Source organism: Oncorhynchus mykiss, chromosome 27, assembly GCF_013265735.2.
Source record: "Oncorhynchus mykiss isolate Arlee chromosome 27, USDA_OmykA_1.1, whole genome shotgun sequence".
NCBI classification, from domain to species: Eukaryota; Metazoa; Chordata; class Actinopteri; order Salmoniformes; family Salmonidae; genus Oncorhynchus; species Oncorhynchus mykiss.
This window is the reverse complement of record NC_048591.1, coordinates 21,229,630-21,439,190: the sequence shown is the minus strand read 5'-3', so window position 1 is coordinate 21,439,190 and position 209,561 is coordinate 21,229,630. Positions and strand designations below refer to the sequence as shown.

At 43.2% G+C, this 209,561-nt stretch overlaps 8 protein-coding genes, 2 long non-coding RNA genes and 1 pseudogene across 15 annotated transcripts; 9 read left to right on the top strand and 2 right to left on the bottom strand.

The window, feature by feature from the left end:
* Positions 1–2,042: 2,042 nt before the first annotated feature.
* On the bottom strand, positions 2,043–19,129 carry LOC110507128 (protein moonraker). Of its 2 annotated transcripts, XM_036964931.1 has the most exons (7): positions 18,698–19,129; positions 17,056–17,342; positions 16,669–16,790; positions 16,363–16,565; positions 16,039–16,260; positions 13,876–15,576; positions 13,286–13,733 (listed from the first exon to the last, which is right to left on the bottom strand). In XM_036964931.1, exons 2-6 carry the CDS (start codon positions 17,064–17,066, stop codon positions 15,553–15,555), a joined length of 582 nt encoding a protein of 193 aa, XP_036820826.1. In that variant the 5' UTR covers positions 17,067–17,342; positions 18,698–19,129; the 3' UTR covers positions 13,286–13,733; positions 13,876–15,552. The 2 variants fall into 2 exon arrangements, 1 of the variants encoding a protein (XP_036820826.1); XR_005039979.1 differs by lacking the exons at positions 16,039–16,260; positions 16,363–16,565; positions 16,669–16,790; positions 17,056–17,342; positions 18,698–19,129 and adding exons at positions 2,043–9,139; positions 9,346–9,429 and having other exon boundaries at positions 13,588–13,733; positions 13,876–14,021; positions 15,378–15,544.
* Positions 19,130–19,822: 693 nt separating this feature from the next.
* LOC110507770 (thioredoxin domain-containing protein 17) lies at positions 19,823–24,840 on the top strand. Its single transcript, XM_021587998.2, has 4 exons — positions 19,823–20,158; positions 20,442–20,523; positions 23,859–23,934; positions 24,252–24,840. Exons 1-4 carry the CDS (start codon positions 20,014–20,016, stop codon positions 24,318–24,320), a joined length of 372 nt encoding a protein of 123 aa, XP_021443673.1. The 5' UTR covers positions 19,823–20,013; the 3' UTR covers positions 24,321–24,840.
* Positions 24,841–25,426: 586 nt separating this feature from the next.
* Positions 25,427–111,908, top strand: LOC110507127 (nucleoredoxin). Its single transcript, XM_036965791.1, has 8 exons — positions 25,427–25,937; positions 87,131–87,248; positions 91,812–91,945; positions 98,398–98,498; positions 99,718–99,824; positions 100,763–100,942; positions 102,386–102,510; positions 110,767–111,908. The coding sequence occupies exons 1-8, from the start codon at positions 25,629–25,631 to the stop codon at positions 110,947–110,949; spliced, it is 1,257 nt and encodes a 418-aa protein (XP_036821686.1). The 5' UTR covers positions 25,427–25,628; the 3' UTR covers positions 110,950–111,908.
* Positions 111,909–112,487: 579 nt separating this feature from the next.
* Positions 112,488–114,542, bottom strand: mrm3a (mitochondrial rRNA methyltransferase 3a). The gene is made up of 4 exons (XM_021587996.2): positions 114,101–114,542; positions 113,662–113,906; positions 113,394–113,561; positions 112,488–113,243 (listed from the first exon to the last, which is right to left on the bottom strand). The coding sequence occupies exons 1-4, from the start codon at positions 114,505–114,507 to the stop codon at positions 112,651–112,653; spliced, it is 1,413 nt and encodes a 470-aa protein (XP_021443671.2). The 5' UTR covers positions 114,508–114,542; the 3' UTR covers positions 112,488–112,650.
* Positions 114,543–114,765: 223 nt separating this feature from the next.
* On the top strand, positions 114,766–120,726 carry LOC110507769 (glyoxalase domain-containing protein 4). Its single transcript, XM_021587997.2, has 9 exons — positions 114,766–114,946; positions 115,111–115,160; positions 115,311–115,431; positions 115,503–115,647; positions 117,001–117,134; positions 117,381–117,467; positions 119,575–119,688; positions 119,771–119,857; positions 119,949–120,726. The coding sequence occupies exons 1-9, from the start codon at positions 114,857–114,859 to the stop codon at positions 120,012–120,014; spliced, it is 894 nt and encodes a 297-aa protein (XP_021443672.1). The 5' UTR covers positions 114,766–114,856; the 3' UTR covers positions 120,015–120,726.
* Positions 120,727–125,416: 4,690 nt separating this feature from the next.
* LOC110507767 lies at positions 125,417–127,752 on the top strand. Its single transcript, XR_005040012.1, has 4 exons — positions 125,417–126,310; positions 126,625–126,767; positions 126,872–127,451; positions 127,615–127,752. It is a non-coding gene; the product is annotated as an uncharacterized LOC110507767 (long non-coding RNA).
* Position 127,753: 1 nt separating this feature from the next.
* LOC110507126 lies at positions 127,754–143,673 on the top strand (annotated as a pseudogene).
* Positions 143,674–144,087: 414 nt separating this feature from the next.
* On the top strand, positions 144,088–148,460 carry LOC118936433. Of its 3 annotated transcripts, XR_005040009.1 has the most exons (11): positions 144,088–144,605; positions 144,863–144,946; positions 145,074–145,142; positions 145,283–145,325; positions 145,439–145,508; positions 146,162–146,267; positions 147,092–147,119; positions 147,656–147,745; positions 147,835–147,917; positions 148,086–148,114; positions 148,292–148,460. It is a non-coding gene; the product is annotated as an uncharacterized LOC118936433 (long non-coding RNA). The 3 variants fall into 3 exon arrangements; XR_005040010.1 differs by lacking the exon at positions 145,283–145,325; XR_005040011.1 differs by lacking the exons at positions 145,283–145,325; positions 145,439–145,508 and having other exon boundaries at positions 144,092–144,605.
* Positions 148,461–151,115: 2,655 nt separating this feature from the next.
* On the top strand, positions 151,116–159,063 carry LOC110507766 (fructose-bisphosphate aldolase C). The gene is made up of 9 exons (XM_021587993.2): positions 151,116–151,206; positions 154,137–154,273; positions 156,135–156,346; positions 156,753–156,807; positions 156,946–157,106; positions 157,231–157,314; positions 157,411–157,585; positions 157,808–158,007; positions 158,224–159,063. Exons 2-9 carry the CDS (start codon positions 154,162–154,164, stop codon positions 158,308–158,310), a joined length of 1,086 nt encoding a protein of 361 aa, XP_021443668.1. The 5' UTR covers positions 151,116–151,206; positions 154,137–154,161; the 3' UTR covers positions 158,311–159,063.
* Positions 159,064–160,374: 1,311 nt separating this feature from the next.
* On the top strand, positions 160,375–165,871 carry LOC110507763 (serine/arginine-rich splicing factor 1B). 2 transcript variants are annotated; one of them, XR_005039969.1, is made up of 5 exons: positions 160,375–160,790; positions 161,127–161,317; positions 163,923–164,095; positions 164,343–165,037; positions 165,461–165,871. XR_005039969.1 is itself a non-coding variant. In XM_021587990.2 (4 exons), exons 1-4 carry the CDS (start codon positions 160,600–160,602, stop codon positions 164,544–164,546), a joined length of 759 nt encoding a protein of 252 aa, XP_021443665.1. In that variant the 5' UTR covers positions 160,375–160,599; the 3' UTR covers positions 164,547–165,871. The 2 variants fall into 2 exon arrangements, 1 of the variants encoding a protein (XP_021443665.1); XM_021587990.2 differs by having other exon boundaries at positions 164,343–165,871.
* Positions 165,615–169,024, top strand: LOC110507765 (dynein light chain 2, cytoplasmic). Of its 2 annotated transcripts, none has more exons than XM_021587992.2 (3): positions 165,615–165,752; positions 167,358–167,491; positions 167,677–169,024. In XM_021587992.2, the coding sequence occupies exons 2-3, from the start codon at positions 167,360–167,362 to the stop codon at positions 167,812–167,814; spliced, it is 270 nt and encodes an 89-aa protein (XP_021443667.1). In that variant the 5' UTR covers positions 165,615–165,752; positions 167,358–167,359; the 3' UTR covers positions 167,815–169,024. The 2 variants fall into 2 exon arrangements, with proteins under 2 accessions (XP_021443667.1, XP_021443666.1); XM_021587991.2 differs by lacking the exon at positions 165,615–165,752 and adding an exon at positions 166,339–166,664.
* The last annotated feature ends 40,537 nt before the right edge of the window (positions 169,025–209,561 follow it).

Sequence of the window (209,561 nt, the reverse complement as noted above, 5' to 3'; positions counted from 1 at the left end):
CATTCCCAGTGGGTCAGAAGATTACATACACTCAATTAGTATTTGGTAGCATTGCCTTTAAATAGTTTCACCTGGGTCAAACGTTTCTGGTAGCCTTCCACAACCTTCCCACAATAAGTTGGGTGAATTTTGGCCCATTCCTCTTGACAGAGCTGGTGTAACTGAGTCAGGTTTCTAGGCCTCCTTGCTCGCACATGCTTTTTCAGTTCTGCCCACACATTTTCTATAGGATTGAGGTCAGGGCTTTGTGATGGCAATTCCAATACCTTGACTTTGTTGTCCTTAAGCCATTTTGCCACAACTTTGGAAGTATGCTTGGGGTCGTTGTCCATTTGGAAGACCCATTTGCAACCAAGCTTTAACTTCCTGACTGATGTCTTGAGATGTTGCTTCAATATATCCACATAATTTTCCTGCCTCATGATGCCATCTATTTTGTGAAGTGCACCAGTCCCTCCTGCAGCAAAGTACCACCACAATATGATGCTGCCACCCTCGTGCTTCATGGTTGGGATGGTGTTCTTCGGCTTGCAAGCCTCCCCTTTCTCCTCCAAACATAACGATGGTCATGATGGCCAAACAGTTCTATTTTTGTTTCATGAGACCAGAGAACATTTCTCCAAAAAGTACAATCTTGTCCCCATGTGCAGTTGCAAACCGTAGTCTGGCTTTTTTCATGGCGGTTTTGGAGCAGTGGCTTCTTCCTTGCTGAGCGGCCTTTCAGGTTATGTTGATATAGAACTTGTTTTACTGTGGATATAGAAACTTTTGTACCTGTTTCCTCCAGCATCTTCACAAGGTCCTTTGCTGTTGTTCTGGAATTGATTTTCACTTTTCGCACCTAAGTACATTAATCTCTAGGAGACAGAACGCGTCTCCTTCCTGAGTGGTATGACGGCTGTGTGGTCCCATGGTGTTTATACTTGCATACTAATGTTTGTACAGATGAAGGTGGTACCTTCAGGTGTTTGGAAATTGCTCAGACTTGTGGAGGTCTACAATTTTGATTTTCCCATGATGTCAAGCAAAGAGGCACTGAGTTTGAAGGTAGGCCTTGAAATACATCCACAGGTACACCTCCATTTGACTCAAATTATGTCAATTAGCCTATCAGAAGCTTCTAAAGCCATGACATCATTTTCTGAAATTTTCCAAGCTGTTTAAAGGCACAGTCAACTTTGTGTATGTAAACTTCTGAACCATTGGAATTGTGATACAGTGCATTATAAATGAAATAATCTGTCTGTAAACAGTTGTTGGAAAAATTACTTGTGTCATGCACAAAGTACATGTCCTAACCGACTTGCCAAAACTATAGTTTGTGGAGTGTTTGAAAAACGAGTTTTATTGATGCCAACCTAAGTGTATGTAAACTTTCGACTTCAACTGTACCTAGTAAAGTAGATACCCCCAAAAAACGACTTAAGTATACTGAACAAAAATATAAACGCAACATGCAACAATTTCAACAATTTTATTGAGTTACAGTTCATATAAGGAAATCAATAAATTAAAATAAATAAATTAGGCTTTAATCTATGGATCATGTGAATTAGGCCCCAATTCACATGACTGGGCAGGGGCGCAGCCACCGGTGGGCCTGGGAGGACATAGGCCCACCCACTCGGGAGCCAGGTCCACCCACTCATCAGCATTAGTTTTTATCCACAGAAAAACTCCTCAGTTTCATCAGCTTTCTGGGTGGCTGGTCTCAGACGATCCCGCAGGTGAAGAAGCCGGATGTGGAGGTTCTTGGCTGGCATGGTTACACGTGGTCTGCGGTTGTGAGGCCGGATGGACGTACTGCCACATTCTCTAAAACGACATTGGAGGCAGCTAATGGTAGAGAAATTGACATTAAATTATCTGGCAACAGCACTGGTGGACATTCCTCCAGTCAGCATACCAATTGCACGCTCCCTCAACACTTGAGACATATGTGACATTGTGTTGTGTGAGAAAAGGGCACATTTTAGAATGGCCTTTTATTGGCCCCAGCACAAGGTGCACCTGTGTAATAAGCATGCTGTTTAATCAGCTTCTTGATATGCCACACCTGTCAGGTGGATGGATTATCTTGGCAAAGGAGAAATGCTCACTGACAGCGATGTTAACAAATTTGTGCACAACATTTGAGTGAAATATGCCTTTTGTGCGTGAGTGATTGGCATACTGAATGATGTGTGCATTACTTTCATAAGCTATGAGATATGGCTATGCAGCCAATCCCTGGTGTGTGTTTGTGTTGTCTGCAGTGGAAGGGCCTGCTGACTCCCTCTCCCTGTGCTGAGCATTGTTGGTTGTAAACACAGGTAATCACAAGCTTAGACAACACACACAACATATTGAGCTCTGCACACTAATAGGCAGCTGTGCCCACTCTCCGCTTCCCAAACCCACAGCATTAATCACTGTTTTCATACATTCTACCCTACAACAACAACTGTCCACACACACACACACACGGATTAGCTATCACTTTCCATTCAGGCCTTATAGAATAACTAGCCCCCTCTAGTGACTGTCTGACATTCTAAATGGGATTTCTTCCAAGCGCTTTAAACACACTGTAAATCTTCCTGTGGTGAATTGCCCTATAAAAAGAGTGAGAACATAATTTCATTAACCTAATGATAGCAATAACTCTCTCCCTCTCTCTAGATTTATCATCAGTTTACCACTTTTCCACTAACAATCTCTTACGCAGAAACCTGATGGAGTTTGAACTTTATCACAATAAGTATGCATGAGTAGTAATTGAGCATAACTGTGTCTATAACTAGCCTATAGCTCTTTGCACTGTGTTATACTACGGCCCAGAGCTCCACCTCAGTATTTTTTTAATCAAGGAAGTCCCATTGAGGTCAGAAGACCTCTTTTACAAGGGAGACCTGGCCAAATGAATGAATGACATGTGGAGAAGCATAAGGACAACCAGAGACAAAGCACCACAGAGCTACAGATAACTTTGATGAGGCAGTACATCATTTAGTTACGTACCATCATCTGGTCCATTATTTCCTTTCACTATTGATTGTGTATTGCCTGGCATCGAAGTGGCCATTATAATATGATGGATAGGCTATATTTCAACCTATAACATTTCAGTGGCTCTACTTCCTGGAGTTGGGAATGTAATAAAAAATAAATGAGAATACAACACCAGACATATGGGAATAATCTTCATTTTGAAGCTAGGAGCTACACTTTGGTAATAGAATTAGCCTGTGCTCCTGTTCATCTCTTCTGATCTGAGGAGGGAGGGCTGGTTGCAGACAGACAGAAAGCAATCTGAGAAATGTCATTCCTATATGAGCCATCCAACAGGCAATAGTGTGCTCTTGTTATCAGAAGGGCTTCACTTGAGACGGAATAATAATCACCTCCGCTCTGAACAACACTTCTGACATATAAAGAACGGATGTGATCTTGATGAAAAACGACAACAGGACTACGAGGGCTGACAGAGGACCCTCCAGAGAAATATGCATTTTAGTGCTGGCAGTGCAGTACTAGAGATGTGCACTCAGCAACCATTTCTGCCTAGATGTGGCACATGAGGATAAAAATGTAGAAATATAATTGTGTATCTTTGATATGTCAAGATGTCCCAAGACAAACACTATCTCACCAAGAGAAGAATCAGTGAGCCAGACACACAAACCACTCTAGAGTGATTCCATATGAAACCAGAACCAAAAAATACCATGATTTTGGGGATTTTCACAAAATTGTATCCATATAATGGTCCTTTAGAGCAGGTTTTCCCAAACTTGGGCCTGGAGTTTTTGCCCTAGCACTACACATCTGATTTAATTGGGAAAGAATGATTCAAAGTTGGCATATTTATTAGATTTTGGCCTTACCCAGGCTCCTTTAAGACTCCATATGACTTGGCGTCATATGAAGCTTTACCGCTGCTCTGTAGTACTTGATTTCAGTAAAAAAAAAAACATTGTTTACAATAATGTATGAATATTCACAAATAAAAACATGAGTTTTGAAAAATAATAACAAATATTTGGCTTATCTTTCAATATATCGTTGAACATAATATACTCTACGGGCATCTCAAAGTTCCAGAGTGGGATCTCTGGTAGATTTAAAGTTATGGACAATTTTATACAGCAAAATTGGCATAGTAATGTAACCAATTACAGCCCTCCTTTTACTTGTATCATTGCACATCCTGCTAATCACCAGCAGAAACATTTGCAACAATAAAAAAAATAAAAGGTTTTCCCAATATTCATGTTTATAGTTTTCAATATTCATACATGAATGTAAAAAAAAGTGTATTGAAACTAAAATACTACTCATATCACAGTGTCACGACTCCCACCGAAGGTGGCTCGCCTGCCTGTTCGGACGGCGGTCCTCGTCGCCGGTCTACAAGCTGCCACCGATGCCGTTTACCTTTTCTGTTTGTTTTGTCTTATTGGCTGCACCTGTCTCTTATTTTGTTTTTTATTCAGGACTATTTAAGCCTGTTAGGCCCGCCTGTTTTTGTGCGAGCTTGTTTTCTGTTAGTCGAGGTTGTGCGTGTAGTTCTTGTCCGTTTGTGCCCTGTGTTGGGTTGGACATTTTTGTGATTATTTCGCCTGTTGTTTTGGGCGTTAGCATTGGAAAACGAAATAAAGTCCGGTTTGCTCAGTATCCTCTGCGTTTGACTCCACACCCACCACTCCAGGCGTTGTGACACACAGAGCAAGCAGTAAAGCTTCATAAAACACCCATTTTTGCTCTAAACACCTACAGATTAAATGGCAGTGGTCACCAACCGGTCGATCGACTGATTGATCTTCAAGGCCGTCTAGTCGATCACCAAACATTTCTGTAGAACAGCCAACGATAAAGGCTTGCACTCCCTTTTTAATATTATTCATGTTGCGCTGTTTTGCAGTAGGTGCACTTGATTCAGAAGCCCTGTGCACCGGGTAGGTAAAGTGTTCCCATTTTGAACCATTTAATTTGTCTGAAAAGACAAACTCCGCCGAGAGAGAGCTGAGGCTAAACTGGGAGATCTGTCGCTAAATCGAGTGCGCCTACTGCGCTGGCTAATTTGATAGCTCAAATCACTACAGCTTCCACAACCCCGGCCACGTAAAATTTGATACTAGCCTATGTGAGATTTCACAACTTTCAAAACCATGAGCAGAGACAACAAAGAGCTTCTGTTTTTATGAGCGAGTTCATGTTCGTTTTTATTTTGCACTATTACAAAACATTAAACGATCTACTCCCTACTTCCACTCGAGCTTCAGCTGCAATACATGAGTATCTAAATACAGTATATGGATAGCCATGCGTTTGTATTATTATTAGCAGTTCATCGTGTCTATTTTAATATAAAGGAATATTTAACTTTCTCTGATCATAGGAACATGAATTTGTGCACGACGCAGATGCGGTTTGACTTTAATTTAGTCATCAGGTGGAAGACATGTCCCCTCTCTCTGGTCAGTCTCCTACCGGAGGAAAGAAAGAAGAGAACAGGGACCGTGAGATGAACCCTCTGCTGCTCTCTCCCTCCCTCCGCTGAGACTAATGCCGCGTTCAAAACCACTGGGAACTCGGAAATCTCAGACTTCCAACTTCAGTGCGTTTAAAACAACTGGAAACTCAGGGAAAAACGAGAATTCCAAGTAGAAAACTTGGACATCTTTCTAGAGTTCCGACTTTACGACTGGAAGATCACTGATGTCATGATTTGACCTCGTTTTTTCCTGATTTCCCAGTTGTCTTGAAAGCACCATGTAAAATAAAAAATAAAATAGCAAATTATTTGCTAATTATTTCAATTTATACTCAGCTGTGCCTTGAAAGTGCTACACCAACAAAAACAAATCTGAGCGGTAGATTTTGGCTTGCTATTTGACTGCGAGGAAAAGGTTGGTGACCACTGCTTTATGGAGTCTTAAAGGTAAGGCCTGGGTTGGTGACTGCTGCATTGTGGAGTCTTAAAGGTAAGGCCAAAATTTATTATTTCTCAACTATGCTTTTAAATACAAATGTCAAATACATGTAAACAATCTTTCATCCAAAGGACCATTCGATGGATTACATTTAGTGAAAATTCCCCAAATCATAGTCTTTTTTTGTCCTGGTTTAGTATGGAATCAATCTCTATTGGCACCTGTATCTTTGTCAACCCTTTGAAGCTTAGCGCTCAGAACACAGGCCTTTAGGGAAACATACTGGGAAGAAAATACTCCCTGTGTGTTGGCACACAAAAATCTATCATTTTCAGCCCTGAGTGTTTGGCTGACTAATTTTCTCCACGTAATCAAGGATAATAGAAAGACTGGAGGGAAGAACTCCTGAACATGCTCTGTGTGCTTGTAGGGGATGAGACAATATCCATGTGGAATTTAGAATCAATCCCTATTGCTTTGCAAATGAGAGAGAATGCGATGAAAACTTGCCCGGCATTCTCAGGGACACAACATACAATCATTGTGTTGTGCTTTCACACGAGTGCACTCATCGATACAAAAAAATACCTGGCTTCATATTCGGTCAGACAGTTAGTTACACATTATCTCATTTATACAGCTACTGGGGGCAAAGCAAGGGAAATACAAGGGAGAGAATTTTCATGACGCACTCTGCTAGTCTTTTTATCGGAATCCTGTCAGAGGCTCAGGCCATTTTCATTTTCCTTGTCTAACACACCAATGAAATTACCTGCCAGTCAGACAGGGGTGAGAAGTCCCATTGGACTGTGTAATTCACTGGGCTGTGAGAGGGAGGAAGACACAGAGGCAGACTTTCCTGGGTGAGTCTAATGCTCTCTTCATAGAGGCAGGAGGATACAGGTAGCTAGTATCTACAACACAGGGGTAGAAGTAAAGCTATCTGGCCAATCAATACCAATGCAGAATCAAGAAAGCCATGGTCAGTTAGTTCTGCTAGTGTTGTTTTACTCATAAACCATATGAAATAACTAGGCAAAGTCATAACCTGCGCTATGAATGGAATTTGGGTTGACCACATCTTCCTCCCAACCCACAAAATAGACAGCAAAGAGCTAGTGGTTGTAGTTTCTGCTGGTCTTTAGAGACAGAAATAGGTTACAGGTGGATAGGTAAAAGCAAACGGACAGAGTGAGAGATGAGTCACAGAAGAGTTGGTCTGAGCCCCTCCAGAAGGTCCAGGAACAGTGAACTACACTGTCTTTAATATGCTAATGGTGCAGCTGCTTGAATATGTTTTCACTGCATCATGCTGGCATGTCCGCTCTGCTCCACTCTCAACAACTTACTTCCCCTGTCAGCCGTTGGCTCTCATTTCTCTCCCCTCCTTCTTCTTCAAGCAATGGCAGCTACAGCTAAACCTCTGGGCAGGGGAGGGAGGCAGAGGCACACTGATGCACTCCCTTTATGTCTTGCCAGAGGGTGAGGTGGGGGGGGTTAGGGTTTGAAGGGGGTTAGGTTTGGTCTCATCGCAGCCTGGAGAGATTAGGGGTGGAGAAGAACAGCCAGAATTGAGGCACAACAAAGCAGTGCATTCTGGGAAAGGCATAAACAACGTTCCACCTCTATCCGTTTTGTTGATCGTCTGGAGTGGACGTCAACTGCAAAATAAAGTAATTGACAGTTTTTGGGACAGTGATTTTGTTGGGCACTTTCTCACAGTCTTAAATTTAGGGGATCAATGTTCTGCATCAGTTTTGTCTCGTTATATTGTCCTTTATGAGTTCCTGCCTGATAAGGTACATCTAATACAGCAGGTTAAGTGATGTCATACACCATTACCCTCTGTAATTAATTCCCATTTAGAGGAGACTGCAGAAGTCCCATCACCCAGTATAGCATCTCATAACCATTAACTACAATCTGCAACATCAACAAATTATAAATGTATAATTAAGCAATAATGGTATATGGCCAATATACCACTGCTAAGGGCTATGCATGACGCAACGCAGAGTGCCTGGATACAGCCCTTGGCCATGGTATATTGGCCATATACCACAAACCCCTGAGGTGCCTTATTGCTATTATAGTGGTTACCAATGTAATTACAGCCGTAAAAATAAATTATTTGTCATACCCGTGGTGTATGGTCTGATATACCACGGCTGTCAGACAAATCAGCATTCAGGGCTAGAACCACCCAGTATATAATGTAATTTATTCCTTATTAATATATATCTGTTTCTCAAACCATCTGTCCATACATCAACCCATTAAACTCAGACAGGGCTTGAAGCTTTCTCTAAGATGGTGGCTGCAGTATTGCATGGTGATTACTACAAAACAAACATATTAATATACAGATACTGTAACAATACACAATGTTCTATTGAATTCTGTGCATAGGATTATTCAGAGAAAAGAGCGCTTTGGCAACACCAGATGAAAAAACACCCGGTCTCCACAGGGCTCTCCAGGACAATGTCAGACGTGGTGGTGTGTCTCAGTGTTGGCCCGGTAATCCTGACGGGCTGAGGAGAGACTGGCCTGGAGCAGGCCTCTAGGGCCTTGAGAGAGAGATGGGGATGGGAGAAAGAGGGGTGGAAAAGGAGAGTTAGGAAGAGGGATAGCCTTGCTCTCAACTGGCTGAAACAGCACTAAGACAATACCTCCACCTGCAGTGCACCAGAGGAACAACAATTCAAACCCTCATGTAAACTGCCTGTTTACTCCCCAGTTGTGTCCCCTTTGTCCCAGTAGTGAGGGTCTGAGTACGTGATGGTAGAAAAGTGCCTCCTCACAACTTCCTGGTCTTTCTGCTCAGACACATAGATGATAAAATAAGTATATTATTTAAATACATTTTTCAGCCAAACAATAATACAAATCCGGACAGGACTGGACAGTGTATTCACTGTATCCCCATAGTACAGCTTGACCAAGGCTGTCAAACATCACACAGGCCTTGCATGACAAACTAACTAGCGGTGCCCTTTCAAACTCCCTGTGACCTTTGTGTGGTGGTCTTTCCTTAGGGCCATGCTCAGGGCTCACCTCCATCTCCTCCATGCGTAGCAGCATGCTCTCCAGGGTGGGGGCCTGGAGCTGGCGCTGGGCCAAACCCTCCATCTGTCTGTCTCCGCCACCCAGGTGGCCAGCACTGCATCAGCCAGCAGCTTCTCTAGCAGGGCCTCACTCAGCACCTCAGTGCACTCTGCAGCCTGGAGAGGGAGGTAGATAGCACAGAGCTCATCACATGCGTTTTATGGAATCACTTCATGGTTGTTTCCCGAAATGGCACCCTATTCCCTATATAGTGCACTACTTTTGACCAAAGCTCTATGGGCATTTGGGACTCAAATACTGAGAAAAACAGAAATATTGGTAATATAAGTCAGTATCATTACAATATGACAGGGCTACTCACTCTGTCTGTAGCCTGCTCAGACAGCCGATGCCTCAGTGACGATGTGGCCTTTCTGTCCCGGGTCTGAGAGGCAGCAGCTCCCATCTGCTGGGGTACACAGGTAGAGCAAGCTCAGTACCACACCACTACTGACCTTCTCCTACCTAACACAAACCACTCCTACTCTAACTCAGTCTTGTCACTCAGCACATACACAAGGCTGCAGCAGTACACCCTAGGCCTAGCTGTAAATTCCCTATTCATTTCACTGTGGTGGCACAAATATGGTGGTAAAAGCTGTATGGATTTTTCAATTACAAATGAGATGTATTGATTTTCCCACTCCTCTGAGGGCAGTGGAATTCCTGAGTGAGGGGAAGCTTTCCTTGGTCCAGGCTTTTCTTCTGTAACAACAATGTGGGTATTGAGTGACAGCAAAGTTACACACTCAGTTATTTATTCCCCTACCTGCTGAAAAGCAAGAAAAAACTCAAAAGGATTGTCTATTTTTTGTGTCCATACAACCCTTTATTTTTTTTAGGGATAGTTTAAATGTCTCTTGGGCCTGGTCCAAGAGAGGCTGAAGTCTCCCTCGGGCCTCCCTGCTCAACTCTCTCAGCCCACTGGGTTGGAGAGCCCACCTCAGACCTGACACACACACATGCGCAAGCCTGGTGTGACAATATAGTGTCTTTGAATCCAGTCTACAATAAGTTGTTGAAATCAAATCGAACTTTATTCGTCATATGCGCCGAATACAACAGGAGTAGACCTCACCATGAAATGCTTACTTACAAGCCTTTAACCAACAATGCAGTTCAAGAAAGAGTTAAGAAAATATTTACCAAATAAACGAAAGTAAAAAACTAATAAAAAGTAACACAAAATAACGAGGCTATATACAGGGGTACCGGTACTAAGTCAATGTGTGGGGTTACAGGTTAGTCGAGGTAATTGAGGTAATATGTACATGTAGGTAGGGGTAAAGTGACTATGCATAGAAAATAAACAGCGAGTACCAGCAGTGTAAAAACAAAAAAGTGTGTGTGGTGGTGGGGGGTTTAATGTAAATAGTCCGATGGCCATTTGATCAATTGTTCAGCAGTTTAATGGCTTGGGGATAGAAGCTGTTAAGGAGCCTTTTGGTCCTAGATTTGGCACTCCGGTACTGCTTGAGGTGCAGTAGCAGAGAGAACAGTCTATGAGTTGGGTGACTGGAGTCTTTGACAATTCTTGGGGCTTTCCTCTGACACCACCTTCTATATAGGTCCTGGATGGCAAGAAGCTTGGCCCCAGTAATGTACTGGGCCATACGCACTACCCTCTGTAGCGCCTTACGGTCAGATGCCGAGCAGTTGCCATACCTAGCAGTGATGCGTGATGCAACCGGTCAGGATGCTCTCGATGGTGCAGCTGTAGAACATTTTGAGGATCTGGGGACCCATGCCAAATCTTTTCAGTTTCCTGAGGGGGAAAGGTGTTGTCGTGCCCTCTTCACGACTGTCTTGGTGTGTTTGGACCATGATGATGTGGAGACCAAGGAACTTGAAACTCTCGAACTGCTCCACTACAGCCCCATCAATGTTAATGGGGGCCTGTTCGGCCCTCCTTTTCCTGTAGTACACAATCAGCTCCTTTGTCTTGCTCACACTGAGGGAGAGGTTGTTGTCCTGGCCCAACACTGTTGTCTCATCGTTTTCGGTGATCAGGCCTGTTGTGTCGTCAGCAAACCTAATGATGGTGTGGAGTCGTGTTTGGCCATGCAGTCGAGGGTGAACAGGGGGTACAGGAGGAGACTAAGCACGAATTGGAGTGGGTCTAGGGTATCTGGGAGGACGCTGTTGATGTGAGCCATGACAAGCCTTTCAAAGCACTTCATGGCTACCGACATGAGTGCTACGGGGCAGTAATCATGTAGGCAGGTTACCTTCGCTTCCTTGAGTATATCCTACGCGTCAGACACGTTAAAGAAACATCTTTGTCCAGTTTGAGGTGAGTAATCTTTTTGGTCATCAGAGACGTTAGCAGCAACATTATGTAGAAAATACGTTTTAAAAAAAAGTTACAAACAACGCAAAATAAAACCGAACAAAATAGCACAGTTGGTTAGCAGCCTGTAAAACGGCAGCAATCCCTACCGGCGGCATTTCATTTGAATTGAATTTTGAACTTGAATCCCCTCTGGCTTGGTCATATGGTTTGTCCATTGATTTCCAGACTCATACTTGTCACAAACCTGAAGGGCTTCAGGGATGTGTTAAGTTGTCATCATTTCACACTGAGGAATTAGTACCTTGACACAACTACTGAACATTTTGACCTTCCACTTTTAGCTTGACGGGTAGACTAACAGTATATTTGTTCCCAGGCTAGGACAGGGAGTGTGTACAGGACGTAGTACTACACTAGTGTACTGGATTCTCTGGATGCGTTCTGCTTCATCTTTACTCAGCTGAATTAGGTCCCTCAGTCACTACATGGTCATTCTGTCAATCCAGGCTTGCCTGTGCATTCACATAAAGACAACACAAGACAGAACCGTTTCAATTAGAGATCCACATATGTGGATGGCCAGGGTAGGCAGCCATTGTAAAATAAGAATTTGTTCTTAACTGACTTGCCTAGTTAAATAAATAAAAATCCAGTCCTAATGTCAGCCACCAAAATCAGGCTGCAGACATTTGATTAATTATAGACCTCAATTGCACTAATTAAGTTTTGATTAGTGTAGAGGGTTGCTGTGCACTTGAATTTAGGGCAGGCAGGCACTGCTTTCCATCAGGTGCTTTAAAAAAATAATAATGTCCCCAATCTAACAAGCAAGCGCCTAGATTTAATTTATTGGAGAGGTTAACTTTCAATTGGAATCAGAGTATTGCTTGCAGCTTTCAGCAAGTGGGGTCTGAGATCAGGGTTTTAAATGACTTAATTACTCAAAATGAGCAAACTCATAATTTAACTGTTCCCTGGGCAGTTTCCATTGGTTCATTCATTCTGCCAGTCCACACAGCTATAAAACATACACACTATTTATACAAAACTCCCCTTCCAATTAGTGGATTCAGCCACACCCATTGCTGACAGGTGTATCAAATTGTGCACACAGCCATGCAATCTCCATAAACAAACATTGGCAGTAGAATGGCCTTACTGAGGAGCTCAGTGACATTCAACGTGGCCCCTTCATAGGATGCCACCTTTCCAACAAGTCAGTTTGTCAAATTTCTGCCCTGCTAAACCTGCTCCGGTCAACTGTAAGTGCTGTTATTGTGAAGTGGAAACGTCTAGGAGCAACAATGGCTCAGCCGCGAAATGGTAGGCCACACAAGCTCACAGTTTCATGTAATGGGTTTGCATGGCCTAGCAGCCGCACACAAGCCTAGAATCACCATGCGCAATGCCAAGCGTTGGCTGGAGTGGTGTAAAGCTCACCTCCACTGGTCTCTGGAGCAGTGGAAACGTGTTCTCTGGAGTGATGAACCACACTTCACCATCTGGCAGTCCGATGGACAAATCTGGGTTTGGCGGCTGCCAGTAGAACGCTACCTGTCCAAATGCATAGTGCCAACTGTAAAGTTTGGTGGAGAAGGAATAATGGTCCGGAACTGTTTTTCTTGGTTCAGGCTAGGCCCCTTAGTTCCAATGAAGGTACATCTTAATGCTACGGCATACAATGTCATTGTAGACAATTCTGTGCTTCCAACTTTGCAGCGACATTTTGGTAGAAGGCCCTTTCCTGTTCCAGCATGACAATGCCCCCGAGCACAAAGCGAGGTCCATACAGAAAAGGTTTGTCGAGATCGGTGTGGAAGAACTTGACTGGCCTGCACAGAGCCCTGACATCAACCCCATTGAACACCAATGAAATGAATTGGAACGCCAACTGCAAGCCAGGCGTAATCGCCCAACATCAGTGCCCAACCTCACTAATGCTCTTGTGGCTGAATGGAAGCAAGTCCCCGCAGCAACGTTCCAACATCTAGTGGAAAGCCTTCCCAGAAGAGTGGAGGCTGTTATAACAGCAAAGGGGGGACCAACTCCATATTAATGCCCATGATTTAGGAATGAGATGTTCGACAAAGAGGTGTACACATAGTTTTGGTGATGCAGTGCATTATACATCAACTAAAACCTCATGAGACTAGTAAGGTACTGTGATGCTAATAAGGCACAAGGTTGTTTGCCATGTCCAATGGTTTATGTTTTATGTGTTAAATGAAAAGATTTCTGCAAATAAAATGCATTATTGTTATTATCAGTGACGTGAGGGCTTCGTTGTGGGCATGTCTCTGTCTATCACAGGTCAGACAATAGTCCTGCTCTGCTGTCACCACACCACTCAGCTGCTGCTCTGAGGTGCCTGAGGAGGGCTTCAGAGGGGAGAAGAGACATCGAGGCTCTGGTCTCTTCTGAGAGGAGATGGACACATAAAACAAGTAGATTAGAAAAAATTACAATCAAAAGAGACTGTAAGAGAGGGAGAGTATGCAGCAAGAGTAAGTTACAAAAGAGAGACCGAGGACAAGAGAGAGTGCTCTCCTCTGATCTCACCACTGTTGTTGTTGTATAGGAGGAGAGTGAGGTGACGTGGGTATCCAGGGCACAGAGGCCTCCTTCTGTGGGTACTGACCCACTCTCAGCCTGGAAGCCACTGTTGGCTGCTGGAAACCTGCATCCCTCACATGGGCTCCCTGCATCTAGACAAAGATCATGTTTAAGAGACACAATTGTAGTGCAAATAGTTCAGGCTAGACAGTTATTAATAGACATATTAAAATACATTTAGTTGCGCCAAAAATGTGCTAATTAAACTCACTGACCTTTGTCCTGTCGGGGTGCAGGACAAAGGTCAGGTGAGCAGTGCTCCTCCTTGACTGTTGGGACCTGTACCCCACCTTCCCTGAGTTCTCTAAGATGGACCAGGCTCTCCAGGCCAGCCCTGAGCACCTGTCTGCGATCCAGCTGTGGAGGAGGCTCTGTGGCTCTGGGTGGCTGCTGATGCTGAGGGACCGCTCTCCTATTTTGCTAACATCACAACATTGGCTCATCATCAATTTTTATTGAAATGTTGTTTTGAAACACTTGAACAGCTAGGCTATGTGACCAATCATTTCTATATGCCCTTACAGATAAGTGTTACAGTGCTTGGCATGACTAATCAAACATTAGTAAATGTTTGAGGCCCTTAACACCTGCATGCTCCTTTGACAGACTACACAATTATCTGGCACAGAAACAGACACCTGCCTGCTGCTTGTTTAGCAGTGTGGAGAAGGTACAGTAGGGGGTTTGTTCATTGACAGTGAGAACTGTTATTAGTTGCCAAGGAGACCTGCGCATACTATCCAGTTCAAACCCTCTCGTGGTGTGTGGTGGTTGCATCATATCTCCCACAGGGAGACTGTACACAGTAGAAGCTAACAACCCACACAATGAGCTGCCTGCAGGAGACCCATGGCCAGAGAACCGGACGCCGGCCCTGCTCTCCCCTCTTTGTGTCAGTCAGCCAGTCCCTCATTAATCTCCACCCTGGTGCCGTGATTCAAGCTCGTTGGGAGGCCCAAACTCACACAGCACTTAAGCCTTCAGGTAATTTCCTGAGCCATGGGAACCGTAAGAATCTGCTACCTCGTTCACAATGAAAGAACAGGGTAAACAACAAAGACACGAGACGCTCAAATTAAAAATGCAATTTCAGGAATCGTTCCACCCACGCAATAAATGTTCTATTTTTGGATCAGATATTTTATCAACGGCTGAGTCTGTGTGACTGTGGTTTGAACCGTAGGATGGGGGATGCTGATTTGTCTGACACATTTGCTGTGTTGGTTGTTCCCGGTTTAATGATGTATGAAATTAATTTACATGAGTTATTGATGTTATGAGGATATGGAATAATGAGCCAATAAAAAAAAAAGACTAGATAATTAGGCTATCCTTATTAAAATGCTAATAAAATAGCTTCAGCAGCACAGCTGACTGGGACAATGAGTGTCTCTGAATGCTGAGTCATTCAGCTAGAATTAGAATGAGAACACCTGCTCGTTGCTCACAAGGGAAGGACTTCTTGGGGCCTGCTGCTCTACGAGGTCCTCTGAGACCCCTGGTGGCAGGGCCCCTGGGTGCACGGGGATGGGGGGGAGACGTGCTGCGAAGTGGAGACCTGCGGTAGCGTGCAGGGGAGGAACTGCGTGCTCGGGCGTGCCTCCTATGTACTGGACTCTCCTGCTACCTGAGAGCAGTATCCAGGGTCTGAGAGACACAGAGAGAGACACAAATCAAATATATTCTGTATACATTCAAATTAAAGAAGCCAAATAAAATCAAAATGAAATGTACTGTATAATACTTCAGCTCTACCTATGGTTTTGTAGCTCTCCAGCACATTTATTTCAACTTTCTTTAGATTGATTAGCTTTGGTTTTTAAATGGAGTATTGCTTGTATAACCTAATATAGATGTATAAGGAAGCTATGGAAAAATGACCAATAGATGTACAGTAGTTGATTGGGGAAATGTTCTGGTTCCCATCTTCTGTGTAATAAGGTGAGAGTGACCTGTAGGTGGATTAAATATATGGATGCATCGCAAATGGCTTTCTATTTCCTATATAGTGCATTACTTTTGACCAGAGACCTTTGGCCCTGCCCCTGATCAAAAGTACTGCACTATAAAGATAATAAGGAGCCATTTGGGACTCAGCCTATGACTGACCCCTAGTTTCTGCAGGATGCCCAGGGCAGTCTCTGGGATGGCTGATCCCTGGCCCACCTCCACCTTGGCCGAGCACAGAGAAAGCTGGCGGATCAGCTGGCCCAGCTCTTTACAATGGGAGGGCATCCTACCCTCAGACGTGTCAGACAGCTGATTAGTGAACCTCTGCATGGCCCTGATCGCCCCTCTTTGGGCAGCAGCCAACCTGTCCATCGATCTGGACTGAGAAAAGGAAGGCGAGGGAGATGGGTGTTAGTCTTTGTCATTGTCCTCATCATGAACCTCATCAGAGTATGACAGCTTTGGTTATTAAGTGAGAGTTACTTTGTTTGTGTGATCAATCTTCTGTGAGCGCAGTTTGTCTAAATCCTCTTGGATCTCTTTCGCTTGTTGTTGTAGCACATAGATGATGCGTGCAGAGCGGGCTGCCTGTTCCTGTCTGCGGACCACCACCCTGCGCTGCTCATCAAGGGCTCTGCAACCATTCGCCTTGGAATGCACAGTATGCCAACAAGGTGCCACTCCAGCTGTGTTACCCATAGAAATATAATCACTACAACAGGCCTAGAACCTCTGACCATGGTGATTTGACTGGTAAACTCATGGGTAAGTTTAATTATGTGGAGTTACCTCTGTTTGTGAGCTGATCTAATCTCTGGATGTAGTTGGCCAGCTCTCTCTGCAGTCTGCGGGCCTCCTGGCTGAGTGCTGTCTGGGGCTCCTGGCTGGCTGTCTGCCTTGGGCCTGGGTCTCTGGTTGGGGGGGACAGGCCATGATCAGGCCCAGGGGGTACAGAGATATACTTCTGGGAGGTGTATACAAGCACCTTGGCTCCAGACCGAGTCGCTTCTTCTTTGGGGCCGGCTGTCTTTGACCTCCCCTTAGGAAAAACCCTCTTCTGCTTGAAATTGAAAAATTATCAAGGTTGATAATCGATTATAAAGGTTGATGAATGATTAATCGCAGAGTAAAATGTATATAAACTGTACAAGTGAAAGGGGAGTGAGCCTTATTTACCTGCTCCACATTGCTCTTGATGGTAGTGGTCTCCTCTGGCTGTGGTCTGATGGGGGAGCTGTTCAATGACTCCTGTCGTCTCTTCCTCAGATCTCTTGGCCAGCCTAATTGCAGCCAGCAGACGCACCTCAGACAAGAGCAGAGAAACACAGAGAGCTGCAGGTGCTATCCAGGTCATCCCAATCCTCTACCCAGGGCATCAGCTTCTCAATCATAATGGGTGCAGCTGGGCCAACTTGGCTAGCACGGTTATAGGCGTTGGGAGGCATGGCTGCATTGAAGAGTAACTGAAAGAAAACAATAGTGGCACTGGAATCATTCCTGCTGTTGCAATGACAGAGCTACCAATTTAGCTAGCTAGCTAAGTTGACGTAACATCCGGCTGTCCAACTTATGACCTGGCCACATAAACTGGCATTCACAACGTTAAAATGTTATATTTCAATATCCATCATGAGAGAGTAGAGAGTACAGTAGTATTTTATTCATCCCAATTTGGGAAATTGTTTCATCACTTCAGCATCATCAATCAATAAAATTACAAGGTCAGGACCCATACCAGTGACAGACACATGATAAAACACATAATATAAACTGGGTGGACCGAGCCCTGAATGCTGATTGGCTGACAGCCGTGGTATACGGGTGTGACAAAACATTTATTTTTACTACTCTAATTATGTTGGTAGGGATTTTGTAATAGCAATAAGGCACCTTGGGGGTTTGTGACATATGGCCAATATACCACGTTGCATCTTGCCTAAGAACAGCCCTTAGCTGTGGTATATTGGCCATATATCAAACCCCCTCAGGCATCATTGCTTAAATAAAACACCTGCATGTTAATAGCCATAAAAGATAGGTAAGAAAGTATGTTGTCTATCCTCCTGGGAAACAGCAACAACTACACAAATAAAAGGCATAACAAATTAGTCATTTGTGATGGCTGTGGGTAAAAAGGACCTTCGGGAACATCTCTGTGGAGTGTTTGGGCAGGATGAACCTGCTACTGTGTTGCATTAGAGTGCTGTGGCATTGTCCATAATCATGTGTGTTGAAGCTTGCAGCCCTTCTATGAACATGTCTTGCATTGACTCGACTGCATCTGATTGTATCACTTTCTTTATGATTTTGTCCAGTCATCCTTCACAAAGTTTCCCTTCCAACACACAATGGCATAACACAAAACACTAGCTACTACACTGCTGTAAAACATGAGAAGCATTGTGTCTCACACATTAAAATATATTAGCTTCCTTAAACAGTACAGTCTGGATTAGGTTTTTTGATAGATACTCTGGGAATTATCCTTCAGTTTATTGTCCACTATAACTCTCAGGACTCTTAATTCCCTGTGATGAGCATCGTCACCTTTTATGATACAACTTGCTTTTGCAGAGTCTGAGAATTTCTGCAGGTGGCGCAGTTCATTGTTGTGTGTGAAGTAATTTATGTATTGAGAGGAAACGGGAAAGGTGACTGGGCCGTTCCTAGTGGGGTTAACGTTACCGTGTTTGCGCATATCTGGTTTCATACTGCCTGGTTCAATCTCACGAACTGTGGTCTTATTGGTCAGATAGTTCACAATCCATTTGACCATATGTGGGTTTACATGAATGTCTTTCCGCTAACGTTACCTTACCTGGGTCTGAAAAAGCCGAGTGCTTCGATTTGGACCTAATGTGACCCAGCTTTTCGATTGTCCTAGGTCATCGGGAACTCTAGGTTTGCAGTCATGGCTGTTCCTAAATCCCCTAGCTAATTACCGGTCTATCTACATCAGCTGTAGCCAGTATACCTAGCTACCTGCCTAGGTAGCTAACTAACGTTAGCTTTGATACATTTTGCAAACCCTTGCCTAGCATTTCAGTACGTATCTAGCCATGCAACCAGATGGTACAATATGCTTAGAATATTATCATGTAAAGAAAGTGAAAATATTTAGCTAGGATACTATTTGTACGGGATAGACTTCGACAGCTAGCTAGCAAGCTAATCACAGCTAAAACGGTTTAAAATGCCGCCTTGACAACAAATAATAAGCACCGCCTTCTGTAAAAACGAGAAGTGGGTATTTCTAACTTACGGAAAGCAGAAACCGTCAAACATAACCAGATGTAGGACATTTAAAATACTAATTTGACTAAAATGTGATAACTATGATAAAATTGTTGTTTTTCTATCTATTTGTGTCCATAATGTTCTGTTTGTTTCGATAAAACAGTCATCAAAAGCAGTACACGAATAGGATGATGTTGTCATATCAGTTTTATTTTTCATAGACAGGAAGAGGAAGTGTTGTCCTGCGTTTTCTGAACTGATAGCAAAGATTATGGATATACTGACAAGATACTTGCCTCTCTGCCCTAACAATGGGAGTCGTTGTCCACAACGCGGCAAGGCGGGCTGTCTAGCTCCCGCCTATCATTTCTTTGGATTGGTGATGTCTCATATTGTATTCGATGAGGGTTGTTGACGTTAACCGTCTGTATTCAATGGAGAAATGCTACGCTACAAGCCTCATATCATGAATATGCATAGCCATCTCGAGATGACTACGGTATAAAGTGTTTTTAATCAAAGATGAGACGATGTCATGTGTCCTACTTATATCAGTACAGTCGTAACAACCCAAACATTACGAAACTTACAATCAATCAAATACACCTCAAGTAGCAAATATGCCATACATTTTTGTTGTTGACCAAATTCGAAACTCTCATTGACCTCCAAACAAAAACTCCTTGCTTGGTGGGCGAAAAAACACACAAAACACCACCTGCTGGACGGAGACAGATTTTCCGCCGAGTTGGGCCTCTCTCTTTACTTCTTCCTCTCTGGTCGTAGTATTTTAGAAGCGATCATAGTCCAACTCGTTTTTATTCTAGCGTGAAACGATTCATACCTGCTTGCTTTGCCTACGATAATTGATAATACTGCTACTTATTCTATTTCATCATGTCTCATTACGAAGAAGTAAAGGTCCATGGTTATGATGAATTCTGCAAAGCAGTGTCTGAGCGAAAAGGAAAGGACATATTCGCATATTTCTCTGGTGATAAAGACGCTCAAGGGATGAGCTGGTGTCCAGATTGTGTGGAAGGTATTATAGTTATTTTATTGCTGTATTGATTTGTACTTTACATGTATAGCGGTTGGCTTTCTTTTCCAGCTGTCTTCCATAATGCGTCAGTCTCTGCTGCATTATGGTCGGCAATTCATTGTAGCCAAGCCAACTATTCTATGTAATGTGTTTACTGGGGATGCTCGTCTTATGCTCTATTTTCTGTATTATTTTAGGAAGTTATAGCTGTTGTGTGATTTATTGCTTGCATAAATCAAAGCCACACAGATTTGCCAGCTTTGTTCTGCTCCTTCCCCTCCAGCTGAGCCAGTTGTTAGAGGAGAGATGTCCCACCTTCCCGAGGGCTCTGTCTTCATCTACTGTCAGGTTGGAGAGAGGCCATAGTATGTACTCAACTTTTTCTTCATATTTACTGGTGATGATAGGAGAATGATAATGCTGTGCTATCAACAGGCAATAGAAAATACGATTTTTTTCATACCCGCAAATGCAGCTAGTAGTTTTGAAAAGCTTAGATAAATTGTGCAAGTTGTAACATCACGATTTGTTGGCTCTCTCAGGCAGCATATTTGAATTGAGCAAAATACACTGAACAAAAATATAAACACAATGTAATGTTTCATTACTGAAATAAAAGATCCCAGAAATGTTCCATAAGCACAAAAAGTGTATTTCTCTCCAATTTTGTTTACATCCTTGTTATTGAGCATTTCTCCTTTGCCAAGATAATCTGTCTCCTGACAGGTGTGGCATATCAAGGAACTGATTAAACACCATGATCATTACACAGGTGCACCTTGTGCTTGGGACAATAAAAGGCCACTCTAAAATGTGCAATTTGACACACAACACAATGCCACAGATGTCTCAAGTTTTGAGGGAGTGTGAAATTGGCATGCTGACTCCAGGAATGTCCACCAGAGCTGTTGCCAGATAATTGAATGTTATCTTTTAACCATAAGCCGCCTCCAACATTGCTTTAGAGAATTTTTGCAGTACGTTCAACCGGCCTCACAACCGCAGACCATGTGTATGGCATTGTGTGGGCCAGCGGTTTGCTGATGTCAACATTGTGAACAGAGTGCCCCATGGTCCCTGTGCCCAAGAACACTAAGGTAACATGCCTGCCTAAATGACTACCGACCCATAGCACTCACGTCTGTAGCCATGAATTGCTTTGAAAGGCTGGTCATGGGTTACATCAACACCATTATCCCAGAAACCCTGGACCCACTCCAATTTGCGTACCGCCCCAACAGATCCACAGATGATGCAATCGCTACTGCACTCCGCACTGCCCTTTCACACCTGGACAAAAGGAACACCTATGTGAGAATGCTATTCATTGACTACAGCTCAGCGTTCAACACCATAGTGCCCTCAAAGCTCATCATTAAGCTAAGGACCCTGTGACTAAACACCTCCCTCTGCAACTGGATCCTGTACTTCCTGATGGGCCGCCCCCAGGTGTTAAGGGTAGGTAACAACACAACCGCCACACTGATCCTCAACACAGGGGCCCCTCAGGGGTGCGTGCTCAGTCCCTTCCTGTACTCCCTGTTTACGCATGACTGCACGGCCGTGCACGACTCCAACACCATCATTAAGTTTTCCGATGACACAACAGTGACAGGCCTGATTACCGACAACAACGAGACAGCCTATAGGGAGGAGGTCAGAGACCTGACAGTGTGGTGCAAGGAAAACCTCTCCCTCAATGTGATCAAGACAAAGGAGATCATTGTGGACTACAGGAAAAGGAGGACAGCACGCCCCCATTCTCATCGAAAGGGCTGTAGTAGAGCAGGTTGAGAGCTTCAAGTTCCTTGGTGTCTACATCACCAACAAACTAACATGGTCCAAGCACACCAAGACTGTTGTGAAGAGCGCACGACAAAACCTATTCTCCCTCAGGAGACGGAAAAGATTTGGCATGGGTCCTCAGAAGATTCTACAGCTTCACCATTGAGAGCATCCTGACAGGTTGCATCACTGCCTGGTATGGCAACTGCTCGGCCTCCAACCGCAAGGCACTACAGAGGTTAGTGCGTACGGCCCAGTACATCACTGGGGCCAAGCTTCCTACCATCCAGGACCTCTATACCTCTAAAAATAGTCAAAGACTCCAGCCACCCTAGTCATAGACTGTCCTCTCTGCTACCATCCTGCCATCCTGACAGGTTGCATCACTGCCTGGTATGGCAACTGCTCGGCCTCCAACCGCAAGGCACTACAGAGGTTAGTGCGTACGGCCCAGTACATCACTGGGGCCAAGCTTCCTACCATCCAGGACCTCTATACCTCTAAAAATAGTCAAAGACTCCAGCCACCCTAGTCATAGACTGTCCTCTCTGCTACCATCCTGCCATCCTGACAGGTTGCATCACTGCCTGGTATGGCAACTGCTCGGCCTCCAACCGCAAGGCACTACAGAGGTTAGTGCGTACGGCCCAGTACATCACTGGGGCCAAGCTTCCTACCATCCAGGACCTCTATACCTCTAAAAATAGTCAAAGACTCCAGCCACCCTAGTCATAGACTGTCCTCGCTGCTACCGCACGGCAAGTGGTACCGGAGCGTCAAGTCTAGATCTAAGAGGCTTCTAACAGCTTCTACCCCCAACCCATAAGACTCCTGAACATCTAATCAAATGGCTACCCAGACTATTTGCATCCCCCCCCCCCCCTCCTTTACACTGCTGCTACTCTCTGTTATTATTTATGCATAGTCACTTTAATAACTCTACCTACATGTACATATTACCTCCGTCACCTGGACTAACCGGTGCCCCTGCACATTGACTCTGTACCGGTACCCCCTGTATATAGCCTCCACATTGACTCTGTACCGGTACCCCCTGTATATAGCCTCCACATTGACTCTGTACCGGTACCCCCTGTATATAGCCTCCACATTGACGCTGTACCGGTACCCCCTGTACATAAGCCTCGCTATTGTTATTTGACGGCTGCTCTTTAATTATTTGTTACTTATCTATCTTTTTTTATAGGTATTTTTCTTAACTGAATTGTTGGTTAAGCATTTCACCTGTTGTTTTCGCCGCATTTGGTAGCAGTGGGGTTATGGTATGGGCAGGCATAAGCTACGGACAAAGAACACAATTGGATTTTATCAAGGGCACTTTGAATGCACAGAGATACCGTGACGAGATCCTGAGGCCCATTGTCGTGCCATTCATCCACCGCCATCACCTCATGTTTCAGCATAATCATTTATTGCCCAATGTCGCAAGGATCTGTTCTGTACACAATTCCTGGAAGCTGAAAATGTTCTTCCATGGCCTGCATATTCACCAGACATGTCACCCATTGAGTATGTTTGGGATACTCCGGATAGACGTGTACGACAGCGTTTTCCAGTTCCCGCCAATACCAGATACTGACTGATTTTCTGATCCGCGCACCTACCTTTTTCAAAAGTATCTGTGACCAACAGATGCATATCTATATTCCCAGTGATGTGAAATTTATAGATTTATTTCAATTGACTGATTTCCTTATATGAACTGTAACTCAGTAAAATCTTTGAAATTGTTGCGTTTTTATATTTTTGTTCAGTGTGTGTATATACACACACACACACACACACACACACACACACACACACACACACACACACACAATGCACAAAATTATACGTTTGACCTAAATGTCTGACATATGTATTTTGCTTAATTTACCTTTTCATCTTCGACCAGTTGGAAGGATCCCAATAATAAGTTCAAGAAGACTCTGAAGCTCAGTGGAGTTCCCACTCTGATCCGATATGGCACGGTGAGCATAAGATCACAAAGAAAATAATTTCTAGTATAGTGATCGATTATCAAATTGCCTTTTCAAAGGAGAATTTCTCTCATCAATTTTGGGTTTTCTTTGGATTTTGTGGCAACACTCAAAGGCTCCTAAAAGCATTGAATGTTTTTTTTTATAGATAGTCTGTAAAAAACTTTAAACTGTTACAACACATTGGCACGGTTGTTATTAACCATTTATACACTTTATAAATTCTATGTAAAATATAGCTTCAGGGAAAGTGTTACCAAAACATGCTAAGTTATGTTTATTTTCTTTTCCTCCATCATCTAATTCAGCCTCAGAAGCTGGTTGAAGAGGAGTGCTTCAAAGCTGACCTGGTGAGGATGATGTTCACCGAGGACTAGAGGACCACACTCGCCCTGCACTGGGTCATCTTCCATTTCCCACTGTCCTGTCTTTTTCCTGAGATCCAGCCCCAACCCAGGCACCTTTTCACTACACTAGATTGAACAGAAATTATTGTTTCTTTGAAATTCAAATACACACTCCTCTCCCTGCGAGGTAGTGGTAATCAGTGAATGTGTTGCTATTCTTACATGGAATTAAAAAGCAACTATAACATAACCAGAGGCCTTGGTAGAGCTAGCTGACTGCTTTTATAACTTGATGTTTAATGTAGTAAATTAAATAGAAGAGTTATAATAACATAATATAATAACACTTTTGACAAATATATTAGATACCCCTAAGTGGTAGGCAGCCTACTCCTAGTATGTGATGTGCCAGATGAATTGATGATTCTTACTTATAGCAGAAATCTTTATAGTGAAGATATCAACTGAAACATTACCTGTTATACTGTGATTGGCGTGTTGTTGTGTAGAACTTAGTCAAATGAAATAAATGATGGATGGATGAAAACAATTGTATGTGTAAAATGGTTTGTCTATAGTGCAGTTCACTTTGTGAGACGCTAGGTGGCACCCTCAGCCTGTCTAAAAACATTTTATTTAACTAGACATTAGGCCTAATGTGTCTTATCATAAACATTTAGGTTCGCGTTTTATCTTGATATTTAAAACATTTTTTTATGTGAAATTATAATATTATAATATAATTGGCACATTTAATAATAGGCCATGTTGTCTTTGGAAACCGGCTCATGAAGAAGAAAGTAACCTAGCCCTAGTTCTGTCATTCGAGTTTAATGTACACATAGGCCAAACATGCCATGTGTACCATGTAGGCCAAAACATGCTCAATGCTAACAACAATCAGTCTTTGAATAGTGAACTTGATCAAGTAATGCTATTCAATACAAGACCAAACAAAGGTGGTCAGATTTTATATATATATATATATATATATACACACACACACACACATACAAACATCAAGAATATTATAGAGATGCAATATCACCATTTTATAACTAGGTGTCATCAAAGAGTTGCTTTCTTGCTTTGACGTGAAGAGTGCAACCACTTCTATGAGTATAATTGGAGCGCATTCCTGCACACCACACATTGGAGCGACTGAGCTGAGTGGATGATATCTGTAGTTGTGCACACATTTGAGCATAGGCTATATAACGAATTGGGGCTCTCTCCAAGGAAGCTAAATTGGAGGACGAGGGCGTGTTGGTTTTCATTTTCTGCAGTATTGGTAAGAGAACGGAATATATTAGGGTCTGTTTCAAGGACTCGAGCAGCATGTCGGAGTTACTGGTGAATCTACTCGGGGAGCGGCTCGTCAACAGCGAGAAAGCCGAGGTGGATGTACAGGCGCTGGGCAGCAAGCTGTCCCTGGTCGGGCTCTACTTCGGCTGCAGTTTAAACGGTCCCTGTAAGCAGTTCAACGCCAGTCTGTGTGAGTTTTATAGCAAGTTCAAAAAATCATCTGAACATAAAGACAAATTGGAAATCGTCTTCGTCTCATCTGATCAGGACCAGAAACATTGGCAAGACTTTTTACAGGAGATGCAATGGCCGGCATTGCCTTTCAAAGATAGACACAAAAAGGTAAGCACTGACTAATACAAATGTGGACCTGGAATTGCACCCTGATCTAAAAAAAAAAATGTGACACCCATATATTTAGGCTACCCTGGTCATTTGGCCAATAAACCCTTATATAAATAAACAACATGCTTGGCCCAATTTTTATATGGCCTACCTTACAGTGCACAGGTGTATGCTTTCATGTGGGTCATTGGAAATAACTGACTGTGGAACCAAAAGTTGATACAGGGTCTAACATATTTAGTTTTTAATGTTGCCAGCTGACCTATTTTTTTCAGTAGGTAGATTAATTTGTCCCTGTCCCTTATGTTATGTATATAGATTACGGTTTATACAGAAGGCCCACTGTATTTCTTCCAGGTTCCATTGTTTGCATTGAATATATCATATAGCCCATCTATTGTGCACTGCAGTGCCATGTGTCACAGGTTATCTATAGCCTAAATATCCATATTGAAATAATAAAATGTCACACACACACAGGGAAGATATGCTGATGTCTACAATGCATTGTTATTCATAGTGGAATTTGTAGAAACCTTTTTAATTCAAACACTCCGGTAACAAATTACATTGGGGGGAGAAAAAAACAACGTTTTAGGGGCAGGATCATTTACAAAACATTTACAAAAAAATCTTGAGAAACTTTAATTATTATAGGCCATTAGAAATAGTGACAATGCTATATAAATATTGATCTAAATATAGTAAAAATGTTATTTTTTTCTCTAATATATCTTAGGTTTACTATAGCCCAGATTAAATTATCGATGCTGAAAAGAGTTATTGTAAAAAAGTCAAATGGATTTTTTTTTAAATCCGTGTTATTAAAATATGTGAAACTCGAGACAATGGCCTACTCTTTGGTTGTTAGGATTTTGTTTGAGGTAATTATTTAAGGGCCATTATTTAGGGTCCAGAAGTCAACATCTCATAGGCCTACACATTACACAGCTATTTGAAAACACCCATATGTTTGAAAAAGGAGAACAGATCTAAACAAATTTCCTATAAAAATACCTGTAGGTGTCACATTAAGTCCTTTTTTAATCCTATTATCTGTCCATCTCTTTCATATGGGTGTAATGTAAAGGTTGCAAAAACAGATGTTTAGCCAATAGATGTTATGAGGATTTAAGCTCATCTTTCACAGGAAATTGCTCAATCTTTTCTATGTACCCTGTCCATTTATTTATTTACTATTTTGCCTTGCACACAACAAACTACATGTCGCTAATATATCACAATTTGTCAAGATGTGTGTGTGTAGTTTAACAAATGAGCACAGTTACTCTCCCATATAATTAATCTAGGCCTATATTGTAAATATTATTACCACACTATCTTGAATCTGTCTTTTATTTTCTAGACATGGATTCAATAAACATAAAAATAGCATGTTGTGAAAGCCTTTAAAATATGTAAGCTGATGTCAGTGTGTTTTTGTATCTTGTACATTTATGGGTAAAGCAATGGTTTCAGGATTAGAAATAAATTATACCTAGATGATACCTGCATCATGCTGCAGGATCTATTTTGGGTCCTCTGCAACTCTAGTTTCCTACACACGTCAGCATGCCTGTCTTAAAAACAAATGATGATTCTCAATAACAAATTACAATTAATCCCACTGAGACTCTCGGCTAGCCGATGTCTCTACTTGCAGTTGCATGCACATAATGTATATGCTATAAAGAATAATATCCAGGTGGGCGGATATAATGTATATGTACATTGTAATCGTGAGGGAGAGAAGGGTAGAGGGAGCGAGCCGAGGTACTGTGAATATAAATCTAATTGTCTGCAGAGAACGGAGCTGCGCCATTCTCAGTGCCCTGCTGCTGCTACCCTGTTGGCAGTACAGGACATTATACCCAGTAACACCTGGTAAAGACATGATCATGTCTCTAGGCCTCACAGGATAGGTAGAAACAGTATGGTATGATTTCCTGGTTCAAAGAGAATATTTCCAAATGAAAGAGTTTCCTTGGCATCTTAGGACAATGAAATTATCACTGTCCAACTAAAAGCCAGCCTCCTTCATCACCATCTCTGCTCCCATTATTTTAAGGAGATATAAATGGTATGGTATGATTTCCTGGCTTGAAAATGTAGAAATGGTATTTTATATCTCTTTAAAATAATGGGAGCAGAGATGGTGATGAAGGAGGCTGGCTTTTAGTTGGACAGTGATAATTTCATTGTCCTAAGATGCCAAGGAAACTCTTTCATTGTCCTAAGATGCCAAGGAAACTCTTTCATTGGGAAATATTCTCTTTGAATTAAGAGTATATATAGCCATCTTCTGTGTCTCTTTACATTGCCACACCAGGCTAGTAAAAGGGATTCGCAGGAGATTTTCTGTAAGAATACTTCTGCATATACTCTGCCAGTGGAATGATATTATTTACAGTGTGAATGTTTTGTCATGTATTTATCTGATCTAGGCCTACATAGTTTATCCACATACTGGCAAGTAATTACATTTGACCACCTCTTCAATGAAATGCAGACTTTAGGATGATTATCTTTCAACAGTAAGGGCACACAGGACCTTTTTAAATGAGCTTTGGCTCCACACCACCCAACCTTTCCCCATAGTCATCAAATAGCGTGCTGTATATTTTATGAACTCTTTGTGAATTTCCTTAGTTTAGTATTTTCCTGTAGAACCCTAACCCTTAGTGCAACATGATTTCGATTGAATCAAGGCCCATCTAATGTGATGCAGATTGTTGGTGATGGTTTGTGTTACACTTCATTATGCAGTCCAGGCATGAAGGGGGGAATGACAGAGGGATGGCGGTTGGATGGAGGCAGGGAAGGAGGGATGGGGTTGTCTTGGGCCGGTCTGGGAGGAGCATATCTCCACAGGGCAGCATTACTGTGTTCTGAATGATGCTGGTGGAAAATATTCTGCAGCATTAACATTGCCATTGTTCAAAATTCGAGTGCGGCCACGACTTGGCTAAGGCTACTTGAGAGTAGTGTTCAATTTTGCATTTAACTCTGACAGTGTCACCAGTATTAATTGCAGAGTAATTGTGATCTTCAGAACAGCAGGGGCCTGAATGAGTGTGTCTGTTAGTGGTTTAATTGACCAGCTCTGTCCGCTCTGTTTTTATACTGAAGAGAGAATTCATGTTTCAGTGAGCAGTCAGATGTAGGTCACACTACCATAGCCTTCTGACATGTCCTAAGACATGTACATGTTTAGTGTTTACTTAAGGCTTCATGTGGCCTATACATTTCCCCCTTCAGAATTATTATTTTGGCACGTGTGTGCATTGATGTGAATGTGTTCTTCTGTTCCTGTAGCTAGGCTGTATAACGCATCAGATAGCCAACCCACAAGACTGCAAAGCTATGTAGTCTCAGGCTTTGTCTGATATACAGATGTGGTTTTATCACCAGGACAGGTATATGAAGCTCCTGGCACCTGACAAGAGAAGCTTTGCTTCAGAGGGGATACACATATACAGGACATCACAAAAGTGAGTACACCCCTCACATTTTTGTAAATATTTGAGTATATCTTTTCATGTGACAACACTGAAGAAATTACACTTTGCTACAATGTAAAGTAGTGAGTGTACAGCTTGTATAACAGTGTGAATTTGCTGTCCCCTCAAAATAACTCAACACACAGCCATTCATGTCTAAACCGCTGGCAACAAAATTGAGTACACCCCTAAGTGAAAATGTCCAAATTGGGCCCAATTAGCCATTTTCCCTCCCCGGTGTCATGTGATTCGTTAGTGTTACAAGGTCTCAGGTGTGAATGGGGAGCAGGTGTGTTACATTTGGTGTCATCGCTCTCACACTCCCTCATACTGACTGGTCACTGGAAGTTCAACCTGGCACCTCATGGCAAAGAACTCTCTGAGGATCTGAAAAAAATAATTGTTGCTCTACATAAAGATGGCCTGGGCTATAAGAAGATTGCCAAGACCCTGAAACTGAGCTGCAGCACGGTGGCCAAGACCATACAGCGGTTTAACTGGACAGGTTCCACTCAACAGGCCTCGCCATGGTCGACCAAAGAGGTTGAGTGCACATGCTCAGTGTCATAGCCAGAGGTCGTCTTTGGGAAATAGACGTATGAGTGCTGCCAGCATTGCTGCAGAGGTTGAAGGGGTGGGGGGGTCAGCCTGTCAGTGCTCAGACCATACGCCATACACTGCATCAAATTGGTCTGCATGGCTGTCATCCCAGAAGGAAGCCTCTTCTAAAGATGATGCACAAGAAAGCCCGCAAACAGTTTGCTGAAGACAAGCAGACTAAGGACATGGATTACTGGAACCATGTCCTGTGGTCTGATGAGACAAGGATAAACTTATTTGGTTCAGATGGTGTCAAGCGTGTGTGGCGGCAACCGGGTGAGGAGTACAAAGACAAGTGTGTCTTGCCTACAGTCAAGCATGGTGGTGTGAGTGTCATGGTCTGGGGCTGCATGAGTGCTGCCGGCACTGGGGAGCTACAGTTCATTGAGGGAACCATGAATGCCAACATGTACTGTGACATACTGAAGCAGAGCATGGTCCGCTCCCTTCGGAGACTGGGCCGCAGGAAAGTATTCCAACATAACAACCCCAAACACACCTCCAAGACGACTACTGCCTTGCAAAAGAAGCTGAGGGTAAAGGTGATGGACTGGCCAAGCATGTCTCCAGACCTAAACCCTATTGAGCATATGTGGGGCATCCTCAAATGGAAGGTGGACGAGTGCAAGGTCTCTAACATCCACCAGCTCCGTGATGTCGTCATGGAGGAGTGGAAGAGGACTCCAGTGGCAACCTGTGAAGCTCTGGTGAACTCCATGCCCAAGAGGGTTAAGGCAGTGCTGGAAAATGATGGTGGCCACAAAATATTGACACTTTGGGCCCAATTTGGACATTTTCACTTTGGGGTGTACTCACTTTTGTTGCCAGCGGTTTAGACATTAATAGCTGTGTGTTGAGTTATTGAGGGGACAGCAAATTTACAGGGCCTGGTGTTATACAAGCTGTACACTCACTACTTTACATTGTAGCAAAGTGTCATTTCTTCAGTGTTGTCACATGAAAAGATATACTCAAATTTACAAAAATGTGAGGGGTGTACTCACTTTTGTGATATACTGTGTGTGTATGTATGTATGTATGGTATGTATGTATGTATGTATATCTGGATGAGCTGCACTACCTGAGCCACTTGTGTGGGTTGTAGACTCCGTCTCATGCTACCACTAGAGTGAAAGCACCGCCAGCATTCAAAAGTGACCAAAACATCAGCCAGGAAGCATAGGAACTGAGAAGTGGTCTGTGGTCCCCACCTGCAGAACCACTCCTTTATTGGGGGTGTCTTGCTAATTGCCTATAATTTCCACCTGCTGTCTATTCCATTTGCACAACAGCATGTGAAATGTATTGTCAATCAGTGTTGCTTCCTAAGTGGACAGTTTGATTTCACAGAAGTGTGATTGACTTGGAGTTACATTGTGTTGTTTAAGTGTTCCCTTTATTTTTTTGAGCAGTGTTATATATATATATATATATATATATATATATATATATATATATATATATATATATATATAATCAGCTGTGTCTAAATGAGCTGGCTATTTCTTGCTTTCCATGTACAGTTGAAGTCGGAAGTTTACATACACTTAGGTTGGAGTCATTAAAACTTGTTTTTCAACCAATCCACAAAATTCCTGTTAACAAACTATAGTTTTGGCAAGTCGGTTAGGATATCTATGTATCTACAAGTCATTTTTCCAACAATTGTTTAGATGGATTATTTCACTTAGTGGGCCAGAAGTTTACATACACTAAGTTGACTGTGCCTTTAAACAGCTTGGAAAGGACCTTGTGAAGATGCTGGAGGAAACCGGTACAAAAGTATCTATATCCACAGTAAAACAAATCCTATGGCCATAATGACCATTGTTATATTTGGAGGAAAAAGGGGGAGACTTGCAAGCCGAAGAACACTATCCCAACCGTGAAGCACGGGGATGAAAGCATCATGTTGTGGGGGTGCTTTGCTGCAGGAGGGACTGGTGCACTTCACAAAATAGATGGCTTCATGAGGGGGGGAAATTATGTGGATATATATTGAAGCAACATCTCAAGACATCAGTCAGGAAGTTAAAGCTTCCTGACGCTTTAAGGTGATCCTAACTGACTTAAGACAGGGAATTTTTACTAGGATTAAATGTCAGGAATTGTGAAAAACTGAGTTTAAATGTATTTGGCCAAGGTGTATGTAAACTTATGACTTCAACCCTATATGCTGTTGAATTTGCATAAATTCTTTACAATTCATTTTAACAGGACTTTAAGTTATTTTAAAAATAAATAACAAGGTGGCAACCCACACCAATATGACTTGCCAGTGCTTTTATCATACATGCTATGGTTAAAGGCATCATCTGTGCCTATATTGCAATCAGAAAATGTTTCCAGTAAATGGAAGGGAAGCAAGACAAGGTAATGCTCTCATCTAAATCAACATGTTTGTGTAGAGGAAACACATTTGAGTCCAGTCCAGCTGTGAGGTCTTCTTTGAAGAAGTGTGAAGTCAGCTATTGAACAACTTGGCAGCATGGGACTGTTTACCCCCTCAGTGAAAAGATGATGTCGGGCACTGATCTTGCCTGCATGCGAGTGTGATCATAGCAACTAGTAAAGAGTGGCTCTGTGCTGCATTGAGGTTGTGGCTCTGTGCTGTATTGAGGTTGTGGGTCTGTGGGTAGTAAGTGGCCCTATTGCCCCCTCTTTTCAGGCCTGGCTGGGCTCTGGCTGTAGGCAGGGGAGGAGAAAGAGAGAGGCAGCTCTGTTGAGCAGCAATCTCACTCCATTGCCTCGTTCAGAGCCTCATCACCCACCTGGCACCTCCCTCCCTCTGTCCACCCCTCCTTCAGTAGTTCCCCCTCCCCTCCCATTATTATCTAACCATGCAGAGATAAGATGGAATACTGAAGACATTGTCTTACATTTTTTACAAGCGAGGAAGTTTTGTTTTGAAGGACCCTGGGGGCTTTAAGTTTGACAATTAGGCAGGTTTTCATTTGAAGAGTCACATTTTTTTTTACCGCTGAATTGTTACCACTCTGATTTCACTTAAGTCATCCAGTACAAGACGTCATTCACATCAGAAAAGCTGTGGTTCACAGAACATGTTTTATTACGGTTTGATATTTTGTCATCCTTGAGTTGGCATAATAGAAAGGTCACAGTAGCTGTGGGAGGAGAACAATGTGTGTGTGGTGTTCAAGGGACCCTTTAGCAGAACAGTGGGTGGGTGGGTGCCTGTTATGGAACCAAGGCTGTGTGTGTGAGCGGAGTGTCTTGGCTGGCACTGCCTTACATGGAGAGGTACAAGCAGGAGTGGGAGAGCTGCTCGTAAATCAATTACAGCCTTCACCAAGTCTCTGTGAAAGCCCCACTTTGCCAACGCTGGAAAATAAACTCTGGGGCAGTGAGTTTCTGCTGAATCAAGAGGGGAGAGGGTAGCACATCCCAGTGAGAGAGGATGCATCCCAAATGGCACCCTATTCACTACATAGTGCACTACTTTTGACCAGAACCCAGTGGGAAAAGCTCTGTGAACAGCGTGCCCTTTGGGACGCACTGTCATGGACTAGAGCCACAGCTGCTAGGTGCTTCAGTGAGGGGCTAAGGGTGCCTGTCATCAGGGTGTCACTGATCTGATGAAAACCGCCCCCTGCTCATCACATATCTCAGCCCTACGCCGCCCTACGCCTCCCTGCGCCTGCTGTATGTCTTTGATCTGGAAGGAGCAGCTGGAAAAAGCATGCTACATGCCCTCTTAATTGCAGGTGATAATGTGCAATTCCGTATCTGTAAATGCTAAATTTGGTTGGGGTTGACCTGTGTAGATGCTCTCTCACCTGTCAATTTCACTTGTATGTGACAGTTTGGGATGCTGTTTACTGCTGCTAAGTGGATAACTAGGTGAACAAACACTGAGCCTTTTTACACGCAGGGTAAACACTTCTGAAAAGCCCATGCTGAGAGGGTATAGGACCAAATGAAGCCCTGGACATAATTTAAACTTCTGCCCATCAGTCAGGATGAAAGGCTAGATAACCCCCTTCTGACGGGATGGTAAGTAAGCCCACCATGCTAAGATTACGTAGTTAAAGGATCCAGGCTAGTCATGCAATGGGGTGACCCCTCAGTGACTAACTTCTCGCCCCTCCTGGCTAGTTATGCAGTGGGGTGACCCCAAGTGCTTAATTTGTAAATCGGGAGGTGCCGGAACAAAAAGTGAGTGTTGCATGCAGATCATCGCATTTGCATAGTGGCACAGAGTAGTAGAGGTGCTTGCAGAAGTTGCATACATGGGGAATTGTTTTTGTAGCCTAGGGTCTGGGATAATGTTTGCCTTTTTATGAATGTCATTTTACATGACCGGAGACCTTAGCATAATCTTCTTTAACACCGCACAAATGATTGAAATGACCGGCTACTTGGACACTTGACTAACTGACAATCTGAGATCATTAAAAACAACCTAGTCTTGAATCCATTCAACTCAAATTTTATTTGAATACAACAGGAGTAGACCTCACCGTGAAATGCTTACTTATAAGCCTTTAACCAATAATGCAGTTCAAGAAATAGTTAAGAAAGTATTTACTGAATAAACTCAAGTAATTAAAAAAAAAAGTAACACACTATTGAGGCTATATACTGGGGGTGCCGGCACAGAGTCAATGTGTGGGGGGTACAGGTTAGGTGAGAGAATTTGTACATGTAGGTAGGGATAAAGTGACAATGCATAAATAATAAACAGCGATTAGCAGCAGTGTAAAAACAAAGGGGGTGGGGGGGTCAATGTAAATAGTCCGTGTGGCCATTTGATTAATTGTTCAGCAGTCTTATGGCTTGGGGGTAGAAGCTGTGAAGGAGCCTTTTGGTCCTAGATTTGGCACTCCGGTACCGCTTGCCATGCTGTAGCAGAGAGAACAGTCTATGACTTGGGTGACTGGAGTCATTGACAATTTTTGGGGGGGCCTTCCTCTGACATACTACTGGCTTAAGCAGGGGGACACGTCTGGCACTGCAGGATTTGAGTCCCTGGCGGCGTAGTGTGTTACTGATGGTAGGCTTTGTTACTTTGGTCCCAGCTCTCTGCAGGTCATTCACTAGGTCCCCCCGTGTGGTTCAGGGATTTTTGCTCACCGTTCTTGTGATCATTTTGACCCCACGGGGTGAGATCTTGCGTGGAGCCCCAGATCGAGGGAGATTATCAGTGGTCTTGTATGTCTTCCATTTCCTAATAATTGCTCCCACAGTTGATTTATTCAAACCAAGCTGCTTACCTATTGCAGATTCAGTCTTCCCAGCCTGGTGCAGGTCTACAATTTTGTTTCTGGTGTCCTTTGACAGCTCTTTGGTCTTGGCCATAGTGGAGTTTGGAGTGTGACTGTTTGAGGTTGTGGAGGTCTTTTATACTGATAACAAGTTCAAACAGGTACCATTAATACAGGTAACGAGTGGAGGACAGAGGAGCCTCTTAAAGAAGTTACAGGTCTGTGAGAGCCAGAAATCTTGCTTGTTTGTAGGTGACCAAATACTTATTTTCCACCATAATTTGCAAATAAATTCATAAAAAATCCTACAATGTGATATTTTTCTCATTTTGTCTGTCATAGTTGAAGTGTACCTATGCTGAAAATTAAAACAATTGTATTGTAAAACAATACTGTTCCCTCAATAGGCCTATTTAGAAGTTGATGGACTATTTTGGTAGCCTCTACAGACAGATTAGTCTTCTCTTTTCAGCAGGAGCCATTTGCTTTCCAACCTGTGTTTCGCATTGTATTTGAAATATTGCAAAAGGCCTGTTTTGGCTGCATGCTGTTCACTGGCAGATTTTCCGCACATTCCGGACGGCTACACACAATCCACAGCTAGGCAATAAAAAAATATTGATCCTCTGTGGCTAAAAGTATAGGCCTATAGTCCTGGTGTAGTATTCTGAATTATTTAATTTATTTCTGAACAGCAGTAATTCTATAATTGTTCACGGCTATGATTCTATAAGGAAATAAATAATGAATTGCAACGCTGGAGAGATGGTTTTAGGTTCATGTCTATCAGAGCAGAGACGGGGAGAGAGGGGTAATAGAAAGTGAATATCATTCTAGTTCTGTGGGAGATACAGGCATACTTTTCTCTCACCCACAGCACCAGCCACGCGTTGGTCTCTAGGCTACAATTTTGCGCGAACTATAAACCCGGGCCACCCAAATCAATTCTTAGAATATCAGGCATGGCTGAAAACAGATTTTTCACAATATGTTTTTTTGGGGGGTCATTAAAATTAGAGGCAACTCAAATGAACTCTGACTGCTTTTATTCACATTTTTACATTGCAAACAGTGACAATTCGTTTTCATGTCATGACGTACTGGATCCTGGCAAATAGGTTCCGGAACAAAACAGTCCAAAACTAAGTGCTGGTGACCCCTCTGTGACAGTTACCTCTCGCCCAGTCTGAGGTGGAGTCCCAAATTACACTATTTCCTACAATGTACGTCTTTTGACCAGGCGTCATAGGGCTCTGGTCAAAAGTAGTGCACTACATAGGGAATAGGGTGTCATTTGAGATGCATACAGTGTCTGTGTGAGTGAGCCTGGCTGTGGGGCTGTAATGTAAATAATAATGTATTAAACTTTTATAGTGCTTTTTATTACAGACAATCTCAAAGCGCTTATGTAGTCCAATATGTCTCCATTGTGCTGAGTGGCCTGCAGCTGTGAGTTACTGTACGCCATATTTGACAGGAGCTCGTGAGGAATGTGGGCAGACACCTGCTCTGCAGAGAGAGGCAGTAAGGCCAAGGTGCAGGGAAACAGACTGTGCTGTAGTAAAGTACTGTGGACCGATGCTCTGTTGCCCGAGCCAAATGTTGCCTCTCACACCAAGCTAGTGTTACTAGCTCTTTCACTGCTCTTTGTGCCATTTCACAGGGAGCACTGTAATATTGTGAGGTAACAATAGGTTGATGTTGAAGGGGAGTTTAAGTTACCCTCTGAAATTTGGTGAAAACAGTGTGGCTGGCTTGTAGACCACAACCAGAATCTCTGTGTGTGTGTGTGTGTGTCTCCTCTAAGCAACCTGATCTGTTTCTACATCCGTTATCTGCATGTAAATGAAAACACACAAAGACGCTGAGGCTGTGACCTTGGTCTGTGGTCCGTGAACCACTGAAAGATCCACTGGGATTGGGCCTATGGCTTTGTCCCCGGTATTCTGCAGCTGGTCCATTGATACAGACTCTCTGCTCTCTTTCTGTGGTTTACGACCAGAAGTTTCCACAGGAGAGTACAAGCATGGCCATGTCTTCACCACAGTGCCTACAATAACACTCCAATGAGAACAACCAATGATTTTCCAGCTTACGTACATTATTCCAAACCAACCCCAATTAGCACATACTAGACGCTCCAAGAATGCCCACTTTCCTCATTTCTTTTCTCCAAATGAACCAAATACAGGAAATGGAACACCGGAGACACTGACTAGATATTAATTAAGAGTGAAAGAAATTACTTTGTTTCCTTTCCATGGAAATAAGCATATTGTTGTTATTCTATCTTGATGATCTCACCCTCATCTGCTGTTTTCCTTGCGATGCTGCTATGTCTGTGTTAGTCTAGCGACCGTGGTTTGAGTTTTCCCCTGGTCTTGAGGACTCCTCTCTCCAGCGAACACTCGCACACACAGTCCTCCAGTCTGTAATTGCCCCCCACACAGCATTTAATTTCTCAAATGTGTTTACATACCTCCTATTAGTGAGCATTTCTCCTTTGCAAAGAAAATCCATCCACCTGACAGGTATGGCATATCAAGAAGCTGATTAAACAGCATAATCATTACCCAGTTGCATCTTGTGCGGGTGACAAAAGGACACTTTAAAATGTGAATAATTTGTCACACAACACAATGCCACAGATGTGTCATGTTTTGTGGGAGTGTGCAATTGGCTTGCTGACTGCAGGAATACCCACCAGAGCTGTTTCAGAGGATTTAAGGATTTAAGGTTAATTTATCTACCATAAGCTGCCTCCAATGTCGTTTTAGAGAATTTGACAGTATGCCCAATCGGCCTCACAACCGCAGGCCTTGTGTAACCACACCAGCCCAGGACCTCCACATCCGGTGGCTTCACCTGCGGGACCGTCTGAGGAGGGTGGTGCTGAGGAATATTTCTGTCTGTAATAAAACCTTTTTGTTGGCAAAAACTGATTGGCTGGACCTGGCTCCACAGTGGGTGGGCCTATGCCTTCCCATGCCCACCCATGGCTGCACCCCTGCCCAGTAATGTGAAATCCAAAGATTAGGGCCTAATACATTTGTTTAATTTACAGATTTTCTTATATGAACTGTAACTCAGTAAAATCTGTGTGTTTTTTTAATATTTTTGTTTAATATAGCTCATCCCTCACAGTTTACTCTTTCTGCTGAAATAACTGTTTGTATACAATGCAAGGACGCCTTAACGCCTGCAAGAACACCTACACTGAAACGTTCCCCTCAAATAACCCCTCTCCCTGTGCCATTGTCTCACCAGTCTAATAGGAGATGGATGACAGACCGTTGAATGAGAAGGGTGTGAATTCTGGTCATGTGACTGGAACTGCAGCTCTGGCTCCTGTCTAAAAGAGGCTTACTATGCAAACAGGCCTACTGTCTCAGCTTGTAGCCTGGCACACTGACACATTGGTGCCAGTCCTGCTATCTTGCCTACTATTGAGTTGTTGGGAGCAAGTGGTGGGAGTATTTATTTTTTCAACTGGCTGACAGAATTCCACTGTGTGAGAACCTAAATACCGTTACATTGATTATTTTGGCAATGTTATATTATAATCTGTAATCCATGTATTACTACAGTGCACATTCTGTAGGAAGGCACTGAGCCGGAGAGGAATAAGCTGAGGACTGGACTGGTAGTGTAACTGAGAGAAAGGTTTGGTCACTCCCTCAGGCTAATGGTGTGTGCTGTGGGAGACTGAGAGACTGACAGCTCTACTCTGCGGGACTTTAAAAACCTTTGTGACAAAGAGGACAGTACAGCATCCAATCCACCTCTGTAAGGGGAGATGAGGGAGGTGCTTAGGGAGAGAATATGTGGTGAGGAGGGAGAGTTCATGTTAGTTTAAGAGTTGAAAAATAGCCGGAATCTCAAGAAGATTTTCTTTAATTGTGGTTGGAAACTTAAAGTTTTCAAGAAATCCTCTCTTGAATGATAGTTTCTGTTTTAGTCCAGATTTGCAAATAACCATTGACTTTCCAAGCAGATTTTGTCTTTAAACAACTGTACTGCAAGTCTCTGTTACCCACACTAGTCTCTCTGTTAGGTAAGGTTCCTATGCAAGTCTCAGTGAGCCCCAGTGAAAGGTGAACAGTCACCTAACCCTGTGACAGTTCAAAGAACTCCATTGCGCTCCAGAAGTAGTCTCTCCTGGGAGGAGAGCGTTGCTTGGTTCAGGCCGTCTAATCTCCATCTCAGGAATTTTACAGCCAATTAGCACCTCCACGAAAGTCACCCCAAAAACAGTTCCCCTACAAGTGTTTTTTTGACTCCTCTGACGACTTGGTTAGATTAGTTTTGTCTACGTCAGGCCCGGGCAATTATTTTCCATGGAGTGCACGTTAGAATATATTTTTGCCATCGCGGGCCAGAATCATATCATCATATATACATCATGTTGTATGACTGTGTTGACAGATACATCCACTAAATCACGTCCAGATATGCTACTTATTTTACTTTTTTAATGCACAGACATAAACCACATCCATCTTCTCCTTTTGATAGGTATTTTCATTATTAAATATGCAATGAACTCCACGGAGGGAAATGTACACTGCATTCAGCACCACGGACTGAACTCTTGTTAACGGGTATGCACAAAAACACAGAGAGTGCTCAACATTACATTCCCAACTACTCAATTGCGTGTCACGTGCATCACTGCTCTCATCCAGGGCCAAGGATAAATAAGTGAAATCCTTTACCTTGTCTTTCAACTGTTGTTCCATATTCTCTGCGATGTCCTCAACACGCCGTGTTCGTCTTGACAGGGAAACGAAAGCCAAGTTAACAAACAGATTACCGACCATTTCGAATCCCACCGTACCATGGATGCACCTCAGCCACGCTCAAGGTCCTAAACGATATCATAACCGCCATCGATAAGAGACATTACTGTGCAGCCGTATTCATCGACTTGGCTAAGGCTTTCGACTCTGTCAATCACAACACTCTCTTATTGGCAGACTCAACAGCCTTGGTTTCTCAAATGATTGCCTCGCCTGGTTCACCAACTACTTCTCTGATCGATTTGACACACTGAACTCGGAGGGCCTGTTGTCCGGACCTCTGGCAGTCTCTATGGGGGTGCCACAGGGTTCACATCTCAGGCCGACTCTCTTCTCTGTATACATCAATGATGTCGCTCTTGCTCCTGGTGATTTTTTTTTTTGACCCACCTCTACACAGACGACACCATTCTGTATACTTCTGGCCCTTCTTTGGACACTGTGTTAACTAACCTCCAGACGAGCTTCAATACCATACAACTCTCCTTCCGTGGCCTCCAACTGCTCTTAAATACAAGTAAAACTAATGCATGCTCTTCAACCGATCGCTGCCTGCACCTGCCCGCCCGTCCAGCATCACTACTCTGGACGGTTCTGACTTAGAATATGTTGACAACCAGAAATACCTAGGTGTCTGGTTAGACTGTAAACTCTCCTTCCAGACTCACATTAAACATCTCCAATCCAAAATTCTATCTAGAATCGGCTTCCTATTTCGCAACAAAGCATCCTTCACTCATGCTGCCAAACACCCTCGTAAAACCGACCATCCTACCGATCCTCGACTTTGGCGACGTAATTTACAAAATAACCTCCAACACTCTACTCAACCAATTGGATGCAGTCTATCACAGTGCCAAATGTTTTGTCACCAAAGCCCCATATACTACCCACCACTGCGACCTGTATGCTCTCGTTGACTGCCCCTCACTTCATATTCGTCGCCAATTCCACTGGCTCCAGGTCATCTAGAAGTCTCTGCTAGGTAAAGCCCCACCTTATCTCAGCTCACTGGTCACCATAGCAGCACCCACCCATAGCACGCGCTCCAGCAGGTATATCTCACTGGTCACCCCCAAAGCCAATTCTTCCTTTGGCTGCCTCTCCTCCCAGTTCTCTGCTGCCAATGACTGGAACAAACTGCAAAAATCACTGAAGCTGGAGACTCATATCTCCCTCACTAGCTTTAAGCACCAGCTGTCAGAGCAGCTCACAGATCACTGCACCTGTGCATAGCCCATCCAACTACCTCATCCCCATACTGTATTTATTTATTTATCTTGCTCCTTTGCACCCCAGTATCTCTACTTGCACATTCTACCATTCCAGTGTTTAATTGCTATATTGTAATAACTTGGCCACCATGGCCTATTTATTGCCTTACCTCCCTTATCCTACCTCATTTGCACATACAGTAGAAAAAGTCTATATTCAGTATTATTGAATGTATGTTTGTTTATTCCATGTGTAACTCTGTTGTTGAATGTGTCGAACTGCTTTGCTTTATCTTGGCCAGCTCTCAGTTGCAAATGAGAACTTGTTCTCAACTAGTCTACCTGGTTAAATAAAACATTAATTAAATTTAAAAAAAAAAACATTTTCAAACAGCTCTTTCTTGTCGGGGAAAAGTATTGGTGCAGAGTCAATTAAGCATTATTTATTTAATTCACCCTCAGCGAATAACTTGCTATGTTTAGCAATTCTGTGGGACAGTACATAGCTAGTTAGCTCTTGCAATTCCGTAGTTTGCTGAATGCAGTATTGTGAAAAGTCCTTGCTTCTTTTGCAACTGAGAAAGCAACTCTTTCGATGCATTGGCCCTCTGCTCAGAAGACATAATCCTTTATTTCTCTACATGCTTCGTCTGGAGGTGTCGGGACAAGTTGCAGTCTTCCAAGACAGCGATGCTCTCTTTGCACACAGCTTTCCCTGATACCTCAATAAAGAAATATTTCGATGTCCACTATTGCTGGAACACCCAGCTTTTAATTTGAATAACAAATACTTTTTTCAAAACTTTATCGCAAATTCTTTGCTCTGAGCATGATTCTGCAAGCTGTATTGAATCAGGTCGCGGGCCTCACACGACCCCGGGCCGGCCTATGCCCAGGCCTGGTCTACGTTGTAGTGCTCTATTCTGATCCTAGCCCCCTCTAAAGACGGATGTCATTGTAGGGAAGGCGTTCATCTCCAGCTACAAGATAATGAGGTGGTGTGTGTCTAAGGTTGGATGGCAACTCATTGTGCCTTCTTAAAGATTCCTTTCCATAATATTGAATCAGCCTTTTTCCAGCCAATCTTTGACAGAGAGTGAGCTTTCTATTTGAGCTGATTAGGGTAATTGAGGAATTGTCAGGTGTCCCCTCACTGTCAGAATGGTTATGGCAGAACGAACCAAATCTAGCTATTTTTGCATTGCAGTGGGGCTTTGTGCTTGTTCTGCACAACCCACAGTGAAACTAATTTATGTACTGTTTTAGTAGCGAGCCGGTGAATAGTGGCGGTGGGGACTGAGTTCAGAACTTTGGCAGAGCACTGCGCAAGGCAGTTTTGACGTTGTCAATCGTCATATCAGCCAGGGTGAAGTCAGAATCCAATCAGATTCAACCCTGGTTCTCATCACCCTCCCTGCTGTCTCTGGAGATAGCTGGCAAATACTAATGTTTACAATTTGGATTTACATAATTCTCTCCCAACCAATTTCTTGATTAGTAATCCAAATATCGAATATTGTATGCTGCCAGTAACATCAGTCAGTCCATATGTCTGTTTATCCCTACACATTACTACAGCAATATGCCCTCCCATGTAATTGGACATAATATTTACTTGGCCCAATGGATATGAGGATACCTCCTGGCCTGCTTTCTCCTTGGCAGGACATTCACATCATTCCATCTGCTTTTTATTGACCTCATTTAAAGATTCAGTAGTTCTATTAGTGTGTCGTATGATCGCTTGGACACTAGCACTCACTAACCATTATTCAAGGGCATTGCTTGGCAAGCTGGTCCTGAAAACAAATGAAATATGAATGGTAAAGCACCACCTCATGCATGCTGATTTTCATATCATTATAGGTTCAAATAATATATCACATATTATGGTGTCACTTCTTCTGCTTTTCAATAGAGTAAATAATTATGAAAGTAATTCCCAGAACCACACGCATTTACATTGACTGTTAAGGTATATCCAATCCCACACGGTCAAGCCAGAGCCCCCAGTGCAAATTAAAGCATAGTGAGATTATGTATGGGAAATAGTTGTCTGCTCACAGCAGCTGCAAGCTTTTTACGGGCGAAGAATGTCTTCTGATTACATTGTTGAGAAATGACATGTTGATGCTGATGGCAAGGCAACCAATATGGGGGAATAAGTAATGATGGTATTGCAGCGAGAAGAGAAAAGAGGCTAAAAAGAGACATAGCCAGAAACATCCAGAGTTGGCCTAGCTGTGGCGTAGAGGGAGAGGATGATGTGGGAGATGCTGACTATCTGTTGTGTGAGAGGGATTTCTCCTGGAGACAGACAGACTGAGTGAAAGTTATGTAGACTGAGTCTGCGTCCCAAATGGCACCCGATTCCCTATATAGTGCACTACTTTTGACCTGGGCCCTGGTCAAAAGTAGTGCACTACATATGGAATAAGGTGCACTTTGGTACTAGGTTTGTGACGGTACCAGTATCGTGAATTTTTTTGCTATGACAAAAATGAAAACACAAAGCAGACCACACACGAACTTTGGTCCTTTTTAAAAACCTGCTGTATGTAAAATATTGTGTTTTCCGAAAGAAGTTCAAATCCACGATACTAATGAGTACTGCAATACTGGTATCGTCCCGGCCCTATTTGGTACGCAGCCCGAGATCACTGAGGTCAGTGGAGCTGCCGCACTGGCATGAGTCTGACTAGAGCCACGTATACTGTAGCCAGTCAGGTTAACTTAGTCATTATAGCAGTGTACGTTTCCACTGCCGTCACGTCCCGTTGTAAAATATATTATTGTATGTCTCGGTTACTCAAAACACCCACTACACGCATTCCAAACATATTGAAGGTAATAGTTACTTGAAAGGCATACGTTCAAGTTCCCAAATATAAGTAGAATAAGCACAGGGAAATCATGAAAGGGAATGCCTGGCGATGGGTTTGGTTGGAGTGGACCCCCTGCGGGGCTGAGCCCATGCTGTGGGTTACCCTGTGCCTCTGTGTTGGGGGCTAATCGTTGTTTTGATGATTATTTTGCTGTGCATCTGTTTGGGCTTGGGGGAACCGATCCCACGGCCATGTAGCATCAAAGGCGTTACCAGCTTAAGCTGGTTGTAAGGAGCCTGCGAGGTCTTGTCTTTTTGAGAGAGACATTTCTCCAGCACTGCATTGTTAACACGGGCTCCAAATGAAAGCCACATGATGTTTCGCTGCACAGCAACATGAAACCCTCGGCCTCAATCAGTTTTACTGGATGCAGAGTGAACTGATGGATTAACCGTCAGACTCATCATATGAATGGTCCTTGCTATCGAGATACTTCAGATCAATGAGTTGAGATCCCTTTTTAATTTAACCTTTTATTTAACGAGGCAAGTCAGTTATGAACAAATTCTTATTTACAATGACGGCCTACCCCGACCAAACCCTCCCTTATCCCGGACAACGCTGGGCCAATTGTGCGCCGCCCTATGGCACTCCCGATCGCGGCCGGTTGTGATACAGCCCGGGATCGAACCAGGGTTTGTAGTGATGCCTCTAGCACTGAGATACAGTGCCTTAGACTGCTGCACCTCTCGTGAGCCTATTAATCTATACAACTCAGAAATATACCGTGTTGGAACGGATGGAATGGGGACATTTATAGGACTGAAGTTGATCCCTGTCCAATAGAAAGGTTATCCCACTTCCCTCCATGTTTTCTTTGAAACATGCTTTAGGAAGTGAAAAAGCAGTGTATGCATTCAGAACCATTAGTGTAATGGGATTCCCAGCCTGGTGAGGTGTTAAGTCTAGTCTGGGAGGAGGACAGACAGAGCGTACAGAGACAGAATGTGTGTCCCAAATGACACCCTTTTTCCTTATACATTGCTCCCTATGGGCCCTGGTGAAAACTAGTGCACTGTATAGGGAATAGGGTGCCATTTGGGATTAAGTCGTTTCATTGGCGCATCAGCATGTTACTCACCACCTGCTCATTTGACCACCTCACTGCTTTCAGAACCAGCAGGTGTGTTTTTAAGTCTTTAGGGGTAGCCGGTGCATCTCGTCCTTTGCTCTGCCGCATGCAGAAAGCCTATTTACTGTTGAATTGAATGTTGTCCAGAGTAATGTTATTTAGGAGTAGTTCATGTAACCTTGATAAGCTCCTCCTGTTTGTGTGCAAGTGATCACCAGCAGACTGGGAAAGCTGCTGAGCTGGAGCAGAGTAACGGCTTAAGGTCTGTTAAGGTTTCACGTTTGAAATGTCAGTGTTTTTGACAAGCACCACCCTTTTCTCCTTTTCGTTCCCTCTAATTACTGAGCACAGTTAGCGGTATGCACTGATGTCAAGAGCAAGCAATGAAAGTGAAGCAGAAAGGGAGAAAGAGGAGTAAGTGAGATGTACTAAGAGTGATGGTTGAAATGGAGCAGGGGGGTTACCAAAGATTTATGGGAATGAAACTAAATGTTAACCGAGTATAGCCCAGTTCATGCTAAGAAACTGTCCGAAATCAGAAGCCAAACAGCCAAAGAGGAGGTTCATCTCACTACATTGATTTAAAGACATTTGAACTAGAGGTTGACCGATTAATCGGAATTGCCGATTTAATTACGGCCGATTTCAAGTTTTCATAGCAATTGGAAATCGGTATTTTTCGGCGCCAATTTTTTTTTTTAATACCTTTTAACTTTTTATGGCTGCAGGGGCAGTATTGAGTAGCTTGGATGAAAAGGTGCCCATTGTAAACGGCCAGATCCTCAGTCGCTAATATATGCATATTATTATTATTATTATTAGTATTGGATAGAAGACACTCTAAAGTTTCCAAAACTGTCAAAATATTGTCTGTGAGTATAACAGAACTGATATTGCAGGCGAAACCCTGAGGAAAATCAAAACAGGAAGTGGCTTCTATTTTGAAAACTCCATGTTCCATAGCCTCCCTTTGCTGGGTTTAAAGGGATATGAACCAGATTCCTTTTCCTATCGCTTCCTCAAGGTGTCAAGTCTTCGGACATAGTTTCAGGCTTTTATTTTGAAAAATGAGCCAGAACGATAACATCGCGTCAAGTGGTCACATGAGTTTTGCTCGCGCAACAGAATTTGGACAGCCATTGTTTTCCCCTCTCCTACTGTGAAAGACATTTGCGGTTGAAATATTATCGATTTATATATTTTAAAAACAACCTGAGGATTGATTATAAAAAAACTTTGTCATGTTTCTGTGGACATTATCGAAACTATTTGGAATTTTCGTCTGCGTTGTCGTGACCGTTCTTTCCTGTGGATTTCTGAACATAACACGACAAACAAACGGAGGTATTTTGGATATAAAAATCATCTTTATGGAACAAACGGAACATTTGTTGTGTAACTGGGAGTCTCGTGAGTGAAAACATCCGAAGATCATCAAAGGTAAACGATTAATTTGATTGCTTTTCTGATTTTCGTGACCAAGCTTCCTGATGCTAAGTGTAGTTAATGTTTTGTAGTGCGATCGATAAATTTACATAAACGCTTGGATTGCTATCGCTGAAAGCATAATTTCAAAATCTGACACGACAGGTAGATTAAGGAAAGACTAAGCTGTGTTTTCCTATATTGCACTTGTGATTTCATGAATATAAATATTTGTAGTAATATATTTATTGAATGTAGCGCTATGCTATTCAGCGGGATTGCAGCCATAACAAGTTAACTAGGCAAGTCAGTTAAGAACACATTCTTATTTTCAATGATGGCCTAGGAACGGTGGGTTAACTGCCTTGTTCAGGGGCAGAACGACAGATTTTCACCTTGTCAGCTCGGGGGATACAATCTTGCAACCTTACAGTTAACTAGTCCAACACTATAACCACCTGCCTCTTGTTGCACTCCACAAGGAGAATACGCGAATGCAGTAGGAGCCAAGGTAAGTTGTTAGCTAGCATTAAACTTATCTTATAAAAAAACAATCAATCAATCATAATCACTAGTTAACTACACATGGAAGATATTACTAGTTTATCTAGCGTGTTCTGCGTTGCATATAATCGATGCAACGCTGGGGGATGATTTAACAAAAGCGCATTTGCGAAAAAAGCACAATCGTTGGACGACTGTACCTAACCATAAACACCAATGCCTTTCTTAAAATTAATACACAGAAGTATATATTTTTAAACCTGCTTATTTAGCTAAAAGAAATCCAGGTTAGCAGGCAATATTAACCAGGTGAAATTGTGTCACTTCTCTTGCGTTCATTGCACGCAGAGTTAGGGTATATGCAACAGTTTGGGCATTGCGAACTAATTTGCCAGAATTTTACGTAATTATGACATAACATTGAAGGTTGTGCAATGTAACAAGAATATTTAGACTTAGGGATGCCACCCGTTACATAAAATACCGAATGGTTCCGTATTTCACTGAAATAATAAACGTTTTGTTTTCGAAATGATAGTTTCCGGATTTGACCATAGTAATGACCTAAGGCTCGTATTTCTGTGTGTTATAACTAAGTCTATGATTTGATAGAGCAGTCTGACTGAGCGATGGTAGGCAGCAGCAGGCTCGTAAGCATTCATTCAAACAGCACTTTCGTGCATTTTGCCAGCAGCTCTTCGCAAGCACAGCGCTGTTTATGACTTCAAGCCTATCAGCCTAATGGTTGGTGTAACCAATGTGAAATGGCTAGCAAGTTAGCGGTGGTGTGCGCTAATAGCGTTTCAAACGTCACTCGTTCTGAGACTTTGAGTAGTTATTCCCCTTGCGGCTTTTGTGGAGCGATGGGTAACGCTGCTTCGAGTGTGGCTGTTGTCGATGTGTTCCTGGTTCGAGCCCAGGTAGGGGCGAGGAGAGGGACGGAAGCTATACTGTTACACTGGCAATACTATAGTGCCTATAAGAACATCCAATAGTCAAAGGTATATGAAATACAAATGGTATAGAGATAAATAGTCCTATAATAACTACAACCTAAAACCTCTTACCTTGGAATATTGAAGTCTCATGTTAAAAGGAACCACCAACTTTCATATGTTCTCATGTTCTGAGCAAGGAACTCAAACGTTAGCTTTTTTACATGGCACATATTGCACTTACTTCTCCTACACTTTGTTTTTGCATTATTTAAACCAAATGGAACATGTTTCATTATTTATTTGAGGTTAAATTGATTTTATTGATGTATTATATTAAGTTTAAAATAAGTATTCATTCAGTATTGTTGTAATTGTCATTTATTACAAATACATTTTTTTTAAATTGGCCGATTTTAATCGGTTTCTGCTTTTTTTGGTCCTCCAATTATCGCTATTGAAAAATCATAATCGGTCGACCTCTAATTTGAACAGAACTGCTGTACTCTAACTCGTCTTGAGATTATACCCCCCCTGTAGATTCACTCCCTCCTCAACCACCCTGGCCCCTCTGAGAGAAGCTTCTGGAAGAAGAGGGACATCCCCCACCATATGTCTCATTTTATCCCCTCCCAGCTCTGCTAGTGACAGGTGTTCACTCTACAGCCAACATGTTCTTTTAGATGCATAGAAGCCTTCTGAACATATACAGTAAGAAATAACTGTCTTTAGGGCCTTTGCCAGAACATTCTTACAAGGCTGTCAGTTCTCACTTTATGAATGCCTTGTCTCCATATCTTCACCCCAGTTGACCCTCCCAGTGTGAGTCTGAAGGAGTGTCTGAGAGGGAGTTCTCCAGCCTCTTTGTTGTGGTGACATAGCATTTAGTGCTGAGGTGCGGGGTTGGGATTTGCCAGTAGGGTGGAGAAGAGAGATGTTCATAATGTATAGTGTAATTACTCTCTCTAATTACTGGAGGAGATCTACAACATATCATAGCAACATGTCCCATTACACTGTCTAAAAGACTAGTGGTGTTCCTGCCCCACTGTCTCTGACTGTTAGGAGGTGCAACTGTTATTAACGCCATCAATCCAGGTTTTATATTGGTGTTAGAACCAATATAAATCAGCCAATTCCATGGTTAAGAACAACAGGCTTATGTAATAGCTAAATGGCAATTATTGCAGTGTCTGTTTGAATGCTTGCATGTTTCATGCTGACTATGTCAGTGTTTTTAGATGGTTTCTGGAGGAGACTCTGTTGGGGGGAAACAAAGCAAAACAACTCTACTCTAGTGGCTTACTGGCCTCCCCAGGCCTATTCCACCATCACTTTTTTTATTTCAAAGCTAAAAGCCCGGCCAAACTAAATATCTGCCCTGGCCACAAAGCTAGGAATATTTCAGAGAAGGAAAGCGAAGGGGTTTATGTAAGTTCAGGGATAGGGAAAACAGATTGCATGTCTTTTGTGGCCAGTTAGTTGCCAGTTATTAGGGATGGATATACCACACTGCACCGGAATAGTAAGTCATAATCGAAAAGGGAAAGGGGGATACCTAGTCAGATGTACAACTGAATGCATTCAACTGAAATGTTTCTTCCACATATACTGGGGGTTGTTGTTTGTAGATTTGCCAAAGTGGTAGAAATGGGGGGCCAGTCAAGGTTATTGTTCTGTTCAAGTCCTGTACCCCGAATACAAAGAATGTTATTGCAAGATTTACTGTTGTGTATGAGTGCATGCTCTCTCTCACACACACACACACACACACACACACACACACACACACACACACAGTGGCCTGCAGGTGTGACCTACCGTCCTGGTTTCCTTTACCCCTGGCTCAGAGGTGATGCAGTACAGTAGGTTCTATCCATGTTGTGTTTTACTTTCCAGCCACCCACTGTGGGTGTTCCGTGTTCCCTTGTCTCTCTTCCCCTTCCCGTTTAGTTTCCTTTTTGAAGTGATACCCATGAGTCGCTTTGGCCTTTAAAGCCAAACTTGCTGTCCTAGAATTCTCTCTTAATTGGACTGCCATTGGGCTTCATGACGTTTAGTTTGTGGAGGCGCCCATGGGAAATCAGAATCCGAGACGGGGGTGAGGCCATTCTTCACCCTCCCATGCTTCCTTTCTTCTCTCCTTAAGGACACTGATGAAGAGAGGGAGGGAAATGAAGCGTTCCTAAAGACGTGTCCCAACTTTGATCTTTAAATTGCAGTCATTACATGTCATAATACAGCGTGTAAATTCATTTTCCATACCATTGTTAAAGTGAAATATGTCTGTCACATTTCACTTTGATGTCATAATTCTATTATTATGATGATGTATGGTCAATATACTTGTTTAATTGCTATCCTTATACTAATGGATGCCAACCCGTCCTATGTATTTCCCACCTTCCAAATGTAGGAAATCCGTTCCACTAACAGCCAGTCCTCTGTGGATGCCAGTGAAAAGAGAGATTGGGGCTGGCTTTAGGGTTTACACTTGGGGTTACAGGCCAAGGTTGTTGTGATTTGTGTTGGCATTGTGTTAACGTAGGGATTGGGAGTCAAGCCTCCTCGACAGTAACAGGAGCTTGAGTTCCTCTAGGAGCCATGGCCTACTTTTGGCTGTGCCCTTGGGTGAAATGTGGACAGCTGTAGTACTTTAGGATGCCAGCCGAAGGAGAGTTGGAATAATTGCTCCAGTATGTATGTGAGCTGAGTCACTGACTACATCCTAACCACTACAGCTGTTTCCTTTTTGGTGTTAAAATAATGTTCAAAGGCTATATGGCTAAGTATTTATGGTAAAAATGCAGCACACAGGTCGGGCGGCAGGCACTATTAGGTACTAGTTCTTGCAGGGATTGCTGTGCGGTATCATTTTGGAAAGTAAATACAATTCAAGTTTAATATTCAGCGGGGGCGATGCATGGAGGGAAAACAGACACAAGTGCAGAACGGCTGCTTAAAGATTCATTATCCATGTGAGGTGAGAAGGGTAGAGGGACACCTAAAGCTAAACATATAGCCCACACACACACACCCGTGCAAAGACACATTGCCTCCCGCTATGTTGTTTCTCTTTTTGATTGACTCCACCCCCACAGCAGTGTGCCTTTTCCCTCCAACACAAAGGATCGCAGGAAGAGCAGATTGGGTCAGGTTTCCTCTCTGCTCCCTTCTGCCGTGTCGGCCTTTCCCTCTTTCTCTCCGAGGGGGTGTTGGTCCTTATATTTTTTGTTTTGTTTTTTTCCTCTGAGGTGGGGGATTGGACTGGATCCAAACTCACTCATCAATTTAAATTCTGTTCCACAATCAATGCAAAATGACAAGAATTTAGCTCTATTCCCATGCGTAGTTGTGGTATGATAATATGTATTTATTGTTTGGGGCCCCAACTCAAGGTCTCAGTGATAATTGCATTCACAGGCATGGTGGAGATCTCTGCCTCTCAACAACCCCTCCCAGCCATCTCCCTAATTAGCAGCACTCTTGTCATTTCAGAATTTCAAAGGCTGAAACACTTTAGCAGTTAATTGATTTGGACAAAACTATACAAGAAAATCTCATATGCTGCTCCATCATGATACCTTATATATACAAAAGTATGTGGACATGCCTTCAAGTTAGTGGATTCTGCTTTTTCAGCCATACCCATTGTTGACAGGTGTATAAAATCGGGCACACACCAATGCAGTCTCCATAGGAAAACATTGGCAGTAGAATGGCCTTACTGAAGAGCTCAGTGACTTTCAACGTGGCACCGTCATAGGATGCCACCTTTCAAATTTCTGCCCTGCTAGAGCTTCCCCAGTCGACTGAACGTGCTGTTATTGTGAAGTGGAAACGTTTAGAGCAATAATGGCTCAGCTGTAAAGTGGTAAGCTCACAGAACAAGCTCACAGAATTGGACCGCCAAGTGCTGAAGCGAGTAGCGCGTAAAAATCGTCTGTCCTTGGTTGCAACCCTCACTACTGAGTTCCAAACTGCCTCTGAAAGCAGAGTAAGAGCAATAACTGTTCTTTGGAAGCTTCATGAAATGGCCGAGCAGCTGCACACAAACCTAAGATCACCATGCACAATGCCAAGCGTCGGCTGGAGTGGCGTAAACCTCTCCGCCATTGGACTCTGGAGCAGTGGAAACGCATTCTCTGGAGTGATGAATCGCGCTTCACCATCTGGCAGGCCGACGGACGAATCTGGGTTTGGCGGATGCCAGGAGAAGGCTACCTGCCCGAATGCATATAGTGCCAACTGTAAAGTTTGGTGGAGGAGGAATAATAGTCTGGGGCTGTTTTTCATTGTTCAGGCTAGGCCCCTTAATTCTAGTGAAGGGAAATCTTAATGCTACAACATACAATGACATTGTAGACAATTCTGTGCTTCCAACTTTGTGGCAACAGTTTGGGGAAGGCCCTTTCCTGTTTCAGCATGACAATGCCCCTGTGCACAAAGTGAGGTCCATACAGAAATGGTTTGTCGAGATTGATGTGGAAGAACTTGCCTGACCTGCACAGAGGCCTGACGTCAACCCCATCGAACACCTTTGAGATTTAATTGGAATCGCTCGACATCTGTGCCCGACCTCACTAATGCTCTTGTGGCTGAATGGAAGCAAGTCCCCGCAATGTTGCAACATCTAGTTTTGGAATGAAATGTTCCACATACTTTTGGTCATGTAGTGTATTTGCACACTAGCAGTTCAGCTTAGATTCTTCTGTGAGTGAAAGTTTGGCGGCATAAATCCAATACTGTAGTCCCAATGCAGCAGGACTGGACTGTAGCTTGTCGTGCAGACCTGTATCTCAGTATTTCCTGTTATTCACTAGGCCACTGTGTGCCACTCTTCCTGCTCTAACACTTTCTCAGGCTCTAACAATAGTCTGGCCCCTCACTGCTGGCCCCCCCATAATCCTCTTTACAGCCCCCCTCCCATCTCTTCTCCACTAAGCCTCCTCCATAGGCCAAGCACCCTGCTGTCTTGTCAACATCAACCAATAACTGCGAGGGTTACTGCAAATAATGAGCTGCATTCCATGTTCAGCATTTTCAAAGCCTCTTACATACCCCTGGTCTCATAACTTTTGGAGCGAACTTCAGAGATTTGACTTGACTGAGACTTGTTTATGTTAGTAAATATGTGATTGCAGATCATTTAAAGCCTTAACTCATGTGGTGAAGGTATAGAGGGAAATGGAGGGTAACTGATGCTAGCGTGGCAGTGTGCCACCTCCTTATAGTCCAATGTCTTCAACAAGTTGACCCGGCTGACGCAGACCAAAGCTAACTCCATTCCCTCCTAGTCTAGTTTGTTTTCCCAGAGTCCCTCGTCTTGCTAGGCGACACCTCGTTTGGGCTTCTGCCTCCGTCCTGATGCAATGTGCTTGTCATACTGTTGCTATGGCCTGCTAGTTGAGCAGCTTTGATATCTATCTGAGAATGGAATCCCCACCACACAGAGCAGAGACAACACTACAGGCAATGGAGCACCGCTGAGGGGAAAAGGGAAACACGGTACAGATAAGACCCACCGTAGAGAGCTTCTTTTAATTTAGGCTTTTTATTCCATCTCCACATTCTCCATCTTGTGTTTTATATATTTTTTCCATTCACAGCAGCTCATAATCCACAACTAGCCTCTATTACTTGATGTGGTAGCTGTATGTCCCTCCTATCTGTGATAGAGTATTTTGTGAATGTTCAACACGGACCTGAACATTCTTTCTTACTTCCTGTAGACCTCTGGTCTGTGTCTAGTTTCAGACGGCCTACATGTGTAAGATCACTTTAGCCATAGCACTGCAGCATAGAGTGAGTCTCAAATGGCACCCTATTCCCTATATAGTGCACTACTTTGAACCCCGGGGGTTAGTGCACTACTATGAACCCCGGGGGTTGTGGAGTGTGAGCCGTTTGAAAGGTGTCAAGGATTTAAAATGCTTTTTTGGAAACAAGCACATTTCCCCCTTTTTTAACTCTCCTGTGTTCAGCTGGAGATCCTTTGAGCTTAATTTAAACATTTAATTATTCACCCATTTATGCATTAAATTGACTTTTTTCTTGAATGGAATGGTGACTGACTGCAGATCAAGGCTGAGAACAGGTTGCAGGCTATGGTGGGATGTTAGGGGGGAGACAGAGTATGGGGGCTGCTGGGATTCAGGCCTGGGTGGCTGGCTAACTGACTGGTGGAATCGTTGATGTGCTGTTAATGGTGGGAACTAAAATGGTCCCACTTATGAAGTCCACCCCGCCTCGTCTGCCTTGCCCGTCATCATGACTCTGGCAAATTGCCAACTGTACAAGGGCTGCTCCTCTCATTACAACCCTTACTGAGTGATTTCTGCCCTCGACAAGCGTCAATGTCACTCAAGTTTAGTGAGCATGATGGCTGGAAGCAGTTGGGGGTGGGTGAGAGGGTGTGATACTCCAGAAATCCACATCAAACAAAGCAATTACAGCATGCTGGTACATTGGACTAATGGGTGTTTACAAGTACAGGGAGTCTGCCATCTTAATTACATGCTATTAATTATTAGCCTGACTCACACTGGCCCACTGTAGAGCTTTGGGCATAGGGCGACTGAGGAACAGTTAGGCTGCTGGGTGTTGGACTACAGACTACGCAGGTAAGGTATGAGAAGGTGCTGGCCATACCAGAGCTGTGATTGTGTGTGTTGAGAGACTGGGTGTGCGAAAAGCTGATTTTTCTGGAGTAATGGCGCGACCCCTCGCCAGCTCTCACAATGCCACTCAATATATGCAAAGCCCTCTCTCTCTCTCGACGGACCTTACTAACCACCAATGCTACTCTCCTGCTCTAGAGCTTTATTTCAATAAGGAATATTACTGTTAATACAGTCCCTTCTCACCCCCTGGCTTTACTCCCTTTGTGGGAGGAACACTTTTAAAGGAGTTCTGTATTGTCAGCTGGGCTGCTGGAGTGGCTGTATAGTGGCTGTATCCTGAATAGTCCACAGCTCTCGGCTTAAAGAACCCACAGTCATTCACTCATTCACTTCTAGATGACAGAAGAAATACAAATAATTAAATTACGTCCATTTTTCTATTTTCTTGGCATGACACTGTCATTAATCTTCTTGGATGCTGAGTGTATCCAGGAAGGAGGGAGATGTCTCTAGTGTGATGAGGCAATCTGTCTTAGTAAACACTCAGAGGTTTAATTTAAAAAAGATTGTCTTGGCTAGGGAGAGGAGAGATGTGATGGACAGAGAGGAGAATTAATATGTACAGATTTTAGAAATGGGGTATTCAGACATTCACTGACTAAGACGGCAATTATTCTGGAAACTTTCACTGCAGAGAAATGTCATTGTTACTGCACCACATTAAAGAAGATTTACATCAGTAATGCTTTAATTACACAATGTTTACGTGGTGAAATAAAACAAAACTCATTTTTATTTTAATGAGGGTGCATTTTTGCAGCACAGGAGCTCTGCTATTTAATGAGTCCACCCATTAGTGTTTTTTAGATTCTGTATGCTCGTGTACATTTTAATTTTAAGTACAAGCAGCTAGTCCATGATACATACATTTGTCTTACTTATGTCGCATCAACAAACGTATGAATACTCAAACTTCCTCCTGTTAAACATTTTTATAATCCAGGAAACATTTAGAATAATAGATGTCCCATGGCTTTTAGACTGGGGAATCATTAACACATTGCTAGGGAACTGTGACCAGGATATCCTGCTTTATTTTTACTCCTGTAAAGAGGAGCTGTGTGCCGCTCTACTCTGCTCGCCATAGGCTAATGGAACACGCCACTGCAGCAATTAAGCGGGTATTTGGAATTAATCAAATAAACCCCCAGTCCTGATGCCTACTCTACTCTGAGCCACCGATTTTCCCACAGATTACATTAATAGATGTGTGGCCATAATGGAACAGGCTTCACATAGGCAACACTGATCAGGAAATAAGCCATGAGCTGTACAACCCTTACGGCTTTTCTGACTTGCCGCAGTTTATTATCAACCAGCATGAGGCGTAGTTAGTTTTTGTTGGTTAAGATACAAAAAAGTATTTAGGGTTTAGAGTTTTTGATATGACTAATGTAATGTACTTCCGGTGCCAACAGAGATGGCCGCCTCGCTTCGCGTTCCTAGGAAATTATGCATTTTTTAAAATTTTTATGTGTTCTTACAACGTTACCCCAGAAAATCTTAGGTTTTATTACAAACAGTCGGGAGGAACTATTGGATATAAGAGCAACGTCAACTCCCCAACATTACGAACAGGAATATGACTCTCCCGAAGCGGATCCTGTGTTTTGTCTTCCACCCAGGACAATGGATCGGATCCCAGCCGGCGACCCAAAACAACGGCGCCGTAGAAGGGGCAGACGGAGCGGTCTTCTGGTCAGGCTCCGTAGACGGGCACATCGCGCACCGCTCCCGAGGTATACTACTCACCGATGTCCAGTCTCTTGACAACAAGGTAGACGAAATCCGAGCAAGGGTAGCATTCCAGAGAGACATCAGAGACTAACGTTATTTGTTTCACGGAATATTGGCTCACTCGAGACACGCTATCTGAGTCGGTACAGCCACCTGGTTTCTTCACGCATCACGCAGACAGAAACAAGCATCTCTCTGGTAAGAAGGGCAGGGGTGTATGCCTTATGATTAACGAGACGTGGTGTGATCATAACAACATACAGGAACTCAAGTCCTTTTGTTCACCTGACTTAGAATTCCTCACAATGAAATGTCGACCGCATTATCTACCAAGAGAATTCTCTTCGATCATAATCACAGTCGTATATTCTCCCCCCCCCCCCCCCCCCTCCTCCAAGCAGAAACATTGACGGCCCTGAAAGAACTTCCTTGGACTCTATGTAAACTGGAAACTACTTATCCTGAGGCTGCATTATTGTAGCTGGGGATTTTAACAAGGCTAATCTGAAAACAAGGCTCCCCAAATTCTATCAGCATATTGATTGTGCTACCAGGGCTGGCAAAACCCTAGACCATTGTTACTCTAACTTCCGCGATGCATATAAGGCCCTCCCCCGCCCTCCCTTTGGAAAAGCTGACCACGACTCCATTTTGTTGCTTCCAGCCTATAGACAGAAACTAAAACAGGAAGCTCCCGTGCTCAGGTCTGTTTAATGCTGGTCTGACCAATCGGATTCCACGCTTCAAGATTGCTTCGATCAAGTGGATTGGGATATGTTCCGCATTGCGGCGAACAACAACACTGAAGAATACGCTGATTCGGTGAGCAAGTTTATTAGCAAGTGTGTTGGTGATGTTGTACCCACAGCGTCTATTAAAACATTCCCCAACCAGAAACCGTGGATTGATGGCAGCATTCGCGCAAAACTGAAAGTGCGAACCACTGCTTTTAATCAGGGCAAGGTGACCGGAAACATGACCGAATACAAACAGTGTAGCTATTCCCTCCGCAAGGCAACCAAACTAGCTAAGCGTCAGTATAGAGACAAAGTGGAGTCGCAATTCAACGGCTCAGACACGAGAGGTATGTGGCAGGGTCTACAGTCAATCACGGACTACAAAAGAAAAACCAGCCCCGTCGCGGACCACGATGTCTTGCTCCCAGACAGACTAAACAACTTTTTTGCTTGCTTTGAGGACAATACAGTGTCACTGACACGGCACGCTACCAAAACCTGCGGGCTCTCCTTCACTGTAGCCAACGTGAGTAAAACATTTAAACGTGTTAACCCCCGCAGGGCTGCAGGGCCAGACGGCATCCCAGGCCGCGTCCTCAGAGCATGCACAGACCAGCTGGCTGGTGTGTTTACAGACATATTCAATCAATCCTTATCCCAGTCTGCTGTTCCCACATGTGTCACGAGGGCCACCATTGTTCCTGTTCCCAAGAAAGCTAAGGTAACTGAGCTAAATGACTACCGCCCTGTAGCACTCACGTCCGTCATCATGAAGTGCTTTGAGAGACTAGTCAAGGACCATATCACCTCCACCCTACCTGACACACTAGACCCACTCCAATTTGCTTACCGCCCCAATAGATCCACAGACGACGCAATCGCCATCACACTGCACACTGCCCTAACCCACCAGGTATTCCTCTTGTCCAATATAAGAATGCTGTTCATCGATTACAGCTCAGCATTTGACCCCATAGTACCCTCCAAACTCGTCATTAAGCTCGAGATCCTGGGTATCGACCCAGCCCTGTGCAACTGGGTCTGCCCCCAGGTGGTGAGGGTAGGTAACAACATCTCCACCCTGCTGATCCTCAACACTGGGTCTCCACAAGGGTGCGTTCTCAGCCCTCTCCTGTATTCCCTGTTCACTTACGACTGCGTGGCCATGCACGCCTCCAACTCAATCATCACGTTTGCAGACGACACTACAGTGGTAGGCTTGATTACCAAAAACAAGACGGCCTACAGGGAGGAGGTGAGGGCCCTCGGAGTGTAGTGTCAGGAAAATAACATCACACTCAATGTCAACAAAACAAAGGAGATGATCGTGGACTTCAGGAAACAGCAGAGGGAGCAGCCCCCTATCTACATTGACGGGACAGTAGTGGAGAGGGTGGAAAGTTTTAAGTTCCTTGGCGTACACATCACGGACAAACTGAAATGGTCCACCCACACAGACAGAGTGGTGAAGAAGGCGTGGTGAAGAAATTTGGCTTGTCACCAAAAGCACTCACAAACTTCTACAGATGCACAATCGAGAGCATCCTGTCGGGCTGTATCACCGCCTGGTACGGCAACTGCTCCGCCCATAACCGTAAGGCTCTCCAGAGGGTAGTGAGGTCTGCACAGCGCATCACCGGGTGCAAACTACCTGCCCCCCAGGACACCTACACCACCCGATGTCACAGGAAGGCCAAAAAGTTGCCGTACCAGGCGGTGATATAGCCCGACAGGATGCACTCGATTGTGCATCTGTAGAAGTTTGTGAGTGCTTTTGGTGACAAGACAAACAGCCATCACTAACATTGAGTGGCTGCTGCCAACATACTGACTCAACTCTAGCCACTTTAATAATGGAAACATGTATGTTATCAATCTATCACTAGCCACTTTATATAATGCTTACATACCCTACATTACTCATCTCATATGTATTTTCTGTACGCTATACCATCAACTGCATCTTGCCTTCTTGATGTAATTAAATGCTGTGCTGTGGGAGTGATGGACAGACCAAGGCTTTTGCATGGACAAGTCAACAATGCCACTTTATATGTTTTCATTACTCATCTCATATGTATATACTGTACTCTATACCATCTACTGCATCTTGCCTATGCCGTTCAGGCATCACTCATTCATATATTTTTATGTACATATTCATATTCATTCCTTTACGTGTGTGTGTGTGTGTGTGTGTGTGTGTGTGTATAAGGTAGTTGTTGTGAAATTGTTAGGTTATATTACTTGTTAGACATCACTGAATGGTCGGAACTAGAAGCACAAGCATTTCGCTACACTCGCATTAACATCTGCTAACCATGTGTATGTGACAAATACATTTGATTTGACGTAAGCGGTCTTCTCACACAAGTACTGTGTCAGCTGATACCCTGAGTCATTTTTGATCTTACTGGAGAACCATCTTATCCTGTCAGTGTTTTCTATTGGTCACGTAAAGATTGTCTGTTATCTGCTGTAGCCTTCCCGTTTCCAAATATGTCATCACATGACATTGTTGTATGACAACTCACTCTGTGTTAAAGCTATTGCTTATCCTTGTTAGTTCCATAGAATCAAGACTGAGCCCTAGAATGAAATATGGAGTGTACAACAGGCTCTTATCAGAGGAGGTGCATCTGCAGAAGATGGATGTTGCTAGGGACCTAGCTGTGCTGTGGGAGTGATGGACAGACCAAGGCTTTTACATGGACAAGTCAACTCATGCTGCTCACTGGCATTCACAAGATCTGAGGAAGCATGAGAGAGTGGGTTGGGAATTCATTAGTCTTGAGTTCAAGGAGGGAAAACAAAATGGATGAGACTTGGATGTGAAGATACACTGAGTGTACAGAATATTAGGAACACCCTCTTTTTTGCCTTCCGAACAGCCTCAATTCTTTGGGGCATGGACTCTACAAGGTGACTCTAATGCTTCCTACATTTGTGTCAAGTTTGCTGGATGTCCTTTGGATGGTGGGCCATTCTTGATACACACGGGGAACCGTTGAGCGCAAAAAACCCAGTTGCGTTGCAGTTCTTGACACACACAAACTGGTGCGCCTGGCACCTACGCCCATACCCTGTTCACCCTGTAAATGGCACACATACACAATCTCAATTGTCTCAAGGCTTAAACATCTCTTCCCCTTTATCCACACTGATTGGAAGTGGATTTAACAGGTGACATCAGAAAGGGATCATAGCGTTCAATGGATTCACCTGGTCAGACTGCTCTTTCCTTGACAATCATTCCTAATGTTTTATACACTCCGTGTATATGAAGATCTTGAGGGAGTGAGAAAGACATTGAGTCATTCTGAGACGAGGGCCCTGTTTTGAAGGAGCAATTAGCACTGATTTTGGTGTCCAGAGCGAAACACTGGAAGGGAATCAATTAAATAAAACATTACATTAAGATGTCCCTTTTTTCCACTGTACTTCCGTCCCAGCCCTGGGATTGGTCGGTTTAGTTGTTTGTCTTTGTTGTGTGATGTATAAAATTCGCTGACTGATTCTTTAAATGAAACAGTCAGGCAATTCAGAGTGTTTGTGAGCTCATTAAAATAAATGGTGGCATTGAGCAGTTTGTTTTGTGCTGGGGGATGCCGTCGATTTAGAGAAGCGAGAGAGGTAGCCATGATGGACAGGAAAAAAGCCAAACAAGTGTACCACACAGGGATGGCAGTCCGATCTGGGCTGAACCGGTCCATGCCGCTCCATTTGTTGCTCACTTGGCTGGACCACCCAGAGTAATCCGGTGGGTTACACAAGTGAACATTGTATCCCTCTGGGGGAAAAATCTTATAACAAAACTGCTTTTCAGCTTTCATACGTGCCAGAAACAAAAGGAGAGCACAACAAATGGCTGAATATGACATTTTGATACCTAATTGCTGCCCCGGCCTTTGTATTAATGCCAGCGGATCTATCTAGCAGGACGAGGTAGAGTGGTGTGACAGACAGGAGCTCTTTGTTGGGTTTGACTGTGGTACGACTGAATACAGACCGACGAACACCATGCGGTTTAGACCAACACTATGCGGTTTAGATGGTTTGGAACCATCGTTGCACAGCACACACTTCCCCTGGTGGAGGATGTTGATGGAGGTTTCAGAAACACCCCAAAAAATATCCAGCCTTGGTCATAGAATCACAGACTCTATATGTAAATTATAGGATCTCTTTGGCCATAGAGAACAACAGATGAATGTTTAGAGGGCTATTGCGGTTCCCCTCCCTTTTAGCCTTGTGAATGTGAACTCACCCCGTGAGAGGCTGGGGGAGTGTTATGTGTTTTTAAGGGGAGGAGTGATATGAAGTAGCTTAGAATGGAAGGAAATGTGCCAGTCCCTGTAGAACAGGAGTGACACGTAGAAGCAAAGAGCAGACTGTGTGGTCTGCTTGTGGTAGGTTTTCTGTCACAAATTATAAATATTATTTGAGCTAACCCATTCCAACCCGGCAATTGCAGTTGTGCAGGAGGACAAATGAGCAAATTGGGAGAGCTTGAACAGTTGCTATGTGTTGTCTAACAAAATTGAATTACCACACAAACAGAATGGATCAGGAGGTGGTCTAGAAGCCTCTAATTTGACCTTTTGGTTTGCCAAACGAGAACATTTGCCTACTGTTTATGTCTCAAAGCTCTTAGCTTGAATGTCCGCTAGACTGTTTGTTTTTGTCGATTTTTACCGTTTGGTTCTCCAGCTGGTTCCAAGCAAAAGACACGTAGACAGAGTGCCATGTTACGCGGAATTGAATAACACACAGTTAACTGTGTTTCAGCAGCCCAGTATAATGGAAAGGAGAGCTTGTGCAAATTTCATAGCGTTTTTCTCCCCTCTGTCAAGACATGCGGCTTATTCCCTCTCTCTCTGTTACTATCATCAGCATGACTGTCTTCAGTCCCCAGTGAGAAGGCCAAACTACAGCATGAATATCTATGGATGGAGGCAGTTTGAATCAACCAGTTTCCAAATTCAGTATTTTTTACACATAGTTATGCAATGTGGTAGCAAGACTATTTGCTTGGCAGACCACTGCTTCCAGGTTGGGTTTCTGGCAGCAGCCTGCTGGTGGCAGTGTGAAAGTGAGGCTGAGATGTATGCAGCCTTATGTTTTGAAAGGTCAAACCCTGAAGCCCAATAACGACCAAATGACTGCAGACAAATAAGGAAATGAAGAGGGATATTGTGCTGATAAAGAACAGGCTTATAATTGTAGTGTGATTAGATTGACATGATTACAGGGCATGACACACAGATCCTATTAAATTGTTATATTTAATTCCATTACTTACACCTCCTAGTTCTACTGTAGCCCTGGGTTACATAAAGACTCAAGCCTTTACAGCCTGTTCTTCTGTCTGCAGTGATCTCAACACAGCTTTTGTGTGACTGTACAACACTGTCGCCATGTTTCACCACCGCGAGGCAATAATGTGAGCAGGTTGGCTGTGTGTATTGATGTCGGTTTCACTTGTGTCTGGCATTTCATCCTGTTCCTGTTTCTATGCATTAGCCCGAGTGCCACTCAAAGGCCATGGGGAACAGGGCACGAAACGGTGAGCTCGCCCAATCCTGTTAATGTGGAACAGCATTTAATTAGATCCGCTCGACGTGGTAGACGGGACGGCCCGGGTGTTTGTAGAGTAACATCTCACTGGAACAGTGCAGAAAAAGCAATGAACATTGTGCATATAATTTTTTGTCTGATTTGCAGAAAGTACAGACCGTGACGAAATAGGTATAAATCTGAAATGGGCTTTATCTGCTGCTTAGCGTCTCCGATTGGTCCTTTTGATCTGTGCTGATGGAAGAAAGGGATGGTCTATGTGGGCCAGGGCGTCTAGGCTATGGGTTACAGACGTGTAAGTGGATTACACAGTTCAGGCCAGCTGTGGTGGGCAGTTGAGTGGGTTTCTTGTTCGTTTGAACTCCACAACAAAGCACCTCTATGTAGGGGAAACCCCTTGCTGAGAACTGGGTGGGTGGGTATTACATAAATGACCCTTTCTGAGGTCTGATAGTGGAGGGTGAACCTGTCTGAAGCTAAAATACTTTCTCTCAGGCCTCTGTTAATCCAACTGAAGTTACAGACTGTGTGGGTGTAGTAGAGATACTTTAGCTAATCATACATGAACTCATCCATGGTTTTCTGTCATATAACTATGTTTTTTATGTGTTTTGATAAAGGGATGTGGGACCTGGCTGGGGAGACAATAGAGCTGGTTGGTTGAGATGGTAGTGTTTTCTCTCCACAGTCTTATGTGTGTGACTCACAGTCCAATTTGCCGCACCATGAAAAATGTAACATAAATGCACATTGCACCGTGCTCTCCACACTCCCCCTAACCGTTTCACTCTGGATAGTACGAAGGCATTTACATTTGGTGTGACTGGCTATTGTGGAACCTTTTTCAGTCCTTCACCTCCTCCCATCTCCCCTCTCTCTCCCTCCCTCCCTTGGTCTTGGTGCATGTCATTACACAGCATGACAGTGCATCATTAGAAAAGGAGGGAAAGGTGGCATAAGGAATGAGAGATAAAAGAGAGCGTGGTTTCCATCTCTATCTATGCTGGTTAAGCTTCAGGTGGTGCGGCGGTCCACTCGGGCTCCTTGGAAACCAAGGGAGAGGGGTGAATGCTGTAATGTGACAAAACAGATTGATTCTCATCAGAAATCTCCCGTCGGCTCTAGATCCCTGCACAGATTTGCACTGAAACACTTGCTCTGGCTGGGTTTTCTGCTCCAAGCATATTTCAACGGGTGATTAAGTATCATACTGTTATGAATTAGCCACGTTTTTTGTTAGTCGGTGTACTATTCTAGAGACATTGTAGATGCTCTTATTGTTTTGAAATTGGAGTATTGATTTCCCCTATTAACGTTCTTTGAATAATTGAAGAGATTCGATATTGTTGGATTACCATCTGGTGGCATGCTGATTATAGCTAGTCACAGTCACCTCTAGACTAATGGGGGGGGATAAGTGCACTGCTGTAAGCTACCTCAACGTCTCTCTCATACGGGGACACACACACGCCACAATAGCTCCCTTTAAACACTCCTGGGTTGCCTTGATTTCTTTTCTCCATTCAGACTAAATGGTTCTGGTGTTGCTAGCAACGGTGAGAGGGCGAGCAGGTGGGATGGAGTGGGGCTGGGGAGCTGGTGGTAACCACTCCAGAGAAAGTGAGAGAGAGTGGTAAGCTGGAGTGGACTGCAGGGCGGGCGGAGAGGAAAGGGTGCTGGCTGCCTGGGAATGAGGGAGAGAGAGAGTGGCCCTGCTCCTGCAGATTCAGAACAGCACTGCCTTTTGTGTCTCCCTTTTTCTGACAGTTATTTATAAACCCAGTAAACCCTCATCACATTCCAGCCTGCCACAGATGCAGCCAGAGTAGAGCTGCACCTCGCACATGTGTGTTCTCTTTGTCTCTCACTATAGCTCTGGGGAATTTAGTTTTATCTGAAACAACATTACTCAGGGCCATTCAATGGTGGTTTTACTGACCTTTGCTAAAACCAGAGGCAATTCGGCAAATTACATTTTTATACATTGTGAGCTAATTGTCATCTTTCTCGTAAAGTTGGCAGGCTATGGCATTTAACTTTGACCCTTGCTATTGGTTTATACTGTTTTAATTTTGTCCTAGCTGTTGTGTTTTTATGAGCTATGCTTGTGGTCTTCTGGTGACTCATATTTGGGAGTTTCTTCCTCGCTTGGCAACAGGGTCTTAAGTTTAATGTTAACGTATTACTTCAATTGAGTGCTCAGTGTGGTTCTCTCCCTCCCTTTCTTTCCGTCTGTCTCTGTCTCTCTGAGACTCCTTTATCTCAGACTTCTCTGGCCAGCCAGGGTTTAAGCCCACAATGGTTCAATCATGCATTCTGCTCTTTTTTTATTGGATATTCAACTTAGCCTAAATGGGATCGTTCTTAAGAAATGTGTGGAAAGCCTATTGGGGCAGTTAAGTTCCCACACATTTCTGTATAGTGGCAAAACTGGCTTGTCATCAAAACAGTCACAATCAAACAAAGTTGGCTATTCTATTTGAGCTGCCAGTCAGGTAAGGGCAGTCAGTTTGGTCTGTTTATTTTCTGGCCATACTCTCCTCCCTCCAGCCCCTTCTCTCTCTGTTTGCTGGCTCCAGTTGTAAGCTAGTTTACTGTAGCAGTACAGTGGAGGAAGTTCTGGAGCAGGTCCAACTGCTAAAGGACTCCACTTCCCCACCCCTCTAACCAGGTTCTGCTCTCTCGCTCCACAGATCACATGAGGTCACTAAGGTACTACAGGACAGGATGTGAACAAAAATGAGTGTGGTTATGAGTTTGTTTGCTTGTGTTTCACTGTTCGAACTTAATGGAAGGACGATGAAAGTGCAAAGGGAAACTGCAGCAAACAACTCTGTGGCCAGTTCATTAACATCTGCAAACAAACTTGAAAAGTTAAGCCCCCAACAGTCCTCGTTCCAACTCTCATATCACTCCCCCTCTCTTCTTTTTGAGGGGGAAAAAGGACTGTGGTTCTTTGGACCATGGAGTCACAGTGTGGTTTTTCTCTACCTTCTCGATTATTGGCAGGCTTTGAAAGAGTTCTCTTTTCCTGTAAATGCTAGGCCTGATTACAAATCACTATGAAGCTCGCCTAGCCTAGACCAACTCTTCCCTTCCTCCCATGTGCAGCTTGATATGTTTTAAATAGGCCAGTGATGGAAGAGACGTACTGTCTCTCTGAACCCAGGTTAAAAGCAGGGATGGAAGAGACGTACTGTCTCTCTGAACCCAGGTTAAATGCAGGGATGGAAGAGACGTACTGTCTCTCTGAACCCAGGTTAAAAGCAGGGATGGAAGAGATGTACTGTCTCTCTGAACCCAGGTTAAATGCAGAGATGGAAGAGACGTACTGTCTCTCTGAACCCAGGTTAAATGCAGGGATGGAAGAGACGTACTGTCTCTCTGAACCCAGGTTAAATGCAGGGATGGAAGAGACGTACTGTCTCTCTGAACCCAGGTTAAAAGCAGTGATGGAAGAGACGTACTGTCTCCTTGAACCTAGGTTAAATGCAGGGATGGAAGAGACGTACTGTCTCTCTGAACCCAGGTTAAAAGCAGTGATGGAAGAGACGTACTGTCTCTCTGAACCCAGGTTAAAAACAGTGATGGAAGAGACGTACTGTCTCTCTGAACCCAGGTTAAAAGCAGGGATGGAAGAGACGTACTGTCTCTCTGAACCCAGGTTAAAAGCAGGGATGGAAGAGACGTACTGTCTCTCTGAACCCAGGTTAAATGCAGGGATGGAAGAGACGTACTGTCTCTCTGAACCCAGGTTAAAAGCAGGGATGGAAGAGACGTACTGTCTCTCTGAACCCAGGTTAAAAGCAGGGATGGAAGAGACGTACTGTCTCTCTGAACCCAGGTTAAAAGCAGGGATGGAAACTGGGCCCAAAAATGTGACCCTTTTTTATTTGCACTGAAACATGCAAAAAATCCCTGCTAGGGGGAAATGCAGGTTTTAACTAATTAAACAACAAAGAATATGATCTACATGATCAGTCTCTGTGTGTAAAATAAAAAGTGGTTCATGTGACGCTAACTCAGAGCTAAAAAATGCAAAGAGAGCAATCCAATGTTATAGTCTAGACTTTACAGCAAATGACAATCAAGTCTTGAGAAAAAAAACAATACACTAATATTGCAGTTAGCCATGACAGCCTTTATAATAGAGCACTTGTGACCACACACATCTAAATATTGCACTTGGGAAAAAACATCTTAAGTAGAAATAGAATGAAACAAACAGGCATTCTATTTTTGCTCTATTATAGTGGCCATGATAGTAGACATTGATCAAGTGCACAAGCCTCGTGTGCAAAAAGAACGTTCACTGAGTAAAAAAATTGAATAATGCCCCTCACTCACACCTGTTACTGTCAAGTTCAACACAACAAAAGGAATATATTTGGGCTACACATTATTACATTGTACACTTTCTGCCTGTGGACATCTGTTCTACAAGTGTGCCAGCAGAGAATGATACCCTTTGTTGGCATAATTGATCTCTTTCAGGCAGAGAGTACACCTGACATACCCCTTTTCATCAGCTGACTGAAAAAGTGGCCAATGTGTGTGGTGTTCCTTTCAACTCTATGGTGGCATCCAGTTTAAACCAGGCCCAGCTCCAGCTACACTTAATCCCTGAATCAACTTGTTTAACAAGCAATGCCTCATTTTCACCTAATTCTCTCATTCTGAAAATTAACCACATACTTTAGACAGAAAAATTCAATTCACAGATTAGTAGTTAGTTCATTAGCTAGTTAACATTTCACACAGATTGCCAGGGTCCAGTAAGCAACTAACGCGTTATAACTTGAGGAACGGCAAGGAGTCGTAACCAGTTAATACTATAGCGAATTGGTTAGGTGCTAACGTTAGCGCATATGATGTTGTAACATTAGCTAGCTAACGTTAGATGTCTGACTTTATTAGCTAGCTAATTTTCACACCATAAACTCAATTATTTGATAAATTAAGTTGGCTAATGTTGCTCAACATTTATCTGGCTAGCTAAGGGAGAATTTGATCCAGCTAGCAAGATACTTAACAATGCTAACAAAACTTGTTCCACCACACTTTCTCCCTCACCTCAAACTTTCCAAATGCCAGTTGTTTTTCAGCTCATGAAGTACGCTTCATCACCTTCTCACCCCGTCTCTGTGGCTCTTCGTTATCGTTCAGTGGACGCACAAACTGCCTTTCCACTCTCCCGCTGTCTTTCCAGAGTGCGCGCTGATGATGTAACTAGCGAAATGGTTGTCTCTTCCCTCTTCAGTCCATGCTGCATTCTGTTGTTATGGGAACGATTGGCTGAGCCTTGGATTGTGGCTGAGCCTTGGATAGCCCCCACAAACTTTTCGCATCGGATCTACACGAATCACATAGGTCACCTATTTTGGATTCAAAATGGCGAATTTTGCCGAGAGGTGACTAGTTTGCGTGCCAGGTTAAAACGGGGAAAATCCGCTCATTACAGCCAATTCAATCATGTGTTTTAGACTATTTCGAACAGTAGTTATTACCTGACAGTTATACAGTCTGGTGGTGTTTCAGTAGAGCAGCACAGTGTCTCTGTGGTTTAACTGTGTAATGATCTGCTGCTGTGTGTGGATTGAGAGAAAGGGTGATTTGTAGGCCAGTAAGGACTCATGAGGCAGCTTAGAACTTTACTCCACAGTTCACCACTCTACTCCACCAGTCTTAATACTCTACTGGGGGAATTTGACAAAAAAATTGACAATAAAATAATTCTGAGGTTTTATGTGCAGTTTCGCACCCCTCCCTCCTATTCGTAGATGTAAAGTCTAGCCCAAAGCAGTCATTCAGTGGGTTACCAGAGGCTCTCCTTGGTTTCAACTACCTAGCCTCTCCCACACGGATCATACATGCCTATTGATCTGTATCAATGAGATTTGACTGCTATTGGCTCCAATAACCATGCAGTTAGTTACATGCGGTATTAGACCGAACAACAGACTGGATGGTAGAAATATAATTTTAGGCTGTGTGGATTACATCATCTTGTCTAGCAAACTCCTAAACTGCTGAAAGAAGACATCACAGAAGCCAGGGCTTACCGAGGGCTAGTGACCTCACTCCCTGTCTGTGGGAGACCTCAGATCTGTGCTGTTGGGATGCTGGTGCTGAATTACAAACAGAGAACAAAGCACCACTCACTGTGTGCCTTTCACTCTTTGATGCATGGGAAGCTTGAAGAGGAGGGCTGCTCACTTTACCTCTACACATGGAACGCTCTGCTGAGGACGGCCGATTTAGCTGCTTCTCCCAGCTGTGTTTTGTCCTCTGACTCGCTGTCTTTATCTGTGTGTGCGCGCGCCTGTGTGTCTGGAAAGAGGCCTCAGAAGATGAGGCGTGTACAGGATGGGAAGGTTTTGAAGGAGATTGCTGAGTGGTTATTTAAAAGGTTTTTCTTGTAAAGTTTTCATGTGACGTGGTGGGGCTGCTGGGTCAGAGGGGATGACGGTTTGGGGAGGTAAGTGGCCAGGGGTCTTTTTTGAGGTCATGTTTTTCCTGCTGGGGTATTAACATCCTGACCTTTTGATGCCGCCCTGTCAGTCAGTCAGCCCTTCAGTTGGGGGATGTGACCCTGAACCAGCTCCTCAGCTGTCTGTGGGGCAGACCGACCTTGCTCCCTCCATCTCTCCTAATCTCTCAGGCTTGCTCTCTCTATTTGGCTCACTCTCACACATACACACACAGACATGTACAGACATTCACACCCAGCAGACATACTAACTCTTGTACTGTACACATACACCCTGGTCACACCCACACTTCAGAGCGAACAACCGACTAGCTCTGAAGTATGTTCATATTCCATATATTGCCATTTCAAATTATTTAACAAAAATTAGGTCAAGTAGTTGGAGCAAAAATTCCCCATTTTGTGGTTTGTGTAGGTTTTAAGCCGGAGCGCCAATGAAAGCTGCACCTTTACGTCTCTCTGACCGGCCGCTCTGATTTGAGAACATATTGTCAGAGCAAAGCCGGAAGAAAGGGCAGGCGGGGTAGCAGAGGAGATTCTCTATGTATTGGGGCTGCTGTGACAATGGGGTTGTAAGCTGTCACGGGGCAGGAGGGGGGTTTATTGGTGGGGGTTGCGGGGAGGGGGGTGTAGGTGGGTGTCCAGATGTACAGCTCAGCCGTAAAATCCAGAGCCCTGCGTGCAGCAACATGAAACAGATGTGCCTTTTAATGAGCGTAAGAGGAGAGGAGGAAATGGGTTAATGAATAGAGATCAAGTATCACAATGTAACCCAATGTCACTGTAGGTTTAATCTGGTACCAGGTAATGAAGGAACGGGACTAGCTACAACTCCTCTCCCCAGAGGACAGCACAATTGATGTCATTCCATTTCTGTATAAAATGAAAGGTTGGGAGGCAAAAATGCTGGTGAGCTAGATCTTTTTATTCCATGTTCAGAGGTGGACAGGGCACTTTGGTCGACGTTTCAGCCGAGTGGCCTTTCTCAAGGCCATCCCATTTCATGATGACATGCATTCTGTACTGTGAATGTGAAGTGGGAGTATTGAAGTAGAGGTGAGAAATTGGTCTCATATAAAGCTTTGGATCGCAGTCCGGCATCTGTCAGGCCCAGATGACGTGTGTGTGTGTGTGTGTGTTGACTGTGGTCTTGTAGAGTTGGAGCCAAGTATCTGGGAGCTAGCTACCACTGGTCTATAGTTTATGATGCAGTATAGTCTCATGGCCAGTGTCACTGTGATTTACAACCCTACTCATTGGCCTCAGAACACAATGAAACCTAAAATACACTCTCACTAAAATGCACCATATATCTCCCTGGGAGGTTACAGTGTGTATATAGTCAAAAAAAAAAATATTGGATAATTTCATAACATTGCCTAGGCTCTTTCAGGAGCCTAATAATGTGTTACAAGGACATCAGAAAAGGCTTTATTCTTTTCTAAGGATTAGTTTGGGTTTATTGCAGTAGTAGTGTCCCATTAGAAGTCCAAGCCCAGCACTAACACGTAGGCCTATATAAGACATACATACAATAACTGTTATGTATCACTCAAAGTATAGGAAAGCAGAAATCCTCTGAAGGAGATGGTGGGTGTTTCTCAATATGCATACCCCCGAGCTCCACACTCTCTCATGCTCCAAGTGCATTATCCGAGGACGTTCTCTTGAGAGGACGAGAGTGTGGCGAACAATGGCAACAATGGAGACAACAAGAAATACACACAGCAATGTGTTACTTCAGAATTATCAGCTAGCTAGTTAAATAGGCAAAAGGTATAGTAGTTGTAAAATCTTTGTGGGTAGCGAGCTAACAATTCTTTGTGTCTATCCAGTTAGCCCTATTAACTTACCATTCACTGAACCTTCTTTCTTCTAGCCAGGACAATTGCAATAGAGACGAAACAAGATATACACAATGCAAACATTTTACTTCATAACTATCAGCTAGCTATACATCAAAAATGACCTAAAACAAGTGTTATCCAATGTAGATGTCAATTCTTCGTTGTTAGCTAACAATTATTTGTGGCTATATGGCTAGCTAACAGTAGTAACTGGCCAGTTAACTCTATTGACTTACTAGTGAGCTTGCGACCTACGCACACTACAGTTGGTATTGTAGGCAGGTAACCATGCCAAAACTAACACAGCATGTATTTAGATCATTTGTGCAATTTTTTGCCGTGGTTGCGTCATATTTCTTTGCATACTTTCCTTTGAAGCTTACATCGATGCATGCTTCAAAATATGTACAAACGGAGCATGCAGACGAGAAGTGCCCTACTTGCTCCGTTTTGCATTCTTTGATTTGGACTCATACTCCGACCCTTCTGTGCTCCAATTTGCGTGCTTGGAGCACGGTAGTATACATTTTCAGAAACACCCAGTGTGTTCTGAAAGTTCTACTGTGATAATGTCTGTCTATGTAAAACTGCTGTAGTGTTATCAAAATGAATCCCCTGCGTTGCGATGGGACCTGAAGCTGGAGGAGCACAACCAGTCTGTCTCACTGTCCCAAATGCCACCCTATTCCCTTTATATTGCACTACTTTTGACCAAGGCCATTGTTAAAAGTAGTGCACTAAAAAGGGAATAGGGTGCTATTTGGGATGGACATCTGTCTCTTCCAGGGAATAGGAGGAGGAGTGGGAGTTAAACGTTGGGTCAACCAGGGGTCAAAATAGGGAAGGAGCTGTGTAAATGCACCCCTCCCCCCTCCCTGTGGTACTCAAAGAAGCCAGTTGACCGAAGCCTCCAATCCAGCCTAAACATAGAACTCTTGTCTCACTTTATTTATGTACTTCAATGAATCACAGCTAAAGGTATCCCTCTTGTTAATTCACTAAAACCATATAAAAGCATAGGAGGATTTTATAGGGTTATTCTTAGTGGTTTCTTCACGTGTGTTATAGTAGGCTATGTTATATTGTATTGCTCACTAATGTTTTCTATTTGGATCATCATGGAGGCTTAGCAGGTGCCAGCAAAGGCTTAATGTGGTCTTAACAAGGTGTGTGTGGGCATGTGTTTTCAGGACATGTGGTGCTTCTGTGTGTTTTGAGTTGAGGAGGATGCTGAGGCTGCACTGTCTAGCCGGCCCCGTACCAGGAACCACTCCATAATGTATTAGATTACATTTTTTGCATGAGAGAGTGTGATATGAATTACCTCTGGCAGGCGCCAGGGACAACCAGGAAAAATGTGCCCTGAGGGCAGTTCTCTCTCTCCCAGTGGGTGAGGCAGGCGGGCCATGGTGATGCCAATCTCTAACAGACTGGCGGCCGTGCCCATTGGCCAGACCAGAGTAGGGCCGTTTGGTGCAGAGCCAGAACATCTCACTCTCTCTATATCTGAGAGGCCCAGCAGGCCTTGACTTGATGAGAGGCAGGATGACAGGAGGAAAATCCTCTCTAAAAGCTTAAACTCACCACCAGAGCTTTTATACTGGTCCACACTAAAGTGGTCAGTTTGCAATAGGGCTGTGACAATACCAGTATCGTGGTATTTGTTCCATGGCATAAAAGAAAACACGAAGCAGACCAAACACTTTGGCCCTTTTTAAAAACCTGCTGTATGTAAAATATTGTGTGCGTTAGCTTGGTAAAAAAAAACATAATGGTGTTTGTTTCCAGCATTAGGGCTGTTTTCCTGAAGAAGTTAAATCCACTTCATGTTTTGTTTTCTTGCCACAATACTAACGAGTATCACAGTACTGGTATCTTCCCGGCCATAGTTTGCAGTGAATCTTGTGAACATTGTTTAAGTAAATTCTAATTCTTCCACAGAATTGCAAGCAGTGAACTTTCTACATTTGTGGTCTACACTGGTTTAATAATTGACTCATGGGGTATGCAGGTCTAGGGTGAGAGGTATTTTGGCTTTTACACAGTTCTAAACACCAGCAGGAGTAAAGATTGCACCCCCTGCCTTTGATCTTTGACCCTCCAGTATGTAGGCCTCAGGGGCAACCCACGCTTGTGGAAGACACGATGCTGCAGATAACTATTGAGGACTGTATTTCTACTCCTTTACAATCCCCCTTTTACGCTGCATTCTTCACTAAATAAAAACTTTTACGGTGGTGCCCAGCCATACAGAGTCCGAGTTTGGATTAAGAGCCTGCATTCAGACAGCAGCTTTTTGTCAACACGAGGAGAGGAAGAAACACCCCTCTTACGGTCTCTCCTCTGTCGCTCTCTCTCTCTCCCTTTCCATCCAGCTATTCCCCCTAAGCTCTCTGACATTCTGGCACCTGTTTTCCTCACAAAACCGTTAATTTATCACTGAATTATTAACTAACAGCCCACAATGTGACTGGGGGGTTGCCATGGCAACACACGGAAGCAATTTAGCCCGTGGGTGTGTGTGAGCAAGGAGGTCCACAACAGCAAAATTGTTGGTCGGGCCAATGAATATTGTAAGAGATAAATATGATACAGCAATCACATGCTGCCCTGAAAAGGAGGGGGACTAATGTGCATTACTCTTGTTTATTTCAGGAGTGTTTATCCATCATAACAGAGAAAATATTATACTGTACTGTGGTTCAGGGACCACATTTTTTTTTGTTGTAATGAACTCAGTGGAAAAGAGAGCAAGGCCTGTAATGTTAATCAGTGGTTCTGGCTGGGGAGGGTTTGAGGAGACCGGATTAATCTGTTCTGTTCCACGTCACATGCTCCCTCCTTCGATCCCTCACCCCTGCCTATATAAGCACTAGAACACAGGGCTTCTATCCAATATGCCTCATATTTTACCCGATTCTACTCCATTCCCAGAGAGCCAAAGGCTGAAAGCTCCATGTAGAATGAATAAGCTGCAGACGGTTGAACACTACATCAATGTAAATGAGATCAAGTTGGGATCCAAATGTGGGATGGGATAAATTTCCCATCGTTGAGGACCAAACTCTACAGATTCTCTGCTGTCTAGCTGTCAACTTGGAGAATCTTCTTTTATGCTGTCGCTTTGTGAGAAACATAAAAATCTGTAAGTTATAGTATTGTCCTTTACAAAACAGCCCATGGTTGTGCCCCAAATGACACCCCATTCCCTACAGATCCTGGCCAAAAGTAGTGCACTATATAGGGAATAGAGTGCCATTTGGGACTTAGCTCAGTTCTCCTACCTCCTCTCCTGGTCCTTCCCAGTAAACCTTCATGGCCAGGGCTCAAGCTGCCTGCAGGCAGGCTCTATAGAAATACCCAATAAAAGACGAACGCTTTGGTATGGAGTGGGCTGGACGGACAGACAGACATCCTCTATCTATCAACCTGTTGAAAGGCCACATGAGAGACTACTAGATTTACCTTTATTTAACAAGGCAAGTCAGTTAAGAAAAAATAGAACAAAGAGACTACTATATCTCACAGGTCCTGAGACTGCTGTCTAACAGGCTAGCTTTACTTCAAATACCACCAATGAAGGTTTTATTGACGGAGTGACTGATCATCTGACTACTGGTGTCGTTGCCATCATGGATATTAAATGGGTCAGTGTGGATTCCTCAGCAGTGTTGGAAAACAATCTTGTTCTTGCCCCCCATGGAGACATGTCTTAGTTGAAACTATAAAAACAAAACAAAACGAGAGACATGACTGGTTTACCCTGCCTGTCTGGCCCGCCATGCTCTGATAAATGTGGAACACATTATTGTTTTTTATAGAACTCTCAAACCTACATACCAATCTAACAGAATGCACATGGCAAAAAATTCCTTTTGAAAAGAATGGGGAAGTGAGTTAATTCAGGAGCGTGTTGATAAAGTAAAAAGACATAGCTAATGGGATTAAGGGAATACAGCCTAATTTAGGATTCTGGTTGTTCATTAGTGGAAGAGACATGAGTCTAGAGAGTCTTCTCCCCAGAATGCAAGACTAGATAAAGTACAGGAATGCCCTCTAGACCATGATAAATAAGTTAAAACACAAACTAGCTAGCTACTATCAGATGGTAAATTGTCCTGTAGGTATAGCCTACAGTACTCTGTGAAAGGCCAAGGCTTTGATTCTAGAAATAGCTACTCCGACTCCCTCCTTCCTTTGTAGTGTGTGTTTTTTTAAATGCCCATCCATGTTATTCTTAAGTATTCTATTGAGAGATAAAGAACTTTATTCCTGTTAGTATTCAGCAGGGTGGAGCACATGGACTCCTTTGTACGCTATTGAAATCCCTTTGTAAGTGCCGTGTTTGCTAAAATGGGGCTGCAATGTGAGCGTTTGGCAAGCGCCTCAGGTCTGGCCGCCTGGGCCAGTGAAAGTAGATCTGTGTGGAGTCAGGGCAGGAACAATGAGAGGTGAATAGGGATGATGACTGGAGGAATTTCTTCCACTCCAGCTCTCTCAGCAGGGCTTCTCCTCTCAGCCCAGCACCACTCTCTCTCAGCCCAGCCTCTCTCCACAAGGCTGCATGGGGCTAGGAAGACCATAGGGGTCGGGGAATGGAGAGGAGGAGGGGTCGGGGGAAGAAATGGCAGTGGGGGTTCAGATGGGAGGGAGCGGGTCACAAGTGAAGCAGATGTGTCTGTGAGAGCTTTGGGAACGCCAGTAGGAGCTCTGTTAACTACCCCCCACCCCTTTAAACGCCAAGTGTTCCTACAAACGCGCAGCAGTACAAAGAAGCATGAAAACGATTACCATCCATGACACCAAACATAGATACAGTATTGTATGTGACCAAGATGGACAACTGTGAGAATTCCCTTCTCAGAATGACATACAGACAGTGTGACGTTACTTAGTGCATTCACAAGACTCATCAGTGGATTTAACAAGATCAGTTTTTGACAGGCAGTCGGAGCTTGATCATTATGATGACCTTTTCACCTCGTGCTGAACATCTCCGATGTGAGCGTTATACAGAGCATTGCATTAAGCTACAGGCCTGGCCGTCTGGCTCTGCTATGTCCATACAGGCAGATCTACTGCTCCCTCCTCAGCCTCCATAAGTGTAACCACAGCCATGGGTGATCCTATTAGGGGAGGGGGAGGGAGAGTGTGTGTCCTAAATGGATTGTTAGTATGGATTTCCGGGTCTCTGGGGGGTTGGCTGGGGGTTATTGCCACATTTGATCTAGTCTAGTGTGTTGGTCTGGGTAATGAAAAGGGTTGCCCACCTAAAAACATGCAGGAGGAAGGGAGATGTGTAGCAGACACGTGGACTAATGCTAGGGTCTCTAGACTGGCTATGATTTATGCTGATAAAATTATATGATTGTTTCCGAGAAGTTTTATATGATTCCTCTCATCTTCAGCTGTATCTACGTTTTCTACCATGTTCTTATTTCTTTGGGTCTTGCACAGACTTTCCTACAGTAGATGATTAAAACGTACAGCACAATGGATATTCAATACTTTGATTAAATCATTCCTTCAAGAGTCAAATGAAATCCAGACAAACCACAGAGATCTGGTTTGGAGACAACCATGCATGCATCCCAAATTGCACCCTATCCTCTATATAGTGCACTACTTTTGACCAGAGCCATATGGGCTGTGGTCAAAAGTAGTGCACTATAAAGGGAGTAAGGTGCCATTTGGGACACGGCCCATGTGAAGTAGGTTCGAGATGAGCCCTGACTGGGGAATAAGTTTAGTTTGGACACTGATTTATGAGTGTTTGTGGCTCACGGGGTCACCAGTTCTGTCACCAGTTCTGTTCTATTTTTTTTTAAACTTTAGTTTATTTAGAAAATATTTTATATATATATTACTTAAAACTGCATTGTTGGTTAAGGGCTTGTAAGTTAGCATTTCATACAACACCTGCTGTATTCGGCGCATGTGACAAATGAAATTTGATTTGTTTATTTTCTCTGCAGCTTCTAATACACCCAACTCTGAACAGATGGCTTCAAACATTGACTCTCTGAATGGAGTAAGGTACTAGAGGGAGTGGCTACATTTGGGAAGCTAATATTGAGACCACTATGGCATCACATTCCTCTGTTTTTAGTCCCTAAAGGCAAACCGAGGAGAGAAGGAGTAAAAAGAAGTACAGTCTGTCACTGTGTGCAAGGCAGAACCTCTAGAGATTCTGAACAAATGTTGCTATTGTTTTCAACATTTTCTAACATACCACTCCAAAAAAATGCTGTCCCTCTTGGGAACATCTGCTTTTGTTTTCAAGACTGCAAAAACCTCCCACTGTATAGAAAAGAGGTTCTCCTTTTGGTGTTTAATTTAGGCAGCCTAAGGAAGAATCACCATGAGAACAAGCACAGCAAGGCATCTTGTTTTGCCTCTAAACAGTGACATAAGTATAAATGAATGACTGTTCCATACCTCTTCCAGTATGAATCACCATGTCTCAAGGTGGTGAAATGTATGTAGCTGCCATCAATGAATGAATGTAGGTGATGTAACTGTCATAATTACCAGGCCCATCATCTGCCCTGAAATCATGATAACAGCCCGATGGCTGTCACACACAGCCTAGCCTCCAGGCGAATCTACAGATCTACAGCTGACGTGATTTAGTGTCCTGTGGTGCCCTGAACTGCAGCCAAACCGCCAGGCAGACAAAATTCCGGATCATGCAGTAAATTAGCAGTAGTGAAAGGATCGAGGCTGAATCGGCTCCGAGGTCTCTCTGTTTCTGAGAGGCAATCTCTCTTTCAGCAGTGCTCTCTATGCACCAGGCTCAGACTAGAGCAGGGTGGGGTTGAGAGAGGTTCGGCATTGGTATACACACTAATAGATAGACAGACATATATGTATGCACATTGACATTGTACACTTACTGTACACATCATAGAACAATTATGTATATTTTAGACAAGCTGTATATAAACTCATGAACTCATACTGACCAAAAGGGCCCTACTATGATATATTATGGCAAACATCTCCTAGTATGTTTAGTTGATAACGGTACAGTATTTGAAACGTGCAAATAGACCTAATGATTTGTAAATACAGACTTCCTGTATAGCCCGTCATCCATTGGCCCTATAGCATTTTTAGCTAAATATGATTTGTCTATTTGAAGAGTTTTGCATATATTTTGTTGTGACTTCAAAGTTATGTCCCTAGGGCTGTGGAGGTCACAAAATATTGTCAAGCAAATAACTGTCGGTCTCACGGTAACTGACCGTTAATTAACATAAACACATTTAGTATCTCCTGGCTTCCACACAAGCCACTGATGCAATAAATACATTTATTTTAGATAGGTCTAAAGAAACATAATATGAAAAAAATGTAGTCTATTTCAGAAGAACAGAATAGCATACTCTTGAGTTGTCCTGATATGGCTATGACAAATGGCTGTGGGATACACTAGTTCATTTTACAGACAAGATTTACTTAGAATTCTGTGGCATTATTTTATATTATTTTATAGTCTGAAGAATACAATTGAACAAAGCTGATTTAAAATGGAATGGATATTTTCTCCAAACGATTTGAGGGAGTGCGCACTATTCCGTGTAGAGCGAAAAATTAGGTGCTCCTATATTCATTTAGAGGTATTCATTTAGTTGTTCTATTAACGTTGGGCCATATTTTGATTGTAAGGTTGCATGATATGACTAATGATGATTTAAAAAAAAGCTTGTTTGAACGGCATGAGCTCTGCTTAGTTTTTTTGTGTAGGCTGTACCCACTTCATCAGTCTCTCATTCATAATTTGATAAGCACTTGCTAATACCTAACATTTCCCGGGGCTTCTCCTTTGTGTGGCCGTAATGCACCCTAAAAACGTATATTCCTTCTGCGGCCAGTGGCCGTTGTGCCCTTGGCCCAGAGTGCTGGGTTGTACTCTTCTCCCTCAGTGCTGCCTGCTCCGAAGCACCTCCAACTCGCATGGCTCTCCATCACGTGATCGGGTCTTTGTCACAGGCTACAAGTGAAGACTGACACATCGGGGGCACAACTGCGCGCGTCCTTATCCAATTCTGAGGTGCATATTGAAGATATTGGAAGAACTGTCCACATTTACTTTTCGTCAGCCAACAAGATGAGTAGGCCTAACGAACAGCAAAAGCACTAGCCTATGTCGATTTACTATCCCCTATAGTACAACATTTGAAATAAATATTCCAAACTTAGTCTGGGACAGTTGTAGGATGCAATAGATCCCAAACCACTAGCATCATTTTTTACGCAATGTTGCTGATGCAACAGATCAGAACGTTTTAGCTTAAATGTTGATAAACTATTAGGTTATAACCGTCCGGTCCAGGCAGATTGTGTGTACACCGTCCACTATGTGAGTTTCACAGATGTGACGCGGGACATGTTGGTTACCCTGAGACGGTCCCAGTTAATGCCCTGGCCCCTAACCTCATCAATGTGGCTGGGGCAGATGGAGTTTCCAGAGGACCAAGAGAGAGAGAATGCACCATGCAACCTGTGGTGGAACTTTTGATTGTGGGTGGCCCTGACATGAGGGGTACTACAGTATGGAGGGACTGCCAGACAGACAGCCATACTCCACTACAGAGGACTTGGGTCTTCCACTCCCCAGGACAGGTAGGCACGCTGACCAGAGAGATGCCTGCTCATAGAGGACCTGGTGGGGGTTGAACACTCCTCTTCCAGTTCCACAGTAGAGAGGATGTCCCTCCCTGTACAGTCCCTGTCGAGGGAACCCATACCCTGTAAAACGCCAATCTCTCTGAGCAGCCTGAGCCTCCCTGAATCCGTCTGCACATCAGAACGCTAACTTGGCTCCCGAAGTGAAGTCATTGTTTTTATTAGAAAGAAAAGTTTTTCATCAGCCAGGCCTGGACTGGAACAGGACTGTAACTGAACCCAACTGGAGGCTTCCCCCACTGAGACAGACTGCAGACAGGCCTCACTCCTACATCTATCTCTCCCTTTCACTGAAATTACTAGAGAGACCACAGTGCTAAAATCATTATATGGTACTATGTGCCTATACCAAATTGTCTGGACTGGTGCAGTCCTTGGTGTATTGGCTTGGCTATCTCAAGGTCACTGGTACAATTCTGGCTCAGACTTGCTATCAGACTTTCAAACATCAATATTTCTATGCTTCTCAGATAACTCTCAGGAAATTGACCTCTGACTCTCAGTGCTATTCTTCAGGAGCTAGTCATTTCAAGCAACGCCCATCTTCTTCCCTCTGATATGGAAAGTGAGTTTCCACTGTGTGAGTTTCTTGATGCGCTCTCTGTCGTCGGACTACACCGAACATATACACCTATAAATAGTCCCAGTTTCAAACACTGCATTTGCGGTCATAAAGAGTCTGTTTCCGTTTTTATGCGGTATGTTTTATATTCATATCATGTCACAATATACAGTCACAATAGTCATTATTTACTGAACAATAATATAAACGCAACATGTAAAGTGTTGGCCCCATGTTTCATGAGCTGAAATAAAAGATCCCAGACATTTTCCATATGCACAAAAAGCGTATTTCTCTAAAAATGTTTTACACAAATTAGTTTACATCCCTGGTTGTGAGCATTTCTCCTTTGCCAAATAATCCATCCACCTGACAGATGTGGCATATCAAGAAGCTGATTAAACAACCATATTCAGCAACTTCACACAGCCTGATCAATTATATGCGAAGGAGATGTCGCGCTGCATGAGCGAATGGTGGTCATACCATATACTGACTGGTTTTCTGACCCACACCACTACTTTATCTGTGACCAACAGATGCATATATCAAATAGTATTAGTCACATGCGCCGAATACAACCTTACAGTGAAATGCTTACTTACGAGCCCCTAACCAACAATGCAGTTTTAAAAAATACGGATAAGAAATAAAATAAACAAGTAATTAAAGAGCAGCAGTAAAATAACAATAGCAAGACTATATACAGGGGGGTACCGGTATAGAGTCAATATAAGGGGGCACCGGTTAGTTGAGGTAATATGTACATGTAGGTAGAGTTATTAAAGTGACTATGCATAGACGATAACAACCGAGAATAGCAGCGGTGTAAAAGAGGAGATGGGGGGGGGGGGGCAATGCAAATAATCTGGGTAGCCATTTGATTAGTTGTTCTGGAGTCTTATGGCTTGGGTGTAGAAGTTATTTAGAAGTCTCTTGGACCAAGACATGGTGCTCCGGTACCGTCTCCGGACAGTCTATGACTAGGGTGGCTGGAGTCTTTGAACATTTTTAGGGCCTGGTTAGGGCCTGGTTAGGGCCTGGACACGGCCTGGTATAGAGGTCTTGGATGGCAGGAAGCTTGGCCCCAGTGATGTACTGGGCCGTTCGCACTACCCTCTGTAGTGCCTTGCGGTCGGAGGCCGAGCAGTTGCCATACCTGGCAGTGATGCAACCAGTAAGGATGCTCTCGATGGTGCAGCTGTAGAACCCTTTGAGGATCTGAGGACCCATGCCAAATCTTTTCAGTCTCCAGAGGGGAAATAGGTTTTGTCGTGCCCTCTTCACGACTGTCTTGGTGTGCTTTGACCATAATAGTTTGTTGGTGATGTGAACACCAAGGAACTTGAAGCTCTCAACCTTCTCCACTGCAGCCCCGTCGACGAGAATGAGGGTGTGCTCGGTCCTCCTTTTCCTGTAGTCTACAATCATCTCCTTTTGTCTTGATCACGTTGAGGAAGAGGTTGTTGTCCTGGCACCACATGGCCAGGTCTCTGACCTCCCTATAGGCTGTCTCGTCGGTGATCAGGCCTACCAATGTTGTCATCAGCAAACTTAATGATGGTGTTGGAATCGTGCTTGGCCTTGCAGTCATGAGTGAACAGGGAGTACAGGAGCAGACTGAGCACGCACCCCTGAGGGGCCCCTATGTTGAGGATCAGCATGGCAGATGTGTTGTTACCTACCCTTATCACCTAGGGGCGGCCTGTCAGGAAGTCCAGGATCCAGTTGCAGAGAGAGGTGTTTAGTCACAGGGTCCTTAGCTTAATGATGATCTTTGAGGGCACTATGGTGTTGAATGCTAAGCTGTAGTCAATGAATAGCGATCTCACAGGTGTTCCTTTTGTCCAGGTGGGAAAGGGCAGTGTGGAGTGTAATGGAGATTGCATCATCTGTGGATCTGTTGGGGCTGTATGCAAATTGGAGTGGGTCCAGGGTTTCTGGGTGTTGATAATGGTGTTGTGAGCTATGACCAGCCTTTCGAAGGACTTCATGGTTACAGACGTGAGTGCTACATGTCGTAGTCATTTAAGCAGGTTACCTTAGTGTTCTTGGGCACAGGCGCTATGGTGGTTTGCTTGAAACATGTTGGTATTATAGACTCGGACAGGGAGAGGTTGAAAATGTAATTGAAGACACTTGTCAGTTGGTCAGCGCATGCTCGCAGTAAACGTCCTGGTAATTAATCTGGCCTGCGGCCTTGTGAATGTTGACCTGTTTAAAGGTCTTACACGGCTGCCGAGAGCGTGATCACACAGTCTTCCGGAACAGCTGATGCTCTCATGCATGTTTCAGTGTTATTTGCCTCAAAGCTAGCATATAATTAGTTTATCTTGTCTGGTAGGCTTGTGTCACTGGGCAGCTGTCGGCTGTGCTTCCCTTTGTAGTCTGATGGTTTGCGAGCCCTGCCACACTCAGCTGGCATCAGAGCCGGTATAGTGCGATTCAATCTTAGTCCTGTAATGATGCTTTTCCTGTTTGATAGTTCGTCGGAGGGCATAGCGAGATTTCTTTAAAGCTTCCGGGTTAGAGTCCCGCTCCTTGAAAGCGGCAGCTCTAGCCTTTAGCTCAGTGCGGATGTTGCCTGTTATCCAGGGCTTCTGTTTGTGGTATGTACGTACGGTCAATGTGGGGACGACGTCTTCGATGCACTTCTTGATGAAGCCAATGACTGATGTGGTGTACTCCTCAATGGCATCAGAGGAATCCTGGAACATATTCCAGTCTGTGCTAGCAAAACAGTCCTGTAGCTTAGCATCTGCTTCCTCTGACCACTTTTTTATTGATCTAGTCACTGGTGCTTCCTGCTTACATTTTTGCTTATAAGCAGGAATGAAGAGGGGAGAGCTTTGTATGCATCTTTGTGTGTGGAGTATAGGTGGTCCAGAGTTGCATATTTAACATGCTGATTAGAAATTTGGTAAAACGGATTTAAGTTTCCCTGCATTAAAGACCCCGGAGCGCCACCTCTGGGTGGGCGTTTTCTTGTTTGCTTATGGAGGAATACAGCTCATTCAGTGCTGTCTTAGTGCCAGCCTCTGACTGTGGTGGTTTGTAAACAGCTATGAACAATACAAATGAAAAGTCTCTAGGTAGGTAGTGTGGTCTACAATTTATCATGAGATACTCTACCTTAGGCGAGCAATAGCTCGAGACCTCCTTAGATATCGTGCACCAGCTGTTATATATCTGTATTCCCAGTAAGGTGAAATCCATAGATTAGGGACTAATTTAATTCATTTCAATTGACTGATTTCCTTATATGAACTGTAACTCAGTAAAATCTTAAATTGTTGCATGCTGTGTTTATATTTTTGTCCAGTATAATTAATGTTAATTCCTGTGGAGGTATGCTTTCTTCACATACTTTATTGAATAGACAGAATAATTTACAGTTTTTTCCTCACTCGAAGAAAGGCTACATTAAGTGATTTGTATTTCTATGGGGTATAGTGCAGAGTCGGTGACAAAAGGTTTTTATCAAGTGTGGATTTTTCTGCTCTTTTTACGTTATGTTGCTCTTATTAGTGAAGGTGGAAACATCTCCACTTCACTGATCCTCAACACTGGGGCCCCACAAGGGTGCGTGCTCAGCCCCCTCCTGTACTCCCTGTTCACCTATTACTGCGCAGCCATGCACACCTCCAACTCAGGCAGCAAGTTTGCAGATGACACAACAGAAGTGGGCTTTATTATCAACAACGACGAGACCGCTTACAGGGAGGTCACTCAGGGGCACTCGGAGTGTGGTTTCAGGAAAAAAAACTCACTCAACGTCAACAAAACAAAGGAGATGATCATGCACTTCGTGAAACAGCAGAGGGAGCACCCCCTATCCACATCGACTGGACAGCAGTGGAGAAGATGGAAAGTTTTAAGTTCCTTGGCATACACATCACAGACAAACTGAAATTGTCCACCCACACAGACAGTGTGGTGAAGGCGGCACAACAGCGCCTCTTCAACCTCAGGAGACTGAAGAAATTTGACTTGTCACCTAAAACCCTCACAAACTTTTACAGATGCACAATTGAGAGCATCCTGTCGGGCTGTATCACTGCCTGGTACGGCAACTGCACCGCCCACAACCGTAAGGCTCTCCAGAGGGTGGTGCGGTCTGCACAACGCATCACCGAGGGTAAACTACCTGCCCTCCAGGACACCTACAGAATCCGATGTCACTGGAAGGCCAAAACGTTCATCAAGGACAACAACCACCCGAGCCACTGCCTGTTCACCCCGCTACCATCCAGAAGGTGAGGTAAGTACAGGTAAAGTGGGGAGAACAAGTATTTGATACACTGCCGATTTTGCAGGTTTTCCTACTTACAAAGCATGTAGAGGTCTGTAATTTTTATAATCAGTACACTTCAACTGTGAGAGACGGAATCTTAAACAAAAATCCAGAAAATCTCATTGTATGATTTTTAAGTAATTAATTAGCATTTTATTGCATGACATAAGTATTTGATCACCTACCAACAAGTAAGAATTCCAGCTCTCACAGACCTGTTAGTTTTTCTTTAAGAAGCCCTCCTGTTCTCCACTCATTACCTGTATTAACTGCACCTGTTTGAACTCGTTACCTGTATAAAAGACACCTGTCCACACACTCAATCAAACAGACTCCAACCTCTCCACAATGGCCAAGACTAGAGAGCTGTGTATGGACATCAGGGATAAAAATTGTAGACCTGCACAAGGCTGGGATGGGCTACAGGACAATAGGCAAGCAGCTTGGTGAGAAGGCAACAACTGTTGGCGCAATTATTAGAAAATGGAAGAAGTTCAAGATGATGGTCAATCACCCTTGGTCTGGGGCTCCATGCAAGATCTCACCTCATCAATGATCATGAGGAAGGTGAGGGATCAGCCCAGAACTACATGGCAGGACCTGGTCAATGACCTGAAGAGAGCTGGGACCACAGTCTCAAAGAAAACCATTAGTAACCCACTACGCCGTCATGGATTAAAATCCTGCAGCGCACGCAAGGTCCCCCTGCTCAAGCCAGCGCATGTCCAGGCCCATCTGAAGTTTGCCAATGACCATCTGGATGATCCAGAGGAGGAATGGGAGAAGGTCATGTGGTCTGATTAGACCAAAAAACTATATTTTTGTCTCAACTCCACTCTCTGTTTGGAGGAAGAAGAAGGATGAGTACAACCCCAAGAAAACCATCCCAACCGTGAAGCATGGAGGTGGAAACATCATTCTTTGGGGATGCTTTTCTTCAAAGGGGATTGGATGACTGCACCGTATTGAGGGGAGGATGGATGGGGCCATGTATCGCGAGATCTTGGCCAACAACCTCCTTCCCTCAGTAAGAGCATTGAAGATGGGTCGTGGCTGGGTCTTCCAGCATGACAACGACCCGAAACACACAGCTAGGGCAACTAAGGAGTGGCTCCGTAAGAAGCATCTCAAGGTCCTGGAGTGGCCTAGCCAGTCTCCAGACCTGAACCCAGTAGAAAATCTTTGGAGGGAGCTGAAAGTTCGTATTGCCCAGCGACAGTCTGTATGGAGGAGTGGGCCAAAATCCCTGCTGCAGTGTGTGCAAACCTGGTCAAGAACTACAGGAAACGTATGATCTCTGTAATTGCAAACAAAGGTTTCTGTACCAAATATTAAGTTCTGCTTTTCTGATGTATCAAATACTTATGTCTTGCAATAAACTGCAAATTATTTACTTAAAAATCATACAATGTAATTTTCTGGATTTTTGTTTTAGATTCCGTCTCTCACAGTTGAAGTGTACCTATGATAAAAATGTACAGACCTCTACATGCTTTGTAAGTAGGAAAACCTGCAAAATCGGCAGTGTATCAAATACTTGTTCTCCCCACTGTATATCAAAGCTGGGACCGAGAGACTGAAAAACAGCTTCTAAAGCCATCAGACTGCCTACATTCAGACTCAAAATCATCGTCCACTTTAATAAATGGATCACTAGTAACTTTAATAATGCCACTTTTTAATAATGTTTACATATCTTGCACTCATCTCATATGTATACACTGTATTCTACACCATCTATTGCATCTTGCCTATGCTGCTCGCTCATCACTCATCCATATATTTATATGTACATATTCTTATTCCATCCCTTTACTTAAGATTGTGTGTGTTAAGTAGTTTTTGTTGAATTGTTAGATCACTTGTTAGATATTACTGCACTGTCAGAACTAGAAGCACAAGCATTTCACTACACTTGCGTTAACATCTGCTAACCATGTGTATATGATCAATAAAATTTGATTCATGACATCACAGCAGGGGCGAAACGCTCCTTGTGAATGCCAGTTACTTTAAAGTTTAAAGTTAGCTAGTTAGTGTGATTCTAGCCTTCATCTAATTTACCGCAGGCTGCGTCTCTGCTGCTGTTTTATTCAACCTGGCTCATTTTGTAGTCCCTTTATACTTCAGAGAAACGGCTTGCCTTGGTAATAGATACTGGTTCTTCTGCACTTTTGGTGTAATTATAGTGAAAATGGCTGTTGTCCTATAAACTTATGGATATCAATTGATGTCTGATAAATAATTATTTATAAACTAGATGGAAAACAACTATAGTAAGATGTACGACATTCAATTACTTTTTTATTTGTTTTTTTCTATTCCTGTTGCTCGGACGATTAACCAGAGCATAGGTGTCTTATACTAACTGCATATTTCCCATTTCTCTCCTCTGTCCTCTCTGTCTGTCCAGATGAAGCTGTGGAACAAGTACAAGGTGACCAGTATTCCCTCGCTGGTGTTTGTGGATGCAGCCACAGGGAAGGTGTTGTGTCGGAACGGACTACTGGTGGTGAGAGATGACCCCAAAGGTAAATCTCCTCAGTCAGACTGAGCCTCAGCAATGAGGACTGCGCCAGAACACAGAGAGACACACGTGCAAACAAGCATACAGTTTATTACATGATAAATGCCTTGTCAGAATTTCCTATTGTGAAGTTTCTGTGCCACATCCTTCCATATTCCATATTTCTCAATTTGTGTCCTGTTCTTGTATTGCATGAATATTATAAAGTGCCCTTTCTTATTCCCACATCTGCAGACCTATAATTTCCCAGCTTTTAAGTGGGAGACTGCCTGTTCGCAAGAGCAGACTTGCATTCCTTTCTGGTACATGAGAGGATGTCCTCTCATGGCCAAAAAAAATCACAATACTTTGACATCCTGCTCTTTAGAGCCCTAATTGCACAACATGAGAAAGGCCCACTAGTCAGAGAGGGGGTGTTCCAAAAAAGGTCCAAATACAAATTCCATCTAGACACCGTTGCCCAAGATGACACACAAAACAATACATACCTCGGCCTAAACATCAGCGCCACAGGTAACTTCCGCCAAGCTGTGAACGAGCTGAGAGACAAGGCAAGAAGGACCTTCTATGCCATCAAAAGGAACATAAAATGTGACATACCAATTAGGATCTGGCTAAAAATACTCAGATCAGTAATAGAACCCATTGCCGTTTATGGTTGTTAGGTCTGGGATCTGCCTGCCAACCCAGAATTCACAAAATGGGACAAACACCAAATTGAGACTACATGCAGAGTTTTGAAAAAATATCCTCAATGTCCAACGTAAAACACCAAATAATGCAAGCAGAGCAGAATTAGTCCGATACCCGCAAATGATCAAAATCCAGAAAAGAGACGTTAAATTCTACAACCACCTAAAAGGAAGCGATTCCCAAACCTTCCATAACAAAACCATCACCTACAGAGAGAGAAACCTGGAGAAGAGCCCCCAAAGCAAGCTGGTCCTCGGGCTCTGTTCACAAACAGAACCCACAGAGCCCCAGGACAGCAACACAATTAGACCCAACCAAATCATGAGAAAACAAAAAGTTAATTACTTCCAATGTGTCAAATAATTAACAAAAAAACTGAGCAAACTGGAATGCCTTTCCACAAAGAATTTGAAAGCAAAACCAATTTTGATAAACTCCCATATCTACTGGGTGAAATACCACAGTGTGCAATCACAGCAGAAAGATTTGTGAATTTGTGACCTGAAAAGGGCAACCAGCAAACACCATTGTAAATACAACCCATATTTATGTTTGATTTATTTTCCTTTTGTACTTTAACTATTTGCACATCATTACAACACAGTATATACAGTGGGGCAAAAAAGTATTTAGTCAGCCACCAATTGTGCAAGTTCTCCCACTTAAAAAGATGAGAGAGGCCTGTAATTTTCATCATAGGTACACTTCAACTATGACAAACAAAATGAGAAAAAAAAATCCAGAAAATCACATTGTAGGATTTTTAATGAATTTATTTGCAAATTATGGTGGAAAATAAGTATTTGGTCAATAACAAAAGTTTATCTCAATACTTATATACCCGTTGTTGGCAATGACAGAGGTCAAACATTTTCTGTAAGTCTTCACAAGGTTTTCACACACTGTTGCTGGTATTTTGGCCCATTCCTCCATGCAGATCTCCTCTAGAGCAGTGATGTTTTGGGGCTGTTGCTGGGCAACACAGACTTCCAACTCCCTCCAAAGATTTTCTATGGGGTTGAGATCTGGAGACTGGCTAGGCCACTCCAGGACCTTGAAATTCTTCTTACGAAGCCACTCCTTCGTTGCCCGGGCGGTGTGTTTGGGATCATTGTCATGCTGAAAGACCCAGCCACGTTTCATCTTCAATGCCCTTGCTGATGGAAGGAGGTTTTCACTCAAAATCTCACGATACATGGCCCCATTCATTCTTTCCTTTACACAGATCAGTCGTCCTAGTCCCTTTGCAGAAAAACAGCCCCAACGCATGATGTTTCCACCCCCATGCTTCACAGTAGGTATGGTGTTCTTTGGATGCAACTCAGCCTTCTTTGTCCTCCAAACACAACGAGTTGAGTTTTTACCAAAAAGTTATATTTTGGTTTCATCTGACCATATGACATTCTCCCAATCTTCTTCTGGATCATCAAAATGCTCTCTAGCAAACTTCAGACGGGCCTGGACATGTACTAGCTTAAGCAGGGGGACACGTCTGGCACTGCAGGATTTGAGTCCCTGGCGGCGTAGTGTGTTACTGATGGTAGGCTTTGTTACTTTGGTCCCAGCTCTCTGCGGGTCATTCACTAGGTCCCCCTGTGTGGTTCATGGATTTTTGCTCACCGTTCTTGTGATAATTTTGACCCCACGGGGTGAGATCTTGCGTGGAGCCCCAGATCGAGGGAGATTATCAGTGGTCTTGTATGTCTTCCATTTCCTAATAATTGCTCCCACAGTTGATTTCTTCAAACCAAGCTGCTTACCTATTGCAGATTGTCTTCCCAGCCTGGTGCAGGTCTACAATTTTGTTTCTGGTGTCCTTTGACAGCTCTTTGGTCTTGGCCATAGTGAAGTTTGGAGTGTGACTGTTTGAGGTTGTGGACAGGTGTCTTTTATACTGATAACAAGTTCAAACAGGTGCCATTAATTAACGAGTGGAGGACAGAGGAGCCTCTTAAAGAAGAAGTTACAGGTCTGTGAGAGCCAGAAATCTTGCTTGTTTGTAGGTGACCAAATACTTATTTTCCACCATAATTTGCAAATAAATTAATTAAAAATCCTACAATGTGATTTTCTGGATTTTTTTTCTCATTTTGTCTGTCATAGTTGAAGTGTACCTATGATGAAAATTACAGGCCTCTCATCTTAAGTGGGAGAACTTGCACAATTGGTGGCTGACTAAATACTTTTTTGCCCCACTGTAGATGTAATATAACATTTGAAATGTCTTTATTATTTTGGAACTTCTGTGAGTGTAATGCTTACTGTACATTTGTTTATTTCAGTTTTGTTTATTATCTACTTCACTTGCTTTGGCAAATTTAACATATGCTTCCCATGCCAATAAAGCACTTGAATTGAATTGTGAGGGAGAGTGGAGAGAGTAGGCATGGTGGCAGTAGAACACGTGGTGCAGGGGAATGGATTTCACGAGCTGAACTGTATGACAGATCCTCTGTCTGTCTGCTTAATGAATCCCAGTCTCCATCCCAGCCCACAGTAGACTGCACACTATCATTCCCATGATTCATTAACACCAACTAGATGTGGTAAAGAAGAGATTCATCCATCCCCTCCTCTTTAACAACTCTGAGAGGGTAGCGGTAGCAGAAAAGGGGTGTGTTTGTGTTGTAGTGAGGAAGGGAGACGGGGGTTACAGGCGGGGTAGTAAGAGTTTGAGGTGGGCTGCGGGGGGGGGGGGGAAAGGGGAGGGTGGTTGAGAATTCAGGACCCTCTTTCAGCGTTGTGAAAAGGCCTAGCTGTCTTGAGTGGCGGAGTGGAGGAGAAGTTGCCTGCAGCACCAGGAAGGAGTGCACTTTTACAGTGTGAATGGGGACAACAATAAAAGGATACAGCAGCAGAGGCAGTGGGGATGTGTCAGCCATGTCTAATGAAGCCCTATAGAGGGAAGCCCACATAAAGGAACCTTTACTTCCCTGTCTAATGAAGGCCTATAGAGGGAAGCCCACATAAAGGAACTTTTACAGCCCTGTCTAATGAAGGCCTATAGAGGGAAGCCCACATAAAGGATCCTTTACAGCCCTGTCTAATGAAGGCCTATAGAGGGAAGCCCACATAAAGGAACCTTTACAGCCCTGTCTAATGAAGACCTATAGAGGGAAGCCCACATAAAGGAACCTTTACAACCCTGCCTAATGAAGGCCTATAGAGGGAAGCCCACATAAAGGAACCTTTACAGCCCTGTCTAATGAAGGCCTATAGAGGGAAGCTCACATAAAGGAACCTTTACAGCCCTGTCTAATGAAGGCCTATAGAGGGAAGCCCACATAAAGGAACCTTTACAGCCCTGTCTAATGAAGGCCTATAGAGGGAAGCCCACATAAAGGAACCTTTACAGCCCTGCCTACAGCACTTTATTTATGATTACACCTTATTATTTGGTCCTCCCAAATGCATCTCTAGTGCTTGACACTAACAATGAAGACACCTTGAAAAAGAAACGAAAGGGAGTAAGGTTGGCAGCGCTCCCTGTCTCTGTATGGGAAATTGAAAAGCATGGCATTCAAATCTAATTTTGCATCTGTTGTGCGGTCCCATTTCCAAACACAGATGACATGGATTACAAAAGAGCTTGTGAGTAGGAGGCACACTGGGTTTAGACGTTTGTATGACAAATGCTGGGCACATGTGCATGTATTTAATATCTAATAGCTGTGCCAGGGGGATGGAGAGAGTGCTCTGGTTTTGAATGGGGAGTTTCTCACACACAGAAAAAGCTCTCTTCTCTGTTCAGTAATCAGACCCTTGTCTCTCTATCCTTTCTCCCCAACACCAAACCCTCCCTCCCACCCTAATTCTCCCTCCTCCTCCTCCTCCTCCTCCTCCTCCCCCCCCCCCCCCCCCCCCCCCCTCTCAGGCCTGGAGTTCCCCTGGGGGCCCAAGCCCTTTGCAGAGGTGGTGGCCGGCCCTCTGCTCAGGAACAACAGGCAGACAACAGACATCAGCTCATTGGAGGGCCACTATGTGGGAGTGTACTTCTCAGCACACTGGGTAAGTGGTGGGGTGGAGGCCGGGAAGGACACACACATGCAGGGAGGGAGGGAAAGGACCCTCATTTTCCTTTTCAGGCATCCAGCTGCCCCCGATATGAGGACTAGCCTTATGAAAACAAAGGCATCGGTGAAAGCCAGGGCGGGGCGGCAGGGCACAGCGGGAGGAAACACAGCAGCCGGTAGCCAGGAATGGACAGAGTTGTTAGGGGATTTCCATTGTCTGGGACTACAGTAGCTAGTTATTCCACTCCTTGCTGTCATCACCAACTAGTGCCCTTTTAAAGTGAGCGTCCGATCCATTGTCTCTGTCAGTGCTGGGCTTGCCCATCCGTGTGAAGGTCGTGACTTGGTGATGCATGAAAGGCTTGTGTCACTGATGAGCTCAGCTGATGACACACACACACACACAGGCCACAGATGCCCCTCCAGCTGCCAGTGCTGCCTTCAGCTCCAGAGACCAGTCAGCACCAAGCCATAACGCACTGACTGGTCCACTTTCCAAACCAATACAAATTTGTACATTTTATTTGTCACATTCTTCACAAACAACAGGTGTAGACTAACAGTGACATGTTTACTTACAGGTCCTTTTTCCAACGATGCAGAGTTAAAGATAAAATAGAAATAGTGACATGAGGAATAAATACACAGTGAATAACATTAATGAGTAAAAATAGCATGGCTATATACAGGGAGTACCAGTTCCAAGTCCATGTGCAGGGGTATGAGGTAATTGAGGTAATTATGTACATACAGTGAGGGATTTTGTACGTTTGGCCACTGACAAAGAAATGATCAGTCTATAATTTTAATGGTAGGTTTATTTGAACAGTGAGAGACAGAATAACAAAAAAATCCAGAAAAACGCATGTCAAAAATGTTATAAATTGATTTGCATTTTAATGAGGGAAATAAGTATTTGACCCCCTCTCAATCAGAAAGATTTTTGGCTCACAGGTGTCTTTTATACAGGTAACGAGCTGAGATTAGGAGCACACTCTTAAAGGGAGTGTTCCTAATCTCAGTTTGTTACCTGTATAAAATACACCTGTTCACAGAAGAAATCAATCAGATTCCAAACTCTCCACCATGGCCAGGACCAAAGAGCTCTCCAAGGATGTCAGGGACAAGATTGTAGACCTACACAAGGCTGGAATGGGCTACAAGACCATCGCCAAGCAGCTTGGTGAGAAGGTGACAACAGTTGGTGCGATTATTCGCAAATGGAAGAAACAAAGAATCTCCCTCGGCCTGGGGCTCCATGCAAGATCTCATCTCGTGGAGTTGCAATGATCATGAGAACGGTGAGGAATCAGCCCAGAACTACACGGAAGGATCTTGTCAATGATCTCAAGGCAGCTGGGACCATAGTCACCAAGAAAACAATTGGTAACACACTACGCCGTGAAGGACTGAAATCCTGCAGCGCCCGCAAGGTCCCCCTGCTCAAGAAAGCACATATACATGCCCGTCTGAAGTTTGCCAATGAACATCTGAATGGTTCAGAGGACAACTGGGTGAAAGTGTTGTGGTCAGATGACACCAAAATGGAGCTCTTTGGCATTAACTCAACTTGCTGTGTTTGGAGGAGGAGGAATGCTCCCTATGACCCCAAGAACACCATCCCCACCGTCAAACATGGAGGTGGAAACATTATGCTTTGGGGGTGTTTTTCTGCTAAGGGGACAGGACAACTTCACCACATCAAAAGGGACGATGGACGGGGCCATGTACCGTCAAATCTTGGGTGAGAACCTCCTTCCCTCAGCCAGGGCATTGAAAATGGGTCGTGGATGGGTATTCCAGCATGACAATGACCCAAAATACACGGGCAAGGCAACAAAGGAGTTGCTCAAGAAGAAGCACTTTAAGGTCCTGGAGTGGCCTAGCCAGTCTCCAGACCTTAATCCCATAGAAAATCTGTGGAGGGAGCTGAAGGTTCGAGTTGCCAAACATCAACCTCGAAACCTTAATGACTTGGAGAAGATCTGCAAAGAGGAGTGGGACAAAATTCTTCCTGAGATGTGTGCAAACCTGGTGGCCAACTACAAGAAACGTCTGACCTCTGTGATTGCCAACAAGAGTTTTTCCACCAAGTACTAAGTCATGTTTTGCAGAGGGGTAAAATACGTATTTCCCTCATTAAAATGCAAATCAATTTATAAAATTTTTGACATGCGTTTTTCTGGATTTTTTTGTTGTTATTCTGCCTCTCACTGTTCAAATAAACCTACCATTAAAATTGTAGACTAATCATTTCTTTGTCAGTGGACAAACATACAAAATCAGCAGGGGATCAAATATTTTTTCCCTCACTGTATATAATTACAAAGCTAAGACAATGGAGCCGGAGGGAACGGCTGCCGTTTTACGGGCTCCTAACTAACTTTGCGATTTTGTGTTTTTATGCATTGTTTAACTTATTTAGTACATAATGTTGCTGCTACCGTCTCTTATGACCAAAAAGAGCTTCTGGATATCAGAACAGCGATTACTCACCTCGAACTGGACAAAGATTTTTTTCTTTAATGAGTCCGACGCGAAGGATGTACTGTTTCTCCGAGACCAGGCCCAAATCCCTGTCATTTGAGTGAAGAAAAGACAGCGGTACAGGGGGCGGAGATCGGGGTGCTTTGTGAGAATTCGTCAGCGAGTGCGTAACCCGCCTCTACCATCTGGCCAATGTGAAATCTCTGGAGAATAAACTGGATGAGCTCCGTTCGAGACTATTCTACCAACTGGACATTAACTGAAATATGTTATGTTTCACAGAGTCGTGGCTGAACAACAACACGGATAATATGCATTTGGCTGGATTTTCCATGCATTCGCAGGACAAAACTGCTCCGTCCGGTAAGACGGTAGTGGTGTGTGTCTATTTGTCAATAACAGCTGATGATCAATGTCTAATATTAAGGAAGTCTCGGTATTGCCCGCCTGAGGTAGTGTGGTGTACAGCTTATCATGAGGTACTCTACCTACCAAGAGAGTTTTCATCTATATTTTTCGTAGCCGTCTATTTACCACCTCAAACCGATGTTGGCACTAAGGCCGTACTTAACAAGCTGTACAAGGCCATAAGCAAACAAGAAAATGCTCATCCAGAAGCAGCGCTCCTAGTGGCCGGGGACTTTAATGCGGGCAAACTTAAATCCGTTTTACCTCATTTCTCCCAGCATGTCACCTGTGCAATCAGAGGGGGAAAAAACTCTAGACCACCTTTACTCCACAGAGATGCATACAAAGCTCTCCCTCTCCCTCTATTTGGCAAATCTGACCATAATTCTATCCTCCTGATTCCTGCTTACAAGCAAAAACTACCAGTGACTTGCTCAATACGGAAGTGGACAGATGACGCAGATTCTACGCTACCGGACTGTTTTGCTAGCACAGACTGGAATATGTTCCGGGATTCATCCAATGGCATTAAGGAGTATACCACCTGAGTCACCAGCTTCATCAATAAGTGTATCAACGACGTTGTCCCCACAGTAACCGTATGTACATATTCCAACCAGAAGTCATGGATTACAGGCAACATCCGCACCGAGCTAAAGGCTAGAGCTGCCGCTGCCGTTTTCAAGGAGTGGGACACTAATCCGGACGCTTATAAGATATCCCTCTATGCCCTCAAAAGATCCATAAAACAGGCAAAGCGTCGATACAGGACTAAGATTGAATCCTACTATACTGACTCTGATGCTCGTCGGATGTGGCAGGGCTTGCAAAGGGAAACCCAGCCGCGAGCTGCCCAGTGACGCAAGCCTACCAGACAGGCTAAATGCCTTTTATGCTCGCTTCGAGGAAAGCAACACTGAAGCACCAGCTGTTCTGGACGGCTGTGTGATCACGCTCTCCGTAGCTGATGTGAGCAAGACCTTTTAAACAGGTCAACATTAACAAGGCTGCGGGGCCAGACGGATTACCAGGACGTGTACTCCGAGCATGGTGGACCAACTGGCAAGTGTCTTCACTTGACATTTTCAACCTCTCCCTGACCGACTCTGTAATACCTACATGTTTCAAGCAGACCACCATAGTCCTTGTGCCCAAGAAATCAAAGGTAACCTGCCTAAATGACTACCGCTCCTTAGCACTCATGTCGATAGCCATGAAGTGCTTTGAAAGGCTGGTCATGGCTCACATCAATACCATCATCACACTGCCCTTTCCCACCTGGACAAAAGGAACACCTATGTGAGAATGTTGTTCATTGACTACAGCTCAGCGTTCAACACCATAGTGCCTACAAAGCTCATTACTAAGCTAAGGACCCTGTGACTAAACACCTCCCTCTGCAACTGGATCCTGGACTTCTTGACAAGCTGCCCCCAGGTGGTAAGGGTAGGCAACAGCACATCTGCTACGCTGATCCTCAACATTGGGGCCCCTCAGGGGTGCGTGCTTAGTCCCCTCCTGTACTCCCTGTTCACCCACGACTGTGTGACCAAGCACGACTCCAACATCATTATTAAGTTTGCTGACAACACAACGGTGGTGGCCTGATCACCGACAACGATGAGACAAACTATAGGGAGGAGATCAGAGACCTGGCAGTGTGGTGCAAGGACAACCACCTCTCCCTCAATGTGAGCAAGACAAAGGAGCTGACCGTGGAGAACAGGAAAAGGAGGGTCAAACAGTCCCCCATTAACATCGGGGCTGTAGTGGAGCGGGTCGAGAGATTAAATTTCCTTGATGTCCACATCATCTACAACAAACTATCATGGTCCAAAAACACCAAGAAAGTTGTGAAGAGTGCACGAAAATGCATTTTCCCCCTCTGGAGACTGAAAATATTTGGCATGGGTCCCCAGATCCTCAAAAGGTTCTACAGCTGCACCATCGAGAGCATCCTGACCGGTTGCATCAGCGCTTGGTATGGCAACTGCTCAGAATCTGACCGTTAGGCGCTACAGAGGGTAATGCCTTCTGCCCAGTACATAAATGTGGCCAAGCTTCCTGCCATCCCTGTTCTCTCTGCTACCGCAAAACAAGAAGTACCGGAGCGCCAAGTCTCGGTTCAAAAGACTTCTTTACAGCTTCTACCCCCCAAGCCATAAGACTGCCAAACAATAAAATTGCACCCCGGACTATTTACATTGACCCCTTCCCCCCCTTTGTTTGTACACTGCTGCTGCTCGCTGTTTGTTTATCTATGCATAGTCACTTTACCCCTACCTACATGTACAAATGACCTTGACTAACCTGTACCTCCGCACATTGACTCGGTACCAGTACCCCCTGTATATAGCCTCGTTATTGTTATTTTATTGTTACTTTTTATTTAATTTTGTGTTACTTTTTATTTAATTTTTCACTTAAGAAAATATTTACTAAATAAACAAATCTCTTTCTTGAACTGCATTGTTGGTTAAGGGCTTGTAAATCAACATTTCACGGTAACACGGTAAGGTACCTGTGATACCTGTTGTTTTCAGCGCATGTGACAAATACAATTTGATATAGTTATGTGTATTATTTTAAGGCTACATTCCCCTCTCTTAACAGTGTAAATTCACCACACCATTAATAGACAGTTCCAAGCGTGAAATGGCCAGCACAAGCGTGAAATGGCCATTGGATTACTTTTACCAACAACCTGAAGTGACCCTCGACAGGATAGAGTAGGTGATCCAGTTCCTCACTGACTTTACCCTCGTCACTAGCTATGTGTGTGTGAGCGCTGTGTTTGTGTCACTGAGGCTGAGAAAGAAAAGGAGGAAATGGAGAATGGATAGAGAAAATATACTGTAAGAGGGAGAGACTGATGAGTGAGACTGGTCTGGTTTGTTTTCTTCAGCCACAGATCTGCCACCGCTGGCACTCTGATACCATCTTAATGCCAGCCGCTCTGCTCCTCCACGCTCGCACGCACTCATGGAGGGAACACAACACACACACACACTAGACCAGAGACTATGAAGTCATTCTCCCTGCTTGACTTGAGAGGGCTCTCAAAATACACACTCACAACAACAAATGCCTCCAAGCCAAGGACCATCCTGAGTTCAATCCCGAGCACTTAGGTTCTCACATTTGAATGGCCCAGGAAACAAAATGTAAATGTTAGTCCTGGTTCCTGGTGAAACATTGGAGTGATGTACTGCAGAGAGTCAGTCAGAAAACACACCCAAGGCCATGTTATATTTATTTATATACAGTGCCTTGCGAAAGTATTCGGCCCCCTTGAACTTTGCGACCTTTTGCCACATTTCAGGCTTCAAACATAAAGATATAAAACTGTATTTTTTTGTGAAGAATCAACAACAAGTGGGACACAATCATGAAGTGGAATGACATTTATTGGATATTTCAAACTTTTTTAACAAATCAAAAACTGAAAAATTGGGCGTATATATACATACATATACAGCTGTATAGGGACAGATCAATATAGAGACAGATCAATATAGGTAATTCTGGAAACTGTGTTTGTTGTCCCTGCAGTGCCCTCCATGCCGCAGTCTGACTCGGGTGCTGGTAGAATCATATCGCACTGTGAAGGAATTGGGTCAGAAGTTTGAGATGGTGTTCGTCAGCGCTGACAGGTGAGACTCATGCAGTATTTCCTTCATACACATATACACACTGTCTCGCGCTCTCGCTGTTGCTCTGTCGCGCGCGCATATATATATATATATATATATATATATATATATATATATATATATATATATATATATATATATATATATATATATATATATATATATATATATATATATATATATATATATATATATGTATGTATGTGTGTGTATATGTATGTGTGTGTGTATGTGTATATATATATATACACACACACACACACACACACACACACTTTTTTCGTCCATTAAAATAACATCAAATTGATCAGAAATACAGTGTTAATATTGTAAATGACTTTTGGAGCTGGAAACGGCTGATTTTTAAAAATATATATATATAATAATAATGGAATGTCTACATAGGTGTACAAAGGCCCATTTTATCAGCAACCATCACTCCTGTGTTCCAATGGCACGTTGAGTGCCTAGAAGGCCAGCATCCTGGAGTCGCCTCTTCACTGTTGACATTGAGACTGGTGTTTTGCGGGTACTATTTAATGAAGCTGCCAGTTGAGGACTTGTGAGGCGTCTGTTTCTCAAACTACACACTCTAATGGACTTGTCCTCTCGCTCAGTTGTGCATCGGGGCCTCCCACTCTTTCTATTCTGGTTAGAGACAGTTTGCGCTGTTCTGTGGAGGGAGTAGTACACAGCATTGTACAAGATCTTCAGTTTCATGGCAATTTCTCGCATGGAATAGCCTTCATTTCTCAGAACAAGAATAGACTGACAAGTTTCAGAAGAAAGTTATTTATTTCTGGCCATTTTGAGCCTGTAATCAAACCCACAAATGCTGATGCTCCAGATACTCAACTAGTCTAAAGAAGGCCAGTTTAATTGCTTATTTAATCAGAACAACAGTTTTCAGCTGTGCTAACATAATTGCAAAAGAGTTTTCTAATGATCAATTAGCCTTCTTAAAATGATAAACTTTGATTAGCTAACACAATGTGCCATTAGAACACAGGAGTGATGGTTGCTGATAATGGGCCTATGTAGATATTCCATAAAAAAATCTGCCTTTTACAGCTACAATAGTAATTTACAACATGAACAATGTCTACACTGTATTTCTGATCCATTTGATGTTATTTTAATGGACAAACATTTGAATGGACTGAATAAACAGAGTTGACAGTGGCTCTAAGGGTTGTTTTGTGTTTGTCAACCAACGCAGGTCGGAGGAGTCCTTTCAGCAGTACTTCAGTGAGATGCCTTGGTTGGCAGTCCCATACTCAGACGAGGCCCGACGGTCACGACTCAACAGACTCTTCGGAATACAAGGTACAACACTATCTCTGATGTCTCCTCCTGTACTCATATAATGTAGTCCTCTTGGACATGAGGCTCAGAGTGAGTATCAAACACTAACTGTCTGGCCAAATTATGTGTTGATGTGGAGAAGCGGCCTAATGGCAGCCAGCTCTACTGTGTGTTGTTCTGTGCTGGGTAGGGAACAGTGAACAGATAGCCCTCAAGCTAAAGGAATGTGGGCTGGTAATCAAGTTTACTGTCCCGCTCATTGAGTAAGGGTCATTTCTCTCTCTCGCTCTGCCTTTTTTTCCTTCTTCCCAAGGCTTTTTTTCTATAACCTACCCCCCCCCCCCCACACCCCCGTCTCTCGCTAATGCCCCCACCATCAAGTCTGTCTGTCCGTCTGTCCACAGGGGAGTAGTGTGGTTGTAGTCAAGGTGCTGGCTCATTGCCTTTTCTGCCTGAATGTTAAGAATGCTTGCAGGACTAGTCGATACTGCCCCGCTTCCCCATTCAAACCCCTGTTATTCACACTGGCCCCCACCCATCACACACACACACACACACCCTTCCTCCCAGCCAAACACACACTATGCACTCTGTCTGTTTCTGATAAGGCTGTTTAATACGGCAGTGACATTGTAATCTGAAAGACTGTGGGAGAGAAAGGGGTCGGGCGTTATGAAAAATCTCCTGAACAGGGAACGCAGCGGGAGTCTGAGCAGAGAAATGGATAGAGAGAGAGAGAGAGAGAGAGAGAGCAGAGGCAGGTCAGAGCCTCTGAGGGACTTTAAGCTCCTCCATACCACACAGATAAACAGTGGGAGAGAGACAGCCATATGTGGTGAGAGTAACTGGAAAACATGGAAGAATAGGAGGGTGAGGTGGCAGTAGCAAGATCTTCAATTCATGATTGTTCTCTCCGTTTCCATCTTTCTCACTTTCTTTTTTCCACACTCCCTCCCCAGGTATTCCCACCCTTATTCTGCTGGACACGGAAGGTCACATGATCACGCGACAGGGCCGTGTGGAGGTGCTGAATGACCCAGAGTGTCGGCTCTTCCCCTGGCACCCCAGGCCCGTACTGGAGCTCAGCGAGTCCAACGCCGTGCAGCTCCACGAGGGGCCCTGCCTCGTGCTCTTTGTGGGTGAGTAGATGAGTGGATGACCATTTCAATGTCAGTCCCTACCGTGCACCTCCACGAGAGGCCCTACCTCGTGCTCTTTGTGGGTGAATGGAGGAGCATTCAGTGCTGGTTTCTACCAAAACAATCCTTTTGACTATGTAGAGTAGTACATTCTAAAGAATATTGTGCAAGTAGTAAAAGTGAACAGATCAGTTGTAAGGCCGCATGCTATTTTAAAGTTTGAGAACATGCAAGAGTAGGGTAGAGAGAAGGATGAGAAGAAAATGGTCTGTCTGTCTGTTAAGCTGTTAGCAGTGAGAGAGATGGCAGAGATGGATGCCATGCTTTGCTAAGTGGCTCAGGCCAAAGTGGACAGGACAGCCAGCAGGCCAGACGACACAATAATAAAGCAATGTGAGAATGGAGTGACCGGGTGCACACTGATGACCTCAGGCCACCCTAAGATCAGATCCAAAGGGCTCAACCACAGACCATCTGCTCTCCTCCGTTTGCCTCCTCACTCATCTGTCTGTTCACTCACCCCCTCTCTCCTCCCGTCCTGCACATTCTTTCTCTCCTTTTTCTCATGGCTGTTTTTCTTTCTCTCTTCACCCTGTCCCCTCTCTCTGGCCTTTCTCTCTTCATTCTGTCCTCTCGCTGGCCTTTCTCTCTTCACCCTGTCCCCTCTCGCTGGCCTTTCTCTCTTCATCCTGTCCCCTCTCTCTGGCCTTTCTCTCTTCATCCTGTCCCCTCTCTCTGGCCTTTCTCTCTTCATCCTGTCCCCTCTCTCTGGCCTTTCCCTCTTCATCCTGTCCCCTCTCTGGCCTTTCTCTCTTCACCCTGTCCCCTCTCTCTGGCCTTTCTCTCTTCATCCTGTCCCCTCTCTCTGGCCTTTCTCTCTTCATCCTGTCCCCTCTCTCTGGCCTTTTGTCCTCTCTCTGGCCTTTCTCTCTTCATCTTGTCCTCTCTCTGGCCTTTCTCTCTTCATCCTGTCCTCTCTCTGGCCTTTCTCTCTTCATCCTGTCCCCTCTCTCTGGCCTTTCTCTCTTCATCCTGTCCCCTCTCTCTGGCCTTTCTCTCTTCATCCTGTCCCCTCTCTCTGGCCTTTCTCTCTTCATCCTGTCCTCTCTCTCTGGCCTTTCTCTCTTCATCCTGTCCTCTCTCTCTGGCCTTTCTCTCTTCATCCTGTCCTCTCTCTCTGGCCTTTCTCTCTTCATCCTGTCCTCTATCTCTGGCCTTTCTCTCTTCATCCTGTCCTCTCTCTCTGGCCTTTCTCTCTTCATCCTGTCCTCTCTCTCTGGTCTTTCTCTCTTCATCCTGTCCTCTCTCTGGTCTTCATGCATTCACACCCAGTTTTCACTCTCCTCTGTCTCACTCTCTCTCTCACACACACATTATCTCTCTCAACCTTTACTCTTTATCCTCTTTTCATACATTTGACACCTGTGTTTCTCTCTTGTTCAGATGCGGAGGAGGAGGGAGAGCTGGAGCCGGCGAAGGAGCTGATCCAGCCAATCGCAGAGAAGATCATGGCTAAGTACAAAGCCAAGGAGGAGGAGACACCACTGCTCTTCTTCGTGGCTGGAGAGGTTAGATAGTGGACACATGCACATGCACACGCGCGCACACACACACACACACACCTCCAGCTGACCTAGATGAGAATATTCACACCTGATGAAATCTGTCTTCACTTTTGGTGTTTTAGTTGTTTTGCATTCTTGTCTTGTGTACTGTACATCTCTACTGTGGGCATCTGTCTCTGTGTGTGATTGCTTGTTGCTATGCTCTGGTATGATGTTCCATCTGCTTTAGTTATCACATATCATAATCCTCTGGTAGAGAACACCAACCGACACACAAATGTGTGTGTGTGTTGGGGTGGCAGGTAGCCTAGAGGTTAGAGGGTTGGGCTAGTAACCGAAAGGTTGCCTGATTGAATCCCCGAGCTGACATGGTACAAATCTGTTGTTCTGCCCCTGAACAAGGCAGTTAACCCACTGTTTCTAGGCCGTCATTGTACATAAGAATTTGTTCTCAATTTACTTGCCCAGTTAAATAAAGGTTAAATAAAAAAATATATATAAAAAATAAGCTACAGTATAATATCAGAGGGGCAGTTTCTGAGGGATGAAACCCTCTTTCACTTTTATGTGAGACACACCACACGGCCCATGGCCCAGAATTCAGCTGGCCGTCTGTCTGATGATAGCTGTTCTCCCTCTATCCGCAGAACAGCTGTGCACCTCTCCCTCCTGAATCCTCTATCTCCCCCTCGATCCTTCCGCCAGCCCTCAGTGCAGGAGGGATCATGGAATTATCTTGACTCTTGTTATCTCTTGTTTTTCCTTCTCATCCTTTCTGGAACTTGTGGAGTTAGCAGCAGGGGCAGCCATAATTACCAGATTAGCTAGCTCCCCTTCTCCTCCTCTCCCCTGCTCACAGGGCTCAGAGCTCGGGGAGGTCAGGACGCTGTCCCATGTCAGATGGTCTAGGTTTCAGCCATGGGGGACTGCACAGGTGCTCCCTCTCTGTCCTGTCTGACCATCTGCCTGGCTGCCTGAGGCCACACGGCTCTCATGACAGCCTTGAAATGCCACAGCCACAGACAGACCGAAGGACTGACGCGTTCACATGTCACAGACAGGCACTGTGGCTAAGACAAGATACTAACACCCTCTCTCTTTACCGTTCACTTGTTTTGGGGATTTATTGCATATGAAATGGTATTTCTGTTCATCCGGACTCGACCCATTCTAATGAATGCTTTATAGGTGCATGTTCAATCTGGCACCCCTGGTAGTCTATAGCAGGCAGGTACAGTTTTCTTCTCATCGTCTGGATTACATGTAGCTTCACCAGCACTGGATCTGTTCCAGACTGGGATAGTCCCAAATGGCACCCAACTCCCTATATAGTGCATTACTTTTTACCAGAGCTCTATGGGGAATAGGGTACCATTTTGGATGCAGCCTGTGTATACCCTGTTAGATATCACTCCCTGCCATGGACCCATTGGGCTCTGTTATATTGGGCTCTCTGTTATACATGATGGACCCCCATGCAGCCTACAGGGCCCTGGCCTTCTTGAGGCCTGCCTGCATGTGGCTAGACCAGGCCCTGTCTGCCAGCTGCTGGGGAAGGTTTATCAGTGAGACAGCACTATGCTGGCAGACCCACAGGGAGAGCCTGGCCTGCAGAAAATGAGGGGATCTCATTACCCCGCTATGTCACACAGGGGCTGAGAGAAACTGACTGGCAACCTACAGTAGGACAATTGGAAGACACCCTATTCACACAGAAAATGAATGGGGATTGATTGATGTGTGATTGCAATAAAGATGTCTACTGTAATTTATAAATGTTTCTATCAGTACACTACATGACCAGAAGTATGTGGACAACTGCTCCTTGAACATTTCATTCCAAAATCATGGGCATTAATATGGAGTTGGTCCCCCCCTGTGCTGCTATAACAGCCTCCACTCTTCTGGGAAGGCTTTCCACAAGATGTTGGAACATTGCTGCGGGGACTTGCTTCAATTCAGCCACAAGAGCATTAGTGAGGTCGGGCACTGATGTTGGTCGATTAGGCCTGGCTCGCAGTAGGCACGCCCAATTCATCCCAAAGGTGTTCGATGGGGTTGAGGCCAGGGCACTAAGCAGGCCAGTCAAGTTCTCTTTATGTAGTGTTGTCTCTCTTGTCGTGATGTGTGTTTTGCCCTATATTTATTTTAATCACAGCCCCCATCCCTGCAGGAGGTATTTTGCCTTTTGGTAGGCCGTCATTGTAAATAAGAATTTGTTCTTAACTGACTTGCCTAGTTAAATAAAAGGTCAAATTAAAAATTGCATTTAAAAAAGTTATTCCACACCGCTCTCGACAAACCATTTCTGTATGGACCTCGCTTTGTGCACAGGGGCATTTTCATGCTGAAACAGGAAAGGGCCTTCCCCAAACTGTTGCCACAAAGTTGGAATTAGAGAATTGTCTACAATGTCATTGTATGCTGTAGTGTCAAGATTTCCCTTCACTGGAACTATTATGAGACCATTATTCCTCCTCCACCAAATTTTAGTTTGCACTATGCATTTGGGCAGGTAGCGTTCTCCTGGCATCCACCAAACACAGATTCCAATGGCAGCAAGCTTTACAACACTCCAGCCAACACTTGGCATTGGGCATGATGATCTTAGGCTTGTGTGCGGCTGCTCAGTAATGGGAACTCATTATATAAAACTCCCGACGAACAGTTCTTGTGCTGATTTTGCTTCCAGAGCCAGTTTGGAACTCGGTAGTGAGTATTTTTACTCGCTTCAGCACTGTCTGGTTCTGTGAGCTTGTGTGGCCTACCACTTCGCAACTGAGCCTTTGTTGCTCCTCAACGTTTCCACTTCACAATAACAGCACTTACAGTTGACCGGAGCAACTCTAGCAGGGAAGACATTTTATTAACTGACCTGTTGGAAAGGTGGCATCCTATGACGGTGCCCCGTTGAATGTCACTGAGCTCTTCAGTTAGACCATTCTACTGCCAATGTTTGTCTACCTGTCAGCAACCAGTGTGGCTGAAATAGCCGAATCCACTAAGTTGAAGGGGTGTCCATGTAACAGTATTGCTTCCGTCCCTCTCCTCGCCCCTACTTGGGCTTGAACCAGGGAACCTCTGCACACATAGATAACAGCCACTCTCAAAGCATCATTACCCAAGGGGAACAACTACTTCAAGGTCTCAGAGCGAGTGACGTCACCGATTGAAACGCTATTAGTGAGCACTCCGCTAACTAGCTAGCCATTTCACATCGGTTACACTCACCCCCCTTTTGACCTCCTCCTTTTCTGCAGCAACCAGTGATCTGGGTCAACAGCATCAATGTGACAGTATTGCTTCCGTCCCTCTCCTCGCCCCTACCTGGGCTCAAACCAGGGATCCTCTGCACACATAGAAACGCTATTAGCGCGCACCCTGCCAACTAGCTAGCCATTTCACATCGGTTACATCCACATACTTTTGTGTATATTATTTTTTATTTTATTGACTATTTTCTATATAATTGACTCAATGGGATATTTAGGGTCTAGTTGTTGTCTTTGCCTTGACTCTTCCCAGGTATAACCAGGAATAGGAGATCCTGACAATAGTTTAGTCTGCCGCCAGTCTCACCTGCTAACCTCCCTGACCCCAGGGTTCAAAGGTCGAGGCCTGTGTCACACTGTTGTGAGCCAGACAGGTTGGCCTCCACTAGTTATTTATGTCCAAGCAGTGTGGCGTTTATAGAAACACTTGTCTCCTGTTTACCTTACTGGCAGTACAGTTCAACAGTTAGAAGAAATTAAACAATTAAAAGAAGCCAATATCCTCACAGGCAAATCCCTGTCATTTAGGACAACCATATACCTACTGATTAAATAATATGTTACATATAACACTTTTCACAAGATCTAACAGCGCTTTACAAGGGCGTTATCTTACAAAGTGTGTAAACATACAGGGTCTAGCTGGCCTATTTCCTATCCTTTGAAAAAGTGATTCTCAGTGACATGGGTTTCCAGCCTCCCATTGATACAGACTGATTGTTCAGCCAATCATATCGCTGTGCCAATTGTATCCTGAATTTTACAACACCTGGAGAACTCTCATGCTGACCAATCAGTAGGCTGCTGCCCAGGCCGTCTGGCCAATGGGAGCTTCTTATCTTTGAAGGTCCTTGTCTGATGACGGTCATCTACTCTGTTGAATGCCACAGTCCCTCTACAATGGGCAGAATAAACCTGACAGAGGTCGACCGATTTTCAAGTTTTCATAATCGGAAATCGGTATTTTTGGATACCGATTTGGCTGAATATTTGTAAAATTTTAACACCTTTATTTAACTAGGCAAGTCCGTTAAGAACACATTCTTATTTTCAATGACGGCCTAGGAACAGTGGGTTAACTGCCTTGTTCAGTGGCAGAACGACAGATTTTTACCTTGTCAGCTAGGGGATTCAATCTTGCAACATTACGATTAACTAGTCCAACTCTCTAACCACCTGCCTTACATTGCACTCCACGAGGAGCCTGCCTGTTACGTGAATGCAGTAAGAAGCCAAGGTAAGTTGCTAGCTAGCATTAAACTTATCTTATAAAAAAACAATCAATCAATCATAATCACTAGTTAACCACACGTGGTTGATATTACTAGTTTATCTAGCGTGTCCTGCGTTGCACATAATCGGTGCGCATTCGCGAAAAAGGACTGACGTTGCGCCAACGTGTACCTAACCATACTCATCAATGCCTTTTTTAAAATTAATACACAAGTATATATTTTTAAACCTGCATATTTAGTTAATATTGCCTGCTAACATTAATTTATTTTAACTAGGGATAATGTGTCACTTCTCTTGCAACAGAGTCAGGGTATAAGGAGCAGTTTGGGCCGCCTGGCTCGACAGCCAACTTTAACAAAAGCGCATTTGTGGAAAAAAGCACAATCGTTGCACGACTGTACTTAACCATAAACATCAATGCCTTTCTTAAAATCAATACACAGAAGTATATATTTTTAAACCTGCATATTTAGCTAAAAGAAATCCAGGTTAGCAGGCAATACTAACCAGGTGAAATTGAGTCACTTCTCTTGCGTTCATTGCACACAGAGTCGGGGTATATGCAACAGTTTGGGCCACCTGGCTCGTTTGCCCGAATTTTGCGTAATTATGACATAACATTGAAGGTTGTGCAATGTAACAGGAATATTTAGACTTATGGCTGCCACCCGTTAGATAAAATACAGAACGGTTCCGTATTTCACTGAAAGAATAAACGTTTTGTTTGAGATGATAGTTTCCGGATTCGACCATATTAATGACCTAAGGCTCATATTTCTGTGTTATTATGTTATAACTAAGTCTATGATTTGATAAGAGCAGTCTGACTGAGCGATGGTAGGCACAAGCAGGCTCGTAAGCATTCATTCAAACAGCACTTTCGTGTGTTTTGCCAGCAGCTCTTCGCAATGCTTCAAGCATTGCGCTGTTTGACTTCAAGCCTATCAACTCCCGAGATTAGGCTGGTGTAACCGATGTGAAATGGCTAGCTAGTTAGCAGGGTGCGCGCTAATAGTGTTTCAAACGTCACTCGCTCTGAGACTTGAAGTAGTTGTTCCCCTTGCTCTGCAAGAGCCGCAGCTCTTGTGGAGCTATGGGTAACGCTGCTTCGAGGGTGGCTGTTGTCGATGTGTTCCTGGTTCCAGCCCAGGTAGGAGCGAGGAGGGACAGAAGCTGTACTGTTACACTGGCAATACTAAAGTGCCTATAAGAACATCCAATAGTCAAAGGTATATGAAATACAAATCGTATAGAGAGAAATAGTCCTATAATTCCTATAATATCTACAACCTAAAACTTCTTACCTGGGAATATTTAAGATTTGTGCTAAAAGGAACCACCAGCTTTCATATGTTCTGAGCAAGGAACTTAAATGTTAGCCTTCTTACATGGCACATATTGCACTTTTACTTTCTTCTCCAACACTTTGTTTTTGCATTATCTAAACCAAATTGAACATGTTTAATTATTTACTTGAGGTTAAATTGATGTTATTGATGTATTATATTGGGTATTGTTGTAATTGTCATTATTACAAATACGTAAATAAAAATTGGCCGATATCAGCTTTTTTGGTCCTCCAATAATCGGTATCGGCGTTGAAAAATCATAAATCGGTCGACTTCTACCTGACATTGTGCAGTAGGTAGGTTCCATACGGTAAACACACACACAAGCCTTATCACGGCAGTCAGTCAGTGACTGCAGGCCAGACATAGCAGAGCGACTCTTTGTGTTCAGAACTGGGCTGGAGAGGGCGGGGGCTGGCCTCTCTCTCTGTCTCCCTCCTTCTTTCACGGCTGGACTGGTTGCTTCTTATGAAGAACAGTTTACACAGGGTTAGCAGCCACACAAAGGAAGACGCAAGACTTCCCACAGAGAAGACAGCCAGGGAGATTACATCTCTTCATATCTAAGAGGCTGGGAGGCCACGCTGACAGACTCCTCTGTGGTTTCTCTTTCTGTGGTTCCTTTCTAAGGCGATGCCCGAGGATGTATCTTCAAACTGAGCTTGCAGTGTGGAGTCACAGATTTTTAAAGATTGAGAATGGAGCTTGTGGCTACATGAATCATCCTCATAAGTGTAGCAATTACTTTCTTGGATATTTTTATGAACTTTAATAGGTTTAAGACTCAGCAGAAAGAATGTTCTGCTCCTAGATCAGATTTTAGAGATTCAGAAGAATTGAGCTCTCCAGATTTTACATGCCACAGGATAACTCAACTGTTCTGCTAGCAGGTTTACAACAAGTTGAGGTCAAACTTTGTTGGCATACATACTTGTCCATTTTAAGTAGAAAATCGACCAAGCTGCTCTTTAAGAGGTCTGAGAGCTGATTGTGCAGTTTAATCAATTTTTAGTTTGAATCGTTTTACTGCCATTTTGCCAGATGACAGGAACATTTGAAAAGCTGTGATTTAATGAGTGCCAATCTTGTGACAGTGCCACCCTGTGGTCGTTCCCTGTAACATCTGTATTTTTTAAATAATATTTTCCATAAGAACAATTTCAATCTTCGATCAAGCCTCTCTCACCCAGAGGGCTTAGTTGAGGGGAAGTCGGCTCATCCTGTCATGAGGAAGCAAGAGACCATCTCAGTCGACGTTAGATACTAGTCTGGCGGCATGTAGCCTAGCGGTTAAGAGCGTTGGGACATTAAACGAAACGTCGCTGGTTCAAATCTCCGAGCTGACTAGGTAAAAAAATCTGTCGGTGCCCTTGAGGAAGGCACTTAACACTAATTTCTTCTGTAAGTCGCTGTGCAGTAGGTAGGTTCCATACGGTAAACACACACACAAGCCTTATCACGGCAGATAAGAGCATCTGCTAAATGACAGCTGAAATGTGCGACCTCACATAAATCAACAAAAGTCTTGACTGACTGGAACTAATGCAGCTTTGTTGATTTACTAACTGAAATGACATGCTATTGCAAGTATTGCCAAAAAGTGCCTGTTATTTTCTCTCTGAATAATTGATTGCCCCTCCAAGTGAGTGGGCTGGGGAGCTGCTGCCTGTCTGCTGTGGTGTTATAGTGAGTTATTCTAGGCCCCATCTGTAATTCCCATTTGTTAAATGGTGAGATCTGGGATCTGTGTTTGAGGGCTTGTAAAAGGGCTTGTAAAAAGACATTCAGGTAGTGACAGTTCTGTCCCGACTAACTCTGTCGTCAAAGCTCCACCACACACCCTTTTATACTATTCCTCACCAGGCATGAAGTAATACAACACTCCCTCTTTCTTTCTCCCTCCCTCCCACGCATACACTATTCAAACACGCTGTGATGTGTGTCTGAAGCTTCCCAGCCTTGTAATCCCCCCCCAAGAGTGGGGTGCATGATGGAACCCTGGCTAGCTGGGCACACTGCCTGCAGGAGGAGAGAAGAGAGGTCCCCAGTCTTCAAAACCAAGCAGACATTGAGACTATCACCTTGAGTTGTGAATGAGTAATATTAAGTGGCATAGTTCATCTTGTGTGCTGTCCCAGTTTTATTACCAATATCAAGTCATAACTGATTGAAGCAATTGTTTTTATATTCATTCATAAGGATGTTAGTAGTTATCTAGCAATTGCTTTTGCATGACACACAGGATAAACTGTTGTTGATAATATGTAGGCTAGTCTACTTCACATGTGATTGTCATAACTTATTTCCCAGGCATAATTGCTACCGCATATAGACAGGTTTGACAGAGTCAGCTGGTAGGCAAGATTGTCATATGGTCATGACTGACCCGTCTGTGTTCCCAGGATGACATGAGTGACTCCCTGCGTGACTACACCAACCTCCCAGAGGCAGCACCCCTGCTCACCATCCTGGACATGTCTGCCCGGGCCAAGTACGTTAAGGACGTGGAGGAGATCACACCGGCCGTGGTGGAGACCTTTGTCCAAGACTTCCTGGCTGAGAAGCTCAAACCAGAGCCCATTTAGAGAGCACACCTAGCCAGTGTCCCAAATGGCATCCTATTCCCTATATAGTGCACTACTTTTGAAAAGCAATGCACTATATAGGGGACAAGGTGCCATTTGGGGGACACACCTAGAAACCTACGGGACCGAAACCCATAACCCCCATCAAACCCTGACCTCCCAGTTACCACCACCAGCCTCCTCCCCCCCCTTTCTGTCAGAGGAAGTTCTCACTTTTTACAGACATTACCTTTTTTTAGATGTCTTTCTCTCATGGAGTCTTCTCCTTCTCCTGTGGTGCCTTGCATTGACTACAGCCCCTACAGTAATATGGAGATTCTGTTGCTTTTTGGCTTCCAATAGCTTTTTTTAAATCAGTTTCATTATTAGCATTTCTTGAAACTAGAAGAAACCACACAATGTTGACCCAATGGACTTGACATGTCACAATGTCTCTTTATTACCTTTGCTGAACCCACATTGCTTTTGTTTTCCAAAATGTGCTGAGAAAGAATAAAATGATTGCAACAAATTTTCTAAGTTCTATAGTTGTAATTTACAAATATGCAGTGCAGAAAATGTCCTGAACTTCAGTTTAATGTAACTGTCTTAATGTTCTTCTGTTTTAAAGGTGCTGCATAAATGTTAAGATTTCCCTGGTTTAAAAGGTAATTTTGTTTTGTATTGCATCTGGCTTTGTGTGTCATGGGATTTCAAATACTATTCACTTGTCTTGTTCTACAATGAAGTGAGTGATAGTCAGCTCTACCCAATTAAGTTTCCATCTCAACCACCATGACATTTAAGAGGATTTTCTGTGAAGATCCCATCTATTGAAAAGGCCAGATATTTTTGAAGGCACAAAAATGGCATTAAAATCCACCTTAGCAACTAAGTGTTGGAAGTATGAATTCACATTTGTCACTCCCTGGTTGTCTCTAGTCATGACTTCACAGCCATTAAAATTCACTGTTAAGCACTATTGTCTTATGTTGTCAACTTCCTCTATCCATGAGGCCAGTTGTATTCCATTGGGAGAAAATGTATTTTAGACAGTATTAGCTTGGTATCACTTCTACATGTGTGCATTATTTATATATAATGACTCCAGAAATGTAGTTTCCATTTATATTTCTAATTTAAAAAAACAAAATCAAGTGTACTGTTCTTTGTCAGGCATTTGTACACAACCCATATGTTTACAGTATAAGAAAACTAAGTATTTCACACCTTTCACATGCAGTACTGTTTTTTTAACCGTACAACTTCATAACATACAGTAAATGTTCTCAGTAAGGTCTCAAGTTGCTTCAGGTGCCACCTTGTGGTTACTATGATAATTGCTTTCAGGCCTGTTAGATGGACAGATTATTTCCCTTGCTAAACAGACACACTTAGCACATGTCCAGTATAGAGATTAAGCAGTCAACTGACAGGAAATCTAGAGGCCAACTGCGTGTGGAGACTAAGTGAAGCTTCTAAAGCCACACTGGCAGGAATGTTGGAAGACAATAGAGGAAATATGCAGACAGGAAAGAACACAGAATTTCCACAATGTGAAATGTGTCACTCATTTTACTTAATTTATTAGCTGAGAGTTGAATATGGAAATTAAATCCATCCATATGATTCAGTCTGACATGAGGTGCAGCCAAGAATGTATGCATGGAAAAAGTGACCAACACCAGGAATAACATGTCCATTACACTCCAAATGGATGGATCATGGAAATTGCACCTTAGACTTAGCTTTCCTCCCAGACGTCTCCATTAGGTTCAACAGTTGCCTTCTGCCTTCAAATAGGAGAATGCTGGCTGCCATGGCGGAGTTGAGACTGTCCACTCCAGGGACCACAGGGATAAACAGTCTTTGACCGGCAGTTTTCTCAGCCAATTGGACAGCCTCTAGACTTAGTCCATGGGTCTCTCCACCTATCACAAGACCAGTGTTCCCCTGAGCCCAGCCCTCATGGTACAACTTGGTCTCCAGTCTTGGAAGTGACAGTTCGGAGTCGAAATCTGATTCATATTCCTTATAGTCGAAATCTGATTCATATTCCTTATAGCGCATGTCTTTACAATTAGGCCTGCTACTCACCCATCCATATTCCCCCATCTTTGAAGGTTTGTTGGACTGGTTTGCTTCCTCAGCTACTTCTCTCTCAGAGCCACTGCAGTTATCTGCCACATGAACAGTCACCAACTTTGGCAGCTGGTTTTGAATGTCGTCCCAGTCCAAGCTGGGGAAGATGGGAAGGCGGAAATGGGCACCCATCGCTGCTCGCAGCACCTTAGGTTCCCAAGCGTCCACACAACCTGTGAAAATAGACATACACAAGATACTTAGTGAAAGACACATTCAGAGTAGTGCACAGGTTTATACACAGCAATTCCTCTATCAGCTCCACTCGAAATGGTATCATGGACTTGGATTATGCCCATTCCCAGCTTATCATCATGACATACCCTTGGTGAGCAGGACATTGTGGCAGCCTGCAGCAACAGCACAGCGCAGGATGGTGCCCAGGTTCCCAGGGTCCCGCACGTTGTCGCAGATCAGGGACAGCGGCACAGACTGACCACGCTGGTCCTGAGGGAATGTCAGCCGGGATGGGTCTGGCCGAGAAAATATGGCTACAAGGGGTAAGCGTTGTCAATATACAGTACTCATTCTCAACAATATATGTAGAACTTCAAAAGCATTCTGAAAATGAAAACATGCAGCCCATCATACCTATCACTCCTTGTGGAGCTACAAGGTCAGACCAGATCTTGATGTCCTCAAACTTGACTTTGACCAGAGTGGCCCGCTTCAGTTTGTCCAAGGGGAGATCACACAGTCTGTCCACAGAACTGAAGAACACCATCTGAGGGTTGGCTCCAGCAGCCAGGGCATCGCAGATCAGGCGTCTCCCCTCCAACAGGATCTTACCCTGGTGCTCCCGAAACGTCCTGGAGCAAGCCACACTCACTACCCTCCTGGGAGATGGAGAGAGGGTAAAAGAGGTCATGATATCTGGGCTGAACATCAGCTAACAAACTAAGCCTACATGCAAACATACATAACAATCCCGTAGTTACTAGACCTCTACTGGCCACTATAATTAAATAGGATATATTCACTCAACTAACATTAAACATAGGGTCGATAGCCAACATGCACTGAGACTTACGCCAATCTTTTGTCACCAGGTAAGGCCCTTTCGAATTTGAGGCCACCTAGTTGGTCCTTCAGATTGGTTGTATGTTCCGACGTTGTGGATGCATTGCCATTTCTGGCACTCCATGACATGCTGCTAACACGTTTATTAGTGGTCTCATTTTTTAAAATGGCGTTGACAGTGGACTCCCTCATTTTGGACGCAACTTTTTGAGACTGCTTGTTGACTATTTGATCTGACCTCTGTTTCGATGTTGGAGAGGTCGTCTCACTATCAGGATACAACACCTTCACGGGCCTCCTTTTCAATGCTCGCACGTATCTCTTTGAATCTACGATACAGTCGTTACTTTTTTTCAGAATATTACTTCGTTCCGCTACAAGAATATGCCAAAACATGCCTCTCACGAACGCCGCCATATTTGCTACAACAGTAAGAAGAGAGAGTGATAACGTTCGACAGTATGACGATTGGTTGGTTTATACCATTATAAAGGGGGGTGGGTAATCCAAGTAAAACATATTTTATGTTGGTAATACTGATTTGTAAAACAATATTAGATGCTTAACTTTTAATTTAAATACTCTTCGTTATCTTGAGATAGATTTTGGATCTGCGATTGAGTTGCAAATAATTTTAAGTGTACCGAAAATGTTGTCTTCCATAGAATCGATACCAGAGCAATCGATTGCAAGGCTCCTCAATCGACGTACACAAACTGAGCGTGATATATAATCGTATAGTACATAGCAAACTCACCGGGTGAACATGGCTTCGAGTCGAGCCTTGCATTTTGTTTTCAAAGTGGGTGACAGAAGAAAAACGGCCACCTTTTACCGAGATGTGCTCGGCATGAAGGTACATGTTCAGCTCTTTCGTAGAACATCATCAAACATTGCACAGAGTGTACCACTGTTGCATTCTTTTGTTATGATTGTTCCTCAATGTTGTTCAGTGTTCTGTAAACACGTGATATTGGGGACTAGATCACAGTTTTGTCAAAATCACTGATTTGATTTCAGATTTTGCGTCACGAAGAGTTTGAAGAAGGATGCAAGGCCACTTGTAATGGGTAGGCAGGCTGTCAACTTTACTGTTCAAACCTCCCCTTGAAACGGACTTTGGTCTGTAAACACCTCTTGTGAAAATGGATTGTTTGAATTACTGTAACAATACGGTCACTCCTTCTCTCATGATGCCCTACTTGCTTGTGTGAGTTAAGCCCTTATGATGGAAAATGGAGCAAGACAATGGTCGGCTTTGGTCCAGAAGATGATCACTTTGCGGCTGAGCTGACCTACAATTATGGAGTGGGAGAATATCGCCTTGGCAATGACTTCCTGGTAAGTGAATGGTTGTTCATTAACAACCATATATGTATATTATTTTTAACCCAATGCTAACTCAATTTCAGGGTCTAACTCTGCAGTCTAGCCAGGCTGTCAGTAATGCTAAGCGGCTTGGTTGGCCCCTCATTGAGGTTGGAAAGGCCCTCTATCTGGCTGAGGCTCCAGGAGGTTATCGCTTCTACCTGGTGGACAAAGAACAGCCTCCTAATGGTGGGTCAACATTGCTTTGCACAGAAGATCATTGCTGTAGTATACTGTAAAGTAGAGCAGTAGACCATGTTTATTTTAAAGTCCAGGAGAAAATGAATTAACCTGGGTACCAGTCTGTTTGTGCCATCATGCCAATCCTTGCCATGCCATGTTTGGCTTACATGGAGTAAGCAAGAGCACAAACAGATCTGGAACCAGTCTAGATATGAATACTCCTTATATTCAGGTAACTGCCAAAATAAAGTAAACACTAACATAGTGTTTTAATAGGGTGTTGAGTCCCCACAACCTGATAGAACAGCTTCAATGCGCCTTGGCATAGATTCTACAAGTGTCTGGAACTTATTGAAGGGATGTGACCTTCATTCTTCTACAATAAATTCCATAATTTGGTGTTTTGTTGATGGTGGTGGAAAATGCTGCCTCAAGCACCACTCCAGAATATCCCATAAGTGTTCAATTGGGTTGAGATCTGGTGACTGACACACACACACACCCTTTAAAACCCCTATGCTCCTTTGATAGCCCTCTTTCAAAGTCACAGATCAAATGTATTTATATAGCCCTTCTTACATCAGCTGATATCTCAAAGTGCTGTACAGAAACCCAGCCTAAAACCCCAAACAGCAAGCAATGCAGATGTAGAAGCACGGTGGCTAGGAAAAACTCCCTAGAAAGGTCAAAACCTAGGAAGAAACCTAGAGAGGAACCAGGCTATGAGGGGTGGCCAGTCCTCATCTGGCTGTGCCAGGCGGAGATAACAGAACATGGCCACAATGTTCATAAATGACCAGCATGGTCAAATAATAATAATCACAGTAGTTGTCGAGGGTGCAGCAAGTCATCACCTCAGGAGTGCCGCCAACCCAGACAGGAAGATCACATCAGTGACTCAACCCACTCAAGTGACGCACCCCTCCTAGGGACGGCATGAAAGAGCACCAGTAAGTAAGCCAGTGACTCAGCCCCTGTAATAGGGTTAGAGGTAGAGAATCCCAGTGGAGAGAGGGGAACCGGCCAGGCAGAGATAGCAAGGGCGGTTCGTTGCAACAGAGCCTTTCCGTTCACCTTCACACTCCTGGGCCAGACTACACTCAATCATATGACCCACTGAAGAGATGAGTCTTCAGTAAAGACAGAACTCTTCTGCTAGCCATAGTAGCCAAAATAATGGTCAACTGAGCATTTTTATACGTGACCCTAAGCATGATGGGATGTTAAATGCTTAATTAACTCAAGAACCCCACCTGTTTGCAAGCACCCGCTTTCAGAATACTTTGTGTCCCTCGTTTCCTTTAAATTGGCATGTACCTGTATATTGTGAATGTTTATCTGTTTTTCACTTGGTTAAAGATCCTGTACAGAAGGTGTGTCTGGCAGTGTCTGACCTGCAGAAATCAACACACTACTGGTCCTCCCTTTTGGGGATGAAGGTGATAGAGAGACATGAGGAGAAGACTGTGCTGATGGGATTCGCAGACACTCAGGTCCGTGGTGGTACCTTAATTGGGGAGGACGAACTCGTGGTAATGGCTGGAGTGGAATGGTATCAAATACATCAAACAAAAGGTTTCCATGTGGTTGATGCCATTCCATTTGCTCCGTTACGGACATTATGAGCCTTCCTCCCCTCAGCAGCCTCCTGTGTTCTACACTTAGAATGCAACTGTGTTTTTGCAGGAATTAGTAAGATGGTGCTAATGCTAGGTGTGTGTTTTTCTCTATATTTGCAGTGTAAACTAGAGCTTCACAACATTGGTGGGACAGTAGATCATGGGACAGCCTTCGGGCGGATAGCGTTCTCTTGTCCACGTGAGCAGGTGAAGTAATAGATCCTTTTCCAGTACATGACACACTGACGTCACGCGCAGATGCGCCCGGCTCTTGGCTGCAGTAAGAAAGCCATCGCCATCTGCGCCCATTCAACAAAGCCTTTTTTGGGTTCTCATATGCATACAATGATGTTTTGATTCTTGCTTGAACAGTCACTAAGACTATATTTGGTTGTGATCTTAGCAAAATAACTATTTTGCATGCAGCAGTTGTTAGCTACAATACTAACGCTCATTGATACAGGCTGTAGCAAAAGCTAGCCAAAGAGCCATTTTACTGGTTGAAGTTTGTGTTTAAGTATAATGCAGTTTATTTTGTGATGATGACACAAACTAAAATCCAATTATAATCCAAAAGTAGTGTGAATTGCACTCGTAAGCAACGTACAGTGCCTTGCAAAAGTATCCATCCCCCTTGGAGTTTTTCCTATTTTGTTGCATTACAATCTGTAATTTAAAGTGATTTTTATTTGGATTTCATGTAATGGACATACACAAAATAGTCCAAATTGGTGTAGTTTCAAAATTGAAAAGTGGTGCGTGCATCACCCCCTTTGCTATGAAGCCCCTAAATAAGATCTGGTGCAACCAATTACCTTCAGAAGTCACATAATTAGTTAAATAAAGTCCACCTGTGTGCAATCTAAGTGTCACATGATCTGTCACATGTTCTCAGTGTATATATACACCTGTTCTGAAAGGCCCTAGAGTCTGCGGCACCAGGAAGACCAAGGAGTTCTCCAAACAGGTAAGGGTCAAAGTTCTGGAGAAGTACAAACAGGTCAGGGACAAAGGGACAAATTAGGGTTGGGTTATAAAAAAATATCCAAAACTTTGAACATCCCATGGAGCACCATTAAATCCATTTATTTAAAAAATGAAAAGAATATGGCACAACAAACCTGCCAAGAGAGGGCTGCCCACCAAATCTCATGGACCAGGCAAGGAGGGCATTAATCAGAGAGGCGACAAAGAGACGAAAGATAACCCTGAAGGAGCTGTAAAGCTCCACAGCTCGAGATTGGAGTATCTGTCCATAGGACCGCTTTACGGAAGTGGCCAAAAAAAAAGCCATTGCTTAAATAAAAAAATAAGCAAACACACATGTGGGAGAGTCCCCAAACATATGGAAGAAGGTACTCTGGTCAGATGAGACTAAAATTGAGCTTTTTGGCCATCAAGGACAACGCTATTTCTGGCGCAAATCCAACACCTCTCATCACCCCGAGAACACCATCGGCAGGGACCGGGAAACTGGTCCGAATTGAAGGAATGATGGGTGGTGCTATGTACAGGGAAATTCTTGAGGGAAACCTGTTTGTCTTCCAGAGATTTGACACTGGGACAGAGGTTCACCTTCCAGCAGGACAATGACCCTAAGCATACTGCTAAAGCAACACTTGACTGGTTTAAGGGCAAACATTTAAATGTTTTGAAATGGCTAGTCAAAGCCCAGACCTCAATCCAATTGAGAATCTGTGGTATGATTTAAAGATTGCTGTACGCCAGCGGAACCCATCCAACTTGAAGGAGCTGGAGCAGTTTTGCCTTGCAGAATGGGCAAAAATCCTAGTGGCTAGATGTGCCAAGCTTATAGACACCCCTAGAGACTTGCAGCTATAATTGCTGCAAAAGGTGGCTTTACAAAGTACTGACTTTAAAGGGGGGGGGGGGGGGGGGGGGTGAATAGTTATGCACGCTCAAGTTTTCAGAATTTTTTTTGTATTTTATTTCTTGTTTGTTTCACAAATATTTTGCATCTTCAAAGTGGTAGGCATGTTGTGTAAATCTAATGATACAAACCCCCCAAAAATCAATTTTAATACCAGGTTGTAAGGCAACAAAATAGGAAAAATGCCAGCGGGGGTGAATACTTTCGTAAGCCACTGTAAATAGAGGCTATTTTTTTCTGCCGTTCTATTAAAAACTCCCCCTTGTTCTGCCACCAACTTGCGCACATCGCCCTTGTGCGGCAAAGTTAGCAAAACAAAGTGGTCTATACAATGCTTTAAATTCTTAAATTATTTGCCCCACTGATTCTTTACATACATGCACACAGAAAGCAATATTCAACTATTTGTTTTATTATTTTTAGTTGGCAGATCTTGAAGCCCTGATGACAAAAGAGAACCAGAAAATCCTTACTCCCTTGATTAGCCTGGACACCCCTGGGAAGGCAACAGTAGAAGTGGTCATTTTGGCTGATCCAGTGAGTGCCTTACCAAATTATTAACATGGGTAGACTTGATTCATTATAAATTCTCACATAACTCTGGTCATCTGTCTTCTAGGATGCCCATGAGATCTGCTTTGTGGGAGATGAGGCATTCAGACAACTCTCCCAGATGGACCCCAGTGGAAATGCATTGCTGGATAAGGTTGGTATTTAGAAATATTATACAAATGAAACAATACTTTGCATTATCACAGAGTACATGCTCTTAATCTTTTACCCTAATTTATTTTCAGGCTATGGCTGAAGATAAAAGCGATGACTGGTTTGCCAAGCACAACAAGCAGAAGGCTTCAGCATAAGTGTGAAGAACATAGCTTAGCCATCATGGGTCTTCTGGACATTTCCAACCTTTTGCCCCATATATGGCATTACCCTTCCAGCGGCACAATGTCAGTAGATTTTACTCAACCAGAAGTGTTATTTTGAGATGCTTAGAATGAGACTGAAAGTGTAGCTGTATTTGAGTCATACTGTGGCAGACGCTTGATGATCATAGACCACTTATATTAACCTTGTTTGTGTATGCATTGAAAATAATTGTACCTCTTCAGCTCAATGACATGAGTAAAACACTAATACCTGTGACTTCATGAGAACAGTGCATTTATGGTGAAGAGTAATATCCATGTGAAGTCCTCACACTGCCAAATTGTAGGTAAAGTTTTGTGAAATGTGCAGACATTGGTGGGCGGCCCTTGGTTGAAAAAACAATGAAACGAGGGGGTATATGCATATCTCTTGTGGTGTAGAAGCTGTGTCATGTCATGCTCATTGAACTATAATATGGGAAAATCAAACTGAGCAATATCAAAAGGGGATGGCATGAACATTTTCTTGAAGATGGGAGAATTGCCTCACCTTTGCTAACAACTCACTCCAACTACCATTTTCTAGTGATCCCCTTTCTTTGGCATGAGATGAATGACACTGAATAAGAAAGTGTCTAGTTCATTTTTAAACTAGCTGTTCTTGAGTGGTTATGCTGCATAATAAAGGGAGAAGCATGGTAAATAATTGTTCACTGATTGAAAAAGATTAAGTGCAATGTGGCTAGGTGAAAGGTGGGTTGAGTGTGAGGCGTTTCATACTCCGGGTTACAAATTAGTCGACCATTGACTTTTTGGTTGTTTTTTTTCTCATCGCGCCTCTGTTTACAGTGTAGACAACACACCTAGAAGATGATGCTGATGCTGCTTTGCCACTGAAAATGTAATGAAGATAAGAACCCTCCGGGCGGGATGAGAACATTTGACACATTCAGATTTTCGACAAGCTGAAAAGGGGATAATACTTGTTAGCTAGCCCCCTAATTACCAAGTTTGCCAACATTGGTTTCAATTGACGCGGTAGCTAGCTAATGTTACGAGGCTATTTACCTAGCCAACTAACGTTAGTTAGCTAGTAACTGACTACTGTTAGTGATGTGAGTATAGTTAGCTAACTCGCTACTCGATACGGTGAACCATTGCTAGCGTTCCATCTTAGCCAGCTAGCTAACGTCATCGTTTCCTTCAAACTTTTTTGTGACAGGTACGTTAGCGAACGTTAGCTTACCACAGTCTGGCCCTAGAGCTAGCAAAGTGTAATTTAGTTATCAGATTTTACAGACTAGACATACCAACGTTAACTGGCATGTTATTTAATTGCTCTTGAATAGTGTCTTGCATGCATTTAAATCCTTCGCTAACAAGACAACGTGACATTAAGCTCGAGGTCTCCGGGCTTCAAAGAGGAGCAAAGCTGTCTGTTAATTAACCACCGTGTGGCATGGTCATCAAAGGAACCAGCCGCATGACCACAGGTTGTGTGTGACAGAGGGCGCAACATAAGGACAGAATATATCTCCTGCTCATTGTCTTACTAGTACTTCTGCTCCTGATACTGTCTGTCCTACTCTTCAGGTAAGAAGACATGCCTTAAATGGGGGAAGGACACTTACACAACATTCCTGTCCGATATGCTTCTTTCTGTTGCCAAAACAACTCTTGCCATTTCATCAAATACTGCAGCTGCCCTTTTCTGAAAGTATCTATGCATATCTTTAATTTGGAATACCTGATTCTTGCTACCTCTGAAAATCACTGTTCATGTGACTTGAAAAATGTAGAGGACCCACAGTTACAACTGAACTGCTGAAGCTTTGTTGTATGAGTTGGGTAAACAATGTCCTGTCTTTGTGCACTAACACAAGTGCCAGCTTGTCCTTTGATGGAACTCAATATGACAGGCAAACAAATGCACACAGCTCTGTTGATAGAGAAGTGAGAGACAAGATTAGTCGTGGCTGATAGGTGCCACGATAATGATGGGAGCATCCCAAAATTACACTCTATTCCCTATGTAGTGCAGTCCTTTTGACCAGTACCCATATCAAAATAAGTGCACTATATAGGAAACAGGGTGCCATTTGGGATGCTGATGATAACTGACCCATGTATAATTTCTTCATGACTGGTGTCATGACGTTGGCCTGGGGGTAGGTTTATGATAGTCATAAATACCTCTTCCCCCCCATTTTTCCTCTCTCTACCCTACTGATGTTACATTTGCAAACCCCTTGATTAACATATAGATTCTGGGAACATCAGAAGGTTTTGGGAAATTAACTATATTCTGGTAATCCGACCAATTGAACATATGCGGTGGTACTTAATGAATATGATGTCAGTTCGGTTGTCATCTGAGACATTCTCATCAATGATAAGATGACAAACTCTACAGTGGAAAGTCTACACATCAGAGTTATCGGATTCACATGGAATTGTTGTTCAATTTAAATGTTTGAATATTAAATTATTCGTGATGGGATGAAATGTGATTTTAGCTTCTAAAATGTGAGAATTGGGTTTTCATAAGGTTAGGGCTCTGCTCAATCAGTGGCCCGCCCCTGTGAATAGTCATGGGTTATAAAACTTTTCAGACACACCCTTCTCGCTCCACTATATAAAGCCTTGACGACAATATAACCTCCTGTTCTGAGGATGTGAGGACTACGGTCCGATGTCAGAATGGTTCAGATAATAACTACAGAACGAAGTCAACATCAGCGTGAGCTTTGGTTGTGAATGGTATGAACTTTGGACTCTTATTGAGTTTGAGTTTATTTTTATTTACAGGGACTGCACATTAATCAACGTTTCAGTAAAAGTGCCGGTTTTATAATTTTCAACCGCAGTCCCTGGGAAGGTTATTAAAAACAATTACAGTATAGACAATAGAAACATAGGACAAGCAAGACATAGCATACAGACAGAGCAACATAGGACGAGCAAGACGTAGCATACAGACATAGCAACATAGAACAAAAAGCAGCAAGACAAAATTCATAAAAGCAACTAAGTGTTTCCACACACCACAAGCTACAGACAACAGACAACATGGAAAGAGGCAACACACAGCTAGGGACCATGTTCACAAATCTGATTGACCTTTAGCCATGTCTTCAAGCATTTTGTGAAAGTGTGATATGTGGTGCAGTTATGTGTGTCTGATGGCAGTGTATTCCAGACATGGGAAGCTCTCACAGAGAAAGCGGATTTACTAAAGGTGCTTTTCGTTAAGGGAACTATACAGTCACCTCTCATGGCAGACCTTGTGGATCTGCTGCCATATGTTTGGGTTTTCTGTTTAACAAAAATACTGAGTGGAGGGGGAGCCAGGCCATTTAGGATCTTGAATACAAGACATACGTCAGTGTATTGCACAAGATTTTCCCAACTCAGGAGCTTTCTGAGGATGTAACAGTGATGATGGCTATTGGGCTTCCTATCAAGCACTTTGAGAGCCTGTTTATAGACAGACTGAATAGGTCTTACTGTCGTACAGCAAGCTTGGGCCCAACTAGTCAAGCAGTATGTTAAGTGGGGGAGTATCATAAATTTGAAGTACAGTTTTGCTACCTCTGTAGTCAAACAATTTCATATAAATCGGAAATTAACTAGGTTGAATTTGGTTATTTGAATTACCTTTTTCACATGCTTTTTAAGAGAGGTTGGAATCAAGTATGATGCCAAGGTACTTAAAATCAGATACCACCTGGAGCTTCACCTCTGACACATAGACATATGGCTCAGTAGCATCTGTTGCCCTCTTTGTGAAGAACATGCAAACAGGTTTTTTTCACATTGAGATGCAAACATGAGTCACTGAGCCACTTTGTAACCTGGACCATTACAGTAGTGAGTTCTTGTGCAGCTTGTTGTTTGCTCTTTCATGCACATATATCACTGTATCATCTGCATACATTTGAACTTCAGACCCAGTACAGACAGAAGGCAGATCATTAATGTACAGGCTGAACAGGAGGAGCCCCAGTATTGACCCTTGGGGCACGCCCACATCATAGCTAAGAGTGGGCGACAGCTCATTGCTCACTCTGACACACTGAGTTCTGTCTTCATGGTATGATTTCATCCATCTCAAGGCATCAAGGGAAAAGTTGAACTTGGACAATTTTGTGATGAGAATCTCATGGTTAACAGTATCAAAAGCCTTCCTTAGGTCCAGAAACACAGCCCCAACAACGCCCCCTTTGTCCATCTTGGACTTCACATTTTCCAGAAGAAAGCAGTTGGCTGTTTCTGTGGAGTGTTTCGCTCTGAAGCCAAACTGCATGGAGTGTAATGTGAAGGGGCTGTTGTTGAGGTGGGCAATCAGTTGTTCTGCTACACACTTTTCAACAACCTTTGACACCACAGGTAGTATACTAATGTGCCTGTAGTTACTCACGTCAGCAGGGTCGCCTGATTTAAAGATGGCAGTTATTATGGCTGACTTCCATACCCTTGGAAACACCCCGAGACCAATAGATGTGTTGGTGACCTTAGTAATGGGGCCAATGAGTGACTCTTTGTAGTTTTTAAGAAAGGTAGAGTCGGGCCCAAACACATCTTTGGCTTTAGAGTTCTTTAGTGAGCTAATCAACTTGTTCACCTTTGACTCAGAAACCTCCCTTATGATGAAGACAGGTTGAGCATAATTTACTAGCACTGAGCCCAAGAAACCAGTGGAGGGGTTCTGTGTCAGCACCCTGACAGGGTCAATAAAGTAGGAATTGAAGGCTATTGCTATTTCGACTGCATCCTGTGTTAGATTGTTATTCACCATGATTTCTAGTCTTTTTGCAGTGTTACTATGGTCTTTCCCTGTTAACTTTTTTAGATTCTCCCAGATCAGTTTAGAATTTCCCTTTGCTTCACCAATTATGTTAATAAAAAAGTTTGCCTTGGCCTGTCTGATTTCTTTCATCACCTTATTTATCAACATGGTAAACCTACGTCTGTCATGCTCTAATTTGGATATCAGGGCTATTTTTAGAGCATAATCTCGTTCTTTCATCAATTTCCAGATTTCTCCATTCAGCCAAGGAAGAGTGCTCTTTTGGCCAGGTTCGGATTTGATTTTCTTAAGGAAACCATTTATTGTAGTCTGGATTGTGGATAGAAAAACGTGACTATCAGCTTCCACATCTGTATAGGACAAGTGATCATTCCAGTTAATTCCCTTAATTTGCTGTTTCAAAATAGCTTAATTCACTCTTAGGTATTCTTAGTTGATCCGGCTTTCTAACAGTAGAGAGGTTAAACCTGCTTTTAGACAGCTTTCTGGCTATTAGTGTCAGATTATGATCAGATAGTCCAGTAACCATATTGAATGATTTAGTCACTCTCTCTGGTTTATTACTGAACACCAAATCAATCTGTGTTTTAGAGAAACAAGTCACCCTGGTTGGCCCTTTAACTAGCTGTGTAAGGTCAAAGGTATTAGTGATCCGTTTGAGGGTTTTCCTACAAAACTTGTCTTCATAATTAATGTTAAAATCTCCCATTAAGATTACCTCTTTCCCAAAGTCACATTCCCTAAGCATGTTATTAAACTGATCAAAAAACACACTTTTGGTGGAAGGTGGCCTATACATTCCAATAAGGGTAAAATACATTTGGGGAGACAGTGTAACTTTCAGGCCAATACATTCTAGTTTATTATCACATGACCACTCAATTTGTTTACTTCGGATATGTTCTTTAATGTAAATCATCACACCCCTCCTCTTCCTTCAATCCTGTCTCTCCTGAAGACATTGTAGCCAATCACAATCAAAGCAGCATATGGAGAGGTTTTATGGAGCCATGTCTCTGAGAGGCAGAGGAAGTCAAGGTTGGAGTCTGTGAGTGGATGTTGAATTTGGTCACTTTTTGGAATGACACTACGAATGTTCAAGTGCCCCCCTAGTGGTCCCTTGGGCATAGCTCGTGGGTCCCAGATGACTCGAGAGTGATTGACACATTGAAAAAAGTTACATTTTCTGTGTTTTCTGATGGCTGGGTTTAGGCCGTTTTGTTTCGTTTTGATTAGGGGCAGTTCGGTAGCGCAATTAACAATCCCTCCCGCCTGCACTGGATGCAGGGAACTAATTAAAACAGCTTGGGTACCAGAAGTAGAGTCAGGAATCGCATATCGCGACTTGGGTATGTTTGAAGAGTCAAAATCTATCCTGGAGCCGGGTGAGTCGAGAGAAACCATGGGACCATAGCACTCACCCACTTCCACAGCGGCGACGATCAGTGGACGAGGCCATCAACCGCTTTTCACTCCGGTGAGTGTGGATCGTCCACTATTCACGACAGAAGTCATACCTCCTAGCCGTTGAGTTAGCAACAGCAGCTGCAAACGATGGTTAGGAAGGAACAGGTGCATTTCTCCGTGTTTATTTCAGGAAATAGACAGGATATGGATTTCAAGCAAACTTTTAAACCAGAACCTGCCCGTGAGTGTATAAACATGTCTTCAAAACAATCTTATGACCTCACATCATAATTGCATATCTCTCAGCCTTCTTGCCCTTTTAAGGGAAAGGGCCCGTGAATCATTCAACAGTACAAGGTTGTGAACTGTGTGTTTGTTCCTCAGGAGGTGCCTGGAGTTGTGTGTGGGCGAGACCAGAGTGAGAGTGGACCTGCAACAGCCTCTGAGACCTTGGGCGCCTAAGAGCTGTGATGGAGGAGAGTCGGAAGGTTCCTCTTAGCCCCGCAACCCTGCGGTTTATCTCCCAGGTAGGGACCAACACAGAACTGTTTATATAAGATTGCTACTCACAAAATAGTTCATGAAATAAGTGTTCTCAGTTCACTCTGCTGCTGTCTGTCTCTTCTCTCAGTTGCTGTCTTTCCATATTGACTCCATCAACGTGATGGTGTTTAACCTAGCCCTGTCAGAGTCTCTATGGTACATGACCACCTCAAGTATTGACCTACTGCTCAACCATCAGGGCAAAAGGTATTAAACCTCCACACACTCTAAAGTCATCTAAACAGATCGGTCTTATCTTAGCCTGTCTGTTTAAATGTTCATGATTTTTCATATCAATTTCTCAAACTTTCATTACAGGTTGGCCTGGGACTTTTTCTGTGGGGCAGCTAAGCAGTAAAGTGCTTAAAATCAGAGTGGAGTTTTTTCCCATGTAAACATAGCAGTCTTTTGAGTGTCTCTCTTTAAATAAGTGTTACTTAACAGAATGTATTTCACTGCATTGTCTCAACTCACTGCTCAGCAGGATACATGTCTGCCAGAGACGTCCCTGAGCCTGGTGCTGTCTGGGGATGTCAGCCTACCAGAGCTGGGTCCAGGCCGAACGGCCCTGTGTGTGAGAACACTGCTGGCTGAGCTGCACAAAGGCTTGTTCCTCAGCCAGCTACTGCTTCCACCTCCTCCTCTGGAGAGCACTCTCTCTGCAGATGGTGAGAAAGGGCACATTATTCCCTATATAGTGCACTACTTTAGGGAGAAATGTGCAATTTGACATGCAGACATGGTGTTATTGTATGGTTGCTGTGAGGTAATTTTGAGAACCATTCGGAGATGCATTATTCACAACCACTTCTGTCTGTCATTTTCTTTTAGAATGTGGAAAGGACAAGTTTTTCCAGACTGAAGCAGTGGAGCAGTTTCATCAGCTGGTGCCCCAGAAGGTCAGCGTGGAGTTTGAGAATACTAGTATAACCCTGTCCATGCACAGCCAGAAAAGGTGAGTCATAGGACATGGAGTTAGTATGAATTATATTTTATGTGTTGGTTTGTGTTTCTGTTATTCCATTTTCTTCATCCTTTGACTATCTGAATCATCGGATGTGAGGACGAGCAGCTGTCGCTCAGGAGCTTCACCCCTGAGATGAGCTTCCCTCAGAGCAGCCTGGAGCTACTTCTGGAGGGTGAGTGGAGAGCTTGGCACCAGAAAGAAGTGTGTCACAAATGGCAATCTATTCCCTACATAGTGCACTATATAGGGAATAGGTTGCCATTTTGGATGTAGCCATAGAGGAGGGGATGAGAGGGTCTGGGAGGGTGGGGAAAATATCCATTCCTTGTTTGTGTATCATCAGATGGGCAGACAGAGAATCCTTTGCCTTAACACCCTCAGGACTGTCTTGCAAGTGAGTGGTGTGGATTTGATTGATATGGTTACTAGTTTTCATAGTTGCATTGCATCAACATAGCTTTTTGCAAATATGTTTGACATTTGATCTCTCGTAAGAAATACGTTTGTTCTGAAGTCTCCTGCTTGTCTCCCACTCATGTCCCCAGGTGACATCAGTGGACATTTCAGGGCCAGTCAAGGTCAACACCTGCATCATCCACTACCGTCACCAGGAGTTCTCCCATTGGCTAGACCTGTTTCCATGGGAACAGCTTATTCATAGGAAAACAGCTCATAGAAAGAGGTATGAGCATTTTCAACTGACAAACCAGACTGGAGAATGTCAAGCACACCAGTTGATTGCTTGAAACGGATGTAAAGACAATATCCAAAAACATACATTACTAACTTGGCCCTATAACATTTAGTTTCTTTTTGATATTGATTAACACTCTAATTCTCTCCTGTCTGCTTCCTCATGTTTCTGTTGTGTCTGGGGGTATATTGTGGTGTGTAGTCCAGTGGAGTATTTGCATACCCTCCCGTCCTACAGGAACTTCCCCCACCTGGACACCCCAGTGATGATCAGCTCCTCAGTGTCCAATGTCAATGTGTCTGGGCTCCCTTCGCCCTGGGCTTCATCTCAGTCAGCACAGGTACAGCACAACACACACTCGCACAAGGCATGGTCAAAATATACTCCCGTTGCATTAAAGGTCAAGAATATGTTGTGGGAACACAAAGTTTAGTCTTGCCTGGAGAGGAATGACAGGAATGCTAATGAACAGCAGTGGGTGTTTTTCTTCAGTTCATTCTGCTTTCAACATTGCAGTGGTTTCAGGAAGCCATGGTGCTGGAGCTGTTGAATCAACCCTTTCCAAACATACCCAGCCCTGATAGATTACATTCCTCTATATATGGTAATCAAATGCAATATCCTTTTACATCACAGAATCATCACACACCTACACATAGTGAGTAGAGTTAGAGTTGCATACCAAAGTGTAGTAATGTGACTTGTGATCTTCAGTAGATCTGAATATGTCATGTATAATATAGAGATGCAGCACTTCCTGGACATCAGCACAAATGCAGAGAGCCTCAATTTCCAGAATGTTCACCGCCACCTCTCTATGTCCCTGGCAAACACGTGTGGGGGGGAAGCCCTCATCCTCAACTCCCTTACACTGCAGGCATACAAGGTAGGCAATAACTATTTAGGGTTACTCACCCACTACTACTCCCCAAGGTTTCAGCTGGGTTCCAATGATGTGATGAAGAACACCAAAATCAGGCTACAGGAATTCCTACTTATCTGAAATGACCATCTATTCATAAATCGTTGAAGTTGACCTCTAAACCACGGGTCAAACTCATTCCACAGAGTGCCGGGTGTCTGTGGGTTTTCACTTCTCCCTTATACTTGATTGATGACATAAGGTCACTAATAGTAAGGAACTCTCCTCACCTGGTTGTCTAGGTCTTCATCGAAAGGAAAAACCTAAAACCCCCAGACACTAGGCTCTCCTTAGAATGAGTTTGACACCCCTGCTCTAAAAACACCCTTCTTTTCCTCTATTGACCTGATGATCACAGCCCTGATTTAGTATTTGACCAATACTACACCAGCCATTGTTATTATCTTTGTTGTCTCTGTCACCCCAGGGGAGCTTCAACAAGCCCCAGAGTGAGTCCAGTAGCCATTCTGAGAGTGTGAGTGTGGAGTCCAGTGTGAGGGGACTACAGCTGGATGTGTCAGAGACCTGTGCCCTGTGGCTGACCCGCCTACTGTCCCTCTGTAACCTAGACAGCTGCTGGAGGCCTCAGAGCAGTCAGATGTGGTGCCTGTACCTGTCCTTGTTGATGGGACAACCTCCCCCAGTCATGGCGCCTTTTATTTTAAGATTGAGTGTAACCTGGAGGATGTCAACTTGTTCACACTCTCCAATGTAGCAGGTAAGTTAAATGGGAAGTGCTGTTTAGGGTTTGCATCCAAAATGGCACCCTATCCCCTATATAGTTCACTACTTTTGACCACAACCCTATGGCCCCTGGTCAAAATTAGTGCACTATATAGGGCAGGGGTACTCAACTCTTACCGTACGAGGTCCGGAGCCTGCAGGTTTTCTGCACCTGGTGTCCAAGTTCTAAATCACTCTCTGATTTAGAGGGGAACAATGGAAAAAATGCAGTGGCACTGGCTTCCAGTCCAGAGTTGAGTTTGAGGGATATAAGAAATAAGGTGCATTTTGGATGGACCTTTTAATATCCATCTCTGACTAGGCCGACATTGAGTATGGTAATTGACTCCTGTGTTGTACTAGGAGCTGTGTCTTTGTGGGTGGACACTGTGAAGGCCCAAGACTCGGCAGAAAGCTCCACGGTGTCTGTCCAGGGTGTGTGTGTGTCTGTGGTGAAGGCTCTCACAGAGACCATTGAGCCCTCCTGTCCCTCAGCCCAAACCCCCAACCCTATCCTCAGCCTCTCCATCCTGGCCGTCTGCTACCACATCACCACCGGGAACGTGGAGGTAGCTTACAGTTACTCATCCTACCATCAGTCCATCAGGCTTATCAGTCCTATTCCTTCTTCTTGATTGACAGTGTTATTCAGATAAGTTTGCATGGGCAGAACCCGCTTCACAGCCTAGGTAACGGAGCACAACTACCTTCTGCAGCACACAGACGCCCTGTCCCCCTCCACTCACTCCGGCTCCATGAATGTCCGCTCGCCCCACATGTTTCTCAACTTCGACGGCAACAACATATTCTCCTTCAAGGGCTTGGAGGTCCAGACGCACCCTAATCAGGCCATGGACCAACGCCACCTCTTTCCCTTCCTCTCCACCTGACACAACCGTGTCTGGGTGTTCACCTGCCTCTGCCTGGCTGTGGAGTTCCCCTTCCAGTACAACTTCTCCAACTCCTTTGACAAGTTTATCAGCATTCAAAAGTTGCTCAAGTCCCTGCACATCAACCCCAGCCAGACCCCAGGCCTCCAGCGTCTGCCCCCAGATCTGGTCTTCAAGATCAGACAGTTCTCCTTCGTCTTCCTGGATGATGTGTTTGAGATCAAGCTTAGGGACAACTACGAACTGATGAAGGACGAGAGCAAGCAGAGCTCCAAGAGGCTCCAGCTGCTGGACAAGAAAGTGGCTGACCTACCGAAGCAGCGCAGAGAACTGCTGCCTGCGCATAGAGATCTACATCCAGCGCTCCCGTCGCCTCTACTCCAACACGCCCATGAGGAAGTCTCTTCTGACCTGGAGCTGGTGGCCCTGGCCGACCAGTCCCTCCACGGGCCGGAGCGCGTCCGCGAGCAGCTGAGGGACATCGATGGAGTCAGCCCCTTCCCCAGAGACGGGCTCCCCCTCGTGGTGCCGGGCAATCAAGTTCAACCTCACTGCCTTCTTGGGTGAGTGATGGGATTGTGTCCCAAATGGAACCCAATTACCTTTTTATAGTGCACTACATTTGACCATTGCTCCATACCTTAATTATTTATATTAATATTGATAATATTATCTTTATACTAAATTATTTTTCCCCCTGCGCCAGTGAGAATCCGGGACTATCCTCGTTACCTGTTTGAGATCCGGGACTGGGAGCTGTCAGGCCGTCTGATCGGGACCGAGCAGGACGGGCTCGCCACAGGCAGATGCTGCCACTAGGCCAGCCATGGGGAGATGTAACCATCCACAGGAACATGCCACCACTCAAGTTCTACTGCGATTTCAAATGTGAGTCAAGTGTTTCAATGAAACGCGATCCTCGTTTTTTGAGATCAACACTTGTATTTTCAACAGTTGGCAATAGACACACACTGGACGATCACATACGGTGCATTTGGAAAGTATTCAGACCCCCTCACTTTGATTGGAGTCCACCTGATTGAATGTGGTTTGGAAAGCCACACGCCTGTCCTATATAAGGTCCCACAGTTGACAGTGCATGTCAGAGCAAAAAAACAAACCATGAGGTCGAAGGAATTGTCCGTAGTGCTCCGAGACAGGATTGTGTTGAGGCACCGATTTGGGGAAGGGTAACAAAACATTTCTGCAGCACTGAAGTTCCCCAAGAACACAGTGGCCTTCATTCTTAAATGGAAGAAGTTTGGAACCCCCAAGACTCTTACTAGAGCTGGCCGCCCGGCCAAACTGAGCGAAGGGCCTTGGTCAGGGCGGTGACCAAAAACCCAATGGTCACTCTGACAGAGCTCCAGAGTTCCTCATGAGATGAGAGAACCTTCCAGATGGACAACCATCTCTGCAACACTCCACCAATCAGGCCTGAGTGGTAGAGTGGGCAGATGGAAGCCACTCCTCAGTAAAAGGCACATGACCGCCCACCAAAAGGCACCTAAAGGACTCTGACCAAGAGAAACAAGATTATCTGGTCTAATGAAACCAAGATTGAACTCTTTGGCCTGAATGCCAAGGAGGAAACCTGGCACCATCCCTACGGTGAAGCATGGTGGTGGCAGCATCATGCTGTGGGGATGTTTTTTCAGCAACGGACTGAGACTAGTTAGGATTGAGGGAAAGTTTAAAGGGTCCAAAGTACAGCGAGATCCTTGAAGACCTGCTCCAGAGCACTCGGGACAATGACCCTAAGACAATGACCCCAATGACCTCCCCAGGTGCATTACTGGGCCTTCTTCGCTCAGTAGAGGGGCATCCAGGTGGAGTGCAGCAAAGGCCACGTCTTCACCAGAGGGGCTCAGAGACTCATCCCACAGGGTAAAAAGAGCTGGCACAACACAGGCATAGTAATTTATACACTCACGTAATGTTTTTAGGCCCAATGTTTTATTACATCTTCCCATATACATTAGTGCCCTACTAAAGTAGTGCACTATATTTGGAATTGGGTATTATTTGAGACTGAGTTGTTGAACAGCCTACCTGTTGGTCTAACTCGTGAGTGTGTCTGTGCACGTCGTTTGTCTGTCCTCTCAGCGGGCACGTTGATGAGGCTGATCTCAGAGTGGAACGTGACCCAGATGGTTTCAGAGCTGTCCCTGATGACGGTGCACCTCATGGCCTCCGCCTGGGACTAGACGGCCGACCACCAGATCAACGCCCAGGTGAAGAAGACCCACTTGCTCGGCCTGTCCTCCTTCAGTTACCAGCGCCAGAGCAACCGCATGGAGGAGGAAAGACAACGGGGAGGGGATGGTAGACACCCCAAAGTTGATGGCACAGACTGCGTCTCCATTTGCACCCTATTCCCTATGTCGTTCACTACTTTTGACCAGGGACATTGGGGTGCCAGTTGGGACACAAACACAGTAGTTTTAAATGAATTATATTTATTCTGTGTCTCAACCCTTCATTTGTAGTTCTACAATCAAAAGGCATAGCTAGATCTCTTGTAAAAATGTGAAGTGTATAAATGGTGTTTCTCATTGTGGCAGGAGGTGAACCCAAAAGATGAGGTGAATGCCCCGTACACCCACAAGCTGTACCTGGTTGACCTGCGAGCCGCCTGGACCACCACTAACAGGAACATAGCAGTCGGTCTGTACGACGGCTACAAGAAGGCAGCTGTTCTCAAGAGGAACCTCTCCATAGAGGCTCTGAAGGGCCTGAGGATAGACTGCTACACTGCAAGCTGCCAAGAAGCTCAAGCGCTCTTTGTCCAACTACTCTGGCGGCCACAGCACAGCCCCCTCCACCCCAACCATGCCCAGCACCAGCCGCCCTGAGAAGAGCCCGTACGAAGGTAGGATGTTTCCCCTGGAGTAACAGAAGTTCAGCCTAATTCCTTGTGAATGAATGGTCTGTCATGTGATTTTCTTTTAAGGGATTTTCAGATTTTATTGAACAGATGGTGAGAGGATGACAGTGGACAAATAAAGAGAGAGGTTCGAAACCGGCCTTTGGTACATATGTCAACACTAGATATGTATGCCAGATGCTGCAGCATTACTGTTAGACCAGCCAGGCCATATGAATGGTCTTTCAATGTGATAAGTTACTACCTCTGTTTCTTCAACTCTTCCTTCCTCCTCTCTCTGCAGGGACATCCATGCTGCAGAAGCTAATTGCAGAGACTAATAAGTTTGTGGTGTTCTCAGAGGAGGACTCTGGTGTGAGTGATCAGCTGTGTGGCATCGCTGCCTGCCAGACAGACGACGTCTACATCCGCAACTGGTTCATTTGAGCTGGTCAACTGTCAGGTACAACTAGTCTGGGACTTTAGGTTCATGGCAAATCAGATTAAGATTGTAAAGAGCAGTGGGCCAATCACACTTGTAATGCCCCAGAAGTTAACAATTCTGTTTGCTAACAGGACCTTATTGGACAAAGACAAATATGGAAAGAATGTTCTGCGTCTCAGTCATTTCGGATCCTTAGCGATACTGAAAACAGAACTTGTTCTATTTTTTAGCAACATTCTAATATAAAATGTTCTGCCAATCTAGCATTTTATTTAGCATGTGACACTCCAGTCTCCAGGGTTATAATCCTGCTCTGCTGTCTGTCTGTAGATAATGTTGTGTGGCACAGAGACAGCTGGCTGACGGCTGGTGTCTGCTGCCAAGGCCCAGGTGCTGCAGTGTGAGCACCACCCGGTCTGGTACAGCGACACCCTCAAGCAGAAGACCACCTGGACCTGTCTGCTGGACAGCATGCAGTACTTTGCCACCATGGAACCCAACCCCTCAGAGCAGGAGGACTGGCAGCTGTGGCTTGAGGTGGGCCAGTGAAACCATTTATTAACAGGCTCTGAAAGATGCACTATGCAGAAATCGCTCCGCCATTTCCTGGTTTCTAAAGTTCTAATAGTTTGCCTAGTTTCAGTTTGCGACAAAGCAAGTATAGTGTTGAGAATCATTGTAACATCTAAACCACTGTGAAATATATTTTCCATAACCAAAAATTTTCAGCTGTAAAAAAAATATTAAATTAAAAAAAAAAAAAGTAAAACGCAAAAACAGAACTTAAGAAAGGGGAAGCAAAGGGGAAGCATAGCGCACGTAGAACAGATCTAACTGTTCAATGAGTGACAGATCTGACTCACATTTCTATATACATTTGGTCAGGTTGCCCAAAAAGTTATAATGCCACTTTAACAGGAACTACCGTAAATTATCATCTGTAGCATTGAATGTAGCATTGAGCATATGTGTTGCATATGGCTCATGATGGCTTACATTCAGGCTCAAGTCCAAGTTACATGACAGAGTATTTCTGTATTAGGTCCAATACAGAGAGCGTATTTGTGCAGTTAGTCTTTCAGATTCAGGGTGCTGTCATAGCTTTGACCATGTGTCTTTTCCTTGGTTGTGTGTGATGCGTCTGAAAAACATTGAGGAGCACAGGAAGCGTCACCTGGACTCCGTGCTGGAGCTGATGGAGAGTGGTCAGGCTGTTGGAGGCATGGTCAGCACCACCACAGGTACTTCTGCTCCTCACACATCCACTCTACCTCATAGAATGCACTCTGTTTAAACCATGGCCCTGCAAAGCTGAACATCTCAACTTGATCTGAATCTTTCCTTAAAGGGGGAATTCCCAAAAATGTTACATTTATATTCACCATCTCCAGCACCATAAGTATCGACATATTTGTAAACTGCACATTTTATGTTATGTAGTTTAAAAGTTCCACATGATGATGATGATAAGGTTAAAAAGTGGTGGAATTGCCTTTTTAACTTGTGTCAAGGTAAATGTAACACTTCCTCTCTGTTCTGTGTATCCAGACTGGAACCAGCCGGCCCAGGTGAATGACACCCAGCAGGTCCAGCGTATCATCTCTCGTTGCAGCTGTCGCATGTACTACATCGGCTACAGCCACGACATCGACCCTGAGCTGGCCACGCAGATCAAACCCCCAGAGCTACGGCGCAACGAGAAGGAAGACTTGCTGTGTTCTATTTCATTCTGAGGCAACCTACATCCTCAAATACAGTGTTGGAACATGCTGACCGTTTTTTGCTGTGTTATTGAGTGTAAAGGCTTGAGCCCTTTGACTTAGTAGAGTGGGAGGAAACATACCATCAGGGGCTGTGGACACCTTCACCCTCATTCACCATGACCTGGAGATCTCCACCAACCCTGTGCAGTATGCTATGATCCTGGACATCGTCAACAACCTATTGCTGCACGTTGAGCCCAAACGCAAGGTAACGAGATGTCAGCATCTGACTAGGCAGTGTTTTGTCCTATAGCATTTGCAACTGTGTAAGGGGTGGTTCCTAACTCCCACTTAAGTCAAATTTTCACTTAGTCATGCATTGAGGTCAATGGGAGACTAAGTTAAATTTTTACTTGAGTGGAACTTTGGATTCACCCCTTACTGTATGATAGCTGAATCTCTTAACTCTACAAGTCCCTTTGCGTCCCAAATGGCATGATATTCTCTATGTAGTGCATGACTTTTGACGAGGGCTTTAAAAAGGTGCCATTTGGGATGCCTCCTGTCCTATCCTCTAACCATGTTGTGTGTGGGCTCTGTCCTCAGGAGCACAGTGAGAAGAAGCAGCAAGTGCGTTTCCAGCTGGAGATCTCCAGTAACCCAGAGGAGCAGCGCAGCAGCATTCTATACCTGCAGGAGGCTGTCAGGCAGCACATGTCCCAGATCAGACTCCTGGAGAAACAGATCTAATCCAATATCAGGGTGAGCCATTGGACAGACTGACATACACACTCTTCTCATAGGCCCTGTGTGTGGAGGCAATGGCTGATTTCAACACTACTTGTGAGGTGAAAGTTGAAGGTAATTCCGATGGGAGAGACGATACAGTTGTATTCGATCTAGTTTACTTTATTCAATTATAATCTAGAGTGGGAATAAACACATCCCTGAGTTATGAATCCCTAAACACTGAAATATCTACTTGGTGAGTGTGTATTTGACCTGTGTGGTGTGTGTATGACCTCCCTCAGGCCCAGCCTGTGGAGCTGAGAGGGGATGAGCAGTCAGAGATCAACGTGAGGCTGCAGAACCAGCTCAACCTGGGAGAAGACTGACATGCAGATGAAGAGTGAGGTGCTCAACATCCTCATCAGGTCAGCACAACACCGCCACACACACACACCATCATTTCAAGGACTAGGAAACTACTCAGCCAACAATGGGAAGTTCTGCCAACCACACTCACGTCTCCTGTGTTCTTCTCTGTATGTCTCGCTCTGCTCCTAGATGTTTTAAAGACTTCCTGCTGCAGAGGGCCAATAAGCTGGAGCTGCGTAAACCCCCGGGGGACGTGAGTGTGGTTCGCAGGACAGAGATCTGCTTTGCCCAGGCCCGCTGGTGTCTCACTGAGGAGGATGGACAGCTGGGCATTGCTGAGCTGGAGCTGCAGAGGTTCATGTACAGCAAGGTGTGTGGGCATGGGGCAGGGAGGACACTGCTCTGTCCTTACAAGGAGATGACCCTAACTCTTTTCATGCTGTGCTTCGGCAAGAGAGCTGGGCCCATATTCACCAAAAGTCTCAGATTAGTAGTGCTGAAATTAGGATCAGTTTTGCCCTCTAGATAGTAATGAATGAGATGATATAGACAAGGGGGTACCTGATCCTAGATTAGTACTCCTACTCTGAGACGCTTTATGAATGCGGGCCCTGATGTTGACGCTAAACATCTGTTAAACTGTCTCCTCCCACAACTGAACAAGTCAGACGACACAGCAGAACATCTCCTGGAACTGGGCTGGTTCACCATGAACAACCTGCTCCCCAACGCTGCATACAAGGTCAGGAAATAGTGCTAATCTGACCTTTTCTTTGGTAAGGGCAGTCTGCAGCTCAATCCGTGTATCGTTTTGGATACATTTTTACAACATGAGCTATGAACCTGTGAAGCTTACAAATATGTCCTCTGATAGGGCAAGCCTTTTTGTTTTTTCAATATTTTGTCAGAAGTTTTAATCTCCTGCTGTTACTGATCCAATGATTCCAGGCCATGCTGCACCCAACATGTAGTGCTCACAAATAACTCTAATGCAGTGTTTGCTTGTGTTGTTAACTCTACTTGTTAACCTCACGTGCTGCACAGGGTAAAGTTATGTATGGTGCTGGTACAGAAACTGGGAGTTCATGTCACTGTTGTTGAACAGTATGATGTCATCATCCAGTCAGCATCAAGGAAATCCCACTCAGAATATTATGGTTGTCTCCCAAATGGCACCCTATTCCCTATATAGTGCACTACTTTTGACCTGGGTCCTGGCTAATAGTAGTGCTCTATTAATGGAATATGGTGCCATTTGGGACTCAGGCTTTGTTATTCAGCATTGCATGTCCATCATGGGACTGGGTCACCAGAATGCCCAGATCCACAGTTCTTCGTCTTATTGTGGTGCCCCTCGTTGCATTTGCACCGTCATCTGAGTGCTGTATGGTACCATGCCTTGCATCGCTGTATGAGTCATGTTTGTTTTGCAGATTTTCTTTCCCGCTCATACGGGATATTTAGGAGGTAAAATCCATATAGCTGTGAATTGATTCATTTATCCTCCTCACAATTCATGCTGTATGGACACATGTTCAGATTCATTGTATTATCTTTACAAAATATTCTGAATTTGATTTGGTTTCCTACATTACAGGAAACATATTTTGGGGTTGCTTCATGAGTCCGAGGTTAGGAGCATGGCATTATTCAAGTGATTATTTTGTTTACGTGCCGAATGACACCATATTCCCTATATAGTGCACTACTTTCGGTGCCATTTGGGATGCAACCTCTGTGACTTAACTTCATGAAACCTGTCTCCTAGGTGGTGTTGCGTCCTCAGATCCCGTGTCATTCTGGCCGTCAGTTTGCCCTGCGCATCTTCAGTAAGGTCCGCTCCCCAGTGGGAGGCATCTCAGTCAAGGAGCACTTTGAGGTGAGGAGGAAGCATGTGATCATAACATTAGAGATGTCATAAGGTATGTATGTGGTCATAACATTGAAGATGTCGTAACACGATCATAACATTTAATTATGAAAGCATTGGCAGCATACAGTTAAACGTGTTTCTCTGTTGTAATGTGTTTGTGTCACCAGGTGAATGTGGTTCCTCTCACCATCCAGCTCATGTACCCGTTCTTCAAAAGGATGATGGAATTCTTTTTCCCAGGAAGGAACGTGGAGGAGGAGGAAGTTGCTGATGAGGAAGACAAGTCCCGAATGGTCACTACTGGTATGTATTGTCTCTACCTGCTAGCATCCTGTTCAGGGGTGTACTTGTACATCAAGCTACAGAAGCTGGGTGCCTGCCCTATGGGCCATTCTGACTCGGACAAGGCTTACTTACCAGTTATTGATGTGCAACAGTTATGCTTTACTATATAATACATTCACTTGCCCTCAAGTCTCCATCCATCCGCTACATGTTGACCAGCCTGAAATCCACACCTGTCTCCACCCAACCAATATTACTTTCCATTGTCTGCCAATTCTTGTGTGGTATTCTATAGGTAGTTGCTGCGTCACCCCTGGTGTCTATTAAAAGCCTGGGACTAGTGTGACCTTAAGGGCTGTGCGAGAGTGTGCATCCCACATGGCACCCTATTCCCTAAATTGTGCACTATGGGCCCTGGTCAAAAGTAGTGCACAATAAAGGGGATTGGGTGCCATTTTGGAAAGTACAGGAGTGTAGGGTGTGGACTCTAGAGTGGTAGTCGTTCAGAGGCCGTGGTGGTACTGCTGCTGTCTTTTTCTTGAACTCACATTCACACTTGGTGCGTTGCTCTGCCACTTCTCACAATGGTGCTCGTTTAGTAAAGTTAGATCAAAGAAGAATCAATGTCTTGAAAGATCACATAATGAATCATTAGTATACTACATAACCAAATCAAATATAATTGCATAGTATGTTACTATTATACCAACAACACTACGTCATTTCTTGACATTTTAGGATGGTTAGCTAAATGGTAGAAAACAATGATCGTGCGACCAACTCAACAATGCGCCTCTAGGTAGAAGGTACTCACGAAACAGTAATTCAAGAAGATCTAAATGCATATGCTGCCATTTTTTTGTATTAATGTAGGCTACACTGTCCCACAAAATTATCCTGTTGTTTGGGGTTTGGGGTCACTTAGAAATGTCCTTGATTTTGAAAGAAAAGTACTTTTTAAAAAAAAACAGAATAGAAAGAGTGAGGCCCCAGTGCACAACTGAGCAAGAGGACAAGTACATTAGAGTGTCTGGTTTGACAAACAAATGCCTCCCAAGTCCTCAACTGGCAGCTTCATTAATACTGTAGCCGCAAAACACCAGTCTCAACGTCAACAGTGACGAGGCGACTCCGGGATTCTGGCCTTCTATGCAGAGTTCCTCTGTCCAGTGTCTGTTCTTTAAAAAAAAAAAATGTTTTATTGGCCAGTCTGAGAGATGGCTTTTTCTTTGCAACTCTGCTTAGGCCAGCATCCCCTAGTCGCCTCTTCACTGTTGACGTTGAGACTGGTGTTTTGCGGCTACCGTTTAATGAAGCTGCCACTTGTGAGGCATCTGTTTCACAAACTAGACACTCGAATGTACTTGTCCTCTTGCTCAGTTGTGCACTGGGGCCTCCCACTCTTTCTCTTCTGGTTAGAGCCCGTTTGTGCTGTTCTGTGAAGGGAGTAGTACACAGCGTTGTATGAGCTCTTCAGTTTCATGGTAATTTCTCACATGGAATAGCCTTCATTTCTCAGATCAAGAATTAAATGACAAGTTTCAGAAGAAAGTTATTTGTTCCTGGCCATTTTGAGCCTGTAATCGAACCTACAAATACTGATGCTCCAGATACTCAACTAGTCTAAAGAAGGCCAGTTTTATTGCTTCTTTAATCAGAACAACAGTTTTCAGCTGTGCTAACATGATTGCAAAAGGGTTTTGTAATAATCAATTAGCCTGTTAAAATGATCAACTTGGATTAGCTAACACAATGTGCCATTGAAACACAGGAGTGATGGTTGCTGATAATGGTCCTCTATGCGTATGTAGATGTTCCATTAAAAATCAGCTGTTTCCAGCGACAATAGTCATTTACAACATTGACAATGTCTACACTGTATTTCTGATCAGTTTTATTTTAATGGGCAATTTTGGTTTAAATTTTCTTTCAAAATCAAGGACATTTCTAAGTGTGTGTGTGTGTGTAAGTAATTATCCAGTCTGATAAACAATCTACCCGACCACTCGGAGGCGTCCGCTTGTTAATGCAATTTCAGAATGTGGGGGGGGGGGGTCATGACCCCAGTGAAAGTTGTCCCTGCTACTTTGCCAACTAGCTACATCTGCTGGTGGAATTGGCTTGTTGTTTCACAAGTACTTCTCAACTTTCTCGCTAAAGTTATGCTGCTTCAGATATGGCATCCTAAACCTTATATTGTGCCCTACTTTTCACCAGAGCTCTATGGACCCCTACCGACCAAGCCCTCCCTAACCCGGGCGACGCTAGGCCAATTGGCGAACCCAGGGACTCTGATGGCACAGCTGGCGCTGCAGTACAGCGCCCTTAACCACTGCGCCACCCGGGAGGCCCTCCTAAAGCTATTTTTATGTTACAATATAGAACTATGTATAGTTGACTTCATTCATATGTCCTATATACAGTGGGGCAAAAAAGTATTTAGTCAGCCACCAATTGCAAGTTCTCCCACTTAAAAAGATGAGGCCTGTAATTTTCATCATATGTACGCTTCAACTATGACAGACAAAATAAGAAAAAAAAAATCCAGAAAATCACATTGTGGGATTTTAATGAATTTATTTGCAAATTATAGTGGAAAATAAGTATTTGGTCACCTACAAACAAGCAAGATTTCTGGCTCTCACAGATCTGTAACTTCTTCTTTGAGGCTCCCCTGTCCTCCTCGTTACCTGTATTAATGGCACCTGTTTGAACTTGTTATCAGTATTAAATACACCTGTCCACAACCTCAAACAGTCACACTCCAAACTCCACTATGGCCAAGACCAAAGAGCTGTCAAAGGACACCAGAAGAAGAAGAAAGGAAGACTGAATCTGCAATAGGTAAGCAGCTTGGTTTGAAGAAATCAACTGTGTGAGCAATTATTAGGAAATGGAATAGATACAAGACCACTGATAATCTCCCTCGATCTGGGGCTCCACGCAAGATCTCACCCCGTGGGGTCAAAATGATCACAAGAACGGTGAGCAAAAAAACTCCAGGGAACCTAGTGAATGACCTGCAGAGAGCTGGGACCAAAGTAACAAAGCCTACCATCAGTAATACACTACGCCGCCAGGGACTCAAATCCTGCAGTGCCAGACGCGTCCCCCTGCTTAAGCCAGTACATGTCCAGGCCCGTCTGAAGTTTGCTAGAGAGCATTTGGATGATCCAGAAGAAGATTGGGAGAATGTCATATGGTCAGATGAAACCAAAATATAACTTTTTGGTGGTAACTCAACTCGTCGTGTTTGGAGGACAAAGAATGCTGAGTTGCATCCAAAGAACACCATACCTACCGTGAAGCATGGGGGTGGAAACATCATGCTTTGGGGTTGTTTTTCTGCAAAGGGACCAGGACGACTGATCCGTGTAAAGGAAAGAATGAATGGGGCCATGTATCGTGAGATTTTGAGTGAAAACCTCCTTCCATCAGCAAGGGCATTGAAGATGAAACGTGGCTGGGTCTTTCAGCGTGACAATGATCCCAAACACACCGCCCGTGCAACGAAGGAGTGGCTTCGTAAGAAGCATTTCAAGGTCCTGGAGTGGCTTAGCCAGTCTCCAAATCTCAACCCCATAGAAAATCTTTGGAGGGAGTTGAAAGTCTGTGTTGCCCAGCAACAGCCCCAAAACATCACTGCTCTAGAGGAGATCTGCATGGAAGGAATGGGCCAAAATACCAGCAACAGTGTGTGAAAACCTTGTGAAGACTTACAGAAAAGTTTGACCTCTGTCATTGCCAACAAAGGGTATATAACAAAGTATTGAGAAACTTTTGTTATTGACCAAATACTTATTTTCCACCATAATTTTCAAATAAATTCATTAAAAATCATACAATGTGATTTTCTGGATTTGTTTTCTCCTTTTGCCTGTCATAGTTGAAGTGTACCTATGATGAAAATGACAGGCCTCTCATCTTTTTAAGTGAGAGAACTTGCACAATTGGTGGCTGACTAAATACTTTTTTGCCCCACTGTATGCCACAGCAGACTTCTGTTTGACACTGTAGTTCCTCAGCATATCTGTGCAATATATCACAACCAAGCAGCAAAAATATGTCCTTGTTTTATATTTGATGGCACTTACAGCTTTGATAGGCTCTGCGGAAGTAATGTTGTTGCAGCTTGTCTCCATAATGTTTTGTAATCTTAACACTACAGCTCTTTTTAATTAAGCAAAGTATTTCCAATATTTTTATTACCATGTTAATTATTTTAAATTACAGCTATACCAACACCTTAGTTTGTTATTCAATTACATCTTCCTTGAAGTGCAAGATGTTAATTATTTCTGTCTAAATATTTCAAGAAACATTTATTATAGCTCAATGAAGTGAGTTGTTTCTTTAACGCTTTTTCTTATCACCATGCATGTAACTGTTTGTCAATAAAATGTTCTAATGTCTCTTAAAGCTGAATGTGTCATGTATGTTCTCAAGTTCACTACACCGTCAACTTATAATTGATTTCGTAATTATTAATAGATGTGTAATAGAAATGTGGAGTTTTGGTTTTAGCTGTTATTTCCAGTGATCATATGACAGGCTCAACTGGAGCGGAACTTCGCCTTCTGCAGAATAACATCGAATGGGAGGTTATCATTCGTTGCTATTAATGACAATCAAACCCTGCGCGCCGCTCGGTCATGGCGAGTCAGCAACGTGCACTCGATGTTTTACACCGCAGTGTAAAAGATAATAGAAAATAGTCATGTGGGGTTGATCGAGGCTTACCAGTGAGGGGGGGGGGGGTGGCTCACTGTGGCTGCTGTGAACTTCTCTTGTTGTTGTGCCTGGAGTAGAATGTACTAAAAGCAATTCAAACAAACTGGACTCAGATCATCTACATGAAAATACCATTAATGACTGTCTTCAATAGTCGTTTATTTATTTATTTCGGTTTCATATAATACAGTATCTCCTCTATCCAATGCTGATTTACACCTGCATGATTCTAGTGTGGCATATGCCAGTAAGTAACCTCGAGATGTTTGACATTTAATTGTAGTTACTTCCTGCACACAGCAAAATGTATAATTAGAGCCATCACTAATTAGAAAGCCACTGTCCTCAATGGAGAGACAGGCACCAAGCCAAGAGAGACGACACTATCAAGCCTGGCATGGTCTCCAATATGGGAATATCCTTTGCTGACGGAATTCGCCACCTTGGCCCACCTGGTCTGGCAACACAGTGCATGGTGCCCGGCAGTGGAGCCCCAATCCCTGAGGCCCTCCTCCCAGGAGACAGTCCTCAGAAGCCTGTCATGGAGTGGACTCTCCCTGGCTTAATCTCTATCTTTCTGCCTGAGTTCCCACACCCTAAATTCCCTGGGCAAGACAATTTCCAGGTAGTCCTCCTTAATTTGCATTGAGCACTTGGACCACAGATGTTATCAATGTTTTCAGCAGATCTAATGAACTCATCAATTGATGGGGAAACAACAGATAAATCACATGTATTACTTCTATATGGGGGGAATATATGATGTGATGGTCTGTCTGATGTAAAAAAAATAGAAAAAAAGATGTGTAACCTACCTGTGATGATACTAACATTTAATAATATTGCAACATTTGAATCTCTCTTTCTCTCCATGACATTCAGATCCTGGGCTTCATAGCTAAAGGCTCCTTTGGTCCTATCTTGAAAGTAAAGGACAGGTCGAAGGAGTAGACGTATGCCGTTAAGGTGAATCTCTCCTCAGCCTCCTGCCTCATCACATTTAACCAGCACTATATTTCATGTGACATCTACACACATCTAGTTTATTCTATTTCCACTGTATTTAATGTTCTTATATTGTGTTGCTCTACAGGTTTTATCCAAGTCTGAGATACTGAAGCATGGCGTCCTGGAACAGTCAAAGGAGGAGGTCATCATTCAGGTAGGTCACACTGCAGGATGACCTGTGAAGCTGCTATCCTGAGCAGGCTTTAGCTTAGGGCCTGACTTTGTTTACAGCATGTTATCCCCTAAACTATGACTCACCGAGCTCTAATAATGACTATGCCAATTATCCCTAAGAACTTCTGTGCAACAAGAAGCATGGTCCCATGGAGCTTTTGCTGTAAGAAAAACAACCTTTACCATCATTCCCTCCTAAATCACATTGTTCTACTGAGTGTCTTTGCTGACATCCACACTTGTTGCTGCTGTTGTGTGTTGCCTGTTGTGTTGCAGCGGCATGTCAGCCACCCATTCCTCCACAATCTGCAGGATTGCTGGCAGAACCAGCGTCACCTCTTCATTAGTGAGTGACTAATGTGATCTAACTAGATCCCTCCTTCCCCTTTGTTTTATCCTCTCCTCTCTTTACCCTCCCTGTGTCTTACATAGGAGCTTCCCACTGGGAAGCATTGGTTCAACGTAGTTTCATTGAAATGTCGTGGAAACAACATTAATTCAACCAGTGTGTTGTCTCACTCTCCCTAGCAGGAGCGTCTACTATGGCATTGACTGGCCTTGCTGCTATTTAGTGTTGTCTCCCTCAGTTTGAGCCTCATGACTCATCTGAATAATTATACTGCCATCTGCTGAGATCTCAGGGTGTAGCATACAATCATGTGGCCTCTGAACTGGTATCCCCTTCCTTTGATTTATTAATAACACCCTTATTAGTGGATAAAGGCATATTTGAGTTAATTGTCTCTGACTGACACACATCTCCTTACCCAACATAACCCCTTTCCCCTCCCACGCTTCCCCCAGCCTTAAAAAACTTGCCACTGTGTGACTTCCGACAATTACATTTTTTCCTGTTGCTTCTCTCCTCCATTGCTCCTTCCTTTTCAAGTGATTGTGTTTTAGGAGGGGTCATCTAGTCCCAGCCCTGGATCAGTGTACTGTACATATCCTTGTTACTAAGATAGTTAATTGTGTGTGACTGTGTCTGTCTTCCCACAGTGTGAATACTGCAGTACTGGAGACCTGTATACCTACTGGTTACTGAAGGGCTAGTTTGGGGAGGATGAGGCTCGGGTGTTTGCTGCAGAGCTAGGCTGTGCTTGGGGTGAGTGTACCTCAAGTGTATATGCACAATATAGTTCTGCAAAATGTGTATGAAATCTGTCAGGACCCGGTTACGAACTCGGGTCTCCGATGTGAGAAACAGTCACTTAGTAAACTGAGCCACTAATAGTCGGTAGAACCCAGAAGATGAGGCAGACACAGCAGTACTAGAGACGGTGATTTAATAAAGAAAAAGGAAACAAATCTTCAAGGCAAAAATATAAATCCACAACGTCAAAAGTATTTCCAAGAGAAAAAATGTATCTCCTCCAAGACACAAGGAAAATCCACAAAGTGGTAAGAACAGCAGGGAAAAAACAAACCTCAAAATAATAATAAAAAATAAACAAGAACAAAACCAGAGTACCGCAAGAAAATCCAACTAGAGAAACTAAAGTTCACAGCATGGCTGGGGCTGGGTGCTAACATACAAACACAGAGCAAAGAACTGAGTAACACTAAGGGTTTAAATACATTCAAGGGAAATGAGGCACAGGTGCAACTAATAACTAGAACAAGGGCAAAACAAAAGGGTCAAAAAGCACAATGGGGGCATCTAGTGACCAAAACCTGAACAATCCTGGCCAAATCCTGACAAAATCATTGTTTAAGTTTCACCTTTACTTGAATTATAATGTGTGTCCCCGATCGGTAGGTTTCCTTCACAACTTTGGGATCATGCATAGGGATGGGAAAGTATGAACATTTGTTTTGATAATGAACATTATACTTTATACATAATTTATGCATTCTTTAATCTAAATAACATATATTTATAACTTCACAGAGAATATTATAATCATCTGATTATTCTGGATTTTTTAGATGGAGAATGTCCTTCTGTCTGACCAAGGTAATGCTGGCTAAAATAAAATAATATATTTATATATATATATATATAATATATGCCATTTAGCAGACACTTTTATCCAAAGCGACTTAGTCATGCATGTGTAGCACATGGGGATGTGTGAAACGTACTCCTCAGCCTTAAGTGTCCCGCTTGCACCACCTCATTAGCTATCATTTGAGGTGGGTTGGCTGAGACGCTTGAGGGAGGACTGTCATATGTGTTTGTGAGGCAGAGATCCTGAGTTGGCGCCAGGTATGGGCCAAATCGGGGGCAAGTGGTCCCTGCTAAGCAAGCAGTGTGATGTCTTTTACACATGCATGCATTTTACTTAGGGTTTAGTTTACTTTCTACTACAATAAAATATAAGAGAACACTAGAGGGCCTTATAATAAAGTGGACACTTCAGGATTGTTGTTGTATGGAAGATATAGTTCTATAGTGAAACTAATTTAAACTTCATATTAGACAGGTAGAACAACCAGAATCGGATTTGTGAAGTACTGTACATAAAATACTACTGTATCTATTTGATGCAGGTCATCTGCGTTTAACTGACTTTGGACTCTCTCGCCGTCTTGAGCGGGGCGCAAGAGCATTTACAATTTGTGGGACAATCCAATACATGGGTGAGATGCATGGGATCAGGCAAAGTTAATGATTACTACACATTAAGCACATATTATAATCTCACTGTGATGGTCCTCTGTCTGAACAGCTCCTGAAGTCCTGAGTGGGGGTCCCTACAGACATGCTGATTGGTGGTCTCTCGGGGTTCTGTTCTCATTGGTGACTGGAAAGGTGCAGTAACCACCACAGTTCATCATGTTAACTGAATATGTAATGATTTAATAGTTGTTAGAAAGGTGGTTTTTCTTTTTTTTTTTTAGCTCAGTCCTGTTGCAAATCTAAATCTAAAGATGTTGCTAATTCTGTCCTTGTCACCTACATATTTCCCTGTGCCTCCAGAACCAGACCACTCCAACATGCTGAGAAAGGTCAGAGATTGCCCATACTCCATGCCCAAGACCTTCTACCCTGCACTGACCCTTCTGCTCACAGAGGTCATGTGTAGTTGGATTGTCTCAGATTAGGAAACACATTTACCTTTTAAACAGAATATCAACAAATTCTCAATGCTCTTATTTATTTCTCTATCCTATTTGTGACTCTAGCTCCTATCTATGCAAGAACCCAGCTCATCGCCTGCGTAGCCTGGAGCTCTTCCAAAGGCAGACATTTTTCCGTGGCATTTCCTTTGACTCTCAACTGCTACAGAAGAGACCCGTTGAACTAATTCTAGAACTGAAGAACCATCCTAATCGTCCAGCCATAGCCATGTGAGGCCTGTCTACGGACTGCTTCCAGAACTTTGACTGTGACATACTCCACTCCCCTACCAGCTCAACTGACATGTCACCTACTTTGGCCAACATTGACCTGAGCTAGACTCTGGCTACAGCTCAGGGTTTTAGTGCATGAGATGTGCCTGTGCTACTATGACTCAATACTGACTGTAGTGGAAACAAGTATGGACATGTATTTGATATATACATTTTGTACCACATGGATACATGGTTGTGAAAAAGCTCCTGTATGTTTTCTTTATTTACATGGCCTATTTGGCTCCCTCTCTTCCTCTGTATACCTCTTTGCATACCCATTTAAGGTGGTGATAATTATAGATGAGCTTAAATGCATTGAAAACCACCACTTACCAAAAAAGGTTTAGAACATTTCTATTTCCCATTGAGTACCGCAACTCAAAGCCTCTCAAAGCTCTGCCAAATGGCACTTTCCACATGTGGATCAACCACCTGCATGTTTAACCTTTTACCTTTGTTATTACATTTGTATCTATTTTCCTGAAAATCCTTTCACATATATTTTTAACAAAGTATTTATTTAATTCTGTAGGTTTGATTGCTTAGGCCATCTGATTATTTGATTGATTATTGTGTGTGTGATCACAATGTCTTTGACTGTTCACAAAGTCCTGCTCTATACCCATCTCTCATTAGATTTCACTAACTGTTGTTGTGTTTTACCCAACCACAGTGACATCTGAAAAATGAAAGCCCCTATGAACTCATGGTGGGGTTGTCTCCTGTCATGATATACTAGGAGAAATATCAAAGGATATATCAAATCTTTCATTTGGAATCTCAAATGTTTTTTCACCTGAAATCTGTGCGGTTCAGTTGGTAGAGCATGGAGGTTGCAACGTCCTGGTCATGGGTTCGAATCCCGTGGGATCCTGGACACCCATATGAAAATGTATGGATGATGCACTACTGCAAGTCCTTTTGGATAAACGCGTCTGCTAAATGGCATATATCATATATTATGTTAATAACACATACTGTACATTATATGTATTGCACTACAACTGGATACATAAAGACAACTTTTTCCTCAGACTTTAGTGTGATGGTGACCTATTTGGTAAAACACCAAGAAACCCTTAAGGGAGCAACCTTAATAGGACAGAAAATTAAAGAACAGATAAAGCATAATCATTAAATGTTTTAATTAGGTTCAAACAGAAAAAAATAGCTACTGCCCCAATGGAGATGGCTAAATATAATCTAAGCACAAGTCCCAGTCATCTTGCTAAAATGTCTCCTGAATAGGAAGGTCTAGTGGGCTTCTCTCTCTCTGCGGTCTGACACTGAATTCCCCTTTAGGCCCTTGTCTTAAACAGGTCTGGTATAGTATGTCTGTGGCGTTAGTCCAGTGACCCACATCTTTACATTGGTGGACACCTCTAGCACACTGACTCAATTATAGAGAGAGGGATGGAGAAGTCCCATAAAATAACTAGAACAAGTGAGATGTCTTAGAAAAGTGGAAAACATATTTTCTCACTTCTATACAGAAAAGGGGCAGAGGGAGATAAACGTCCCAAATAAAGGATCAAATACTTGATGAGAATTAAGTATTTACTGTCAAATACAAGTCATTCTTGGTAGAATTATCTACACATTTTATCCAACAACTTTGAGTGAAAATGTAACAACTGAATATGCCACCATAAAGCCAATGTAGCATATCACTGTTGATCTTCATGTGATGAACCTGATCTCGAGTATCAACCTATGTAAAGTACTCAAACATTGATTGTTATATCTTGTTCACAGAAAGAAAATACATTCTGACCCCATTTCTCTCTAATCTATGTCCCAGTTCTATATTTGGTAATGTACTGTATATACACTGGAAACACAATTTCTGAACCTATTAATACCCATGAGTTCCTACTAATGCATAATGCAGATATGCATAGGGGTGTTTGAATTGCTCTGAGACTGAGCTTTTCCTCTGGGTCTTAGGGGATGTCCGAATTGCCAAGAGATTCAGAAATGTGCCCTAGGCATAGTTCAACCCAATTACATAAGTCTATGATTCCAACTAATTAGCAGAAATTAGTGAGCAACGGGGTTGTGGTTTAACCCTTAAATGAGGTTGCGCTGAAGGGTTATTATAGCTTCAGAAGAAGTTATTGGGCCAACATACTGTAATAAACCTGGGTGTACACAATAGTGCTGTTTTAAGTAGCCAGACTTCATGAAATATAACATCTATGTATATAAAATTAAGAGAAAAACAAAACTGTTGTTTGGAATGATTAATTAGCTTAATATTTCATCCACTTAATTATTGATTGAACTTGCAAGACAAGTGTATCGTTATTATTGTAATGACTTGGAATGATGGATTAGTTTTAGTTGAATACAGAGGCTGGTGGAGGAAACTGTAGGAGGACAAGCTCATTGTAATGGCTGTAATGGAATCAATGGAATGGTACCAAACACATCAAACATATGGAAATAACATGTTTGAGTCCATTCCATTGATACCATTCCAGCCATTACAATGAGCCTGTTCTCCTATAGCTCCTCCCACCAGCCTCCTCTGGTTGAATGCATTCGTCCATATTTATTTATTATCCATCAATAAGCCCCACCCCATCGTTAAGCCCCGCCCTAGAGGTATTGAGTGGGATACAAGGGAGCAGCAGTCTGTCAGACATTGCAGTGGCCATCACTTCTCCAGTGAACAAGTGAATTCTGAATTTGCATCCTATCAGGTAAGGTTCTCAAGTTTTCTTGACATTCACTTTTCATTTCAGCAAGCTTTAGTAAACATGATAGATAATATGATATTTAGAAATGTTCAACTATATGTAATGAGTGGGACCCAGATATGCTATTAAGTTAATGATTTTGATGTTTTACTTGGAAAACTAAAGATGTTTTTAATTCACTAAACCAATATAAAGGAGTGGATTGGAGTTACATGATAGGTCAATGCATGAAAGGTAAACATTTTTACTGGCTATTGTCGTATTTTTCCTCGGTTATTGCAGACAGTGGAGTGGTCTGTGTTTACATGGTGATTTGCCATACCCAATATCAAGGGGTGTGATATGAATGCACAAATCAACAAGTGCATTGTACTACCCCCACAGATCCCTGTAGTCAGCACTGCTGCATCAGCAAGTGGGAAGTGTGATTAGTGGCCTCCTGCTTTCAATAAACAGTACTCATACAGTATAAATATATAGCCTCTATGTGAATGATACAGTTGAAGTTGGAAGTTTACATACACCTTATCCAAATACATTTAAACTCAGTTTTTCACAATTCCTGACATTTAATCAGAGTAAAAATGTCCTGTCTTAGGTCAGTTAGGATCACCACTTAATTTTAAGAATGTGAAATGTCAGAATAATAGTAGAGAGAATTATTTATTTCAGCTTTTATTTATTTCACATTCCCAGTGGGTCAGAAGTTTACATACACTCAATTAGTTTTTGGTAGCATTGCCTTTAAATTGTTTTACTTGGATCAAACATTTCGTGTAGCCTTCCACAATAAGTTGGGTGAATTTTGGCCCATTCCTCCTGACAAATCTGGTGTAACTGAGTCAGGTTTGTAGGCATCCTTGCTCACAAGAGCTTTTTCAGTTCTGCACACACATTTTCTATAGGATTGAGGTCAGGGCTTTGTGATGGCCACTCCAATACCTTGACTTTATTGTCCTTAAGCCATTTTTCCACAACTTTGGAAGTATGCTATTGGCCATTGTCCATTTGGAAGACCCATTTGCAACCAAGCTTTAACTTCCTGACTGATGTCTTGAGATGTTTCCTACCTCATAATGCCATCTATTTTGTGAAGTGCACCAGTCCCTCCTGCAGCAAAGCACCCCCACAACATGATGCTGCCACCCCATGCTTCACAGTTGGGATGGTGTTCTTTGGCTTTTTCCTCCAAACATAACAATGGTCATTATGGCCAAGCAGTTATATTTTTGTTTCATCAGACCAGAGGACATTGCTACAAAAAGTGTTGGAAAATTGGTTTCTTCCTTGCTGAACGGCCTCTCAGGTTATGTCGATATAGGACTCGTTTTACTGTGGATATAGATACTTTTGTACCCGTTTCCTCCAGCATCTTCACAAGGTCCTTTGCTGTTGTTCTGGTTGATTTGCACTTTTTGCACCAAAGTACGCTAATCTCTAGGACACAAAACGCGTCTCCTTCCTGAGTGGTATGACGGCTGTGTGGTCCCATGGTGTTTATACTTGCGTACTATTGTTTGTACAGATGAACGTGGTACCTTCAGGTGTTTGGAAATTGCTCCCAAGGATGAACCAGACTTGTGGAGGTCTACAATTTTTTTTCTGAACTCTTGGCTGATTTCTTTGGATTTTCCCATAATGTCAAGCAAGGAGGCACTGAGTTTGAAGGTAGGCCTTGAAATACATCCACAGGTACACCTACAATTGACTCAAATTATGTCAATTAGCCTATCAGATGCTTCTAAAGCCATGACATCATTTTCTGGAATTTTCCAAGCTGTTTAAAGGCACAGTCAACTTTGTGTATGTAAACTTCTGACCCACTGGAATTGTGATACAGTGAATTATAAGTGAAATACTCTGTCTGTAAACAATTGTTGGAAAAATGACTTGTGTCATGCACAAAGTAGATGTCCTAACTGACTTGCCAAAACTACAGTTTGTTAACAAGAAACTTGTGGATTGGTTGAAAGATGAGTTTCACTTGACTCCAAGTGTATGTAAACTTCCAACTTCAACTGTATGTATTACTACATCATCATTTTTTATTTCACTTGCCTATTTGATATTGCTATTACAGCTACACAGAACCAGGGTAATATATCTGAAAAAGCTCTGGTTTAGACTGACAAATTTCCCTCACCTTTCTTGTACCTCCTGGGATATTTGTCAGTAGCGCCCACCTCAACAGTGACCACATGCCGAAGGTTGTCTGGATTACTGAGTTGTTGGCTGAGAAAGTTGTATATTTCAGCTCTGACTGTGTCTCTTAGCTGTACTTTAGAGTGTGGGAAAGAGAGAGGGAGTTGAGAGGAATACATTTTGGGGGAATGAAAATGCTTGAAGAGATTGAAAACAAGCAAGCAACAATCGATGAGGGAAATGTGTTGGTGTATCTATTTCGGACAAAGAAGCTGGACAGATTTCTCCATTGGTTGTCATCATTGGCATCCAGTCATTCTTATATTTTAAAAATGTTATTTAACTAGGCAAGTCAGTTAAAAAACAAATTCTTATTTACAATATCGGCCAAACCCGGATGATGCTGGGCCAATTGTGCACCGCCCTATGGGACTCCTAATCACGGTCGGTTGTGATACAGCCTGTGTAGTCCTTGACTTTTTCTTATTAAATAGTTATTTTTGATTGTTTATGAGACCCCAACAGAGAAAATGTAAATCCTTCCGGACATAAAGACTTGCATGGCCCCTTGTTTGGTGGTCTGCATAGTCAGCACAGAGGTCCACACATTCCTAATCCCAGTTGACAATATGCCAACAAGGACAGCCACTTTGCCAAAATCCCTGGGATTTGGAAGGACGGGAGAGATATAACCTTACTGTTGATGTATTTCTCTAGCTAAATATTTCCCTGAGTGAATATTGATCAATATAGACCAGAAAATATGTGCACAATCTGATATCCCTATGCAGGTTGTGTGATCGACCATCTCTCAGGATGACGCACCAATTCCCAGCCCTCTCCAGTGGTCAGAAGCAGGAGCTCCAGGAGATTGCCCTTCGTATCGTCACTCCAGGGAAGGGCATCCTGGCTGCTGATGAGTCTGTTGGTTAGTAGGGAGCTCTGTATGTTCTCTCTGCACTGGAAAACAGTTGGAATGAAAATGATTACGTAACAATCTACATGTACAGTGCCTTGCGAAAGTATTCGGCCCCCTTGAACTTTGCGACCTTTTGCCACATTTCAGGCTTCAAACATAAAGATATAAAACTGTATTTTTTTGTGAAGAATCAACAACAAGTGGGACACAATCATGAAGTGGAACGACATTTATTGGATATTTCAAACTTTTTTAACAAATCAAAAACTGAAAAATTGGGCGTGCAAAATTAAGTTAATACTTTGTAGCGCCACCTTTTGCTGCGATTACAGCTTTAAGTCGCTTGGGGTATGTCTCTATCAGTTTTGCACATCGAGAGACTGACATTTTTTCCCATTCCTCCTTGCAAAACAGCTCGAGCTCAGTGAGGTTGAATGGAGAGCATTTGTGAACAGCAGTTTTCAGTTCTTTCCACAGATTCTCGATTGGATTCAGGTCTGGACTTTGACTTGGCCATTCTAACACCTGGATATGTTTATTTTTGAACCATTCCATTGTAGATTTTGCTTTATGTTTTGGATCATTGTCTTGTTGGAAGACAAATCTCCGTCCCAGTCTCAGGTCTTTTGCAGACTCCATCAGGTTTTCTTCCAGAATGGTCCTGTATTTGGCTCCATCCATCTTCCCATCAATTTTAACCATCTTCCCTGTCCCTGCTGAAGAAAAGCAGGCACAAACCATGATGCTGCCACCACCATGTTTGACGGTGGGGATGGTGTGTTCAGCTGTGTTGCTTTTACGCCAAACATAACGTTTTGCATTGTTGCCAAAAAGTTCAATTTTGGTTTCATCTGACCAGAGCACCTTCTTCCACATGTTTGGTGTGTCTCCCAGGTGGCTTGTGGCAAACTTTAAACGACACTTTTTATGGATATCTTTAAGAAATGGCTTTCTTCTTGCTACTCTTCCATAAAGGCCAGATTTGTGCAATATACGACTGACTGATTGTTGTCCTATGGACAGAGTCTCCCACCTCAGCTGTAGATCTCTGCAGTTCATCCAGAGTGATCATGGGCCTCTTGGCTGCATCTCTGATCAGTCTTCTCCTTGTATGAGCTGAAAGTTTAGAGGGACAGCCAGGTCTTGGTAGATTTGCAGTGGTCTGATATCGCTTGCACAGTGCTCCTTGGGATGTTTAAAGCTTGGGAAATATTTTTGTATCCAAATCCGGCTTTAAACTTCTTCACAACAGTATCTCGGACCTGCCTGGTGTGTTCCTTGTTCTTCATGATGCTCTCTGCGCTTTTAACGGACCTCTGAGACTATCACAGTGCAGGTGCATTTATACGGAGACTTGATTACACACAGGTGGATTGTATTTATCATCATTAGTCATTTAGGTCAACATTGGATAATTCAGAGATCCTCACTGAACTTCTGGAGAGAGTTTGCTGCACTGAAAGTAAAGGGGCTGAATAATTTTGCACGCCCAATTTTTCCATTTTTGATTTGTTAAAAAGGTTTGAAATATCCAATAAATGTCGTTCCACTTCATGATTGTGTCCCACTTGTTGTTGATTCTTCACAAAAAAATACAGTTTTATATCTTTATGTTTGAAGCCTGAAATGTGGCAAAAGGTCGCAAAGTTCAAGGGGGCCGAATACTTTCGCAAGGCACTGTATGTATGGTATTAACAATAACAGTGGGACCTACTTTCAAGAAATCAGACAAATGTTAATTTCCAGTAGTGCTTGCCAAAACCCTCTACAAAGCAGTGGTACAGGATGGTATCCAATAGATTATTCAGTTTTTATAAATGTAGGTTTACCAGAGTGTGAACATGTTTGTTTCTAATGTTCCTGGAAACAGGCAGCATGGCAAAGCGCCTTAACCAGATAGGGGTTGAGAACACTGAGGAGAACCGCCGGCAGTACCGCCAGATCCTCTTCAGGGCTGACGACCGCATCAACAGCTGCATCGGAGGAGTCATCTTCTTCCATGAGACGCTGTACCAGCACGCTGATGATGGCACACCCTTTGTCAAGATGATCAAGGACAGGGGCATCACTGTGGGAATCAAGGTACTGTACGAGCAAAGCGGTCATAGGGGCCAATGGTGATATCTGAAGTATGTTTTATGTCTCTGGTCTTTAGCTTGGGCAAGAATACCTCTCGACCCTACTTCTACTGTATATAACATTATCGAGGGAAGGAATGAGAATGTAGAACATAAGGCTACTTGATATGCTCCAATAGACAGTTCCAAGAAGGGAACAGGTTTCAACATTAGAGGCCAAAAGGTAGCACAGATACACTCGGATCAGGAGTTCTACCCCTGATGGGGTAGATGGTGCAGTGCTATGGGTTGAATGGCTGCTATTAATATCAACACCATCTGGAGGAAAATAAGCTGGTTTTAAGACATGGAGAAGATCAGTGTGAAGGGGAGGGATTCTTATTTTTGATCTGCTTTATCTTTTTCTTCAGGTTGACAAGGGTGTTGTCCCCTTGGCAGGAACCAATGGAGAATCTACCACTCAGGGTAGGGCTAAGACCCCTTGGGTTCTAGTCAATCTGATCATCATAACTATCTGAATTTGACAGTTACAAAATGTAGTCTGCCACTCATTGGTGAATCCCAATCCTTACCAGCCTTCTTAATTTATTTTTCATCCTATAGGACTGGATGGGCTCTCAGAACGCTGTGTTCAGTATAAGAAGGATGGAGCAAACTTTGCTAAGTGGCGCTGTGTGTTCAAGATCAGTGAGACCACCCCCTCTAAACTGTCCATTGAAGAGAATGCAAATGTCCTGGCTCGATATTCAAGCATTTGCCAGCAGGTAAGGACTCCACAAATGCAGATGAAAGGCACAATATCAGGTATGATGAAATATCATAATTGCAGGAGGTAACATCAGCAACGCCTTCTAATCATGCGGATTATGTCATTTTTCTTTCACCCAGCATGGGATTGTGCCTATTGTGGAGCCAGAGATTTTGTCTGATGGAGATCATGATCTGAGGCGTTGTCAGTATGTCACAGAGAAGGTGGGACCGTACCCCAACTCTTAACCTGTTAGTATGTAAATGTATTTCTAACATTGCCAGTTTATTATGTTCCATGTGTTCCCCTGTGTTGTGCAGGTGCTAGCTGCATTGTACAAGGCCATGTCTGACCATCATGTGTACCTGGAGGGCACTCTGCTCAAGCCCAATATGGCCACTCCTGGCCACAGCTGCCCCACCAAATACAGCGCAGAGGAGGTTGCCATGGCAACGGTTACAGCCTTGCGCCGCACCGTCCCTCCTGCTGTCACGGGTAAGGTCATAGGCCATTGACCAGTTATATTGCCTCTCACTCTCAATGAAGCTCAGAAAGAGAGTACATGTAACACCTGTGTCAGATTCAGTCACTATACCAGTGATTTGGCATTATGAACATATATTAATTTATTGGCAGTTTGTAAAGCACTTATGGTGCTGATAGAAATCCATTAACTGTTCACTCACAGCGATTTCTATTTATTTTCTGTGTGTGCAGGAGTAACGTTCCTTTCTGGGGGTCAGAGTGAAGAGGAGGCCTCTGTCCACCTGAATGCCATCAACAACTGCTCCCTGGTGAAGCCCTGGGCCCTCACCTTCTCGTACGGCCGAGCCCTTCAGGTCTCCGCACTCAAAACCTGGCGTGGACATAAAGAGAATGAGAGTGCTGCCACTGAGCAGTTTATCAAGAGAGCAGAGGCATGTACATCACTATGTTTTCAGCCTCATGATCAATCTTTTAGCACTTAGTGTTGTAGAGGAACATATATATATTTTTGCATTTCACCATTTTCCGTGTGGAACGGTCATCTGAGGAAGTGATCTATGTATTCAGCTGACATGAAGTGAGTTTCACCCCTAACAGTGTTTGTGTGTTTGCCCCTCATACCCCCATCCCCTTTCTCTCACTATCAGGTGAATGGCTTGGCCTGTCAGGGGAAGTACACTGGTGGCGGGGACAGTGAATCTGACCAGATCTATGTGGCCAATCATGCATACTGAAGAGCCAGTGATGCCTCACATTACAGCTTTGGCTAACCAATAGCATCGTCCACTGTCACTGCTATACCAGTGGCCAATCACAGGCATGTGCTGTCTACAATCTGTATTCTAGGAGTTATAATATAGTTACTTGAGTGTACACACTTGTTATTAAAAAATGTTGCACATTGGTGGACCCACTAGATGTAAGGGTCTAATGAAATTAGTCATTAACGGATGTCCTTTGATTAGACACTTTCAACAATATTATTGTAACCTTTGAGATGACAACATATTCTTGTGGTAGTAGCAAAATGAAACCTAACTGATGTTTGGTTGTTTCATTATTTATTTTGATGAGATCCAGAATCAACTTTTGCCATGTAAAGCCACTTTCCAAACTGCTGCACTAAGCATTAGATAGGGGGCGTGGTGTAGGCCTATTGTGTGTGACGAGAATGGAGAATTCTAGCTTTCTTGAAAAGACCATATTGCCATTCCAAATTCTGGATTAATGATGGGATATGTGTGTCAAAACAAAATAGCTGTGTGAAGTTACTATTTTGTAGAAATTGTGTGTGTGTTCTTGCATAGAGGCAGAAGGTTCCAAAGACGTGGTTTTGGATGAACTAATGGACAGCTGGACTTACAGTAAATAGTGTTGTTGGAAAAATGTTATTTTTGTGACTTAGCTAAGTATTGTTCTCTATGCAACTGATTATCAAATACTGTAGTGCAAAAGTAATAACAATAAATTGTGTTGAGTTGAAACAATCTGGTAATTCTGGTTTTATTTCTCATAAATTAATCTTGGTTAAACCAGAATTAAAATATCCCATAATTTGGTCAGATGCTCATGCTCCATAGTCTGTCCATGAAGACTAGGCCTACTCACAAATATATATATTTTTTAACTGCACCAAAGAGTAGGCCTACCTACACATTGCATGATTTGTACATTATTTTCTACAGTAGTCAAACTCTGTTATACAGTTCTTGATTTTAACAGAATTCTTAGTTAATTTATCCTCACCCATGAACTAGTAGGCTACTTGTAGCGTGTCATCTGATTTGCTTTCCCATACCATGGTCCATGGCACCATCTACTGGCTTAAGAGTAGTTGATGATGATATATTAGGGTGTTTTCACATATTCCTCTTTAAAAAGAACGCATCTCAGTCCTCTTTAGGGTGAACAAAAAAAAGCTAAAGAACTAATTTATTTTTGTATTCACACTGCCCTTGCCTCTGAATGAGGACTACACTATTTAGCCTGTTCACTTCACCTATTTTGTGGACTGAGTCCTCTTTGCATTCACATTGATTTGTTTAGAAAGGAACCAAAATCTTTTTCCAACATGCACTCTGGGTTTTTACAAAGTGCAGGACAAGCCATTCAATCAGAATGTGTTATCGGACAGCTAGATATACCTACTTACATTTTGGAAGCTAATAGATTGCATTTCATTAAAATATCCGACATAATAATTGTAATCAGAATATACTATTAACGTGTACATTTAATTGCTAACAGAATAAATAGCAACCGAATAACTGCAGAATAAATAATGCTGTAATTGAAAATTGTACACCCAATGTAGGCTACTGCCCCTTTAAGAGCTAGAATACTGTATATAGACTTCTTTTTTTTCTACTGTGTAATTGACTTGTTTATTGTGTTATTGGCTTGTTTATTGTTTACTCTGTGTGTTGTCTGTGTCACACTGCTTTGCTTTATCTTGGCCAGGTCACAGTTGTAAATGAGAACATGTTCTCAACTAGCCTACCTGGTTAAATAAAGGTGAAATAAAAAAATTGATTTTGTACCCAACATTGTGATTCTCACCAAATATATTGTCTTCTCACACTATTCAAACCCCCCAATCAATAAACAGTTGATTAAGCTATCTTAGCCTATAGATCAAATATTGCAAACTAAAAACTCCACACATTCAACATCTTCTCTCTTGTGGCACCAATGTGAGTGTTTAGGGCAAAGGAAACTGTTGCAGTAGCCTAGTCTCTTTTACAGATGAGCCCTGTGGACTATTTTGTTTGGCGGAGGTAGGCATTTCTAGAGTTCTCTACTGGGTACATTTCCGGTATTCTCATGAATGCCCTCGCGAAGAAGCGCGGTTCTGCACCGGGAGAAGTGTAGCTAGCTAGTAGACAGCTTTAAGCGCGATTGATACCTTATTTCGTGTTTATGCACTATACTCATATGGTTTTCTAATCGGTTGTGATCTACTTAAATACCGTTTTGAGAACTCGCTTTTAATTTCAACCTAACGCTAAAATAAACTAGCTAACATGTCGGGAGGCGTCGTGCGAGGCCCTGCAGGAAATAACGATTGCCGTATTTACGTCGGAAATCTACCCCCTGATATTCGCACCAAAGATGTCGAGGACGTCTTTTACAAATACGGGGCGATTCGCGACATCGACTTGAAAAATCGGAGAGGAGGACCTCCCTTTGCCTTTATCGAATTTGAAGATCCCAGGTAGCTAAAGGCTAGCTTGTTAGCAACTCGTGCACTGCTCTAACGTTACTATACTGTAACTTGAATATCTATGCTCATGCAACGTTGACTTAGTTTGCACATGTAACTAACGTTAACGTAACTAGCCATTTTCGTTTTAAGAATGTAACGTTAATTGGCTTGACCGCTGGTTTCGTCTCTTTCTGCAGTGGCACATTGTGAAGTTGTCTTTGTTTGTGTCTAGCCAACTAAACGCCACGAGTTAAAGTAAATTGTTGAGTTTAGCCGGCTAATGAGTTACGCCACAGTTTGCTGTGTGGACGATTGTTTAACTAACATTTTCTATCACTTTTTCAGGGATGCCGACGATGCAGTGTACGGACGAGACGGCTATGACTACGACGGTTATCGGCTGCGAGTTGAATTCCCTCGGAGCGGCAGGGGTGGGGGGAGAGGCGGCTTTGGTGGTGGTGGGGGGGTTGGTGGCGCCCCTAGAGGCAGATACGGGCCGCCATCCAGACGCTCCGAGTACAGGGTCATTGTCTCAGGTGAGTTGTGTAACTACGTTGGAGACTTACCGTTGCTGAGGTCTCATTTTCAAGTGATCGAAAAGGGTCGCCCCTGGTCAATGATGGCACAGAATCATCTGTCTGGAGACTTAATTTCAACACGATCTGTCCAATACCTCAAGATAGGGTTGTCATATTCTAATGACATTTTTAGGGCTGATGTAGAACAGAGTAGATTCAAATAAACTGTGATATTATGCAAATGAGGCAGTACGGCATACATAATTACAATAATTTAAGACAAATAGTTTTACGGTAGGGTTGTCATATGAACAAATATTTGTGCTTTGTGAAACAGCGTATGTAACAATTTACTTTTGACTTTATGCAAATTAACTACTTAATATGCTAATTCTTATTTTCAGAAGAAAATGACAGCATAGCATGTTAAACCCATTAATTTAAAGTACCAATCTTATGCAACAGTACCAAATGTAACACACTAATTTGAGTGTCCCAGACTTACTTCTAGTCAGGGCATTCTGGAACATAGGAGGGGAAGGAAAGACGTACCTTCCGCCCAAGGACATCTGATGACCGTAAAACGCCCTCAGGACTTTCCCGTACTTGTTTGCAATACAATGTCACATCGATCTTACTCTGGTAGAGTGAGGAATACTCAGTGCAAAGAGCAAATATGAACACCAATTTCACAGGTTTCATTAAAAAAATGCTGTCCCACAGCATAGCGCCACTGTCAAATAATATTACTAGAAAATATTAATGAAATCACAAGTGCAATATTGCAAAACACAGCTTAGCCTTTTGTTAATCCACCTGTTGTCTCAGCTTTTGAAATTATGCTTTACAGCGAAAGCAATACAAGTGTTTGTGTAGCATCAGGCAACTTGGTCACGAAAATCAGAAAAGCAATCAAATTAATCGTTTACCTTTGTTCTTCGGATGTTTTCACTCACGAGACTCCCAGTTAGACCACAAATGTTCCTTTTGTTCCATAAAGATATTTTTTATATCCAAATACTTCTGTTAGTTTGGTGCGTTATGCCCAGGAATCCACCGGAAAGAGCGGTCACGACAACGCAGACACAAATTCCAAATTATATATATAATGTCCACATAAACATGTCAAATGTTTTTTATAATCAATCCTCAGGGTGTTTTTCAAATATCTATTCGATAATATATCAACCGGGACAGTTGGCTTTTCACTAGGACCGGGAGTAACAATGGCCGCCTTTCTCTTTTGCGCACAACTCACTCTGAGAGCCCCCACCTATCCACTTACGCAATGTGGTCATTCACGCTCATTCTTCAAAATAAAAGCCTGAAACTATGTCTGAAGACTGTTGACACCTCGAGGAAGCGATAGGAAAAGGAATGTGGTTGATATCCCTTTAAATGGAGCAATGGGAGGGTATGGAACATGGAGTTTTCAAAATAGAAGCCACTTCCTGGTTTGATTTTTCTCAGGGTTTTGCCTGCAATATCAGTTCTGTTATACTCACAGACAATATTTTGACAGTTTTGGAAACTTTAGTGTTTGCTATCCTAATCTGTCAATTATATGCCTATTCTAGCATCTGGTCCTGAGAAATAGGCCGTTTACTTTGGGAATGTTATTTTTCCAAACATAAAAATAGTGCCCCTAGCTTCAAGAGGTTATTAACAGGCACCGCATTGATTATATGCAATGCAGGACAAGCTAGTTTTAAACTAGTAATATCATCAACCATGTGTAGTTAACTAGTGATTATGTTAAGATGGATTGTTTTTTATACGATAAGTAGCTAGCTAGCATTAAACTTATTCCTTGCGGCACTCGCGTAACAGTTGGTCAGCCTCCCATGAAGTCGCCTTGTGGATTGCAATATAATCGGCTTCCAAAAATGCCGGTTACCGATTGTTATGCACATTTGTAATCGGTCAACCTCTAGTTGATATACGTCACTGGTAACTTACCAGTCTTTAATATTTCAACAGCACTGTGCTGGTGGTCTTCTGTATTTCACTAACAAATGGACTCCCTGTGTTAACATAGCAGGTGTAAAGTAATCGCCTGAAACTAGGTCCCCTACATACTGGGCTGCAGTATGACCAGTTGAAAAACTGGGAGGGGTTGGGGAACGCTGTGAACATGGCCACTGCCCTTTTATATACTCGCCATACCCAGCAAACGTAACTTAGTTCAAGAATGTATCAAACGTCGAAGTGAACTGAACGCACCTCGGGTCTTGGCGAGAAGGAAAATAAACTGTTGGGCAGACCTCTTCTGCACTGTTCAACCAATCCAGTAAATGTGGAGGAGGAGTTAAGATGGAGTATCGCTGGAACATCTGGTTTTTGGGTACTCTGCAGAGGCTGATTGGCTGGTTACTTTTTCACAAGACGGAAGCGGTGGTCTTTTGTTCCACTAAATATTGATAGTTAATTCATATCCATGTCTTCTACATTAGTTCATTGTTTCTGGTGGGGTAGAACCAGCCTGGTTTAGTTATTATCTGTGCAGACTCTGAATTATACTGCTATGCCACAGATCTATTGAGCAAGTTTGTACCATTGAGCAAAGTGTTGAAAGTTATCATTGAGTAAAACATATCTAATTTATATGCTCTTCTCTCCAAAGGGCTTCCCCAGAGTGGCAGCTGGCAGGACCTCAAGGATCACATGCGTGAGGCTGGGGATGTATGTTATGCTGACGTTTTCAGAGATGGAACTGGGGTTGTGGAGTTTGTGCGCAAAGAAGACATGACCTACGCCGTTCGAAAGCTGGATAACACCAAATTCCGATCACACGAGGTATGCTTTCAGGTTTGATTGGTGGTTCATGGATTTGATTGTAAGGATATGATTATATTTTTGTTAAAGATAACTAAAGTGACTAATAACACTTGATTCTTTCCCCTCAACCTTTCCCCACTTTCAATCCAGTGACTACTTGTGCAGCCTTTCAAGAACTGAGGCTTGTTTTGATGCAATGGAAGGAACCGTTTGAGGTGGAAATGCTTTTCGTTTCAACGTCCAGTTCTTTTTGTGTGTCTACCAGGGAGAGACCGCTTACGTTCGCGTGAAAGTAGATGGTCCCCGCAGCCCGAGCTATGGAAGATCACGTTCCAGGAGCCGCAGTCGAAGCAGGAGCCGCAGCGCAGCCAGTCGCAGCCGCAGCAACTCTCGCGGTGGTGGTACCCGTGGTGGCAGAGGATCTCCTCGCTACTCTCCACGCCATAGCCGCTCTCGCTCCCGTTCCTAAACTATGTTGCCCTTTTGGTGGATCCCCTGTAAACAGTTCCCCTCTCCACTTGTTTTTACCCCCTTTTGAGTTTTTCCAGAAGTCAACTATAGATTTGAATTTTTGCATTGCATCTCCTGATGTCCTAGTGGAAAGTCGTGGTATGTAGGTGTATCACCTTTCCTCCCTCCCCTGACCCTCCCTACTTTAGTCCTTTTGTTTTGATCCCTTTCAATTAATTTTGATTTACCGATTGTCTCTGTCAATTTTTGCAACACTTGAAACCCGGTTGTTCTTTTTAATGAGATCAATGTTTTTGTAAGTGTTGGAAAATTGAGATGTACTTTTTCATGGGATGGCGGGAGTTTATTGCTAAACTGTTTTACCCTTGTGTCTTCCTTTAGACATCTGAAGATAAGGATTAAAGAGTGATTTGGAATAAAAGTTGTGGAGCACATTTCATTTGTTTGATCAGGATAGGACATCTTAGGAGGAGTCAGGTCGAGGCAATGGTATGCTTTAGTCTTGATTATTTGCATCTATCGATAAAATGGTTGCTACAAGATGCATGATTGTCTCTTGAATGTAGCACAATTTTCTATATCATCTATACTTATTGTTTGGCAACCTTATTTAAGCACTGATAAACAGTGCATGTATTTGGTTTTGTGCCAGGACAAATGTCCTGAGGTGTACCTTTTCAACTTTAATGTTACATAGGAACCCTTTATCTTTTTTATTTTATAGATGCTGGTTTAATTAGACAGGGGCTCTGGGCTTGTTTCAGCTCAAACATTGAGAAATATTGAAAAAAAAATAAAAAAATTGATCATTAGTAGTGACATGTCATGAGTGCACAATATAAGAAGTGGGCTGGGCCCAAATCAGACATGATTCTAATGGTTTCCCTCTGATTTTTTTCCTGGTATTTCAAGGTTTTGATTGGAGGAGTGGCTCAGTGGATCCCAATCCTTGGAGACGGATCAGAGGAGCGTTTAGGGAAGGAATAGGCAAGAATGGATGCTTGGAACGGGATCCATTTTCCAGGAATCAAATCAATTGAACTAATTAAGGAATCCTAGATGCAACTTTTTGAATGGCCCAGTTTATTTCAATTTTTGAGCGGTAAATATGCGCAGAGTCAAAGGATAAGGATTATTTACGTTTTTGGAGTAAGAAAAGGAAACTGAGGACCAGGAAGTTGGATCAAAGGATGCAAGGAGTCTGGTAAATAAGGCATTAAAATGTGGGATGGTTGGGGATTATATTTAGTATAGTTAGTCTGTCTTTATTAAATTTACTTTACTCTTTCAGTTTAGCATTTTCAATAAAATCCTGAAAAGACACCTGGTTTTTCTTTTTTTCCTTTTGAATGAATGTTAAAGCTGATTTTCATGGCCCTATGATGTAATAAGAGAAGATAAATGCTTAGTTGTAGACCTAATTGAAAACCCCAGTAAACCATCTACTCCATTGTATTACATTTTACATCGTGGGGCGGTTTCCCGGACACAGATTAATTTTAGTCCTGGACTAAACTTTCAATGGAGATTCATAATTTACTGTATGTTTTAGTCCAGGACTAGGTTTAATCAAGAAATAACTGAATATAAACTCTGAAATAAGTGATGATAAGAGCCTATTAAGAGTTGTATGCGGTAGTGAGGAAATGTCATTCCAAGCAGATGTTTATATACATCTCACACAGAAACATGGATTATATTTTTATGAAATGAATATCAGCCTATATAATCTCTCATACATTCATTGGTGCTGATATCAATAAACTAACACATCGAGCATAATACATACTCCGTACAGCTGAGTTTGTGAGGAGGCCTTCTCTACCTCACCGTGTATTGTTAACGATGCATTGTGGGATGAAATAAGATGCTGGCAGAGAAGAGCTGCTAGAAAATGCTCAAAACACAAGAAGAGGTGGCAGCTCAGCCAATGGCAGGATAAGTTGTGTAGGGCGGGGGAGGTATTTTACGAGGGCAGTTTCCCCACATATTTGCTTTGAGTAAATCTTGTAAAATAATTTGTCGCAGCACGATCCATCAAGTAAGCAAAGCTTGATATCCACTAAGGGGAATTACTTGATTACGAAGGGGATAGTATCAGCATCTCCTAAATAAGGTGAGCGACAATGTTTAGTAGCCTGCACGCACTCACACTTGACTTGCATGGATGGTGGTGATTCAGGTTGTCTAATTGAAGCGAAGTTTCTCGTACAAGGTAGCCTACTTTCTATTGTGAATTTAAATCGAAATAATGAACTAATGCGCAATCACTACCACCTGCAGGCTATTGGTACGAATCCGATCACCCTCGGACCCGTTAAATCATCCAAAATTTAAAGGAATTATATGTAGAAATTAAACTAATAGTTGATGTATCTGGATGTTTGAAATAGACTAGAATTGTGCATATCAGGGGACAGATTCCTAATTGTATAAATGTAATGTCGCCATGTGGTTTTTAATTATACCTGTATCGAGTTTCTTCCGCAACCTATTTGTATTGTACCTAACCAGCACTCAAATCACTCAACGTAATCTGGTGCCGAAATATAGACCAGCTATTATCCCAGTACATTCGGAAACACTGATAGAACCGCGTTGATTGCAACATTGTATCATATCTGCATTTGATTGGCCTATCCTTTGACTTTCGTCGTAAACCGCACGGTACGGTGAAGACGGGATAAACCAATCATAGCTGCACGTGTTACCTGTGAAATTCCGGCTTTATCACCTCACTAAACTTGTCATTTTGTATCTGTAATTATGTTAGTTTAGACTTGTTTATTTTTGTTGTCCTTGTTTGCAGGCATGACTGACAGGAAGGCAGTAATCAAGAATGCTGACATGTCTGAGGACATGCAGCAGGATGCAGTGGACTGTGCTACCCAGGCCATGGAGAAGTACAATATAGAAAAGGACATTGCAGCCTACATAAAGAAGGTGAAATGTGAATACTGTGTTGTCAGGCCTTTGGCCTATGTATTCCAATTAGAGTGATGTCTTCCATGGTGCAAGCTGTTTAAATACGATGACCAGGCTAGGCTGCAAGATGTGCATGCCATGAGGTCATTTTCTTCCTCATGCAGTCATTGATTACTAAAGCCCTGCTTTTTAAATCCCTATAGGAATTTGACAAGAAGTATAACCCTACATGGCATTGCATTGTTGGAAGGAACTTCGGCAGCTACGTCACTCATGAGACAAAGCATTTCATCTACTTCTACTTAGGGCAGGTGGCCATCCTCCTCTTCAAGTCTGGCTGAGTTCTCGTTGAGGCCTGGAGTGCCTCTCTTCCCAACATGGACTGTAATGCACTGGTGGCTGATGTCACAACTTCCCATACACTTCAAATATTAAAATTAAAACATACCATGATACACAACTGGCTGTGCGCAACTGCATGGACTAAGATGTACCATATTTAATGTGTATATGTTACAGTAAAAATATTACTTTTCACTTGTTTCCATAAAATGCAACTGGAAGATTTTTGTTAATGCTACATTTTGTTATAATTAATTTGTAAATGCTTTAACAGTGGCCTTTGATTGTATAATAAAGGAAAGCTAGAGATTGTAGTTGTGCATCTGCTTTCCCCCAGAGCTGTTTTGTTTTTAGTGACTTCTGTCCTGTCATTTTAAATGTGTTTAGTTGCTCAAGATGTTGAAGTACTACAGCAGTTTGTAATACCTGTATATTGCCAGAGGTACAAGTGAGCCTAGCGCAGTGTATTTGGACATGTCGTCCCAGATTTGCAACTGCTGTTATCGATCCCATTATCTCACAATCTTATTTCATGAGCTGGACTGTCATCTGGCATTTTTCTATTGCTATTTGTATTCCAAGCTAGTAGAGTTCCTATGCTAACTTGTTTAGATGCTTGGAGGTTCCATTTGCAGAGGGTTGACACCATCCACACTTGAACCTATTCTGGCTGTGCAACAAAGGACTGAATGTTGGCGTTCAGGTCCTTTTGTAGACTTTCAAATTGTAAGAAAATATTAATCATTAGTGGTTACATTTTTTTTACTGTATTTGCTATGTTGGTTGTTTCTGTTTATAGTATAATGCAAATTGCTGTATGATTTGCACAGACGTACCTCTTATTGTTCTCAGTTCATGGGCACCTGAACTCAATTGCACTTCACTAAAGGGATATTTCGGCAATGAGGCCCTAGATCTACTCTCCCAGAGTCCGATTCACTTGATACCATTATGTGGGGGAAGTTGGTAGTTTCGTGAGCTACCGCTAACTAGCGTTGGTGTAATGACTTGAAGTTGCTAGTAGTTAGCGCGATGACTGGAAGTTTATGGTTAACAGATCAAAGTTATAATTGACTCCCGGCAAGTAGCTAAAGGGCCTCGTTACCAAAATGCTGAAGTGTCCCTTTTAAAGGTGTCCAGTAAACTTGGACATTTTAATATAGTCAATGTATAATCAAGCCAATGATTAAACGTTTCATTGTATCCTGATCACGTTCAATAGTTTTGTGATTACTTAACCATGTCTTTGACAATGCAGTCAAATGTGTAGCTATTGTTTCAAAACCATGGACAGTTACAGTGGGTGGAGCCCACCACATATTATTTGGGCAATTGGCCATTAAGATTTCATTAAGGTTGTTCCTGTTTGGAGGTGTAGCAATGTAGGGACAGATATTGGCTGGCAAATTAATTAACCTCGGAGGCAGCATGTTATATACAGTATGTGCTGCTTGGGATCTTTTCAGTACTCGAGTGCAAACACTACGCGACAACCTGAGTGTAGTGTAGTTCAGCAACTGAGCAGTAATATTGATTAGGGGAAAATATTGATGCAAAGACATTCGTTCTGCATAGAGGTCAATTGGAGGCAAGACTACAGAAGACAAAGTGAAGGACAAGTGACTGATAAATTATTTGTGGGTACAGACCACAAATACTACCCTAGGCTTCACAGGGAAACACACTGACTGAATCAATGTTCTTGTTTTTTATAGAATTATAGACACGCATGTGGTTATTATAAAAATGATGTGCCTTTTGATTCTCAGCGTGGTAACCATTCTCCACTCCAGTGGCACATCCTGTTCACTGCACCTCTGAGTGTTTGGTCCGTTACCTGACAGCCAGGTGAGGGAAGCATTCAGTAAGGATCTGTCCTTCCACTGCTAATCAATCCAAGGCTTGAATGACAAAAGAGCTAGATGATGGATGAGATACAGTACATTGAAGTGAGTTGCACCAGACTCAATAGCTTGTGGTTGTACAGTTCTGGAATGCCATGTACTTTAGATCAGGGTTTCCCAAACTCAGCCCTGGGGCCCCCACCCACCTGGGTGCATGTTTTTGCCCCAGCACTACACAGCTGATTCAAATAAATAAATAAATTGTAAATATTCAAGGAACAGTCTTGAAAAGCAGACAGCCGATAGAGCTAGTTATTCATCACGTGTTAAGCTCAGTCGAATCATGGTGCCATATGCAATATGCAGTACCAGTCAAAAGTTTAGACCCTCATTCAAGGGTTTTTCTTATTTTTTACTTTTTTCTACATTGTAGAATAATAGTGAAGACATCAAACCTATGAAATAACATATGGAATCATGTAGTAACCAAAAAAGTGTTCAACAAATCAAAATATATTTGAGATTCTTTAAAGTAGCCACCCTTTGCCTTGATGAAAGCTTTGCACACTCTTGGCATTCTCTCAACCAGCTTCATGAGGTAGCCACCTGGAATGCATTTCAATTAACATGTGTGCCTTGCTAAAAGTAAATTTGTGGAATTTCTTTCCTTCTTAATGCATTTGAGCCAATCAGTTGTGTTGTGACAAGGTAGGGCTGGTATACAGAAGATATCCCTATATGGTAAAAGACCTAGTCCATATTATGGCAAGAACAGTTCAAATAAGCAAAAGGAAACAAAAGTCCATCATTACTTTAAGACATGAAGGTCAATCAATCAGGAAAATTCCAGGTTTCTTGAAGTGCAGTTGCAAAAACCATCAAGCGCTATGATGAAACTGGCTCTCATGAGGACCGCCACAGGAAAGTAAGACCCAGAGTTACCTCTGCTTCAGAGGATACCTTTATTAGAGTTACCAGCCTCAGAAATTGCAGCCCAAATAAATGTTTCACAGAGTTCAAGAAACAGACACATCTCAACGTCAATAGTTCGGAGACTGTGAATCAGACCTTTATGGTTGAATTGCTACAAAGAAACCACTACTAAAGGACACCAATAAGAAGAAGAGACTTGCTTGGGCCAAGAAACATGAGCAATGGACATTAGACCGGTGGAAATATTTCCTTTGGTCTGATGAGTCCAAATTTGAGATTTTTGGTTCCAACCGCCCTGTCTTTGTGAGATGCAGAGTAGGTGAACGGAGGATCTCTGCATGTGTGGTTCCCACCGTGTCAGTTATGTATTTGTAATTCAGGGCACACTTAACCAGCATGGCTACCACAGCATCCTGCATTGATACGCCATCCCATCTGGTTTGCGCTTAGTAGAACTATAATTTGTTTTTCAACAGGACAATGACCCAACACACCTCTGGGCTGTGTAAGGGCTATTTGACCAAGAAGGAGAGTGATGGAGTGCTGCATCAGATGACCTGACCTCCACAATCACCAAACCTCAACCCAATTGAGATGGTTTGGGTGCTCAGCATATGTGGGAACTCCTTCAAGACTATTGGAAAAGCATTCCAGGTGAAGCTGGTTGAGAGAATGCCAAGAGTGTGCAAAGCTGCCATCGAGGCAAAGGGTGGCTACTTTGAAGAATTTAAAATAGAAAATATATTTAGATTTGTTTACCACTTTACCACTTTTTTAGGTAATACATGACTCCATATGGGTTATTTCATAGTTTTGATGTCTTCACTGTTATTCTACAATGTAGAAAATAGTAAAACTAAATAAAAACCCTTGAATCAATAGGTGTGTCCAAACTTTTGACTGGTACTGTATATCTATGCAATTTCTATCCTGTTGCCTCGTCACTTCACCTCTACCTATATTTAGATATCGATCTCAGCTACCTCGTACCCCTGCACATCAACTCGGTACTGGTACCCCATTTACAGTATATAGCCAAGTACACGTTACTCATGTTATACATTTTTCAAAATATTTTAATTTATTTGTATCTCTGCATTATTGGGAAGGGCCCGTAAGTAAGCATTTCACTGTAGGTCTACCCCTTTACGAAGCGTGACAAATACAATTTCATTTGATGCCACGTGATATGGGTCAGATATGCGTGAAATTGTTCTCATACAAATTATATACGTGAAAAGGCTGTTAAAAAATGTAAACATGCTAATGTCCTTGGTTCCAGGCAGTTTGTTATGTACTGGACGCTATGCTTCCTTCCGATGTCTGATCACCGCTCTTACCCCACTCACTCACTGTACGTTGCCAACTCTATGCCCTGCGACTGGGCACTGGCTCATCAACGTGTGTGACTGTGTGTTCCTTTTTGTCTTCTTACATGCACACCCACACACCAATGGGTAATAATCGTTAATTTCCATGCATATACTCAGATGGACTTGAGTGTTGTGTTACGTTGGTCATACACTCAATTGCCAGTTTATTAGGTAGACCACCGTGTTCACGAAAATGGTTTGCTCCTACAGGCAGTGAGTCATATGGCCGTGTCTTGTTATGTAAAGCAGGCAGACAGAGATCGAGGCTAGTGATGGGCATTCCGTCTCTTTTCAGTGAACCGGCTCGTTCGCCTCAGCTCACCAAAAACAGCCTGCTATTTTGGCTCCCAAACGCTCTTTAAAAATAATATGTTTTGTATTTGACTATGATTGGTGTTAAAACAATTCTAATTAAATTATTAAATGAAATCATTCTCTACCTTAACTACAATGTATTTAAAAATGCATTGGTTTGTTAATGCTATTAAACATTTTATTTTTAATGTATATAAACAAAGTGCATATAAATCTAATCATTCAAAACGAACACAATCTGAACAGTATAATAGAATATTGCACCATATCAAAGAAAAATAAATAACAATTTGCAGAACTGCAGCATCCCACAAATTGAAATACATGTAAAAAAATAAGGATGTTATTACACATGTGCATTTAAAGTTTAACTTTTTTAATGTATATAAACAAAGTGCATATAAATGTAACAATTCAAAATGAATACAATCTGAACAACATAATAATAGAAACTGCAAAACTACAGCATCCCACTTAAAACATTAAAATGGTCCCTGTTTTTCTCTCTACTTTATTGCCATGTTACAACCAGCAGCACAAAGCAATGCTGACCATTCTTTGCTTTTATGAGAGATTTGCATTCAGAAATACAAGCTGCCTCACTTTCGAGGGGCTGATGTGGTTTCTTCTCTCAGTAATTATTTGTCCCGTTTTCGAGAAGAACCTCTCAGAGGGAACAGATGTGGCCACTATGCAGAGTCTCCCTGTCATGACTTTAGTAAGCCGTGGGTAGACAGAGGCCTTGTTCTTCCACCAGCTCAGAGGAGGAGCTCCTCCAAATAGGGACGGACCTCCATTATGGCATCTGCTGAGAGATTCCTTCATGCTGCATCCCCAGTTGCTCTCTCGTCAAACAGCATCCAAACAGCAGACGTTTGTGGCACTACTGATGGTGCTTATGCTCCATCTGATCCCTCTTCTTCCTGTTGCCCTGGTGCTGGTATCACTGAAGGCTAACTTATTAAACCTCAAGTCAAGTGCAGCTGTTTTGTCTACTGATACTACATTCTCATCTACTGCTCATATACATATGTAATACTGGATAAAATAATGATGTAGTAATAAGTGCTTACTGTACCTCTCTCCACTGATCTCCACAGTGACCTGCTCAAATGGTTCCAGGGTTCCATCTCCTCCACCACCTCCCATTCCTCTTGGGTCAGAGCATCAACAGGTGCATTGACAATGGCCAGGGTAGAGATGATGGCATCCTTTGACTCAAGAAACCGCTTCAACATATAAAATGTTGAATTCCACCTTGTAGTGCAGTCTTGTTTAGGCCTCAGCTCAGGCATCCCCATCTGGCGTTGTGTAGACTTTAGTTTTTCAGCACCTACTGGGCTCCTGTGGAAGTATTCTACAACTACTTTCACTTTGTCCACAGTGGGCTTCATCACCTTCAGAGCATCTCTTACAATCAGGTTGACTGTGTCGACATGGATGATGGGTCCATTTAAACATTTTCATGGATTTGGTTATGTTAGCCGCATTGTTGCTAACAAAACAGACCACTTTTCCATCTACTTGCCATTCTCTGGCCACTCTCAACAGTTCCTCTGCCAAGATCTCTGAGGTATGTCTGTCGCTGAACTCAAAGCAGTCCAGAGGACAGCTAGACATCGAAAAATCTTCAATGAAGTGACATGTAACTGACATGTAAGAAATGGTTACCCTTGATGTCCAACAGTCAGTGGTAAGGCAACTGCAGTAGCTTTTTGGACTCTTTCCTGCACTGAAGCCTGTGTGCTCTCGTACAGTTGTGGAATAAGTCATTTTGAAAGGGTTTTCCTGCATGGAATTGTGTACATTGGATTTAGACGATTAGACGATTATTTCTAAAACCTCTGTCCTCCACGATCGAAAATGGCTGGAAATCGGTGGCAATCATTTTAGCCAATGCAATATCAATTTGACCTTGTTTTGCTACAGACATAGACTTTGGCATAAACTGGTCCATAGAAGACTGAGTTGCTGTGGGTCGCGGAGTAGGCCTACTTGACTGAGTGGATACATCTCCACATGTGGGGGTGCTGGCTCCACCACTATCACTAGCAGGCCCGCTAGTTTCTCGAAGCTCCGCTACAGCTAGCTTCACAATTGGGTGCACAGTTCGCATATGATTACGACTCATTTTCCAGCTGTTGTTTTCACAGCTGTCCTTCCTCTCTGTCCTCGGCTGCTAAGTGTGTGACTGTGAGTGTGTTTGCTCGGCCCTCCCTCACACATCTTTGGTTCATTGGTTGACACTGCGTGTCTGATTGACAGGAACAACAGGTGAGGCTGTTAGTCTGAGCTGACAGTCAGAACAAATGTGTGCGCGCTTGTGCATTTAGGCCTATATTATTATAATTTATTTTTTTGTTCTTTGAATTAGTTAATTATATTCATTTAAATATTTTGATTATTCATATCTTAATTTTTAAAATATTTTAATAAATAGATTCGGCTCTTCTGATATGCGAGCGTGCTCCCAATGTTCACCTACAAGAGCCGGCTCTTAGAGCCAACTCGTTCGCGAACGACCCATCACTAATCGAGGCACCCAGTTATTGTTCGATTGAACATTAGAATGGGCATATCAAGTGACCTAAGCGACTGAGCGCTGTATGATCGTCGGTGCCAGATGAGCCGGTTCCGGTATCTCAGAAACGGCTGGCCTGGGCTTTTGACGCATAACTGTGTCTAGACTTTACCGATAATGGTGCGACAAACAAAAAACATCCAGTCAGCGGCAGTCCTGTAGGCGAAAACAGCTTGTGGATGAGAATGGCAAGAGTTGCGCAAGCTAACAGGCAGGCCACAAACAGGCATATAACGGCACAGTTCAACAGTGGTGTGCAGAACGCACAACTCGTCGGTCCTTGTCACGAATGGGCTATTGCAGCCGACGACCTCACCGGGTTCCACTCCTATTATATAAAAACAAGAAGAAATGGCGATCGTCACAGGCGGCCAGTGGCACCTTAATTTGGGAGGACAGGCTCATAGTAATGGCTTGAACGGAATAAATGGAATGGTATCAAACACATCAAGCACATGGTTTCCATTCATTCCGTTCCAACCATTATCCAACCAGTCATCTTCCCCTCAGCAGCCTCTTGTGGCGATCACCAGTACTGGACAATTGAGGAATGGAAACACATTGCCTGGTCTGACGAATCCCGTTTCCTGTTGTGTCATGCTGATGGCAGAGTCAGGATTTGTTATAAGGAGCATGAGTCCATTGCCCCATCCTGCTTGCTGTCAATGGTTCATGCTGGTGGCGGTGATGTAATGGTGTGGGGAATGTTTTCCACACGGTCCTTTGATACCAATTGAGCAACGTTTCCATGCTCCAAGGATTTCAGGCTGTTATGAGGCAAAGGGGGATCCAACCCAGTACTTGATGGGTGTACCTAATAAATTGGGTGTACTGAGTGTACATGGAAACATTTTATTAAAAATGGCATCTCTTTTAACACACTCTTTCTTCCTCATAGGCACGTGCATGTGCACACACAGACCTGACGCACACACAGAGTAAGACTTTGATGTTTGTAAATGTGTTCCTCCAGGACTGGCCTATCTCAGAGGATGCTAATGTTCTTCCTCCTATCTTGCGCTCCAGTGACATGAGGATGTTGAAAGTTTGGGGAGAATCAGCATTTTATTCACCTCTCACCAGGCAGCAGTACACTGCTACCCAGTACACTGGGTATACAAAACATTGAGAATTACCTGTTCTGTGGCCTCCAAGTGGCACAGTGGTCTAGCTATGCCAGTAGAGATTTTGGGTTCGAGTCCAGGCTCTGTCCCAGCCGGCCGCACAATTGGCCCAGCGCCGTCTGGGTTAGGGGAAGGTTTGTCCGACAGGGATGTCCTTGTCCCATCGAGCACTAGTGACGCCTGTGGCGGGCCGGGCGCAGTGCATGCTGACACGGTCGCCAGGTGTACGGTGTTTGGTGAGGCTGGCTTCCGGGTTAAGTGGGCATTGTGTCAAGAAACAGTGCGGCTTGGTTGGGTTGTGTTTTGGAGGATGCACGGCTCTTGACCTTCGCCTCTCCCGAGTCCGTACGGGAGTTGTAGAGATGAGACAAGACTGTAACTACCAATTGGATACCACGAAATTGGAGAGAAAAGGGGGTAAAAAATAATACCTGCTCTTTCTATGAAATAGACAGACCATGTGAATCCAGGTGAAAGCTATGATCCCTTATCAGTGGTGTAAAGTACTTGTAAAAGATATTACTTTCAAGTACTAATAAAAAAAAATTGGGGGGTGTCTGTACTTTACTATTAATATTTTTGACTACTTTTACTTTTCTACATTCCTAAAAAAAGTATGTACTTTTTACTCCATACATTTTCCCTGACACCCAAAAGTACTAGTTGCATTTTGAATGCTTAGCAGGACATGAAAATGGTCTAATTCCCACACATATCTAGAGAACATTCCTGGTCATCCCTACTGCCTCTGATCTGGTGGACTCACTAAATACCTGCCTTATTTGTAAATTATGTACGAGTTGGAGCGTACCCTTGTCTATCCGTAAATAAATAAAAAACTTGAAAATGTTGTCAGCTGCTTTGCTAAGGAATTTGAAATTATTTATACTTTTACTTTTGATACTTAAGTACATTTTAGCAATTGCATTTACTTTTGATACTTAAGTATATTTAAAACCAAATACTTTTAGACTTATACTCAAGTAGTATTTTACTGGGTGCCTTTCACTTAAGTGATTTTCTATTAAGGTATCTTTACTTTTACTCAAGTATGACAATTTAATACTTTTTCCACCACTGTCCCTTATTGATGTCACTTCTTAAATCCACTGCAATCAGTGTAGATGAAGGGGAGGAGACAGGTTAAAGAAGGATTTTTAAACCTTGAGACATGGGTTGTGTAATGTGTATGCTTGCCACTCGGAGGGTGAATGTGCAAGACAAAAGATTAAAGTGCCTTTGAACGGGGTACGGTGCCAGGCACACCGGTTTGTGTCTAGAACTCCAACGCTGCAGGGTTTTTCATGCTTAACAGTGTGTGTATCAACAAGTGTCCACCACCCAATGGACATCCATCAATATTAGGAAGGTATATGCTGTGCAGGTAGGATAGTCTACAGTACACGATGAGATTATGGATAAGAGCAGTGGTGATGTTAGCATGTAAATCTTGGTGGGGCAAAGCCACTACACAACACAACACTAAACAATACATTAATTGCAGTTTAATGGTGACAAACGGTACCCACAAACTGTTAGGGCCTCCATAAAGCTGTCCCAACAACAGAGCTTTCTTTTCAACACAATGCAGTGAATCGTTACCACTGCTACACCTGGCTATCAGCGGAGCCTTGTCTGGTGGCAAAAAGTTGATTCAGCCTCATTTACTGCCTTTAAAAAACACATCGCTGATATGGCTGACCTGTTTCAACAAATGGGGTTTCTACATTTGAGATGTACAAACTATGGCATAAGGGGTTGACGAGCGGATAAGAGGAAATCCATCATTTCGATTAAGACATTAACGAGCAAGCTAGGACGGATGTAGTCAATATAACTATTTGTTCAGCAATTTTGAAATGTACAACGACAGAATTCAGAACATGGGTTGTTCTTACAGTATTCTCCCTGTACACCAAGTCAGAACCGTAGGATAAATAAAGGTGGCATATAGCAGACAATGAAAGCTATTACAATATTCAATGATTACATTTCTCTAAAACAGACTATAGGCTACATGTGCACCACCAAGTCAGAACAGTAGGCTAAATTATGAGGGCAAAATGGACCAAATTATTAGGGTGAGGCACATAGGCTGCTAACAGCTTACTACACAACATACATGTAGTATTACTTTCTTAGCTACAGTATACATATCTCCCTGGCATAAAACATCATTTATGCAGCAGCTTACAATACATTTTTGGACTCACCTGGTTGTGCTGTGCTCACTTGAACAGGAAGGTCGCAAGACTAAGGCTTGGCTAATTTTGTCATGAAACTTTGTCATTCACCTCTAGCATTATCTGGATTTATGGTGCTTTCAACACAACTGGGAACTCTGAAAAAAACAAGGTAGAATCATGACGTCTGCGATCTTCAGCTCGGAACTCTAGAAAGAGTTCCGAGTTGGAAACATATTTTCCCAGTCGGAGCTATTTTTTTCAGAGTTCCCAGTTGTCTTGAACTCACTGAAGTCTGAGATTTCCTCAGTTCCTACTTTTCAGTTGTTTTGAACATGGCAGAAGTCATGCTGGATTGACAGCATGGCCAATCTATTCAACCTTTTCTGGTCCATGGTGTTGAATGTTTATAATTTTAAGCTTGGAAAAGAGACCCTTAAACCAAGACTTGAACCACACACCCGCTCATCTGAATAGCAGGATAGTGATTTATTTGTAATGCTTGCAGTTAGCCACTGATTTCTTCCAAACCACTCATTGTTGAATTTGCGATTTCCAACTTGTTGTGTAATGTTTATGGCCAATGGCTGATTGGCATTGATACATTTATCAATAATTAATTTTAATATTGAAAAGGATTTGCCAGTAGATTGTCAACGTGATTCATGATGGTGACTGCTTGTCTAGGTTGCTAAGGTTTTGAAAGTATGATGTTGATGCGATCAGTCCAATCAAAGCTACGGTAGCTATAACGTGATTTGAGGTCATTTTATCTGTGGCCAATGACCTTGAGACTTCTTGGATGGGCACTTCTAATGTAACTCAATGGCAGATTTGCGTTGACGTAGTGTCCCCATGAGTGACAGAACACTGAGCAAATCCCGGCGCAACTAGAGAACATTAACCAACCCCTACGCTCTGTATTTTTCGCTGGCTGCCCCAACATCACAGAAAGCACCGAGCTGGGCCGAAACACTTGCATTTTGGAGCTGTCTTATTCAAAAAAGATAACATGTTTGTATGCAGATTTTTATTTATTTTTTACAATGTTTGCAATCTGATATGTGACACGTATTAATGCCAAAACAACATGCAAAACAGGCTCTGCCCCACCTGCCCTTAATGACTGGTCGCCACTGCTCAGTTTACTCAACTCAACTAGCTAGCTTAATAGCTAAAATTATTCATAAGCGAAGGACCAAATGTCCATCCAGGCTCAACTGTCCTGTGCACGTTCCCTGTCTTAACCAGTTATCCACACATTTATGTTGATCATGATCCTTTTGATACTTAGATTATTATATTACATCAAATAATTATGTCTCGACTCTAGAAACGTCATACACTAAATAGCCACTAGATGGTGGTAGAATAAAATAAATCATAGGCTCTGCAGGAAAAGATGAGTCTTTATCATGGACCGGGAGAGTGGAAGTGAGACTGATCTGTTTCAGCTGTCACTCATGGGTGCTATATGATGCTTAGCTCATATTTTACAATGAAAACCCTCTGCTCCAGCTCTGTTCACCATGCTGATTTGGGAGGACAAAATATGGAGAATGTATCCTTCCTGTATCAGATTTGTCCTTTTTTTGCACAACCCCGAAAATGATGTGCACATGACTGAGGCATAATCTATAGAATATTTATTATAATCATACACTGGGTGTATTGTGTGATTAATGGTGTTGCTATGGGCCACTAACCTCAGTATTGCCATCAGTAAGTTATTAACGAAAAATACGAGGTGTGGTGTTTGTGTGTGTGATACATACGGCAGCCAAGCAGAAATAGATTCATGGAAATAATACCACTACCTCAAACAAATGATCAGAGGAAATGGCACTGCATCTAAAATGGTCTGTAAATGTAATAATCACAGTCATTTTGGAGAGAGTGCAAGGACTGTGTGTAATAGCAGGGATATGTGTGAAATGCTGGATAGAGTTCTGAATTAAGCGTGTTAGTATGTGTGAAATGGCCCTAATTTCTGGGTGTGAAATGGGAAATACAGGATGTTTACTGTACAGCAGGCTACTGGGTCTAAAATGCTGCCTGTAAAAATGCTGCATGTACATTAATTCACTTGTTATTACCTGTGTGTGTGTGTGTGTGTGTGTGTGTGTGTGTGTGTGTGTGTGTGTGTGTGTGTGTGTGTGTGTGTGTGTGTGTGTGTGTGTGTGTGTGTGTTAAAAGCTGTCAGGGTAGATCACTGGTCTATAGTGCTCCTGACAGAGTGTGTTTGCATCATTAGGGCTCTATTTAGAGGGGGAGAGATCTGATGTACAGTCACCTCACAGTCACCTGATTTGGTGCATCACACCATGTATTCTGTCCAAACTGATCTGTAGAAGCTCAGTGATTGACGTGTCCTCCTCTTTTCTCCTTCTTCCAGGTTCTCAGCTGATGAGGCCAGGGACCTGATCCAGAGGTACCTAACGGAGCACCCTGTCCCCAACAATGAGAACATTGGCCCAGAGATGCCAGGATGAGACTGATAAAGAACAAAGTCAACCTGTGAGTTCCCTTCCCCATGTTGCTTGATCTTTAAGATGGCGTTCATATGGAAAAGTCATGAAATAGTTGAGAAAATAATTAAATACTTATGTGAGATATTTTCCCTGCTTCACCGATGTTGGGATTCTGGTTATTGCAGCTATGTTTACACCTCAGAAGTCAGCATTGTGTCAGTTGAGCTCTGCAGAATCACTGCATTTTCAACTTAACTATGTTTCTACCAGCTTGAATGGGAGGAACAGCGATATTCATATATTGTGAAATAATAGTTGACCCTCCATCTCTGTAACTGTCCGGGGTCGTGCTGTGTTCTAGTAGCCCTTTCCTGCAGTCAAATGACCTAGTGGCCTCATGGATGGAATGTTTTTCATAATTAATATTGTGTTAATTATTTTTTTGCATAAAATCCAGTGTTTCTATGTCAAACATTTATTTTTAAATAGTACAGTCTTCTGTGATGTACAGTATATAAAATGTAATATTGGGATGCAAACTCAACATTTAATACATTTCAACTCTATATCTGACATAGTACAGGCATCTTCTTTTATAGCCCATAACCATGTGTGTGAGGTGTATACTTTTGTTTCAAAGTAGATTTGTTTAAGACTAGCAAAGAACACTCTGTGTGACCCTGATTTAGCTGCAGTAAAAGGTTAAGAACCGCCTGCTTCGCTCTGTGACCATGCATGGTCCTGTGGTAGAACAGCTTTGTGTCCATCTGCAACAAAGACAACCATAACCTGCTCTTCAACATGTGTGGTTTCAAATGCTGCATCCTGCCCAAGTGTCACACCAGCTACGAGGAGTTCACCCACAAGGACGGAGTCTGGAACCTGCAGAACGAGGGCAGAGGGGAAACGGAGGGATGAAGGGATGGAGAGAGAAGGGCTGGAGGAAGAGGGATGTTACATGGTTAAAACTTCGTTTTTCAGTTGGCCCTGTCCTGCGTCTCCATGGCAATACAGGGAGACAGTGATGTGCTAAATAATCATGGCAGCCGTCACCAGAAACAGTCAGACCTTCATCACTGTGGCTGACTGGAACTGATATGCTGCTACACTGTTGTCCGTTGTACTAACTTGTTGTGAATCACTGGGTGCTTGATAACAACAGAAGTCATTCATTTTCATTTTTAGGAAACTATCCCTTTAACTGTATAATAAATGCGGTGAGAACACTGTGCTTACTGTTTGTGTGTGTGTGTGTGTGTCAGTGTGTTTCCGTGTGTGCTTAGGTGACCAAGGAGCGTACTGCCCGGTGTTTCCTGCGTGTGTATGATGAGTCCATGCAGCGGCTCCACAGCAGAGTCAGACAGATCCTCATGGCCTCAGGATCCACCACCTTTACCAAGGTTAACAGCTCTTTCACAAAACAGCACTGTTCCTTTCTTTAATGTGGTTGCATCAAACAGATCAGTTTCAGTTTTGTTCCAACAAATGTGTCTCTAACTTTGAAATGGTTGCTTGGAGCTATCAGTTATTGTGACACCATCCCTGAAAGACACGACTCTCAGTAACATGCACGTCTCCTGTTTCCCTCTGGGCCTGACAAAGCTATGCAGGATGTGTTAGAAGGGACTGTAACAAAATGGAAAGTAATGCAGATCTTCTTTTCCACACACACACACTTATTTCCAGATGATTACCAGACACATATCAGTCTCTACAAACCATAAATACTTTAGATGGATATCAAACCAGGGCTACCTGACATACAGTATCTTTTTGTGTTACTTAGTGGTTTTATTGACGTAATGGCAGTAATGCCAAATTCAAAGGTTTCATCAAATAATTTTCACATATGTTTCTTATACCCCCTGAATCAAATAGCTTAAATGTAATACTATCTTAAAACAATTATATGTGTTAAGGTAGTAGATAAAGAAAACACATACAAAAATGCCTGTTTTTAATAAAAAAAAGTGATGGGTAATTATTTTTTACCCAAATGGTCCCCAGAGGAAGAAAGCCATGCTTGCCGCTCCCAAGCACAAAAATAGTTTGAGAAATGCTGAAAGAAACCATGTTTCTTTACTGTGAAAGATGTCAAAGAAGACAGAGGCCAGTAATGGACCTAAACTCAAACACTCATAAAAACATTTGTCTAAATCAAAAAATGTCCTTCAGGCCATAAAAATGCTTTCATATAAGTTATAGAAATAAACATTTTAGAGATTTAAAAAAAAACACATAAACGACACCTGGAACCAAATCAGTGGCCTTGTGGTTAAAGTCTCGCCTCTGAGATTGGAAGGATGGGTGTTCCATCCCCAGGTTTAGTCCTACCAAAAACTTAAAATGGGAGCTGATGTCTGTCTGCTTGCCACTGAGCATTAAGATGGATTTGGGGGGGTAAGGCCCTTTGACAGACTAGTGTCCTGTCCAGGAGATGTACTTGCACATCAAGCTGCTTCACGCTACAGAAACAGAATATGGGCTCTTGTCCCTATGGGCCGTTCTAGCTCTACTTACTGACACCTGGGCCATGTTATGGTGAAAACCTATACAGACCGATTTGTATATACATGTAATATTGGGATGTAAACAAACTTAAATACATTTAATCTCAATATGACATGATATACAGTAGGTGTCTTCTTCAATTTGAATAACTATGTGTGTGAAGTGTATACTTTTATACCATTAAGATATGTTAGACTACCAAAAAACACCCTGTGAGACTTTTCAGCATGACCGGAACCTGGCACATTTTTCAAATCTGTGGGTGGCAAGCCAACCCAATGAAATCACTTTTAAAAGCTCTCTGAAATTTTGTAAGTAAACATTTTTTCAGACTCATTGTCTTTTCTGTATTGTCCATAAAGGATATATATATATATTTTTTTACAACCCCCCCCCCCAACCAGTGATTAATTTCCTCATCCTCCTTGTGTGCTATGGGGGCTCTGAAAAAACATGAACAAAGGCTCCAAAAACACCCAGACACATCATTTTAGAAACAGAAAATCTCCCAGTATAGTGATGCAGGTCTTTACACTTTATACACATGAAATTGTGTCATTCCGAACTTTATCTGCTACGTTATATTCCATTTTTTAGCGACTCCTGTGATACCTCTCCTTCCATTCTACAGGTTACTGTTAAAATACAGGAAACACTTGAGTAAATGAGGGATACTAAGTATAAAGCAGGTGCTTGCACACAAGAAGTTCGAGACACTTGTAGAATCTATGCCAAGGCGCATTGAAGCTGATCTGGCTCGTGGTGGCCCAACGCCCTATTAAGACACTTTATGTTGGGGATTCTTTTATTTTGGGAGTTACCTGTAGTAGTAGGCTACACTGAGAATGGAACAGCTGGATAGGGGAAACGGCTCGAGTCGCACAAAATGTGGCGCATGCGATGGTCTCAGATATGCAGTGAATGGCAATATCACCACCGTTGGGGAATGCTTTTCCTTTGACCCTAGGGATAGTCTACCAGCAGAAGCCTCCACAATGGGGGCCACTGCGTCATCACCCCAGAACTGAATGCTTTCCTGTTGGCTGAATACAACGGCAAAACCAGCCATATCCTTCAGAACATTCTGTATGTTGATGAAGAGCATCGATTGGAGCTGGAAAGGGGGGATTACTTTCACCCTTCCAGCTGGGAGTGAATGTCAGGTGACCCATGACTAGGGCTGTGGCGGTCACAACATTTCGTCAGCTGGTGATTATCAAGCAAATAACTGCAATCAAATAACTGGCGGTCTCACGGTAATTGAACGTTAATTAACAAACACGTTTAGAATTTCCTGGCTTCCACACAGCCTACAAGCCACTGATGCAAACCTTTGGAACATTTTTGAAAAGTCTAATAAATCCATGTAATATAGCCTACACCGTCACAATAAATCCATTATTTATTTAGGTCTAAAGAATCATGATATGAAGAAAATGTAGTGTATTTCTGTTACGTGCCTCCTAGCGGAGGGAGGTGCAGGAATCAGGAGCAGGAGAGCAAGGAAATCCCAGTGGCAAAATAGTTTATTGAGCAGTCCCAACTCAACTACAACATGGGACTGAAACACGCCCAAACGAGATTGCCACACACACAGGGACTATAGCGATACACACGGAGGAGAAACCTCTACTCCTAAACTCAATACCAAATGGCACAACTGCTGTGAGAAAAGAAACTCTGTGGTGCAGACACGCACCCCTAACAAAGTAACCACAGCAACCAATCCCGCACAAAGACTAGCAGGCAGCAGAGGTTAATAAACCCACCGAAATCAACTAATTGGACACAGGTGTAAACAAAACAGACAGACACAAAGGAAAAATGGATCGGTGGCAGCTAGTAGGCCGGCGACGATGACCGCCGAGACCGCCCGAACAGGGAGAGGAGCCACCTTCGGTGGAAGTCGTGACAATTTCAGAAGAACAGAAAATAATACTCTGAGCTCTCCTTATGTTAGGTCCTGATCTGGCTATGCCAAATGGCGGTGCGCTACAGTAGTTAATTTAGCAGACAAGATTTGGTTAGAATTATGTGGCATTATTTTATTGTATGAAGAATACTATTGAATTAATCTGAATAAAATAGAAAGGGTATTTTCTCCAAACGATTTGAGGGAGGGCTCACATGCGGCTATTTCGTGTTAAGAAGTTAACCAATTAGGTACTCCTATATTAATTTAAATATTAATTTGAATTTTTAATACATTGTAAGGCTGCATGACACGACATGACATGATGATTTGGAAAAAGTAGCTTGAAAGGCATGAGCTCTGCTTAGTTTTTTTGCGCAGGCTGTACACACTTCATCAGTCTCTCATTCACAACTTGACAAGCACTTGATAATGCCTCGAACTTCCTGGCGATATCCCCTTTGTGTGGCCGTAATGCACTCTAAACAAATCCATGCCTTTTGCGGCCACTGGCCCGCTGCTCCCTCCTCGTGCTCTGAATAACCTCTCACTCACATGGCTCTCCATCACGTGATCTGGTCTTTCTCACAGGCTACAAGTGAAGACAGACACTTTGGGGACAACTGCTTGTGTCCTTATTCAATTCAGAGGTGCGTGTTGAAGATTTTGGAAGAACTGTCCACATTTACATTTCGTCAGCCAACAAGATGAGTAGGCCTAATGAACAGCAAAGGCACTAGCCTATGTCAATCTACTCTCCCCCATAGTACAAAAGTTGAACTATTCTGTGAAAGAAAGAAATATTCCAAACATACTCTGGGACAGTTGTGGGATGCGATAGATCCCAAATTAGTACAACCACTACCATCAACAAAATATTTTTTATGCAATGAGGCTGATGCAACAGATCAGAACATTTAACTTAAAATGTGATAAACTATTAGGCTACTTCTTCACATTATAAGTGCAGCAATGCGCACATGGCAGTAGGCTATAAGCTCAAATGTTCCATTAACGGGAAAACATCATTATCAAAAGTGACCACAAATGTGATTATGCATTTTTATGGTGAAAATTATCTTCCCCAAACTTGAAACTCACACAATGCTTATGTATGCCAGTTAGGCTCTACACCCCTTGTAAAGCAGATGAATGTGCTTAATTTTAAGAAGTTATTTGGCCACTTTAGTTGTGATACAAACCTTATTAAAACGTATAGGCCTATGGGCTAGGCTACATGAGGTGTGTGACTATCATTCAAACAAGTCGCAAAAAAAAGGCATTGTTTCTTATGCTGGGCATCATTTACAAGTGATAATATATCATTCACAAATGATAGGCTAATATTGTCACACATCAGACTTCTTGATTTAGTCTTGTCTTTACATATACTAAATAATATGTCTGAAATTTGTTTTGATTTAGAATGGACCATTATCATGCACCTGTCTTGAAACAGGGGCAGCAGGAAAAAATACATGTCATCTCTGCACTTAAATAGCGAATGGAGGACACTTTTCCTGTGGTTCATTTTCATGCCAGCCAGGTAGACTATACTCCTGTTGTAAAGGTAAGCAATGTGCTTAATATTAGGAAGTTGAGAAATAAATATAGTAGGCCTAGCCAATAGAAAGACGGGATCCTCCTCTTTTTAATAAAGGCCACCACTCTTTTTTTCATGCATTTGCATAGCCTACAGAAATGTTGCGCAACATGAGCTCATGAAGTGTTTGATTAGATTTTCGATTACATTTGCATTGAGGTCAGAGTGATTGGAGGGACAATAGAGTGCTGACCATCAGCAGCTTTAGAGCTTGGGGAGGCCTAATTCCTGTGACTAAATGGTCACGTGGAATTTGACTGCCTTCATGACTCGTGACCGCTGGTATGGCGGTAATACAGTCACTGCAACAGCCCTACCCATGACCCCTTAGTTGATGTCTCTGATGGTCTCTAAGTTGATGACAGTCACCCTGTGGGCACTGCGAAGCTGGATGTCTTCCTCAGCCGGGATCTCTCCCTGCAGGATGGAGGAAGCCATCTCCAGCAGGTCCTGCCTGGCCTCTTGGCCATATGAAGAAGCAACTCTCACCTCCTCCACCTTTTGGGCAGGGGATACAAATGCTGCCTTGGCTGAGGTAGAGGGCCCAGCCAGTATGGAGTGGCCGAAGATCCTCTCCAGCTTATGTGAGGGTTGGTCCACCACCTGAGTGGGACACCCTACATGGCCCTCCTCATTGGCCCAAGTCCCAGAATCCAATCCCAAGAAAACAGTCACACTTAACTGTGTCCCGTCCACGGGACGGTTGAGCTAACGTAGACTAATGCAATTAGCATGAGGTTGTAAATAACAAGAAAATGTCCCAGGACATAGACAAATCTGATATTGTCAGAAAGCTTAAATTCTTGGTAATCTAACTGCACTGTCCAATTTACAGTAGCTATTACAGTGAAATAATACCATGCTATTGTTTGAGGAGAGTGCACAGTTTTGAACATGAAAAGTTATTAATAAACAAATCAGGCACATTTGGGAAGTCTTGATACAACCTTTTGGACAGAAATGCAATGGTTCATTGGATCAGTCTATAACTTTGCACATATACTGCTGCTATCTAGTGGCCAAAATCTAAATTGCAGCTGGGCTGGAATAATAGGTTATGGCCTTTCTCTTGCATTTTAAAAAAATACAAAAGAACGGTTGGTTTTGTATTTGTATTATCTTTTACCAGATCTATTGTGTTATATTCTCATACATTCCCTTCACATTTCCACAAACTTCAAAGTGTTTCCTTTAAAATGCTACCAAGAATATGCATATCCTTGCTTCAGGTCCTGAGCTACAGGTAGTTAGATTTTGGTATGTCATTTTAGGCGACAATTGAAAAAAAGGGGCGGATCCTTAACTGTTTTGAAGCTAAAACTTTTTTGTTTACTGCTTAGCTCTATGGAGTATTTGACCAGACAGCAAATGTATTATGACCCCAAAACACCCTACATCTTCAATGTTACAACTTGGTATTACAGTTCTGAAGTGGGCCATCCAGTATGTGAAACAGCTTTTAAATGTAGCCTACCTTTATGGACAATGTCCCTGGCATTTTCAGGGTTGTTGCAGGTCTTCTGGAAGATGTCTTGCACCCTGGTGCTCAGAACCTGGCAGATGACCCTTAACGCCTCCTGGTGGTCCTGGTTTAGGGATATCCAGGGAACTGTTCCTCACCAGAACGCCCCACAAGGTGTCACCCCACACGACCGGGGGGGGGGTTTCATTATGCTGATCTGTTGCAAAAGGTTTAGGCCGTTGAAAAACGTTTTGCAACAGAAACTGTTTACTCCAAAAGCAGTTAAGTTATGTTTTGTCCTTCATAAAAGAAAGTTGTAGTTCAGTCATGTCTCTTAAAAAAAACAATAATAATAATAAGCAGCTGGAAGAAGTTGGAAGGAACACTGTAGAATGGCAAAGCATTGATAACATACAATTAAGACAAACTACAACTTCTGTTTAAGAAGCCAACAGCCTGTTGCAAAACGTTTTGTCTGTTGCAAAACGTAGAATCGTCATAATGAATACACCCCAGGTGTTGTCGCTGTGCAGTGACTCATTACTGGATGAGGTGGACGCCCAATCGTCTTTCAAAATCAAGTTGTCATTCAACCAGGGTGCTTCTCCTGGCGTGGTGTGTGCCCAAGTTGTTTTCCACAAGATTCTTCATTGCTCTATGATGATATAGATCAGGTCTGTGAAGAACTCTTTGGATAGTCTGCAGTTGGCCACCATGTTTTTGAGAACAGGCACCGACTTGCTGAAATAGGACTGATGGGAGTCCATCTCCCTAGCAGGGCTGCTGGCCTGCTGCACCTCCAAAGGCATCGATGCAAAGACAGGGTTGGACCACTCACTGAAGGCACCCCCCCCACCCCCCTCCAACACTGCCTCACTAATGGTGGACCGGATTGGGGTTACCTGAGGATGAACTCTCATGACCTCCAGCTCACTGGCCACATCCTCCACCAAGGTGTGGTTCAGGCACCGTACCAGCAGGGGGTAGCCTCCATGCCTACCTCTTCCTCCTCAATATTGTTTTCTGCACTGTATAATAATTTATAAGCATAACCATGACAATGTTACAGGCCACTATGACTTTGTCAACCAACGATGCTGCAGAGATGCTGGTCACAGTCAGGCGGAAACAACCAGGCTGGTCAACGAAAATTCCAATGACCCCCCCTGACCAGCTCCAGTTTCTCCTCTGTGGAGCGAAGCTCACTTTGGATCTCTGATCCAGATGTGAAGACGGCATGGTCCATGACCGCCACAGAAATGGTCCCCTGGAGAGTGTGCTGGGTTGTCGAAGACGAATGGGTGGAGGCCCTTCCCTCTGAGGGCAGGGTAGCCGGGTTGTACTCCATATTCTGATCCAGAACTTCCGCTGTCACTGTAGTCTAGGCACCAAGTCATCTGTGAGAAGTGTAGAGGCCTTGAAGGGACAAAGCCCCAGGGGAGGACGGTCCTGCTTCGTTGCTGTCCACGAAGAGCTGAATGTTGTGCAGAATCACAGCCACGGTCATAGAAGCCCTTTTCTGGAGCTCATCCTCCATGTCTGAGGGGAAAACACAAGGATTATGTTTATTATATTGGACAATTACACAGTTCATAGCCAGAACAGGACTCATAGTTGTGACATCAGGTATTCAGCTACCGGTAACAAGTCCTCTATGTCCTCTACGAGCAATGTACGTGATACAGCCATGTGACATCATTCTTCTCCGTGCTCACTGGGTTACCCTGGGATGGAGGGGAATAACCCCTTTCCCCACCTTCAGGAGTCAGCTGGCGGCTTGGTGGCTCTGAAACAGAACAAGGTAATAATCATTAACAGTGTCTGATACCACCAGGGGGAAAGAGAAAGAGCGAGAGAGAGTGAGGGAGAACAGAATTGATGTGTGTGGTCGAGAGACAGGAAGTGTCTCTTCTCATTGTCTCATCTCTCATTCTAGACCAACAATGCCGTCGGAAAGTATTCAGACCCCTTGACTTTTTCCACATTTTGTTACGTTAGAGCCTTATTCTAACATGGATTAAACATCAATCTACACACAATAACCCATAATGACAAAGCCAAAACTGGTTTATAGAAACGTTTGCAAAAAACAGAAATACCTTATTTCCGTAAGTATTCAGACCCGTTGCTATGAAACTCGAAATTGAGCTCAGGTGCATCCTGTTTCCATGAATCATCCTTGAGATATTTCTACAACGTTATTGGAATCCACATGTGGTAAATTCAATTGATTTGACATGATTTGGAAAGGCACACACCTGTCTATATAAGGTCCCACAGTTGACAGTGCATGTCAAACCAAGCTATGAGGTCGAAGAAAATGTCCTTAGAGCCCCGAGATAGGATTGTGTCAAGGCACAGATCTGGGTAAGGGTAAAAAACATTTCTGCATCATTGAAGGTCCCCAAGAACACAGTGGCCACCATCATTCTTAAATGGAAGAAGTTTGGAACCATCAAGACTCTTCCTAGAGCTGGTCATCTGGCCAAACTGAGCAATTGGGGGAGAAGGGCCTTATTCAGGGAGGTCTGATGAAACTCTTTGACCTGAATGCCAAGCGTCACATCTGGAGGAAACCTGGCACCATCCCTACGGTGAAGCATGGTGGTGGCAGCATCATGCTGTGGAATGCTTTTCAGCTGCAGGGACTGGGAGACTAGTCAAGATCCTGATGAAACCTTACTCCAGAGCGCTCAGGACCTCATACTGGGGCGAAGGTTCACCTTTGAAACAGGACAACGACCCTAAGCACACAGCCAAGACAACGCAGGAGCGGCTTCGGGACAAGTCTCTGGATGTCCTTGAGTGGCCCAACCAGAGCCCGGACTTGAACCCGATCTAATATCTTTGGAGAAACCTGAAAATAGCTGTGCAGCAACGCTCCCCGTCCAACGTGACAGAGCTTGAGAGGATCTGCAGAGAAGAATGGGAGAAACTCCCCAAATACAGGTGTGTCAAGCTTGTAGCGTCATACCTAAGAAGACTCGAGGCTGTAATCGCAGCCGAAGGTGCTTCAACAAAGTACTGAGTAAAGGGTCTGAATACTTATGTAAATGTGATATTTCAGTTTTAGCAAACATTTCTAAGAACCTGTTTTTGCTTTGTCATTATAGGGTATTGCGTGTAGATTGATGAGGGAAAAAAACAATTTAATTAATTTAAGAATAAGGCTGTAACATAACAAAATGTGCGAAAAGTCAAGGGGTCTGAATACCTTCCGAAGGCACTGTATGTCCAGCAGCCTTGTGGATAAAACAAGGACCTTGCATGGGGATATCAGTAGAAGTCCCTCACCTCTCCTTGCCTTCATTATGTTTGTATGAAGACAGTCTGTGTGGTTTGTCCTTGCATAGGAGACTGGGAGGTGATTAGGTTTCTAAATGTCATGCCCGGTCTGCTTTGCTGCCCCCGAGAGTCGTTTGTTCTAATGGCTTCCTCTGAATGGATTGGGCAGCCAACAGCCATGAGGCTCTTTGCAAAGCAATGCAGGAAGTAGTCTAAGGCAGTCACGCTATGCAGTTTCTCTCTGGTCCAGTATCACTCATGTGTTATGAACTCATTAATAAACCCATTTAGACTAATGAAAAAACAAAACGTTTGGCATTTTTGTGGGGACTTTTTGGTCATGCTAATGATGGTGTGAAGGGTGAGAGGAATTTAGGAACAACACTGACATGTTGTGCATCACTATGGGACAGTTCTCCCACTGATATGGTTTTTATAGTACAAAGGTGATCATAAAATGAATCTATAAAGGAGAAAGCAAACAACTTTAAAACACTTGAGAAAAGAAGCTCCAATCTCATTTCTGTCTTGATGGGATTAGCCAACATGGGGTTGCATGACGAGGTGGGAAGCAGGTTAAAGGTTGAAGAGGCTGTCTTTCATGGGGCCGCAACACTTGAATTTGATAGATATGTGCACTTTTATTATCTTGGCCACACACACACACAGAGCGAGGGAGAGAGAGAGAGACAGAGAAAGAAAAGCAGAGAAAGAAAGAGGGAGCGGGAGAGAGAGGGAGAAAGAGAGAGAGAGAGACTAACAGAGACAGAAACAGAAAGGGATATTTTTATATTTCCTTAAATTATGATTATCAATGTGGTGACATTGAAAATTTGAATAGTTCACAGTGATACAGTAAGTATCTTCCAGTTTCAGATTATCCATAAGAAAACATAGTTGTTATTGACCTAAAGCCAGTTACCATTCCTCCCTCTCCCTCCCCCTCCCACACACCCACTTACAATCTGAGCCAAACTCTTTATAGGCCATCGTCTTGTAATACTGCCCCTTTTACTGCCCTCAGTGCAAGCTGCTGTCAAGGATAAGGCAATTAGCTTATCATAAAGACATCATTTATAGAATCTGCAAGCAACGAGGGCATTTCCGTGGTTTTACCATCCCCCTTACATTGAAGTGACATTTTATGAACGGCAATGGGTCAGTACAGTGGGCTATTGGTTGACCTGTCCTCTGATAAAGGCATGTAAGTAGGCCATGGTATAAAATAGACTGCTGATGTTAAGAGCCAGGAACAGACAAGCCTCATTCAGTGGGCTGTTTTTGGTGTAGTTGCCAGTAGAAAATCAATACTTGGCTGTCGCTGCCTCTTTTTTTGTCTCCTTTCTCTGATCTAATTGAGTTGTGAGACTGAGTAGTGGGACTGTGAGTAGTGGGACTGTGAGTAGTGGGACTGTGTAGCCAGAGAGCTCAGAACATGGCTCATTCTCTCCTCAGCCTTATCTCGGGCCACATCCAGGTAGTGGAGGCATGTGATGTTGAGCAACGGGGTCATAAAACCATGCAACTCTTTATGAGTGGGACAGACTGTAAAAGTGTGGCTCCGCTCGATGTCCTCTGCCTCCCAGGCTGCAGGGCCTACACTGCACTGCTCTGAAGTGGAGGCAGAGGCACTGAAGCAGTCTGCCAGCCAGGTCATCAGTGCCTCTGCCTCCCAGGCTGCAGGGCCTACACTGCACTGCTCTGAAGTGGAGGCAGAGGCACTGAAGCAGTCCGCCAGCCAGGTCATCAGTGCCTCTGCCTCCCAGGCTGCAGGGCCTACACTGCACTGCTCTGAAGTGGAGGCAGAGGCACTGAAGCAGTCCACCAGCCAGGTCATCAGTGCTGTTCACCCTCAGCCCATTTGGCTGCCCTTTCTTTCTTGGTTAAAGTTTCCAAGATTGAAGATTTATGTAAATGATTCCTGAATAGGACACATCCTCAAATACACAGTACATTTTCCTATAGCGTTGGAAGAATCTAACACTGTATACCTTGAGGGAAATGGTTAAAAACATTTAAATAGGTCATGCTGGGCAAGTCAGTTAAGAACAAATTCTTATTTACAATGACGGCCTACCGGGGAACAGTTCATGGGTAGAATGACATTTTTACCTTGTCAGCTCAGGGATTAGATCCAGTATCCTTTCGGTTACTGGCACAACGCTCTAGCCACTAGGCTACCTGCTGCCCCAAAATACTGACGAATGGAATATATGTTTAGTTACAAGACAATACAAGTGTTGTCAAAGATAATGTGGGGTCTAGATTGCTCTCCTACAATTATAAATGTGTCATAAAAGTGATATTTTATCTCATTAAGTTGTTACTTACCCATATTGTCCTCAAGGTTTGTTTGACCGTCTGTGCGTATGTGTATGTTGTGAGACTGAAGGGGTCATGTGGGGGGTTGGAAGAGCCAGGGAGCTGGGGAGTCACACAAGTTGGGGGTACTGACGCAGCTGGTGGGACTGTGCAGTCACCATGTCTCAATCTACGAGCCAATACTGCATGACTAGTCCTGGGTCATCGTTAATGGCACCCCAATTACACCCTCTCTGTCCTCCAGATAGCAGCCAGTGTAGCATGACCCAGCTCAATGACTCCATCCCTCTGCATGGACAGAGATATTTCGTCATTAGACAACAGCAAGGTTTTGTGAATGTGTTTTCTTGCGCTAGAGGGGGTTGAAAGGATGGTGCACAGTGACACAAAACCCCCCATCCCAAAACCCCTGTAAGATGTTAGAGAGCAGGGAGAGATGAACAGGTGGTTAGGTATGTTATGTGTTGGCCCTGTGTTGAAATGCAGATGAAACAAGCCTATAGCCAGGGGTGGGGGGGGCTGAGGGTAGAGTTGGTAAGGTCAAACTGAGGTGGCACTGTTGAGCCACATAGGGACATTTCTTTCCGCCAGGATGCTTCCCGTGGCCGGGGTTAATGTGATGTTAGAGGGACAGGGATGTGTGGATGAATTCATTTAAGGGATGAGCAGAGAAGCGTTGAGACAGAGCGGGCAGAGTCCATGGAGGTGGGTTGAGCAGAGGGGGGTTAGGGGCGGTTATGGGAGGGGGCTGATCTGGGCACTTCCATTGGCACCCATCCCCTTCCTGATCACCGTCAGGTGGATCTGCCTACATGCTCCCTGACCCCCAGCGATCATCATGGCACTACACGCTTCGCTCGGGAAGATAGTGATGCCAACAATAACATACCCATTAAAATGAATCAGTTACCAACAGAAATGTGTCAGAGATGGGTACACATTATCCTGGCATAATTCTGCACATGGCACCATGGTACATGGAGAATATCGTAAACTGTTTTCACCAGGCTAACCCAAAAGACCACTGGCCAAGACCTTTAAGATGTTTTCCCATTGATAGAGACTGTCGTTGACCTAATCAGGTGTTTGTCATAGTCAACTGTAAGTTATGACGAAAAGGTTTTCATATGTGACGCTGTTGAAATACTTCAGTATTGCTATTATTCAAACAAGTCTTTCTTGAGTCTATATTTAATGATATTCTTTGTGTCTTATTTGAAATCAAGAAATAACTTTTATTTCCTCTTGTGCAAGATCATTGGCATTTGGCACAAGGTACAGGAAAGACTGAGCCTTATCTTAACAAAGAGTCATGTCCGGTGACAACACACACTCAGAGTGGAAGGTAACTGTAGGTGCTTCAAGCTGTCGGAGAAGGACACGACAGACAACATGGTTGATTGAGCTTTTCCATTTACTCATGTTACAATAGATAACTTGGGTTTCACATTAGGTGGCAAAGGGCCAGATAGGTATTTGTTCAAGTTCTTAACCAACTTAAACAAGCAAAGTAGACCCAAGGGGGCTCTTGAAGTATTTGTTACTTGTGATCAACATTAGAGCTTTGTAAATAGTAGGTCTATAGTATTCTACATTTTTAGAGAACAGTAGCTTCTAATTTCCTTTATTTCCATAAGAGGGGTCATGAATTTGTATTGAATTTAGGGTTCTCGATGTACTGCAGGCTTTAGAGGATTACATAGCCGACGGCTGCTGGTGTAGTGTACAGTAGACTTATGTTTACCTGCTCCATGTGGTCCTCTGTTTATCTTCTGATTGGAACAACACATTTATCAGACCTGTCCTTATTCCATCTGGAGTTATCACTTGGATGGTAGGCAGGAAACAGTACACTGCCAGCTGTTTTGTGGTTAGATATTGTGTTTGTGCACATATGATTACATACAAATGTAATTGGTTCTTCTACATGTGAGATACATCTTTTGCATTCATTTTCTCATGTATAAAATACTTCTTAAGTACTCATAGCACCAAAGGTGATTGTGGTCTACTATGTCTGGACGAGGATGAGGTACCAGTACAGTAAGTGAGTTCAACAATGCTCCCATTTAGTCCTCTCTTTGTGGGACCACGCCAGCATTGATTGGTGTCTGAGGTAAAAGTAAATGTGCTGATTCCTCACACATTTAGTGATTCATTAACATTGAGCAGAAAAACTAAATAAAAACAGCTTATAGACAGGGATAGATAACCTGCTACTGTGGCTGTCAGACCAGGCAAAAAATTGCTGACAGAAAAAAAACTTAACACAAAGGAACATAAAGGTCATTCTTGCTACTGTCACGTTTTCAGCTTATATTGTCCCGGTTTATAGCCAGAGTAAAAATCTCCTTTAAGAGCTGTAGAGTTCTAAGAGGTCTTGCTGTCGAGATTGATGGTTTTGAAATCAAATAAAACAATTACATGCAATATAGGAACAGTCCTAAGTAGCATTCAAACATGGTTTATTTTAGCGAATCAGTGACATACATTATATATTCAAAAGTATATTTTCTGTAAGTGCTATTATTGTGAATTGGAAATATCTAGGAGCAACAACGGCTCAGCCGCGAAATGGTAGTCCACACAAGCTCACAGAACAGGACTGCCGTGTGCTGAAGCGCACAGCACGTAAAACTCCTCTGTCCTCGGTTGCAACCATCACTACCGCATTTCAAACTGCCTATGGAAGCAACTACAGCACAATAACCATTCGTCAGAACATTCATGAAATGAGTTTCAATGGCCGAGCAGCTGCACACAAGCCTAAGATCACCAAGAACCAGACCAAGCGTCGGCTGGAGTGGTGTATAGCTTGCCGCCATTGGACTCTGGAGACGTGGAAACGCGTTCTCTGGAGTGATGAATCACGCTTCACCATCTGGCAGTCCGACAGACTAATCTGGATTTGGCGGATGCCAGGAGAACGCTACCTGCCAGAATGTATAGTGCTGACTTTGGTTTGGTGGAGGAGAAATAATGGTCTGGGGCTGTTTTTCATGGTTCGGGCTAGGCTCTGAGGGAAATCTTAACACTACAGCATACAATTACATTCTAGATGATTCTGTGCTTCCAACTTTGTGGCAACAGTTTGGGAAGGCCTTTTCCTGTTTCAGCCTGACAATGCCCTCAAGCACAAAGCGAGGTCCATACAGAAATGATTTGTCGAGATCGGTGTGGAAGAACTTGATTTGCCTGCACAGAGCCCTGACCTCAACCCCATCGAACACCTTTTGAATTGGAATGCTGACTGTGAGCCAGGCCTAATCACCCATCATCAGTGGCCAACCTCACTGATGCTCTTGTGGCTGAATGGAAGCAAGTCGCTGCAGCAATGTTCCAACATCTAGTGGAAAGCCTTCCCAGAAGAGTGGAGGCTGTTATAGCAAAGGGGGGAGCAACTCCATATTAATGCCCATGATTTTGGAATGAGATGTTCGACAAGCAGGTGTCCACATACACTACATGACCAAAAGTATCTCATAAAGAATCTAGAGCATGTTGTTTGGTGGCAATTCACAAGTAAAATGGGTACATTTTCCTTATATTGACAAGTTTAGAGTTTGTATTATGTATAAGGATGGATCAGTTGTCTTTTATGAATATCTTGAAGGTGAACAAGGGTATGCTATAGCCTTGGACAGACCAGATAGCAGATAAGGCATGAGGCTTATACAGTAGGCCCATCATTTTGTCATTTACGTTCATGACATATTCAAATGGTTAACAATGTCATAAAGATAGTGTCTTTATTGCACCAGAAAAACATGCTTCTTAATGTCGATGTCCAAGAGCTCCCTCAACACATAGACAGAGTATACAAAACATTAAGAACACCTGCTCTTTCCATGACAGACTGACCAGGTGAATCTTAATATTTTTTTTATACTCAGTGTATCTAACCTATATCCTATCACATATAGGCCAATGTTGGCTGTTCCGGGGAATGTTGAATATGTGGCTGCATCTGAAATGCACTATAATTCCTTATACACTGAGTATACCCCCCCCCCCCCCCCACCACCCCCCTTTGCCCTCAGAACAGCCTCAATTCGTCAGGGGATGGACTCTACAAGGTGTCGAAAGCGTTCCATAGGGATGATTGCTCACGTTGACCCCAATGCTTCCCACAATTGTGTCAAGTTGGTTGGATGTCCTATGGGTGGTGGACCATTCTTGTGCGTGTGTCTGTCTGTATGTGTGTGTGTACATGCTTGTGTGCGTGCATGCGTGTGTCACAGAGTGTGTGTGTGTGTGCCCATGTTTGCTCTGCAGCATCTCAGTCAGAACATTCCACTTCTCATGGCTGCTAATGGCAGTGGTGTGTGCCTCTGCATTAATAAAGGGGCAGTGAACCCGGCTCTAATTGCAGAGGAAGCCAAGCAGTTAGTAACCTCTGAATCTTTCATTGTGGAGAGGAGGAGGAGGAGGAGGAGGAGAAAGGGAAACATTGGGCTGGAGGGGGAGGGAGGGAGGAGGGCAGGCGTAGGAGGAGGGTGGTGACCAAAATCACATGCACTCCTGATTCCTAGCCAGACCTCACCCTAACATGCATCAGTGGTCTGGTCAAGAGCATTGTGGGTCCTTCCTAAGTCACTGGAACTAGCCCGGGCACAGACCAACCAATGAGATTGCAAGTGTGCGTGTGCACTTGTGCGCGTGTGTGCTTGGTGCATGGAGATGAGGGAGGATTCTGTCTCAGTGTATCCACCTGTTAGAATCAGTTCTGGGAGAATAAACTCTGCCCTGTCCCATTTATCTTGCACTCTCTCCCACCTCTTCCTCTGATTGTGTTATGCAAATCCACAACAGGAAATTGGATTACATTACATTAAGTACTGAGACTATTTCTCAAGAAAGCAAGAAAACATTTCACCTAACTGTCTTATTTTCGCTGTGGCCATTGTGTCAATTTGTCAAATGGAGTGGATAATAACTATGCATCTACTTGAAGGGTATCATTAAATAAAGAGTGCTTTTAATGTGCTATACATTTTGTAACAGATTGTTTGCCTAACCATTGACAACAGGAGTTAATGGATTGGATCTGATTTGAATTCCTTTCATCTAACAACTCAAGTCCGAATTTGTTTTTTTCTGATGCGATTTTTAACAACCAACTGCCACACCTAGCTTGGTCTTGGCACACTGCTTTCAGTCTAATCTGATTGGGGTCAATAGAGGTACTGTATGTATTTATACATGTGTGAATCAGGGTTTGAATTAGCTTGTTGTGATACTTTAGCTGTGGCCTTACACACCTGGTTTTAGTGCAGCTATTTGGCTCATTCCTCAGTATATGGCAGCAGTGAGGCCATACTTAGTTTCAGTAGTACTCTGCCTGATACCCTTTGTGACATCATATGTAGTAGAAAAGGAGCCCTATAGACTACAGTTGTTCAAGTGACCTATGAGGAATGGCCGTTGATTTGAACCCTGCATATTCCATCAAAGCACTGAAGAGCATTTGAATTAGAGGCAGAATCATGCAAATGCCTTCAGAGTTGACTAGTTCAGCGTCACCAATGGCTAACTCACAAATAAAAAAACAAAGGTTGCCTTTTTTACCACAGGCTCAGGGAAATGTGGGTCTTCCTCATTCTTTGCATGGTGTGAGAGCACTGCTCGCTGCAGGACACAGGTGCAGACTAATATCTACCATAGTAAGCAGCTTCAAAATATGCTCTGCATACAGTGGGACAAATTATGGTGGAAAATAAGTATTTGTTCACCTACAAACAAGCAAGACTTCTGCCTCTCACAGACCTGTAACTTCTTCTTTAAGAGGCTCCTCTGTCCTCCACTCGTTACCTGTATTAATGGCACCTGTTTGAACTTGTTATCAGTATAAAAGACACCTGTCCACAACCTCAAACAGTCACACTCCAAACTCCGCTATGGCCAAGACCAAAGAGCTGTCAAAGGACACCAGAAACAAAATTGTAGACCTGCACCAGGCTGGGAAGACTGAATCTGCAATAGGTAAGCAGCTTGGTTTGAAGAAATCAACTGTGTGAGCAATTATTAGTAAATGGAAGACATACAAGACCACTGATAATCTCCCTCGTTCTGGGGCTCCACGCAAGATCTCACCCCATGGGGTCAAAATGATCCCAGAACCACACGGGAGGGGGACCTAGTGAATGACCTGCAGAGAGCTGGGACCAAAGTAACAAAGCCTACCATCAGCAAGGGCATTGAAGATGAAACGTGGCTCGGTCTTTCAGCATGACAATAATCCCAAACACACTGCCCGGGCAACGAAGGAGTGGCTTCGTAAGAAGCATTTCAAGGTCCTGGAGTGGCCTAGCCAGTCTCCAGATCTCAACCCCATAGAAAATCTTTGGAGGGAGTTGAAAGTCCATGATGCCCAGCAACAGCCCCAAAACGTCACTGCCCTAGAGGAGATCTGCATGGAGGAATGGGCCAAAATACCAGCAACAGTGTGTGAAAACCTTGTGAAGACTTACAGAAAACGTTTGACCTCTGTCATTGCCAACAAAGGGTATATAAGTATTGAGATAAACTTTTGTTATTGACCAAATACTTATTTTCCACCATAATTTGCAAATAAATTCATAAAAAATGCTACAATGTGATTTTCTGGATTTTTTTTCTAATTTTGTCTGTCATAGTTGAAGTGTACCTATGATGAAAATTACAGGCCTCTCATCTTTTTAAGTGGGAGAACTTGCACAATTGGTGGCTGACTAAATACTTTTTTGCCCCACTGTAAGAGCGTCTGCTAAATTACTAAAATGTAAATGTAATAAAATTTTGCTCTCAAAGGATGTAGACCTGACAATCTTATAGTCCATGTCTCCTTTTGGAATAATGGAGGTCCAGTGTGTAATTGAGGCCTTAGGCTGGGATGGATAGGAACTGTTCTGAAACAAAGAGAAATGTGCAGCTTGCAGCTTTGTGGTGAAGTGGGTGATTTCTGCTTTGATGGATGAGGAAGGAGAAGAGCGTAGGTTGGCCTTGAGTGGGAGTTTGCACCAGGAGAGGTGTGATGTGGCCTCTTGGCTGTCTGCACAAGTCATCCATGACAAACAGTGTACAAGATCCAAACTCACATTTATCTCCTGAGACCTTTCAGTAAATGTTGGTGAACGAACACATTGTTTTTCACAAGAAGAAGAAAATGGGCTTTGGTTGTCCTGGATGGTGGTGGTCCACACACTTACCTTGATGTTTTTTCTCATGCCTCAATGTGCCCGTGTGTGTTTTTGGTCTCATTTGTTTTCCCTGAGTCACTCTGTTGGAGGTTGAGGTTGCGTCTCAAATGGCATCCTATATAGTGCACTTCTTTTGACCTGGGCCCATACCGCTCTGGTCAAAAGTAGTGCACGATAGGGAAAAGGGTGCCATTTGGGATGGAACCTGACTGTTATTAACTTCTGTGCCAGGACCCTGATTAATTGGGCAGCATTAGTTGGTGTTCCTTTCTGCAGACCTGAAAGTGTTACACAGCACCAACTTTGACAGAATTACAGTTGAAGTACGACACACAAAGGTTAAGTCCTTCCTGTGAAGTGTGCGTACAATCTTTGCAATTAAATGCTTGGTCTAGGTCTCAATTTGATTGTAGAAATATTTTATTGCAGATATTCATTTCTTAGTCACTGTTGACTAGTTCTCGTGAATCAGTTGTTTGGAATTATAATGTTAATTGATGACCTACCTAGCAACTACTTCACTCTATTCTGATTGGTCAGATGTTTGTAATTGTGGGGAGAGAGCAGGGCTGCGTTCACTACGTTTTTACATTCTGAGACGTTGAATTGAATGGAAACAGTGCTGTACTGAATGACCAGTTGAAAAACGCGGTGGGGTTGAGTTGTGGAACACAGTCAGCATGGCCACTGCCCTTTAAATACCTCACTTATTGCTTCAAGACAGACCTCGCCACACCGACCAAAAGGGAGGAAAAGTACCTCAAAGTTTGTTCAAGAACGTTCAAGAATGTTTTGGTGAAACGTGTTGTTCAGTACAAACCGTTCCGCAACGTAGCAAACATTAAAGCAAACTCAACGCACCTCAGGAAGAAGTTGAATTGATGCCATAGAGAATGATAGAGGCCAACTTCATTAGTTGATCCCTCCTGGTGACCCTGTTGGAATCATGTTCAAACGGTTCATCAGGAAGGATCAGCGAATCATGAAGAAAAGACATATACTACTTCAAAATGGAGATAGCCTCAATGGCGCTGTCCATGCTGTCACAGACGCTATAATGGCTCAGATACAAAGAGTCCTCTATCTCTATGGTTGAATCATGGCTGTAATTGTGGTCAGTTCATCAGTAAACCTGAAAAAGTGTAATCATTCTCTGTCTAGTTTGTCTACATGAAGGCCCAAATGGACCCCTACGCCCTACACCCTATGCACTTGTGGAGATCTGATAGGATGTGATTGGTAGTAGTAGTATGGTGAAACTTCCACTTAGTCTATTAGAGGGCAAGGGGGAGCTATTACCATATTGCTTACAACTGTCAAATCCTCTCAGTTCTCCACAAGTGCACAGGGTGCAAGGCATTTGGGATTGAGCCATCCATCCACCATCTAAAGAACCCTCTTAACTACATGAGCTTGGTCCCAGTGAAGGGTCATGAAATCAAACTCATCTCTTTGTAAATTGTGCAAGCCATCATTGTGTTTCTCTCACTACCTTACACCATGCTAACCCCAAAGGTGTCAGTCCACTACCATGCTAACCCCAAAGGTGTCAGTCCACTACCATGCTAACCCCAAAGGTGTCAGTCCACTACCATGCTAACCCCAAAGGTGTCAGTCCACTACCATGCTAACCCCAAAGGTGTCAGTCCACTACCATGCTAACCCCAAAGGTGTCAGTCCACTACCAAGCTAACCCCAAAGGAGTCAGTTCACTACCCAAAGGAGTCAGTCCACTACCATGCTAACCCCAAAGGAGTCAGTTCACTACCATGCTAACACCAAAGAAGTCAGTCCACTACCCAAAGGAGTCAGTCCACTACCATGCTAACCCCAAAGGAGTCAGTTCACTACCCAAAGGAGTCAGTCCACTACCATGCTAACCCCAAAGGTGTCAGTCCACTACCATGCTAACCCCAAAGGTGTCAGTCCACTACCATGCTAACCCCAAAGGAGTCAGTTCACTACCCAAAGGAGTCAGTCCACTACCATGCTAACCCCAAAGGTGTCAGTCCACTACCATGCTAACCCCAAAAGAGTCAGTTCACTACCATGCTAACCCCAAAGGAGTCAGTTCACTACCCAAAGGAGTCAGTTGCCTCTCTGGGAGGAAATCGTTGCAGCTGTCTGGAAGGGGGTAACATCAGAGTTCAAGGGGAACCATTGTGCGTTTTAGATTGTATTACATGTTGTGCTTGTTGCCATCCCTGACTTGCAGCCGTAGGATAGCCAGCCATATTGCGTTTACACCTGGAGAGTCAGAGATACCGTCGCCGTCTCCCTATACTCTGACAAAGTGGCTGTTGCTTCAATCCCTGAATCAATATTGACCACCGGCAGACTGGCCTGCTTGCCAGAGAAACAGCAGCAGGTTGATTGCAGCTGGAGGCTAGAGAAGATGGGTGCAACAGCAGGGAAGGGGAAGGTGCTGTAGCTTCTACTGAGTGTACCATGTATGTTACACACAGACAGAGGTGTTCCTCAAAACTCCCCCTCACTGTGCATGGTGAATTTAAGATGTCATCTACTCAAATCTGTTTTGTATATTGGACTGTTATTTAGTGTGATGATGCAAACTCCTTTAGAAAGTATTAAGGATACCATTCAAACTGAGGAATTGATTATGCTGTGTCGCCCCGGCCCTATACAATAACACCAGCCCCCCTGAGATTCAGTATGAGGGGCCAAGTTTGAGCAGGGCTGCCCCAGTCAGCCCCAAGGCCATCTGAATCAGTGCTTTGGTGTGGTGGTGTGTTGTACTGTAGTGTGCAGCCTGCCTGTCCTAGCTGGTGCCGGGAGCAACCTGCTCCTGACTGTCGGGAAGGGAAGAGGAGGTGTACCGATTGGCATGCTAACATTACTGCACACATCTAACTCATGTTCTGGTCTTGGTTGCCAGTCATACAATTGAAGATGACTCTGGTCTACACAGTAAGAAATATATTTGGAGAGATAAGAGGTCAGAGATAAGAAGTCAGAGATAAGAAGTCAGAGATAAGAAGTCAGAGATAAAAGTCAGAGATAAGAAGTCAGAGAGAGAAGTCAGAGATAGAAGTCAGAGATAAGAAGTCAGAGATAGAAGTCAGAGATAAGAAGTCAGAGAGAGAAGTCAGAGATAAGAAGTCAGAGATAGAAGTCAGAGAGAGAAGTCAGAGATAAGAAGTCAGAGAGAGAAGTCAGAGAGGTGAGTGAGTAATAGAAGAAAAGAGAAACTGTTTTCCCTGCATCTCTCTGATGTTGTATAAATGATTGGAGACAAGCGCAGGAATTCATAACAGGGGGTTTTAAAACTCCACCCAAAATATACAACATGCAATGAAAAGGCACGGGGACAAAGCCCAAAACAAACACGTATACAAAAACACAGAGATGTAACCTAAACAAAAGAGTTATGTTAAACCTCTAATAAATACACAGGACGAGACCTGCAATACCCTACACAGGACGAGACCCATAATAACAAGTGCACAATACACGACAGAACAAAGCACAGGTACTCATAGACCAATGGACATGGGAACAATAACCGACAAGACAATGGTTAAAAGAGGGCAAATATATACCATTACTAATCAGGGGAATTAGAATCAGGTGTGCGTAATGAGTCTGTTCAGTGCTGCCTAGAGGCCGGTGACGTAGACCTCCAGAACTGGTGCACGGAATGAGCAGCAGTACGGGGGTAACCAATGACAGCAGCTCTCTGATGAATGACGGTGTGATCTCAAAACTTCCTTGATCTGACTGGATATAACAAAAATAAAAAAAGGAAGAAAATAAGCCATACCTGACCAGAAACACCTCTTGCAAATAAGAGCAAACATGACATAGAGACTTTCATGTCTTGGGCCTGATACAAGAAAATCCCAAAGAATCGCACACCCTCTCCAGTGGGTGTTGACAGAGCTAACATTGTCCCTAGCTGACAGACAGTCAGGGCCTCAGTCAGGCCAGGATCATCCACAGGTCATGTTTAACAATAGGGAGGAGGGCCTGCCTAGATAACAGTAGCATTTTTCATCACTTTCCTCTTCGGTGTCCTACTGTATCACTTTATCAAGAAGTCAATAAGTAGTAGGCTACGCTGGTGTGTGCTGGTATCAGCCACATCACTGGCTGAACTCTCCCTGTGATTTACAGGGACAGTCATGAAATCCCATTCCTCTGTCAGAGATCAAAGCTGCTAATGTTTCAAATGGAAACTCAATGTTATGCACTTAAAGCCCTTCTGCCTCTCTAATCAATCAAATAACTGATTGATTTATCATTAGCATGAGATATTGATTAATATTGATTGATTAATGACATTTTTTGTTTTATCTGGTCCCAACATCAGGAAAACTGGTGTAATGGAGGCGTGAATTGTATGATAATTGTGTTATAAAGCCACAACTCTTCTTACTATCTTGGAAAGGTGATTTTTTTATCTCAACGGGATCATTCTAGTTTAAATGTAGGTAATATTTTTGTTAATCATGCGATAAGCTGCAGTGATCTTTTTATGTGACAGATATAGATCCTAGCATACTGTGCCAAAGCAGACGAAACACACCTTATGCTACTGAAACTGACTCTTTGTTATGTAGGTGTGAATGATTGCCCCTTCGATCTGTCCCATGCCAAGGTAAGACAACACCTATCTCCACATTTCCTTATACAAGGGGCATGGGTAAGAATAGTTGGTCATAGGTAAAACATGGTCAAAGTACTCATAAAACACAAAGATTGTTTTACTAAAAATTCAGTGTGAATGTTGTAACAGTATCTAATGCAGAAAGTCCTTTGAACATACAATGAAAGACCAGTGCTGAGTGTGAACAAATGACAAGAGACTCAAGCCATCTTCAGGAGGGAGAGATGAGCAGAGAGCGGTCAGGGAGTGCAGTGTGAGGAGGGTAAGGTCCAGGTTAGTCTGTGGAACGGGACATGGTCTCTGGTTCCTGGATCTCACGCACACGACATGCAGCCCTTGCCCTTTTCAGAGTTTCCAAATGTTCCGCTTTCTGCCCCAAACCCATCATAAAAGTTAGCGGGAGGAGGGTTGGGGGGAAGAGGTCACTGAAGACTGAAATGGCAGCCAAGCACAGTTTGGGTCACCACTTGTACTCAGAGTTCATCTCAGGACCTTTGGACTCATCACACTTCCATTAAAACTGTAGACACCAAACTTACCTACACCGGATGGGTCCAGATCCCATACTAACTGTCATATCCTGGCTTGGCCCTTTTATAATCAATCCCACTTCTACGCTAGGTGTTGATCCATTACACAATATTGTTGGTTTAATATATCTCAATCAGAATGTCTGTGATTTGTCAGTTGTATTGTCACTCCAGCTTTAGGGATTATTTCCTTATCAGCCCATGTTGAGTGATTCCCTGGTCTTCTCCCATCCTCTCAAGTGAATCCCATCCTCCCAACTGTCAGGGAACAATATGGAGACTACACATCTATCAATGTAGACTCTCTTATGGTTTTAATTAAGGTAAAAACCACATACAGTATGTGTTGACGTGTAAACTATGTGGATAAATGTGCTACTGTTGTTCTATCTATGTTGTTTCATACAACTCCCAAGAGTTATTGAAGCAGTCCTGAATAATGTCACTGTTTTTAATTTGCATCCCCGTTTGTTAGGCCCTGTTGATATATATTTTGGGTAATGATTTGCATGCCCTTCGGTGGTCCTTTTATTTCAGCTGAATCTGATTTCAATATTCTAATGAATACTGTAACAGTGGTACAGTCCATAACAGTCCAAAGTACAACCAAATATAGATAGTTATACTGAAGTGGTTTGAAGACCAAACTCCGAGGCCACTGCACTGCATATGACTGAGGTTGTAATAGGACTACTGCTGACGTCCTCTGATGGTCTTCATCCCAAATGACACCCTATTCCCTATAGAGTGCACCACTTTTGACAAGGCCTCATAGTAGTGCAGTGTAGTCAAACGTAGTGCACTATATAGGGAATACAGTGCCATTTGGGACACAGACATGGTCCCTGTCTCTGTTTCCCAACTGTCCCTGCCTGTGTCACTAACTCATATGAGAATCCTGTGTCCGTCAGTGTTATCCGCTATGCTCCAACACACAGTCTGCTTCTTTCACAACAGCCAAGCCAGATGATGCACTGTGTTTTGGATAAACAGTTTTTACTGCTTATTATTATTTGTTGTTAATAGTTGACAGATCTTTTGGAGGCATGTGAAAATAACAGGAACCTGCACCGTAGTCATTTCCAGCATCTACAAACATGAATCACTTCACTAATGACTTTAAGGAAATGTTACAATCATACCTGTTTTTATTTTCCTATTGAGTTATTTTTTACACTAATAATAATAAAAATGTATTCAACTTTTATAGCACTTTATAGCACTTTAAAGCAGAAAAAAGGCATGCAATTTTGAAAAACAAAGACAAATCATGAATGGATGATAATGTCAAAATATAAAGTCTCAAAACACCATGATTGTGTAATGAAACTATGAAGTAGTGCACCTAAGCTGAGATCTGATGTTTGGATAGTGTTTAAACGTAAACCCAATGTAAGTGTTTTAATTCACAGAATGTGTTTTAAAACTGAAGTTAAATGTTTTAAAACTGAAACATCCAAAGTGGTTTTTCAACCTTAATATTGGTGTTTTTAAGAGAGTGTCATGAAAACACTTTTTGAGGGTTTCAGTACATGTAAATGGCAGCACCAAAACACAAAAACTGTGTTTCCCATACAATCAATGGTTTGGAAATGCAAATGGTTTATTGCCTAAATATTGATTCATGATAAGGGTCAATGGAGAATATTTTTTGTGGAACTTCACCTTTATTTTTTCAATGCTTTATTTAGACAGATTAAGATAGTATTTAGGCAGTAAAACGGCACATTTCGGTGGAATTTTACCCAGTTAACCACACTGTAAGAAATTATTCAGGGGTGAATTGAAATTGACAACAAAAAAAACAACCAACATATACTTAATAAAAATGAACGCAGGTCGTGCAGAGCCCTTGGTCTAGTGATAACGCACCCGGATTAGACACGTTACCCCTCTTCCCATCGAAGACAGTGGTTAAATTCCCCGCTCCAACCCTCCAACCCAGCCTGTTTCTCCCACCTATCTCTTTGTCATTTCATCATTGTCTCAATAAAGGGTCAAGATACCCCCAAAATAGATATATTTTTAATGTATGCAAATTGTTTAAATTATTTGTTAATTTCGTTTTACCAAAAACTATTTTAGAATAAATCGAACTAAATATGTTGCTCAAAATGTAAGTATCTTTCATGTGGATAACCAAAGAGAGAGACAATGGAGTGATTGAACTCATTTGATGTCTTTGGTTTTAATCATCTTTAATTTCATATATCTTGGCACGTGACTCTGATTTTAGAAGATTGTGGGTAATTAAAACAATAATACTTATATTCTTTCACATGACATATCCATGTTTGAAGAAACAAAACTATATTTCTATATTAGTATTACGTTTGTTGTAATGGTGTAATGGATCATGATGAACAGATATCAAAACCGTCAGACAAAATTACATTCAATGAGGACATGACCCATTCCCACATTACCACCTTTATACAGTTTATATTATAATATTACAATATACAATGGTAAATTATAAAGTAATCTACATGTCCAAAAGTATGTGGACATTGTGAATTTCCACCAAACAACATGATATAGATTCTACAAGATACACAACATGACCAAAAGTATGTGGACAACTGTTTGTCGAACATCTCATTCCAAAATCATGGAGTTGGTCCCCCCTTTGCTGCTATAACAGCCTCCACTCTTCTGGGAAGGCTTTCCTCTAGATGTTGGAACATTGCTGCAGGGACTTGCTTCAATTCAGCCACAAGAGCATTAGTGAGGTTGGGAACTGATCTTGGGCGATTAGGCCTGGCTCGCAGTCTGTGTTCCAATTCATCCCAAAGGTGTTCGATGGGGTTGAGGTTAGGGCTCTGTGCAAGCCAGTCAAGTTCTTCCACACCGATCTCAACAAACCATCTCTGTATACATGGGGTTATTGTCATTCTGAAACAGGAAAGGGCCTTCCCCAAACTGTTGCCACAAAGTTGGAAGCACAGAATAATCAAAAATGTCATTGAATGCTGTAGAGTTACGATTTCCATTCACTGGAAATAAGGGGTGTAGTGCGAACCATGAAAAACAGCTCCAGTCCATCATTCCTCCTCCACCAAACTTTACAGTTGGCACTATGCATTCGGGCAGGCAGCGTTTTCTCCAGAGTCCAATGGCAACATGCTTTACACCACTCCAGCCGACTCTTGGCATTGTGCATGGCTTGTGTGTGGATGCTTGGCATGGAAATCCATTTCATGAAGCGCCCGATGAACAGTTATTTTACTGACGTTGCTTCAAGAGGCCGTTTGGAACTAGGTAGTGAGTGTTGCAACCAAGCACAGACAATTTTTATGCCCTATGTGCTTCAGCACTTGGTGGTTCTGTTCTGTGAGCTTGTGTGGCTTACCACTTCATGGCTGAGCTATTGTTGCTCCTAGATGTTTCCACTTAACAATAGCAGCACTTACAGTTGACTGGGGCAGTTCTATCAGGGCAAAAATGTTATGAACTGACTTGTTGGAAAGATGGCATCCTATGACTGTGCCA

What these genes read in the sequence shown, in the direction of transcription:
- LOC110507128 (XM_036964931.1), bottom strand. An exon ending in AGATTGATCACACAAACAAA is followed by an intron (nt 16,261 to 16,362) that starts GTAACTCTCACT and finishes TCCTTTTCTCAG; the next exon opens with TCCAGATCGATGGACAGGTT. An exon ending in GCATCCTGCAGAAACTAGGG is followed by an intron (nt 15,577 to 16,038) that starts GTCAGTCATAGG and finishes TGTGTCTCTCAG; the next exon opens with ACCCTGGATACTGCTCTCAG.
- LOC110507770 (XM_021587998.2), top strand. Translation starts at nt 20,014, where the DNA reads ATGTCTCATTACGAAGAAGTAAAGGTCCATGGTTATGATGAATTCTGC. An exon ending in GTGTCCAGATTGTGTGGAAG is followed by an intron (nt 20,159 to 20,441) that starts GTATTATAGTTA and finishes CTTCCCCTCCAG; the next exon opens with CTGAGCCAGTTGTTAGAGGA. An exon ending in CAGGTTGGAGAGAGGCCATA is followed by an intron (nt 20,524 to 23,858) that starts GTATGTACTCAA and finishes ATCTTCGACCAG; the next exon opens with TTGGAAGGATCCCAATAATA.
- LOC110507127 (XM_036965791.1), top strand. Translation starts at nt 25,629, where the DNA reads ATGTCGGAGTTACTGGTGAATCTACTCGGGGAGCGGCTCGTCAACAGC. An exon ending in TCAAAGATAGACACAAAAAG is followed by an intron (nt 25,938 to 87,130) that starts GTAAGCACTGAC and finishes CTGTCTGTCCAG; the next exon opens with ATGAAGCTGTGGAACAAGTA. An exon ending in CTGCCTCGTGCTCTTTGTGG is followed by an intron (nt 100,943 to 102,385) that starts GTGAGTAGATGA and finishes TCTCTTGTTCAG; the next exon opens with ATGCGGAGGAGGAGGGAGAG.
- mrm3a (XM_021587996.2), bottom strand. Translation starts at nt 114,507, where the DNA reads ATGGCGGCGTTCGTGAGAGGCATGTTTTGGCATATTCTTGTAGCGGAA. An exon ending in CCTGGTGACAAAAGATTGGC is followed by an intron (nt 113,907 to 114,100) that starts GTAAGTCTCAGT and finishes TCCATCTCCCAG; the next exon opens with GAGGGTAGTGAGTGTGGCTT. An exon ending in AGCTCCACAAGGAGTGATAG is followed by an intron (nt 113,562 to 113,661) that starts GTATGATGGGCT and finishes TACCCCTTGTAG; the next exon opens with CCATATTTTCTCGGCCAGAC.
- LOC110507769 (XM_021587997.2), top strand. Translation starts at nt 114,857, where the DNA reads ATGGCTTCGAGTCGAGCCTTGCATTTTGTTTTCAAAGTGGGTGACAGA. An exon ending in GAGATGTGCTCGGCATGAAG is followed by an intron (nt 114,947 to 115,110) that starts GTACATGTTCAG and finishes ATTTGATTTCAG; the next exon opens with ATTTTGCGTCACGAAGAGTT. An exon ending in CAAAGAACAGCCTCCTAATG is followed by an intron (nt 115,648 to 117,000) that starts GTGGGTCAACAT and finishes ACTTGGTTAAAG; the next exon opens with ATCCTGTACAGAAGGTGTGT.
- LOC110507766 (XM_021587993.2), top strand. Translation starts at nt 154,162, where the DNA reads ATGACGCACCAATTCCCAGCCCTCTCCAGTGGTCAGAAGCAGGAGCTC. An exon ending in ATTCAAGCATTTGCCAGCAG is followed by an intron (nt 157,107 to 157,230) that starts GTAAGGACTCCA and finishes TCTTTCACCCAG; the next exon opens with CATGGGATTGTGCCTATTGT. An exon ending in CGTCCCTCCTGCTGTCACGG is followed by an intron (nt 157,586 to 157,807) that starts GTAAGGTCATAG and finishes CTGTGTGTGCAG; the next exon opens with GAGTAACGTTCCTTTCTGGG.
- LOC110507763 (XM_021587990.2), top strand. Translation starts at nt 160,600, where the DNA reads ATGTCGGGAGGCGTCGTGCGAGGCCCTGCAGGAAATAACGATTGCCGT. An exon ending in GTACAGGGTCATTGTCTCAG is followed by an intron (nt 161,318 to 163,922) that starts GTGAGTTGTGTA and finishes TTCTCTCCAAAG; the next exon opens with GGCTTCCCCAGAGTGGCAGC. An exon ending in CCAAATTCCGATCACACGAG is followed by an intron (nt 164,096 to 164,342) that starts GTATGCTTTCAG and finishes TGTGTCTACCAG; the next exon opens with GGAGAGACCGCTTACGTTCG.
- LOC110507765 (XM_021587992.2), top strand. Translation starts at nt 167,360, where the DNA reads ATGACTGACAGGAAGGCAGTAATCAAGAATGCTGACATGTCTGAGGAC. An exon ending in TTGCAGCCTACATAAAGAAG is followed by an intron (nt 167,492 to 167,676) that starts GTGAAATGTGAA and finishes AAATCCCTATAG; the next exon opens with GAATTTGACAAGAAGTATAA.